Below are 238461 nucleotides of genomic sequence, written 5' to 3'. Positions count from 1 at the left end.
CAATGGCACCGAACGGCCTGCCCCAGCCATGCAGGAAGGTCGTCCCCGTCCCCAGGTTGCTGTGACAGGGAAGCAAAACCTCTCTCGCTCAATCTCTGAGTGCAGCAGCCGCCCTGAGCAAAGCAGTGCTTTCACTCCCCGGGCACGGGGGATGCTCAGGGTGTCCTTAGGGCCCATTGCACAGGCTGCCATCAGCACTGGCTGCTGTCACCCACGTCATCTGCAAGACATCAACCACCTCGGGCCACAGGGAACCTTCTGCAGGCCACTGCCCTGACCAGCCCCCAGTGATGGCACAGGGAGGGCGAGCATGTCCAGCCTGGAGTGCCTCTGGCTGTGGGGCCGCGTGACTCTTGTCCCACAGTGTTTATTCCCTGACTCGCATTTCCAGTTGCAGAGTTATCCCTATGAGCTACCTTAATTTTTCTCTTTGGCAGTTTTAGACCATCGATACTTGTTCTGTCCTTGTTGACTGATGAGAATAATTAGTCTCTGGTCCTTTTATAGCACATCTGCTCTTTTTAAGATGGTATCACTTATAGCACTCTTTTAATCTATGGAGAGGGAAACAGTTGCATTTAATTAATTGCTCCCTAAATAAACTAATTGCTGCCAGTAATTTCATCACACTTTGCATGCAGTTCAAATGCCTGTGCAGAGATCTGAAAGGCAAGTCATGCAGCCTAATGACAAGAAATGAAAGCAAGGGGGCAAAATACAGTTTATCTTTAGAGAGTCTACTTAAGACTATTATTGTTTAATTATTACGGGCTGCATCAGTTAGTACTGAGCTGGCTATGTCATGGCTCCAGTTCAGTTTCCTTCAAGGTTGCTTGGACTATGTGCAAAAGATATTGCAAAACTATGCCAGGAAAAAAACAATTTTAGCTTTTTATTACTTCTATGGGTCAAATGTCATTGTCTGGCAATTTATCACTGTATCTCTGCTCAGAAATATGAATGATGGAGGTTCTTTGCTTGGGACATTCATTCCAGTTCCTGTGCCTGGACTCTTGCACTGCAATAAACAGCCTCCTCGCTTCCCAGTGAGGATGTCAAAGCAATTCTGCACTTGTTTGAGCCCAGGACAGAAGCAAGGAAAAACAGTGTTAGAACAAGGATTTTGCAAATGCTTGGGCTGCCTTGTACAAGTATAGGGCTTGTTTTCTGGACTCTGGCATGAGCTCTACTTACACCAAGAGCAGTTCTGTGAAGATCAGTTACTGTGACCTTGCTCCATGTCCCTCCCACACCCACGGGTCCCTGTGGCTTACCGCTCTGCTTCAGGTAGGTTCAGAGCTGAAGGTGCCCTGGGGCCAGGGCTGCCAAGTGCTGCTCTGAGATTTCTGTCCTTGAAGGCAACAACCTCAGTGTGGCAAGGGATGTATCTGCTTAAAAGAATTAACAAAGCAGCCACAGAGAGAAACTGCTTCTTAAGGAAGTGCTTTAACCCAAACAGACGGGTTGCCCAGTGCCACAAGCCAGCGTGCTCCACACTCACAGCGTTCACACCCCGGCCCACGACTGGCACCGCACACCCAGACTGGCGGGTGGCACCAGCCTGAGCCACGGCAGCATGGGCAGAGGTGCCCCGAGGCTGCACCGGGGAATGGCTCCCCTGGCACATCCCGTCAGCTCAAGCCGCTGCACTGGACATGACAACCAGAATGTGACCCTGTGAAGCCACTGCGCTGGGTAGCAGTGCCCAGGGAGGGCTTAGAGAGGCGGGGGGAGTTTAAGGATGCTCATCACAGACTCCCTCAGGCCCCTTTACTCAGTCCTCACCACAGAGGCTGGAATATCAGGTGGCTGCTGGACTGAAGGGGCTCTGGAGGAGCTGGGGGAATAATCCTTCTATGGGCACCTGTGCCATGGTGGGAGCATGCAGAGCCTTCCGTGACAGTCTGGGAGAGCCAAAGAGACTGCATCTCCTGGAAACACCTTCCCCCTCAGCTTATTGATCCCTTTAAGGCTATCAAGAGACTTGCAGGGCAAGCACACCCTGTAGGGAAGTCACGTTGAGTTTTCCGAAGGAAATCATATTTATCCACTATTTTGACCCTTTATTCGACCTTCTGCTTTACTTGTCTATTACAAACTTCAAGCTTGCAGGGCCTGCAGCCTTTGTCATTCACTGCATCAACCCTTTTGCTAAGCTGATAAAGCTGCATCTTCAAACTCCTCAGGCTCTTTTGGCCCCATGTCTCTTCCTGGATCAGCTCCTCTTGATGCTGATCCTGGCTTGCTGTGTAATCTCCAGGAAGCAGCTTACTGCAGGAAAGCAATGGCTCGAGGAAAAGCAACAAGAAAGGCTGTCATCAAAGAGCAGAGCCCCCTGCAGAAGGACTCGGCACCAGCCCACCCCCTGAACACTCACATGGCAGCCAGCCCTGCCCTGGACCCATGCCTGCAGCGCATTCCAGCTCCTTCTGCTGTTGTTTCTTACCAAATTGAAGAACTCTTCCCCACGGCTCTGGAGACATGAGAGGTCACCTCAACAAAAGCAAGAGGGGTCCTGCAAAATGAGGGATAGCAGGTCATGTGCGAGGGCAAAGCAGGCTGTCCTGCATCTGAAAGAGCAAGAAATGGATTTGGTGTGGTTTTAAGTGATGCAGCAGATCTTTCCTTACTGAGCTTGGCATTCTCCACCACATGTCAGATAGCAAAGCATGGGAAGATGTCTGCTTGGACTCACAAGGAGAGCAATAGGAGAAAAAACAAGCGATACATGGTCATCCATGGAGAAGGGCAGCTGGAAGGCCAGGGAGGAACTGAAACAGACGTGGGCTGGGAACGTCACCCACTGGTGAGCATGGAGGGTGGGAGGAAGAAGCTATTGATGGAGGCTGGGAGCTTGGGGGTAGCACCTGCTGGGAAGAGTCATTGCCATAATAGGACTGGAGCAAGCTTGGCATGCCCCTCTTGCAGAACATGACTCGAGTTTATCCTGCTTGGAGCATCTTCTGCAGGGACATGTGGATCTGTGTTACAGTGCGTGGAGATGGTTATTGCAAAGCCACTTTATTTATGGTGGTTTTATTGGCAGGGGAGTGGGAGTACAATACAATTTTAGCCACTCTGATGTCTCTATCTCCCTTACATCCCACCTCCATTCCTAGAGCAGCTTTTTCTTCAAATTTCATGATTCCTTGAACTGTACAAGGGACTTTCTGTACCTGAAATGGTACAGGATCAGTTGGATGGTCTTGCTGAGCAGGGTCACATATGGCCAGTTTTGGGAGAGCTGATGACTGTAGGTCTCTACTACCATTCCCAGTCCTGGCCCCCAGCAGCTGCGGGCATTAGGATCTCTTTGCATATGGCAGGAATGGGATAAGGCCAAGATCTGCTCAGCTGGGATGAACTTGAGCATGAAGAACGATGCACTTCTCAGTGTGTGCTGCAGGATCCAGTGCCCAAGATGGGTAGGGCAGGACGTGGAGCGTTTCAGACAGACCCTGCTAGAGATTGGAGGAGTCCCCAGGGCTGTTGGGTCCTGGACCACCGCTCCGCTGTGCTCCACTGCTCCAGCTAACGCAGATCTCTCCCACCGGTGCTATCCACCAGATCAGACAGCCCTTCCCAAACACACCCAGAGAGCGCTGCTGTCTCTTCCTGTCCTTTTCAGATATTTCGGGTATTTGTGGCAACCTCTCCTGTTTATATAACAAAGCCACAGCCCTGTGTTTGTGGCACCATATCCATGGTAACCCTAATATAGCATGCACAGGCGACTACATTGCATTAGGTGGCTCAGCTGCGGCAGCACCAGGGAAGGAGTTTCTCTGGGCTGCTGAGCTGTGTGAGCAGCCCGGTGCAAGGGGCCTGGCAATGGTGCTCTCCTGTCAGTAGCTTTGGCCTTTCTCCTGCTCTTCCATCCCCAGCTCACCATGACAAGGTGCTGGGCACAACCACCCCAACCATCTGCACTGTGGCCCAAGGTGCAGGTGACACAGAGACATGTGCTTCTGCTGGGCAAATGGAAAGTCAGATTTTCAGCCCAGAACCCTCTTGGTGCACAATGAAGCCAAGGAGCAGCCTCCAGACCCCTTCTGACTTCTGATGGGAACAGGACTGAGCAAAAGTGATCCTTTTAAAAGGATAATAAACAATTCTCCTGCCTCACAAGCAATTCCTGTGAGCCACAGGGCTGGTCCAGCCTCTACAGCTCTGGAGTGAAGGGTGGATCTGGCCAGGGAAATTGCACAGAGCACTGATCAGGGCCAGGGGCTCTGCACAGCTGCCTATCCATGTGAGCATCTCCTGTACGTGCCAGCCCTCTCTTCCCCCTCCTCATATCATGACAGGTCCAGCCTGAGCCAGACACTGCCAACATCATCAGCGCCGAGGCAGATTCGATCCTGGCCCTGGCTGGCTGCAGACAGGGGCTTCGAACAGCAGAGCCCTGGGGCAGGATAGCTGCATGGCAGACAGCAGCATCCCTTCCCTTCCTTCCCTCCCTGCCCTCGCCCAAATTGAATTTCCATTTGTTAGCAAGGCAATGGATTATAGCTCGGAGGGGTGCTGCCTGCTTCAATCTCTAATTTGTGCGTCAGTTGTGTTTAAACCCACTTACCTGTAAGTCAGTGTCTGTTCCAGGCAGGCAGCCCTCGCCTCCTGCCGAGGGAGGCAGCTGCTTCCCTAGCTCCCTGTGCATACACCAGGCACTGCTGCTCCCGGGCTCTGGAAACCACGACTCATCTCCCTTTAGGGCTGGCTTTGCACCCAGGGTCCTGTGGCAGTGAAAGGCCAAGGCAGTCGCAGCACGTCACCAGGAGGGTCTGGATGTGCAGCTCTGCAGAGGATGGGGCCAGCAGCACGTGAAGGGGATTAACACTGGTGCTGGGGTTCATGTGCCTGAGGACTCAGTGACCACTGTCCATTAGAAACAGCCCTTCCCCAGGGCTTGCAGTGTGTGTCAGGTATTCCCTGTGTGTTACTGCACCTTTAGCTCTTTTCTGTGGAGGTTTTGGCAGGCTCTAGGGTTGTGGAGGACATCTGAGTCTGTCTCCAGCACAGGATGCTCCTGTGCTACCTCCAGCCATGCTGGCATTAGCTAGGGCAAAAGGAGAGGGACCGGACCCACGGCTCCCATCCCACAGCCTCCCCTGTGCTGCCCCAGCAGTGGGATGCAGCTCTGCACCAGCCCTGGGCAGTCAGAGTCAGGAAACCGGCCTGTCTACATCTCATTGAAGTCTTAAAATAAACACCAGGAGCAATGAGGAGAAAGCTGGATCCTTGCTCTGCACCCGGATTTGTGAGCGCTTACTGGGGAGAAACTGAAAGGGGGACAGAGATATACATATTTGTTTCCTCTTTAAATAAAGTCCCACTGCTTATCTGCAAAGTTCAGCTGTTTTCAAGCTGACCTGCCCATGTTTTGCTGTTCCGCTGCAAATCCCTTCTGTAGAGGAACGCTCGGGAGCTCCACTCACACACGCCAGCACCCTGGGGTTCCATCTCTAATAGGCGGAGGCAGAACACATTAGTAAACGACCCCCCCATATCCCCCAGTGAGGATCACTTGCCTTCCTACCGTGCTGGCAGCTCAGCTTCTTTACAATGAGGAAACAAAGCCAAGAGAGGAGTGGGTGAATCTGTGCTTGGAGGTCAGAATGGGACAAGGCAAAAATCTGTTCTCGGGGGTTTGTAACTCAAGCAGACGCCTGCCCGAGCAGGCAGGGCTGCAGGACAAGGCACCTCCATCTGACACCTTCACACCAGGATCCTGGAGCACAGCAGGTCCAGGGGTGAGCTCAGGAGCCTCAGGAAGAGAGGGGGACGCTGCCTCCTCGCTCAGGAGGTGAGCGGGGGTGCAGAGCCAGCTCCTCGCTGTGAGCCCGGGGCACAGTGGGGCTCAGTTCACACCTCCCACGGACGTGGTGCCAGGAGCCTTCCCAGCAGCTCTAATGACCTCCTGCACATCGCGCTACCCGGACACGGGCTTTTAGAGGTGACAGAGCAGCATGAGAGCTGGTGTGGGGCTGTGCTGTGCGCTGGGGTCACTGCACCCGTGGGGCAAGCGATGGGGTGAGGGACGTGCTCGCTGGGGAGAGCGCAGCTCCCAGTTCTCTCTGCTTTGGCCTTTTGCCTGATAAAGCTAATGACAGACCAAAACCTCTTCCCAGCAGGTCACTTGACAAGGAGAGACACTCCGGATCAATTGCTGCATTCCTGAGCAATGGCTGTGTCTTAGGACAGTAAAACCTCATTGAAATTAACATGGAGATGAACTCACTGATGGTTCATTAAAACACCTGGGCACTGAGCTGGATCTATTTCTCCTCCTTACACAGGGCTGGGAAACGTGGATCTGCCCCCATGACATTGCTGCAAGGACCACAAGTGAAACCCAAGACGCAGAGGGGACTGGAGGGGACTCCGCATGGAAGGCATCCGAGAGCATCACTTATCACGTGAGCGGCATTAATAAAACAAGACCACAAACTCAGAGACTAAAGCAAGGCGCGTATGTGCATCAAGGAGCTAGAGGCAGTTCATTACAATTCCAATTAATGTAGAAAAGCTAATAGCCAAAAGAGAATACATCAGCCCTTAAACAAACGAGAAGGGGGAGGGGGAAGAGACAAAAGGCGTCTTTAAACTGCCAAAGTCCCATCTGTTACAGAAGCAAAGACATAACAAATATTTAACCTCTCTGAAGGTGCAGGTAGGTTGGACCTTGAGGGGAGTTTGAGGGAAATGAGTGTTTTCTCTGGCATTTAGCTCTGCAGGGAAAATATTCCAAACACTGTCAATATTACTTGGTGCCAGGGAGCTCAGACAAGGTCCTGCGTGTGATCAGGGCTCCTTTTGCTAATTACATTGTTAGAAAGCAGAAGAGCAAAATCTCAAAGCCTGCAGCATCTCCCATTTGCCTTCCTATTCCTGAGATACTCAACATCAGGGGATAATTATTGAAGTAATCAGTGCAGGGCAGATATTCTCTCCTTGTCCCATTCTAGAGTAATCTGAGAGGGGAAGCACATCCTAAAGAGCTGCCTGGGGCAGCACTGCTGAGCCCTTGTTTCTCCCAGGTGCTCTGAAGGGTGAAATCTGGGCACTGCAAAGCCCTCTGTTGAGGAGACAGGGGAGAGGAGCAGCCGGGAGCTGCCATGCAGGAGGCTGAGAAGAATAGAACTCAGTGCCCGTGGCAGTTGCTAACCAAAATTGTCATTTTTCCACCTGGAAAAGTAAACCGAGTTCCTGAGGAGCCCTCCAGAGGCAATGCATCCCCATGGGGTATTGTGGTGGGGTCTGACTCCCCCCAGTCTGGCCACCTTTCCATAAGTGATCCCAGTTAGGATCTGTGGCTGGGATGCTCCTGGGGCTATCCCAGAGCTCTTGCCCCTCAGAGGGCAGGCAGGGCCAGCTGTGGAGCTGGGCAGGAGGCAGCACAGGCAGGGCAGAGATGTCCACGCAGGGCTCAGCAAGAGCAGCCTGCGAGTAAACAGCCCTTTCCAGCCACTAAGGAAGATTTAAGAGTGAATAACATCAGCCCAGTCAAATTCAATTGCTATTGATAATGTCCATGTGCAATTAGAGCCAATTAAGGGGAAGCAGCAAATGACAAGTGTTTGGCCAGGAGGTGGGGGGTCAATAGAACAGTCCAATTTCCCAACAACCGAATGCAATTAAGGTCTCTCACTTACCCAGCTTGCCCAGGAGGGCCAGCACATAAATGGGCAAAGCCAGGCGTGCGGGTGCCATCCTGCCCAGCATGCAGACCTCCGGGAGCAAGCCCTGCTCCTGTCCCAGCTTCAAGCTGCGGGAAGTGGCATCCATGTACTTCACCATGATCGCGGTGTTCCTGGTCATCTTGGTGGTGGCCCTGCAGGGCTGGGCACCCCGTGGGAGTGATTTTCCCTACAAGGTGCCCCTGGATCCCCAGGGGCTGCTGGAGCTCTCCTGGAACGTCAGCTATCCCAAGCAAGCCGTGCATTTCCAGCTCCTTGTCAGGGACCTGCAGTTCGGGCTCCTCTTCGGAATGTCAGACAGGGGCGAGTTTGAGAACGCGGACCTGGCCGTGCTCTGGAGCGATGGGCACAACTCCTACTTTGGGGTGAGTCGCTGTGTCTTTGCACAACTGCTTTGGGGTTGCCTCCTCGCAGGTGAATCTGGCTTGTGGTTTGGAAACAGGGCTGGTCCAGAGCACGGCACACGCTGGACCACTGCTGCTGCTCAGGTGGAAGGGATCCTGAAGGGGCTGGAGGTTTCTATGCCAGAGGGACCCACAGATCAGGTCTGCACTATGGGCTTGGCATGGGATCTTAAATCAGAGAAAGAATAAATACATCAGCAAGGCAGAGTGGAGCCAGAGCCTGGGTGTCTCTGCTGCGCGTAGGTCAAAGAGCTACCGGTGGCTGTGCAGACCAGCTCACACGTGCACACAGAGTGAGTCCAACAACACCCTGGTTCGCTCGTGGGCTGTGGTCAGTCACAGTAAAAGCTAACCACAGCTCCCATTAATGACACTGAGCCAGTGCAGGAGTCACCAGCCAGAGGCTGCTCCTGCCATGGCCGCAGGGATGGGCAGCACATGGAAAACAGCTCCAGTGCCTGCAGCAGCGTTACCAGGAACCCCACGTGCAAACACCTCTGGGCACCCTGCAAACGCCTGGTGCAGCCCAGGGACGCACAGCTCATTTTGCTGTTTGATGTGACAGTGCTGCTGCAACCCCCGTCCTGCCTGGCACTGGTGGCTTGGCCAGGGTCATGGTTGCTTTGTCTTCCCGCTGGGGTGGCAGTTGCAGGTACAACCCCTGCTCTCCAGCAGCTCCCTGTCCCCAGAGCACCACATAAGGATTCATTGCAACCATGCCTGGCTGCAGAAAGCAGTTCACATTTTTCCGCATGTAAGGCTTTCCAGTAAGTTAAATTTTACCTCTCTACTTACTTCAAATTAACCATAAAACACATTCTTTCACCATCAGCCGCAGTGTGAGCTGCAGCGTAATAAAAGGATGAAAAGAAGGGCTTCTTATCTGTACTGTTTTCCTGCTAATTACCAGCATTCCGGTTGTGTGGTGGCTCAAATGCTACAGTATTTCACCGAATCATGTAAAAAACCCAAAAAGGATCATTTTTAATCTGCTTTCATGTGTTCATTGAATGACAAACACCACTGCATTAAGCACTGGGCAGCATTTGGGCTTTCTCTTTCGGCTGGTGAGCAGCATCAGCATCCTGCAAGGAGGTTTCTGTAAGTCTTTCCAATCCTGGTTTTCTCTCTCGAAACAGCCTTTCTTCTGGACAAGTATGTCAGCTTTTTAAAAGGATCCAAATTTGCTTAACCCCCCATGTATTATGAGATCAATTTGCACACCATATTCCTATGTAGACAAATGTCATGCTAGCTTCATGTAGCTGATTTCACTCTCCCCCTCTAAGGACAATATGTTCTTGAAAAATCACTCTACACTTCTGGCTGAAATGGAGCCAAGATGCTTTATTCTTTTTTCCTTCTGTTTGTTCCCTAAGATAAGAGAACCAGTCCCACTCGTGTACATACAGTGAGGTACTTCCTAGGTGCTTTCTGTCTGTAAACCAAAGATATCAATGGGTGACGCAAAAGAACGAGACAACAGCATTGTTCAGATCCAAATTATTGTATGATTTCATATTCCAAACCTTCAGAGGAGCACAGGAGTAACTTACTGCTCTGCTTCTCCATGTGGCTTTGTCACCATCGTCACCAGCGAGCAGCTCTGGGGAGGCCATGCTGGGCTGCCGGGAGCATTGGCCACAACAAATGAAGGATTTTGACGTGGCAGTTTCTAGGGTGACACTGCAGCCCAGCAAGGGTCTGAGTTTGAACTGGGAGCACTTTGTAGCAGGGGTCTCGCAGAGCACATCAACCCCTGCGGGTCCCTCCCCAGCCAAGGACACTCAAACCACAGCACAGACCGACGTAACACCTCCCCGTGTCCCTCCGGGCTTTCCCCAGGTGCACCTCAACTTGGGAAGGTCTTTCTGCAGCCTGTCGCTGCTGGGTCACCTCTTTCACAGGGCTCCCGTGGCGGGGGCCATGGGCTGCTGGACCGAGGCTGGGGGGAACCGAAACACAGGCTCCCTCCGCCCTGGGACGTGGAGGGTGAGCAGGACTCAAGGTGCAGTGCTGCCGGTGGTCAGCGCCTGGTTCCCACTGAGCGCGTGCTCTTCCTCCCACAGGATGCCTGGAGCGATGCCCAGGGGCAGCTCCACATGGACTCACAGCAGGACTACCAGCTCCTTGGGGCCTGGAGGGCTCCTGAGGGGCTCTACCTCCTCTTCAGAAGAGCCTTCAGCACCTGTGACCCCAAGGACTATCTCATAGAGGTACGGCACCACCCTGGGCAGAGCTCTGAACCCAACCTGCATGGTTGTACCTGACCAGTGCTTTGTTTCGGGCACAGCATCAGGTGTTTGCTCTGTCTAGGGCAGAAGGGAAGCATGCTACAGATGTCAGTCCTGGGACATGAGTAATGTTTGGAAGGATCTATTTACAACCCCTTATAACCTCTATAAAGTGTAGATTTTAGCTCATTTGCATCATCCCCTCCTGTTAAGCATGTGTTAGGTCTATATAAATACCCTCCTGCATCACTCTGGTTTGCAGTCTGGAGCCAACTGTTTGGAGTGTTACAAAAAGGTGTTGGTGGTGTTCAATGAGAGGCAAAGAGGGGTATGGCAGGAGCTGGAGGCAAGCGGAACTGCTGCTGTGCACTTGCATGTGGTTTGGGGTCTGCATTCCCCACTCACCTGTGAGATGGGATATGGAAAAACCTTCTGAGCCGAGATGTCAAAGAGCTTCAGGGTCTCAGCCATGGACCCGGGTGCAGGCAGGAATCGGTGCAAGGCTCACTGCAGATGAAAGCCTTTGGTGGGCAGGATATTTTAAAGCCAGCGTGGGCACAGAGCACCCTCGACTTTCTGTTGCTGGTTTTCAGAAGCTTGTCGGTGGCGAGAAACGTCTACCGCCTGCCAAAACAGAGAGCCCTGGAAGGGAAAAACCTGCTGTGTGAACTGGGAAAAGACTTGCAGGTCTCTGCTCTCTGGTCCTTTAAGGAAAAGTTGTGCTCTTTTTCCTTTCTTTCTGATCTCCTGTCCAGAGCTCACTGGGTTCAGCAGCAACTTCCTTGCTTGCAGTAGGCTTTCAGCAGAGCTTCTTGTGGTACCACCCAACAGGAGCTGGAGAAAGGGAGGATTTGAGGGAGAAGTTTTGTTTCTGCTGTTCCTCCCCATGTTGCTGCCTGGGGGTGAGGTTGGGGCTGCAGGGTGGTGTGAACCCTGGCGTGGCTGTCCCAGCCTCCAGCTCAGGAGGGATGAGGGGCTCTGAAAGAGCAGAGAGGAGATGTTACCTTTACTGATGCTACCCAAGGGAAACTTCAGACTCCCAGCTGGTAGGAAACCCTCTGTGATCATGTCAGCCAAAGGAATGCCCTGTCATCTAGTCTTAGGACAGCAAAGTGAACTACTGGTGAGGTCACGTGTCAAAACGTGTCAAGAGGCACATTCCTGGATTCATGACACCAGTGCTGGTGCTGATAGTCCATGCAGTTCATGATCCTGCATGAAAAACTGCCTGATACATTTTGCTCTCCCTTCAGGATGGCACCGTGCACCTCATCTATGGAATCCTGGAGAAACCAGTCCATTCCCTCCAAGCCATCAACATCTCTGCCATCCACAGGGGACTGCAGAGGGTACAGCTGCTAAAGCCCAACATCACCATCCCCGAGCTGCCCAGTGACATGAAGACCATGGAGATAACAGCCCCTGACATTGTCATTCCCAGCCAGGAGACAACCTACTGGTGTTACATGGCAGAGCTCCCACATGGCTTCCCCAAGCACCACATTATCATGGTAAGAGGCAGGAGAAGGGGGTTACCTTCCCTGGTCCAGATCGGCCACCGGGTTCACATTCAGCTACACTGCCAAGTTCAGCTCTTCCCCACCCTTTCACAGGGAAGCTTTCAGGCCCAAACATGTTCCCAGCATGGTACCAAACCATTTCCCAGAGCCATCCCACTAGCCAGTAGCACCCTTACATCTCCTGGAGAGCCCAGAATGGGTGACAGATTGGTGACTTTCCACCCGGCACAGTGAGCAAGTACCAGAGCAGGCTCAACGCAGCTCCCTTACAAAGCTGATCCCTGCAGGAGGCAGAGCTGTAGCTGTCAGGGTGGACTCGCAGCAGGATCATGGCACACAGGGAGCCGTGCAGGCAGCCTGGGCCCAGGGAAGGGCAGGGTGAGGTTGGTCTGAGGCCCATCTTGAGCTGCTGGCAGAGCATCGATAGCATCGGTCGCCCTGTCCAGGCTCAGGGGGTGCCCTCGCTCACCCAGGGCCAAAGAACACAGTGGGAGAGGGAGAACCTGACCGAAGCGAGAGCGTAGCCATTTACAGGGTAGAGACGATGCTGCAGAGGAAAACTGGGGAGGAGGATTTTCTCTGTAGCAGATGGTGTGAAATGAATCATCTGTGTGTAAGTAAAAAGTGCGTAACTCCTGCTCCCTTCCCGCTGCTGCAGACCATGTCTGCAGCTGGTGCTTTTAGCCAGAGCCCTTCCTTGGGCTTGTTTAAAGTTTCTTTCTAGCCTAAATCCCCCTCTGTGCCCCAAGCAGCTGCTGGCTATAATCAAACCCCAGTAGCTGCGGGCACAGGTACTGCAAGGGGGCGAGGACCCTCTGCAGGAAACTGCAATGTCCCCAGGGTCACCCCAGCCCTGAAACCTGGCAAAGGGCTCAGCCATCACAAAGCAGACGAAGATCTGCTGCTGATCAGGTGCAGCACAACCTTCCCTCCCCATTACGCAACAGAAATTGTCCCCGTTCAGTAACGGGCAGCAACATCCGTGCCTCGGGCTTCTGCTGGAGCCTGCACAGGCAGCAGCCACCGGAGATGGGCTCCAGCAAACGGTCTTAATGCCTCCTCCTTGGGTGCTGCTTTGCAGTATGAGCCAGTGATCACGGCGGGCAACGAGGTCTTGGTCCACCACATGGAAGTCTTCCAGTGTGCTGCCGAGTTCGACAGCTTCCCCCACTACAACGGCCCCTGTGACTCCAAGATGAAGCCAGAGCAGCTCAACTACTGCAGGCACGTGCTTGCGGCGTGGGCCATGGGAGCGCAGGTGGGTGCGAGATGGGACCAGTACCATGGGTGCATTCCTGCTGCCTCCCCACCCTTCCTGCTTGCCCCTTTGGGTGCAGCCCTGCCTGATCTCCCCATCCTCCCCATGAATGGGTCCAAGTTTCCACCTCACCCCAGCCCACCCGCCACAGGTCAGTGTGATGCCCCTGCTCAGTACCTATGCCATTGCATGTGCATGTTGGCATGCAGGAAGCCTTTGGAAGCAAGGCCAGCTCTCCAAGCACAACCAAGAGCACAAGTAATGTCCCTCAGCCCACAGTGGGGGTCAGCATTATGCCCAGACATTTCCCTTTTCAGCCCTGTCCCCAGGAAAGCCATCCCACATCTCCCCTAACACCCTCCCTCTGCTTCCAGCCTTTCTACTACCCCGAAGAAGCAGGTATTGCCTTTGGTGGCCCAGGCTCCTCCAGATACTTGCGCCTCGAGGTTCATTACCACAATCCCCTGATATTTAAAGGTGGGTGTGCGATGGGTGATGCCTGGTGAGGGGCAGGTAAAGCCAGGGAATGCCACCCTGCTGGGGAGGCTCCACATTCCACACAGGAGAAACCTGACCAAAATCATAGCCAACTTTCTGGAGACCTGAGAGCCCAGACCAGTCCTAGAAGGAGGAATGTATTAAATCCCCACCAGGCTGCTGCCTTTGGGGTCTCAGCAAAGCCATCCTCACTGCAGGTTGCCCACATCCTCCTGCTGCCCAGCAGCTGGAGGGATGCTTGGGGAAGGGAGCCTGACTGATTCCCAAGGGCAGAAACCTGCCCTGCACAGTGTTCCTGAAGGGCTGTGATCCAAGGCAACAGCAGTGCCTAGCTGAGCCTCTTAGGGTGCCCCTCCAGGGTCTGTGCAAGGCGGTGGTGGTAGGGCTGAGCTCAGAGCCAGTCACCAGAGAGACAGCAGCAGCCTGCCTGGGATGGGGGAGCTGAGATGTTTCACTGGTGCTCCTGCTTCATAGCATCGTCAGGAGACACATTTGGGAAAAAAAAAGGATTACAAACAACTCAGTTTCTTCATTAACATAAACCCAAGTAGCTCCTTAACTACCCAAGTGTATTTTTAGGAGACCAGAGCATATGTACTGTAGATCAATCACAGCACATTCAGCAACTCAAGAAGAAACACTTCTATAAATACAGAGCTCACATCTTTCATAATTATTCTGCTTTTGCATGTTGACCAATAGTGTTTCCCCCGTTATTCTTATCCCTGGGTGGCTCCAGCCCAGAAACAGGGAGTTCAGAGCCGGCCGGGCCCCTCCTGACTGACTGATCCTGCTCTTTCCCTTTGTTCACAAAGCTGGGTAGCAAATGGGAGCCAGAGCTTGGCTTTGCATCTCAGCAGAGCTCGCTGCTGCCTCCACCTGCCCCACGGTCCACATATGCCAAGGCACATCACGGGCACAGGGGCTTCTCCAGCTCCCGCCAGCTCCTGAGGGGAGGTTAAATAGAGCTAACTCAAATGCAGGAGGGACCAGAAGCTTTCCAAGTGCAAGGAGTACTTGCTCCTCAGGGATGTCTCCTCCTGCCAGGCCCCCAGTAAATAACAGCACGGCCTTAACTTTTTGGAAGCATCAGTTAAGAAGATGCAATGAGCCATATCTCTGGAGGATTCTCCAAAGCACTGCCCTGGGCTCTCCAGAGGTACTCCTTATCTTACACTCTTGGGAGAAATTCAGCCTCAGGTTGGTGACCTCTCCAGGGGACCAGGCACGTGCCTGGGGCCACTCAATAGAGACTTGCTTGAAAATACCTGGGATATAAAACTGCACCCCTGAGGAAGCTGCAGGAGAGGCTGGTGCCCATCTCCACCCGCAGCCTTGTCCTCTCACCTGGCAGGGCGCCGCGACTCCTCAGGGATCCGCCTCTATTACACGGCCACCCTGCGTCGCCACGATGCCGGCATCATGGAGCTGGGCTTGGTCTACACGCCGGTGATGGCCATTCCCCCGGGCGAGGACGCCTTCGTCCTCACAGGCTATTGCACCGACAAGTGCACCCAGCTGGTGAGTCCCCATCCTCTCTGCCCTGCTCTGCCTTGGAGAAGAGAGGTCTTTTCCCAGGTCCCAGACAGCAGTGATACAGCTCAAAGCTCTGGGCTCCTGATTCCCAGTTTTAAAGTCCTTGAGCCCCTTACTATGAGGTAGCACTGGAAAGAAAAATCTGCCATGTAGAACAAACAGTGAGCAGCTGTTTGGGATGCGCTGAGTCCCCCTCAAAGCAGCTCTCCTGGGGAGCCATCTGCTCTGCTCTCCAGGGTATCATTCCCGTAAAACTTACTGCCAAGCTGGCTGTGCCCCAGTGGTGCTTTCCCCCATGGTGATAGGAACACTGGCATCTGCTTCCAAGGAGCTCACCAAGAGCTCTCTCAAAGATGGTTTCAAAATGCCTTCCTTCCTCTCAGGGAAGCTTTAGTAGGTGTTTTTTGTAGGGCCTACCCAAAAGGGATCATTTGTGCCATCCCAAACCCCTGTGGGGGAGCCGGTGTGGGGGTGGCCGGTCCCGAGCACACAACAAGGGGATGCTCCGGAGTGGAGATGGGCGAGGGATGGGGTCAGGGACAGGGGCTTGAGCCATCCTTCCCACAGGCTCTGCCTGCTGCCGGCATCCACATCTTCGCCTCCCAGCTCCACACTCACCTGGCAGGAAGGAAAGTGGTGACGGTGCTGTCGCGGGATGGGCGGGAGCGGCAGGTCGTGAACTCAGATGATCACTATAGCCCCCACTTCCAGGTATGGGGTCTGCAGGGGCAGGGGGGGTCCCACTGCGCATCACCTGTGCGTGCCCTGTGCACAGAGCCACTGCCTTGCCCTGACACGGCCCCTTCCTTCCCTCCAGGATATCCGCATGCTGAAGGAGGTGGTTCCAGTTTTTCCAGTGAGTAGCTCCAAAACCCAGAGGGCGCAAAGAGCTTCCCATGACCCCTCAGCCTGAGCCCCCCTTTACATCACCTCATCCCCTCCCCTGCGGGCTGCAGGAGAACAGGATCCCTGTGCCCCCAATCACATCTCCCACCCCTGTGTGGATGCCTCGGGGACACTGGGGCTCATCTCATATGGCACAAAACCGGTGTGTGGGCAAATGAACAGTGCCGGGAGCCAAATGAAGCACCTCATTTAGCTGGGCTTCCTCTAGCAAAGGGAGGCTCCTCGGGGTGTGAGGGTAACCCACGCATGCACTGGAGGTGCCATCTCCTTCCCTGTGGAAGAAGAGCTTTGGCAGAAAATGTAGTGGGAAAGGGTGGTAAAACAGAGGCTGGGCATGCCCCGGGGCTGTGTGGGTGAGAAAGGACCTGGCTGCAGCGTGAAGAGTACCTACAGGAGCCATTGTGCTCCAAGACCTGCTCAAAAGACACAGCACCCATTGAAACCGTACCCAGGCTGTGCTTCAGGTTGTCCCTGTGGGCTCCAGCGCCGACCGTGCCAGGGAGGCAGTTGTGCCATCAAGTAGGGTCCAGGTCTGGCAGTTCAAAACGCTGCTGGAGTGAACTCTAAGTGAAGACTCTAAGGGAAGTGGGAGACGCCATCCCTGGGGTGCTGCCCAAGGGAATCTCCTGGGCGGTGCAGCCGGCGCTCCGGCGGCACTGCAGCGGTGCTGGAGGGAACAGGCTGCCCCGGGGGCTGCTCCGCTGTGGGGAGCAGAGATCTGCTGCGCTCCGAGCTCCCTGATCCCCTGATCAGAGACAGGAAACGCCGCGCTCTGACACCCACACGTGCCTCTGAACCCCGCAGGGTGACGAGCTCATCACGACCTGCACTTACAACACGGAGGACCGGAGCCGAGCCACTGTGGTGAGTGCAGGGTCTGGCCCGTGCTGCACCCCAGGGCTGGGGACGCCCGCTAAACAGGCACCCGCATGAGCTCAGGCTGAATCACAGCCAGAACCCAGGGGGAGGGTGGTAAAAGAGTGAGCCCACAGGGCTCTGCTGCCTGCAGCAGGATGCCAAGGAGCTAATTGAGAAGCAGCATGTGTCACTAATTCCCATCACACGCTCTTCCACTGGGGATTAATTGTAATTAAAGAGAAGTGGCATTTTTTGACAGTTCATGTTATTTTCTTACATAGGCAGTAAAAAAAGAGCCTGTCAGAGGTACCATCAACAGACACAAAGCTAAATATAGCAGAGGGATTATAGGAAATCTGCATTTTACTGTAAAACACACAATCTAGCCTCAAAGTCTGTCCTTGCATAAAAGGCAGATGAGCAGAGCACTGCCCACCCTGCACATGAAGGGGTGCATCTATAGGTGTGTGTGCACACGGGTGTGAGCTCTGAGCCCTAGCAGGGCAGAGCCAGACCCTGGTGTCTGTGCACAGGGAGGGTTCGGCATCCTGGAGGAGATGTGTGTGAACTACGTGCACTACTACCCCCGGACCCAGCTGGAGCTCTGCAAAAGTGCCGTGGATCCGGGCTACCTGCACCGGTACTTCAACCTCGTCAACAGGTACCGGCTGTGCCCAGGGGAGACGGACACGGCAGCACCCTTGGCTTGTGATGCTGGGAAAGAGCTCAGCACAGGCTCTGAGGCCTTGGCTGTGCAGTGGGCATGGGGGCACTTGGGCCGTGCAGGTTCAGGAGCTGGGGCACAGCCCTGCACTCCCCAGCCCCAGCACGGGCAGCCAAACCCAGGGATTTAAGGGGAGAACAGCTGGGAAGGGAGAGCATTCCCAGGAAGAGACTTCCCAGCAAGTGCCAGTGCGTGCAAAGTACTTGTTGTAACCCAAGGCAGACTCCAAGCATCCCTGCCAGGGGAGCAGGCTGCAGCTCACTCACCCACAGGACAAGGTGCGAGATGCTGCCCTCGCACTGGGTGTCCTGCTCACAGGCAGTCCCGGATCTCCCCATGTTGCTGCCGGCTGTGCTGAGCTCTCCTTGCTCCCAACACCAACTTCGGAGCTGTTCCAGGCTGAGCTTTAAGCAGGGAGAACTTGACACATCCGGTGCTGACAGGGGACAGCGCCGCTGCCTCTCAGCATCGCATTTCTCCTACCTTCAGGTTTAACGACGAGGAGGTGTGCACGTGTCCGCAGGTCTCCGTCCCACAGCAGTTTTACTCTGTCCCCTGGAACACGTTCAACAGGGATGTGCTGAAATCCCTCTACAGCTTTGCTCCGATCTCAATGCACTGCAACAAATCCTCTGCTGTCCGGTTCCCGGTATGTACGGCGTTACAGGGAGCCCCACAGAGCAACTCCCGGCCTGGGTAAAAGGCAGCTTTTAAAAGCTCAGGACAAGGCTGATCCCAGTGGGCTCAGGGCAGGGAGCTGGAGCTGCTCAGGGAACGCTGTCGGCAGCGGGACACCAAGCCCAGCACTGGTGCTTAGAAGAACCTGGTCGGAGGCACCATGGCTGTGCCCGGCCAGGCTCAGTCAGAGCTGCCTTTGCCTGAGGCGGTTCGGAGGCTGCTGAGCATTTCAGCAGGGCTGGCTCAGAACCAAGGAGAAGCCCGAGGTGGGTTTTAGGGTTCTGGCAAAGCACATCAGGGCCCAGCAGAGCGAGCACATTACTCACAGCACCTGTGCAGCCTCCGAACGCAGCGACCAGGCAGAACGTGAGGGATAAAGGGCTGTGAGATCTTTAAATGAAAACCAGGCCCAGCAGTGATGGCCATGACAATGATGGTGGTGAGCATTTCAAACCAGTGATGGTCCCTACCACCATCAGCTCCCAGCACCATTCACCAGTGTAACAAACTTACGTGATATGCTACTTCTGCATCCAGTGCTATCCACCACAGCACTGGAGGATGAGGAGCTGATTGTATCAGATCAACAGCTTTCTGCCCTGGTAAATCCCCTTTGGCAAAGTCTGCTTTGAAGGGGCAGAAACCTTTCCAGTCCCTTGGAACCCTTTCCCAGGGACCCAGGTGCTGGAGACCCGGCACCTCTTGGCCATGTAGAGCTCTGCTGCGGGGAAAGGGAAGGTACAGAAGTTTTGTGCAGCAGCAGAATTATGAGTTAAGCCTCTTAATTATGGCCCAGACACGTCTCCTGACTTCAGAGAGGCTGGGGGGGGGAGTGGCTGGGAAGCGATTTGAGAAAAGCAGAGCTGATGCCAACACAAATTGGGTCAGGAGCATCGCAGCGAGGGCGAAGGAGCCGAGCTGCCCCTCCTGCTCTGCCGGTGTGTTCAGAGCCCGCCCCAGTTTAAGACATCTCATTTATTCCACACTGCTTCTGCCAAGAGGAAAGCACCAGCTCTAATTAAGCTTGTGGTTTTGCAGTTCAGCGATCCCAAATCTGAGGAGATTACTGGAAGGATTGAGTACTGTTAATTACCGAGCAAAACCTCAGGGTAACACTTGTGAGTGGCTGCAGGGACTTTGCTGTCCCCAAGTCTCCTGCATCTACAAGGGCTCGCAGTGAACCCTCTGTACTCTCTACATTCGAATTTCCACTCAAAAGCACTGAAAGCAACTATAAAGACACTATAAATGCCTCTGACCTACCCCAAGGGCTGGTAAGGGGTAAGCACGGGGTTTGAATGCATTGGCAGGGCAGATGGCAGGCTCAGTCTGGGGCCCAGAACTGGAGCAGGCGCACCCTGAACACCATTAACTGCTCTTTTGAGCAATAAGGGTGCAGGAAAACAGTTGTTTCTCCAGCCCATGGTCCCCTGCCGTGATGTCCCCTCTCCAGTCAGCCCCTGTCCTGGGTTCAGCAGTAGCAGTCATGTTTTTTCCTTTGTGTTAACTGGTGCAGTGCTGTGTTTTGACTTCTAGTTTGAGAACAGTGTTGGTGAAGCCGATGTTTTCGGTTGTTGCTAAGTGATGTTTACCCTGACCAAGGACTCTGTGAGGCTCATGCTCTGCCAGGGAGGAGGGGAGGCTGTGAGGAAGCAGAGACGGGGCGCCTGACCCGGGCTAGCCGGGGAGGTATTCCATACCACAGCACGTCATGCCCGGGGTGGGGGGTAACTGGGAGTTACCCGGAAGGACAGGGGCTTCCGGGTGGAACTCGCTTTCTTGGCCGGTGGTATCGTATTCTCTTCCCTTGTTATTTTCCCTTATCATTGTTTTAGCTGATAGTAGCGGTGGTGATTTGTTGCTGGACTGTTCTTGTCTCAACCCGTAGGAGTTGCACTCTCTCGATCCTCCTCCCCGTTCCTCCGGAGCGGGGAAGGGGAGAGCCCCGGTGCAGGGGGGGGGGAAGACGGACACGGACCTTGATTGTTGTCAGCTCGGCACCACTCACTGGGAGTGAGTGAACAAGTTACCTGACTGGGTTTAAACCACGACAGTTCCGTAAGCCCACCACCCTCCACCTTTCCCAGGGTTTGCCCATTTCACTTGCCATGCAATGAGACATTTCATCTGAACACAACTTCAGCTTCCCTCTTGCTGTGACTCATGGCTCTCGCTCCCCATGCAGAACCCCCCCCCCTCCTGCTCACACTGCAGCACAGCCAAACCGTGGCATCACCGAACCAGAGCCCAGCCCGAGCCAGCGGTGCCCTCCCAGCCCCTCAGCCAGCCACCAACCTGGACCAACACACAACATGTGGGCTAGATCCTGCCCGAGTGCTCAGCTCTCGGCACTGTCTGACCCTGGCAGATTGCTCCTTGCAGATTCCTCCTTGCGGGGAGCATCGCCAGGACGAGATGCCCCCATGCACACACAGAGCAGGGCTTTTGTCCCAGCTGTGGTCACCTTGAGCCCCGATGCCTGTGACAGCCCCGCGGCACCTCACCAGGCTGCTGCATCCTCCTGCTCTGCAGCGGCTGCCCATGAACATGCACGGTGCAAGCGTCGCCTCCGAGCAGCCTTCCTGCTGGCACCTGGGAGACAGGGCTTTTCAGGGCTGAGCTGAGGCTCGGTGCCACTCCGTGGTTTGAGTTGCCTCCATCTGGTTTGGTGGGTAACACTTCCTGGGGTGGAAGCTCCCTAAGCGTGGTGGGTTTGCACAACGCGGTGCGCTGCAGGTGTCTGACCTGCTAAGGGGAGGTGTAGGTGCTTCTACAATACAGATAAATTACTAACATCTCATAAGAAAACATCCTGGTTTGGGTGAGAAGAGTCAAAGATCATTTTTACACACAGGGAGAAACACAGACTCTGAGTACCAGAGCCCCGGCTCAGTCTCATGGTGCTGAACTCTCTTGCAGGGTGAGTGGGAGAAGCAGCCGCTTCCCACCATCACCGAGAGGCTGCGGGAGCCGGTCCCACACTGCCCGCCCGCCCCGGGGCCTCGGCCTGCTGCCCCCATCCCCCTCGACCTGGGCGAGCTCAGGAGGGACTGACCCAGCGCCTGCTTCTTCCGTCCCATGGGGAGCACCTCCAGGCAGAAGCATCCGCGGGAGCGTTGTCCTGTTGCTCTCCCGGATCCCTGCCCACACAGGAGTGCTGGCTGGTGCCCTGGCCCCTGCCTCGGGAGGGGGTTAGGGCTCATGAGCTCGAGTTTGGAATGTACTCTGGAGATGGAAGGCGCTATATTTAGTGTGTTATTAGCAATCGTGGCTCTGAGTAATGCTGCTTTCCGCCCCCAGAATAATAACGTGGAGGTTTGCTATTGTGCCGAACCCAGCGCGGCCCTGGGGAGCGCGGAGAAGCTTGTTTTCCTGCAGAGAAACTGAGGCACAGAGCACAGAGCTGTGTGGGAGCAGCACACAAGCCTTCCCAGCACCCCACAGTCCCATCTAGCCCAGGGTGGCTCCATGGGCACTCTCCCACACTGGCACCTGGAGCAGGGCAGGAGGATGGAGGGAGGGATGCTGTGACAACCCCCAGCACTTGCCTCCCTGCTGCAGGGACCAAGCTCCCTGCCACGCTTCTCCTCCTGCTCCCCTGAGCTGGGGATTATTTGTCTTGATGCCACCAGACGCCAATGGCTGGGAACAAATGATACCTCTGGTGGGGTTAGAAAGGAGGAGGGATGGGGAGGAGGGACACAGCGAGGGGGGGGGTGTGTGCGTGTGAAACCTTTCTGCAGAAAAACCCCATTAAACATGTAACTGTAAAAAAAATAAATTAGAAATTGTGCTTTGCTGTTGAGCTCAAAGGGGAAACTGCCTGGGAGAAGCCGAGGAAAGACCATTGGTGCTGCACAGAGCCCACTGGTCCTGGCTGGGCGCCTGCCCCTTGCTGCACTGGGACGTGGTGATCCAGGGCAGACGGCAGCTGAGCCCTCCCCTCCCGGCCATCCTGGGATAAGGGAGATCTTGGGTCAGAACATGGGGGAAAACCTGAAGCAAAACCCGGTCCTGGCAGGCACGCAGTGGATCCCTGACAGAGAGGCAGCGTGCTCGGTACCTCATTTATCCCCAGGACAAATGGTCAGGACAGGGGCCACCTCCTCTGCTCTCCATCAGGGCAGGATCAGGGGGTGCAATCACCTCCTGTTCAGAGAAAAAATCACCTCAAACTCGTTTTGCAATGTTCCCAGTAAAACCAAAGCATTTGAGAGTTCCGGCTCTTGCCCATGGCGCTCGTTGCATGAAGCCGAGGAACTGAAATCAGCTCTAAAGAGGTTATAAACCAAGCAAACCTAGTCAAGGGAAATAAAGCAGGCTGTGTGATTGTTTCTTCAGGCAGGTAAAAGCTTCAGCAGAGATCAAGGACCCAGATTCCAACAGCACTCGCCCTCGGGAGTGTCTTTCACTCTCTGGGGCACAGCACCAGAGCCTCTCCCCAGTCCAAGGGCTGCACAGCATCACTGTGCACTGCTCATCTCAAACCCAGAGGCTCCCAAGCACCAACATGGCCCCATCCCCACAGCTGCAAACCAGACCCCACCTTTGCTCCCACAGAAGGACAAGGTCATCGTTCAGACCTGGAGATGGACCCTCTGGCACAGCCAGCGCACACCGAGACAGCGCTGGGGCCCCACCACCAAAACTGGGGCGGGCACTGCATGTTCCACACCCCAGGCTCCACTCCCTAAGGGTGCTGACTACCACTGGAAGCGGCAGAGCTTGGTGCTTAAACTTGCTCTGAGCTTTGGAGCCACAATGGAGCATTTTGCCAGAGCAGGAGCTGAAGCTGCAGCTGTGACCGGGATGGAGACAAATCTGTGCTTGTGGAGATGGGAAAAAACCACCTGGAACCCCCTGGGTAAAGCCAACAGCTTCACAGTGCGGAACAACCCTGCAGCAGGCCCAGCATCCACCGTGTGAGTGTCCTTGGGCCTCTGGCCCCTTCCCTCCACAACCCCAGAGTGCTCCCACCCCAGCTCCGGGTCCCCTGGGCACAGCCAGGGCAGCTGACACTTCTGGAGCAGGGACTGAGGCAGGATGAGACCAGCGGGATGGCAGTGTTGGAGGTACAGCTGTATTAACAGCAGTTAGCTTAAAAAATCCATTTCCAGACAGCGTGAAACTACATTTTGAGGGAAAGAGTTTCCAGCAAATACAAAATTTGAAACCACTTCAGTTGCAGTCGAGCAAAACATTGTTTTCAGGCCACTTAACCCAAGGAAAAGAATTATTGCTTTAGTGGTACTGCTTCATTTAGAAAACAGAGCAACAACATCTTAGGACTTTTTGGCATCCCTTCCTCATCTTCCCCAATCATTTGACCTAATTTTGGTTGATGAGTTCGCTGCAGGCAATTCCCCGGCTCCCCCAGCAGACCCTGTAGCCACCTGGGGCAACGGGGGCCGGGAATTCAGCCAGCAGCTTCCAATGGCATCTTCCTCTCCCACTGCAGCTGCAGCCCCGCTCGCCGGCCCCGCGCTCAGTAGATGCCCTTCACTCGCTGGTTGTCTGGGTCGAACGGGGACCTGGTGTGTGCCTGTGCAGGGTAGGGCACCCCCATCCGCTCCAGCTCGTAGCTGCCGCTCCGCACAAAATCCAGTGAGACCTGCAAGGCCGAGCCATGGAGAACACCCCAAGAGGTGCCGTGAGACCCCCGTGGGCACCAGTCCCCATGGGCAGCATCCCAGCTCCAACACTGGGCCAGCTCCCACAGAAACCCAGCTCTGCTGCCCCAGGAGGGTGCACAGGGAGGAGGGAAATGGGTTGTTAAAAGCACTCAGCTAAAAGCAGTCAAAACCAATGCACTATTTTGTTTTTCAGGAGGTTGTTTTTGGTTTTTCTGTGTATTTGCTCACTGGCACCTGGTGCAAAGTGCACTTAGAGCCAGGCTGTGGGAGCTCATTGCCAAAGGGGCCACCTTTACAGCCCACACAGTCAGCCCTGGCTGCAGGAGGGGAGTGTGGTGGCAGCCAGGATGTCACCGCTTGATGTGATGGGTGAGAGCTGAGCCCACGGGGTCACCCAGTGCTGGAAACTGTCAGTAATTCATCATCACAGATTGTTTGTTTCCCTCCTCCCTGCTTCACCCCCTGTACCTCTTGTACTCCTGTGACTCTCTAGCCCCGATGCTGCAGACACGTCCCATCATGGAGCCCTGTCCCCAGAGCCAGGGAGATCACACCTGGTTACTGAAGGGCCACATCCTTGGGAAGGATACTAATGCGCTTACAAGCAGCACAGCAAGGTGCTGAGCACTGTGCTGGGGGCTGCAAGGAGGGAGAGGTGGGTATGACCGGAAGAGTGAGAGTAACATGGAGAGGAGAGAGTGGGAAAGGGAAGGAACATTTAGGGCACAACATTCACCATAAGGAGAAAAGATCCCTTCAGGGTGTGAGGGGGCAACTGGAACACAAAACTACTTGACTTGGGAATCTTCCAGTGATGCCAGATTGAAAATCAAGGCAAGAGGATGAAAGCGAAAGCACAAGCACATGCACTGCTCTTGGCTTGCAACAGGGAGGGTCTCTGGGGACATCATCCGCAGCCTTCTGTCCCCACATGAGATCCCTGGCCTCTGTGTATAGCGTGCTGCTTAATGAGGGCATCTGATTTACTACCCAGGAGAGCCAGGGTTAATTAAGAGCCTGCTGCACGCCTATTGGCCACTGCTCTGTATGGCATAAGTTAATTCACCTCTGCAATTACTTGGCTGCAATGAACTGAGCAGCACTTGAGCTGGAGACCGACCCTGCCATCCAGCCACAGCATCGCTTGGCATCCAATGGGCTTGTGCGGGTGGCTTCAAATCCAAACCAGTGCTACGTCCTCCTGGGGTCTGCACTCACCGGGCCCCCCGCCGGGTCACGGATGTAGCCGTAGGCGATGGTTTTGTCAATGGCAAATCCGAAGTCCGCCCGCCGGATGTGGCCGACCACCTCCCCGTTCCGCCAGACCGCCTCCAGGCCGAACATCGGCACCTTCCTGCAAGGAGAGGGCAGAGCTGCCCTCAGCAAACCCCGCGTCAGGACCCCAAGGAGCACAGGGATCTGGGGAGTCCGGACCCCGCGTGCCAGGGCTCCCAACGTCTGCATGTTCCTGAACCTCCCTGCGCTGATCCCAGCCCGACTTGCAAAACCTCCTGTTGATGCGGGTGAAACCAGATAAACCCACTCCCTGTCACACTGCTTCCAGCTCCCATTAAACATCCGGCAGGGAATTTGCGGTGGGATTTAAATTAGAGACAGAATTAGAGCGTGGAAAGCAGCTGAGCCAGCCTGCAGCGGAGCTCCACGTGTGTGCCCAGGCGCAGGGTGATTGGGGATAGCTGAAGGTGCTCATCCTGGGGCACCCAGTGGTACTCACTCCTCGGTGGTGAAGCAGACAAGCCGGCGGAAGATGCCCTTGGCTTTCTGAGCCTCCACAGCCTCCCGGCCCAGGAAGGGGATGCTGGACTTGAGCTTGCAGGTGAAGGCTAAGCCTGCTTCCAGAGGGGTATCGTCGGGGCGCAGGTCTGCGTGCCAGTGCCTGTACCCTGCAGAGAGCAAGCATGGGTCCACAGTCTCTCCCTGCCATGGCAGCAAGCCCAGGGTGAGCAGCATCAGGAGATCAAGACATCACCCCTGCCTCTTGGACACCCCTGTGGCCCTCAATTCACTTGGCCCTTGACAAAGCAACCTCAAGAGGAGCCCATACTGGTGAAGTCTCAGCAAGGAGCACTGGGACCAGTAGCATCTCTGCCAGTAGCTACCAGAGCTCTGGTCTCACACCAACCCATCCCTGAAGCTGGGAAAAGCCCATCTGGTCCCTGGCCAGAGGCAAGGCAGTGAGCACTGCTGCAAGGAAACCAAGAAACCTTTCTCGATGCTGAGGCTGTCGATGGCCCTGTAGCCAGCGTTGGCGATGCGGTGCCGGGCACCTGCCTGCATCACCGCCTGGTAAACCTTCACACAGTCTGCCCGGGGCACGTGCAGCTCCCAGCCCAGCTCCCCGACGAAGGACAGCCTCATGGCACGGACCTGCGAAAGGCAAGAGGTCAACACTGCTGCGATGGAGCCGGGCTCTGCAGCACAGAGAAGCTGCCGAGCCGCATGCTGCCACCGTGGAGGAACACTGGCTTGTCCAGGAGCACCCTGCTCTGGGGGACGGCCTTTCCCTGCTCTCCCTGAGCTTCTCATCTCTGACTGCCTGAACTTGGTACCTCAAACCCAACTCTTCCCAGTAACCAGCAGAGATGGCCTGCGGGTGGAGGTGGCCGTGTTCAGCATCCTCTGGCTACTGACCCCAGGGCTGCCAGAGCCAGAGGGCTGGGCTTAGCTGTGGTGTTCTATTTCCACCTGGGCTGGGGTTACCTGTGATGCTCCATCTCCACAGGGGCTGGGGTTAGAGGTGATGCTCCATCTCCACCCAGGCTGGGATTAGCTGTGATGCTCCAGCTCCAGCCAGGTTTTGCCTCCCTCTACTGATCCATCAACACCAGAAGAAAGCCTGTGTGCACTCCCAGCCCTGCACCTCCCCAGATCAGCCCATCAGAGGGGGAAGCCAATCCCCAGCAGGACTGTCCTGCTGTGGGGTACTTTGTGGCTGCTGTCCTCTGGGGATGACCCCACTTGGGGTGGTGTTCTCAGAGCAGAGCACCCAAAGGCCTTGCGCTCCCACCCTGGGGGGATGCTCAGGGTCCCCCCAGTGGAGGCTGTGTCCCAAAGTGTTGTTTCTCTGCTGTCAGATCAGCTCCAAAAAAGCATGAAGCTCCAAAGAGGAATGAGCAGATCAGCACAGGGGACTCAGTGCTTCTCAGGGGAAGCCTCATCCAGGGAGACATGCCTGCCTGCCTGCCTGCAGACCTCTGGGCCATGCTCAGATCGCCCTGCCTGTGCTCATGCCCCTTCTCACCGTGCTTGACTGCACCCTCCTGTTGTCCCTACTGAAACAGTCTGCATCTCCAAAGCTTTCCAGGCCACTTGGGGCCACCCCAGCTCAGACACCTTCCCTGGAGATGGCCTTTGAGTCTGAGTTGTGTTTCCCTCTGCTGCATTCCTTTGGATTTCTCCACCCCTGTGGATCATCCCTTCGGATGCACATCAACTGCAAATGCATACCTCACTTTGGGAGAGAGAGTAACTGAAGCTTCACACTAGATTGTGATCTCCAGACCTACCAAAGCAGTTTCCATCTGGGAACAGACTTCCAGGCTGCTTCTGTCCTGCCTACACTGGCTCCAGGTTTCTCTGGGACAGAGGCTGCATCTTGCCCTTTGCTGAGCTCTTACTGCAACCAGGAGCTGGTGTCAGCTCTGCTCTCTAACCCCAGCTACAAACAACAACAGGCAGTGACAGGCATGAGAAGTACCAAAGGGCTGCCCAGGCTCCCTGTTGTGAGGATGGACACAGGCACTGGCTGAGGACCCAAACCCATCCTTGTCTTCCCCAGCACCCATGGGCTTTACCAGTGCTACAGAACTAATGTCCTCAAGCAGAATTCAGGGCAGGTTTTAAGACGCCTCAACCTTTACAGTGGAAGTGGAGAGGAGGAAGGAATGCCACAGGGATGGGGAATTTACTCCAAGCTTCCTTACAAGCTGTGAGCCACCCTTCGGTCCCCACAGCGAAGCACAAAGGCTGGCAATCACTTTGCGAGGTGCACAGGCACAAGGGGTGGGGAGGAGCTTTTCACTCCATACAAAGGTGTCATCGAATTAGGGAGCAGCCAGCGCTGAAGGCGCTGCAGCCGGCTGCCATCCTCATCCCGGCGGGAGATGCTCTGGGATTGACAGGCTCCTCCCTGACTCATTGACCCTGCCCGCGGCTCACAGCCGGGGCTCTGCCTGAAGCGCGCTTTACTTTCAGGAGCAAGTTACTCCTGAGAGAAGCTGCCTCAACCCACTCTGCTCCGAGCATCCCATCGAGAGCGGCAAGGCGGAGCAGGGCTCCAGAGAAAATGGGAATCCTTGGGAAAAGTGGGGTGCCAATCATTAACTTTGCCAGGCTGGGTTGGGGTGCCCCATGTGTGCACCCCAGGCAGGAATGCGAACCCCACCACAGAGGCCAAGGGGGATGCTGAGGGCTGGGCTCAGTCCCTCCTGCTGGCCTCCTGCTGAATTCCCCTAGGAACAGCTTTTTCTGTTAGATTTCAAGCGGAGCTATGCAATAGCATCAATTCCTGGGCTTTTGAGCAGCAATTCAAAAGCATTTTAAGTATCTAGAAAATGAAAACCTGAACTTCACCCTGTATCCAGCAGTGAAATTCAAAGGGAGACCTTTCACTGCTGCTCAATACAATGAGAGTCGCTATATATAAACTCACAAACCAGTCGGTAATTTCCAGAGTCGTTAGCTCTGCTGGAGGTCTCCTTTCACTCCAGCTGATTTTGTTCCACTACTGAGTTAATGCATGAAAATCTCAGTGATAACTTTTTAAAGATGCTGGGTTCAGTTTAACGCCTCCGGAAAGCAATAATGTCAGGAAGGCGCCAGCTCACTGTCCTGAGAACCCTCTGATGTCAGCGTGGGATGGATTCTCCTGTGCCCACCGTGCAGCGGGGGCTGCTCCCAAAGGGTGGCCCAGCAGCAAGCAGGGACCCCCAGTCCAGTGCCCTCGCACACCCCTCGGGCTGCTCTCCTGAGAGCCAGGGCATTCACACTCCCAAGCCCCCACACGATGTCTACAGCGAGTTCCAGCTGGATTATTTTGTATAAACTTCAAGTGAAATGCAAATAAACTGATCATGCTCCGGAAAAGGGAGCATTCACACACCTTTCCCAGGGAGTCAGGAGGTTATTATGGGATGTTACCAGCTTGCCACAGGCATGTCGGAGAGGACGTGGGGAGGGTTACAGCTCACTGGCAGAGGCTGAAATGCATGTGTTGGACAACCTGCAACAGTGGATTGGGTGACACTGGTCACACTGTGGGGTTTTGGCACCCGGAGCACAGGGCGCACTGATGGGGCTGGTTTGGAGGATTAACGTGACTTGGGCAAAACCTGTGTCTTAGTTAAACCACTCTAAACCCTCACTAGGCTCCTACTTACAAATCAAGAAGCCTTGGTAGGGGGGCAGGAGCCAGCAGCATCCCCCCCTTCCTTGACTCTTCCCAGGCTCACGAGCTGACAGTGGTGCTGCTTTCCACCGCCACCCCAAAGAGCTTCCATCCCCTTGCTCCAGCTCTGACGAGCTTAGCCCAAGGTGTCAGCATGGAGCATTAGCATTTCTGTGCTTTTCTTGCATAACCACTGACGTGAGCCTGAAGTCTGGGCAAATGCAGGATGATCTGTGCTTGCACAGGAAGCTTAAGGCTGTCAGACTTCTCCTGTGATCAAACACAGCAGCTCCACAGGCTGCCCAGCCCTCGCTGCCAGTACTTGACATGCTTCACTTTACATCGCCCCTGTGGTTTTATGAAGAAAGTTTCTAGAGTGTCAGAGAAATTTCTCTATCACCAGAGCTGACCCCTGGGCTGTGAGAGGCATCTCTTGTCCCTCCAACATCACTGCAAAGCCACAAGTCACCACGTCCCTTTCCTGAGCTGAGCCTGGGCTCTGACACCACTGGGTGGCTGGGGAAGCAGGGGGCACCAGGCAGGCAACTGGGGGAAAGCCCTGCTCCCACCATGGCCTTTTCTAACCAAAAAAAACCCAACAAAACCTCCTGGCTGCCCACTGATCCCTGTGGAGGCAGGCAGCTCCCCAGCAGGATGCTCAGGCTGGCGGTGGGCACCAGCAAACAGCTCCTGGGAAGCTCAAAGGCCATCCCCATCCTACCGTGCACCCTGCGGCCGTGACGAGCTTGTGCGTGGAGAAGGGAAAAGCCTCGTTGCTGAGGTCGGTGTCCAGCACTTCCTGGAGGACAACGCGGCTGTGGGGAAACAGCAAACGGCCGTGGTGACGGATGCAGCTCCCAGCCTGCTCTGAGAGCTGGCACTAAATGTGCTTTGTCTTGTTGGCAAGCCAAAGGCGTCCCCCCAGAGCGGAGCTGACGTGGGTGACATGGTGCTGTGAGAGCCTCAAAAGAAATGCCACTTCCCCAGCAAATGGAGTGTTCCTCCAGTCAGAGCATCGCCTGCTGTCATGGGGCTCACACCCACCCCTGCCTGACACAGGAACCTCCATCTGAGGCGTCCCTCCATCCATCTCTGCATCCTTCCATCCATCCCTCCCACTCTCCATGGTCAGGGTGCAAGGAAGGGCCCACAGCACTCCTCACCTGAGGGGGCCCTGGATGCTCATCATGCCCAGCTCCTCCGAGCAGTCAAGGAGCTTGCACTGGAGCTTCATGTCCTGCAGCACAGCAGTGATGTGTGACCAGTTGTGCTGAGCCACAGCCCCACCGATAGCCAGGTAGTAGCCATCCCCTGGAAGACACCCCCCCCCCGGCAGCCTTTCAGGCTTGAGAACGTGGGGCTGGGGGTGGTGCCCAGCTCAGCTCAGGGCTAGTTTTGCTCTCCAGAGGCTGAGCTGCATCTCTGAGCCCCTCTCACTTGCACAGCCTGGGGAGACTGCCATGAAAGGAGGGTTAAATTGTGATGGGGCAAAGGAGGGCTTTGGGCTCTGCTAACGTCCATGCTGCCTTTTGTGGGACTCAGCACAGTGAAAAACAAACGACCATTAAAACCTGGAAGAAGAAAAGGTAAAAGAGGCTGTCTGAGCCCTGGAGGTGCCTCTGTGTGTCTGAGCAGCACAGGAAGAGAAAAAATTCTTTGTCCATTGAGACCAACGGCAAAAGCATCCGTTCTTTTGTCCCAATACAGAATGGAAGCCAAAGCGTGGAGGGAGCTGGGAAATGCCTGTGGGAGCAGGGAGGGCAGCAGCGACTGGGCCATAACCAGTGCAGGGGCTGCTCTGTGTATGAGGAGGAATTTCATCTCATCAGTAATCCTAGGTGGAAAAATCCCCAGGGATGGAGTTTGAGAGCTGATTACTATGGAATCAATCTTCCCCCTGTCTCTCCTGCCACTACAGAATTTCTCTCTGATAGCCTGTCACAATGACAGCAAGTGCAGCCACCCACTGTAATTGGAAAAACAGACTTTGCTGCAATTAAACTCCTCCATCGCCCGACAGACCTGCAGCTCTGCCATCCGCTTCCACCACCCTCTGCCCCTGCCAGCGCCCAGACAAGAGCGATGCGGGGTTCTCTCACGGGGAGGGAATTGCTCACCAGTACCCGACCACCCCAGGGTGAAGACACTGAGGTCACCCCTGCACCACCCCGGCCCTGTGCCTGCACCCGCGGCTGGGCTGGACCCTTCCAAGCAGCAAATCTGAAGGTGCCGGTGCATGGGGACAGGGCCCTGTGGCCACCCGAGTGAGAACCTCTCTTGATGGCTGCTGGAGCTGAGCTCAGCACCCTCCTCCTCCTCTGCTGCTGCTGCCTAATGCCATTTCTGCCCTCTGGGCTGGCTGCTCTGCTCCGCTTCAATTCCTCGTTATTGCAGCTGATAAGGACGTGGGGAGAGGTCAGAGCTGCCAGCCAGGGCTGGACAAACCCAATAACACCGATGAGCAGAGCAGGGCCCCGGGGGATAATCTGGTTACAGGGACCAAGAGGCAGAGGTGGGAGAAGCAGGCGGCTGCCATTAGGTAAATGTGATCACCCCGAGTGTGGCAGGGATGGAGTTGATGCTGGACCGAGCCTGCCACCACGGCTGCTGGGACTGGAGAGGTCTCTGTGGAAGGCTGGGAGCTGAGCTGCAGGCACGTAACCCCAGGCAGCGATCCCACAGCAGTGCAGAAACACCCGCATCCAGCATGGCCCTGCTCAGGGCTTTTACCTTCGAAGGCGGGGGCCAGGGGGGAGGCCGGGGCCCCGGGGCTGATGCGGCTGACGGTCAGGTCGCTCTCCACGCCGCCGCGCCGGTTCAGCATGCAGGTGTACACGGTGGAGCCTGCGGGAAGAGACCGGCACCGCTGCCACCAGCCAGCCCCGGAACAGAGCCACGGGGAGAGGAAGGTTTGTGCTCATCCTGACATCGGCTGCTGCTCATGGGCATGCCCTGACCGACCCTGAATGTCTCGGCACCCGGAGGGGGAGAGGAGCGATGCCCTTTCCCTTGGGCCTTGCATGAGGAGCTGAAGCTACATCCTTAGAAATGCCATAAGCTGCTGCCCAGCCCCAGAGATGAGGACAGCTTCTCCCTGTGCAAACAGCAGCTGCAGAGGGTTGTACTTGATTTACTCCATGCATCACATCTCCAGCTGTGAGCCACAGCCGGAGCCAGAGGGACAGACACCCCCCACCCTTCACCCCCCAGCTCAGAGCACTTTGCCCCTGTGTAAATGAGAGCAGAATCTCGCCTCTGGTGAATGCAAGGAAAGCAGTCACTTCCACACCCTTCCATGCCCTCCGCAATACAGCACTTGAAAGAAAAGCCAGTTTGGGTTGGTTTGGGGTACGATGTGACCGCCCGGGGCAGAGCCGGTACCTGGTGCTCTGCTCACATCAGCAGTGAAGAGCCAGTTTGCTGCTTTTGTTGCTTCAGGACCAACGAGGTAGAATTTCCCAAAGTAAGACATGTCGAAGAGCACCAGGGCGTTTCTGCACGTTAAGCATTCGGTCTTGATCTGCAGTTAGAGCAAACGCTGCTGCAGCTGAGCCACATCCTCACTCCACGAGAGGAGATGCACATTAGAAGATGCACGTTAAGACCAGGCACTCGCCCAGTCCCTTCAAAGGCTCCAAAACACGCCTGGAAAACCAGGTTTTAAATGGAGCAAGCCTGAGAGGCCATCCTGTATGCAAAGATCCCACTCCTTACCTCACTTACACAGTGACAGTTATCAATAATAACGGTTAAACTTTAGCACATGGGGTTTTCCCCCCAAAGCTAGTTGCAATTCATTAAGAAAGCAGCAGTGAAATTCCCATGGCCTCTCCGCTGAGGTTTCCAAGCAGAGGCCATGCGCTTCTCTCAATCTTTTTGGAACATTTTCCCCAGTTTTGGGCAAAGCTTGCTGCTTCCCTCCCACTGAGCCTCACCAACTCCGTCTAAGGCAGGGCTGTGGCAGGGGTTCTGCTGCCTCTAAACCCCGGCTCCAGATGCGCCCAGCAGTCTTGGCTTCCTCCCTGCACTTACAATGTCATGGTGGGGGGGGAAGTCAAAGGTGTACTCGTCCCCCAGCAGCCGGTTGTAGGTGTAGTCCCTATGGCGCTGCCGGCCGTACGCGCCATAGTAGTCGTAATCCAGGACCTGGGGGACAGGGAGGATGGGGACAGCGAGGAAGATGATGTGAGGCTGAAGCCAAGGGGCTGCTCAAATCACATGCACCCTATGCCAGGAGATGAATGGGCTTGTGCTGCACCTGCCCATGGCAAAGGGTCCCCTCCCCGGCATCCCTGCCCACTACTCTTCTCGATACATAGAAGTGGGATCAGTGCCTGTCCTCTGGGGGTGTTGCAGGCAGATGCTGTCTGTTGTGGAGGAACAGGCGGACACACACACTGTGCACACACGGATCTCCCTCTCACTGCTGTTACACTGAATTAAAGCCCAACAGCTTTTCTGGACCCGTCTGGGGGACATGGCACTGCTTGCAGCATGTCACACACCCTGCACACACAGGACACATCCTACATACGCCACGAACGGCCAGCACCCTCCAGGTTGAACACAGGCCACGAATACCCCCAAAAACATGTGCCATGAACACCCTGAATAGCATACGGTGCTCACCGGGGCTGCACCCCTGGGGCTGAACCAGCCAGGCCTCTCCCAGCCATGCCGCTCCTGGAAAACACAGCCCTGTCGCAGCAGCTCCTGCAAGAGCAAAGCCAGAGAAATGGGAACAAATGGTTAAAAGAAGCCTTATCCCTGCTCTCTGAGCGGCCCAGGCTGCCCTCCCCAAGACCTGGCTTGTGACCCCTTGGCTTTGGCTATGAGCAGCCACAATCAGCTCTGCAGTTTGCCTTTCAAAGCAGTGGCAAACCCAGACTGCCTGCGAATTGCCTGGGTTTTTTGTCCCCAGGAAGGTGTTTGCCTCAACAGCCAGGATGGGGCTCAGCGTGCACCTCACCAGAGCACACGGTGCAGGCATTACTGTCCGAGACGCTAAATCCAGAGCGGAAGACTCTTCCCAGTGTTTACAAGAGTAATTATACAGTAACATTTAAGATTTATACATCAACCTTCTCATCCCTCCTCTGTGCTCTCAGGAAAATCTCTCTGCACGCAATTAATTAGGGATCCATTAAGATATTTTTGTTTGGTGCCTCTGTTCGGAAAAGAATAGATTTTGTTGAACGTTTCAGAAGTGATTCAGTGCCTATTTATAAAACACAGCGCATGTTCTGGAGCTGCATGTATAAATACCAGGCTGTCAGTCAAATGGGCATCGCTTATTAGACAGGCTATTATGAAATAAATTGCATCCTCAGTGTCAGAAAACAACTGAGCTGTCAAGCAAACACCGGGGGCCAGCAGGAGGGATGTCTGCTCTACCGCTGGAGCCTCTGCTCTCCATCGGGAGGGGAGCGGTGGGGTGTGAATTGGCAACAAGCAGGAATGGGCTTGAGGAAAGTGGCTGCTCCTTGCCAGGGGATGTGGGACAAGGCACCAGCCCCGGGTCACCCCGAGCACCTCGGGAGTGCTGGGTGCTTGGGGGGCTCTGGACTGCACAGCTGCAGCACTGCGGGTGCAGGAGAACACTGGAAACGGGAGGTTTTATCTCAAGTGCTGCATCTCGAAAGCATTCACCTACAGAGGCGTGTACCAGGAAGCGGCTGGCCGAGGCAGAGCAGGAGCCAGCCCTGGCTGGCAGCTCCAGGGAGCACGACCAGCCCGGACTCAGGGGGTGCCAGCAAAGGGTCCCTGCAGAGGCACTGCTGCTCCCCGCTTCCCACAGCCCTCCTCATGGCCCAGCCTCGCTCTGCACTGTGAGTGGGGAGCATCCAGTATCCCACAGCCCTCACACCAGACAGGCAGTGAATGGAATAAGCCTCTGAGGGATACAGCTGCAGCCTCTCCTGGCCACCTCTTTTATGCTGCAGGGTCTCCCATCACTGCTTGCACAGCAGCCCTGGTTGGGGCCCGGGTCGTACCTCGTGCAGTGGGTCCTTCCTCACGTTGCGCCCCGCCAGCGGCTCGTCATGGGGGAAGACGACGGAGTAGTTCTTGGCGTAGGACTCATGGCTCCGCTCCCGGATCCAGCGGTTGTTGTTGGTGAGGGAGCGGTGAAACCTCCTGGAGGCAGGGAGAGGTCCGGATGAGCCCTCCAGCTCCCAGGCTGCCTCCTCAGCGTGGCCCTCTTGGCCAGACCCGGATGCGGACGGAGCTGCTGTGGTGCAAACCAGCAGTTCCTGCACCCTGGTCATGGCTGGGAGAGCAGAGGAACCACGGGGGCTTGGGGCTGGCCATGCCGCAGCGCTGCCCCTCGGAGCCGGGCCCCACTGGGCTCCCCAACCCTGCTCCAGGCACATCAACCCCAGAGCAATCGGGAGCAGAAACCAGCGCTGCCGGGGCACGGGAAACAGAAAAAGAGAAAACTTGATGTTAGTTCTGCTCCACTTCAGCAAGGGGCTGGCCCCAGAGAGCAGCTCACACAGAGCCAGGTTTAAACCCAGCCCTGACCAGAGAAAGAGCCTTGGACTTCCCTTACATTTTTCATCCAGTTCTCCTCAGGTTGAAATATAAATAAAACCCAAAGCATTTTAAATCTGTTCTGACATATTTTCATCTTTCAAACAGAAAAGCTCCTTGAAAGAATGTGCCAGCTCAGCACACACTCAGGTTGTTATTACCAGAGACCTATAACTCATGGAGAGCAGCCCCAGGCACCAGTGGCACCTTTCCCAGGGCTGGAGAAAGGGAGCCTGGAGCTGGCCAAGGCAAGGCAGAAGCATCTCTAAGGCCTTTTAAAACGGCACTTTCAGCCTCCCCCCCGGGGGGTGCAGAGCAGAGGCACCAGGGAGAGTGCTGCAGCAGCATGAGTGATGCTTCCAAAGCCATGACCAGAGCATCCCCGGATCCCATCTGCCCTGTCAGCCCCAGCCCCTTCCCCGATGAGCTGAGCTGCTGACAGCGGCAAGAGGAGCAGCAGCTGCCAGATGAAATATTTACAGGCGGGTGTTTTGAGAGGATAAATATTTAAATGTGCAGAAAAGGGAGTTATTTAAAGAGGAGCTTAGTAATCGTCACTGAAAGAAAAACCGGGACTGACACCAGCCTGATGATGGGGCAGATGGGATACGGGGATGCTTGGCTAATCCGGACACATCTCCTGCTGATTTCTGCACTGACTCCCCTCTCCTCCCAGTCCGAGTCAATGGGGTGTTTACCAGCTTTACCACTCAAGCAATATGATTTTAAAGGCTTTGTCCCTGACAAGGTGGTTGCTGTCTCTAGCAGCCCTGTAAGAAAGCCCAAACCCAATCAAGTATAATCAAGCAAGTCAAAAGCAATTACAGAGCCAGCAACATCTGTACAGCCAAAGCTCTGTCGTGCTGAGGGGGGGGAACTAATCTTTCTCCTATAAAAATTGTCACCCCCAATTATTAACTTAGAGGATTAGGCACAGTGCTAATTGAACAACAACAAAACCCAAATGTAATTACCCTGTCCTTTCCCATCACTGCAATCTCTTCGTGTCTGAGGGAAGCTGTTTGCACAGAAGCGGAATGAGGCAAATGAGATAAACCCCACGTGTAAATTCATTAAAGCCATTGAGCATAATTGATTCCAGCTCCTTGGAGGACACAGGCTGCGGCACAGATGCTGCCCAGACACCCACTCCTAATGGCAGCATCCAGCCTCGAAACCCATCCCCAGGGACCACCCAAGGATGAGGGACATGAGCGATGGAGCACGTGGGACCTGGGGCAGCTGGGGTGACCTGCCTGATGTCGTAGCCATACATGTCCTTCTCCGGCCGCCCATGGATGATCCAGTGAGCCAGCTCCCGCCCACAGCCACCTCCCAGCATCATCCCTGGGGGAAGAAGCAAGGACCAAGCTGAGGCCAGGAGGCCAACTCAGCTGTGGGCACCAGGCTCTGCCAGGAATATGATGCCCACAGGGATGCCCGAAGTGTGATCCCTCCAACTCTCTTACCAGCACTGTTGAAGCCACAGCCAAGGAAGAACCCTCGGACTTCTGGGGCTTCCCCCATGAGTGGCTTGTGGTCGGCTGTGAACGACTCTGCAAGACAGAGGGGATGTGCCAGGACAGGCACTCTGGGGACACTCAAACAGCAGCTCCTCTGCAGCACTGCATCACCTGTCCCTGCAGGGTGAGCACCCTAGGCTCAGGGTAGCTGTGCCCCCCACTCACTGCAAACCAGCACTGTGAGGAGAGCACCTTGGTGATAGGGTTAAGACTAAAAACCTGTGCAGCAGAATGAATCCCCAGCTAGAAGTGCGTGAGGTACTGCAGTGGCTGAAGCATCCTCTTTATACCTCCCAGTCCCCCAGTGAAGAGGGCTACACGGACCTGTTTGCTGCCTCTTCAGCAGCTGGGCTGTACTTCATGATGATGACTGTCTGTCACCTTCATTGATTTCTGCTGGGAACTTCCATGAATCTGAGCTACTTTATTCAGCTGAGAGATGGCTGCTGACGTTGCCCAAGGCCCCTGCCCTAACCACGGCCCATGGTGCAGCTGCTGCTCCCTACAGGGTTTTCAGCCATGATCCCTGTGCAAATCCCAGCTAGGAGGGACAGGGCAGAGCCCTGGAAGAGGTGTGCAATCCTCCTCCCTGTTTCACAGGGGGTCATCCATCCATGTCAAAGGAAGGAGGGAAGGCATCTCCCACCCAGCAGTGCCTGGCAGTTTCCCAGGAGTGCTGTGCTCAGGAGAAGGCAAGAGCAGAGCAGAAAGAATATTCCCATCTTGATGCCACCCCTCGGGAGATGACACCATTGCAGCCAGGCCACAGGCACTCTGTGTTCAGTTGTCTTCTCCCCGGGTTATGAAGTTCCCCCTTTGCCTCCAGCAGGATCCTTGGAGCAATGCAGCCACCCTGATGCCACTGCAGCTCCATTACCTGGCCCACAGACAGTGGATTTAATGCCTGTTTTCTCCAGCACTGGAACTCTGTTGATGGCACCTTCAATGTGTTTCATGAAAACATCCCAGTCCAGGTCAAAGAGGCCAAAAGCAAATTTTTCAGATACCTGAAGATGGGAAACAGGAGTCAGGACACAAACTAGAACACAGCTGATGGCCTAAGAACCTCTTGTCTCTAGCAGCCTTGGAGACTGTAGGAAACCAAGGCTGCTTTGCAGGCTCTGGTTTCTTTGGGGTTTTGTGAACAGCCCAGACGAGCCAAAGGTCTGCAGTGAGCCCAAATTCAGACACCTGGATAAGGGATGATGCAGCAGGGCAGGGACCAGACGGTGGCCTCTACATCTCCCCAGCCCAGCCTCTGCATCTCGTATCTCTGCCACCACACACCCAAAGGGGAGATGCTCTCCCACGCATGGTACCGCGGGCGCCGGGGCTGAGGCACACACGCCTGCGCACACCCTCCGAGGTGGGTTCCCTGGAAACCTGCCTCGCTCCCCCGGAAAACCTCCCGGCACCGCTCACCTCCTCCCAGAAGATGGGGTTTGACTCATATCCACCCACAGACAGGGCATCGCCTTGGAGACGGAGATAGACCGAGGCGTCGTGATCGCGAACGTTCGGCATGTTCTGAGAAACAGGGAGGGGGAGTGGAGGGGTGAGAGGGGCCGAGAGCCGCAGGGAGACCCCAACATCACCCACTGCACCCAGCGGGGCTGAGCGGGATGAGCTGGGGCCTGGGGCAGAGGGTCCGGACCTGTGGCCATGACATGCCAAGGATGGGAGCAGCAGTGGCTCTGCGGAGGTTCCCTCAGTCCTGAAATCTGGATGCCCGCATTGTCCCAGGAAGAAGGCACCCAGGTCAAAACCCAGCCAAGTCACGGGCAGTGGCTTAGCCAGGCACCCGAGCTCAAGCCAGGTCTTGCACAAATCCTGCCTCATCAGGAGCTGTTGAACCACAGCACTGCGGGCAGGAGTTGTGCTGTGGCCCCAGCACAGGGCAGCAGCTGCTCCTCCATGGCACACACAGCGCTGGGAATGCTCAGGGGGAGCGGGAGCCCCTTTGGTTGATCCCAGCTGGGAAGCATCACTGCTCTGCCCCCCAGCTCTGCAGAGGCTGCTGCAGCAAACACAAGGGCAGCAGTGCACAAAGAATCAGGGATTTGTTCTTGTGAATAATGGATAGAGAAGCACTCAGATAGTGTGGAAGTACTGGTGTAAGGCCTGCTGCGAGTCATGTTGACAAATGGGATTAAGTGGATTGAGCAGAGGTACTGGGGTCTGCAATATGCAGCCTCTTCTCTGCAAAGTCCTCACCGTGTCTGTCACAGCAAGTGACTGGGTGCAAATATCATGGGCACCAGCACTTTGGAAAATGAGGCCTCTTGGACTGAAAAGTCAGACACAGACTGTGTCAGAAGGATGGAAACTGAATGTGTCACCCTCAAAGCCCTGGTGCCTGAGTGAATGAAGCGTCCTTTGGCTCCTGAACAATTCTCCATAGCCAAAGAACAGGGACAGACTTCTTGGGACAGCTTTGAAACGCACAGAGAACTTCACTTCTGTCTGCCAGGGACTGCGGCTCATTCAGAAAGTGTCTGGCATCTTTATGAATGCTGCCATCAGATAGCAGACACACCAGGGACCTGATAACAATTCTACTGAGATTGAAAAAGAAAAGAGGCAATTATCCTGCTCATCATAACGTTGGTAAGTACTAAATGTGACTCTATTACGGGCAGCGCAATAGTCCTGCTAGAAGCAGAAGCTGCTGTGTGCGCACTTCCCTGGGTGCAGAGCCCAACCTGTGTTGCAGGCAGGATTTTGGGAGGTTCCCACAGGTTTTGGGATCCATGGGGGTCATCCCTGCCTGGTCCCACTGCATGCAGGGGCAGCAGCCAGCACTGTGCCCCGGAGCACAGCGGGGACCTGCAGCGTGCGGGACTCACCTGAATGCCCTCGATGCGCTCGGTCACCACGTAGGCGTGATGCATCCCCACCAGAGGCACTTGCACCCCCGCCAGGCGGCCCAGTGCTGGTGCCCAGACCCCTGCAGAGAGCAGCCGGTGCTGAGAACCCCTGGGACCCCCATGGGAGCTGCGGATCACACCCGAGGGAACAGGGACTGGGGCAGAACCCCTGGACACAGAGCCCCCCCCTCCCTGCAGTCCCCGTCCCCACCTGCTGAGCGCCCCGTACCTGCGCAGTTCACCACGCAGGGGGTCTGGATGGTGCCGTGCGCCGTCTCCACCGCGCGCACCCTCCTCACCCCGAAATCATCAGCTCTGACCTGGATGCCGGTGACCGGGCAGTTCTCGATGATCTGGGGCAGAGAAAGGGCAGCAGAGTCGCAGCAGCATCACAAGGGCTTCAGGACATCAGCTCACCTGATACCCAGCCCCCCCACCAGTCTGGAAAGGTGAATCTGAGCAGTGGTCTGGCAAGGGCCCTTTCCAACAGCTATTGCTGTTAGTGCTGATACCAACATACCCCTCCCCAGCTGCGGACTTAAACCACTGCTCTGTGCCCCAGCACTTGCCCAGGGTGTTATCTACCTCCACATGAGCAAAGCAACACACCAAGGACAGGCTGGCGGTCCCTGCCTTAAGGAATAGATTGTGTTACCTGACTCTAAAACCTCTGCTCTTTAAAGGAACCTGCCCTGGGCACTGCCTCACCTTGCTCCTAAAGGTTCTTTTCATCCTGTATTTCCCCTGGATCTTATGGTTCCTGCCAGCTTTGTCACTGTGACCCAAACAGCCACCAAAGCCACACAGGACAACACCCTTCTTGGGCAAAGACCTGATGCTGCAGGACCAGCTCTGCTCCAGTGGGAAAGAGGGAAGATGGGGAAGGCAGAGGATAATAACATCTCCTCCCAGGGTCAACAGGCATTAATTGCTAATTAGGAACTACCGTAGCGCCTCTGGCAGCTGCTGCTCTGGCAAGAGTCGAGCAGGTACCAGCGGGATCCATGGTGCCATCCTTGGGGACATACAGCGTGCCATACAGGTCTTCGATGTTCATCAGCGGGTACAGGTCCTTGGTCTGCGATGGGGTCAGCACGTAGGACTCAACTCCGTACACCTTCCCCAGCTGCCAACCGGACAGAAAACCAGGAGCTCAAGCAGGCAGACACACAAAGCCACAGTCTTTGCTCATCCCTTGCTGTTGGAGGAAGAGACTCCCTAGGATGTGTTTCTCTCTCAGATGAGACAGTCGCTGCCCGAGGGAAGCCCTAAATCCAACATGAGATGGTCTCCACAGATTTCAGGGAATATGGTCCCACATTCAATGCAAGCTGACTGCGCAGCTGGAGGAATGATGCTGCCACTATCTGAAGGGGTAAAAATCCACGGTGGATTTGATTTTGCCTATTTGCCAGCATTTTGCCTGTTTCAAGCAGCCTCACAGAGCCAGGAGGCTGGCCCAGAATCCCACCCGGCTGGGGGACACACCGAGGGGCTACTCCCTACCGACATGAGCCTCTTGTACTCATCAAGGCGTTGTTTGTTGGAGGCGATGAAGAGGCCCCCGTTCTGCACCCAGCCCGTGTGCAGCCCCGTCTCCGCCGGCAGCTCCCGGCTGACCACGTCCCGCGTGTGCGCCAGCAGCTCCACTTCCACGTCGCTGGGACGCAGCTGCCACAGCAGACCTGGGGACACGGGACACGGGTGGGACCGCGGCTCCGACACCTCCGTCACCCGGTGGGATGCTGACGGGACCACCCACCCCGCGGGGAACGGGTCGCCCTGACGGGGCTCTCGCTCCACCTCGTGGCGATGTGGGAGCGCTGCAAATCATGGTCTGCTCGTGGGAGAAGAGAAGGCTCAGGGAGACCTCGGGCAGCTCCGGTGTCTGAAGGGGCTCCAGGAAACCTGGAGGGGCTTTGGACAAGGGCCTGTAGGGACAGGCCAAGGGGAATGGCTTTAACCTGCCCGAGGGGAGACTGAGATGAGCTCTGAGGCAGAAGCTCTTCCCTGTGAGGGTGCTGAGGCGCTGGCACAGGGTGCCCAGAGAACCTGTGGCTGCCCCATCCCTGGCAGTGTTCAAGGCCAGGTTGGACACAGGGGCTTGGAGCAAGCTGCTCTAGTGGAAGGAGTCCCTGTCTGTGGCAGGGGCTGGAACTGGGTGAGTTTTAAGGTCCCTTCCAACCCAAACCAGTCTGGAATTAAATTAATGGGAAAAAGGGGGTTTTATGGAGCAGATAACCCCCAAAAGGACAAAACCTCCAAAAGCCAATTGGCTTGTTGAATTAAAAAAAAAGCCTGGGAATAACCTTTTTCCTTTTCCCTATGGCCATATAAAACTACAAGGAAAATTGAAAAAAAGAAAACCTGGGGGACGTTTTCTCAAGAAAAAGTTGTGTCAAATGAAAACCCAGAAACCCTGAAATTCACTACAATGAAAGCTCCTCCAGCACCTCCAGAGCTGTGCCACAGACACACTCCACGGACACCAGCACATCCCAAAGCATCCCCGTGCCCGCTGAACCCCGCCGTGCCCCCCACCTCACCGGCCGTGTGCCAGGTGGTGCCCGAGGTCAGGCGGTCCCGCTCCAGCAGCACCACGCTGGTGACACCCTGCTTGGCCAGGTGGTAGGTGGTCTGACAGCCCAGGCTGCCCCCCCCGACCACCACCACCTCTGCGGCGCGCGGCGGGGGCCGGCTGGGCCCCCTGCTCCCGGAGCCCTCCTCCTGCAGCGTCTTCTCGTACGGGACGCTCTTCCTGGCCGTGGGACCGGTCGCGCTGCCGCGGGCCCGGGGGCTCCTCCATGGGGCGGGCAGGCGGGGGGCGGCCGCCCGCCAGGCACAGCTCAGGTACCACATGTCCTGCAAAGACACCTCGGTGGCACCGCGGGTGCTGTGCCAGGCTCCGAGCAGCTCCCAGCCACGGAGCGAACCCGGGGCTCGGCCCTGGGACCCCGCTCCAGCAGGGAGACGGGATCCCGGTGGCACACGTGGGCAGCTCCAAACACCCTTCAGAGGGGCCCCGCTTAAAAAGGGGTTGGAAATGCTCAGGGCGCGGCGACGCCTGCGCTCGCTCACGCCTGCAGGAGCTGCTTCTTTTCTCCTCCCTGCATTCAGGAGCGGTGTGGCCACAATGAAGGCACATTTTTGCCCCTGTCAGACGAGGGCGGTGCAAGAGCTGCTGGCGGGGGACGGGGTCGGATCCTGCCTGCAGGCACCCCCGTTCCCGCGGGTGTGCCTCGGGGTTTGCTCCCGGGGTGCAGAGGGGATCTCAGCCCAGCACCAGCCCCCTCGCACAGACCATGGACGGGGGCTCCCGGATCTCCCCCCACCGAGACCCTGCTCGCTGCCAGGCGGCCTCCGAACCTCCCGCTGTCCCTGTGGAGCTCTGAGCTCCAGCTTGGAATTCCCGCGACACCGCAGCGGCTGCTCGGACACCCCGCGGCCGTTCCCACCACCCCACTCACCAGCGAGGCGCGCTCCGGGCCGGCCCTCCCTGCCGCGGGGCCCCTGCTTCTGCCTTCCTCCGATGCTCTCCTCCTCCTCTTCCGGGCACAGCTGCCCCTTCGGCCCCTGCTGCAAGAAACATTAACCAACACCGGGGGCGAGCAGAGCCAGCCCAGGCGGCCGGGAAGCGGGGGTTTACGTCCCTCTTACCCCTTCTTGTGGCTCTGCTGCTTCCCAACAAAGGATAAAGGCAGGCAGAAGAGAGAAATTCAAAACAGGGCGGAAACCAGCGCTTTTCTGCCCGGCTCCGTGCCCAGCAGGGAACAAACAGCCCAGCCAGGGCCAGTGGGACCCGTCAGCTGGATGCTAGAAAGCAAACACGGCGAGAAAAGCACCATCTGACCCTCTGACAGCTTTCCCAGCAGTTACGTTGTCAGAGCAGAACTAAACTCAATTCATACATTTGCTAAGGCAGCCCCGGGAGCTCAACGTGAGGGTGGGAACACCAAAAACGTGAATTTAGAGTGGGCAGGAAAACAAACGTTTCATTTAGATCTCGCAGCCTGCAGGTCTATTGTTCCTCCAACCCAGGACTCACCCCTGGAATTAGGGCCTGTTTGGGCAGGATACGCTGCAAAGGCGGCTCCGGAGGACTCTGGTATCTCGGGATGCAGAGGTCGGGGTGGAGCCGGCGGCTGGAGGGGCCGGGGCTGAGCACCGTGTCCCAGCAGCATCGAGCGCCCCTGGCCCAGGGAGCCCCCAGCAGCCAAGGGATGGTGCTTTGGGGAATCCCAGCATTCAACAGCACCGTGACCCCGGGAACAGCCCTCAGTGCTCCCCACAACCCCGAGCCCCTGTTCTGGGATACCCAACCTGCATCCAAATCCCCCAGCTTGGGAAGGGTTTGAACAGCAGTGGAGGGGCTCCTTGTTCCAGCATTAGCCTCTATCTCCATCAGTATTTCTCTCCCTCCCAAAGATAAAATCAGTGTCTAAGTTTTAAAGCAAGAGCCCCAGTACCTCCAGACTTCTCCATGGACTAATTGCACAAAATAAACCACAGAGATGCAAACAAATCTAACCTCCTGTTTGCAGTGGGGTGTTTCTGTTTGACAGGCCAGAACCATTTCATCAGCATGCACTAATTATAAATATGACCTTTGGGTCAAAACAGATCTAAACCAGTACAAGCCTGAGCAGGCATTCAGCAGCCCCAAAATCAGGACAGACACCTCAAAAAGCGGCACCGACTGTGGTCCCTGGGGCACTGGTGCAACTCCAGAGCAGTAACAAGGTGGTTATTGTCCTTGATGGTCAGTCCAACGTGGAGGGAACCTACCCCAGTTCAGTCTTTGCACTATAATTCTTAGGTTAGTTCTGAAATGAAGGAGCACAGTGGTTTGTATGGCTGGCTGCAGTTTTCCAGGTCACAGAAAACGTTATAGGTAATGCAGGAATGTGCCAGCCAGGCATGCTCATCACCATGGGAGCAGCCTCAGGCGTGAGCCATCAGTGTCCCATCGCACCAAGCCCTGCACCACAGTCTGAATTTGTGCTTGGGAAAGCTTTACCAGTTTGCTCAGAGCAGGGGCAGCGCCCGGCGAGCCCAGCTGATGGGGAGGTTACGTCAGCAGCTGCCACTGCTGGGGATAAGAGTAAAGAAATAAACCCGTGCCTGGTGCATCCCCTCTTGGGACAGGGGCTACGCGCGGCTGGAGCCAGCTGTGCTGCCCGAGGCTGAGAGCCATCCTCCCATTAACACCCCTGGGAGTGCTGCTCCTGGTCTGGTTACAGCACCTGGCTGTGGCTGTGCTCCATGAATAAATGTCCCATTTATCCATGAGGCATCAGACCTGGCATTGGTGCAGCCCCCACGGGGAGGTTTAGGCATGGAGCCAGGAAAGCCGGCTGTTGAGGCAGCCGCCGGCCCAGGCTGCAACCACCTCCTGCGGGTTACATGTCACCTGCTGCCAGGAGCCAGGCCCTGTGGTGGCAGGGATGCCCCCAGACAGGACCCTACATGGAAGCAGGTCCAGGCTCCAGTGCTGCAACTACGGTGCCGTGGGGGCTTGATGATGATGCTGACCCACGCAGGGCCCAATGATCACCACCCAAGGAGAGCACCCAGGTACCAAACCCTGGTGTTTCACACATGGCGCATGTTGGAGAGCTCCCCTCAGACTGAACAGCGTTTATCCAGGCAGGGGTCATCACCGACCAAGGCTAACTGGCTGAGCAGCATCTTTCCAAATCATCCAAAAGCTAGTGCCCAGCTCATGTCCTGCTTCTCTGAGTAAAACACCTCAGCTCATTGCTACAGCACCTTCCAGCTGACCCTGTGAAAGCTGAACCAAGAAAGACAAAGCTCTGGGGACTCCAAGAGAGGAAAAATGAACATTGTCAATGAAACGCCCTGACAGCTCACAGCAGCACCCCGTGCGCTGCTCTGGGGTGAAACCTCCAGCACAGCCTCAGCCATTTTATAAGTGCAATTTCTTTCCTTGCTCTGGAAATGATGTTTTGTGCAGGGCTGAGGAGATTCTGGAATAGGAGACTTGGGAGTGACTGAAAGCTGTGGAAAATCCTCCTCTCCCCCCCGCAGCGGGTTCAGCTCAGGAGGGAGAGGAGCCCCCGGAACACTGCCAGCAGGAGCCTAGGACAACTGTACCAGGCAGCTGTCCCAGGGACAAAGGGAAGCTGAAAGGCTTCAGGGTAGAAACACTTACGGTTCGCAGCAGGAATCGGGAAGGATCCATCCCCAGGAGCACACATCTCCCATAGACCCGCCATGCCGCCCCTTCAGCTCCAGCGTGGCCATGGGGGCTTTAGTGACAAGAAGCCCCCCATGAGCCTGAGGCTCCAGCACGGTAAAAAACCATGGCTGGGAAAAGCCCTCTCAGCAAAATTACACTTTATTTTTTTGTTGTGGAATTTGATGTACGGTAACTAAAAAAAGTCTGGAAAAACCACATGCAAAAGGGTTTCTAAGTAGCAGCTAAAGTTTCTATTCCAGCATTACAAACTATTCCAAATGATTTCCAAATTCCCTGCTATAAACTATTCCATAAACAAACGGTTTTATCTTTAAATCCCCTCCACCCTCCCCCACTTAGTGCAGTGCAAAGGAAAGACCCAAGGAATTTACATATTATTTTCCAACGTATCCCATTGCAAATTTGAATGACCTGCGATGAACTAAAATATATACAATTTTCTCACCATCATAAAAAAAGATTTCCCTTTCTTATTCACAGATATATATTGTGGCAAATGGCTGAATAATTACTTACAAACAAAACAATCTTTTTAACAAGTTTCTTACAACAGTAAACACGGGAGGGAGCTCTCCACAGGGAAGGGGCTGGGAAGGGAGCACGGGCAGCAGCTGAGGTTGGGGACCCCTCCGGGGCTCCAAGGTCCCCGTGATGGGGCACGTGCTCATCCAGGGGGATGCCCTTACAGAACCGGCCACGTTCAACAGGAGGGTTGTGTAAGGCTTTAGGATCTGAGGCATAACATGAGCCATCATTTGTCTTGTGTGTGTGTGTGCGTGTGCGTGCATCCCATCCAACTTAAATACACCCCTGGCTTCAGCACAGCTACAAGAGTGGAGAAGGGCCCTTTGCTTTGCACAGGAGGAGCAGGGCATTGCCAGCTCCCACCTGGCTGCTCCTCCTGAGTGCACCCCAAGCTGAGCTGGGAGAGGTTAACACCAAACAGTAGCTTGGGGAAGCGCTGAGTCCCATCTTCATCTCCATCACCTCACAGAGCAAGACCCTAGTGTGCATCTGCCTCAGCCAGGCCCTGCAGCACCCAGAACTGGGGCACCCACGGGGCTCCAGGGTGAATGGGCACCAAACTGGGGCTGCTCTGGGCTTGTCACTGAGCAACAACACTTAATTTCCAAGTTACTATCTTTCCCTTTGTCTTGAGAGCCCCAGACTCTTCCATTTATTATCCCTTGCTGCTCCATTTGCAGCAAGGCTTTGGATGCAGCTGTGGTACCCCCCATGCCAGGGACTGAGGCCATCAGGATCACTCACCCACCCAACACTGGCATCTCCCAGTGAACCAGTGTAGTGCCAAGAGCTGCCCTATGGCAGGACCACCACTAGTGACAGGGGAACAGCATCAGGGCATGGAACCACCAGCTCAAAATGCCACCCAGAGAGGCTGAAAAACATCCCTGGGGCTCAGATACTGGATAGAAAAAAGTTGTTCCCTGTCACCCTCCTACACACATATTTGTTCATATTTGCATTCTGGAAGTAAGTTCTGGAGCTGGAGAGCAAAACCAGTTCCCGACAGAAGAGGATGGCTGGGATTTCCACCTGGCAGCTCTGCCTACCAACTTTGGAGCTGCACTTTGGAAAGAACGGACTCAGATGGACAGTGCTCAGGACAGAGCAGCAATGCCAAGATAGAGGGACCTTTACTTGACAGCAGCAGCAGTGACAGCCTGTGGGAGGAAGAGAGGCAATGTTCACTGCCCCCAAAACTGCACACAGCTGGAGAAGAAGAGATGCTTCCACAACTCTGCGAGAGCAATCAGTTCATCCCTTAGCCCTTATCAAGTGGGTTGGTCCCTCTGAGCTCAGCAAGGTGGGACATGTCACAGCTCCAACAAGAGCCAGCCTGGCTCGGAGGGGCCTGCCTACAGCAGAACCAAGCTGGGAGCAAGTGATGGACATACCCACGGATACACACTCCCATCCACTCCTGTTTGTATACCTGCTGGTCCCCGAAACCCTGTGGGGCAGAGCAGATCTTCAGTCCTGCAGTGTGCCGAGACCTCCTGCTCACCAGTGGGACAGTTCACACCCCTGGCTGTCCCCACTGCCCGCAGCAAGGCTGGTGGGACTGAGAGCAGTTGTAACAAAAACAGGCTGGGGGTGTCAAAGCGGCTCTTTCCCCTCCTGTCTGACCTGGACATCCATTTCCAGCCTACATCTGATGGTCAGAACGCGTTCCTGGTTGCATGGGTGGCATCCTTCTGAGACGAGCAACAGCCCTTCCCTGCTCCCGGGCTGGGTGTCCCCACTCTGCCCCTCGCCCGGCAGCAACACGGTGCTGCCAAAACCGTGATCGGGGAGCTCCCTAAGCAGAGTATGTGTGGGTCCACATCGCCTCCTCAGGGCTGAGTTGCTCCCTCCCCAGAGAAACCCCCAAATTCTCACCTTGGCGCACCCAGGCACCAGCCCAGGCGCAAAGCTTCAACCTCACCCTCCCACCACCATCACCATGGTGGCATTTAAACACCTTTACTGGCAAGGGCTTGGACCCCATCCTCTGGTGGGCACTGCACAGAGTCTCTCAGCTCTGTCCATGCAGGGGAGCACGGCTTTCCCGGTACTCTTCAGCAGCTGCTACTCCAATGTTATCCGACAGACCATCAATCTTCTATACATGTAGGAGGAGCGAGGCCGGTGGCCGCGCGCACTGTACAGAGGAACAGCTAAAGTCTGCGGGAGCAGTCCCGGGAGGCGTCCAGCCGTGTCCCATGGGAGCCACGGCACTGGGACAAGTGTGCACGGGCTGCAGCAGCCCACTCCAGGCACTGGCGACATCCGTCCGACATCCCGCAGTCACTGCACGCCCTCCTCTTCCACATACGTGGAGGGAAACCAGCCAACCTGCCAGGGAAGGGGAGAGGTGAGCAGGGGCCTGGGGAGCTCAAGGGACCTCCTGTCCTACTGCTGGGACTATTCCCCTGCCACCACGTGCTGTACCCAGTGAGCCAATAGCGCAGTGCTGGATGCACCCACATCCCGATGCACAGTGGTGGTGACAGTGCAGCCATTACCCTAATCTGGGACAGAGGGAACAACTGTACATTGCCTGGGCACATGGCTTGTCTGCAACATATAAGGGATCAGGGCATGAAGAATCTGTCCCCAGTGCTGCAAGCCCCGAGGGACACCAGCTCAAGCCATCTCCTGCTGTTTCCCTAGGATGCTGAGCCCTTCACCAGCAGAGCCACCCCTGCTTCAGTCCCCTGCATGAAGGTTCAAGGAAGTGCAGACTTGGATGCCGCGTGCCTGCTCCTGTCCACCTCCATGTGTGTCACTGGGCAGGACCGTGGTGGCTCTCCTGAGATGACAGCCCACTGTCACCTGAGCTGGGAAAGAGCAAGAGGGAATGGGACATGTCCCCCTGCCCTCTGGTGTCCTACACTTTAGCTGGGTAGGTTGAGAACGGGGAGGACCGTGCAGGAAGGGGACAGGACATGATCAGGATGCACTCACTCTTCCATTGGTTTCCCCCTTCCACCATCCCTGGTCCCCGCCGATCCTGCTGTAGATCTTCACCACGTCACCCTCCCGCAGCGACAGCTCCCGCATGTCCCGCGCGGCAAAGTTGTACCGTGCCACTGCCGTCCCTATGACCCGTGGGGTGAACACTGCGGGGGACAAACAGAGGGAGCTGGGAGCTGCCCCGCGCGTGGGACCAGCCAAAGCCTAGGGAAAGCTCCATGAGGTTCAACCTGGGTTTTCCACCATGGCAATGGCTCCCATTGCAGAGCCATGACCTGGAGCAGCCCGGATAGTCGGGCCGGCCTCATCCCAATTACCCAGCCCCACACTGACTGGGGCAGCTGGGGTTAGAGTGGATTCTTGCTGGGCTTTAAACAGCTCTGTGGGCTTGAGAAGCCCCTTTCTGCTGATCAGGAGAGTCCAGGAGGGGCTTGGTGGGGATTGCTGTGGTGAGGGGTGCTTTTGTGAGAAAGTGGGAAAAGATTCCATAGCAATATGCAATCATTAACAATGAAATCATGGGAAAATCCTGTTCCACAAGCAGCTGATGGGAACACCTTGTCAAAGATTTCACAAACCAACTTTTATTTAAATTAAGTAAAAAAATTGAGTTATTGGGATTGGATTCTCCAGGAGATGCTGAGCAAAACCTGTATGTTTTGCTCAGCATACAGGAACAAGGAACAAGCTGCTAACCTGGCATCCTCCCTGCTCCTGGTCCTTGCCAAGGCCCTTGGAAACTTGGTCCTATTTCAAACCAAAAGGCACAAAAGCCCCCTGCAAACCCTAATGCTGACCACACTGTGATGAGGAGTGCATCCCCATGAGAGACCCCGGGAACCAGCCTCTGCCAGCACTGGCACGGCCCCAGCACCACGATCTCCATTGCTTTGGGTGGGGAATACTGGGGGAAGGCACAAGAAGAAACAGCAGTGAGAGGGGAAAGGCAGAGACAATGGTCAGCATCCCTGCCCCAGTGTCCGGGCAGGGCAAGGAGGGCTGGAGGGTGACGCTGGGAGAGATGGGATAGGCAGAGGAGGAGAAAAATGCACCTCTGAAGTTTGCAAAAGCCCCCCCCAAGTGGATGCAGTGCCTCGGTGCCCCCCCCCCCCCCCCCCGCCTTCGTGCCAGGGGAGGCCTTGAGAATTAATTTCCACTTTGAACATTTGCAAACCAAGGTTGAACTAAGTCTGAGGAAAAGCTTTGCCCAGGTTTTCAGCTCTTGGGATGGAAGGAGATGAGGATGGCAATGGAGATGGTCCAGACACACGTGCAATCACTGGAGGGCTCGTCCATCCTTGCCAGGCAGGCCGGAGAACGGAGCGAGCACCACGGCAGCCTTGAGCCCTTTCATCAGGAGCTTGCTCAGAGGCCACTGCTGCAGAAGGGACTTTCTGCAACACCTTCTATACAGTGGAAAGATCACAGATTTCCAGAATTACATTCCGGTACCTTGAAAAGTTCAGCGTTCTTCCCAGCACTGCACCAAAGAAAGCACATGTGGCTTTGCCAGTGGTTTTCCCTGTCCAGGCTTAAGAAAAAACTGAAAGGTAAAAGCTTAAATGGGAAAAAATGAACTGGCACAATTTTGCTCTGATCCTGCCAAACAGGGAGGATGTCACCGGTCTGCAACAGATGTGATCAATGGGGTTCAAAGGCCGGAGCACCACTGTGCTCTCTGCAGGGAGCCTTGAGCCCCAGAGCACATTCACAGGGCAGGTTCCCCCCCATGTCCTCAGCAAGGGGCTCCTGAGCAGCCTCAGACACCAGAGCTCAAGAACTGCTGGACATTGGGATGTTTTCCTTGTACAGCAAGGAAAATGGTCTGGAAGATGTTGTGATGCCAATGCTCGTTTGGTGAAACACGTGGGTTAAGCAGGTCGAGCTTGAAGTACATCATGAGATCCCAGTGTGTTAGGTTCATTTTTTTGTTAATTTAATCCCTTTCTCAAACAGCAATAACTCCATCTTCTCCCTGCCTGGATTCTGGAGAGAGGGGGCAGCATTTTGCTTCCAGCCAAGTCATGGTTAATAACTTATTGCCAGGCTGTGCCCCAGGGCAGCACTGGGGACCCCTGAACTGCCTGTGGCTGATGGAGTGACAGCAGGGACCCACGGGTCCCTCTGGCGATGGCTTTCAAGCTGGGGCTGCTGCAGCCTGGGGAGGGCGGCAGGGTCTCTCCGGCGGGGAGAGGCACTGGTACCTGACCAGAAGGGACTGGAGGAGCTCTGAGAAGAAAAGTTGAGGCCCTGAGGACTGAGAAAAGAAAAGTTGTAGGAAGCGCAGGAGGCTGCAACGAGGTTAAAGAGAAACAGAAAGAGGCAGAACACGCATTAAAAAGGAAATTTAAAAAGGTATTATAGTGCACAATGCTTTAAAAGCCAACGGAGGAACATGGTGCAGAGCATGCAGGACCTGTGCAGGGAGCTGGGGCAGCAGCTGGTCTGGCCATGGCCCCATGGCCAGTTTGGGGCTCAAAAGTCGTCCTGGGGTTGTATTTATGTGAATGGATATTTAAACAACTTTAAAAACCATCTGTCCTTGGTTTTCTTTTTAAGTAACCATGGAGAAAGGTTTTTAAAAGGCATTTCCCCACAGAGCAGCTATTCCTGCACTCAGGCTTTCAGACAAACAGAACATTTTGCAATGATGCACATTTTGCTTTCCAGTTCTTCTGTTGTTTTTTTTTCTTTCAGGCACAGACTTACCATTTCTCCCATCATCTCCATTAAAGGAGTCCTGCTGGGATTCAAACCATCACAAGCCACACCGGAACACGTGCACAAAAGCTCACATGGGCAGGTAGGGTGCTCCACATGAAGCTGTCAGAGCATCGCGTCCCTGCTCGGCTTGGAGCAGCAGAGCCAGGCAGCCCCAGCTCGGCCAGACCCTCCCGGCCCCACCACCTGCCCCGAGACCCGGCCTCGAAGTGCCACCAGCTGAGGGGAGACTTGGCTGCAAACTGGGGGGCTCGAGCCCCACAGCAAAGCTGCAAATCCCTTTGTCAGACAGCACTCCCCCCCTTGCTGAGGGCTGTACCTGGAGAGCGGGTGAAGGTCCTGGAGGTAGAGCGCTCCCGGGACTTATAGGGGTATTTCAGCGTCGTGTCCAGCTGCTTGAAGCTCTCCTTCAGTGAATGGCTCTGGTAGTACTCGACCAGCTCCTGGGAAGGGTGAGAGGCACATGCTGTCTCTCACCCTCTGAATGACTTGCAGGGACCGTGTGCATGCTAAGGAGGCTACAGAAGCCTACCAGCAAGCTTTCAAACTTCTTAGCTTCCGTGATGTGAATCCAGTTGTCCTTCTCCACCACCTTGATGTGCTTCACCTCCTCGTTGAACCTGCAAATGGCAGCAAAGGCACTCAAGAAAACACAGCTGCATGCCCCAGCCCCATCTCACCCTCCACGAGCAAGACTGAGTAACTCAATGAAGTATTTCTCACTTAATGCTGATGGCAAAGCGCTCGGCCTCAGCCGGCCGCTCCCGGATCAGGTAGGTGCCGCTGACGTGGGACTTGAGCAGGTTGTCTGTCTGCTGCCGCTCCATGTTCCCTGCAAACCTGAGCCCAGAGCGTAACTAATGCATTTAATGAACTAAAAATTAACACATCTCTTTAAAAGAGGCACGTTTGAGATAAAAAGATGATGTTTTTTTAAGGCCAGGAAGGTTCAGAAGGCAAAGAGGGAAACAGGTCTCATCCGAAACTTCAGGAGAAGAAAGTGCCCCGAGATACACAATGAGCTGCTCAGGCATTGAACAGGGACGGTGAGTGATGTGGAGCACAACCTCTTCCCCTGGAGCTTACACCTAGAAAATCCCACTAATTGACACCTAGAAAATCCCACTAATTGGGAATCAGTCCCCAGGTAAATGAGGCCTTAGCAAGAGCTGGAGAATGGGGATAATTCAGACTCATGAATGTGCAAACCTGGCTGGAGCTGGAGGGAAGGAGCAGCAGGGAAGCCAAGAGCAGCCTCTCCCGCCAAGGCAGAAATTGCTTCTTTCCTCCCCAGATGTTTTTTTGGGCACAGAAAACATCAAAAGAAGGAAGAGAAACCAGCGCCTCTCCTGCCTCTGCCCCTCTCCATCGGGGAACAAACCCCCACTGATGGCGCGAGGCCTCTCCAGATTTAACACCCAAATGCCCCTGCAGCAGCTGCCCCGTGTGGAATGCGAAGCACGGCCAGCCTGCATTCCTAACTCGCTGTCAGAGCGGCTTCCCGACAAAGGGACCATGAAAACGGGAGGCCAAGGTGTGTTTATGGCCAGAGGAGGTCGTGTCCGCGCGCTGCCCAGCGCAGGCTGGGCCACTCACCATGGGTACGCCGTGTAGTCGATCTCACGCGAGGGCGGCCGGCTGTTGGGAGGCTGCAAAGAGAACACTGGTGACTGATGAGCCGGAGCCTCACCAGGCCGGGGCTCATGAACGAGATGCTCCTCGCCACGGGAGGGTTTTCATCTGCCAAGCTTCTGATTACTGGCTTCAGCAGCGGAGGGCAGTGTTGCAGCTGAGCTGAGGTGAGCATGCTGCATTTTTCATTTACATGAGCATTTCTTAACTGGGGAATGGCTGACAGCAATACAGAACACAGTGATGAAAACAGTGCAGTTTTCCTGTACTGTGAGTGATCCCGAGTACTCTGAAACAGTCCCAAAGAGGAGGAATGGAGCCTGGATCTGGTCACTCCAACCCCAACCTTGGGAATGAGGCTGAGACCAACCTGACCAGGCATTTGCAACCATGGGATGATGGATCCATCCCTGGCTAATTTGGCCCTGGTAAAAGGCCAAAAGGCCAGTGGAAGGACCAAGGTCTCAAGCAGAAGGCTGAGAGGAGCAATAGGCACCACCAGAGCAGCACCTCCCACGACAGCCCCTGGTGCTCCCGGCTCCATCTCCCCCTCGGCACTTACCCGGGCATCAACGGGGCACGGCTTTACCGATGAGCTGGGGAAATAACCCGACTTCTTTGTCTGCAGCAGCCGCCCCTGCAAAGCCAAGCAGGCATCAGACAGGGGTGTGAATGCAGGAGCAATGGCTTTGCCATGCAGTGATGGGGACAGGCTCCGAAGTGCCTCACAGCAGCCCCGGCTCTGAACCCCTGGCACAACCCTGCGCTGTGGGACAATGCACAAGTCACTGGTTCCAAACTTCCTGGGAATTCGCACGGGGAACGGCTCTCACCTCCCACCAGGGCGAGTCGGGGTCCCCCCTCAGCAGCTCGATCACGTCCCCAATCTGAAACGTCAGCACGGGTTTCCCGGGGGGGGCAGGGGTGCCGTGGTAGTTCTGAACCGCCACTATTTTAGGACCTGGGAGGGAAGCAAACCAGTCTCATCACGTAGGCCTCGTTAATGAGAAACGACTGAAGACCACCGCTCCTGAAGGGCATTGTCCCTTGCCCTGTGAACCACACATCTACAGCACCAGGGGGTGGGATTCGGGGCAGAAAGTGTGAAAGCAGAGAGGAACAATGCCCAGCTCCAGAGGTCGTTGCTCCTGCAGTTACACCGAGTTCAGACTGAGCTCCCCCAGCAAAAGTAAACCCATGAAGGACAGACCCAGGCCTGGGACTGAACCCGCCGTGGGGGAGCGGCTCTCGTTGGGCACTGCTGGCTGGCACCAAGCCCGCGGGTTCAGTGACTGCAAACGGGACCAGCCAACGCTCGGCTCCCACCGAGCGGCTGGACCCGGGACGCAGCCGCCCCTGCAGCTCGCAGCCAAAGTCCGGTCGTCCCGGGAGCAACCGCACACAGAGTGAGCTTCCCAGCTGCACTCAGTGTTTATCTGCAAAACGCTTCCCCGCCGCGGCCTCTCCCTGCCCTGCTCCCTCTGCTTGCTTTTGTTTCAGCCCCCGATTTGATGCAGGTTTCTCTCTGCCAGGCCTGGCTTTCCTCCCCTCAGAGAAAGCACAGAAACAGACTGTTCCCTCTGCTCCCAGCCAGGACACAGGCAGGGCAGGCCCAGCACTGGCCAGGACAGCTTCAGGCAAAGGAAAATCAAAGAATACTATAGTAACCATCAGGATTAACGGCCCCATTGAGGGCAGCGCCTGGAGCTGCACATCCCTGCAGCACACCAGACACACCGCTGGGAAGATGCTCCCCACCATCAACAAGTCCCCTGCCAGGACGGGCCCCGTCTGCTTTGGAGGAAGATCTGACAAAGGGCATTGCACCAGCTCTCCTTGGTTACTGTGGGATGTGCAGAGGCTTTGCTCGCATGGCAGAGCAGGGCAGGGGCACAAATGCACCCAGGAACACTGGGGCTGAGCCCCGGGAGGAGCCACGTCTTTCCGCAGGTCCCTCCTGCACCAGCTCAAGCTCCTTTCTGGTTTGGGAAGAAGCTTCCCCCTCCCACGTGCCCGATGTTAGGGACACCTGGGCCACGGTCCACACCCTGTCTCTACCTGCCCTCCTGCAGTACTGTAAAGCCCTTACCAGGTCCAGCACTCAGTGAGTCCTGCAAAGAGAGGAAAAAGTCTCCATGAGGACACAGCCATCTCAACTCTTTCCATAAGCACCTACCCAAAGCCCCTGGGATGAGAAACCCTCTCCCAAAACCTCCCTGCCTTTCCCCAAAAGCTGCCTGCACTGGGACTGGGCAGGGATACAGGCTGTGCCCAGCGCAGAGGGAAGTGGGAAAAGGGCAACCAGCAACGTACCTGGTCTGCTGAAGAACCTGCAAGAGAAAGGGGGAAATAAGTGGTGAATATAATAGGCAACAAACCCCATTATCTGTTTCTCTTGATGCTGTGGGTGTCAACAAACCAGTGTCAGTGCTTGAACATGATGGAGGAAGCACAATGCAGAGCCATTGCCCTGCATGGGGTGGGCAAGACCGAGGGAGGGGCTGGAGCTGGACAAGGACATTGCATAAAGTTCTATGATTTTGTTTCTTCCTACCTGCACCCCAAACCTCCGCAATGGGAAATAACTCACCGATTTTGCAGGGAGGAATTATCTCCAAGCACTCCTTATGAGCACCCGCTCCACACCTGGGGCAAAGATAGCCCTGGTAGAAGGTTCCTCTGTGCAACACAAGAAGTCAGAAAGTCCTAATTCAGCCTCGGCTTTGGGATTTTGTCAGTGGTTTAATGCAGATGCAGACAAGCTGCAGGATGCTGCTCACCTCAGGAACATCCTGCAGGCTTTGCAGTTGGTGGTCTTCTCAAATGTGTACATCTGGAAGTTATGGTGGTTTGCATTGGCTTTCTCTGGCTTTATGTTGGACCTAAGCGAAAGGACCGGGGGTTATTGACCTCTCACCCGAGCGATGCTGCACCAGAGGCCTGCCACAGCAGCTCTGTTTGCGTTTCAGTCCAAGTTTGGAAACCACAGGGGCAGAGATGAAATCAAGTGTGAAAGGAGACTCGGGCTCGACTGTGCAGGGAGAGGATTGTGCCCATCAGCCTGCCCCGGGACAGCCTTCATGGATTTGCCATGACCCAGCCCCTGCCCTGCTCAGGACCGGTCCCCCCCAGCAGCAGCCTCCCCCTGCTCCTCCTCCAGCCCCAGCTTCTCACATGGCCTGACACTACAGCAAGGGCTCATTTCAGAGATGCCCCCACATGCGTTGGTGCACACCCTCAGGGTAGATGATTTCATGCTGGACCCGAGCTCTCTTTGTACAGGGAACCATCCAGGGAGCTCACATGAGCTTCCCCGTCACCGGCTGCTGTTGGAGCTGCATCTCCAGTGACCTGCTGGTCCAAGACACTGTTCTCCCACACTTAGCTAGAGCAGCCGCTTATGCTCACATTGCCATTTCAAACTGCTCCATCCACTTCCTCTTCATTTCCTCCGTCTTGCAGAAGAACTGGAAGCCCTGCTTCCCCTGGAGGTGGATTAGGTAGAAGCCGTATGACCACTGCGAGAGAAAACAGACCGCTGTGCTCCCACACCTGAGCAGCAAAATGCACCACGCTTCTATTCATGCATTAAACAACTGTTCCCAGTGCCTGTCCCTGCTTCTGATGGGCTGCTGAACCTTTGCACAGGTAACGGGGGGAAGGGAGAAGAAATGCTCTGTGTTTCCCAAACACATCACAACTAATGATGCTTTGGCACTGTGTGCTAGGGCCAAATTGGATTTTATGGTGGCAGATGAGCAAACCCAGATTTTTCTGCTCCAGTGGGTCCTCCCCAGCCATCATCTCTCTCCCTGACAGCAACTGACAGCCCAGGAGGCAGATCTGACCTGCCCACTGCACATATGCTCTGCCTGTCTACTTACAACACTGCACAGGAAAACACAAGAGAAGGCTGTGTGCTTTGCTTACCATTTTTCCATGAGACTAGAAAGCATAGGAAAGCAAAGTGGAAATACATGTCATTAAAACAAAGCTAGCAGCATTTCTTCAGCATCCAAATGGCAAAATTGGCAGTTCTTATCCAAATGTTACTTATCCCATCTGTACCATACCTCTTTCCCATCGCATGTAAGTGGATTAAGCTAATGAGGCACTGCTAAGCCAACAACTGGGAGGTTTTCCTTCATGGCTGCAGACTAAGCCCCAGACCACTGGCAAAATGATGCTCCTCCAGCGGCAACCACGCTCCCAGTGCTGATTTTGGCAGACTGGTTAGCAATGCTCATGCTGCGTTCACCCCGCGACTCATGGGAGAGAGAGCATCCGGACGGGACGGACCTTCCCTCCCTGCCCTGCCTCCTCTCCATCCCATCTGCAGGTTGCTCCCTGCTGGAAGGCCAGGAAGCAGGGAGCAGCCTCCTGTGGGACTCAACCATCCCAGCCTCTTCAGGGTTGTTTCGCAAGGATGGAGGTTAAGGATCAAGCCCAGCCCCACATTAATAAACATTTCCCAATGCTCTGTAAGGCTGCCCTGAAAGCTGAGCATTTATTTTCCAGCTTTTTTGCAAGCTCAGTTTCCATTTTAAAAGGCAAATGGGAATGTACTACCCAAGGATGGCTGAAACAGCTCCAAAATGCTCTCCAGCAGAGCTAATTCCTGGTCCACCCACCTTCTTAATGTCCTTGTTATTCATAGGGTCATCAGTCATCTTGTGGAAGAGCAGCTCAATAATTTCTTTCAGCTCATAGTTGTATCCTTTCCTTTTGCAGACGATCACCACTTTATCAAATAAAAATAAATACCTGCCCAAAGCAAGCAAATAAAGCAGCAACTCAAACACCTGCCTGCAGTTCTCATTCAAGGAGAGGGGTTTGGAAAGCTCTGCAGAGCTCCCCAGCCAGGGCAGCTCAGTGCTCAGCCCTGCTGCAGTTTCACACTGATGGTGGATTCTGTCAGTGCAGCTCCAGGCAATCCCTGAATACATGAGCACAGAGGGAACGGCCAGACGAAGGCACATCGAGGTTGGGAAAACCAGGCGCTGTTGTCACCCACCTGTCCTGCTTGGTGTGGTTGACTATGGAGCGGACCTTCAGCTCGCCATCAATCTTCGGCCTCCCAAACTCCTCCAGCTTCACTTGCTGCAGAAAGCAAAGCAGGGCTGAGACCCACAGCCAGCTGAGACGATGCCTTGGAATGATGGAAACCCAAACCTGCCTGAGGGCACGGGGTCCTGGGGCATCCCCCCCAGCCCTGCCTTGTGCTGCTGAAGCTCCTGGGAACAGCATGACCCTCACCAAGGGGAGCCTGTGCATGGGAGCAGGACCACGGGAGGTCCCTGGAGCTCTAGCACCAGCATCCCAGGGCAAGGCTCAGCAGTCAAAGTTCTTTTGCGAGCTTTGGGATCTAGAAAGCAACACCCCCCAGAATAAGCTATTTCCCAGGGCTTTCTACACAACCAGGCTCTTGTAGTTTTGATTCCTAGCCTGAACAGAGTCTGGAGATTCTGGCGAGGCTGGAACCCAACCCAAGGGTTTGGGCAGTTTGTCTATTGGCTCAAAAGCCCTTTCTCACTGCTTGGTGCAGCCTGGCCATGGAGCCACAGGACTCAGTCCCCTTGCACAGTTCTTACAGGAAAAAATAAACACTGTGAAGCATCACACTGCGCAGGACAGCAGTGTGTGTACTGCACAGTTATCGCACTGCCCTGCCGTGTGGGCTCTGTCTACGTAACACCAACCGCCCTACTACGTCCTGCCTGCTGCAGCAAAAGGAAGTGGGGAGCAGGATGTGTGGGGGTTTTGCTGACACCCCATCTCCTGATGTCAAACCTGCTCAGGGGCGGCTGCAAGGAGCAGAAGGGGCTGCTTCATATCCCCAGTACAGTCCTGTTGTATGGAGCATGACGTCTGATTGTTCACACATGACTGCTTCAATCACAGCCTGTGAGCTGCAGCAGCCTGCATCCCACTGGAGAATTTTTGCAGGTTCCTCTTGAAAATTAAGGATTTTGCCTCTCTGTTAAACAACCACCAATTAAAAGTTCCCTGTTTCCAAATGAAGTCAAAGCTCAAAGCCCCAAACCCAGCACCCCTCTGTGGAGCCCCAGGGAGGGCTGTGAAGCACCTCAGGTGTCAGCACCCACTTTGCATGATCCCAGCACCAAGTGTGATGGTGGAGCTGCTGCACCCATGGCTGAGCAGGTCCCACCTCCCCGGTGTGGGAACAAGCTCCTAAGTTTGGAGCTCTGCACTGGGTGTTACATTAATGGGCTTGCTCAGGGCTGAAGCGAGTGATGGGTTGCACAGGGTCAGATGATGCACAGTAATGGGACCAAGTGCCTGACACCTCTGGAGTTTGGAGGATGAGATTCTCCTTAAAATACCTGGTACTTGGGTAGCTCATCAGATTCAGCAGTAAGTGCATAGCAAAAGCATGATAATAGTAATCAAATTACAGTTGGGTGCAAGAGGGTTTTCCAACTTACCAGATTTTCTATAGAGCTCTGAAATTCACTTATTTTCTTTAGCGTCTCTTTGTCTCTCTTTACTTCATTTATGTACATGGCCAAGTCCTTAAAAGCAAAGTGGATATTGGTTTTAATATTCCAGATGGAGAGCACCTCACCGAAGCGGAGCACACAGGATCTGGCTCCCAAAGCCAGGCTGCAGGAGTGGGAGCAGGATTCCAGCTGCAGACGGGACATGCTGGGCACAGGCTGGTTGTGCCCACGCTGCTCGGGCAGGAGCTGCAGTTTTGATCCTTTCCCAGAAGAGGGCAATGCCCAAACCCAGCGCAGCAAACCCGACCCACGGCTTGTAGGGAGTGAGGGACAGGCCAAGCATCCCTGCGTTGGAGCCTCTGCCCCGCAGCACCCTTCCCTCCCAGCTCCCATCACTGTAATTCCCGTACCCCCTGGATACAAAAGCTGGGAGCGTCTCTGCTGCCAAAACACCCGTGTCTATGAAATAACCGCTCTGGACACCTGACTGCACGTTAGCTATGAACAGCACTTGAGCTGGCGCTGCCCCGGCTCACACTGGGATACCCTGCGGGGGCATCCCCAGCTTCAGCACCTCCGGGCCTCCAACACCTCCCATCACACAAAGGCGGGTTGTAAAATAGGAGACAGTTCATGGAGCTTGTTCTGCCCTGAAAAAAATCCCTGCTTACCCAAATGTTAACCCCTCAAAGAGCAGGAACCTCATCTCTTCCACAAAAACAACTTCTTACCCCCTTCAGAGCATATTTTCTGTGCCTGTTTGCCTCTTATCTGCTCCCTGCCCCCTTGTCCTCAACAATAGCTCTTGTCAACTTGGATTAAATCTGAGCACAGGATTTTTTAAGACATCCCCTCTGGGTCAGACCTTCCTCAGCTTCCCAGTGTGAGAAGGGTTAATCACAGGTGATAATCTCAAATCTACGTGACAATACCTATAACATCACAGTGTACCCCACTGCGCCAGCGGCAGGGATGGTTATGAAGCATGTCAAAACCAAAGGCTTTTGAAGCAGCATCCTCCATCACGCTGGAGCACTGAGCTCCACTCCCTCCTGCTGAACAGGCCATCTCCTATACCAAGGGGGATCAACCACGACTTCAAACAGCAACGTGCAAGCCTGGACTATGGGATCAAGCCAGGAACCCACAGTGCCTTGACCACCACATGGGCTCAGTTCTGTGTACTCATGTGGAGGGCTGGTACCTGCACCAGGCATTCCCACATGCAGGTTGTTAGTGCAAATCCTTGTGCAAACAACCACTGAGGCAGAGCAAAAGCCAGGTGAATCCCTTTGGGAAACGGAATTCCACTCACCCCTGCTCGGCTCTCGCCCAGACGCAGCAGCGCCTGCGCCTGCCAGCACGGCAGACGGAAGCTCTGGGTTCCTGATGAAGAGCGTTACTTGTAAGCTAAGCCTCGCTTTGCAGCTCAATTCGAACCAAACTGCACAGCTGCCTACGCCCCGCCGAGCCCAGAGCAGCCCAAACGGCTGCCAGGGGGTGAGGAAAGAGAAACCCCACCGCTGGCTCCGGGCAGCCTCCTGCAGAACCCGCAGTCTGCAGCGCAGCCGGTGTGGATCTGAGGTTATTGATCAGCAGTGCACCGGCGGGTGCTGTGCCACGAGCCGGCAGCGGGGCTTAACAACTGCCACCAGGCTGCGTGTCCGAGGCCGTGGCGAGGTGCGGGGCGGCAGCGAGCGCAGCGTCCTTCCAACAACCTGAACTGCAAAGTGACCTACATATGGGCTGTGGGCTCCCGGGCGCGGGGGGCAATGGCTGGAAAGGTCACCCAGCTTATGTAAGTGTGAGGAGATGCGGTGTCCTTACACAACCTGAGAAAACAGTGACCCGGGAGCACGGAGTGACTGGGGACGGACCCTGAGATGCGCTCCAGAGAGAGAACCCGGAGCGAAGGATCAGCCTCAGGCTGTGCTGACGATGGCCCGGCGGTGCGGGGGGATTTGTGCCCGAGTCACAAAACATTTGGATGGTTTTCCTTGTTGCTGCTGGTGATTTCCCTGCGGCCTTGGGGGTTTTGGCTCAAAAGCTCAAGAAACCAAACCCTCAAACACAGCAGAATTTGGTGCAGTTTCCATCCGTGGAAAGAGCAACTTCCCGTAACAAAAAAATAAGAATAAACCTGGATGAAAGGATTCTCCAGCAGCGCTGGCTGTCAGCGCACGGCCCGTGCTCCACACAGGCACAGGCTCCATCGCTGCAATCCCTCTGACTTGCTGATACATCTGGACTTCCTCCAGATCCCTCCCAGCAAAAACAAGAATCTGGCACAGCCCCTTTACACACAATAGCAATTAGTGAAAAGTCTTAACTTGTCAACAAATACCAGCGTCCCCAGCTGCTGAAGGAGGAAGATAACAGAGCCGACTACAGATCTGCTGCAAACAATCGCATCAAATGGCAATCATGTCCAGGAGGAGGAGATGCTGCCTTCCCCCAGGCTGCTGGCTGGGCTTTCCATCTCAGGCTTTGTTGTACAGAGGCAGGGGGGTCTCATGCTCTGTTGTACCTTGAGACCCCCACTCTCTGCTCTCACCCTCCCATACCTGCATTGCCTCCAGAGCCTCCTTCAGCTGCTGCTTCTCCGGCCGGTCTGATGAATGACTGAGCAGCTCCTGCAGAAATAAAGTGAAATAAAAGTAGACATAAAGAGCTTTGGATGCTGGAAGCGGCCACACGCTGCCCGTGCCCGTGAGCAGCCAGGCGGTGGCAGGGGTGCTGGGGTGGCAGTGGGATGTTGGGCAGGCAGCTGTGGCCAGAGCACAGGGAACATGCCAAGTGGCTGGTGCTGGGGAGAGCTGTTACACAGAGCTGACGGGAGGAATTTCACACATAATCAGATTATATGCAAGCGTATTTTATATTCATTAACTGCCTCTCGTAGCTAACGAGTGCAGAATTAGCCTAGGTCACCGTACTTTAGGAGGCGGCACAAATATTATGTCATGTTAAGTAGCTCTAGTAATTATTTCATTTGAAGGGGGAAAAAACCCAACAACCCACTCTGCATTTGGCAGCGATTCACTCTCCACTGTAAAAGCTGAACGATGCTACGGCAGAGGATGGCAGCTGGAGAGCAACACCGAAACACTTACTTTTAACAGGAGATGGTATTTCAAAACTCTTTGCATTGGAACCACCAGCAGGTCTTGCAATTTAAATTTCCCATCCTGGACCTTTAGTGTGCATTCCTATGAAAGAAATCAATGCATCAGCAGTGAGGCAGCTGGGGGAAACAGGTCCCCATGAAAAAAAAAAAAACCATGTCCTGTGGCTGGTAGGTCTTGCTTCTGTAACCCAGCCCATGGCTCGTGGTCCCTGTGTGCACCCAGAGGGGTTATCAGGGAATAGAACACAGGGGCTGGACTCTAAAATGCAGCTGTTCCCACTGAGCAGAGCTACTCCAGCTTAATGAGAGACTGCTCATTAGGGGAGCTCACGGGTGCTCTCAGACCTTGGGAAATGTCAGAGCAGGTGCATTAGCTAAGCTCACCTCTTGGATGGGCTGAACTAATGTGTTTCCTTTGCGAGGCACTGGCAGCAAGCACAGATGGTCGCTGTGGCTTCGCTGATAAGCATCAAGTCATTGAGATGAGCAAATGTGATCGCAGGAAGTTTTGTGACTGGTCCCTTCACCCAGACCCATTTAGATACGTGACTTGGCCACAATGGCTGAGAACCCCTGTGTGCCCCCCGGAAGATGAGGGAGGGGAAGGAGAAGCACAGGAGCAAGTGGGTGCTACAACCATTGGCTTGATGTGAGATCCAGAGAACAGGCTTTAAAAAAGGATTAAACCCAGTTTTAGCCCTGAGCTGGGCTGCTGCTTCTGCACGGTAAAATCAAAGAGCGTTTGCAGAAAGCGACGTAACATGTACAGACAGCCCAGCAAACTCAGATTAGCATCAAGACCAAAGCAGGAATTAAAGCTGGGTAAAAACAGCAGCTCAAACAAAGCATCCCTTTCTGGGGCTCCTTTGATTTACTGAATATCTGGATCAGACCCTATTTACGCTAAGCCTTTACATTGGGTAGGAGGACAGGGAGCACCCTGAGCATTCGCCTGGGGACATGGGGACTGTCCCTGACACAGTGTGTGACCTTGGGAAGCCACACAGCTCCTGGCTGGGGACACTCAGTACCTTTGGGTCTCCCTGCATGACTCAAAAGAGGAACTTGTCCACAGCCAGTCCCTCTCTAACAGTCACCTGGATTGGTTTAACCTGGATAAATTCGGGGATAAGGACAGGGCATGTGTCTGGTGGGGAGATGAGGGGCAAGCAGGGGATCAGGACAAGACAACCCCCAGCTTTGCTCCCTCTCTGGGCAGCACAGGCTCACCCCACATCCCTCCCCTCTCTAGCTAAATCATTCCCAATACACTGCTCTCCAGCAAGTCCCCGGGGTGGGCAGCCCTCACCCACTGTCCACTCACCTCCACCTTCTGCCTGACGTCCTCCCTGTTGGCCAGGAGGTGGTTGAGCGTGTTCTGGGCGTACTCCATGTGGCTGCAGTACCTGCCGTAAATCAGCAGCCTGGAGAGGGGAAATCACCGAGTTAATCGGAAACACTTGCTGGCAGTTATAACCTGTTATAAAAGATATATATGCTTATATACAGCAAAAGGACAAGGCAAACAGCTATTCCCATATAACTGCTTAGCAAAGTATTAACACTTTTTTACTGCATGGCTTTTTAACATTTAAATCGTTTGAAGTTTCCAGAGCTGCAGCCCGTGGGGGTGATTCAGCTCACAGGAGTGGCCAGAGGAGCCCATTTTTGGAGGCTCCATACCTCATCCCTCATCCCTCCGCTCCCCAGTGGGATGTATTTAACCACTTCTTCTCAGAGCACCATGAGAACCCCAGCTCCACAATGAAAGACCTTCCCTAGAGCAGTTACAAGGCGGTACCCGCACCCCAGGTATGACAGCTCTAATGTGCAAAGAAGCAGCAAGGAGCTGGCGCCGACCCGTGCACAAGCTGCACCACCACCAGTGCTCGCCTCTCCCACCCCAGCAAGGGTCTAGAGCAGGAGGGGTTGGGTGCTGAACCCTGCAGCCCAACCTCGTCTGCCAGTCAGCTTGTTCTCAGGACCCCACCATCGCCACAACCCCCCGCTCCGGTGCTCCGGCTGTGCCACATCAGCACCAGGGCTCGCTGAGGCAGAGCCGGGATGTGCTGCAACCCCGAACAATGACAAAAATCCATTTTCGAGAGCATTTCCGAGTGATCTCGCTCAAGCCCACACATTCATCTCCCCAAGAGCCTTCATTTCCTGAGCCACAGCTGCTCACGGCCCAGAAGGCGATCGCCAGCACCGTGGCTGATGAGTGTCCCTCTCCCCACGGGTTTGTGGGTATTTCACCAAGTAGGGAAGAAGGCAGCAAGAAACTCCTGGTCCATCCTGATCCATGTCACAGCCTTTGGAAACACGGTGAGGCTCTGTATGGACACCCAGAGCTATAAATCTAAAGACTGACAAAACCAGAGCAGTTTTACTGTGGATTCCCCCATTTTCCTCCACTTCACTCATTAATCCTGCATGACAGGTTTGGGTTTTCCCCCCTTCCTTGCCGTTAACTGCATTGCTGCTGATAAGACACATAATCCATTACACACTGCAACTCATCCATTATTTTGGAGCCTCATCTCTCAATGGAGACAATCTGGGAGCACCTGACCCGGTGTCACTCCATGAACACGGGACTCTCAGACCCTGGCAAGGAACTGAATGGGGAGATTTATGGGAGCCGCAGTCCCCGGCGAAGCAGCAGCCAATACAGATTACTCTTCTGCCTTTTCCCCCTGACAACTTCTGAACATGCACAATCGTATCTACCTTGCCAGCACTCAGAGAATTTCAAAGAGGCTTCAGGAGCATAAATTCAAACCTCTGGCTTTCAGAGAAAAAGATTTACAAACTATTTCCTGCAAAAAACCCCACCAAAGCCCAGCCTGCAAAGCAGAGGAGCAATACATCACTGCGCCGGGAGGTCTCTGAGGGTGCGCAGGGAAGTGAGAGCTATTTGTCAAGATACATCTGATGGGGGAAGGTCCTGCATACAGGAACCAAGTGGGCACTCTGGAGGTCCAGGTTCCCTTCTTGGTGGGGCAATGCTGTCTCCCCAGGTGAGCTCACCTCCTCTTCCTCCACCCCCATTTCCCTGCTGTAATGTGGGATCATGGACTTTCCTGACATAGGAGAAGACCCTGCCTATTTAGATCAGGTTGCTCAAAACTCTTCATCCCCAAGAGCCCCGTTTTGGTGGCTTTGACCCCAAATTTTTAAATTATTTGCATTCTTCTTTGGATTTTTTTTTCTTTTAACTCAGAGGATATTTCCTTTTTAACAAGGGGCTGTCTCTGGGAATGATGGAATATCTGACCTTACGGTGTGTTATTAATGCAGATGGTATTTCTGCAATTATTGACTTCTGAATGGCATTTCTGTGTCTAGACACTGGTTTAATCACAGTGAAATAACACCCTGGCAAGAATCCATGATGATTCAGGCCTTTGATTACTATTAAGGATATTAAAGGCTTTTATTAACCTTATCTTCGCGTTCTGGGGTACTCCTGCCTTCAGCTGCCAAAACACAGAATCTATTATGTTTGCGAAAGCAACTTCTACATTTACACATCATGCTATAGGTGCACGACAAGAGCGGTGCCAAACCCGCGGTGTTTGGGCATGAGCCATCACTCTGATCTCACCAGAGCAAGGACTCATCCCACCACACCACAGCCCCTCAAAGCCCCAGTGCTGCTCCTGGGAGGAGACTACGCTAAACCCATGGAGACAAGTGAGGTTTTACTCCATTCCAGCTCACCATATCCATGATGTTCCTATCATTACATCCCTATAAACACATTCTATGCTCAGCCTGCAACCAGCCAGTCTCATGCAGGATGCTTTGAGCCCAGCAATGTTCAGGCATGGACACAGGCGTGCAGGAACAAGCGCCCACAGGAACCCCATGCATCAGCCATGGTGGTCAGAGAGATGTCCCAGCCTGACGTGTTTGTGGCTGGATGTGTCAGCACCGAGCAATGTTCCAGCCACTTGAGAGCATTCAGCTGTGGAGGACACAAACCTGGTCTGCTGTGACCTGCACTTCTGCCCAAAGCTCGGAGATGAGCCCTGCAATCGTTATCCCAGCTCTGTACAAACTGGAGCTGCCTGGAGACCAGGGCTCCTTTACCTCTCTTTGAATTCCAGAAACACTTTTGCCAGGCTGCTTCCTCCAGACATCATAGAGACGTCGATGGCTCTCAGGAAACTGAAGTGCACTTTAATTAGGTCCTAAACAAAAAAAACCCAATCAATACTTTAAACACATCCAAAGCGAGTGGGCACAAACAGCCTGAAGAAGCACACGTTCACTGCCAGATCAGACAGGCATTTTCTCTTCCTTTTTTTCTTTTCCCCTTTTCTTAGCTGTTTTTAGAGTAAGTTGTTCTAGTGAGATGCAGCCCTAGATGGCCGGGAGTACACGGGTGTAATTCCACCAGGAGGTTATTCAGCGATAAATGCCCCCGCATTTCCATGTGTATTAAAGTCCCTTTTGGAGGCCTGGAGCAGCAGAGGAGATGGGCAGGCTCTGACCAAGACCTCAGCATGGAAATAAATCCCTTCATCCCAGTGTGCCCCAACCACCACTAAGTACAGCTGAAATACACAGCCCCAGCCCTGCAACATTCTCCGTATAAAATTGTTTTCTTACCTGGAGTTCATATAATCCCCAACTCTAAAATTGAGTGTTAAAGAATATCTCCTAAACCCGTGCAAGCTCCGCAGCACATGGAGGATTGAACCTCTACAGGTGAATGCACAAATCTCATATGAAATCTGTCCCCCTCCTCTTAAGCAGGAGAGGTCTGAGCTGCCGTGAAAGGAGCACAGATTTAAGCCACAATGCCTGTGCCGTTACCTCCAAATTGATAAAGATAGCTTCCATGTCTTGGGGAGTCAGTACCAGCCGCAGTGGGTTCATATAGTTCTGCAAGAGGTAAATGGAAAAGGGATTGAAATACTGGAGAGGCGAGGACAAGGGGGGGGGGTGCAGAGGTGGGGGGTCCTGCTTTACCGGCTGCAGTTACCTGGCAGGGAGAAGCTGGGTTTTAACCAATTTAAGCACTTGCAAAGGCAGATGAACGACTGTGTGTTTGTCCAATCCAGGCTGTGCCAGGGACCCCAGCAGGGCCAGGACCCCCCTGAGCTCCCCGTGGCACTTCCAGGCATGGGGAGGTGCAGGACCCCCCCCAAGGGTGGGCACAGCCCCTGTCCCACTGCCCCGGGAGGGGATCGCACACACACAGATCCTTCCCCCACTGCAGTCAGGAATAATTCAGCTCTTTGATTATCTCACCAGAATTCTGCCCTTGGGAAGGCACCGATAATGTGATTGCTTCGGAAATGCCTTTCTGAACAAATACATATTAATAGAAACGTCCCCATGACTTGTAGCTACAAAACCATCCCTCATGTGATGAGCCATACCCATAACCCACCATCAGAACCCACTAGGCCTTTACGAACTTCTCTAATGGATATGAAAGCTGTAATTTAACTCTTCCTTTGGAGTGAACCAGGAGGGCTGTGGCTGTTTCCAAGGAACAAGGGTTACTTATGTGAATGACATGTACACTGGGACGTTTTCATGGAAAATGGGAAACGTTATTCCATCGTGCCAGCTTCCCTCACATTCTATGATTTTTCACAGGAACTTGCAGCAAACAGAGGCAAATAATTGCAAAAGGGGAGGAACCAAAAGCGTTTTGGGCTGATTGGAAATGGCAGCTGGATTTTCACTATTGCTCTTCATTCCTGCTGCTTTCCTCGGGGCAAAAACCACGCCAGGCTCCAGCCATGCCCACCACTCCGCTGCCGTGCTGAGGTGCTCGTTCTCACTTTGATTTGAAAGACACAATGATAATTTATGAAAGCCCATAAAACCCTGTGAATTTAAGCAGCAAAATGCTACTTTTAATGCAATTAGTTCAAATGAAAAACCAGCACCTCTGAAAAACACCCCGAATGAAGAAATGATCCCATGGCAATCACGCAATGAGATCTGCGGACTCGGCTCCTATGGGCACGCACAGTGGCTGAGCCTCCAGCCCAGGCAGGGGACACAGTGGGATGGGTTCAGCCTCTTTCCAACAGGCACTGAGCAGACAAAAACGTGCTGGTTGGCTCCTGCAGTTATGGCTGCGCACTTGTGCCGGTCAGGATGGGTTTTCTGGATCTCCCTCTCCAGTTTTACATGTGAACACATCGATCCTGCCCCAACATCTGCCAGCTCTCACTGCGACAACCAGTACAGCAAGACTAATGGGAGACCAGGATGACGGCAAGGTGACAGCATAGAGGAGATGCCTCAGTTCTTACCTTTTCTATATCCTCAAGTGTTTTGTAGTACTTGGCCTCAGTTTCTTGGATTTCTAGCAAACAGCAATTTCTTTTGTCATCTTCTGTCATTCCCATTTTCTAGAAAAAAGGAAAACCAACACATAATAATCTCCAGAATGGTCCAGCCACCTTCTCATGCAGCACAGAGCTCCAGTCAGCCTTCAATGAGAGCCAACCCAGAACCAGCTCAAGCCTGGGAAGTCAGGAGAGCTCTGTTACTGCTTTATGTTAAAGAAAACTATTTTTATCCAGAAAAATTAGGAAGGATCCTGTCTGTACTATCCAATACGTTTCAACACACTCAACATGATTCAGCAGTGGGGTTTCACTGCTCTTGTGCAGGAACGGGGACCCTCTGTACACCCCCTTACAACCCCTAGCTCAGACGTATGTGCTGGATGGAAACCAGTATTTCAATCAATGCATCTTACCTGCATGTATCTGATCTGAAGCATGCAGAAATACAAGAACTGGATTAGCATGACACACACATAACTGCAACAAATCTTTACAATCCCAACACTTGGCCAGACATAGGGGTGCTTCTATTTAAAATAGACTTTTTTTGCTCAGGGAAGGGGAGGAAGGGAGTCGGAGCCATGGGCTCCATCGCTGTGCAGCAGTGTGCAGGAAAACGGACAGCACTGAGGAGGGGACAGTGGTAAATTGCCAGTTACTGACCCGAACCCTGCACTGCCCGGCTGTGCGACACCGGCCGGCCCCTGGTGCCCCTCAGGGAAGCCCTTCTGGGCTGGTCCCGTCCCACCTGAGCTCACTTTTACTGCTTGCGAGGGAGCTCAGTTTCAGGATTCAAAGCATTCACTCCCCTGCAGCATCACTTGTCATGGGTGGATGGTTATTTATTTAATTGAACCCTCCCACTTCCCCTCCCATCAAGGTGCAGCTTTAAAAATGCAGATAAATTGTTACCATGGGCTGCTGAACTTCCACTCTGATGATATCTTCATAGATATCATCGCCTTCATCCTCGCAGGGGACGCAGTCGTAAATATCCTCCCCCAGGTCATGCTCACTGGAATGAGAAGGGGAACCATTTGCCAAGGTCACTGCCTCTGCCCCAGGCCAGCCAGTGACCGCCTTGGCACAAGGAGGACAACCATGACAATACAAAAAGCCCACAGCGCTGATGGGCTCAGCCCACAGTCTCTGCATCAGGAGACTCCGTCTTCCCAGATCAGTACCCACTGCACATCTCTTCCCGCTCACCGGAGGATGAGAAAGGAGAAAGGCACGGGCAGGGATGGCAGCCAGGACACTGCTCTGAGCCCTGTGCTGAGCGCGTGGCGATGCTGCTCCAGCATCAGCTGCCAGCTCTGCTCCTGCAGAGTTTGTGCTCGTCCCATAGAGCACTCAGCAGGACCATCGAGGTGCTGCAGCCACCAGGGCCAGCCCCACCAGCCTCCGGAGCTGCCCACAGCCTCCTGCTCATCTCCTGCCTCCTCTTCAGGACAGAGAGCAGCTCCTGTGCCAGTGGCTTTACCTACGTTACACTTAGAGAATACACTTTAGTGGGTTGGATGTTGGCATGTTAAAGCACTGCCTCATTCTTGGTCTGATCATGCTTTTTTTTCCAACAAAAAAGACCTTCTTCATGCAAAAAACATCACTCCTTTCCCCCAGTGGGGGCTGCAAACTGGTGAAGGAGCCCATGTCCATTCAAAGCAGTAAAGCTTTGAATAATCACCCAGTAATCACTGAATAATCACCCAAAGACTCCGTGCACAGGTAGAAGCATCCCAGCCCTGCCTCACTGAGGGGGAGTGTGACAGGGCTGTGCAGGACCCACAGCGACACCTGGACCAGCCACAGCCCCACTTCCCTCCAGTCCAGGTTTAAAAGCTCCAGATCCAGCTTCTCTGGGGATACACCGAGTCCCATGAAGCACAATCCCTGCACTGATGGGCAAACTGGGCGATTTTACCTCTAATGTTACCCAGAGGAGGGGAGCGCTCTCCTGGCCACCATAAGGTGAGCTCGGCTGATGCTCAGCCTGGTGATGCTCAGCCCCAGTTCTGAGCAGAGGCCAGTGATAATGTTTACAACAAAGATAAATGAAGCAGCAAAAGTCATGCTCTCAAAATCAGCCACATCACTTTGGAGACGCCCCTGCAAGCACGTGCTTGAAAGGCATCACTAGAGCTCAATTTGTGTTTAAAGCTTATGCTGTGAGGTACTGAGCTGCCATCTGAGTTTATGCAGCCCTGCCAGGGACTCCCAAGTCTTAGAGCACTTCTGAAAATTCAACCCATAGTAAATACCAATTAAGAGCAGCAATTTTAGCTCTCAGATCCACAGGTGTTGATTGCTAACGGCTCCCACTGAAGTCAGCCCCATGGGATCAGCACAGCATGAAACGCTGGAATATCAAACAGAGCTCGGTGTTTTATGAGCTGCCTCATTCAACATGGGTATTAATTACAGACAAATATATTTAGGTGTAGAACTGCACTCAAACTGTAACACTCGACATCTCTAAACTACATAGCACAGAGCAGCAGAGTACATCTGCTTACAAAACTCGGCTTTATTTCTTTTCTAAATACAGTTCTTTCTATTTTTATAAACAGATTTATTTAATAAAAATTTGGGGATTTTAAATAAATACACTGGCGTGATGTATCCATCCCATTCTCCCTGAATGATGCATTGCAGCTGCTGTAATAATGCCTACTAATAGCTGGTGATCCATCTTCCCCTTCCCAAGTGTCGCCGTCACCAGCATTATCTGTACCAATATTTATATTCTCTCACTCCTTATCCAGACCAAGTAACTCCCAGATCCTGATGAATGTTCCCGCCCGCACCTCTCAGATTCCTGCCTGTCTCTCCATACATCACTCCCCTGGCTCGAGGGCCATTAGGGAACGTATGGTTGGGTTAATGTCCCGAGCAGGAGCCCGGCTGGTGTGACACGACTGGAGGAGAGCTGCGGGATGCTGCTGCTGGAGCTGAGCCCTGATGCCGCTCAATGGCTGGTATGGGCCATGTGCAAAGGAGAACAGAGCATCTTGAGATGACCCCAGAGCCCCGCATCCTGAGCATCCTCTCCCCACACAAGCACAACCAGGTGCCACGTCCAATCCTCAGACCCCAGCCTGGTGCTGCAGAGGGGCCTCCTCTCCTCCATCACCAAGGAGCCACCAGCTCTGGTCTGCGGCTGGGCACACACCAGGACATCACTGTGAGGAACCCAGCAGGCAGCGTGAGATGCTGACGGGGTTTTGCTAAATCTCAGGCTGCCTGGAGAAGGACGGGGGTTCACTGACCTCCCCCAGCCTGGCCCTACCCAGAGCTCCTCTGGGCCACCAGGAAAGGGGCAGCAATGCCCACCAAGAGACAACACAGCAGATTGCCTGCAGAGCTGCCAAGAGCCGTGTGACAGATACTGCACCCACCACATGGAGCCACATCCTGACAGCACTTCACCACTTTCATTGCTCTATCGAAGGGGCTCAGCCCCGCTGTTTCACTCGCTCCCGCCCATCCACACCAATACAAGCACTCCCCATCTCCAGTTTCTGGCATCAGGAAAAAATTAGGAACAACCCTGGTCCTGGGGCCATCTAGAAAGACACCTCCACTTCAGAGCCTAGGGGAGAGGCACCAGAGATGCTCAAACCCGATAGCCATGGTGGTGTTAGAACAACAGCACCTTTGTCCAGCAGACCCTTATTTATTAAACCCATGCCCAGTACACCTCTGAGGAACACCAGAGGTGCTGCTTTTACAGGGAGCAGTAAAACATGCAGATGAGCCTCTCCTGGCACGTGCACAGCGGCTGATGCTGATGCTTTGCTCATGTTGATCCACATCAGCCTCTGCACTTTGTCTGCCAGGGTTGAAAATACACACACCCCCTCCCCATCATTAAAAGAGAACAGGCATTGGGATGATTTTAGCCAGTGGCAACCTAAGAACACACTGGTGTTAAATGCCATAAGGGAAAGGAGAGCAAGGCAGGTATTTTCTGTGTTCAGCACAGACCCCTGCTGTGGGAGGCAATAAATTCAGCATCCCAAGCATGTCATGCCTAGACTGAACAACTTGAGCAAGGAAAGCCATACCTTCACCTTGTTCTTCACAAAGAAAAGCAATTTACTCCTCCAATAAAAGCAGCAGAGCCTGCAAGTTACCCACAGGTATCAGAGCCTATGATCTACTGCCTGGATTAGGAGATACATTGACAGCTCTGGGTTTAGGAAGGGATTTTATGAACCCTTCAGAATTCATGCCAGCATTTGCAATTACTGCTATTGGGATGGATGGAACCAGCTTTGGGCTGGCAGCACCTTGCCTTGCCAGGAAAGCTTTTCATACCTAAGGCAATTTGAGGCAAAACCAATGCTTTTGGCTGAGCTCCTCCTCCTTGGCCATGCCTGCTCAGTACATGCCCAAGCAGGCAGCAGCCATGCCAAGGAGCAGCTCCCTTAGCAGTGGGACCGGTGCCAAGCTGCTGCCTCGGAGTGAGGGATAAACAGGGATACAGAAGGAGGGAGCTGGAGAAGAGCAGGGTTCCTCCATGATCCCAGTACCTGCCGGTGCCATTCCCCCAGATAGGAAGCCAAAATGGAGTTAGTTTGAGGAAGAACCTCACTGCCCTGGGTGAAGGCACCGGTCCCACTGTTCCCACTGCTGGGAACCCGTGTGGATGAGGAGGGTAATCAGGGAAGCTCTGAAGGTCTTGAGGGCCACTGAAGAACCTCCTAATCCATTAAAGCTGTTCCAGGAATGTGATTTGTACCAGGCTCAAGAATTTGAAGATGAGCCCAAGCAAGGCCTCAGGGCAAACCCAGCACACGCTGCTCTCGCTCTGAACCACCAGAACCACCAAGAGCAGAAGTCAGAGGAGGAGGAGGGAGAGGAGCTAAAATACGACAACCCAAACAGAGCTCCAGATTTCCAGCCCTGTGGCTGAGGTTCAGAGCCAGAAGACCTCAGAGCCCTGCCAGGTCCAGGCTGGAAAGGAATGTGCAGGTTCCCCAGGACAGCTGCCAGGCTCCAGTTCACCCCAGTAATCCTCCACTTTCTCATTCTTACTCTGCACTTACAGCTATAAATAGGGAGTTCATCCGAGCAGCCCCCTCACTCAGGGTCCCTGTCAGACAGGGACAAGCAGAGTCCTGTATCTGCAGCACATCTGGCAGGCTTGTGTTTCAGGGCGAAGGAGTGCAAGGTGTGCAGCCCCTGAACGTGAGATCTTGCAGGGTTTTAATTAGCCAGATTGTACTTGGATGGAGACACGTGTCTGGAAATAGCAGGAGAAGCCTTTTGCCATCTATTCCATTCAGGTCTTATGTTCCCCATTCAAAGAGGAACATTATAATCCCAAGAATGAGCCTCACCCAGTTACAGCAGCTAGCATGATCCCAGCAATGGCAGTAGCAGCACATATAGAATCCTTTACTGGTGACAAAGAAGAAAAGACACATTTACAAGTGCAAAGGCTCGAGTGCTGTATCCCACAGAGCCGTTCATTTAACTGGCTGGCAAGTGTGGCTTTTCCAACACTACAAAGCCCAGGAAAAAAGTGGCAGCTAACTTATCTCACCTTGGCTCCTCTACTCGGTACTGCTTTAACGCGCTAGAGAAATTCTGCTGAGCACATCACTGCCTTGGAAGATGCAAGGAGGCAACGCTGGTGACAGCAGTGAAAGAAGGAGAACCTTCAGCAGGAAGCTCGTGGCAGAAGACAGGTTGGTGGCAAAGTCTGTGCCCCACTGAGCTGCATTGCTTGAGGAACTGAGGCCAGACAGATCTCCTGCAACTCCCCTTCTCTGTGTGGCAGGTTTGGGAACACCTCACTATCCCCAGTGCTTCCACTGGGGACAAATCTCCAGTGAGATGCAGCTCACAACAAGACCAGGAAACACCGACCTGTGGGATGAAGCTCCTGGCTCCAGTGCAGGGCTTGGTGGGGAGCTTCTGTTCAAAACACTGGCTTTGCCCTTTTTACAACAACACAGCTTCTCCCTTCAAACCAATTCCCTTTGGAAGGGATGAAAAAAAAAAAGGCAGAAATCATGCAAATTAAATGTTTCATCATGTCAAACTATTCATAGCAATTCTACCTGCCTGAATTCCTCAAACAGCTACAAAACAACCCAAACCCCACCCCACATGGTGGGTGCAACCCACCGAATCTGCTGGCCTTTGTGCCACCACAGAGGGACAGTGCCATGAAGTGCAGAAGGTTTGTGATAGAAAACATTCTGGTGCTGTGAAGAGGACCAGAATCAAAGGCTCTCATCAGCTTAATGAGAGAAAATAACTGGAGAGAGATTAAGGGGCAGCACAGCAAATCTAACTGAAATGTGAGGTGTAACTTCAGAAGCACCAGAGGGGTTTGGGGCAGCTGAAACAGCCACCAGAGACGGAAAGCGGTCGGTGGGGAGGATGCTCAGCAGCCACGTGGGAAGCAGCAGCTCCCATCACTGCAGACCTGCGGGAGCATCCTCAGCACGAGCAGCACGGTCACTGATTGCAGGGCCAGCTCCCACGGGCTCCCCCCGCCCGGCTGCTGCGCTGGGCTCCGGGCTCGCTGGGACAGCGCAGGCAGCAGAGGGGGCACGGCCCTTTCCTGCTCCCCAGCATGGAGGAGGCTCCGCTCGCAGAGGCCGCCCCTGCCCTGCCATCTGCCCGCGCAGCAAACCCAGGGGCCAGCGGGCTGGGGACAGGGAAAGAGAAGTCCCAGGCTCCCCGGACACCCTCTGTGCCGTGCTCCCGTCCCTCCCCAGCACCAGCTGCTCTCTTGGCTCCTGCGCTGGGCTTCGTTGGGGGTTTTAAACAACAGCCGCTTCCAGGCACTTCTCTGCCTTGACCTGCTGGGGCTGACCCAGCGCCGGGGAGATGCACGCAGCCCAGGGTAACCCGTGATACTGAAGGTGAGCACCAGACCGCTCCGTTTGGGGTTGAAATGAGGAGTTTTGATGCTCTCCAAAACAGCCGCTTTTACCAGCCCCCCAAATGTCTCGTTAGAAACTGCTCAATATTTAACCTGAGCTTATCCAAGCAGCACAATGCCCAGAGAGAGCTCCCTTTGGGACACTCATCTCTCCCGGTGGTGCTGAGTCCACCGGGATCATCCCTCCTCGGCCCGTCAGGGACAGAAGGCTGGGCACTTGCAGCAGCACAGTGGTTTTTACAGTGGTCTTATGGGCAGAACCATTCATCCTGCCAAAATGATCCAAAGGAAAAAAACAGCTGCACTGATGCACCACATTAGTGTGGAAAAAACACCCAAAGGTGGGGTCTCTCCTCCAAAAAGGAGGACTGCTGCCTCCAGCTCGGTCATGGTTCCTTTCATGCACTGGGTAGCTTCACTGCTTGTTGTGGAAATCACTTCCTTGCCTCCAATGAAGCATTTCGGGTGCACTTGGATCTTCCCAAGGCTGCTGGATCATCAGCAATATTAAATGCAAAGATGCTGGATGGACTGAATCATGCCCAGCTCGTGAATGATGCCTTTGTTCAGCTGTTTGGAGATCGGCAGCAGCGAAGAAAGAGCTTTTCTGATGTGGTCCCACGTTTGCCAGCACCCAGCAGCGGTGCCCAGCACGCACCATTGTGATCAGCAAGCTTCCAGTGAAACTTTCCTTGTCAAGCCAGAGAGATGCTCTTGTCAAAGGAGAAAGGGGGACTCTTGCTGGTGGGTCTGCAGGCAGTGGGATGGCAGCACTGGTGCTGAGCGGCTCTCGGGATTTCTACATTAGGGGTGAACCACGCCCCCGTTCCATGGCTTGCGTTTCCATGCACAACCTGGCTGCACCAGGAGCACAGACCTGGATGAAGGAATTATTGCAACACCCCCATGGTTTACAGGAGCCTTCCCCCAGGGGTCCTTACTGAAGGTGTAAAGAAGAGGATTTTGCAAAGAATGGGGGGAAAGAGAAAGTTAGAAATTGGAGACAACATGGGAAAAAGCAGAGGGATCGATAAGGAATAAACCTTGAAGCCATCCAAGTGCAGGACCTGGGCATCCCAGACCCTCTCACAGGGGAGCCAACTCACAGCCACGAGCAAAGGTCCAAGAAGCAGCTTGGGAAGCTTCACCTGGACCCCCTGCAGGAGCCACCAGCGCTGGGTGTGAGTTCACACACAAACCCTTCTGCAATTAACAGCACATTTCTGTGTGAGAATCAGGAATTTAAACCCCAATATTAAAGGGATTTTGAGAACTTTCTGAGAGGGAGAGAAAAATGTTCCTGAAAGGATCCCTCTATAAGTTAAAATGTTATTAAAGTGTAGCTGCTGGAGCAGACTGGGAGTGGGGGCTTCCAGGGTACTCCCTTCCCTCGGCTAGTAATTTATGATTTACTTTTGTAATAACTGAAGCCATAAGGAACTCATTGGATTAAAAAGCCTTATTATTTATGTTGTGGAACAATAATATTTAACTGTATAAAGCCACATATCCACCCATGCAGACTTTCCCTCCAGATGAAACAGACTGCACTTGGTTAAGTAAAACCCTGGCTGGCGAGAACGCTGCCATTGAATGCCGATAGCACCCGCGTTTCACCGTGTATTGCAGTTCAAGGTTGCTTTTAAAAGCCTGTTATATCATCACCATGGGCAGCAAAACAGAGACACAGAGACACAGACAAACACAGACACAGAAACCGCAGCAGCATCGCCCCACAGCCCACCAAGCACCAGGGACAAGCGGGACGATCGCTGATCTGCATCCCCTGTGATTTTGGCTGGTGCGGTCTGAAATCATGCACAGGGGATGCAGACCCATGTGCCAGCACCAGCACAGCCCCAAAATGCCATGGCGGGGGGTCCAGCACTGAGTTAGCAATGAGTACCCTCCTGGACCCAGCGAGCAGCTTGGCTTCAGCCATCCTGGAGGATGGATCCCAGCCCTGGATCTTGCAGCTAACAATGGGTTTAGCAGGCAGAGGAGCTCCCCATGGGCTCAGCAACCCAAGTCCCCTAATAAGCCCCCCATACACTCAACCCTATTACAAGTGATGCCTCCCAGGGCTCTACATGGGAATAGACAGACTACTGCAAGAGCACAAGGATCACCTGGTATGATGATCAAAGCAGCCGACACGGCTCTGCCAGCCCCGCTGTCACCTTTCGTCCCACTCTGCTGGATCCACAACGAAATTTTTCCCTTTCCACGTCCCCCCATGACAAGGTGAGGCCACTTACTCTGCCAGCTCCTCCAAGCTCCGATACACATCGTCATCATTTTCCGTGGTCTCCTCCGACGGGAAGGGTCTGGGGAAGGAGAGGAACGACAGTGTTACTGGTGTGTCCCCAGGCAGGCGGACCCTGCAGCCCCAGCCCAAGGACCCCGCTGGGCAGAGGGTGTTTGGGAACAAAGCATTCATTGCAAATACATTTTCTCTTACGGAGGCATCAGCCAGGACAAGCCCATCCCCACTGCTCTCCGTGGGCAGTGCTGGCACGGCAGGACAAAAAGCCAGGAGAGGCTGATTCACTGCAGGGCACCGGCTGAGCACTGCACCATTTAATAGCACCTCAGAGAGCCGGGTCTGAGCTGCCGCTCGCACTGTGCTGGTGCTGCACAAAGGACTCGGTGCCAATCTCATCCGAGCCTGTGCTGGACTCGTTGAGCCAGAGAAGCACCCTCCCGTCCCCTGTGATGGAACCTCTCTACCCGCGAGCTCCTGCCTGCCCAGCCAGGGCACTCTGAGCTGCTTCCCCCCAGCATCTCCCACCCCTGCCAGCAGCCAACCCCACCAGGATGAATGAGTCCTTAACAAACCCTGGGCTTCCTTGTCCTAACAGCTTAACGACAGCTGAAAAAAGTTAAAACCTGGGGGATTAGGGAAAAGAGACCAAAAGGGCAGAAGGAAGGGGGTAGAAAGCACATTAAAAGAGAAAGGGAGGGAGTGAGGGGAATACAAGAATTCCTTGGCTCGTTCTGAAGTAATAACCAAATAATGTATGAAGAAGATGAAAAATACTGCTTTAATTAAACCCAAACTATTATTGCTGGCGCGGGGCCACGCGGGCTGCGGCTCTGCAGGGCTGGATGCACCTTGCAGCTGTGCCGGGCTCCTGCGGTCGGGCGAGCCCCACTCCAGCTGGAGCCAGGGAATGTGGCTGCAGCCCGGCCCCGAGGCACCGCGGCGCAGGCAGAGGTGTCCCTGGGATGCTGATGCCATGGGGAGCAAACCTGGACACGTGAACTTTTAACTGCCCCAAGGGCAACTTCCCCCGCTTCCCTCCACCCTCCCTGTTTCACAACACATTGCCTCTCCTGAAGGATTCAACACACGGCCTGGCTACCCCCAAATGCGCTATTTTTGGATCCTGTCTCCAGTATGAATCCACTTGTCCCCCCCCACCAGCTTTACTTCACCCTTCCTTTAAGGAGCAGCTTCAGACCAAGTGTTTGAAATAGTGCCCAAACCTGCAGTGAGTTCAGTTAAAACCACAACCAGGTGGTGAGCCCAGGAGGGAAAAGTGACCCCAGCCCCAGGGCAAGGCGATTTCATGCTCCAGCAGCTATCCTGGCTGCCGTGCCCTGCGCGAGATGCAGACCCATGGGACCCATGGAGCCTTGAAGCATGCCCACGTGCAAAGCACCAGCACAGGGGGAGGACAGCGATGGGTGGGAAGAGCAGATGGGGCTGTGCTGGCTCTCACAGTCTCATGGCAAGGCCAGTGCCATTGGACAATGGCCCCAGCACCCCAAATCTGGCACAAAGCTGCCCATGCATTTGTGGCTGGGGGGATGTCCATTCTGGAGAGAAGCTGCAAAGCTCAAAGGTGCAGTGAGAGGCTGGAGGCACCCAGGATCGTTACCAAACCTGTGTTTCCCCTCCCCTTCTGTCCCCTGGGGATCAGTGACAAATACAAGAGCCATGTGAGGCACAGACAAAAATGCCACCAGCTCTTCCTGCAGTGCCAGACCCCATCATGGGAACCTGCCTCAGAGCTCAGCCCCAGCTGGTGAGGGGGAGCAGCATTTCTCCAGTGAGACAGGAGGCATCAGGGGTGACCTCTGCTTGAACAGCACTTGTTAAAAGAGTAAAAGATACAACCCAACGCCAGGCATGACCGCCTTTCTTTTACACGCATCTTCTGCTCTTAATCTCTATTGCCTTCTCTTTGCTCACAGAGCCAGAAAGAAAGTAAAAGAGCCACAAAGAAAATTAAAATCACAAGCACATATTTCCAGCCATAAATCTTGGCTTGCGGTGTAATCAGTTGCTGTGATAAACCTTCCCAAGTCAGACGGAGACAGCAAAGAGAGAAAAATACTTTCTACTGCGAGTTTCGTGGGGACAGCAGCTCCATCAGCCCCCGGCTTCACCTTGACCATCAGTAAAGCACCGGAGTGAAAGTCAGGGCAGGGGAGGAATTAATATCCTGTATCTCTGCCATAGCAGCTAATGGCTAAATAAGGATGCAGAATGCAATTAGAAGGGCAGTCACGCAAGGAGAGGGTTACCAAACGGACCATCTAAAACCTGGAGCTGAAGGATGGGTGTTTGGAGGAAGCCTGGGGTTTGCTGTGCTTGCGCCTCCCCCTCCTGCCTGCAACACCAGCAGCTCCGCAGGAGCCTGATCCCACTCAGGAGGGAGAGCAAAAGCCCCAGAAACATCAAACGCCCCCAGAAGAGGCTCTCAGAGGTAATAAACCTCCCAGAGCAGACTTCTGCACAGACAAACCCCACAGCATCCAGCAGCATCGCTCCCAGAGATCAAAGAGGAGAACGAAAGTGGGGTCGATCTGATCTGTTTGTGTTAGCGCCTAGAAGAGAAGAAAAGACCAAGTAATTTGTTCTGGAGTTTAGAGCGAGCTTCTCCTCTTGAGGACACGACTTAGAGCAGATGATCGCTCTCGACACACGATGCAAAGCACCCCCTTGATCTTACAAAACACTTAGGCTACTCTGTGTGTTGGAGACTTGCGCACACGCGGCACATAGAGCCCTGCAATGCAACACTCCGACAAGGAAAGGCAGGAGCAGTCCACAGCCACGGTACAGCACATGGGGATGATCCATCACTATTGCACTGGCACCTAATGCAGAACCCCTGCCTTGCTCTTGGTGGTCACTTGAGTTGCCCATGATCCATCCCACTCCGTATCCTCATCAGCCACCCCCATGATCCTCCGTGCGGGTGAAGGCACTGTGTGATGCACAGCCTGGATGCACTCTCCTCTGCATTATTTAATGGCAAGAGCCAGGTAGGCTGCGCTTCCAACAGCAACAGCAAGACGACTTACTTATTTATGAACATATTTCAGCATCTGGGTGCCTTGTCCTAGCAACTGAAGCCAGCTCTTCACCTCTGCGGTACCGTCACAGAGAATACAGAGGGTCAGGGGTGGGTCAGCTTTAGTCTGATACCTGTGTACAGCAGCATCTTAGCCTCAAATCCAACATGTGACCGAGCAGGGAGGATCTGGCATCATTTATTTTCTCTTTTCCCTATCTTCATTCGATTTCCTGGGGTCAAACACCAGCCCTGGGAACAGAAAGTCTGGCGAGAAGCAGGTGGGGTGGGAATGTCCCACTCGCTGCCCCCCATCCCATGGGGCTGCTCCTACCAGGGGCTGCTGGCGGTGGAGATGCTCTGTCAGCAGATTTGTGAGCAGGTTTACATGACTTGTGCAAACATCACAGAAGGGTGAAGGATTCGGTTCAACCCCTAGTGGGAGCAGGACTCCAGCCTCTAACACCAGCAGAATCATCTCCTGCTATTGTCCTCAGCCCAGCGATCACATCTGAGTGCTTTAAAAAGCAGGCAGAGACCATGAGACCCAGGAAACATGAGCTGCTCCCATCTGCTGCCCCTTCTGCCAGGGATTCCTTCAGCAATGGAAAGGACCAGAGCCTCAGGCTGGTGCAAAGGAGCTTCTGCAGCTCTGCTGGGATGGACGGGGCTGAGCCGAGTCTTCCTGGCTCAGGATCTGGCAGATAAAGGTTTCCATAGCATGGCAGCTACAGGCCGTAATTCCTGGGGAACACTGCTGCACCCTCAGGAGCTGTCCAAAGAAAACCAGGGGGGTTCTGCCAGACGCTCACGCTTGGCTGAAAGCGCGTTCGTTCAGCAGCAGCTTTGGTGGGATCAGGCAGATTAAAGCAGCCTTTAATTTACTGATGTAGCAGGAGGGGGCTGCTACTGATACAGCTGACCAGGGACAAGCAAAGAGGTGACCAGGAGCTGCTTCTCCAGTCCCGCTCTCGACCTCTGAGTTTCGATTCCCATCTGTGAAATGGGAACAGAGTCAGGGAACAATTTTGGTTCAAGTGCTGCAAGATGGATGAAAACCAGGAGATTAATGCCCAAGAGCCATTTTTATAAAGCAGATTGGAATCAATTCTTTCCCTGCAGAACAAGACACACTGGAGCACACCAAAAGCTGCTGAATTTAATTAAAATCACACTATTGTGTTACATTACTCATCTCTGGAAAGAAGCGCCTCATGCTGTGCCAGATTTTAGACATGTCCTCTGAAAAATTATGATTTGCTTTTATTTGTGGTCTGGAACTTGCAAAAATTCTCACAAGATTAATTCTGATGGAAATTCAGTGGGGAAGCAGCAAGCTGCATCATCAGATAGCAGAGATGATGATTCTGCAGGGGAGTACTCGCAGCATTAGCACAGTGCACTGCAGTGCCCAAGGGTTAGCAGCATGCCCTGCTTTATCTTTAGCTCAAATCTGAGCAGAGCTTTTCTGGAGACTACGAGACAAGAAAATAACAGCTCGTATAAATTTATGTTTCACCACATTATCGCATCTTTAAAAAATTCTCATGTCCCTCTGCTTTGCTCAAGAAAGCGGAATGATTTTCTCCACACTTCAGCTCCATGTTGATGATAACAGATGGATAAAACCAAAAGGGGAATCCAGAAACAACTTTCCCAAGAAGAAAGCAGGAAAAATCCCAACCCTGAACCCTTTGGGGTAACAGCACAGCCAGTCACTAGGAAACGACCTGACCCAGGTTAAAGAAGACTCTGGGCAGGCGGCACCGCTCACTGGGAGCACAGGGATAACTCACAGCTGGGATGGACAGACCTGGGATGTACCCCATGAACTTTAGCAACATCCCCACAGGGCTCTGCAACTGCCTCACTTTGGAAAATGCTGCTAAAACGAAAGCCTTGAAACCCCCAGTTTTAACTTGTGGCAGAGCAGCACAAGCAAATCTTTTAGCAGGTCGGGGAGCAGTTTCTCTGCTGTACCCGAGCCCCTGCAGTCCAAAGAAACACGCCAATGAAAACAAGTAACTACCTAAACATCCATCCCTGCAGCTTCCAGAGCAGCACCCACACTGCTCTCGGCATGAAACCAGCACCAGTGTGTCCTGGCCAAGCAGGGACCTACTGTGCACCGTAAACCAGATCTGAACACCTCTGCTGAGCAGCACCTTCTGTGGTCCATAAGGAATAACAGATGTGCACTTCCTGCTCTCCGGAGTGGTGCAAAGGGACGTGGTTTGTCCCAGAGCATCCGAGTGTGCCTCTCGCCAGGCACAGCCCATGTGTTCCCTGTCCCCCTGGGCTGGAGACCCCAGTTTGGGACCACCCATGCCTCAAGTCCTTTACCCACACCTGGGACAAGGGCTGCATTTCAGAGAGACCTTTCCAGCACCCCTGATGTCAGCTGCGTGCTGCCCCTGCTCGGCAGAGGAAGTGGATGAGCAGCCACGAGGCAGGCACATCCCAAAACCCAGCGAGCCCCACGTGTGACTGTTAAGCAAAGCTGAGCGCATTGGAACTGTATCTTCATTATGCAAAGCGGCTGGTGAGGAGGGGGAGAGAGAAACTGCCTTTGCTTTTATTAGCAGATGCTTATGGGGTGACCTCAGCATCCCCCAAGCCTACAAAGCAGCCGCGCAGGAAAACATATCAATGATATTTTTCAGGCTCTCTGAGGAGCAAGCCTGTGAGGATACATACTTGCCAAAATAAATGTGTTAAAAACGTTTTTAGCTGAAAAGGAACTGCTTTTAGCCAAGGACCCTGCTCAGTGACAAGGGAGAAGCCCTGCGGTCACTCCTGAAGAAGGTTTGTCCATGTCACTGGAAACCATCTCCACTCAGCCCCTGGCTCAAGAGATCCGTGGCTGGACCTCCATGGATCTGCGCTGGTCAGTCCCAGGACTGGTCCCAGCTCCCGACTCCCTGGAGCACAGGAGAGCTCTGCACAGCAACCATAGGTGCTTCCAGGCACAGATTCCTTCCACAGCCCTCTCCACCCATTTTAGAGCAATGCTTAAAGCACGCACGATGAACACACCGTGGCAGTAAAAAACTAATGGGCAGGGTACGATTACAGAGAGCACACTGGCAACGAGTAAAACAGTCCTCATAAAACCAATCTCACAGGACAAGAGGTCCTGTAACTCCCACAGCACCCAAGAACCAGCATCTTGGCTTGTATTTCTGTATCTGTTTAAAGGGCAGGTAAACCTCTGCCCAGGGCAGTGTGCTATGCTCACTACGTCTGCCCTGAGAGGAGACCAATGTCACCTGTTCTGCCAACAGGCTCAGCCAGCCACAGACCCAAGGGGGTCCTGCCTTGGTTCCCAGGATGCAGAAAACACAACCAGCACCTTCTCCTTCCCTCCACCACCTGACCAAAGCATGGCCACTGCTTCCGCAGATGAAAACCTCCCTGTGACAAACAGGGCTCACCCCAACTCCCCATTTGCAAACGTTTTTACATCTCTTTTATTAACTGCGGGGCCTTCTGAAGTCACTGAGAGGTTCACTTCATATATAAAGGATTTTCTTAGATTAAGGGCCTCAATGAAAGGCCTTTGAACACTCCAACTCCTTCCCATTTTCAGATGGTTTCACTGTGCACACATTAAAAATGCATGCAGGCAGCATGAGCCAATATTCCTTAACCTCCTGCCTCTCTTGCAAAACTTGGCTTCCAGGAAAAACATATATCTTGGGGAGACGAAAACACACGTGTCCCCCCATCACAGCTCACGTTGAGCACACGGAGCTCACAAGCACGAGGTGGACAAGGGCCGGAGCCCAGCGGACACCGGGACGTGCCATGGGCAGCAAGAACAGGCAGGGCTGCAGCAGGGAAGTGGAAAGGGAAAAAAAAGCTTTAAGGGAAAATAAATCCCGGTTTACTGGGCCCGGCAACAAGAAGCCCCATTGTCCTCCAGGGAGCCGAGTTCGCTGGAGAGAACCTGGAAAGAGTGAGAACTCGTGCTCCAGAGCACGGGAAAGCCTTTGCACAATACCCCAGTGAGACCCCGCTGCTCCTCCCTGCTACAGAATCCTCCCACCAACGTGGAGCATTTAGTGCCCCGTGAGGAGCAGGGTAAGGGCTTAGCGGGACAGGAGCGGGCTCTGTGGTGGGAGCTCCCCATGTCCTGGCTGTAAAATAAAGGCTCTCATTCAGCGACAGCCACGACAGGCAAGGAACACGGCGGTAACCTCTCCCTGGGAGCACTAACGGTCCTCCAGACAGAGCAGGAAAGGGTGAGAAACAACAGCAATTAAACATATTCCCCTCTCCTGAAGCAATGGACAATGCTACACAATGAGGATCTTTTCTGTGTCCCCACACACAAGAGCCCTGTGAGACAACAACGAAAACTCCAGGGAAAGAGAATTATAGCATTCCTGCAGGACCTGTGCTCCCAAACCAGGTCAGGGGCAGTGCTGCCAAGGCTGCCTGTGCCCAAGGAGCAGCAGGTCTCCAGTCCCACAAGCCAGGTGAACAAAGGCTTTTCTCCCCTCCCCATTTCTGAGACACACGCACAAAACTAAGGGATTTGCCCAGGGCCACGTACGGCACCTGAGGCAGAACACAGATCCTGCTCTCCCTTCCACACATCTTCCCTTCATGCATCACCTTCCTTCTGCGCATTTGCGTGCACAGAACCATCTTTCTTCCAAATGCCTTGAAGAGACAAAACCGTGGCTGTTTCTAGGAGGCACCAATAAGCCTCATAACATCAAGGGTTTGTTACATTGGGCACTACCCAAAAATAACCCAGCGTGGTGGTGGTGGCCCTGGCAACTACACACTGCTTCAGTTAGCGGGAAACGCCGTCTGTGCTCTTCACACAGCCTTGTGCAAGACAGAAACGAGGTTTGCTACCATAAGGGACCATTCCCTGCTCGGGGGACGCCAGCGATGAGCCGTGCTGCAGCAGGACGCTGCTGCCTGCAACTGCTGAAACCTGCATCATGGCTAGAACAGAGCAGGGGAGGACAGACACAGGGGCTGCAGCAGCTGCACCGGATCAAGCACAGCCCCAGCAGCGTGCTGCGAACACAGCATCGCATCAGAGATCGTTTTCTGCCATGTTTTGCTGCTTGTACCTTGTTTCTTGGAAGAAACACTCTGTCATCTCAACACAGCTATCCTGATAGCTATCTGATTTGCTCTGTGAAACAGGGCTTCTCTGACAAGGTTCACGTATCCAGGAATCAGTAAGACAGGAAGGATATTTTTTTCCGTCACTGAATACCATAAAAGATTGATTCCTTGATTTCTGTTTTTCTACCCTACCTGCCATGATTTTTTTTTTAAGGGAAGTAATAGGCTCAGGGATTTATTTCATTCTCAATTTGTGTGATCCCGATTCTTAGACCTCAAAAGAGGGGATGGAGCAGAGCCACGTTCATGCACCATCCCAACTGCACTCTATTTACCATGGTCCTGAGCACCATGCCTAAGCCAACGAGACTTTTCCATTTATTTCAATGGCAGCATCCTCATAGTGGGAGGGAAGGTCAGGGATCCCCAGCATCAGTGGGGACCCCAGCGAGCTGAGAGGCAGCAGTGGCTGCCGTGAGCAGCCCCTTTGGGGAGCCAGAGCTGCTGCTGGTTCCCACAGCTAAATTAACTCATCTGAGATCAGTTTCTGTCTTTGAGGCTTTTCTGGAGGTGTGGCAGGAAATCACCTAATCAAGAGGGAAGAACGGGCAGGGATGGACAAGGCGAGGGCTCTGCGCGCTCAGGGGCAGCGGTGATGGGAGCGGGCACCCCCCGAGGGGATTTTCCAGCTAAAGGAGCAACAGCGTTTCCTGTTCTTGCAGTGCTGGCAGTGGGGAGGAGCTGGGTTAATGAGCAGGAAAACAGGGTTAGAAGCAAAGACCCACTAAGCTCTGTGCTATTCTTGTGTCATTACGGTGCCAAAGGCTTCCAAGAGAAGGGATTTTAGTGGGAACTGTAAATGCTGTTTGTAAAATGAAGAAGCAAAAGCCACATAACCACAAGAACAGCAAAGCCTCCCTGCCCTGCATCCCAGCTATCGCCAGCCCTGACAGCAGGACAGCTCAGCAGAAGCAACAGGAATTCAGCCAAAGCCTTCCTAGGGCACAGCCTGCTCCTTCACCCTCTGCAGGACACCAGGACACCCCTGTCTGGAAGGGCTTTGCCAAGGCTGACACAGCAGAGCCTCTCCCAGTGATGCCCCGAGACTTAAACCCAGCCCTGGCAAAGGCACTGCAGCCTGTGTGTGGGTTCCCCCTCACCCCCCGCCTCCCAGTGCCTTGGATGTTCCTTTCTCTTAAAATAATAATCACTGCATTGCTCAGGGCTACCCTTAACAATAAATAGTCCTTAACTTAGAGCACGTCTTTATTCCTCAAACCTGAACCCCCGGATCTCCCCCCAGGTCCTGGTGGGATCTGTCAGGTTTGTGTTTAACAGATGGGAAGGCTCCGAGTTTGTTTTACACGTGAAAAGCTGTTTCCCTCCAGCAATATCAGTGCAGTTAAGGCAGTGAAAATAAGTTCAGACAGCGGAAACGGAGGCGTGGGGTGGTGGGCACGGGCAGCAGGGTGAGATGTGAGGGGGGCCCATCCACAGCACCCCCACAGCGTGGCTGCGGCTGTGCTGACCCCGGGACACAGCCAGAGCCCAGTGCCACAACACACCCTGCCACAACAGCCAGACACGCTCCGCAGGGCAAAGCAAATGTGTTCTACAGCTGAGGAAAAGAAACAACCCCCCAAAAAAGGAGGAAAGGTACTTGAGGCTGAGAACTCGTCCCAGTTGTGTCTGTGGTCTTAACAAGATGGTGCCAGATTAATAATGGAAACACACAGTAACAAGAAAAGCAATCGCAAACCAGTCTTGCAGGGAATTGAACAAAGGCCACGATAACAGCTCTGCTTAACAGGGCTGTCTGCTGGGTTCAATTCCTTCCCCATTGCTCCTTCCTCTACCAGAGCAGGAGCAGCCCCACAGCCGGGCAGCCCACATGGGGCACCGGGGCTGGGTCACTCCTTACCCCCCTCTGCCCGCGCAGCACTGATGCGCCTTTGTCAAGGCCAGGAAGACATTTCCCAGTGTCCAGTGACAGAAAGACCACCTGAATGAGGTGGGGACAGTGGGGTGACACCACAGGGTCAGGGCAAAGGGTGCTACTGGCTTTCCTGGGATCCCACTAAACCCACCCGCTGCCCCCCCAGCAGGCACATCACACACAGCTGATGACTTACTTTCTTTGTAAGCTATTCCTGAGCAGCCTGCAAGGTGCTTTTGCATGTACCCTGTTACAATTCAAAGGCATCCTTGATGTCTGTTTAACCTTAATATATGTAGCTTTTAAAGAGTCTGATGTGATTAAATACTAGAAATATGGATAGGGAGACTGAAAAACATCATTTAAAGCATCAGGTTGAAAAGGATCTTACCTAATTCCTTTGGTTTGAGCAATACTGTGGAAGGAGAGTCTGGATACTGCAGAGATCACCTGGAGAGAGAAAAAGATGCTGATGTGCTTACTGGTGATAGAGGAAGGTTTGGTGGGAACTTGAGGTACCACAGCCTGAACACCCATTGAAATGGGTGAGCTCCAGTGCCCAATCTGTGTCACAGGACAATGCCACCAGGGCTTGGGGGACACTGAGTGCAAACACTGCTTCTGGTTCTATTAATGAGCTTAAAAAACATTTAACCCTTGGTTTATAAACCTACCCCTTCAACAGCATTATCCGAGCAAACTTCAACCCACCACCCACAGAACACATCCAGACCTGCTCCAGTCGCTCTTTTATGCGACACTGAGAACCACTGAAAACCTTCTTACTTCTGTGTTTTATTACAAAAGGTTTATAGCTCCTTTCGTCTCTCCCACACAAAATGATCTTATTGAGGCCACGTGCCAAGACCGAAGGGTTCTGGCTTCGTGCGTTTCAGTACAGATACATCATCAGTTTGTCAGAGGTGAGCACGGACCATCGCCCTTCCCCGGCACAGAGCAGCCAGAAATGATTCAACAACGACGTGTTTCCATCAGCATCTCAAGCAGGATCAGCAAGACACCACCTCTCCCTGAAAGCTCCAATTCCTGGTGGAAGCTTTAATTGCTACACAGAATTCTCGATCATTTTTCAGTTCTCAACCACAAGGAGTGGGTTCAGCGCCTCACAGACCTCTTCTACTCTTGCCCAGATTCATCATTGCAAAGCTACATTGAAAAAACAAACCTATTATTTTTGGACTGGTTTCCCACCCACTGCACAAATAGAGATGTCTGGATGCAGGACACGAATAAAGGGCTTCCTGAGCGGTCTGGGCTGCCCAGGGCCCAGCCATGGGCACCTGAGCACCATGGAAGTTGCTGCTGAATGGGGCTGCCCTGCACCCAGCCCAGCCCAGAGGCACCCATCAGCGCTGCCTTCTTTAGGGACCTGTGCTGGGGGATGCTAAAGCACCTCCGCATGCAGCACCCAGGGGAGCAGGAGCCCCCAGTGCCCGACTTCATCCCTGGAGCTGCCGCTGGTACTTGAAGCTTTTCTCCATCCCACATTATTACCCCAGAGCATCAGAGCTGCACCAGGGATCCTCGTGCAAATCCTTCCCACTGCCAGAGGCACACAGGCACAGGCTTGTTTGGGGGATGGACACACACAGCTCCTCGGGACTGAGCAGCTCCTGCTGCAGCAGTTCCTGTGCCAAACCCCATCTTCTCCACCTCTTGCGACCTTCCTCACTCTGATTTCCCTGCTCCTTTACTGTGAGCTCCAGCTACGGCTGCCCCACGCGTGGTCCCAAAGCTGCGGCAGCAACAAAGAAACTGCCACAGTTTGGTATTTGGGGCTGACTTTCACATGGAGAACAGAGACGCTGAATTATTCAACAAGGCACACGGGACTGAACGTCAAAACTTGGCCAAGTTTCCCCCGGTATAAGATGTCACTAAGGGGAGCTCAGCACAGAAAGGAGCTTCAGAGCAAGAGGGAATTTTCCTTGCACCTGGGATGCTCTATTGCCCCTGTGCAATGCTTCTTGCAAGAGGCCTTCACCAAAGCATTCTTCCACATCTTTGAGATGTTGCCTCTGACATTTCCTGCTTAGCAGAGGATGGGGATGAAGGATTTCTTTAATTAGACAAAGCTCTACTTTTGCTACTGCTGTCATGAGCATATTTTGGCCAATTTCTCATTCTCAAAAGCCTATCTGGAGAGCTACCAGACCATCACCCCGGCACGCCTGATTTTATAGGGATGCCCTGGAGCCACTGATCACAGACCATAATTACTGTGCAGCTAGAGGAGGAACAGGAAACCTTCCCAAGCAGAAATTCAGAGCCACGAATGGAAACGCAATGAAGTTCCTCGTTTTACTGCAATCTAACAAAAGTGCAGCTCTCCTGGCACAAAGCTCCCAGCGACACTGCCACCTCCACGGGAGGTGTTAAGCAAACCTGGCTCTCTGAGTCCTTTTCACACCCCATCTCTCATGTGAGACTGTCTCTCGTGTGCCCTGGCTTTGAAGAGCATCAAGCAAAGATGTGGCTTCTGGCAACGTCACGTTTCAATGAGCAAACCCAAAGGGGCTGAGGAAGCCCTACCTGCAAACCACATCCCTGCTGTTGCTGAGGGCCACACTGTTGTTTTAGTCTGCATTTTTAAACAAGGTTGGCTTTGCCTTTAGAAATGACATGAACAGCAACAGGAAAAAGCAAGTTAAAACAGAGCCAGGAGTCAAAGAAATCAGGTCTCACTCCCCACATTGTCAGCAAACTTTAAACACCGTTCCATGCACGTTATTAAATCTCTGTGCTGCCGTCTCCCACCACTAAAATTCTCCCCAGTTAGGGAGAGGAGCTGGGACTCAGTTCATAAGCACCCAATAAAGGCTCCAGGGCTTGTCAAGGCAGAGCCATGGCATGGAGCATTGCGGAGCATTGCTGCCCGCCAGCGGTACCTGCACAGGCTGAGCCCAAACAGGGCGCAGAGGCTGGGGAGCCGCTGGCACCCCTGCTCCTGCTCCCACAGGGCTTAAAGCAGTCCCAGGGAAGTCCCAGGCTGACTGAACGAGGCTCTCCTGCGGTCTATTATTAGACTTCTGAAGCAAAAAATCGGTTTATGAATCAGATGGTTATACCGCAGGTTCTGACTTCCAGGGAAATCTCAGAGAAAAGCACGCTGCTCCCCAGGCCAACTGCTGCTGCTTTGTTCTTGCATGAAAAGCCCCAAGCACTGAACATCCCAGCACATCAAAGCCTGGGACTTGGTTCCAGCGACGAGGCAGCACACACCGCTGCGCTTCCCTCCTTGCCTCCCTATGCTCCAGCTCCCAGAGCAGTGCTCAGGTACAAGAGCAAAGCGACCCATTTTGAGGCTTGGACACAAAGAGCCTCCCTGAGCTTGGCACCTCCGAAAGCGCGGCTGGACAGCAACTGTCCCGGCATCAGGGAGTGCTTTTCCAACAGCTCCTCCCGCTAAGGCAGTAACCAAGTGCAACCCCAGCTCCTCTTACAGCTCCTGCGCTCCAGCCCCAGCCAGGGAAGTTCTTAAGCATGCATTCAAGGATAAGTAATCCTCTCAATTTCATCAGGATTAAACAACATTCTTAAAAGTAAGTCAATCCTTGCGTGTTTGCTAAACTGTGCCTCATTTTCCCAGCAAAGCAGCCCCTTATTTGCACAGAAACCCAATAACATTTCCTGCCACTCCTGGCTCCCTGTGTCGTTTCACACCCGCTGGCACCCGGGGTCCCTGATCTCATCTGAGGCTTTTCGTTCCTGCTGCAGTACAGGGACACATTAATACCACGAACACAGGCAGGACACTAAGTGGAGTTACAGCTCACTGGTTATTTATTCCTCTCCTTTCTCCTGGGGCCACCTGGAAAAGCGGAGTCTTTGATTCCCAAGGCAGATGGTATAAGCAAAGAGAAAAGATTTCTTGCTGTGGGGCATCAATTCTCTTCAGGTCTGTGCTGATTATTTCATCAGCTCAGGTCTTTGGCCTTCCCCTCTCAAAACTGCCTGGGAAGAAAGCAGAACCGAGGTTGCTGCATCCTGGAAGTGCTCCTGGAGCACACCGGCAGTAAGAGCTTCCAGATGTGCCAGTCCCTTGAACCAGCACTCGCGAAGGCTTCAAGGACTGAAACCACCTCATGGGTGAGCATCAGGTCAGTCAGTGGGGAGCGCTGGCGGCTCTCCCAGCCCCATCCACATGCAGCAATGTCCTGGGGGAGCACCCACTCTGCACTGGCAGGCAAGAGTGTTGGCAAAGCCACTGGAACGTGCTGCTTGGAAAAACTGCCTTTATCTGGGCATTTGTCTACCGAGAGGAGGAGGGCTGGGGGCTTAAACAACGGGGGCTTAATGCAGATTATTGCTGTTATTACTTCTTTGCCCATTTCTGAATGCAATTTCCTCCAAGAAAACTGCATTTAGCTTGAAAACATTACCCTGAAAGCTATAAATAACACCCTGCTGACAGCAAGATGCCACAAACAGAGCTATAAAGGCAGCAGTGCAGGCAATGCGCAGCCGACCTGCAAAGGACTAGTGGGAAATTTGAGTGGTTTCACTGTGAAAGGTGAGGGATGCCCTTCGCATTCCCGACCTTCCAGCTTGCCTTGTATGTTCGGACACGAGCTAAATCCAGCCACCAGCTGGGCACTGCCTGACCACCACAGGCATGAGGTGTGATCCGTGCGGGGAACCAACAGAACCAGACACGGAGCACCAGGACCTTGCCTGTGATTTTACGGGCTGAGCTGCAGAAGTCTTGTGGAGACCTTGATTTAAAAAGGCACCAAGCTCTGATCTGCATGGGAAAAAGAAAGAAAAGGGGGGGGAGAGAATCAAGTCTGGGCCTGGCCCTCCTCACATTCACCGGTCACTGCAAGAATCCTGGCTGAGGGGAGAGATGGGATAAACCAAACAAAGATATCCCCCCCACACCAGCACCTCCAGAAATCCAGCACTTTTCTTCTCCCTTACCAGGAACGCTTTGCTTTAGGAATTACACAATGGAAAATAAACTAAAGCAAAACAAAAAGCAAATGATTAAGGTTGCTGCTCTATTTCCCCCAGCGCTGTTTATTGCTGATGGCATCTGCTTGCATCTACAAAACTCTCAAACTCACTGCTTGCTTGAAAAAACAAACTACCCAAACCCAAACTAATACCTGCTTCTAATGAGGAGCTCAGCACAGCAGGAATAACACTGGGCAGAGGGCTCGAGCTGCCATCTCTGCACACACACTTCAGGGGGATGGAGGGCAAAGGTGGTTTCAGAACCTGAAATTATGTGGAGCAGTGTCCTGGTTTGCCCCTAAAGCCATGAAGAGCAAAAGAAACCCCCAGGCCTCCAGAATGGGCAGCACATGCGATTTGTGACTGCAGATGGGGCAGGCATGGGGCTCTGCCCTCAGCACACCAACAGCACGTAGTGTCCCCACGAGGAGTCCCCACACCTGAGCTTTGCTTTGGATTGGGCTTGCAATCAGAAAGCTGCAAGCCAGGGGAGCACAGAGTCACCTCTGCCTCCAGGAACCGCGGGGATTCCAGCCAAGGGCATTGCAAAAGTGCAGGATGCTGCAGGAGAGGATGCCCCTTCCCCTGGTACTGATTGGATTTGTTGAAACAGATGGAACAAACAGCTCGTCGGCTGCACAACACGGCTCTCCAGACCTGCTTCCCAGAAACTGGCTTAAGTCCGTATTAAGCTTAATCCTTCTTGATCAAGGCCTTGGATGCAAGCAAAAAATATTCCAGATTTTGCCGTACCTTTAAGTCCCCATTTCCACTCTGCCCTGAAACGGAGCTGGGCGGTCCGAGAAAAACATATGGAGACCACAAAGAGGCTTAGGGACATTTTGCAAGTGCAGGTTGCTCTGGTTGGAGCTTTAGATGCTCCACAGCCAGGGATAAGGAGAAATCACTCACACACCGGTGCCTGCCTGTTTCTACCCTCGACCTCCCTGTCTTGCACACCTAAACTGGAGGGATGTGTCCAAGCCCTCTGCTGCCTGACCCTGTGACTGGCATGAGCCGCTCGCACGCCTCAGTCACCTCTGGGTCTCCCTGCAGACACGGAAAGCAGCTATGTTACATTTCAGAAGCAAGACAGGGCTTTCCACCGCTAGTATTTTGACTGCAGAAACACCCTCAGTTCCTGCCGCTTTGTTACTCAAAGGATGGCTCTCAAAATAGCAAGCACCGACTTCCCCAAACCCATGATTGACTTGAAGCCTCAGCAGAGGCTTTCAAACAAGACTTGGCATCCAGAGCCCCCTCCCAGACCGGTTCCCGTACTCCCGAGGGGATGGCACCGGCTGTGCCATCAGATCACGACCTCTGACGCTCACAGCCACGTTTCTTCCAAGGCTTAATTCCATTATGCCAATTAATCTATTTACACCTGCAGAAAGGAGCCTGGCACTGACGGAGAAGCAATCCACAAAGCAGCTTCCAGAGACTCCGACAGCCAGGAACTACCTCCCTTCCTCGCACACAGTAACGGTGGATAAATATACCCACAAAGTGCTTTCATTTGACTACGTTAAATTTAGTCTCTGCTCTGCCTCTGCAGACAGCACATTTACTGCTGTGTGGGTGACTGAAACACACATCACTCACAGCACACTGCAAACTGGTGCATGAAGGAACTGCAGTGAAAGACACCCAGACACCGGCCCCCTTTGCGGGGTGCGCAAGGTCACAGCTCACAGATGACAGGGCAGAAGGGAAGCTGGGTGGATTTCCATGGTCACTACGGCACAGAGGGTGAGACAAGATGACCTAAGGGTCCCTCCAGACCTAACAAATCCATACAGCTGTAAAAAAATACAGTACAACAAAACATCGTAGGCCAGGTCTTGGCTGCCTCCAAGAAAAAAAAAGATAAGAGTCAGGCATGAGGTTTTCAGTCAAAGATTTAAGGAATGTGAATAGCTTTGCTGAAGATGCTCAGGCAGATTTCCCAGCTGGATGCTCCACCATGAGCTCACCTTCACTCTCAGGACCTGCAGCACATATCAGGATGGTTTAAACAGCAGGAAAAGCAAAGGTGAGCCCTGGCTCCACTGGAGCAGGGTGGGAAGCACCATGCAGAGCATTCACAACCCAGGGGAACACGGTCCCGATGCCCCAGCACAACCCCATTCAGTGTGTGGTGATGGGAGTTACATCAGCTCCTCAACGGTGCCGTGTGACGCTGAAAGTGTCACCAGCTGTTTATCTGCTGCTAAAATGTGTTTAAAAATTAATAGGAACAGATTGAGCAAGTGTGGAACACAGAAACCAGGAGCTTCGAGGAATTTCAACGCGCAACGCTAAAATCGCGCTGGCTGGAAAGAGCCAGCTCCATCCCCGGCACAGGAAGGAGATGCCAAAAATACACACCCATGAGCACACATTCATCCACAGAAAGGGAAGCACAGCTCCAGCCACCCCGCGCTCTTTCTTCCAGCCCTCTAGTCCGCCATCAGGGACAAAGAGCAGCCGGGTGGCACTGCGGTCGCTGGGGGCTGCAGGGGGAGGGAAAAATAAAGGGCTCCATCTCTGTGTTCATAGAGGCTCCCTTCAACACAGCCCACAGCCCGTGCTAAGGGCTCAGGCTGTGGACATACGTCACTGACAGAGGTCACCCGTTCTGTGGCAAGATGGATGTGAGCCCTTGACAACGAGAGAATGGCGAGGCCCCAGCACCATGTCGGGCATTTACCAATGGGCTAAAATGGGGGAAAAACCAGCAGAAAAGGAACAGGAATGACTGGTCCCCGAAAGGCAGGGCCGCGGAGCTCTGGACAGCATCATAAATAAAAGTTAACACCTAGAACTGCATCCCAAAGGCCACTCATGCAAATCTGAAGATGAGCTCAGAGCAACCATTACAGAAATAACTGCTGTTGTTAGGTAGAAGCTGGCGAGGAGCAGAGCTCCACAGGAAACTCCTCCCTGGAGCTCCTGTCCAGAACAGACAGACTGCAATAAAATGGGCTGTTTTCTGCCCAGTGAAGCTCCTGCAAAGGCCTGACAAGTATTTACTTATAGTAAGGAATGGAACAGGAAACTAATATTTGTTCTTAGCCAGCTCTCTTGATATTTCCTTATGGCAGTAGGGGCACTGAGAGCACATTTAACCTGGAGGTTGAAGTCCTACTGACTTCACCACAGCTAACAAGGAAAGCAGCTGAGGTTGCACTGTACACGGCATCATACACAGCACGAAACCCAGAAACCACCCAGGTCAGAGTGAGACCCTGCTCAGGTACCTCACGTGGGGCTCAGAAATGGCCACAAGCCCCGCACCATGAAAATCCAGGCTGCAGAAAACTTGGGAGTGGGACAACAAAAAGAGACAGCTTTGTGCTGGGACGGATCCCAACAGGAACGTTGGGTTTAGCCAATGAAAAAATTAAAAAGGCAGTTTTTCATTTGAATCCACAAACATTCAAACAAAACATTTTCCATTTTTGGACAAAAACACCCCAAAATGCCCCTGAAAATTGAGTTTTAATGACTTTTCCCCATCTGCTTTAAAGGATGTTCTTTGTTCAACGCATTTCTTTTCCACAACATGTTTTGCCCAGATGTAGATGATGTGCCTGGACTGCAGAAAAGAGCAATTGATAGCACCACCAAAAGATAACCAGCTCAGACTAACCCTCGCAAAAGGAAACCTTTCATTTCATGTCAGGTCCTCTGCACTGAGCTGCACCGGTATCACTTCATCAGCCCGCAGAGCAAACCAGTCCACAGGGATGGATCTGAAAGGTTTGAGTAATTCCACATCAAAATGAACACTACTTGGACGAGGCTTCCACCAAAGCATCAAGACAGAACAAGACAGGCTGCGAGAGGAAAGAGGGAAAATACATTCTTGTCAAAAAGGCATTCCCCTTAGGAGTACAACCTCCACAAAAGCGCTTATCCATGCGCACTCTGTTGGATTCCACGTTCCGCTCTTCTGAAACACATTGTGCCGGGTACCTGGATAATTATGCTCGACTTACCTAACAATTTCACATCCGCACGTGTGGCTTTAGAGGAGCAGAATCCCAGGTCTGAGCAAGGGAAGGGAAGAGACCGCTAGGCAATGGGTGTCTACTTATACATGTTCCCTGCTCTGAAAGTCCGCAAAAGAAACGTTGAAGCGAACTGTCCCTCGCGGGCTGTCAATGGGATTCCAGTGGCACGAGTGGTCAGCAATGAGGGAAGGGCCAGTGGGTGCCGGGGGACTCATCAGTTCAAGGACCACAGTGTGAGCTCCTGCACAGCACCAGCAGCGCGAGCGGGCTGGGATGGACACCTCACCCCAGCACAAGGGGAAATAAGCAATAATACAAATAAATAAATGAGAAGTGCAAGGTGTGAGCACGCAGCCATGGGGCTCTGCCTGCTCATCACCTGAGTTTGTATTTGGGACATAAACACTGAGCTCTCTGCTGCCCCACATGCCATTCTCCTCAAGCCCAAACCCAGTGTAAAGAAGCATGTTGGTAAGATATCAAGAGTGGAAACGGCACGCCCTGATGGGGAAAAGCTATGCAGAAGAAGGGACCAGAACTATATTAAACTGTACTAAAAAGCTGGCACAGAAATAAGTCCAAACATCTCTCCATAAAGCAGCTCAGCTCTCTGGGGCTCAGTTTAGCAGACATCCTTTCATTAGAGAGTCCCTGAAGATGACTCGAGCAGTTCCAATAAGGAACAGGTGGATAGAAAGGGAAGATTTTTTTCCCCCACTAAGATTACAGAAGGGCCTGAGACAGAAATAAGAGAAAACCTCCCAATCCAGGCCTTGGTTTCTGCCCAGCTCATTAACCCACACAGTGAGCACCAAGGTCTGGACTGGTCACAGGCTGAGAGCTCTTTCACTTGGAGGGTCACTGGACTCCAGGGTGGGTCATTCAGAGGGACAAGGGGTAGGCACATGAATCATGCAAATGAAAAAGCCTAAAGGGAAGGGGATGAAAAGCGGGGTTCCATGGCCAGCACAGCGGCACCTCCGCCCCATGTGCACCTCTAACGGAGCTGGCTGGCACATGGGGTGAAGGGCCTGATGCCTTTTACCACAGAAACCCCCAAACAGGAATGCGGCGGCTTGGAAGAAGCTTCCACCTGCACCGCCCTGGAGAAGGACCTTTCACATCTTCTGACTGGCTCCCCCCCAGCTGAGGGCAGGAATTGCCCTGTCCCACCACCCAGCAAGGAAGCAGCATCCTCCCTGTGGGCACCGGGGTGAGGCTCCCATGCCGTGGCTGATGCTTTTCCGCACCGAAGCGCTGCCAGTAACGACTCTTCCCAGGCCTCAGTCCTTCCCGCTAAACCTTGGGTCCGCTCCAGATCCATCACTGCTGTACATTATTCACCCTCATTATCATCAAGGTCTTGGTGTGCAAGCACAGACTGAGGTGCTGTAAAATGATCTGGTGTTTGTGTACCCACCAGCTTGCGCTGCGCTGCCACGGCCCCTTTCCACGACAGGTAACTCTGATTTCTCAAACACGGCACAAGCAGAGGGGCTGCTCCAACCATCACACAAATCCCCACACAGCAAAGAAGAGAGAGGACAAATGCCTGGAAAGCAGTGAGAATGAAATGGAAAGGATTATAGAAATAATCTAATGGGCTTCAGAAGACCACAACCAGCACCAGCACCATGGGCTGTCCAGCTACCGAGTAAGACAACATCAACCTCCACCCTAAGTTTCAACTCAAACATTAAACAATGATGTGACAGGGTCTTTGCTACAGCCAGAGACATTCCGGGTTTAACCCCCTTATGGTTTCTACCCACATCCCTGTCCCCAGGGCAGACGCTTAGACATGCTGCATTATCTAATCCCAAAGGTGACAGAAACAGGATGGAGATTTTAATAGTGACAATCACATCACACTTCAGCTTTTTCCACTTTGAATACGAAGAGAACAGGAGTTATGACTTGTAAAAAACTGCACTGTTAAAAATAACATTAAAAATGCAGCTATTTGGCCCTAAGGGCCACAGAGGAAGATGTTTCATTATCCAAGTCTAAGAACATAATTATTCTTTAATAATTTTTGCAATACAAAAGGGAAGTCTTTTGGCTCACTCTGCACTCCTAAAGCTGCACTTGAACAGGAACCCTGAGGTGAGCACCACTTGCCTGTCCATGCCACCTGGGATCCCAGCGATCCCCCGGAGCAGCCTCCCCCAGCTCACCCCCCTCCACATCCCACACATCTTTGAGCAGAGCACCAGCACTGTGCACCCCTGTGCAGGTGCCCAAAGCATCTCCTCTCCCACTCTGGGGAGATGCTCGTTACAGCCAAAAAAACAACACTATCATCAGCCTTTAGATCTGACAAGTTCAGCATCACACCGACAAGCTGTACCACCTTAACTGGGCTTCTCCAGGCACCGGGGCTGGCCTGCCAGAGCCCCCCAACAATGGGGTGGGTTTTGCTGCTGCTCTCATTCACGCCCATGTGCAGCCGGTGCCGGATCCAAGCAGCTCAAATCCAAGCCGTTCGCTTGGCACTAAAATCTGGTTTCCATAGAAACAGGTACATAGCACGTAGGAGCTAAATCTTATTTACTCAGTAAAAGAACAGGGCTTTCCAGGCTGTGATTTAGACCTAGGGGTAAGGGCAACATTACTGGGAATACAAAGATTTCATGGTGGCAAAAAAACGTGGCTTTTAAACAAACAATTTCACATCAATTATTATAATAGCAAGCTGACACTCGTCCTCTTGAAAAGGTCCCCAACACACTGGCTTTCCTCAGAAATACTTGAATTTGATTTTTTATTAAATGCCAGTGGGGTTTGGCAGATTGATTTCTTTCCTCTTCAACTGCTCCCCCCGTCAGAAATAATCCTGCTAACTAACAAGGAAATCTGCAGTTAGTTAATGACTGTAACTTGGGCATAGCCAGCACTTAAAGCAAGTGGCTTGACCTCAAGTCTAACGAGATACCCTCTAACTGTAAGCTCTCACTTGTTTGGCTCTCAGTTCTTCAGCAGATATATTTAGAGCAGAACTGGTGCAACGTGCACAAATCACTTCTCTCTCCTGTTATAAGTAGAGACAGGCACTGATCACCAGAGCAGCTTCACTGGGGTGAAATGCTGTGTTGTTTGCAGAACATTTCATTTTGGGTGCATCCCGTGTTCTCTGCTAAGAGGAACAGTTACTTGTGTACCCCCAAGCACAAGCACACACGATCTGTTAATGCTTTGAGCCGTAAGATTTATAAGTTGGAGATACCCTTAAAATGACTGTGCCTTGCCCTGAACAATTGCAGAGTTGGAATATGTATTATTTCGGATGAATAATACATGATGGTGATGTAAATCCAGCCCCAGCTGAGAAAGTGCTCTCCAGCAAGGAGCAGGGAGGTTTCGGGGACGCGCTGTGCTGTCTGGAGGTAACGTTCATCTCTTTGCTAACGAAGGGAGTTGCTGCCCTGGCACAGAAAAGGGGCTGCAAAACTCTAATTAATGGTATTCAAGCCCTGTGCACATCACTCCCCATGACAGCCCAAATCTCTTCCCCCCAGAGGCCAGCGGCAGCCCTTGCTACTGGGAACTGGGGTCGATTTAAAATAAATGAAGCACTTGCAAACATTTCCTTACCTGGGGATGGGGGGGAAGCAATTGCTTCGGGAAAGGTCACTGGATAAAGACGACCTGCACAACCTGGGCAAGGATTCTGTTTAATCCCCTTTAACAGGGCTCAGCCACGCTCCTGCCAAAGGCACAGATTTTGCTGAGTGTGGAGAACAGTGCGGGCTGCCCCGGAACAGCCTCGTCCCCACAGTCCCTGTGCCACATCGCACCCATGAACCCAGACCAGCTCCTCCTCAGGCCATGTCCCGCTGCGCTGGACCAGAATCCCCAGACCCCATCACAGCTCTGGACAGACATCACAAAGCCATTTTTCAGATGACTGTGGAAGGGAATTTTGAAGCCAGACTGACAGCATCTGATGGCTGCTCATTAGCAGAGCCTGCGATGACATTGCTCGTGGCTCTGCCAGGGTAATAAAGGAACGAGCCAGCAAACAAAGCAAAAATCAATATGGATGAGTGTAATATTTTTCATAATGTCTTTACTGTGCACAGCTTTCCTCACGCAGCTATTATTAGACACTTTCTCTTCATTTCGCAGGGAGTGAAGAGATGGGAATTGTTCTTATTCACAACTGCCACAGCAGACAGTCATACACTGATTTCATCATCCCTGAAGAGTTTATGAATTAAACCCAAATAAGACCAGACTAAGTCAAACATTCATCCTAACTGGTGGAGCCGGTTTCGCTGCTCATGGGCAGCTGGGGACATCCCTGCGGCACCAGGTCCTCCGAGCTGTGGAGCAGGAAACAGGCTGAGCCCCTGGACGCTCATGGTAGGAGGAAAGGAAGAAAAACTCCACTCAACAGGAAACTTTGCCAGCAAACACAGCAGAATCACATCCTTCCCACCAACATCCTTCCTATGAAAGCAGTGACCCCAAATGACTGGTGCCAAAGACAGGGTTTTGCACTGGATGTGAAGGCTCAAAGCCATAAGCAAAAGTGTGCTGTGCCACAGGGAACTGTGCTGGACACCGGGCAGACAGAGGAGAGATGGCTCATCCTGCCGCGAAAGAGGTGACACACAGCGAGGAGCAGGGCTGGCTTGAGGAAACACCAGGCTTCCACCATCAGCAACCTGGACGAGAGGCTGATACACTGGGCACCACCTCCCTGAAGCCAGGCTTCCCACACCCAGCAGTGCAGCACAGGGGGCTGGAGCCCTGGTTTTGGGGTGCTTTGCTCTGCCCTGGCATTATCAGTGGAACCACTCCAGTCTGCATTTACCCATTGCACAGCGGACGCTGCAGGATAAGCTCGGAAGCACCACAATTCCAGGCAGGAGCACTGCCCAGCAGACACCTCCCCATCCCTGCCGGGACTGCAAGGGATTGATGCCTCCCCACATCAACTGGGTACAGTGAAAATTACCTTAATTCCCTGCAGTGAACCGGCACCCGCCAAGGTCAGAGCAAGCTGCGCTTTGAGGCTCAGTGTGCGAAAAGCTCTTGGACACAAAGGTGAAGCACCAACAGCAGCACCTTTGCTGCACAGCAACAGGAGTTACCTGCCGCTGCCACCCTCCTCTGTCCCCGGTGTCACCTCCTGACAGCCCCACTCCACTGCTCGGGCTGCTCTCTGGCCCGGTGCAGTAAGAGCAATGCTTTCACAAGGTCCTCAGTCTGTTAGCATCACCCCCTGTCAAAGGACACTGGACCCTAAATGGCACCTGCTGGATGCAGAAAGGGCTCTTACACATTAATGTCCTCTTGTCCTGCTGCTGCCAGCACAGTGCTGGGCTGAGCTCACCTCCAAAGCAAGCCTGAGGCTGCTGAGCCCCAGCCCTGCTGCAGCCGGGTGCCAGCCAGCACCAGAGCCTCGCCAGAGCCACAAACACCAACACACCTTGCTGCTGCCTGGTCACTGTGCTCTGCCCCACTAACGGTGCAGCTGATGGCTTCAAAGGGCAGGGGAATCACTGCTTTTATGTGCAACCAGGTGGGTTTTGATACCTCTACCTGGGCTGTTGAACATAATAAGGGACAAAAGGAAAATAAATGATTCCTCTGTGGCTTTGCTCTTGGTGAGTAAGCAGAAGCCATTGATTAAAAATGAGAAACGAGAAGAGGAAGTAGCTCTCTGCTTCATAAACAGCTTGAGATACAATGGTTTATACTTTACATAAACTTAAACAGAGGAATAAATAGCCTCCTCCTGGATACTGGCCTAAGCAAAACGATGGCAGGATGGAGGCAGCGCTGCAGGGCTGGACCATCTGCACTTAGCAGGGACGATAAGACCTAAATGAGGGCAGATGAGGAGATTTTACCTGTCTCAGAAGTAGTTGGGCTCAGCGCGAGGCTCCCGGCCCAGCTCAGGCCTTGGCAGGGGAAGATGCAGCACAGGAAGCAAACAGCACAGACGGAGCAGAGCATGGCAGTGGGAAACGTGTACAAACACCACCAGGGCTGCCGCAACAGTGAGGTGTGTACAGCTGCAGAACAGCCCCAGCACAGAGCTGGGGGAGTGCCCGTGCTCCTCCATAGGTGCAAACCTGGGCTAGAAGGAAATGACATCTTCAGGAGCATTCTGCATAGCAGCAGGTCCCACATGAACCCTGCCCAGTCCTGCACTGTTGCTGCCGGTACGTCTCACCTCCAAACACGTCACAGCCATTAACGAATCCCCACAAAACCCCTGGGACCTCTCAGTGCCATTCTTCAGATGGAAAAACTCACAGTCAAAGACGTTGATCAATTTGGCCAAGGGGAGGAACGAGCGGATGGTGCCGGGAGCCCCAAGGCAGGGAGGGAGCTGAGCATGCCCCGGGCAGCCAAGAAAAACCGAGCTGTATTTACAGCAAACAGCAGGTATAAAAGCACGGAGCCACGGCACAGCGCAGCTCTGTACAAAGGGGAGTGGGGCTTATACAGAGCCCTGTGTTGAAGTAATATTTATCCTACCGAGCACTCATGGGATGGTGCGAGGCACCGCGGGCTCTGCCACCAGCGTAACCATGGCCGTGCCGCACTGAAGTGGGCAGCTCGGGCCAGGCAAAGAGGGAAGAAAAGCTCAAGGACAAGATCCCTGGTAAAGGGATTTTCTCCTGCACCCTCGTCCAGATCCCCACCGGGAAAACATGAGCGAGTTAATTCACTGCACCATCGGGTCCGTGGGGTAGCGAGTAGCAGAGGCTGAAGAGCACTTGCTTTTGGCAATGCAACCTCCACCACTGTGCCAACCACTTGAGCCTTGCACCGCGGCCGGGATCTTGGAGGTGTTATTGTTGGAGACAGCAGAATAAATCTCCAAGGGTATCACGGAAGAAAGGGAGGAATCAAACCCCATTTAACTCTTTGGGAGTGAAAAAACAGTATGGAAAATACACTTGAGGATGCAGAGCATAGCGGGGCTCCCTCCTCCCCTTGCTTCCCCAGCAAAATGTGCACAAACACATCCTGTGGCCGGGGCTTTTCATCCGCTGCCAAGGAGATAAAGCGAATTCCTGCTGCTCGGGCGGTGCGAGGCCGCTCCAGCCCCGGCCGGAGCCGAGGAGGGCTGGAAACGTGCCCTTCCTTCGAGGGGACACGGGGTCCTGCCACCACCCCCCGCAGCACGGGGCAAGGGGCAACAGCCACTTCGCAGAGCTTCAGGCACAACCTCAAACCATCGCTCCTCCAGGTGGGCCATGGGGAAATGACTCGGTTTATCCCAGCAGCAGCCTGGCGCAGCTGCTGCGTGTCCACACAACACACACCCATCTGTCCACGCTTCCTTAAGCTCCAACCCAACATCTGGACAGGGGAACCGAGCAGCTAAAGGACTTCCAGAATGGTACAACCTGGCTCCCAGCACAGCGCAGGAGATGAAGGGGAAGTTTCCCTTCTAGCTCCTAGTGTTTCTGCACACACTGGCAGCAGCTTTCTCCATTTGCTATCAACAGCATCCAGCAAGCGCGGCGAGGAGCTACGACAAGGTTTGCCCATAGAGGTTTCCGCATCCATCTCCACAGCATCAAATCAAACCATCTGAAACCCCAGCTGAACGGTGCACTTCCTCATTTCCAAACCTCCCTCTAGCACTTCTGCACATCAGTGGCCCCAGAGAGTGCCCAGCGGCACTCACAGCATTAGCTGCTCACACCACGCAAACACTCCCAGTGCTGAGGCTGCAAGTCCAAACAACCTGAAATTTCCAAAAGCATCGGTGGTTTCACAGCCTGAGGCGAATCCTCAGAGTTCTGCTCTACCTTTGAAGCGCTGAAGCAGCACTCATCTCCAAAAAACCCAGCGTGGGGCTTGTTTCCTTAAATCTCAAGCCATTGCAGACCCTTATCTTCCAAAAAGCTTAGACCTGTTCATTTTTTAATCCCTGTACTAAGGATACAACTGTATTTTAGCAGCTGGATCTTTTCCCCAGCCGAAAACCCCTTCCCAAAGTGCATCCCACAAAATCCCTGGCATCAGTGCTCGCCCAGCCCTGCATCCATAGGCAGAAGAACAGCACCACAAAAAAGCTGCATCAGCAACACCGTGGTACAGGGCTGCTGCTCGACTACTTTAATTTCCCACACTCACACAGCTCCTTGGGAACTGATTTATAAGTACAGTACAAAACCTCATTGGAATCAAAACTAATTTATAGACTCGAGAGAAACAAATTGACATTTTCTAGATCACACACCATAGCTGTAAATCAATTTCCATTGTGTGCCCCTGGTGCAAGCTGCTTCCAGCCTCTGTAAATAAATGCCAAGGGTAATGAGTTCTGAAACAACCAGCCTGAAAGTAACATGGAAAATGACAGTCACTGAAAAATCCTCACAATGCCAAGAAGCCCAACTGCAGATTAAAATGATTACCCAAATCCAAGTGACGAGGTGGAGGAGGCCAAGGAGCTGAGCAAGGAGCTGATTTTGCGCCTTTTGTCTGCTTTAGCTCCCTCCTCCAAAGCCAGGGAGGATGCTGAGTCCTCTTCTCATTAGCGACTGCTCCCCCATAATAACAATAATAATAAATAATGATGATGATAAGAAGAATAATAATAGATAATCACTGCTGGAGGAGGGTGAGTTGTGCCCCTGCACGGGTAATGAACCTCAAAGAGATCTCAGTAAGGCAGGAGGGAACAATTGCAGCCCTGTGCAAGGAAGGGCTTTTACATGGACAGAGGAGCTGCAAAGAGCCACACAACCCCCTAATACACTCATTAGCACACCATGGGGTCAATGAGCAAATTGCAAACTGTCACTTCCTGGGGGATAACTGTCTCCTCCAGCTGCAGTTGTGCAAGTCAGAGTCTGAAGATGCCCTTCACCATCACCTTTGCTTTGGGAAGAGGCAGGAGATGGGTGCAACCCAGGTCCAGGTTTTGTACTGAGCAAGAGAGGAGGTCTTGGACAAACCTGCAGATCACCTAGGATGAGCGTGCACCCATCACGCGTGAGTTCCTGTGTTCTGTCAGCTCTGCTGCAGACCTGGCTGTCATGGAGCAAGATGCTTTCCATGCCATCTGCTCTGTGATTCTGAAGGCTCAACTCCACAGGGAGAGGCAAGACTCTTTGTTCATCAGACCTGAGGGAGTTCACAGGCTTCTCAGGGCATCTCTCCTGGTCCTCAAGCATCAGTTGAGCTGAGCCGGAGCAGCCCCTGCCCTCTGGTTGCTTCCTTGGCAGGGATCCACTGTTCACATGAAGCTTTAGGATGCTCGAGGACGAAAGGTGAGGGATCTCAGCAGGGTCAGCAGCTAGTGCATCTCCCTAGGCCCTGCCGAGCACCCAAACAACCCCTGATAAAGAGTGGTGCTCCGACCATTGAAATCACTTGATGTATAAAAGAAATCTGAATTTATGTAATAGAAATGCTAATTCAGCCCTGAGGCCATTCTCCTGTACGTGCCCAGGAGCCTCCCAGCACACATGTGCTTCAGAGGTGAGTTACTCAGAAAATAAGAGCGAAGCTAATTACTGGTCCCAGTGCTCTAAAGCTTTTGTTACGGTTCAGAAGGAAAAGAAACAAAAAAGACCAATGCAGAAAGAACTGGAGTGCCTCATATTTGTCTTCCGTTAAGAAAAGCCTGGCTAAGATGGATCTGCACTCAGCGAAACGAAAGGCAAGGCCGGGTCCCATCTGTCCCTGTCTGCAGCAGACGTGCCGTGTCCACGTGTCCATGGCAGGGAGGGGGATGCTGATTGAGGCGATGGGGGAGCCAGGGCACCCTGAGCCACCCTGGGTCCTCACACCTTGGCCCTCCCAGCCCCAGCTCACCCCTGGGGATGGGTGCCCGGAATTTATAAAATAGTGATGTGTGGAGAATTAGGAGACTCTCTGGGAATGAGACAGGCTTCTCGAAACAGGCGCACAGTGATGGTGGTGGGTTATCACCAGCACTGGTCCCTGTCCAGAGACACTGCACAGCCTGGAGGCAGCCCTTGCAACACACAAGTTCATCATCTCTTGCCACAGGCAATGGGGATGGAGCTCCCTGTGCTCACCCTCCTGCTGGGGAAACGCAGCACCCAGGGTCGGGGCAGCAGAAACCAAACTGGGCTGCAGAACAAAGTTTGCAGCTAACAGCTCGACAGGGTTGATTCGTGCTTCCCAGCTACAAAGAGATGTCCCTGTTTGCCAAGTATTTCACCTTGGCTTGGCAAAGAACCATCAACCAAAGGCACCTAAGTCACGAAACCTCACCATAAAAGCCTTGGCACTGAGTAAAAGCAATATTTAGGTGTCCTGCTCAAAGAGGGACTGAGAGAGAGATGGAAACTCCATATGACTGCTTCATATATCCAACAGCTTTATATACTTAGCCGTCTGCAAAGGGAAACGTGCGGCTGCCGAGAACAACGGCAGCAGTTCCTGACACCGCGCCGTGCCCTGGGAGAGCTGCTGGCAGGAAAAGGCCTTTGCCCAGCGAGCCCACGAGGGAGCCACGGCCACGGTCCCGGCACGCACCGAGCCACGCGGCGCCTGGAGCGCCAGCCCCGTGCAGCCCTGTAGAGCAGCAATCCCACTGCTCTGGAGCCTCACTGCCACCCAGGCACCCCGCATCGCTCTGGAGGAGCACAGAGGGATTGATGGCTCCAGCAGCACTGATCCAAACTGCTGGAGCTCGAGCAGAACGATCCCCCTGAACACACAGTGATGCTCTACAGTACGCATGTAACATCCCAGCACAGGTGTGAGGGATTTGTGTAACACACCCGTGTGCGTACGGAGGGGAGGACACTTCCCTCTGTGGCACTATGGGACAGCCTGACACATCACCGAGGTTCAGCTGTGGGGCAGGAGGACACACATTAACTTGCATTACGATTTTCTGTCTGGTTTAAATACTGATAAAATAGTAACATTGATTTCTATAATGTTTTTATTCAAAAACTACTGTGCCGACACTCGCATGTCTGAATGAAGGAGAAACCCAGGTCTATGCAAAGTCAAGTGAAAAGGAGACAGTCTCCTTGTGACTGACAAGATAAAGCCTCCAGATGATTGACAGGACAAAAGACTTTTGTTTTCAGTTGATAGGCAATGCAGTCATTCTCTTTAGATGGCATCTTTTCTCCCCGGGTCTTCCTCGAAAAGCACAAACCACAGAGAAACCCCGTACTGAGCTGTATCGATCCCTGCCCAGCCAGGGGCGTGAAAGCCCTTCACCACCATGTCCACTATGGGCCGCAACCCAAAGAACCCAAGTAAATCCAATATAATCCTGAGAGCCATTCCTGCTCCCGCAACAGGCACAGTTGCTGAGCAAATGGGCAGCAGCAACATTGCTGGTGGAACATCAAATCCTTACATTCTGGGTAAAGGGAGCCTTCCCTGACAGCAAATCCTGCCTTCCCTCACAGCAAACCCTATCACATCCCTGACCATTTTCCTCTTTTCCTGAGCTCCTGCCCACACCAGATTCCCTTCCCCAGCAAAAATAAATTCAATGCACAGTGGTGACAAATTCATGTCAGATGTGCTGTGCTGACCGGCATCTTGGAGGGAATGGGGTTTAGCCCTGATGGAGCAGCCAGGATGCTCCATGGGACAGCAGATCAGGGAAGGAGAGGGTGACCCCGGCCAGGTTTGCTCTCACTGCTCCCCTCTGTGCAGTTCCAGCTCTCAGAAGAGCCCCAGCCACAGGTTAGATGTGATTTTCACTGAAGGAAAGGCAGATTGTGAAAACAAGGAAATCCATCTTCTCCAAAATGCACTTTTCAGACAAAACAATTGGCTGCACTTCAGCCAAATTTAGGAGTGTTTTCAGTTAACAGCTTGTTTGGGGAAACAGATAAATAAATAGATCAATAAATTAATAAGATGAGCAGCCCCAAGCTGCTGGTGCCGTTCTGCCCTGATGTGACCCGCTGGCTGCCGGCACTGTTATGACAGTGAGCAAGATGCTTTGCTCTCTTGAGAGTGCATGAGGCAGTCCAGGCAGGGGGCAGGTCCCCGGCACAGATAACCCACACATCTGCTGTTTATGGCAGAATTTGGGAATAACCCAGAGTCATTTACCAGCAAATCAAAGTGCAAATAGAAGCAATCAGGAGCATCTGCCCTGTTTCTTGGCAAAGCCCCACCAGGCAAAGGTGATGAAGGGATGGGACAGACCCATTCGACTCCCGGAAGCCAAACCTGACCATCACAGCACATACACATGCAGAAAATACATCTGTGCAGGTCTGTCACAAACATCCCTGTGTCCCACAGAGCCCGTTCTATTGAGTCACCATCCAGTTGACCCCAACAAGAAGCAGAAAACATCTTTCTTTGCCAGCAGCAAACCCCAGCAAGCCAGAGGTAGAACTGCACGATCAGCTTTCTGTGGTAGAATCACAGCTGCAGCCCAGATACAGCCGCCTCCTTAAAAGTAATAGCAATCTATATGTGAGAACAGAAACATCATGCCTTGCCTGTGAATAATGACTTAAGACACCAGGAAAAATACCCCACACATGTTAAATGCCACGGCTGTGAGACCAGCTCGCATCTGTTTTCTGCCGTCGTTGCTCCTCGTTTCCCTGGCTTTCCTGAGTTCATACATATTTAAAAATGCCAATAGCTCCATTACCCCTCACTTCTTATAACACTGGAAGATTAGAGTCCATAAGGGAGAGAAAAGAAAAGAAAGCATCATGGGGAAGAATGTCACCCTGGCGCTAGAACAGCATTTACCCCAATCCCCTGTCTGAAGCGGTTTTCCCTGGAGGGGCTGCCTGGGCGGGAGCAGGGACAGGGCTCGGCTTCCTCTGCAGCCGCTGCTCTCAATGTCCCCCTTGTTCTCCCAGCAGCATCGGGCTGGAAAACTATGAATTATGAACCGGAGCTGACACGCTCCTTCACAGCACAGCAATGGGGGGAAAGATACCCCAGCTCGCTCTGGCAGTGGAGATGCAACTGCAGAGGTGGGCACTGGGCACACAGGGGTGTTTTGGGTGGGTTTTTTTGGGCACTTCCCTCCCTGCACACACCCATCTCTGACTGAACTTTCAGCCCCACAAGTCCATATCCTCAATTACCAACTCTTCAGCCCCAGATCTCTATGCAGGAGCCACAAAGCTTCACGGCACAGCAGCTAAAACATTAAAGCAATAAATATTTGCATGTTTATATAAATCTTCACATAAATATTTTGCTCACAACCTGCACTGATTTGTTTTCCTTTCCCCTCCCTTCTTGCTTCACTTCCACACTATTGATGTGGGGATATTTTCTTGCATTACAGGAACAGTTTTCCCTCTCAGAAGGAAGCGGATGAAGAGTCAGCGCCAGCCGTGAGCGTGCCGACAGCCGCACCACGAGAGCTGAATCCTTCCAAAGGCTGAAGAAGGACAATTTCAAGTGACCTCATCATAACTTCAGCCTTATTTCATTCCCCTGATGCAGGGACAGGTTGAGAGCAGCCGGTGAAGCTCGCTGGGGGTGAAGCTGCTCTCCATGAGGTTCCTCATGGGTTCGTGGGTGCGCAGCAGCAGCTGATTGGGATTTATCTGAACATTTCTACAGTGCCACTACTACAAAGCTCTGTTCTTCACCCTGCCTAGGTGGGGACCTCCATACACCAGAGCTCCTCTCCCAGCCCCACAAAGCACCTTTGCTAGCTCTCAGGAGTTGTGATGGACTTGCAATGACAAGTACCCAAGTCACTAACGAGCTTACACTGGAAATCTTGCACATATACCTTGCCTGTGGGGCTCCTGCTGGATGGGTGCAGGCTGTACGGACAGCAAGGCTTGAGGACACCCACAAGGCTGGCGATGCTGAAAATCATGACAGTAAATGGCAGCACCCACCTGTGCATCACCCCTGGCCCAGGGCACAGAGCGAGCTCCTCACACAGGGTGACAAAGGCGGACATCAGGGTAGCAAAGCAGCATTGCAGAGGAGCAATCACCAGGTCCACCTCCAGACCAAGAAGTAGGGATGGAAGCAAAGCACAAGCACTGCTATAGCAAGGCCAGCCCGGCTGCAGCATTTCCGGTGCACAGGGAGGCACAGGAATCTAATTTATTGGGGTCAACTCTGTTTTGACCAGGGAACAAGCAGCTGGAGCAGGAGGGACAAAAATGCAGATTCCATGTCAATTTTAAAGCTGTTCATAAAGTTCCAGCTCCACACTCTTGTGCATCCACACACATCACGTGCTGCACCCTGCTCACTGCTGTGCTTCAGCAGCCCGTGTGTCTTTAGCGGCCGGGACCCCAACCCTGCTAACGGGATTTAATTTGCTCCTACTAATATTTTATCCACGGTACTAGGTCATGTTTCCCTTTCCACTTGAAAGGCATCTCCAGCTTATTGGCAGCAGTGAAATTAATAGAGAAATCATTAGAAAGCATAAGGCACAGGCCATGCAAATCACACACCACAGAGGATTATTTCCAAACAATAAAATTAATTGGTGTCATCAGCCACCAGCAGGAACGCAGAGAGAGTTCGCATTAAAAAACATAGAGCATTATTGACAGCCCGTGCCTCCTCATACATAAAACATCTGATGGCATCGTTTCATTGTGTTATTCCCTATGCATGAAGGCTTTCCCCATGTGGAGCTGCGGAGCAGAGGTGAACCCGACAGCAGGACACAAACAGGACAGGGACACCACAGCAGCACCTGGTGCTCGCCTGCGTGGGTCTGCAGTGGAAAAGCACTCCACACCTTCTGCAAGTCAAGCCCTACAAAAATGGGCTGTCTGGACCCAAACCGATGTCTTCTTTTGGGCACCCGGGACACAAGGACTTGCTGACTGCAGGCACTTACAGGGAGCAAATCCCACAGCAAAATACCCAGTCCTGGCGCAACCCGTGTTCAGCTCCAGTCACTGAAGCAAACACCCTCCTGATCCTCCAAGGTACAGGTCTGGGCTCCCACCACAGTGGGGACTGGTCCCTTGGTGACGCACAGATGCCAGGCAAGCACGAGCAGAGCACTTGGGCCTGAGCTACAGTATTTTCCCCCAGTATTCAAACATACCCATACTCCTGAGAGGCAGAGAAAGCCATCATCTGAGCAAAGCAGTGCCAATACAGTGCTGCCATTGCCACAGAGGTTGAAAAAGAGAACAATCAATTGCAGGTCTGGAGAAGGCATGTACGAGTTTGTTTTGTTTCAGAAGAAAAAGAGTAAATAGTAGCCTCAAGTCAGGGTAATATTTATTCACATGCTTCACTTTGAAGTTCAGCCCCTGTTGGCTTCACGTGGTTAAATCTCCTAGAGAAGAGAGCTCTCTGAAACCGCACCCTGAGCAAGGGAAGGAAGAAAGGAAACTGTTCAAACACCGGCATTAGGGAAGCAAAATAAGCCTCGGCACCAGGGGAATTATCACTGTCCCTCAAAAACACAAAGGAGAACTTGAACAGGTTTGTTTCTTCACCCCCCAGACGGTGCAGAACTGAGAGCAACAGCTCAGGTTCAGGGAACTGCATTTCATGGCAGGACAAGCAAAACGAGAAGAGCCCCGCTAACCTCCAAGGTAAATCCCCATCCACTTGTTTCCTGCCCTACAGAGGGGTTTCTCTGTACTGCATTTCTCCCTGACAGAGTTTGGATGTGTTTCCGTACTTGCATGAATACCTGGAGAGCTTTAGGCCGGGAAACGGGCGGGAGCAGAGGCAAAGACAGGCAGAAACACGCCGGGGCTGGTGGCAACGCATCCGCAGCACAGCCTGGAAAAACACCATCACATCCAACAGCCCCGCGGGAAAGCCCGACCCAGCCCCAGCAGCAGGACCTGCCCACGAGCTGCTTAAGGAACGGGGTGTTTTCCTTCTCCACACACGCGCCCCAGCCGGGACCCACAGGGTCCTGCCCACAGCCCCTGAGCTCCGGTTTCCAGTCAGGCTCCAAACTGCACGGAGCAGTTCCATGCACGCTGCGGTGCCGGTTTGCTCAGCACATGCCAAGGAGCAGCAAAGCAAACAGCTCTGCCCTGTCCAAACAGGAGCAGCAGGAGGGCTGCCCCACAGAGAGCCGCCCGGCAGCTCCTGCCTTAGTCCCAGCACAGGGAGCGTTTTCTTTCGGAATTCCAAGCACACCCCAGGTAACCACTGGTACCAAATCCCTCTTCCACTTCACGTCCTGTACTGCCCAGAATGAGAACACTTGGGACAGGAAAGTTCCCCTCTCCAGATCTTGCACCTCTTACCTCTCTCCATGGGTCCTCTTTGCTGAGCACGTGGGTAAACCAGTACGCCAAGTTACACCCCGATACCCTTAACAAACTGTACTGGGTAATGTCTCTTATCTGACCTTTCTTTCAGTTGGGTCACTCATATTTATAGTCATGCTTCATTTTTCCTTAAGCGTGCCCTAGTTACAGCATTTACTCATTTATGTTTCAGAAGAGAATAGAGTAAAAATGGAGTTAATGGAGCTGGAAATAGGATGAAGCCAAACCACAAAACTCTACAGATCTGCTTGTCCTTCAGACCGCTTACACAGGCAGGAACTGGCTGCGACCGATTCTCATTGATTGCTGCCTCTTTACAAGCCCTTCTGTGGCAAGACAGAGCTGGAGAAGAGCAGAGTGCCTGAAGTTCAATGTTTTCTGCTGTTACTCAATCCTTTAGCACACCGTGCAAACAGAAGCGCCCGTTGCAGCTCGTGGTGCGACCTCACAGAGCCCAACAGCTCCCAGGACTGGCTCAGCCAAACCCCGCTGTCAGAACACTTTGCCCAGCAACAGCACCCACCAGCCCTGCGATGCAGCTGCTTTCACCCGCTGCCAGGGCTCCCAGCACTTTGAAGGTCCCCGTCACTGTGAAAACAAGGCCAAAGCTGAGCACCCCTGGCCACAGACCGGCTGTGGCCCTGGGCAGTCTCCTTAGCCTGGCCCAGGACAGGTTTCTGAACCTTCCCTTGCGTTTCGAATCCCCCCTGCTCTGAGGTCCTACTGCAAGTGGGATCAGGAGGTGGTCAAAACCCGCCCAGTCCCTAATGCTACAAAGAAAACTTCCTCCCTGGCATTTTCCTTAAAGCCTCAGCCCCAGGAGCCCTGCAATTGCTTGTTAACTGAGATGTCAGGTTTACTTTTCAAGGCTTTAGCCCCTCACAAACGCAGAAAACCCCAGAGCATCACTGAAGTGCCCCCTGCTCACTTGAAGAAAAGCCTCTGGAAACATTCCTGCAGTACTGCTGTTTTTAAAGGAAACAAACCCACTTTGAGAGCACCTAAGCCATACCCCCTGGATTCTCTGCAACATCAACAGATGACTGCACAGGCACAAGAGCAAGTCCCTGCACCCAGCCAGGGAGCAGAAGGTCCCGTAAGAGCTGGCAACTTCTTCCTGACGTGACAGACACTGGGGGACACGAAGGAGTGACCACACGCAGGCAAAGAGCACCACAAACATCCCCGCTCCAAGGGGGTTCAGAGCTCAGCCTCCCCAAAAGCCTCATCCCCCCAAGCCCTTCCCTGAGGACCAGCAGGGCTCCTGCTCCCCAAGCCCTGCACCGCAGCCAGCCCGGCTGTCCCAGGGTACCCCCAAAAATCCACTCTGGAACCTCATCAGGAGAAGCAGCTCTGTGAAAACAGACCAGCGGGACCCGGAGGACCAGGGTCAGCCCTCACAGCCCTCGTTGTGTTCCCCCTTCCATCCCCAGCCAACAGAACCAGCGTGTCCCAGGGGGCCTGGGAAGTGTGGTGGGGAAGCTCTGATCCAAGGACAGGTTGGACGCGAATGGCCAGCCGGCAGCGAGGGGAGATTTCATCAATGCACAAATGGAATTTGCCAGGAGGCGTTTTAGGAGTCAATTCTTCACACTCCAGTAATTAGAACAATGTTATGAGACCAGGCGAGGTGAGGGCGGGCGGCAGCACGCGGGGACTTGGCTGATGCAGGGAACGGGCTGAGCAAACACCAGAGTCAAGTGAGGCCTCAAGGCAAGAGTCCTTCACGTGGCTCCCTGCAGGCTGGCGTCAACCAAAAGTTTATCCACTTCCCAGCTGTGGATTTCTCTGTGCACACGTGAAATTCAATTTCGTATTTAGATTAAACACAGACCAGTGACCCTGACCCAACTTCCTTCCCTACCTCAAAAATACCAGCAAGGTCAACAGGGGTTTTTTGCTTCTGGGGCAATACATTCAGTTCAAGGTCTGCTCCAGACTCTGCCAGTGACTGATAAATCGCTGTGCATGACCTAAGATGCCATAAAAGTCTAATCCCATTGAGCACTCAGACCCCAAAACCAGATTCCCACAGAGGAGCTGTCATCTAAGTCCACAGAAATCAGAACACCCCAAACTGCTGCATTAGATGAAGATGCTCAAAGTTAGCTTCCTGTCCAGTACCTATTACAAGGGGATGAAACATCCCAGCTGAAAAACAAAACCAAACCAATCCACATGCTGGTGGATCCATCTCCAACTCCTCCCTGGAGCAGCCCCTCGGGGACCTGGTGGGCTCTATGAGCTGTCCCCCACACTGGTGGGCCCACATGCAGAGCCCTCGCAGGCAGCTTCGCTGTGTTACTTCCAGGAGCCAGAACTTTCATTGCTAAAGTAAAATTGATGTGTAAAAGCTGCTCCTTCAAGGGCAGGCTGGGAGCAGGACGGGTGTGTGGGTTCAAGACAGACCGATGCTGTACAATGGGTATTCATATCTGCTGGAAGTGGGACTCAGCCACTGCAATTCACATCTGCAATGAGCTGTGATCTCAGCTCCGATCCCGGAGCACAGAGGTCCTTTTGATGAACGGCTGCACACAGGGACTGAGGCACTGTTGCAGCATCGAAGAAAGACATCCCATTTTTTAATAATCTTCCCAGTCCCCTGGCTCTGAAATCCAAGTTTGTGTTTCCCATCAGGAAGCTGCTGCACCCCAAGGGTCTCAGGCACAGCACTGGGAAGCAGAGAGTGATGCTCCAGACTTGCTGCTCATCCAGCTCTCCAGGCGCTTCTTGTAAATCACAGCACAACCTCCAGTTGCTTTGTCATTTGCACGTGCCCAGAGGAGAGCAGGGCCCCACGGAAACACCCTCGCTATCACCCCCAAAATCCTCCTGGGCTCCCCAGCTCCGATTTATCTCGGCGCACACTCGTAGCACCAACAGGGAAGGTCTGTGCACGGGGAAGAACCTTTCCATTTGCCCTCAAGTACTGACCACCTTTTTCAAAGCTAAAGCCACAGGCTGTGAAATCCCCACCATCTGTTAGCCAGGGAGAAGCCTCCACCGCAGCCCACCCTCCTCTCCCACACAAGCCTTACTCATCGCTAGAACGACAGCAAGCACGTTGGCTCAAAAGTTCCTAAAATCACAAACAAGAGGCTGGGAATAGGAAACCCTGACAAATGCCACAGAGTTCAGCGTGTCCACATCATTAGCTTCACCCAGGATGCATTAAGGCTGCTTTCTTGCTACCATGATTATGCTTTAATATGCAATTAGTGGGAAGAGAGCGATGTCGAGGAGGAGAATGTCTCACTTACACACACCCCGTTAATGCTGAGAGTGCAAATGAACCAAACGCACCAGCCGCAGCATCACCCCTGAGACTCGTGACCCGCAGCAGCCAAGCACGGAGCGCAAGCGCTGCTGTCCCATGGCTGCACAGCCCCAGCCACCCCATCTCCCACCCCGCCAGGCCTGGGCCGGGAAAGGAGCAAGGGCTGGAAGAAAGGAACAGAAATGCTGGGTCTGGAAGCCTTTCAAGCGTGACCCCGAGCACTGGGGCGGGCAGAGCTCAGCTGTGCCAGCACCTTCAGACCAACAGGTTCACTTTTGCTGAACCCTGGTTACACGCCTGCGCTAATCTGTTTCAAGAAATGTCAATCATCACTTGTAACCAAAGCGTTCGGCCTTGGGACGTTCTCATCAGCAGATGCTGCAGCTCCAAGAAGTTGAGAAATCTGAAGGTTTTAACGAGGAAATAGAAGAGTTCATCATGAAAAAAAGATTCCTTTTATTCCAAGGCTCCCTTAAGCAATACTACCTGGGAGGATCTTCCTTCCTTCCTGCCGTCCCCTCCAGCGATGGCAGACGCACTAACTGGGCACCACGACATGCAAAGACTGACTCTGCCTGCGGCATCTTCCAGTCATGAGGATGCTCGGTGCATCACCAAGCCTCAAATGCCCAACAACACAGCAAAGGAAACCATGCTTTTTCCAAACATAGCCAAAACCTGTTGGGTCACCCCGAGCAGCCTGGCTGGCTTCTGCCCCCTCCCCTTTCTGGAGACACAGACCAGCAAGTGGTTTAGCTTTCCAAGGGAAAAAAGAATCCTTTTCTCCCAGATCTTGTCTAAAATTACTGGAAGAATTGCTCAGACAAATCAGGAAGGCACAGAAAGATCAATTTCATGCACATTAAGGGTACCATTTATCCCGTCCTGATCAATACCTTGGACTCCTCACCCATTACAACACTTCCATCGCTGTTTAAGGCTCAACTGCAGAATTCTCCCATCCAGACGATGGAAGTTATGACAGATCCTGCCCATACTTGTTTGATCTGAAACATAAAACCCCCTAATGTGACCCCTTGGAAAAATACTGGGGAGAGCAGCCAAGGAGGAAACAAAATGCCAAGCTTCCCAGAAGGAACACTCCTGGCTCTTGCAGCTCCACCGAGAAGCTGCTCAGCTGTAAACAGACGAGAGGGAAGTAGGGAGAGAGGAAGAGGAAAAGCAGGGAGAATTTGCCAGAGCACAGCTAAAACTGGAGCTGCGGTGAATGCCAGAGAGCCACCACCGGCGGTGCCTGGCTCCTGCTCCAGCCCAGGAGCCCCTTGCTGGGACACGGCCTTCCCATCGGCTCTGCTGGACACCAGGTCCCAGCCTCACAGTCCCACGTGCATGTGCCGAGGACCCCGCAGCACCTCCCTCCCTGCTCTGCATCAGCGCAGCTCCCGGCGCAGCATCGCTCATGCAGGTCCTCACGGGCCCAGGGCACAGAGCCCTCGGAGAGGCACCGAGCCTGGGGCAGGACGCCCTGGAGCAGCCCCTGGCAAAGCCCCGAGGGGAACCACAGGAGCGGGTCTGGTGCCAGCGGGCACTTCCTGGCAGAAAACCCAGCCCCGGTAAGCACAGACCTCGGTCACCCGCAGGTGTCTGCTTTCAGCCGTGCAGGTCCTCACCAGCCCCAGCACAAGCAGAAGCCTCTACTCCCACATTGTGGTGGGAGCCCAACGGGACCCCCTCACTGCGGCAGGAGTGACACCAGGGCCACAGCTCCCAGCCACCCACCGGTGCTCATGAACCCGGATGCTCCTCAGAGGGCTTTGCTTTAGGATGCACTGAAACCCAGCTGCAACCATCAGCACCTTGTTGCCTATGCATGGTTTAAGGCTGTGGGGTTGTTGCCAGCTCCCTGAAGACCACAAAACACATTAGTGCGCCCCTGTCGACATTAACAGTGACAGGCAGCTGGGGAGACTCACAGCCCACCAGATCCTTTCAGGGCAATATTCAGATCACAGCAGGGAGAAATTTCCAGGACATGGAGCCTAAAAACACACATTACTAGAGGTGTCGTAGCACCTACCACATCCTCATGGCAAACACCACCCCAGTAACAGTCCCACACAGCAGAAACGTCTGTCTGGTCCTCGCTTCACTTGCCACAGAACTCTAATACATGCGCCTTGTGTTTTGGGGAAGTTCAGAGTCAGGGTTTCCTGTAGATGATTTTAGCATCCCAACTGAAAGCATCTGCTGGGCACGCTGCAGTGGCCAACACTGCACAAATCCCAGTTGATGGGCTCATGGTGCCGAGAGCAGGAGGATGGGAGCAGGGTCCCTGCATCACCCCATGTCTGAGAGCATCACCGAAGGTGAACCTGCACCACTGGTGTGTCACAGGCAATACAGAGCTCACAACACATGGAGTGTGAGACAAGCAGCCCCCAAGCCCAAATGATCCCTCAAGATGGCAAGGCACGGGGATAAACCCAGCCCATGTTGTTCCCATCTGCTTGTGCCATTTGAAGCATCCATCCCAACATCCAAGTCTCCAGTAAAATTCCAGCAAACCCATTTGAAACACTGGTGGACAAACACCGGCTGACCTAACGCCAGCCAAGCAAACAGCAGCCAGCACAGAAGGACCAAACACCACCCCCAGCTCCTGCAGGCAACTGGGGAGTTAATCATCAGCTTGGCAGGGTGACGGCCCTGCAGAGGCACCCACGGGCTGCTTCCCACGCTCCCATACAATTCCTGGAGCTGGGGCTGCTCCCTCAGGCAGGGACTGCAGCACCCAGGGCTCGAGGCAAAACCCTGTGGGCAGCAGCAAAGTTGCACATGAACCTTCAGCTTCTTGGAAAAACAAGCACAGAACCAGACTGGTTCAGGGTTGAAGGGACCTCAAAGCTCCTCCAGCTCCAACCCCTGCCACGGGCAGGGACCCCTTCCACTGGAGCAGCTTGCTCCAAGCCCTGTGTCCAACCTGGCCTTGAACACTGCCAGGGATGGGGCAGCCACAGCTTGCCAGGGCAGCGGTGAGCATGTCCCTGGTCTCTCCACAGTCACACCCAGGATCCTCTCTGCAGTTACTGCACTGCTCTCTAGGGAGTTAAAAGAAAGAATAAAGCAACACACACCCTTTTGGAGAATTCCCCTCCCCACCTGCAGCACACGCACGGTGCAGCTACACAGCAGTTAGAAACACTTCCCTCTGCGACAGCATCTCCTTGACAAGCACCCAACCACCACGTAGCAGCATCTGAGTCACTGGCACGGAGGGACACAACCAGAGGGTCCGTCCGACTGCCTGGTCCCCTGGGATCTGAGAGCAATCAGGAGGCACAGGCAGAGCCACAGCCCCCTCCCAGCACTGCAGAGCCGTGCGGCACTGCCCAGCGCTGCTCTCCCCTCCAGACCCATCGCTTCATGCACTCGGGAAAACCTCTGCTTTTAGCTTGTTCCTGGCTACAAGACATCAGGAAAAAAAACAAAAATCAGGAATGGGAGGAGGAGGGCTGGTCCCAGCACCAGCAGGGCACTGCAGGAGGGCAGGCACTGGGCTTGCTTTGGTACAGCACCAAAAGGCAGCTGATCTGAAAGCCTTGCAATTTTCAGCTACCTGCACTATGCCATGTAAAGCTCCCCGTTTCTCCCTTCATATGCCCAAACTCTGTTAATAAAGCACCCTTTAAAACGCTGCTGCAGGACGTTGACTTGTACATGAGGTCAGAGTTGAGGGAGGGAGGGAGGGGAATTCTCAGCAGAGAAACGAAACACAAACCACCACGTCTCAGTTATTAATCCCTTCAATAATTCTGACAACGCTCCCCACCCTCCTGCCTCAAACCGAGCAGAAACCAATTTTCTGGCTCTCGGGCAAGTGGGTGCTGTGTGTGTGTTGGGAGGGGGTCAGGGGATGATGCAGCCGAGTCCCTTCATGCTCCCCCAACACCCTCCCACCCCCAGGTGGACGGGGATGCCGTTACAGGAAAGACCATTCTGAAGACACAGATGCTTTACAGAGGGGACTCAGCGCCTCAACTCCAATGGTACCAGCACATCCCCATCCTTTCCCACCACCACAGCAGCTCTTGCTGCAATCACAGCATCACTTGGTGTCATGGGTCAGGGTAGGAAAGGCCCCAGCCTCACAAAAAAGCTTTTCCAAATAGCACAGGAACTTCAAAAGAAGTTAGGACAATGAAACCCACGGCAGGAGCACAGGAGGAGCAGGAGCTGACACATGCGCAGGGAGCAGTGGAGCTGACACAGGGCTCCATCGCTTTATGAATATTTGAACTATATTTCTCAAGAAAGTACATTACTGCAAGTTATTGAAAATGAGTAACTGCCTCTAATGAACCCCGCTGCCCCCACGCTGACTAACAGAGTGATGAAGAGTTTAATCCATATTTATGTACATTTTATCTCATTATGGCTGGTGCCAATAAATTAGCAAGTCCAACAGGAGTTACATTTTACACCACGACGGCTATTAAATGTGCATGAAGTAAAACAGCACACGGGGCACGAGCACCAACTTCTTTTGAGCCAGGCTGAACCAGGGAACCTGAGCCCAGCACCCCAGGGCTCCCTCTGCCAGCCCAGAGCCTAATGAGGGACAAGGTGGGGGCAACGGGGGTTCTCTTGTGTGCAGCACGGACACTGCACCGCTTCTGCATCCTGCAGCGAGACGCGGCCACAGAGGACCACTCGGGCAGATGCCAGCAGTGATCACAGACAGTGCCTTCTGAGCCGCTTTAAAGGGATAAGATACACAAAACAACAATAAAGAGCCAACTTGTACCCATCAATATAACAACACAGTCTTTCGAGGTGTCAAAGGGGCACAACTAGAGACAGAGGTGGTCAGCATCTCAGGTCACTTTTGGAAGCCTCTGTCATGACACACAGCATGCCTCTGGTCACAGCGGGATTGCTGAACAACGGGACGCTGGGGAGAACAGTGGCTGTGAGCAATCTGAAGAGGCCTCTCGGCTCCCTCGCGGGACTGGGAAACACGGCACCAGGATTACAAGAAACATGACGCATCTATCTGGGAGAAGCCTGCACTTGCCAATTACCCGGCATCCCACAAAGGCAGAGATGGAGCTTTTCAGCTCCGCAGGGATTTCGGCCAGAGAAGCCCAGATGGCTCACGATCCCCTTTCACCAGCTGTGATCCTGGTGACAGGAAGGAAGCAGTCACTTCCCAAGCTTAAAACTCATGGAACTGGCAAAACCAGGGGCAAAATCCTCCTGTTCCAGGACTCGAGCAGCCCCCAGTCACACTTGCTCCCCCAGAGGAGGCTCCACAGCTCCTTCTCGATGAAGTGCTGGCTCAGAAGCCAAAGGGAGCTGTGGAAACCCCTCTCGGAATAGCAGCCAGCCATGGATAGACTCAGATCCGATTTTGATTCCTCTTTTAAAGCACCAACATTTTTCTTTCACTAAGAAACCCTGAAGGACTCTGCAGACTCCAGAGCACAAGCCCTGCGCATACAGGTTGGTACCACAGGAATGTAAGCCCCTGCCTTTCTACTGGGCAATTACACCGCAGCAAGCCCAGATGCTACTATAGCAGTCACTGCCTCACTGGCCTTCTGGTTTGGAGAAGTAACCACTTCAGTGGCATCCAGAAAGGAAACACCCAACACAACCCCACCAAGGTTTCTATGTAATTAAATGGTCAACTGTTACTATGCTGTCCTTAAAAAAGTATCCTACACAGCCTAACGCCTTGTAACCAAAAGCCCTGTTGATCCAAGGGATGAATGGCTCCAGGAAGAAGTTTGTGTGTGTGAAGCCCGGGACTGTTCAGTGGGAACACGGATTAGAGACTCCTTTTGCTCTCACTGCGACTCAAAAAGGAAAGACGCTTTGGTCGACAGCAGATTTTTCCCTGTTTGTTTGCTTTGCCGCTGTTGAACACAGATCTGAGGACAATGTGGGAATGAAAGGTGGCAAAGACAATGGGGATGTTTTGACAGGCTTCCAGAGGGATTTAGGGTGGTGCAGCCTTGAAGAGCTGATACCTCCAGTGAACTGATAAAAAGCTGCACTGGGAAAAGATCAGCGAGGATTTTGTGTACAGAATCTGCGCCTCCCACAGTTTAGAAGGTTGTTTGAGGATGGCAATGCATGTGAAAATAAGCAAGATCCAGGCAATAAAGTACATTTGGATTTCTTGGAAGTTTATGACAAGTTTCTTTCCAAAGTCTCCTAAAAACCTAAACTGCCACAAGGAAAGAGGGAATGGCAAATCCTCTCCCTTCCCCAAGCCACAAACCTGAACGCTCCCCCAAAAAGTAACCATAAGGAGGAGAGAATAGCTGTTCCCTAACCAGACCAAAAGGAAACCAAACTGTGTTCAGCTGACACGTTCCAGCAGTGTTTAACTCTGTTAACAGGCATCTTAGGCAATTTGAAACAGCACAAAGCAAGAAGCAATGTGACAATAAAGCAGCATTTTAATTAGCAGCAGTTCTTTCCCCAGCCCAAAAGGTTCCTTCTGTGCATTCATATTCCCAGAACAACAAAAGCCGCCTTGTATTTCATAAATCACAAAAACTCATAAAACAAGCCCCTACAATTGCACATTCCAGATAATGGTCCAGAAATAAATTAGGCAATAAATATCAAACAATATATCCCCATCAGCAGTGCAATTCTACTCTCTGGATAATCAGAAGAGAAGATGCCTTCCAGCAGTTTATGCCTGGTAGCTGGAAATAGGTAAAACAATAGAGCTTTAATAAATCTTTTAACACTTTTTCCATTGAAGAATATAGCGACTGCCCTGTGTAATGGCTTCTCTGAGCGCAGTACCCATCAGAGTAACAGCACAGCTCCGATGCTGTTGGTGTCAAAAGCTGGGCTATGGACAAGCAGCCACTTGTCAAAATCAGGAAGGATTTTCCCCCCTTTCAGCTGGGTCTGGTTCAGCTCTTGGTGCCAACCAGCCCTTACAGCAAACACAAACCCTGCTCTCTCCTCTCCCACGCAGGTGACAACGGCACAGACGTGGTTCAACCCCAGGCTGGGATGATGCTTAACACTGGTTTGACAGCAGCATCCCCACGGGGAGCTCGCAGGCAAGGAGGTGGTGTGGCTCTGCCCCAGTCACCCAGCGGGGCAGCAGGAGCTGGGAAAAGGACCTGGTGTTCCAACCCCACAGCAGCAGCAGCCCCCAGGGCTACCACCTTCTCCAACAGCTCTTATGAACGCACAGATATTCTGATTCCCTCAAAAAAAGACATTTCTTCACATACTCTAGAGGTTTTTAGATTGCTTTGCAATCTACAGCAGAAAGCTTGAGGGCTTCATCTCCCTTCGCTAACCAAGAACGCAGCAGCACCATCCCCTACATAAGCAAATACTCGAAGCACAGGGAAACAGGTGCCCAGTGAATGGGTTAAGGGCACAGAAGCTGCTCAGAAACCCACAAAACATTCATATATTCATCCAAAGCCTGCAGCATAAGCCCAAAGAACCCCCGGTGCCAGAACCATTACCCCCAGGAGTCACCCTTACCTTTCCAAAATCCCGTACGTCGAAGAGGTCGAAGGGATCAAACAGATCACTGTTTCTTAACCCAAATTTGTCATGACACACTTTGAGGAAGGTTCGGATGTTCTTCAAGCAGAGAAACTGCAGGAAACAAAAGAAGAGAGGGGGAAAGGTGAGCAAGGCAGGCACACATCTTAACTGAGATTTACCGTGCCAAATTCACACGAGACAAGTTGTCAGGGACTCAGAAAGCCGCACTGAAGAGGCCGGCACTAGCTCATTTGTTGTCACTGGAGATGCCAGGCTCACGGTGCCTGCGAGCACTCCTGTGTCGTCAGCTGGGCACCAAACAAACCTCCTCTTGGAAAACAAGCGTCACAGAAGATAACACTGCAGAAGGGCTGGAAAACTCAAGCCAGGAGTTCCCCTTTCAAGGTCATAGACAAATATAAGTTACAGCTGATGTTGCACAGAAACCCAGTGTTGAACTTCTAACCATCTCCAGCATGATCCCATTTGCTTCCCTATAGAAGAGGCACATTACATCTCCTGCCCCAACTCAGGTCTCATTCCCAAGACCAGGGCAATCCCCAGGACTGTTTCCACAACACTTTGCTCATCTCTAATCTTCACCCATTTGAAGAGGCAGAAACCTCCCCCCTCAGGGGCCACACTCGGTTGTTCTGCTGGGTCAATGGGCAGAGCAACACCATGTTTCTCTGTCGAGAAAATCCTGTCTTTGACTAATGCAATAATTGGTCATTTGTTTGGGAGGATTTTGAAGTCTGGGCACTGCAGACAGTCTCGCTCCAGCAGTGACGCCTGCAAGGGGCTGGAGGAGAATAAAAACCCGCTTCATTTCTGCAGCTGCATCACCTTCATCAGGATGGACTGACTCTGCTGAGCAAGCCAATTTAAAGCACTTCTTTCTGCATCCTCGCACTATTCCACAAACCCCCTTCAATTTATTGCTGTGCTTTTAAATGACTCCTTTTTTTCAGCAAATTCCTCACAAATACATAATAAATATGTTAGAGTTCTAAGTAACTCAATCCATGCAAAGGGTGAATTCATCCCCTCATGATGAACAGGCACAAGACTCAAGCTGCCATTGGGTGGGTTTGATCCATGTGGTTTCATGGATCACACAGTGCTGTCTCTGCTCCTCAAGTTGTCATCAAACCAGCACCACACAAAAACACAGCTTGCAAACGTCAAATAACTTAACCAGGCTTAATTATTATTAACTTAATAATGTAAAATAGCTTAATTTTCTTTTAATTAAGAGAATCAAAGCAGAGTCTTTGGGACCACCAGATCTCCACAGACGTGACAGCAATGCAGCTCATCCTTATCGTTGTGTTTGGGATTATATGTGAGGTTTGTGGCGATGGATTAGCAAAACCACCTCATTAACAGCAGGCTCATCCACCTACGCAAAGAAAGAATCTTTCACTCTTCTCACCCATGCCAGCCCCCTCTACACAGAGCCGTGGAGCGACAGCACAGGACGGCTTGCACAGGGTGTTCCCATCACAACAAGAGCCTTCCCATAGACAAGCAAGTGCCAGAAACAGAAATTGAAACCAGTTCTGGTTTTCTAGGGCATTCCTCCACCTCGCATAAACACTGCAGTAAACATCATCTGTCGAGACTGAGCGGCTAGTTTGGAATCGCTTTACAGCCTCGCACCAATACGGGTTATTTCATAGCTTCATCTTTTGGTCTCTGCAAGAATTCACACCCTGGGCTTGCAGCAGGGGCGTTTTCTGTGGCGCTGCAGCCTCATTGATTCCCATTTCTAGCACATGTTTATTTTAAACACTTTTAAGCCTCTAGTTTCGAAAGTTAATGACACGGGTTATAGCCACAGTTACACACAGCAAGACACTGCACCCTTCGCAGTGATGCCCAGTCTCTGCAGCATTCCCTGCCCACCTCCCACTCACTCCATGAGGGCTGAAGGGCTCGGGAGGAAAGAGGTTCACAGTGGTCGCATTGAGCCAAGAGGAAGGCCCCCACTGGTGTGGGAGCCTGAACCCTCTGCACTGTGTGTTTGTGGATCAAACGCTGCACAGAGCTCACCCCGCCTCTGTCCTGAATGATGGCAGAGATCCTACAGCCAAGCAAGCAAACACCTTATTTGCAGCGGGAGCCCCAGCTCCAGCATGGCCAAGCGCAGGCAGGGGACAAGCACCAATGCAGAAGCCACTGATCTATTCACAGAGTTGCTGAAAAGGCCTAATGTAAACCACAATAAACCAAGGCAGCAGCACCATGGTCCTGCTCCACCAGCAGGGAGCTGGCAGCAGAGCCAGGCCACCACATTGCCCACAGGAAAAGCCACCACGTGATGATGGCCACAGGTCGGGTTTTAGCTCCACTTCTCATGCACAACAAGTCAGGGTGGGTACGACCCACATGTGCGTGTCTGTGGCACAGTTTGCTCCTGGGCTATTTCTTTCTTGCCCATCTGCAAATACCTCCATGTGGTTTTGCTCACAGGTGTCTCAAGGTTGGTTTGCTGGTGATGGAAGGTCATGAATTGTTAACTGTGGTACTCAATGGCCCCATGTTAAAATTAGCTACAATTGAAAATAAGCTGTGCAGAGGCCATTTCATTTACCAGTCAATCACACCTCTGGACAAGCAAACACTCCACAGGAGAAAGGGAGAGAGGGAAATCAATGTTCTCCATGGGCCTCATTCACCACCTGCCAGGCTCAAAATCAATAGTGTCATTTATATGCTCCAAACAAGACCTGAGCACTACAATCTCCTTCGGTGCAAGGGCCAGTGGGAGCCCAAGCACCGCACACCCCAAGTTCCACCATCGCCCTCCTCTGCACCCAAAACAACCCCAGTATCAACCAGTCATCACTTCTGGGACAGACACCATCACCAACCGGGATGCTCAGCTCTGGATACAGACCCCAGAGAGCACAGCATCTTCCGCAGCCATCAGCATCCCTCACTGCACACCGGACAGGCTCTGAAAGCAGCCATGGCACAAGTCCTTGGCATAGGCTGAGCTCCCCAGGCACTGCAATGTGCATCCAAGGTGCGGTGGAGAGGGAATTCCTAAAGCCAGAGCAAAGAGGTGAAGGGGGCAGGGATGGGACTGTACCACAGGCAGCAAGAAACTCATCCACTAAAACAAAGCACCTTGAAGCATGCTGATAGATGAGAGGAACCTGTGGTCAGTTCTGCCCTGAGCCTCTGAGGGTTATGAGAAGCCAACACTACAGAGGCAGCAGCCACAGCCCCACTCCTGCAGCCGGCAGAAGGGCCCCGGCACCTGCGCTCGATGAGTTTCAGAACAGCTTTGCTTGTTTTTAAACACCATGTAACACCATCAGGTGAATGAACCTGCCCTGCCCTGCCAAGGGCACACACCTTCCTGCTCCCGGCAGGGCTGTTCGCTCGAGGGAGATGGCAAAGAGGTGGAGAAGAAGGTGGTAAATGCAGTAGCATTTGCTCAGCAACCAAACTGCCGGAGGTGGGATCTGGAGGATGCTAATGTGAGCATCTGAGCAGCCCCTGGTCCCTGCAATTGGGATGGCACAAGGGAGAGAGGTGCGAGGTTTGGGAGTCTCCAAGAGACATACAATAATGTGAGAAAATGTAGGAAAAAGAAAGACATCATCAAAACACAGAACCCCAGACTGGTTTGGGCTGAAGGGACCTTAAAGCTGCTCCAACCCCTGCCACAGGAGCAGCTTGCTCCAAGCCCCTGTGTCCAACCTGGCCTTGAACACTGCCAGGGATGGGGCAGCCACAGCTTCTCTGGGAGCCTGAGGATGGGGCAGGCAGAGCATCCTGGATCACCCAGCGGCTTGCAGCTTTTCAGAAAGGCCTTTTTGGGGAGGCAGCGTTGGCCTGAGCTGCGAGGGACCGCACACAATAGCCCTGGGTGGCACTGAGCCCCGTGCTGAACCGCAGCCAAAGCCATGGGCTTGGAATGGGTCCTGCTGCATGTGAGGAATGCCGCAGCGCTGCCCGCCCCAACAGCCCACTGCCAATGACGAAAGGGACTTTCTTTAGTGCTTCCTGACCGTGATGTCAGATTTCCTCTTATCTCGCTGCTGGCATGGCCCGAAAGCACCAGGCGCAAAGTAAGTCCCAGCCGGGAGCTGCGAACATCTGCTTATCACAGCTTCTGCAGCGGGGAAGGGAGGGTCTCATTGAGAAAACCCATCATCTGCACCAGTCAATGGGAAACGGTGCAAACCTCTCAGAAAGCCAAAGGGTGCTTCCCCACGCCACGTCAAGCTTCCCTGAGCTACCCTGACGCTGCAAAGGGGCATCAAAACTCCCTTTGTTTGCCCCTAAGTCAAGAGCAGATGAAAAGTCCAAGAGCACCCAAATACGCAGCAGGAACCACAGGGCTGCACCGACATAACTGCATTTAAAACCATGCAGATCATGACCTTTATCCAATCTCTCCAATGGCTCTGCCCAGCCTCGCTCGCCTCCACATCAGGGTGTTACCAGGAGAGGTCTGGGAGCAGTAATACGAGTCAAAAGCACAAGCGGAGCTTTTACCCCCTCCACCAGCAGCACCACATCTTGCGTGGCTTTGTTCCTCCTCATGTTTCGCCCCATTGTCCCCGTGCAGAGGAGCAGACGCAGAAATGATATAGAACATGTCCACAGAAACTCTGCCTTCCCCTTCACATTTAGATTCAAGTCGCAGCTCATCCATTAGTTTAGATGGACAGATTAAATTTCAGGGGTTTGGACAGCAGATTTATCTATTGAGAAGCAGAGACTGAAATTATTTCTCAAACAATTTAGTGCTATTACTTCCCCCCATTTCAAAGACATTCCCACTGCAGAGAGCTCATGGGCTGGGTGAATTCCACTTGGTGAGATGGATTAATGAGCCTGAAATGCTGATGAGCACTGACCTCCCCACAGCTTTTCCATCGCCTCATACGCGCCTACAAGCAAGGATTAGCCTTTGGAGAGTACCTGAGGGAGAGCAACCATTTATTTCAGCACATGCCCATAGCTCCTCACTGGAAGGACTGAGGCAAAGCAAACCTGCAGCGAGCAAAGGTACTTCCCTGCAAGAAGCATCAGCAGAGCTCAAAGGAGCTGCAAAGCCCCCACATAAGCTCACCAGGAGATTCTACCCTGCTCAACAGAGGCACAACACTGAGTCAGGCAGCATCCTTGATCCCCATCATCACTCTCACAGGGCTCGAGCAGACACAGAACTCCCAGGTACCTTACAGGAACTTCACTCTCTCAAAGCAAAGGGGTCTCTCAGATAACAATATTAAGCTCACGAACTGGAAGCCAGAACATACACGGAATTATAAACACAATTCAAACCCGAGGGACTTTGAATTTCACAGGTTACTCTGAAGTGAGAAGGCTCAGCCCCAGAACAGCTCTCGGCAGTGCTCAAGTCAGAGTGGGCACAAACATTAACCAGAGCTCCTGGACTTCACACAAGACAGGATGCGTTGGAACAAGGCGAGGACCAGAGGCGAGCACCCCCGAGGTGTCAGACATGAGGACGACGTGGGAAGGGCAAGAGAGAGGGCACAGGCTCAGATGATTAAATCCAGTCAGTCACAGGCGCAGAGGCAGTTCAGTGGCACACAGGAGCACATCCTGAAGCTGCACAGGACTCAGATGTTCCCTGAGCCTTCTCTGCTTGCAGGAGGACCCTGTGCTGGGGGAGCAGCAGCAGCATCCCCAGGGCTGCTGCAGTAATGCACAGCGCAAGCCCAGCACTGCAGGAACATGTCCTGTTTTATCTTAGGAAAGCCTTGCTGACCCCCCAGCTTCCCCCGAGGATGGCCAGGCTCATTTCCTCCATTCCATACACTCCTCTGGCAAAAGAAGGAGGAGAGAAAAGAAATGACAGCAGAGCCCAGGCGCTCACGTCCTCTGGGGCAAACTCCCAACAGCAGTGATGACATTCCCAAAGCTTAAAACCCCTGCTGAGCCCTCCCGGGCAGCACAGCACAGGAGGTCCATTAGGGCTTGTTAACGTCCATCTGTCCGTCCATCCAAGGGTCACCCCATGGTGCATGGGGGCTTTAAATGAGCGGAAGGAAGCTGCAGTTTCCTAAAGCAAATGAGGAGCTGCAGCCCAGAGCAGCACTTCCCTCCTTTGTGGAGCCCTCCCATGTCTGCAGGGCTCTGTGAGGCATCAAGGGAAGTGCTCTCACTGCCTTGGAGCGCTTTATCAGAGATTCTCAGATGGGGTCTGAAAGTCTCTGCTCCCACACCAAAGGTCTGGGCAGCCCAGAATGCAGCAGGTCCAACGGGTTCAGCACCGCAGGTCTGAGGTTTGTGTCACCGAAATCCTCACCCCTGAGGATTCCACTCTAGGAAACCCTCATCAAGTTCCCTGCATCGCACCAGGCTGCTGACCCAGCTTCAGAGAGTTATCGCTTAGGATGTCCCAGACAAAGATACCTGCAGAGCCATTCCCAGGAGTAATGAAAGTGCCTGCTCCTCCAGACACCATAAGCATCAAGACCGAGGGAAGCAAACGCAGAGCAGCAGTTGTTTCTGCAGGTCCTGGCCTGCACCAGCACCACGTGGCTGCCAGGACAGGGATAGCAGGGCAGGAGCAGAGGCTGTTTGCAGCCTAAGCTATGGGGAAAACCACCAGGTACCGCCACAGCTTTGGAGGAGTAACCAAGCTGGACCTTCTGAGGGTCATCAGCACCACAGGCAGGCACAGCAAAGGGGTTTCTTTGGGACTTTCCCACAGAGTCAGGGTTAGAGCCTCTGATCTGGGCTGCCTCTGCGATACACAGACCAAATCCAGGCTCGGCTTTGGTAAGCAACAAGGTCTGAGACTGCACAAAGCATGGGAACTGCTCAATCTGCCCACGTTCGGCACCCTGAATGGAGAGTCCCTTCCACATTCATCAAATCCAGACTTTTCCTCCTCTCTCTGGAAGAGCAGCAGCTCCGGCAGGAGAGCTCGGCTGAGAAAAGGGAGGGAGGAGAAAGAAAAAAGCCAGGTCTTGGCTTTTACTACGGGTGTGAAGTCCTAAACTCCTGTTTGCTCACCAGGGCTCACACTTAGCTCATGAAACACAGCTACAGGTGAAAGATGGGATATGTAAAAAAGGGATTATGATTACAGCTGATCAAGAAACGAGACACCTTCCCACACACTGAGTTCCCAGCAAAGAACACGCGAAACATTTGGGGCAAGCCAAAGCATTAAGACGGGACTCGATGTGAACCATGACAATCAAATTGTAACACAGAATTCAGCTGCTGTTAAAGAAAATGAGTAACTCTGTAACCGTGTCCGGTGTTACACTGCAATGACACGCTCACAGGAGCTTTCAAGCACTCCTTGTTCTCCTGCTCCTCAGGCTGGCGCAGGCAATGGGACCGCGATGAGCATCTCACAGGACAGTGATGAGAACAGCCACGGTGTCTGCGGGATGGGGGGAAAGCAGCAGGTCAGGAATCAAGCCTTGTCACGTCAAGTATTGGCCCAGAGCCGGGGGAGCTCCAGGCCTGCAAGGCCGGGCTAGTTCCAGAAACTCACAGAGCCTATTTCTGCCTCTTCAAAACCAGGCTGCCCTGTATAAAGCCTGGAGAGCAGCTCTGAGACTTCGGAGGGAATCACAGGGTGGGATCTGCGGGAGGTGCCTGCAGTAGCTGAATCCAATGTCACTTGTGTAAAACTGCCCAAACAGAGGCAAACAACGGCCAAACATGTAAGTTCAATTCCTTTGTATCAGTTTTATAGGAGTCCCATAGGAGCCCAGCTTTAAATACCCACTGATGTCTCCAGACCATCCCAGAGATGACTGTGCCGCAGGCGGCCGCCGTTCAAGGCGCATCCTCATTCCAGGGCATGCACCAGCCTCACTGCAGGCACCATGAGCTTTTCTGTTTTAAAACATCCCAAGAAATCTTATTGCAACAGCTCTGCCATCACATCAATTGCATGTCATCTCCCAGCATCCCAAAGACTTCTCTGGCAAAAGCTTCTATGGATGCTACTGCATTATTCATCCAGCAATTTTTCTACATAGTCATGATTTTGGGTGACCTGCTTCCAATTAGACGCACTTCACTTTCAGAAAGCCTCAGAAATTACAGCTATTGTTGGAAAATGTGCTATTTTCCTCACTTCAGGAAGCGCCAGGTCACCTGCCAGGAAGCAGAATTGCTGAACCAAGGAACCTCCTGACATATTCATCCCACTGCACGGAAGCAGCACCAAGGGAAAGCACCACTGCAAAGCAAAAACCCAGCCATGGAAAACCTTGTAACCCTGCGTTTGCTGTGGCTGTCACCTTTTAAACTGGCCATGGGGGAGATAATGGCCTAGAATAATTGCACAAGCCTCTTGTTCTGAGATTCGCAGTCTTGTGCCCAGACACATCTGGAGGTGATAGTTCAGCTTCCAGATCAGTGCTGAAGGACCCAAAGCTGTAGCTGCTGCTGGCACCAGAAGATGGAGGTGGTCTGCTCATGGTTGCTGACACACACTGACACCATCACCCCGTCCTGGGCTGCTGCCCAAGGTGCCATCTACTCGCAAAGCTTTGCTGCAAATCAGGCCAGTGCCTGACAAGGGGTTCAGTGAAAAATGGTTCCAAAATGTCACTGCAGGGGCTGGGGTGGCACTATGAGGAGCAGCGAGCAAACACTCCGAAAACCCTGCTAACGGCACCAGGTAATGATGCTGAAAGATTCCCCCCAGCTTCTTCCTGAAGAGCTAATTAAAACCAGAACACTACTTTTCACATCACAGATAACCAGTGCAGACCTGCATATAAGATCAAGCTGCATTTTGCAACATTAAGCCCACAAAGTGCTTTTAACAGGTCTCTGGATGCTCCTCAGCCTCACGCCAGCACGCTGGGGCTCTGTGCAGATACCAGCTCCTCGCTGCACGGATGGGGTGGTCTTGGAGCAGCTCAGAGCCTTCTTCACCTCCAATTGCAACAGGGTCACGGGATGCTTCTGGGCCACCCCTGCATTGCTCCTCCATGCACAAGCTCCCACCATGGAAAGAGCAGGCCGGTGGAAAGAGGTAGGAAAGGCAGACCCACACCACAAACCCCTTTACGCAAAGGAACGCTCTCACAGATCACAGGACCTACCAGCCAGCGTATGGAGGCTCCTCGTGCAGGGATAGAGAACAGACCCTGGGTCGCTCAGAGCTTCTTCCCCTCCTCGGTTTTAAATAATGACTGTTTTGTTGCATTTCAGTGTTGGGAAGAACCAAGGCTGTGAACAGACACTGTGAGCTGCAGAACAGCGAGGGCTTTTGTTTTCTCTCATCCTTCAATTGAGGCCCATCAAGATTTCTAGCTCCACATTTCTTCTGCAGAAAACGAAGCTGGAACACAGGGGCAAAAGCAGGAGCAGGAGTAGCACTGTCTGCGAGGTGACAGCCTACCATGAGGGATTGTAACACGTGTGCAATGCACAGGAAACTGCTCAAGCAAGAGTTACAAGTGATGGACTCACAGCTGTGTGCTCAGAACTTCCCAGGCATCAGAAGCCCCCCCAAGTCCTCAGCTGGCTTCAGAGTCAGTCCCAAAAATCCCACTTGGTGTCCTCATACCAGCTCCAAGTCCATTTCTGTGTATCAGGAGCATGGACACGAACACAGACATGAACACACATTTTTCTTACTACCTAAAGCGCTCGCGCTGCCTCCTGTGATTTGCATTCAGGGTATCGGTTCCTCTGCCTTTCCACACTGCAAGGAAATTAATTAACTGAACAGTAACTGTAAGTATCACAAAGCTTGGGAGGCCAAGACAGGAAACCTGAAGGTTACCCATCTCATTTAATGTATGAGAGAGATAAAAGTCAGAATGAACTTCGATCAGGGGAAGGATGGGCAGGCCATTGGCATTCCTGTAATGTTGTTCTGTTAGTTGGGGGTTTTAATATTACAGCCTATATTTTATATTTACGATATCAATTAAGCATTTTTCTCCACCCTGTGATTCCACAGTTTATCCCTGTTTACACTCACTCAAGAGAGAAAACCCATCAGGAATGTCTCGCTGTAGACAACAAGAAAAGCCCATTATCTCCAGGAGGTGACTTTGCCTCTCTCCGTCCCTGCAATAACACGGCCCTGGTCAAACACAGGTATTTTCCTTGGACTTGCATCTTCCTTGCAAAAGAACATGGCGATGTATTTACAAGCCAGACAGGAACAGTTCCACCAGCCAGTGTGCAGGAGCAAAGCTTACTCTCCTAATTGGAGTATCTAAAATAAACTCTGTGTAATTGCCTTTGCAGAGCAGGGAGCTTTCGGGAAGGTTGTGTTGCTTTTGCTGTGCTGGTCTAATTAATTTGGTACAAGTTGAGCATGGAGATAAGGCCCCAGGGACCTTAGGGCTGGGCTGGACCACTAATGCTGTGCTTCAGCAGGAGGGGTTTGGAGGGGCCGGGAAGCAGCATTCAACTCCTTCCTGGGCTCAGCTACATCTCCCCTCCCAAAGCCGCCCGCTCCACTTTAGTGGGCTGAAAATGATGTGGACATGAAAGGACAACACTCAGAGCTTCTAACGCAGAGGATCAATACATGCAAATAGGCAGCAGCCCTAAAAACGCTCACTGACCCGCACACTAAAGTTACTTTATTGACATCGTTAAGGCAGTGTCAACGCGCAGCTAAACACAGGCTCTTCATTTCCCCGTTTTTGGCAACAACCCTGTCCTAAGTGCCACCCAACTGAAGGTAATTTTTACTTAATGATCTTTCTTCTGCTTTGAATTGATCCTCCTCTCAGCAACTGCCTTCAACAACGCATACTCAGGGTAAGACGGATGGAGAATATTTAAGCACAGAATTAAGGTGCAAGAACGAGCCCAGAGGTTTTTCTCAGGCCAGCACACTCAGTTCTGTGCAGCCCAAAGTAGAAGTTATTAAAAACATTTGTTTAGAAGCCAGCGTGACACTTTTTAAATGTCATACAGCAAATATAAAGACAGGTCTGGCTCCTGTAAAAGCGGCTGTGGCACATATCAGGCTGAGCTGTTAGGAATAAATTGCTCCTCTGCATAATGCAATCAAGACTGTACAAAGAAGGAAAAGAAAAGGCTACACAGTATTTTACAGGGCCATAAACACCAAGGGAAATAAAACATCTCTCTCTAAGGTGTAGCTTTCAATGCAAAAAGCTCTTACTCACAACAGTGCTTCCTCAGGCTCCACAGAGGAAAGGCTTCCAGCTGCGGCGTGCCTCTTGGGGAAGGAGCATAAATAATATTGCATGTAAAGTCATCACGACCCATCACTTCTGGTTGCATTCAAGAAACAGACTGAGACGTTTTCTGGACCATGCTCCACCACAGCGAGCGCTCCCTGGCCTGGCCTCGAGGAGGGACAGACATCCGTCTGACGGACATCTGGCACGGGGCTCGCATCCCAGCGGGATGAGAAAGCCAAGGCAGCGCGCAGCCTCCCTTCCTGTCCGACGAGTAACAAAGCCCGTCCACCTTGCTTTTGTAACTTGACTCAAACCCACGTGCAGACCACCCCACATCAGCCCGTGGCAGCTCCCCCCAGACATTCACACGCTCAGACCCCAAATCACTGCGTAAAACAGCCCATGTGCTACCAGCTCAGGACAGACCCAGACCCCACACAGAGCTGACCCCTTGGGGTGCCTGGCCCTGGGCACCCAGGGATGCACGCACACACACACACACACACACACACACTCCTGTCCACTGCTAAAGGAGATTCCTACAGAACCAGGTCTGGAAGCAGCCCACAGCACACACAGACCCACAGCAGCAGCAGAGCTGTCTCTTTGTTTAACGGTTGCCTTAACCCCAGGGCTGTGTTGGCAGCGCCTCAGTCCCACATGTGAGATTCTCATTATCCTTTTTTAAGCCACCATAGAAAAGTTCTGCAAAAGTTCTCTCCCAAAGAACAGCAGAAACGATGATGCCAAAACACCGGCAGGGAGCTCGGAGCCGCAACAGGGACACGGACCCAGTGGCACGTCAGCTCCATCAGCCCTCATCACCCTGGCTTGTCCCAGAGTGAGGATGTCCAAGAGCCCAGGAGGGCCAATGGGAAATGGAGATGGATCTTCAGCCTCATGGACACTGAAAACGTTAAACCCCAAAGAAAGGAGCCAGAAGGCATTTGGCTCCCTGCAGGGGCTGCGGGTGGGATGGCCGAACGTGCCAAATGGCGTTCGTTCCATTTGAGTAAGGCACCCAGTGGGTGGAAGGAGGAGAAGCTCCACAGTTATTCTTCAGCACTCAACCACATGACAAAGCCTGACTGCTAACGTGACAAAGACAAAACCAAGCAGTTATTAAGTTACCCTGAGCGCAGAGACAAGTTAAATACCCCTTTTTGTCTCTGGTTTCCTCCTGAGCTCTGTCAGGAGGAGCCGCTCCTGCTCCACACAGCTCCTGACAGTCCTGCTGGGGGGAATAACGGGTTCCTATGGAGTGATAACGCTACCTGATGCCTTGTCTTTATCACACAGGATCTTCACACCATGGCACTGTTATTAGAAAGTAGTCTCCCAAAAAACTCCAAATCATAGGAAAAAACCACTCGGAAAAGGGATTTGAGCAGTTCCTCCTTCCACGTGTGCACAAGAGCACTGCTCACTGAAAAAGGACTTGGATTCGCCTCCCCAGGATCAGAACAGGCAAAACCTGGTGGCTACACGGGAGAGATTAAGTCCTTCGCCCTGCTCCGGCTCAGGAGGTTTAACCCATGAACACGGCCTCCTCCTCGGCCAGCTCTTCCCTGCCCCATGGAATTACAAGGCTGCTTTACACCTCCTGAAGTTTTCCTCTCACTCCGTTTATTTACATCCAGTTGAAACAGACATTTAACACTGCTGAGCATCATTCTCCTCCATGCATTAAAAGATAATACTATTGACTGAGTCAGCCTTCGCTGGTGGAGCCCAACGCTGAATGTGGGTTGTGTTTAGTTTTACTTTTGCATCACTGTACAAGGAGGCAGGCTCAGGATACCACCACCCGCTCCTCAGGAATCCTCCTGCTTTATAAATTTTAAAACTTGGGTATTTTAAATTCGCTTTCAAGTCTATGAGGCATCAGAGAACGCTTCAATCATGGGTTTGTGCATCTCCCACACTCCTGAAAGCAACGGCTTCCACGCCTGCTCCTCTGACTGCCCGCAAGGAAAAATCAGATTCTCACATCACAGGATGCCAGGAGCTGGCTCTTCCAGAAAAACACCAGAGAAGCGTCACAGAAACACTTCCCTGCACTGCTGCTCCCTGCTGCAGGCTCCAAGCTGCAGGCGAGGCACCTGCCTGGGGCACAGCGGAGTCCCGATCCCGGGAATGACAAGCAATGGAAGGGAACCAGTGCGGGCGGATGCACCCCAGCACAGAGCTGCAGCCCCTGACGAACACAGCAAGAGCTGGGTTACAACACAAACACCTTCATCAACAACCCAGACGTGCTGCAGGCACCTGGCTGAGATGGCACTGACTGAAGCGTCACAGCCAGTGTGGGTACCACATCGCCATTGGGCTCACAGGGACCCCTCACTGGAGGCTCTTGCCCTCCCTACTTCAGCCTGAGACGAAAGCCAAATCATGGCCTGCACAGAAGTGGCAGCCTGAAAAACCATGGCCAAGCCACCCCATAAGAGCCCACCATGGGGAGCTGGCTTGGCTCTGGGTCCTGCACCTGGAGCATCCCCCATCCAGGAAAGCAGAGCTATTTCCAGCACATAGTAAATAATCAGCCCCACAGCAAGCCCAGCTCCACCCAGGCAGTAGGACTCATCTGGCAGGGCGAACCATGCCAGAGAAACATTCAAAGAGAACCCAAAGCGGGCAGGGGGACTCTTGGCTTTGGGTGAAGGCTGAAACAATAAAACAAAGGACGCTCGAGTCTTAAATGTCCATCAGAGTCCCATATCCCGGCACCATCCTTCCCCGCTGCAAAGGAACAGATTTTGCCCACGCTGCCAGAATCACCAGGAACTATGAAAATGCAATGAGGCTCCATCCTGCATCAGTTAACTCATTTATTCTTCCATAGAGCCGGTCTCCACCCCAGCAGCTGTATGCTAATTCCTCAGCGCTGCTTTATTATCGCTCGGAACAGATGTTTGAGCCACTCCAAAACCCAGAGGTTACAAACCCCATTAACCTGGTGCGGGAGGCGCTCAGCACCGTGGGAGCACCGGCTCTGCCCTCCTGCAGCCGGAGAAGCTGCTCCTCCAGCGCGGCACCACCAGCAACTGGGGATGGGACCTGGGGAACCGACACACTGGTAATAGACAAAAGTACCCCCAGCCACCACAGGACAAAGCTGGAGAGTCCAAGGGTGGGATGCGATTTACAGGCTTGCTCCAAAAGCTCAGGGAAATCAGCTCCTTTCAAAACCTCAGGCACAAATGCGGATGCTATAACCTCTTCTCCCTGGTTTTGAGGGGGTTCTGTCTCTGCTGGGGTGCGTGTGCAAACACACACAAGACAAACCCGACTGCGAGAGGTTTAGCATTCCCTGTGGAGTGGGTTTCTCCAGTGCAGCCCAGTGTGGCTCCTGGAGTAATTAACGCCAGAATCTATTTATGAGCTTTGCATAAATTGTTCTTTTCTGAAGGAAAGCTGTTCAACACGTTGGCAAATATAATTAAGAGGGAAGGGGGGGCTGACAAAAATCTGGAATTAAATCTCTAATTAGAAAGAGCTTTTTGTGACAACCTGGCTAAAACCCCCCTCTCGAGCAGATACTGTACCTTCATTAAAGCTTTTTCATTATCTCCCCTGAGATAACAGAGCCATCAATACAGTGGAAGTTTACCTCTAACCTTCATCGCTCCTAAGAAAAACAAGTGTGGAGGCATCCCTCCACATGGGTAAAGCCTGGGGACATGCAACTGTGACGCACCAAGGCTGTAACACCTTTGGGAAAGGGATGAGCAAAACCTCTGCGTGGCCGTGGCTGCCTCATCGGGTCTGCATCGCTGCTCCTCACCTCCCAGGCATGGGTCATGGTGCAAGGAACAGGTTTTGCTGTCAATAGCTCAGGATATTTGATCAAGTTTGCCATATCTCAGACCCAGTCCTTGCTCCACCAGCACAAACATCCCACCCCTGCCACTGGAGAAAGCAAAAGTGAACTGATGCATGAGAACAGGTTAAAGCTAGAGAATAAACCGCCATGTTGGAGAACTTCCAGCACTTGGAGACCAAACCCAGCACCCAGCCCGCACCACTGTGACATGAATGTGCAGAGGGCAGGATCCCATCCAGCCAGACCCCAGATCTATTTATTCCTAAGGTATTTTAGAAGGCCCATAAGAAAATCTGGTTTCACATATAACTCCCTGCACTCAAGTAACGCGTTCTCCTGCATCTCAGCTGGTTCCGCAAGCAGAACATGACCGCCGCTGCGAGGTGCTGGGTGACATGGGACAGGGATGCAGGGGGCAGGAGGCGCAGGGACACCTCCCTGGGAACATCAGCAAACCCCAGTGCAACACCCGCACTGCTCCTCCTGCAGCTTCGCACAGGAAAGCCCACCCATGCAAAGGAGCCCAGTGCCAACAGGCTGCGTCCTCTCCTCCGGGGCTCACCCTGGAAGATCCCGCACGTGAGAAAGTGCTTCCCAGGAACACAAAGGCTCTCGATGCACTCACACGTCTGCCCCAGCGCTGCACACATTTCCTGTCCTGGGGACAGGCCATTCAGCCTGGGATTTCCAGTCTTTAACTCCCTCCAGCTCTTCAAAACACACCATTTTACTTACACATACCTCCCATTGCACACATGCATCTGTACCTCCCACTCTTGCTGTTCTGCCACAGACATGAGCCCAACCTCTCGGTGGCAGGGCTCTGCTTTAAGGAAAACCTGTATCCCCGCAGGAACCTCGATGCTCCCAGCTCAGCTGTGAGCATTCCAAATGCCTGAAAAACCCAAAGGAGCCAAACAGCCTCTCCTAGAAAGCAGAATCAGTTTACACAGACATCTCCCTCAGAGCAGCCCAAGGACGCATCCTCAGCAAGGACACGCTGATGGGTCTCGAGCCAGACGCTGCCACAGGGCTTTCCCCTGGGAATGGTGGAGCTCATCCCATTCACAGCTCTCGTGCTGCACCGGCTCCATTGCAGAGCACAGGACGCAGCGCTCCCGGGATGCTCCCGGCTCAGGCGGACGCGGGTTTTCCACGCAGCCCAGCACTTCTGTCATGCCCCCGAGTTCAGCGGCTCTCACAGACAGCTCTGTGTTCGCAGCAGTAAACACAAATCACTCCTCCCACTCCTCCCCTTCTTGATCCACAACCCTCCTCTGTTCCCTCCTCAGCCCCTTTCCAATACCAGATGTTCCATTTAGCTCTAAAGCACTATAAAACACAACAAAAGATATGAACGCTACAAAAGAGCCAATTTACTCCTCCCCTCCATCAGTTTTAAAGTGTATGCTTGAAGAGAAAGAGCAAGTTTCCTTTATGGGCACCTTCCAACCTCCCCATCTGTCAAACCCAACCCCTGTGGGCAGAGCTGTGGCTCCAGTGCAGGCAGCAGCCAGCAGCTGCCCCAGATGGAGCTGGGCAGGGCCCAGAGCTCATTGCAAGCAGGGGATGCACGCCCCAGAGGGCAAATCCCTCCCACGTTCAACCCTGCTCTCATCACATCCAAGGGCAGCATCTCCCTGCACCAAACCAGGCTCACCCCATCAGCACAGCCTGGGACAGAGCACGGAGCCGAGGCTGCTCCTGACCAGGGTGCACAGGGCACCCACAAGATGGGAATGCTCCCCAGGTCCAGCAAGCCTGGCAAATCCAAGCCTGAGAAGCCAAGCAGCATCATGGCAAATGAAAGCGGATTTAGATCTGGGTCTCTACCACGGGCAACGCTGCGGAGTCTGCGACAGGGAGTTCACTGGATCGCACCAGCGAGGAGCCAAATGAGCAGAGCAAGTCAGGATATGACTCAGGCTGGTGTCTTTCCAAGGAGGCAAAGGAGGACCTTCCGGCTCCATCCCTGCTGTCCAGACGGGGCAGGCCCTCGGGTTACGAAACAAGAACAGACTTCACATCGCCTCCAGCTCCCCCAGCACCGGCGAGGGCAGGGCGGAAGCGAGACAATGGGCAGCAGCATCCTCCGCTGCAGCCCCCCACACCCCGGGTTACAACAGCCGGGTGACAACAACCGCTTCGGGACTTCAGAAGGAAAGGGCTCCTAAAAGGGGAGTTGCTCCAAAGCACGTTCTGCAGGAGCTGTCAGGCAGGCTGAGTTTGATGGCCAACAAACTGCTGCTCTCCAGTGACTTCTGCTGAGGAAAAGGGGGTTTTACAGAACAGGAGGGCTTTGAGCCTCCACACAGCTCAGCAGCCTGACCCATCTGCACCCGCATGTTTTCCAATCTCCTTCTACAGTGGAGTCCTTCTGGCTGTTACTAGAGCGAGAACGCCCTCTGACACCAGGAGAGGACTCAGATGATCCAATTACCTGTGATAGATGTGTCCCTGTGGAAACCTTTCAGGGCAGGGCATCTTAGCTGAGCCTTAGCATTAACATGGACTGGACTCAACAAGGCTGAGCTGCTCCAGAGCAGGATCCAGGTCAAATCCCCCCCAGGAGCAGCAGCACGACAGAACACCCGTGTCCTGGGAGCAGGCTCAGCAGGCACAAGGGCACTGATAAACTCGACGTGTAGGAGACCCAGGGAGAGGAGCTCGAGCAGCACAGCTCTGCCATGCACAGCCCCCTGCACCAGACAGGAGACCCCAGCCCTGCCTCACCACCAGCACGAGCATGGGGGGCGAGGGGTGGCTCACTGAGTTGTACCATGGATGGAGCCCAGCCCTGAGCTGCCATCAAAACAAACAGAAGCGGTGGGGAAAGACTCCGGTTTATCAGAAACAGAGCTTTTTCCAGGGTCCTTCGTGAAGGAGAGATACAACACTGGGAGAAGTGGCATCACTGACACTGAGCCTGAGGCTGCCAAATGCAGACTGTAATTAACAGCTGCCCTGAAGAAGGTTCTTCCCCTCCAAAAGGGGCATCGGAGGGCACAGCTTCGAACAAGCAGGACACATGATGGGGGTGGCCCTGGAACCCAGGAGGCTGCTGAGCGGTGACACGAGTCACCCCAGGATGGGCCACCCCGGGACGTGGCGAGAGCAGAGCCCTGGGGCTGATACCCCTGGATCAGAGCCCCGGGTCTAACACCGACAGCAGAGCTGGGGGTGACTCAGGGCAGGGACAGGACCAGTGCTCATGGAAGCAGCACTGTGAGCCCCCAGATCGGGGACTGCATGAACACCAGAGCAGGTCACCCTGAGGGGGCACCAGCAAGTCATGGGGTGGGATGGGAGACTCAAAAGCTATGCTGGCTGCTGGGAGAGCAGCCACAGGGACCCTTTTAGGATCTCAGAGAGTCCAAGGGATCCAGCTGATGTCAAGGGCAGTGTGAGGGAGGGGAGAAAGGGAAAGAAGAACAAAAAGCTGCTGTGGAAGGGGATCCACGCTTTGAAAATCAGAGAATCTTCACATCCAGAGGTGCTGCCAAGCTCACTGAACCCCACCTGAACCAATGGGACCCTGGGGCTCCCAGCCCAGCCTCTGCTGCTGGGATACGTGCGAGTAGGGGCCACTAAACACGGACTTAGGGGGAGTCAAGGGGAGAAGGCACAAAGCTGCAGGAGGAGGTTTGTCTCTTTAAGGGGGGGCAAGGAAGCCAATCAAAACATTTGCCCTCAGGTCAGTTCGGAGCAACTTTCTTGGGCCAAACCCAGGTCCCTTCTGGCTCCACGTGAGCTGGAGAGCAAAAAGCCCATGGGTGATGGGCAGCGGTGAGGTGGGGATACTCAACACCCCCCCCCCATGTAACCACAGCCCCAGCTCACATCCTGCCTCATCCAGCCTCAATTCCTGCAGCCCCAATTCCTCACCCAACACAGGGATGGCCAGCAGGAAGGAGGGACAAGCTGAGCATTGCTTACAGCTCATCAGCATGCTGCTGAGATAGAAGGCAGCTTCCAAGACTGGTCCCAACTTGAAAAGCTACCAAATTGCCTGGTTTTTTGGCTTTGTGCTTTAAAGGCACCTATTCATCCGAGTGTTCCTGCTAGGTTTTTAATGCAGGTATTTAGTGCCCATCAATCATTCCAGGGGGAAAGAAAAAAGTTTTCACTGCTTTTCATGTTTCTTGGCAGAGCCAGCAGGATCCATCCGACACCTTCCGCCTTCTCCTGCCCAACAGAACTCATAGGAGCTGCAGGTTCAGTTAGAACTTGCAGCTTGGCCAAACAGCTAAAAAGAGGGTACTGCCTCCAGCTCACACCAGGTTTTAGGGTGCTCTTTGACACGCAGGAGGCAGGAAGGGGGCTGGGAAGAAAGCCTGCAACCAGCTCCTATTTGCAAGGGCCTCACAAGACAGAGCACCTTTTTTCCCTTTGTAAAGCTCAGCACATCCAAACGGGAAGTCACTGAGACACAGTAAACAGGGATATGTAATGAGGCCATTTTTTATAGCCTGTTTTGGAACAGAACCCAATTTCAAGAGGCAGAGAGTAAATAAAAAGCCAGAGAACCTGAGCAGGGTAAATGAGAGAGTAGCTACACAGACCCTGCTCAAACAACCCACTACCCCGAGAAGACAATCATATTTAGCTGCTATCATGACATATGGAAGTAATTACAAGCATTGTGGCTATAAAGCCTTTAAGTGGCATGTCAGAAATCCCAAAGCCTTGTGAACAATTACGGATACCATATAGGCCAACGTGCCTTCATCTCCCCCACAGCTGAGGGAAGCAGTTGCCACAAGCCACCCTGTTGTGACAGCAAATGAATCCTGGAATTTCAGACTGGTTTGGGTTGGACGAGACCTTAAACCTCACCCAGTTATAGCCCCCTGCCACACGCAAGGACACCTTCCACTAGAGCAGGCTGCTCCAAGCCCCATCCAACCTGGCCTTGAACGCTGCCAGGGATGGGGCATGGTGATAAGCACCTTCATCACTGATAAACAGGACTTTGGTATCAAATTATTGCCATTCTCCAGACCTTTCTCCAGGCTCCCCGCACAGCTCAGCCTGGCGCAGGTGGGACACCCATCAATCCCAGGCAGCCAGTTGTCTGTGTGGCTCCTTAATAAGAGCAGAACAGAGCAGTGGGCAGCCAAGTCATCACACCAATTACATCTGCTGCGTCTCAGCAGTCTCGAGAGCCCCAGTAGAACCTCCAGGCGCTGCAGACCGAGATGGATTATCTCTAGGGAGATGTCAATACGCTTCAAAATAAGAATCCTTAATGAGCTGCCCATTACTGCTAACTCAGAGTCTGCACACACAGATACACACATTACATACACGACTGCTTCATTTCAAGTATCCAGAAGATTCTGAAGCAGGAAAAAAATGAAGACATTTAGCAGTGCCCAGCCTGACTTTAAAAGAAGGGTGAATGCGACATGTTATCAACAGCAGTCTTCATATTAAATCCTGTGATCAAGCCCTAGAAAGGTGCAGCTGCTTCGCTATAGAGAACAATTGCCACTTGTCCCATTATAGAATCACAGAATCCCAGCCTGGTTTGGGTTAAGGGACCTTAAAGCTCATCCTGCTCCAATCCCTGCCACGGGCAGGGACCCCTTCCACTGGAGCAGCTTGCTCCAAGCCCCTGTGTCCAACCTGGCCTTGAGCACTGCCAGGGATGGGGCAGCCACAGCTTCTCTGGGCACCCTGTGCCAGCGCCTCAGCACCCTCACAGGGAAGAGCTTCTATGTAAGGAGGAATGTCAGTGTCGTGGCAGGTAACACCACAACAGTGTGCCCAGGCAGCCAGGACAGGGGCAATGGGAGGATGGGGCATAGAGGCTCCCATCTTCAGAGGTGATTCCTCTTCAGAGGTGAGCCCCACCTGCAAAGGTGTCCAGCACCCACAAGGTGTCTGCTCAAGCAGGAAGCCCCCATCTCAGGGTTGCACTTCCCTGCACGCATCAGATTCACAAATGATCAATTTTATCCAAGGCAAATGCAAAAGAAGCTGAAAAATAACAACAATCCCCAGAGCAAAACTCACACACCAAGCATCAACCTCACCCACACCCGCAGGGCTCTACTGCACTTACTTTTTATGCCTCATCATGCTGAAACACCAGTGAGGAGTCACTTGATTTGTATCTGACCATAGAGTTAACAACATTACAACTGCAACCTCATTATCGATGAAAACCCAAAGCTGGGAGATCTCCATCTTATAACTGGAGCTTGGGATGCCAGAGCGGCTGCCCCACAGCGCTGGGGGTTAGGGCTAGATACTGGGGAGCAGGGAGGGAAGCGGGATTCTGGAGGCGGCTCCGCACAGAGCTGAGGAGAAATCCTGCACAGGGGACACAGCTTGAACTGCACCCCCAAGCTCTGACCACAGAACAGACACAAGGATCAATCAGTACTGAGGGCAAATGCACTCATCCACCCCTCCAGAGACAGCCCCTCCAGCCAAAGCAATCAGCAGAAATGGAGTTCTTCTCCAGGCCCGTTGCAGGGCACGTGAGGCCAGAAGAGAAGCGAGCTTTAGGACCTTCTTCCCGGTTATTTTGTTAGTGTCTGTGGAGGTTCGGTACCTTTGGGTCACCCCATCCTCACCCTGCCAGGCTCCACCGAGCACCAGACTCGGTGCTTTGGAACTGAGCAGGAAAGCAATGCAAACTGGAAACTGCAACCCACGGAGGTGATTTTACTCCTTTACTTGTTTGTTTAAGCACAAATAAACCACTGCTGTGTGGCCAGCCCGGCCCTTCCACCAGCCTGGGCTCCCTGCGGAACGGGCACGGGAAGACTTTAGGAGGACGGGACAAGGGTTCAGCTCTCCACAGCACAGAGCACACATCCTGCAGCCTCACCCATGGCAGGAGCAGGACCCAGTGCTCCAGCTCCCTTCCGCTCACCTTCCTCACACCTTCCCCGGCTGCAAGAACAAAGCAGCACGGAAGGGGATTAAAACCACACAAACACGCACACCTCAGTGTCTGGATCTTACAGCATTTCTTTGCAGAGATGTGATTTCACCGCTGGCCTTTGAAACGATGCTCACCTCAGGCAAAAGTCTGTTTCTCATTACACACCTGCACAACCCCATTTAATTCACTGAGAAAGGTGGATGACAGAATATTGCTGGGTGTTGCAAGGCGAGCACAAGTGTCTTGCCCCCTGGCATTTTGACTGATTACTAAAACCCCGGTAATCTCTGCAGCAAGGCAGAGCTGTGAGCAGCCCAACCAGATAGAATGTGCCTTTATCACCAAACACAACCTCAGAAGTTTCCAGGCGCATTCTGTCTCCTGCATCCCTTCTGAACACATCACAGCTGCGTGACAAAGATGGGTTCCTACACTCTTCTGCTGGAATTTGGCCTGGAGAGACCAAACCATTCACAGGCCCTTCCCCACAGCTCCCAGGCTGCCAGTGCAGCAGAGGCACCAAGGTGAAGAGCAGCAAGATGCCTCCTGTCTTTAGCTACCCCAGGGGAGAAGCCAGATTCCCAAATCCAGGAATAGCCAGAGAAACACCAAACACATCAGAGCAAGCAAAACGACTCAAATCTAGACTGACTTGGGTCCCATCCCAGCTGAGGACAAGCACCCATAACATACCAGACAACGGCTCTGCACATCCCCAGGGCTCAGCTTCCTTCAGATTGTGCTGGTCTGTTCTGACCTCTGACCACCAGGTCCTGACCATCGACCCCTGAACACTCCTAAAGCTGGGAGCACCCAGGTGGGGTGAGCAGAAAGTGATTTCATTAAGGGCAGCTGGGCTGCAAACAGCTCCAACAAGCATCACCTGCCTAGGCAAGGGTAGCAGGAGCCTCTGCTCCAAGCCACCCCTGGGATCTTCCCTAGATCACAGGCACCATGTTTCAACCCCTTCTGCATTCCCCACAGGGAAATACCGAACCAAAATTAGGTTTGTAGGATCACAGTATTTCCTTACAACTAAAAAAAGCAGCGCAGTGCCATTCCCAGCACGTTCTAGGAACGCCCCAGTCCCCTACACCTCCAGCTCCAGCACAACAGTTTATATTTGGAAGCATCACTCTGTACGGAAGACAGCTTGATCAGTTTATAGCCTGGAAAGCCAAGAGGAAATCTCAGGGCATTGTTCCACCCGGGGAAGAGCCTCTGGGGCTGTGTTGTTATTTACTCTGCACCAGCAGCTTTCACGGGCTGGGTTCTCCATGGGGCTGAGGCTTCGCACCCTGGCGCCATGCAGGATCGGGGTCTTTGGCTCACGAGCAGCCCCATCCCCACGTTCAGAATCCCAAAGCACAGCCCCACGTCCCAGTCCCCAGGACTGCGTGTCCTGGCCTGCAGCAGCTCCCAGCACCCAGGGTCACGTCTGGCTGCACGAGGAGGCCCAACCTGCACAACACCATCACCCTGGAACACAACTCCAGGAGGAGGGAGAGGCGCTTGCCGGGGAGGCAGGGGCTGCCACAGCGCAGCTCCAGAGCTCGTGTTCACCTTATGCATTATTCATCTCCCAGTGCTTTAATAAAGTTAAAGGGAGTCTCGCATGCCCTTGCTACCAGGAAATTTCCCTTCGCTTTTACCAATAACGCCTGTGGCTGCTCAAAACCAAAAGCCAGCAGCTGACATCCACTCATCACATCAGGGGCCGCGGGCAGGGGGACACAGCACCCCACTGCAGTTGTTTCTGATTTTCACTTCCCGATTCCCATGCAAATGCCGCGCCGCTCGTCTTGCAAAACCAAGAGCCGAGCACCTAAACCCCGACCGCCCCGACATGGGCTTCATTTCTGTTTTCTCCCGTTTGCTCAGGCCTGCTCCCACCGAAACACCAGGACCTGGGAACACCTCCAGGGAGGGAGCCCCGAAGCTTCCAAGGGCTGGAAGCCGTGTGCGGTGCAGGGAGCGGGGCCCGAGCCGCTGACCCGGGGCCGGGCTCACCGGTTACCCCACGGCACATGTGGCACGGGAGCTCCGGCCCGCGGGGACAGGACGGGACCAAGACCGGCACCGCGTGGCCGGGCTGGGGACAGGGCTGCAGAGCACCCCCGTTAGCGGGGTTTTGGGGGGGGGCTTGGCTTTATTTTCTTTCTCTGTCGTGGTGTAGATTTTTTGCTTATTTTGCTTTTAATCTTCCCGGCCAAAGTCCTGTCCTCGAGGCAACGCCGCGCGCTCCTCCAGCACCCCAAAGCACAACTGCTGCTTCGTTAACCCGCCCCGGAGCCATCCCCATCATCTCCTCCTCTTCGCCCTATTATCTGCTTTTGTTCCGCGATGACTGCGCACAGAACGGGGATGTTTCCCTCTGTCCCGGGGGGTGGGGGGGGGGGGTCCCCCGCCCCGGTTCCCACCGCGCTGCCCTCCCCGCTCCCGGCACGACCAGGGGCAACCCTGGGGTGCAACGGGGGCCCGGAGCAGCCGGCGTCCCGCGCACCCCCAGAACCCGCTCCCATTCCCCGTCTCACCAAGTTCTGCAAAGAGCAACACCTCGCCCGGGGCAGGGCGCGCTCTGGCCCCGCACCCTCCTACCTGGGACATCTGGGGCCTGAAGTTGATGTCCTTGAGGTCGATGGAGCCGGGGGAGAGGTTGTGCAGCAGCTGGCAGAGCAGGACCCCGTCCCGCAGCGCCTGCGCCAGGTCGAACACCACGGCCGATGGCCAGACCACCCGGTGGTTGGGGGGCAAAACTTTGCAGTCGATCAGCCAGCGGCCGCACTGCCGCCACTCCTCCATGGCCGCCGCCGTGCTCGCGCTCCGGCCTTCCTCCTCCTCCTCCTCCTCCTCCTGCGGCCGCCGCTCAGGGGCAGCGGGCGGCTGCTCTGCTCCGCGGCACCGCGCTACCGCCCCGCTCCATCGCCGCCCGCCGCCCGAGGAAGCATCGCTCCGCGCCGGGGCTCTGCGGAGGAGGAGGAGGAGGAGGAGGAGGAAGAGGAGGAGGAGGAGGAAGAGGGGCGGCGCGGAGTTTTCCGGCCGAGGGCAGCCCCTGCCCCCGCCGCGGCCCCTCCGCCCCCCGGCTCTACGCGCGCCGCATCCCCCCGGAACAAAGCGGGGGCTCCGGACACGGCGGCGCTGCCCCACGCTACGCGCCCCCCGGCCCCGCGGAAACCTGCCCCCGCCCCGGGCAGGCGGGAGGAGCCGCCCGGCTCCACCGCCCCTTTGTCTGCGGGAGCCCGGCCCCGGGGGGGGGGGGGGGCCCTCCCGCCGCCTTCGCTCTTCTCCCAGTGGGAATTTCCCCCTCGTTCCCCCTTTCCGTGTCCCCTCGCTCCCTCCCGCCGCCGCCCCCCGCTCACGGAAGCCGAGGTGCCGCTGCCGGGGCCCCCCCGTCCCCTGCGGGACCCCGCTGCCCGCACACACAGGACGGGCTTTGTCCGAGCGCGCGGTCCCGGTGTTCCCCCCGTGTTTGGGCTGCAAACACTGCAGGGAGAGGTTTAACCCAGACACGCGGTCGGATTCCTCGAGTTTTAAGCATAAAGACAACTCCCTTGATTAATTACCGGGGTATTTACTAACAGCCTCAACTCCCGGCCATTAGCTCCTTGGCAGCAAACTCCAGAGAAATCTCAGGTTTTCACTGGTGATTTCCACCCAAATCAGTGCCGTTCAGAACAGCCCCTTTGCAAATCTGCTCCGAGTTTGCTTCCGAGATCCTCTCCCCAGAGTTTGCCGATTAATTTCCAGCCCGGCTTCCCAGATCAGCAAAACCGGAAGCCGAGGCTGGGACGAAGGGAAGCTCTTAACCTGGATGTCAAGCAAACGCTGCTCTAATCTCTTCCAAATGGAGCCAAGTGGAGATGAAGAAGAAAGAGTGACTGCCGGCACGAGCCTTCAGTTTCAGCAGAGGAAGGAGGATCCCTCCAAAGAACAAGAAACAATTGTTCAACATTCCCAGCACAGCTCGGCAGGCTGGTTAGTTTGAATAAGACCCTTTTAGCCTGATGTGCTCAACCTGCCTCGGTCGGGTGCATGTGATGCCGAGGGGTGGGATGATCCAAGGAGGAGCAGATCCATACACCCCAGTCTCACAACCAGAACCCCACTGGCCCGGGTGCACTCTGGGGTGACTTCAGGCCCCAGTTCCTGGTATCCCATGGATGTGATTTGATTTCTCAGAATAAGTTTCTCAGTCTTTGAGCTCTTCACAAATCTCAGGTCCCCCCTGGCTCTGCAGCAGCACCCACGGGCAGGAATCACGGGGCTGCCGGGGGGAACTGGCTGACCCTCCACTGATCTGCCCTGAGGGGTCAGGTCCATAGGCAGGGACAAGACGAGATGGGTGAATGCGTGTCAGAGCTGCAGCCTGGCCCTCCCGCTGCCCCATGAGCAGCCCTTGGCCCCTGGACGGAGCAGTGCGCGCAGCTGCGAAGGCGGCCGCTGGGGGAGGCGTTGGAGAAGTCGGGATCTCACCTCCCCTGCAGCAACCACAGCGCTGGTGCAGAAGGGGGGTGGCGGCAGGAAAGGGGTGAACAACCGAAAAGCAGCAGCACGACAAGAGAGGAGCCTGTGCCCGGCACACGCGGCCGTCCCCTGCGAGCCACAGATCACACAAACGTCCTCCTCTGCTGCCCCTTGGCGCTGCTGGGAATGACACGCAGGGAATGACGGACAGGCAGGGAACGGCAGGGAATGACGAACAGCCCGGGCTGAGGCTGCTGCCCCACAGGCAGAGGCGGCAGTACCCTCTGCTGGAGACCCAGTGTAGAGCTTCTCCTTCGCAGTCCAATGTGGAATAGGGAAAACTAGGAAGGAAAGAAGGGGAGGAAGGGAAAGAAGGAAAACTTCCATGCGCGAACATGTGCAAGGTGATTGTACCTCACAAACCAACCACAGCACACGGGCAGCTCTCACAGAAAAGGTATTTTCTGTTGTGTTGCCATCACTCCAGGGAGCAGCCGTGTGAAAACACCCCTCATATACAAGGGCCAGAGCTCAGAACCCCCGTGTCCCGGTGCCAGGGTCTGTGTGTTGCCATTGCCACCTCCTGGGTTAGACCAAGCCCCAGCCCCTGCTCAGGGCCCAGAGCAGATCCTGCCCCAGCCCCTATCGCCAGCAGCAGCTTCGTGCATCCCCATCACCTCGGGCCCTGATCTCCTTTCACAGGCTATTTTAGAGACCCGTACAGGTCGCAGCTCGCCGCAGGAGCGGCTCAGCAGTGAAGGACACACTGCGGGGTGCTTTCACCGTCAGCCGCGCACAGGCACCCTGTACGCGCAATGGTTCCCCCTCTGGTCCATCCACTGCTGTGAGCCCGCACCCTGCCTGCCCAGGCAGCTCGAACCCTGGAGCAGTCACTGTGAGGATCCTCCCCTAAGAGCCCCGTGCTCCTGCCAGGAGAGCTCACGAGTTCTCCCCTGCCTCAGGCTCGGGGAGAGCAGGGAAATCACCCTGGCACAGCGCAGTGCATGAGGCATGAACTGGACTCTGTGCTGGTACCGGTGCAGCATCTGCTGCCACTCTTTGTTTAACCTGGATAAAAGCAGTGCCTGAGAGTGCAGCTCCACTGGAAACAGGCTCCCACGGGGTTGGTATGGCCCCGTGTGCTCAATACAAACACCAACACCATCATTCTGCTGCTGGGACACCTCCCTCAGCACCTTCCTCCAACAGCCTCCACCTCAGCATCTTCCTTATCAAAACCAAACCCACCCAAAGCATTTCACAGCCCTAAGGAGCAGATGAGGGGACCTTCACTCAGCCCAGCCCCATACACTGCCACATCTTATAGCAGAGCAAGGCCCAAGCAAAGCAGACAGACACAGGGTTTCCTTGGAGCAGGGAGGAGAGGAACTAACCATTGGCTGGGCAGCACTGGGGTTTCACCTCGTCGATCCACTGCTGCTGCTTCCAGGTCTATGTGGGAAGGGTCCTGCTGCAGATGTCACAGGGACTCCCAACAAAGGGCTCGATGGATGCTCAGAGCTGGCCATTGGCTGTCAGAGGTTTGCCATTCTCAGCCATTCTCCTTGCCTTATCTTGGCAACATCCCCACGTGCTGGCTGCTCCTGTTGTGCCTGGAGCCTGATGGTGACAGAACCGGTCACATCCCCGCCAGAGCCTCACCAGAGCCAGGAAACAAAGTCGGGATCCACCAAACGATTTTGGTTTTTGTTCTGCAGCTCCCACAAGGTGGGGCCGGTACCTGGCGCTGCTGGGATGCGATGGGGCAGCAGCGTCGCGGCTCTTCTGAGAGTCACTGCTCCACTAGCATGTTCAGGTTTACTTTCTTCTTTCTTCCCTCTTCTTTGTGTTTGGTCTGGGTCTCCTGGGACAGGGAATCGCAGTTTGCCTTCTATCTGATGGAAGAGGATCCCTGCATTGTGGCTGTGCCCATGAAGGCCAAGTGGGACAGCACCAGCACCTCAAGCAGCTCTGACACAATGGGTGCATCAGCCCCTTCACAAGAGATTAGGTGGTGCTGCGCTAACAGGAGATAAGAAGATTGAGGGCTTAAATTTAGCACCATCTGAAAAAGAATAAGCCCCACAGCTCTCTCCAAACCTGTTTCTCACTGTGCCTGGAAAGGACAGGTTGTCCAAGGAAGTTGTGAATACTCTATACCATGGCCTTGAACAGCCTGCTCTAGTGGAAGGTGTCCCAGCCCGTGACAGGGGGTTGGAACTCGATGATCTTAAGGTCCTCTCCAGCCCAAACCATTGTATGATTCTATGGCAGTCGGGCCCAGGACATGAACCAGAGCGATGGTTCATGGGGTACCAGAGATGCTGCTCCATCCCACTCCTCTCCATGCAGGATGGTTGTCCAGGTACCAGCTCACATCAGGGTGTTCCTACCCCCATTGCCTTGTGCAGGGGTGGTCACAGGGTCACATAAGTGAAGGGGTCCAAAGGAGCCACGCACCCTGCAGCACAAGCGGCTGCTGCTCCAGTGACCCGCCAGGAGACTGGGCAGCGATAGGCAGCAATGGGGCAGGGATGGGCAGTGATGGGGCAGTGATGGGCAGTGATGGAGCAGTGATGGGGCAGTGATGGGCAGGGATGGGCAGTGATGGGGCAAGGATGGGGCAGGGATGGGGCAGTGATGGGCGGTGATGGGCAGGGATGGGGCAGCGATGGGGCAGGAATGGGCGGTGATGGGCAGGGATGGGGCAGGGATGGGCAGTGATGGGCAGGGATGGGGCAGGAATGGGCGGTGTTGGGGCAGCGATGGGGCAGCGATGGGCGGTGATGGGCGGTGATGGGCGGTGATGGGCGGTGATGGGCAGCGCAGGCACCCGTGGTAACCGCCCCCCTCGGGGTGCTCCATCCCCGCGGCCCCGTCGCCGCCCGCCCCGCCCCTGCCAGGCTCCTCCCGCCGTGATGCGCTCGGGTCGCGCCTCCGCGGCTGCTGCGCCGGGCGGCGGCGGGGCCGGGCCGGGCCGGGCCGCGGGTTCGCGGTGAGCAGGGGCCGGGGGCCGGGGGCCGGGGGGGGGCGGGAGCCCCCGGGGGGGGTGCGCGGGGCCGGAGGGAGCGCGCGGGGGGGCGGGGGGGGGTGGTGGTGCCGTGGCGGGGCAGGGACCCGCGGCCAGGCCCTGGCGCGCACCCCCCGGTTGCCGCCCCGGAGCGGAGCCGTCCGGAGGCGCCCGGGTCGGTTCCGGAGCGGGGCGGGGGCAGCGCCGCCTCCCGCATCCCTGCAGGGCCCCCGCCCCTCGGGGCCGGGCGCTGGTGACCTCTCGGCTCTGACCCTCAGGTCTGTCCTGCGGCTTCGGGATCCGGTCTGCAGGGCAGCAAACCCGGTCCAGAGCTGCGGGGAGAGCCCAGCACCGCGTCCAGCACCGCGCCCAGCACCGCGTCCAGCACCGCAGAGCCGCTGCTGAGCCCATCAAGGTGCTTCATAGACTAACAAGAAGCAGCTCGTGTGCGTGTGGTCCCTTCACCGGGTGAACCACGCAGCAGCATCACCAGTGGAGCAGCTTTCTGAAGTTCTGTCCCGTTCTGTAAGCCAGGCCAGGCTGTCCCTTGTGCATCCCTGCTCTATCTCCTGAGCGGTGCCAGCACCGAGCGGCAGCTCCTGGGTCCTGGGGATGTTACCCCTTGAGCCCGAAGCAGCAGCAGTCGACCTGGACCGACGCAGCGGGCTGTATTCCGGAGCTGCCGGGTGGGAGCTGTCCCCGCCGGAGCCGTCCCCGAGCAGATGACTGACACGGTGATGAACGGGAGGGTGCCGCTGCCGGAGAAAGCCTTGTCCGAGGGCTATGCCCGGCTGCGGTACCGGGACACCTCCATGCTCATCTGGCAGCAGCAGCAGCAGAAGCTGGAGTCGGCGCCCCCCAACACGTACCTGAGCCGGAGCCGGAGCATGTGGTACTCGCAGTACGGCAACGAAGCCATCCTGGTGCGGGACAAGAACAAGCTGGATGTGCCCAGGGACACGGGGCAGTCCAAGTTCTGTGCTATTATGTGATCGCTCTGGAGAGCGGCCAGGCTGGCCTCGGGCTGCAGGGATGGGGCTGCAGCACCCGCAGGGCAGACCCGCGCAGGGCAGGCACAGGGCCCAGGCCAGGAACTGTCTGAGGTTTGTGTGTGTTGTCGCTGTTATAGCATCAGTCTGCACGTCGTGAGGTGTGTGTAAAACCCCGGCCTCAGCTGGAGCTCACAAGCCCATGTCTGCTGCCTGGTATCTTGGCATGGTTCGTGTTGGACCATGTGCTGTGTGTAAGTGGCTTGGGTACGGTGAGGAGCACCTGCGGTCATCTGGGAGCCATCCCCAGCCAGCACTTCCATCGCTAGTCCATATGGATCGCCAGAGCTCTGCAGGGGCTGGCGGGAGAGACGGGCACGGATCCGCTTCCGTCGAGGCCAGGATTACGGGAAGGTTGATCCGCACAGCTACATGGCCATCACTTGTTCAGTGTGCGCTGCCTCCCTGTAGTTACAGCCTGGAAGTGGTCTCATACATCCAGGAACGAGGTGATTTATTGAGGGGAGGAGGGAAAAGATGTGCTGAGAGTTTCATCTGAGCCTCCAGAACCCCGTCAGGAAAAGCTGCACTGGAGTTTCATGCAAAGGGCCCTCCCTGGAACCACAACTGGGGATCAGACGGGACTTTGGGACTGCTCCCTTCCCGCAGCTCCCCCAGCCCCTGCTTCGGCACCAGCCACCGAGTGGGCACCTGGAAGGGAGGGACAGGCCCAGGAGGCAGCAGGGAGAAAGTGACTGTAAATCCACCCATCTGCTGCAAGGGACACACAGGAACCCCTGCACTGCTCCTGCCCCAGGCACAGCCGTGGGAGCTGCACTGAGCCTTGGTGCACGCGGCAGCTCGGGAGGGTTCAATTCTGACTGGGGCTGGAGTAGGTTTGGTCGGTTTAAATTATGTGAGCTGGAGCTGCAGGAGGGAAGAGTACAACTGCACCGGGGGAGAGGCTGCTTCCAGGCTGCCTCCGTTGGAGCCCGATCCCCAGCTTGCTCAAGGCAAGATCGCACCGAGAAACCCAGCCCAGCACCTACATCTCATTGAGACCAGTGCGGTGCCACTTCCCGGGTGCTGATTACACCAGGGCTCAGCACTGGGGGATAACGCTGGGCTAATCACAGCCTCCCTTTACGCCCTCCCATAGCCCTGTGTGTCAGCCCAGCAGCAGTGGAGCCCAGGCTTCACCTTTAGGCAAATCAGTATTGAATGTTGGCTTCAGTCTGGGCATTTCCTGCCTACAATTAGGCACAGGCATTGTTCTATTTACCTAAAACCTCTTCTGCATTTTGTTTGAGCACTTTATTTATTTATTTATTTTTAACAAGGGGAAGAAGAATCTCTACAATGCACACACAGGGCTGCTGAGCAGAACTTACCTGTTCTAACATGAGATGGTGGAGGTTTGGTGTACTCGGCCCTGAGCCACAGCACGTGGATGCACTGCAAACCAGAGGCAGCTCTTTTGGGGTTCTTAGTGCTGTTTATGCATGTGTTGGTACCTGACGTGTGTGCTCATAAAGCCAGACCTCCACGTGCTCTCACCGCCCTCATGATCCCACCAGCACCAGCCCTGGCTGGGAAGGGCTTTGGTGAATTTTCCAGCCGGGGAAACCCCATTCAATGCAGCTCACGGAAGCAGCGGGATGGGGAGAGCTGCAGGGCCCTGTGCTGGGTGTTCTGTGGAGCACTGCCTGGGGTGTGCAGCCACCCGGCTCCAACCAGTGCCTGGTGCCATTGACACCCATGGACTGAGCCGCAGGGAGCTGCGGGTGAAGGGACCCGGAGCACAGGAGAGGGGGGTTCAGGAGTGCGGGAGCACCCTGGAACCTCAGGAACAGTGCAGCACAAAGTTATTTCCTTCACTTTTCTCATAGGAAAAAGCCCACAACTCATTTTTCTGTTTAGTTTCAGTAAGAGAGTTGATTACTTTGGGTCTAATCAGGCTCCTTTTGTAAACCTGGCTGGTAAAGCAAGATTCAGTTACTTGAAGAGTGTTAATTGGAATACTCAAGAAAATCCTAGGTATGTGCATAAATTCCTCCAGGACTGGGGCTGGATGGGACAGTGCAGGAAGTAGGACTTGCTTCTCCCTCATGCTGTGAACGTGACTGTTTCGTTTCCACATCCGTGTCCTCTTTAGTCACAGCAGGCTTGTGGAGTGGCTGCTGTGAGCAGTGCTGTTGTGTTGATGCACTTGTTTAAATGCTGTTGTAGCCTCTTCGGTAAAGAGCATTAAAGTGATTTGAACGCAGCATCATGAGTGGCCGGTTCTCTCCTGGGTGCTCAGCACTTGGGCACACTGAGGGTCACAACCCACAGAGGAAAAGGCAGCAGAGCAGCAGCTCCCAGCTGGGAGCTGCCTCAGTTACAGGTGGGGCTGGGGGTCATCACCTCCCACTCCAGTCACATGTGAAGTGCAGCCCATGCAGAGAAGCCTGCTCCAGGTTCCCAAGCCCAAGAGCCTGGTCAAGCCTCAACAGTGCTCTGGGCTTGACCCAGACAAAGACACACCTGAGCATCACACATATAATGAATGATCTCCATTGCTATCAGTGATCCTCAGATAGGTTGTGCTTGTCCTCAGCCTCCTCCAGGGCTGTAGGAAGAGACACTGATGCACCCAGCACTAAGTCACTAGTAAATACCAAACAAAACATCCTCCTGTGGGGCAACTATGATTGTGAGGATGGGTTGAACAAACGTGACCTGTGGGATATCACTAATACACCACCACACAACACAGCTGCACCAACAGCAAAGCAAAACAGGTTTGCCAAAACCTTAAATTGTGACTTTTAAGTGCAGTGAGCAGGAACAGGATTAGAGAAAGATTAACCCTGGGTAAACTTGGCTGTTGTAACCCTTACCTTATAAATAAACCATCAGGCATGCAAAGAAACCCAACAGCAAACCCAACCTGAATCCTCCCAAGTGACCAAAACAGAACTTGGCCACCACGCAGCAATGTCAAGACTGGGCCATGCCTGTGAGCAGCACCTCTGGGTGCCCCTGTCCCAGCAGCGCCCTCCACATCCCCATCACCCTGGGCTCACTGACCAGCCCTGGCTGGAGGAGCTGGTGCTGTTGCCAGTGCCGGGACATAAACCTGGGTTTGGATTTCCATCTCCTCCTTCTCAGCTGAACTTCCATCACTCAGATGCAATTCCACATAATCTGTAGGAAGAGTAAAAGTCCTTCCTTGGCTCTCCTGGTGCATTAAAGCAGCAGAGTGCATCCCTCACCAGCACAAGGGTGGATTTAGAGCATTTGTGTGCCACTGAACCGACAGCTGGACCTGAGAATTACTCCACGTGAGTTCAAGGCTCACAGCACTGGGACTCTTCCTATACTCCTGTCTGTCTGCTAGCAACGCCACTGATTGCTCCAGCAAAGCCCTACAGGTTTGCAGCTGAAGCAAGCACAAGGAGACAAGGAACGGGAAAGGGAGAGGAGAGGGGAAAACGCAGGATCAAACTGCACACACAAAACAATTTCTCTTTTTATTATGAAAAGAAACCGAATGCCCAGGACCAGGGTCCGTGATCACCAGTAACATCACAGATTACTTTCTAACTCTTCCTTTTAAATTCTGTCGTGTTTGAGGCCAGCAATTTGCAATGAACAAGCTAAAACTACTTACATTGACTCATTTCTCCTCAGTAACTGACATTTACAGGAATATACTAGAAATGGCACTAAAAAGGCTTAAGAAAAAGTTACGGTAAACTCGCATGCACATCATACAGAAAAGTAACATTCTTTTAAATATTAAAAAAACAAAACCCAAAAAATACACCAACAGATCTGTCTGCGTTGGTTCCGTCAGGACCAGGGGAGTTCCCAGCGGCCTGTGCCAAATCCCGTGCTGGTGGTTTGGTTAGTTCTAAAAATGACAGTTACAAAGAGCTGCAAATACCAGTTGTTAAAAAAGCATCTGGTTGTTCACAAGCAAGAGGATGCTGCAATGGGATGAACCCATCCCCAGCAGCACAGAGCCTGCCCAGTCAGCCCCAGGGAACCGCTCCGTGCGAGAGCAGGTCTCTTTAAAACCCAGGATTACAACAAAGGTGGTGGGGTTTGCGTCATGCCCGATCCCTTCCCCCAGCTCCAACCCCAACTGTAAAAAACATCATTCCTTTCAAAACAAGGAAAAACCTAAAAACTGGTCCGAAAGTCCCCGAAACAGAGAAAGAGCTAGGTTAGGTGGCTGCAGTCTGCTTCTACCACATGGAGAACATGGAAAGAGACCTCACAGGGGAACTAATGTGCACACGTACACGCAGACTCGCTCAGGTATGCGCGCGGCTATCACACACACAGGTTACACAGTCCTGAAGCGTCGGCTCCACAGTTACAAACCCTGTCGGTAGGAAAGTTTAAAATCACATCGATACAAAAGGAAATGCTTTTGTACAGACATTTGGTTCGCAGGAAGCTGCTGTACCCAACAGATCCCTCGAGTAGCTCCCACTGCCCTCCTGAGCCCACGGCTGATGAACAGCGAGAAACAGGCTGAACTTATAATCAGATGGAGTCTACAGAGCTTCCAAGGCGCAGGGATGCTGGTTCATAAGAGGTCTGGTCAGAACAGGAGTTTCTCAGAAAAAAAGTTTCAATAAAACTACTTGTGTGTATGCATATACCTGAAATCAGACTGATTTCAGTGGAGCTTCCCCTGGAAAACAAAGTTAAACTTTGCTCCTTCAAGCAAAATTCTGCCATAAAAATCTCATTTTCTTTATTAAGTTTTAAAAAAACCCTGTTATTTTCAAACATTTTATGTTTGATCGTTTTAAAGTTCTCATGACACCTGCACTGCCAGGTCATGCAACACGAACTCAGTTAAATAAATGCTCTATGGTTTCAATTTCCAACTCATTAAGGGCAGCTGCTACTTACTATGGACTGAAAACAGCTCTTCTTTCCTGGAGACACTCTGCTCTGCAGGTACAAGAGGCACCACTACTGACATGGCAGGAGAGAACCAGCACTACAAACAACACGAAAATAAAGAGTGTAAGAACGACATTTGGAAATGGGGAGTCACCAACTTCTTTCCTGAAATGAAGGTCATGGTAACATGGATTTCTCCTGTGAATTGCCGTCCCGTAGGGAACACCTTACTTGCCATGAAAACACGCAGTTTCCCACTAACTGGAAGCTCAAGTTGCAGCAGGTTTATGAGATGCACAGGTTGTTCTTCATGCTCCTCAGTGGCTCTCATTGCTTGTTCTCCTTGCAAAGCCCCAAGCCAGGGCAGGTTTGCCAAGTACAATGGGATCCTCCTCCAGCGCTGCAGGGCCCTTTCCATCACTTTGTGCTTGGTCCCCAACCCTTTGGCTCCAGCCTTCCCACGGATTGCGGTGGGACAGAGGAAGGTGTGTCCCTGGTGCAGTCAGTTTGGAGCAGCGATGGTGGCACCCTGCAGAGCCAGTCCCTGGGCTCTGCGTGGTGGTGATGCTGGTGGCTGCAGCTGGTGCTGCCTACAGCACTGCCTGGGCTTTGTTCTCCCACCACAGCCCAGCAGCAGCACGGCTCCAGGCACTGCGCTCAAGGAAAGGTTTCAAGCAGGGAAAGCTGGGAGCTTGTTTATCCAAGTTGCCATGGTACTGAAGTGGCTGCAATTATCTTAATTAAAACACTAGTTGGTTTTGCTAATGCAAGTCTCAGACAATAGGAGAAACACAGATGAAACCCAACCTATTAAACCCCCCAAGCTCTTCATTAGGTGGATAGTACATTTCCTCAGAGGAAATCCTGAAAATTTATTGCTAAGGATCTGGTGAGGGGAAGATTTTTTGAGGGCAGAATTTAAAATACAGGAACTAAATAACTCCATTGTTAACGGCAAAGCAAAAACATTCGTTTCAGTAAGAACTGGAATTCCCCACTTCATCCAATTCCAAATGCTATGGGAAATCATCTGCAAAGACTCGAGAGCCTCCTACTACCAGGCCAAGCACCCTGGAGACTGCAAAACAAGCCAAAGGTGCCCAGAGACTCACAGGAGGGGCTCAGTACCTAACAGCGACACAGCTTCTCTCTCAGCCCAAGCCAAAACACAGAGCCTCTTTTCTACAGCAAACATGTTATTGCCAGGACATGGGTCAGACAGAGACAGAGGCACATCAGCTGTGCCCAACACACACTGAGCACCCTGGAACACTGATCTGACAGACACTGGTAAAGACAGGGAAGTGTCCAGCTAATGAAACCTCAGCCGATGGGCAGTGACTGGCAGCTGATACAGATGCTGTTAGAAGTGCAGACCATGCAGTGCTAGTAACAGTCTGGTCCTGTGCTTCCCAGCAAAGGGCCATCACCCGGACACCACACATCCCAGCACAGCATCTCTGGGCTGTGGGTGCATTGGGAAGCCTGGGCTGGGGCTGCGGGGTCTCCAGGGCCACTTGCCTGAAAAATACAAGCTGGTGCAATCTGCACCCCAGGGCCTCTGGCAAAACCCAGTCTATGACCCCAACAGCAGAGAGGCAGCACTGGGGCTGGTGCTGGGAGAAGGAAAGGCGTAACGTTGTTAAACTCTGTACGCTCTGTCTTTACAATAAAAAGTTCAGAATTGGTAAGAAGTTCCTGCCCCTCAGATTTCAAAGTTTTACAGTTATAGGACTGGTGCTTTCCTAAGGCTGGATTACAAGAGAAAAAACCCACTGGTCTACAAATAGAAATCAAAAATAAAACAAGAGCAAGGAAAAGATTCCTGGAACATTACAGAGAAAACAACAGCACTCTGCATCAAGAAACTGTGTCTACCTGTATGGCTCCAAAATCTGTACAAAACAGCAAAAAGGGGGGTAAAAAGAGAAAGAAGAGAATGAACAAATCAAAACCCCAACACACAAACGTGACAGCACCAGACACAGGCCGGCCCATAGCACCTGTGAGTATCAAGTCCCATGTATTTACATGAAGCCTTGGATGTTTATGTGCTTTATTGCTGGTTGCTTGTTTTTGAATCTGGTTCCAATCACATCCGATGTTTGCCCTTCTGCTGCTTGCAGGACGCAGCTTTGCTTTTGTTATTTATTTCATTTTAAACAACCAATGGTTTAATAAATAAAAGACTTGTATATACATGAAATTAGGGACAGTGAAAACTGGCTGTATTGCAGCAGCGCGGGCCAGAACATCAGGCCAGACTCAAAAAGTTGCCGATGTCTCTTCTTTTTTCCTTCCTTCCCTCTTTTTTCTTTTTCTTGAGGTAAGCATTTCAGTGCCTGAAACCTGCACCCTGCACAACACACGCAGCGTTCCCTCCTCGGAGCTCCCTACTGAAACCAGGAGAGGAACAAAGCCCCCAGGCCCCAGCACACACAACGCCCCTCTCCAGTTCCCTGCCAGCTCAGCCTCAGCTGGAGCTCAAGGGCTCCTTTATTTTAAGCGCAGACTGAGGTGCTTGTCATGGAGAAAATTCTTGAGCCTGTGTCTGGTAACAAGCACATGACTCTGTGGTCACTGCAGGAATCACCCCGAGGTCCAGCTGAAGACTGTCAGCCAAAAGCTGTTTTCAATTAAATTAAACCTTTCCTAAAGCGTGCCCATTTCCTGGAAATCATCTATTGCATGTGAAAAATAACATTTCCAAGAACCCCGAGCGTCCCTTGCTCCCGCCTTCCCAACACATCACCAAGAAAAAGGAAAACCTCAAGTGGAAAAAACAAAAAATGCAACTACTTGTATTGCTCATGTGCTTAAAGTTCATGCTTAAATACCTTCCTGAAGAGGTGCCTATGTCTCTACCAAGATTAAGAAAACCCCAAAAGCATGTTAGCAACCCAGAGTACATGACTTTTTTGTTTCTTTTTGTTTTTATGTAAAAAGATGATAGAATCTGACATTCCCATCACACTGGAGACTGCGAGATTAACACTAGTGCTAGTAACAAATACACCGCCTAGTTGAAAAGCTAACGTCTCCCAGATACAGTACCATTGTACAGAGATCTCTTTAGGAAAAGGTTCTGCTTTTCCCTTGTGTGAGCCCAGCAGCTCCTGAAGAGAGAACGTTGCAGGGAGAGGGCAGGGGCAGGAGGGGGGTTGCAAGCCTCACAGAACTTCCTAGTCATCTCCTGCTGAGAGTTCAGGGTTCTTCCATTTCAACCAACCTTCGTCAGCTAAAATGTATTTCAGAGACTTTATGCAAAGGGAACTATTTGTCATGGTCTGGTCACACACACACGCACACTGAAAGATCTTTGACCTATTAAGAGTGCCCCCAAAAAATGGAAGATTCCTTTTATAACACTGAATTAAAAAATAAAGTCAGAGAAAGAGAGAGGGGACAAAAAAAACCTGACCACCGTGGAGCAAGAGCAGTATATTAAGGAAAGGAACACTGCAGAGCATCGGCGAAGGTGATGTCCATTTTGGGTGCTGGGTGTAAGTGTCCGTAACTCATTCCGAATCGCTGCTGTCTGAGCTGGAGCCGCTGGAGCTGCTACTCCCAGACTCGGAGGAGCTGCTGCTGCTGAGCCGGGAAGGGCCTCCCAGGGGAGCCGAGCCAGATTTCTCTGCGGGGGGAAGGCAGAGATGAGGTTACCTGCACGGAGCTGAAACAGAGCCCTCGCCCTCCATGGCTTTGTTCACAACTTCATTTTGCCTGGGGATCTGTGCCCACAGCCTTCTCCCTCTGAAGGATGAATTTGCCTCCGAGAGGCCTTACATTTACCACCAGGGAGCTACCCCCTGGACAGGGACCAAAGCAGCCCCCCCCACAACAGCTCAGTGCCCAGCAGTTACTCACTGACCAGCTGAGTAACTGTCACAGAGAGAAGCCCCAGGCTGCAAGGCAGCAGCAGTTCTGCCTCAGTGAGGAAGTCTATTACATACACAAGTGTTCAGGCATTGGTAGCACAGTAAAGCCAAAGCCTTTACCTTTCTTTGCAGGCTTCTTGTTGTTGTTTAGCTGCCCACTGACATCCTGTAACCGTTTTTCTAGTTCTTTCTTCTTTTCCTGAGCTAACTCTTCTTTTGACTTTGCCGCTTGCTTTTTCCCACCTGCAGCTGGGGATGAAGAATGCACAAGCTCTGAAATTGCACGGTTGCAGGTGAAAAAGATTGGACATCACTATTTTACAGGGCATGTAAATCTGTGCAGCCACTTTGCAGTGACACTGTCAAAGATCAAGTGACCACACAGCAGCTACACATCCCAGACAGAGCACAACTTCTGAGGTTGTCTAGATCATCCAATCACCATCATCCTGTAATGTGCATTTTCTAAGAGGGATCTTCCAAAAAGTATTTCAGAAGATAGAAATATCCATGTAATAACCTTATAGTTCCAGGTTACTTACCAGCCAGTTAAATGGTCAATAGTTACACATTTGTAATTACAGAATTGTTACATGGGGTTTTTGCCCTGTAAAATAAAGTGTCCCATTAAAGGTTGTCAGAAGTTAAGCACTTCCCATTACAACTTAAGATACGTCATGCAAGAATCTACTGTGATTTGTGTTACTTTAGATATAAAACAAAAAGGACAAATTAAAAACCAACGAGGCAAAGACTGGCAGAGAACAGGAATGCAGCTGCACCAGTGATGGCAATGGTGACAAGTACCAGCAATACCCAAACTTCTGAGCAGAACAAACATTCCTCCAAAGAAGGAGTAATTGAACACAGGCTTTGGGCAGTGTCAAAAGCACAAGTCAGGGGCCAGGTAACTTACCTGATGCAGCAAGGAAATGCCTATATTTCTGTGTGCTGTTCTAAAGCAGTGATAAAAAAAGAAACCTGGAAAGCAGAGTCCTAAGAGGGTGCATCCCCAGACTCCAACCATGGTGACAGACAGCAGAGGAGCCCTCTGGGGCCAGGAACACCAGCCCAGCGTGTGCAGAGGAGCAGACGTCTCAGTTATCTGCATCACTCTATGCTTTGGTTTCAAAACAAAAGGATGCTTCTTTTTCCTATGCCCTCTGGAAGCTCTCTTCTTGAGCTAGTCCAACTCAGGAGAAAACCAAAACTCAAAGCAGTGTATTGAAAAGCAAAAAGAAGGGTCAAAGCCTGAGCTCTGCTGAGGCCTACCTGAAAATCCTGCGATGAACAAATGGAGGTGCTCTGCAAGAGCTGTGAGTAGCTATAATGTTATACTCTTAACAGGACAACTCCTCCTTAAACAACAAGCAGATGGACAGGGCCAGAACCACTTCAGGTAAGTGATCCTATTGCTATTCAGCTGGAGCTAAACTCCCAGGGGGCCACCACAATTCACTCTGTGGATGAGGCACAGAGAAAGGTCTGTCCCACACCAAACTGGACACACAGCAGCACACTGACATTAATCCTGATCTGATAGAGACTGAGGGTAATACTGTGATCAGGCCATGTAGGAAGAGCAGTTTTGGGGTGAACACACAACTCACTTAAACCCAGAATCCAGAGGCTTTCCAGGTAACTGTGCAAGTAATTTTTCCCCTTGTGTTTTGGATCCCAACCATGCTTTTTGTTTCCTTCCTAATTAGATGCTAAACTATTCAGGATGAGAAACTGATCCTCACAGATGTGCGCATATTACACCTAACAGAATGAGACTGAAACCTGTATAGTACCTTCTAGATTCTAGGTAAGTAATAAACCCATCACAGGTCTTGTAGAGGAACACAACAGTCCTCCAGGTCTCCAGAGCATGACTCCATGGGAAGAAAGAATGGAAGGAATAGAAAGTTTCTGTACTTCTCTTGGGAGAAAAGATCTCAAAATCCCTGTCAGCTCATACCCAACAGCTGGATAACAGCATCCTAACACACATGCCCTGTCTCCAGAGCTGAGCCCAAGAGCTGGTGGAGGAAAAGTGCCCCAGGAGGTAACTTACAAAATGGTTTCCTCTGTTTTTTCTGTAAACAAGACTTCACGTATCGCTCCAGCTCCCGTAAAGTCGTGGGCTTCAATGTCTCAAAATCTATTTCTATCTCGTCAGGATTGGAGTCTCTGAGGGAAGGCTCCCGGGACTGGATGATGTGCACCACTCTGCCCAGCTTCTCCCCAGGCAGACGGTTGATGTCCAAGCTGAGCTGTCGTTTCTCATCATAGGTCATGGGCAGACCTTCCTCCTCCTCGTCTGAATCGTAGGTTGCAGATGCCTGTTTGCCTCCTTTCTTGGGCTGCCTGAGGGGGTGGCAAGCATGAAAACATTCATGGGTATACAGAAGCAATAAACTGATTTTTTCTGCCCTCCTAGTGACAAACACCCCAGTGCTCTTGGCTTGGAGCCGCCAGCCAGATGGCTTGAGCAGCAGCACAACTTCTGAAGAAGTTCACAAATCAGGGATCAGCTGTTCTACCCCATTATACTTGAGCCCTGTGATGCACAAGCCCATGTAGCAGCAGGGCAGCCATGAAGTGGCACGTTCTTGTTGGCAGTGCAAAAGGCAAAAAGCAAAACCTTATCCCAGAGTGATCAGAGGGGACTGAGAGCAGGACAGTGTAAGTATGATGGTTCCACTGCCAGCTCTAACTTTGAGACTCCCTGGGGTTGTCTGGGAATGGGGACACTATTCAACAGCAAATTAACTGCAATGACAAGTGAGCTTACCCAGGAGCTCAGCAGGGAAAGGGGAACTGGGCTGGAGGCTCCTGGCATTCCCCTCAGGACAGCTTGTGGAAGGCAGGCACTCACCTGCCAGCTGTGGTTGTGCTGTTTGCTTTCTTAGCTGGGGCCTTCTTCTGTTGGGCTTGCTTTGGTGGCTGAGCCACCTTGGGTTTCTTCTCCTCCTCAGCTTTCACTTTGTGCTTTTCTTTTTCCTTCTCTTTATCTTTCTTTTTCTTCTCTTTCTCCTTCTTCTCTTTCTTTTTCTTTGGTTTGTTCACTGGTGCCTGTGACAATGCAGCCAGCTGCTCATGGACAGCCTTCAGCTGGAGGAGAGCAGTGACAAAGGCAATCAGACTTCACAGCAAGGTAACCAACGCCTCCACATCTCTACACGTAAGTATAGCCCAAAGTCAGTAATGGAGCAGTCTAGTGACTGAACTCAGGAGGCTTTGCTATATTTGAAAGTCTCTTAGAAATGCAGTGCAAGTGCACAAAGCTGACTCAACTGCACACGTCATTCTTGGTTTATAGGGGCAAATGAAAATTAAGCTTAATAGCTCCATCTAGAGTGCTGACAACTTGGCCTCTGGAATCCTGCTTCACTTCCTGGCTCTCCTACTAGCTTGCTTTGAGACACTGAATAAGCTATTTTACTAATGCTCTGTTGTATTATGGGAGCACACATAAGCACTGCAGCATCTGGGACTGTGTATCTGCATAAGAAAGGCCGTGGCTTAAGTATTTGCAACGACAACAGCCAGAACAGCTCATTTCTACAGCCCGGGTATAGGTGACAATACCCACAGGAAGCTTGTGATTGGATTTCCTTATTACGCCTGAGCTCTCATACAAAATGGGTTTCTCTGTTTTTCCTAAATCCCAAGTACCGTGCACTCCTTCACTCACACTCCAGGATCCCAGAAGGAAGCTCACAGCATCAGTGCTGAGAATGGCTCTCACAGAACAGGAGCACCACATCAACCATGCACTTACTTCACTGCTGAGCCTTTCCCCTCTGGCTGCCAGAAGGGGAGATTGCTCTGCTGCAGCACAGTTAACCCCTTCCCCCTGCCATGGCCTTGGTGCTGCACAGACACCAGCCCAGCCACCGCAGTACCTGCTCCTGCAGCTCTGCCAGCCGCGTCGCTCGCTCCTCCTCCGAGTCCGAGCTGTCCGAGTCGGAAGAGCTCTCCTCGCTGCTGTGGCTGCTCTCTGTGCTTTTGCTCACCACTGGGGCTGCCGGGGGAGGTGGAGGGGGGGCCTCTGCAGGCTCATCGGGCATCTTTGCGAACCTCATCTCAAAGACGTCCTACAAAAAGGGGGAAAACTGGTCACAAAAGGAGCCTCAGCCACAAAGACCTCCCTCTCTGGCCTGTTAAACACACCAGGCACCCACCATGGGTCAGGGTCCTACTGCCCGATACAAGCTGCTGTACAACAATAATGTACAGATGGCTCCTGTAAGCCCAGGAAAATTCCCTCATTACTTTATACAGCAGCAATTATGACAATTTAGGAGCAGAACACGGTGTTGGGCAATGTCATGTGAAGAGCACAACAGTTCTGCAGCAGAGAACGTGGCTCTTTCCAAGGGCTGGAGAAATCACCAACCCTTTATGGTGCTAAGGGCAGATCCACACTTGGATCTCTGAATCCATAACTTGCAGCTGAACTAAATGTACTCTGGAGGACGCATTTACCAACAACTTTACCTGGAGCTTCCTGGCCATCGCTACCACCTCATGGTCTGGAGGGTTGTACTTGTAACAATTAGAGAACATTAACCGAATGTCTGCTGCAAACCCTTGTGCATCCTGGTATTCCCGACTGTCCATCTTTTTCTGCAAACAAACAAGCCAAAGGGAGAGGGGAGAAAAAGCCATAAGCAAAAGGCATTTGTAACAACTGCATGGAGGACATGTGCACCTTGGAGACAGCTCAGAACACCCTCAGAAATCACTTTTGTCTAAGAAAACAGTAGTTGGCATTTACAGTTGAGCTGCAAGAGCTACTCTTGATTTTAAAGTCCAGCTGATAAAGAATGGATACAGACTTCACCCTTTAGGAGCCCATTCATAATGTTACTTCCCAGTGTAGCGAGGATAAACATCAGCAGATAGATATTTGCACCTTCTTCCTTTCTCGTATTTTTCAGCTCTCACTTTCACCCATTCCTCTTGCAGTTTGGGACTGGATGACTGGGGTTTAGAGAGCATTCCTTCAGTGATTTTATGCCTCTATTACTACCAGGTGTAGAACCTTAGCACCAATTACTGCTACGGAAAGGAAACAGCTGAGAAGGTGGCGAGCCCTGGAAGGGAGCAGATCAAAGTGCCCCTGCTCTGAGCAGGAAGGCGGCCTCCTGACCAGCCAAAATTATCCATCAGCCTGTGATCCAGGCCATGTGGATGGACGTCTGAGCTGGTGAAGAGCAATAACACCAACACAAAGTAAAGCGAGACCTCGACAGCATCAATTAAAGCAATGTACAAGGATTAACAGGCCTTCAGTACTGCGCAGCCAAAATGAGCAGGATGGTGAGCACACTACAGCACCAAAACTGAGGGGAGCTTCCCCCTTCCTCATCCACGCTCAAGAGCAAGAGAAAATAGAAAAACTTACCCAAGAAAAGACTGGAACCTTCCTCTATCAGCAGGACATTAGAGCCAGGGACCAGTGCTCCAGCTTCGCAGACTACCATGTTCAGCCTAGCCCTTTCTCCTGCTTTTAGCACTGTGTCTGAGGCTCCCTCTTCTTGCCTGCAGCAAAACTCACCCTTTGTCTTGCCCTCTTCTCCTGCCAGGAAACTGCTGCAGGCTTTTAACAAAGCTACATTGCAAGTCAAGGATTCTGCACATTCTGCACCAGGAGCTCAGGAGGAAAACAGCCTCAGCTCCTCCAGAGCTTGCTTACAATGCTTTTGCCAGCTCAGAAATTGTCTTTTCTGTACAAACCCCATCAAGTAGTACTTAGTGCCCTCCAGATATCTGTCCTCACAACAGCCCTGTGAGGTAGGTTAAGCATCATCTCCAGTTTATGACTGGGAAAACTACAGCACAGAACTGTGGGGAAACTTGCCCAGGACCACAGCATGAGAACAGGAATTAGAGCTCAGACACTGGCAACTCCTGGCCTAATCCTCAATGCAAAGACTATGACAGCTATTCTCTCACCACTAAGTAATGCAACTAAAATACTCTTAAAATTATCACAGTTGTAGTAAGAACACTCACAGCATCATGGCTGAATCGCAATGGTACATCAGCACATGACACACTCCAGGTTCTGTGTAGGATTTGCCAAGGAACATGGAAGGAATCACAAGCACAGCTGCCCTTTTGTCACCTGGGCATTGGCTCTGCTGGCAGCAGAACACTCCTGGCACGCTAGCCAAAGCCAGCAGCAATACCTTTGCCTCCTGCATGTGGAAGAGTCTCACCTCCACCAACACCAATTCCAATGGCCCACAAGCAGAAGATGGGAACTACAAAAACAAGGCTTTGCTCCATGGGTATTTAGGAGGGATTTGGGAAACCTCCCAGTCTACTGTGAAAAACACCTTGAATATTGGGCCATGCTAAGCTAGGCTCTTGAAGAGCCAAGCGTGAACCACACAAGCATCACATTATCTCCTCCCCTCCCCAGGTACCAGGTGATCATCCCATTGTGGTTGGAATCGCTCAGTGTAAGCCTATCTGGACCACACATGCCAACAAGTAGGCAGCAGCAGCTTCTGGAAACGGGATACTATCAATCGAATCCTATGAAACACAGCACCTCTTCTTCTCAGGGTGCAACACAATCCCAAGGACACATGTTTAAGCAGCTGGGCTATCCACAAAGAGGAGATGCCATCGCACGGTCTGCTTTGCAGGGCAGAAAAATAGATGTCCCTTCCCCCTCCCCCAGAAGCAGACAGTCCTCTGCAATCAGAGGGCTGTGACACCCTGCAAAAGATGTGGTAAATGTGGACGTACTTTAACAGTACTGAGATCCATGGGGTGTTTGATAATGTCATGATAGTCATGTAACTCCAAGGCCTCCGCATCGACAGGCTTGTAAAAGGGCCATGCGTAGGCTGCGTGCTTCTTTGAGAGCATCTCCTTGAGGATGCTGTCACAGTACTTGAGGTGCTCAGAGAGTTTGCCCTTCTTCCCAGCGTGCTGGGGCACTTCCCCATCCTCAAGGTCCTTCTTTGGTGGCTTGATGGGCCGGCCGCCGCTCTCCCGGCGCGCGATGATCTTGGCCTGCTTGGGGTCTGCAAGTGCTGTGGGCGACTCGCTCCGGCTGGCAGTGATGGCCGAGGTGGTGGGGGTGGTCGTGTCTGCTTTCCGCTTCACGCCCTTCTTCTGAAACAGACACGGACACATGGCATGAGCAGGGCCCAGCTCTGCGGCTGCACCAGCTCATCCTCATCTGAGACCTGCCTGCCCTCCGACAGGGTACCGTGACGGCACTGGGATAGATGGGACTGGGGGCTTCAACACGCGTCACTGACTGTGACACACACCACCTGAGCCACAGTAACCAGCCATTTGCACGTCTCTAAGCCAACCCCAAACATGATGCAAAACGTGTTAGCTCTATGTACTGCTGAGATTCAAACCCAGGACTCTTACCTCCTGTTTGCCAAGGGAAAGGCATGCACTCAATTGATTACTGCAGCTCAGCTGATGCATCAGGACTTAGTAAGCATCAGAAACTTAAGCACATGTCTAAGTCCCCAGTGGCAGGATCAGGCTCTAAGTTCTGAATCAAAGCATATTATAAAAGACCTGTGAACCCTCACTCCCTCGCATGTAGCGGCTGTGCTAAGGTATGCTGTTTGTTATGGGCAAGAGAGGAATTTAATGATTTTGCCCTCAGCAAATTCACAGGAATTCAAGCTGCGACTGTGCAGTCAGCTCCCCCTTGTGCTCCTAGGAAGGATTTATTTCTCTGGAGAAAGAAAGGGAGAAAAAGTTCCAGAGAGAAATCTGAAGTAAATCCCATCAGGATTAGTTCTGTGTACCTGGTGAACTCCTGGGTTCATTCTTGAGTTTTAAAATTAAACCGATTCTCAGAAGCGAGTTATTTGGACAGAAACTGAAGCATGAGACAGGCTTCAGGAAGTACAGCTTAGCTACAAGATCTGCCTTAAATTTCTCCAGTAATTCCTAAACAAAAAGGTTAAATGAGCAAAACAATTCTGTGTCTCTCCTGGTCCATGCAACCCCACATTAGAGAACACCAGTAGTGGTGCAGTTAATCCCCCACTTTAGAAAACTCCAGCTTTCTCTGAGCTATGCTTTCATCTTTTTAAAGGAATACACAGCTTGCAAGGAAAATTCCAATTATTTAGAGCAACATTCTCCTTTACCCATAAATTAACACAGTAAATAGCAAACCACCAATGACAACTCCCAGAAAATTACTCAGTAAGGAAGACAGAACTAATGCACCCAAAACCTGCAGGCAACATCAGTCTCCTCCAACTGGAGTGACAGGCTCATCTTGAGCTGGTTTATGGCAGAGAGGAACAGTCATAATACTGGAGCTACAAACCTTAAAGGAATAGTCCTGGTAAAATCAGGGTCTCAGTTACACTGGGAAGAGATGCTTTGGGCTATATGGTGCCAAAGAGTGGAGCTCCCAAGAGCCTCTGGTTCATGGAGCATCAGCACTGGCCGAGGCTACGGTCAGATGAGAGACTGTAACCTAGCTGGAGCAACTACAGCTTCACATAACCCCAGCTGGGTGAGGCAGAACTGGCCAAACCTCCCTCAGCCCTCTCAAACTCGAGAGCCAGCAGTCGTCTGAGCACACCCCAAAGGGACAACGATGGCCGGGGAGGCAAGGAGTCAAGTGTGGAGGATCACACGCAGCACCAGCAGCGAGGGGATGGAGATAAAGCCCTGCTTCAGCAGCCATTGCCTTTGGAAGGGAAAGGGGTCGAGTTCTGCATTTACCTTGACCACTGGTGGCGTCGGGGGCACCACGGGCATTATCGGCGCAGCAGGCGGAGGGGGGGCAGCGGCAGGAGGGGCAGTGACAGGTGGGACGTTAGCGGTGATGGTTGGCACAGGGGTGGCAGCAATGACGGGCATCTGAGATGCAGCTGGAGGAACGTTCTGGAACGGGGCCGGCGGGGACACGGAGGACATGGCCACGGCTTGCGGAGCTCCTTTCAACGACAAAGGGAAAACACACTGCAACGCACTGATGGGCACGAGTGCCGGCAAGACATCGGGACAAAGTGAACCTGGTCCCACTGGACTGCTCAGTCACAGGCTTGGCAAAAAGCTCCCAGGCCAGGGTCACCAGGAGAGCACAAAGGACACTGTGCAATTTGTTTGATGCTGTTACCCAGGGGTCAACAAGAACATAAGAAATCACTGACCCGGGTCCTCATACCATGAGCTTTAGGCCAGCCACATGCAAGCAAAATACTTTTTGCACATGGGGTGTGGGTTGCCCTGGGACAATCTTCATCCCTCTCACGGCTCTCAGCAGAGCAGCAGGAGCTCAAGGAGATCTCCATTCCATAGGGAGATGGCTGTTTTGGACAGCTGCTTCCCACACAGGCCTCAGTGTGGGGCTGTGTTTCCTGTGCATGACAAATGGCAACAGCCACTCCCCTATTACCACCTAAATACCCAGGAGGCCAAACCACTTCAGATTTGCCACAAGTTATACAACAAAAGAAACAGAGCTGAGAGCAGAGCTTAAGCCTCCCGATAGCGAGGCAAGTCTCTTACCTTAGACTTTGTCGCGGTTTAAGTCCAGCCGGTAACTCAGAACCACGCAGCCGTTCGCTTGCTCCCCCCCCACCTTTTTCCTTCCCCCCACTCCCAGAGGGATAGGGAGGAGAATCAAAAGAACACAACTCCCAGGGGCTGAGATAAGAACAGTAACTAAGGTATAACACAAACCACTCCTGGTACCACCAATAATAATGATAAGGGAAACAACAAGAGAAGAGAATACAACTGCTCACCACGCACTGACCGATACCCAGACCGACCCGAGCAGCTATCTGGGCCTTCCGGGTAACTGCCCCCAGTTTATATACTGGGCATGACGTGCTGTGGGATGGAATACCCCTTTGGCTAGTTCGGGTCAGGTGTCCTATCTCTGCTTCCTCCTGACTTCCCCTCCTCCCTGGCAGCGCATGAGACTCAGAATGTCCTTGGTCAGAGTAAACATCACTTAGCAAGAACTGAAAACATCGGTTTTATCAGCGCTGTTCTCAGGCTGAAAGTCAAAAACACAGCACTGCACCAGCTACTAAGACAAACGACTGCTACTGCTGAACCCAGGACAGACTTGCACAGTTGAAGAACTGCCTGCTAGTGTAAAGTTAAGGGGGACAAATGTAATAACTAATAACCAGAGTAGCAATACTCCTCTATGGTTTTATAGCAGCTTTTAACAAAGGATGCTGAAAAGACAGATTTCTCTGAGCTTGGATGAAGTTGTAGCTCCATTTGGCACCTGAGATGTGGGAAAGTAAAGACGAACATTTGACTTTCCCAGAGCAACAATCAGACTTTGTTTACAGAAAAGAAGTTACAACAGTTTAATTCAGCCCACTCGAACTCCTGTATGAATGGTTTTATTGTGCTTACAGACAGTTTAGTTCCAAATCCATTTAAAATCAATTCCAGGTAAGCTGAACTAAACTTAGTTCCTACTGATATTCAATGGTCTACAGTCTTTTGCAGTGGATTAATAAATCCCTCCCTTCTGCTGACCAAACTTGATTCTATGATGTTGCAACCATGTGCACAAAAGAAACACATTACACGAGGTTCAGGGATGAGCAAGATTGGAGTACGAGTTTCTGCGGTGTCAGGCTTCTCCCAGGACTTGGGGTGAGCTCTACAAACCCAGGTCTATACAGGCATTCTACATCACAGTCTGGCACTTATGGCAGACCAGCATGTTTAACTACCTTGCCTCTTCTTGCCTCGGTTTATTCTTTGCATACAAGCTCTGTGTAGGTGGGTAGGTGACGGACGGGAAGGTGTTTGCATGACAAATGCAGAGTGGCTTTTAAGACTTCAAGCCCTGGAAGACTGGGTAAACCACTGCTTTAACCATCAGATCACGTGCTCCTTCCATGCCCCTTCCCCACCTGCAAACCAGGCAGCTGAAAGGTGGCTCAGATCTCAGCAACAGGCTCGTAACGGTCAATGTCACTGCACTGGGTCAGTACCTGCACCCTGTGTGCCCGCTGATGGCTTGCGACCTTTGCCTTTAGGGACTGGGGGTAACAACTCAACCTCCTCCTGAGGCATCTGAGCAACTTTCTGCAGGAAGATCTTCTCCAGGGCTTGGGCCATGAGGACGATGTCATCTGTGGGCTGCAGAAAGAAGAACAAAAGCCCATGTTGTATCACCCACTTACAAGAAGCACTGAGGTTCAAGATCAGGCTTTGAAATCCCCAAGGAACTGCCCTCCAAATAAATGATGTTATCCCAGCTATGACAATAAAGAGACCAGCTCCTCTCTCTCCTTGCATGCTGCCCTCCTGCTCTTCTATTCTGCCCTAGCATGCAGTAACTACAGCCTCTAAGAGCGCTGCATCCAGAGGGTTATCAGGACTTGCAGGAGCCAGGTAACCGGCATCCTGTGCCACAGCGTGGAGCTGCAAACTGGAACAGATGAGCTGTCCCCCCTGCTGCCAGCAAGGCCAGGGCAGGAGTGTGAACACTCACGCTGTGGCTCAAGCTAATGAATTTGTTTATTTCAGCTTGTTCTCAGCCTAGGTCAGCGATGACAAACCACTGCAGAAAATACAAACACAAAGAGCAGCGGCTTTTAACAACCTAACAAAACAGCAAGCAAGCCAAACCCCAAATAGCAACCCATCTGAAGGTGCACAAGTACAGACAAGATACAGGCAGAGAAGAGAGTTACACTTCGTGAACTGCTCTGCTGCTAAGATACTAGTTACTGGTAGACAGACAGTGTAACACATAGCACTGACATTGCAGAGCATCTGCAAAGCACTGCATAAACCATAGCTCATCTTAAAGAGCTCCTAACTGAAAATAAAATCAGTAAACACTTGCTACATAACCCCAGAACAGAAACCTACCTAGAATTAAAAGGCACGTTTGCCCTTTTAACTGGTCTGGGGGAAGAAAGCCACAGCACAAAGACAGCTTTGTGCATTCAAGTAATGTGCTTGCAATTAGTGACATTTCAAACCCTTGCAAATGCACAGCGGAGCCGGCCCTGCTCAAAACCCACACTCCAGTAGGTGGGTCTTTTCTAGGCAGTGCCCCAGTTAAAGGCTTATCTGGGCTCTTTACCTTGTTGTAAATGTAACAGTTTGTAAACATGGTGTTGAAATCCTGCATACATTCACTGGCACTCCAGTAGTAGTTGTGTTCCAGGCGCTTCTTGATCGTCCCCATGTCCATGGGGTTTTTTATGATCTTGTGATAATCCTGTTGGAGAAGCAGGAAGGATGGTATTTATAGCTCCTGATACATGGAGTGTTGCTCACACCTCCCTCTACAGCCCCAGGTTTCTCCTCATCCCTCCTCCCCAGAAACGCATCCCCAAGGTTCTGTGCAAGCTGTAAATATTACCTCTGCTTTCCTTTGTTTCCTAATATGTAGCTTTTTAAGCTATCATTATTATGAACTTGACTACGAAGCATCAGTCTCCCCTAGTACATGCTCAAGCCCACACACAAATGGCTACCTGGTTGTTATCTGCCTTTAGTAAGAACAGCTGGACTGAGGAGGCACTAGGAGCAAAACACATGTCCTGAGCAGCTCTGCCTGGAAGCTGTTTGTGCTGTGACCCCCCTTAGGAGGTGGATGGTGTCACTTCAGACTGTGCTAAGTTTCAGTCTCTCTTTCAAGGGCATTTTAGCACTTAAAAGGCTTCCACGTGTTAACCCAGTTTCTCTCTGGGCTGGTCTCAAGCACACACAGATGCTGTGATTGGCCTGAGGTGATCCAGGCTGTGCTCTGTCATCTTCTCATGCTAGAGAGAGGCAGCACATGTACAGCCACCGGCCGCTGAGCCCAGCCCTCAAGCATGATCTGAGGCACTGGTATTTCCAGGCAAGGCATGCCAGGGCAGGAGAGGTGATTTTGCTGGCTGCTGGGCTGGTGCACACTCAGGTCACACATGGAAAACTGTTCTTCCAACTGACTCCCCTCTGTTTCCTGGTAACCTTCCCTAAAACCACCTCAAAATGCCTCACTGAGAAACTAACTCCAAAAAGAGAAGCACAAACGAGCACAGACTTAGAGAAGTGCTCTACAAGTGTGAAGTGTTTTACTCTTTTGGTTAGCACTTTAAATAGCACCCAGCAACAGCATCACACAGGTCAAAAGACTCCTGGTCCAGTCCATACATTTGGATTATAACTTGTAACTGGAGCTCAACTGACCTCACATCCCAGAACATGCTCCTCGAATCCCACAAAACCCTTTCACTCAAAGCAGGCAGAGTGAGTGTGCAGTGGGCTGCTGGGCTGAGCTGACAGGAGGGTGCACAGGGGCACTGGTACCTGTGTTTAAGTGAAGCAGTTTTCTCCTTCAGAGACCTGCACTTCTCCAGCTCTGAAAGAGCTTCTAATTCAGTGAATCTCAGAGCATTTGAGGGATGCCCAAATCCAACCTAACCAGAAGACTGCTCTCCCCAGCAGACAGCTGTCCAAGAGCAGGATGCCAAGCAGGAGATGATAGATACGTACCGGCAAATTCAGTTTAATTGCATCAACAGGCTGGTAGAAAGGCCAAGCAAACTGATGCTTCCACAAGGTCTTCACCACCACGTTTTGCATATATTGCAGTTGGTTGGTCTTCCTGCCGGGCTTGTTGGGATTAGTGACCTCCGGAGGCGGCGGGTTGACAGGGCCCTGTGGAGCCGGGACCGCTGCCGTGACCGCAGACATCTTCCTGCGCTGGCTCTCACGCGATGTCACAGCCGCAGCAACTGGGAAACCTTCCTTCTTCCTTTATGCTCCCTGAATGGGACTGACATCCCATTTCCAGGGTCCAACCATACGGCCTAGATCAAACGAGAGAAGAGGACAATGTGTAAGTACAGATACTCACTTGAAACAGGCACGTTAAGACACTTCTGCTGTTGACAGTGTTTGAACTCAGGCTCTTTACTCCATCTGCTTTGCTCCCTGTAACACACCATACTGACGATGGGCACAGTTCAAGACCCAAGACACAGTGGAACAGCAATTTCATAGAATCATAGAATCATTAGGGTTGGAAAGGACCTTAAGATCATCTAGTTCCAACCCCTTGCCGTGGGCAGGGACACCCTACGCTAAAATTGCCAAATTCAAAGCCTGCTGAGAACTAGTTAAGTTCCACAGGATCAGTTATTTGTCTCAGAGAGCATCTTTGTGCAAAGAAAACACATGAGGTAGCAGAAGAATACGGTTAAGGAATCCAGTTAGGATGTAATGCAGACACCCATGAACATGCTGATCCAAGCTAGCAAACCCACAGCTTGCAACTCCATGTAAACCTCACTGCATTGTCTCTGCCTGAGTTGTGAGCCCTGACATACAACATGAGGAAAGCAAGAGGCATGACCATCTGACATCCCAGCTGCCCGTCACATCCAACATGGCACTTGAGTGGACTCACACACAAACCCAGGCAGCTTACACAGACTGCCTGTAACTACAGGTAGAATCCAAACACACAGTTCTAGGCTAAGCACTTCATCTACAGGAATAGCACTGGTATCAGTAATCATTTGAACTATAACGGAGCCCAGCTGCGAACCAGGACATCACTGAACAGGTACTGAACAAGCCTGGAACAAAGGCTGCCAAAGCCAGCCCTGGCACACACATCACTTGCACATGTGCAGTTTTGACAACACAGTTTCAAGTACAGCTTTTTGCTGTCCCACATGCCGAGCGTACACTGCTTCCACACTGTGCATTTCTGCCTCTTCTTACTCATCCCAGTCTGGGAGGATAATTAAAAGCAAAACCCAAACTCCCAAATAAATCCTGCTTCTCTGGAGCGTCAGTCTGCCCGTTTGTGCTAAGCTGCACCCTCAGTGTGGAATCCAGCAGGGCTGCGGGGTCTGGCACATCCCTCAGCCAAAGGAGGCCTCGAGAACCCAGCGAGGCTGGAAGGATCTGGGGTTTTCCTTCCCTGAGCTGCTCACAGGGGTCAGTGAGGGCAGACACTTGGCGCGGGGCGAGGACACGGATAACTCCCTGTGCCAGCGGGAGGACCTGGCTGCAGCAGTGGAGACAATCCTCCAGGCAGCTCCGGAGCACCGGGAGCCGTGCGCTGTGCCAGGGAGCTGCTGCTCACCAACGGGCTCCACTTCCTCTGAAGAGCAGCTCCCTGCCCGGGGCTGCTCCTGCAAAGCAGGCTGGGGTCGTGATGGCTGCAGAATCAGAAGGTAGCAAGCATCAAGTTAGCACATGAGCCAAACTACTCCGTTCCCATTGGTGTGGTATTGCTGTACAGTTACTTGGACACCGACCAAAGCCTGGCACAACTCCAGCCCAGAAACAGCAACATAAATCTTCCCATCTGGGAAAATTATCGAGTTTAAGAGATGTTCCTTGACCTCAGCTTTATCTCCACATTATTATTTACATTACAGTAGCGCATGGGGGCTGTGCAGAGACCACAGCCCCTTGGTACTTGGCACTGCAGACACGAAGCAAGACCCTGTTCCTACGTCGCAGAGCTGGTGCTCACAACTCACACTTCACACCACGCTGGTGAGCCCTGAGCCCCACAGAGCAGCACTTGGTGGCAGCAGGATGGAGCCAGCAGCCAGGCAGGACACAGGGAGCCAGCACCTTCCCACTGCTGCATCACGTGCTGCTCCCTGGACAGACTCCTCGCAGGAGTTCCTCCTGCTCTGCCTTCCTTCCCCTCCACAGCCCCAGACAGGGACTGAACCTCAGGCAGCTCTCACTACCTACCAGCTCCATGCCAGCTTTTCAGACTCAAGGGATCTCTGATTTGAGACCACTTGAGGACAGACAAGTTGCTCTGTCAGCCAGTACTGCCCCATATGCACACAATGTATGCACTGTGTCACCACCTCAAGCCTTGGGGATGAAGCGCTTGCACTTGGCTTCACTGCAGCAAGTGGGGATGCGGCTTGTGAGTGCCCATGTGGCACACTGCAGCTCTGCCCTTGTTGCCTACCAAATTGTTGATTTCACACAGATTTGCTCTTCATACATGTTATTTTGAGCACAGCCCCAGTAACATCCTGAGCCTGGGAGATGTGTCCTTAACTTACCTCTGCATGAGGGAGGGGAAAAGATCACAGAAGATTAAGTCAGTTCCTTGGCTTTTGCCTTGGTTAATTTAATGCTCATCAGATTATGCAGATGGGCTTCCCACCCTCCATCTCTCCTTGGCTCTTATAGGAAGGAGCCTGTGGGTTCCTAAACAGCAGAATCAGCCAGCAGTAACTGGTAATTTCAAGGGCCTTCAGTTCTAACACACACTCAGCACTCCCTATGAATTGTGCTGCTTTAAGATGTCTCACATCATGCCTTCAAACCCAGGGGTACCCAAAAGTCACTTCATCTTGACTATAACAGCCGTTACATTGCAGTTCTGTTAATAAGGCTGCAGGAAGAGGGAAGTGTGAGCGGTGAAAGAGCTTTACGCTTTGCTGGGGTCCTGACTGGAGGAGTCTCAGCTTTGAGACCTCACTCTGCAGCAAGGACTGGACTGGGGTTTCAGAAGTGAAGTGAACAGCGCTGCAGAAAGGCTCCAGAAGTACCACAGAAGTGTGACCTGTAGTGAGCACATGCTCAGCTGTAGCAGTGGAAGTAAGCATCTGCGAGCAGGTTTCAGAGCGCATTGAGCAGCTGGTGACTCGGACATCAACACCCAGGGGACGCAAACCACTCGGAGGGAATGGGCATGGGCTTCCCAGGGAAACACCAGGATGTGCCTCTCACAAAAGTCACAACTTTATGGCAATGGGGGAGGCAAAGAACTGTTGGGTTGTTTGAGCCTTCATTTCTTGGCAGAGATTTGGCACAGAAAGGAAGGTGTTTGGGACAAGCACATGCCTGGGCAGAGGCTGCTCGTGCCATTTCTTCCTAGAGGGGAAAGGTGGAGATGCACTGAAGTTACCTCACGTGACCCACATGGCTGAGCCCACAGCACCTCACAATTAGGGGAAGCCAGAGAGCAGCCAGAGATGGCAGAGAAGGTGAACCTGCCTCAGAGCATGCGCTCTCTTATCTAGTGCACTGCAACACGCTCGGTGCTTGTTTATTTGGCAATATCTAGCACTTGCAGGGGTTATTGCAATTCCTAAACACCCATGTGCAGAAGGCCTGCAGCCTTGGGCATCAGGCAAAAAGGAAGCACTGGGAAGGTTCTGGCACATGGCCACACACCATACACAGAAAGTCCCAAATTGTCAAGAGCAGGATAGGGAGCAGGGGACCAAGGGGAGGCAGGAACATGGCTGAAGGCACATGGGAAGTATGGTACAAACCACGACACAGACACAGCTCAGTCCTCTATGATTCAGTAACCACTTCAAACCCCATCCTGCAGAGTGCTGAGCAACCTTCCACTCTTGACGAGCTGCACAGTCTGTGGCTCAGCATCTCAGCACAGATGAATCCGCAGACTATCACCTGCAAGATACCACCAACTGATGAATGCAGATAAACCTCTTTCTAAGGAAGGTTTAGGAAAAGCCAGAAAAACCTCAAGCTCTTCACACTTTCTGGTCCCTCTGCCTGGGTCAACCCTTTCTCTGGCTGTCTGTATGGAAGAGAGAAAATGAGATCAAGTCCCGGACATCTGTGGCTGGAGAGTGTGTTCAGAACGATCCCACTGCTGCAGTGACAATGGCTATGATGCTGATCTAGTTGATGCTGCCCAGCTCTGAAGGGACATCCCTCACTGCAGGATTGCTGCAGAACGTGGTCCTAGCTTCAGAAGTTCCATTGTACAAGCACAGGATGTGCAAGAGCATGGAGATCCTGAGCTCTTCCATCACATTCCTAAACCACCACAGAAAGAAATCACAGCCTGGTCAAGGAGATGGATCTATCTCCACGTTTACATGGGAGTTGGCCAAGCAGGGCGGGGGGGAAATTTGGTGATCCCAAATTCAAACCTTGCTGATGGGCAGAGGAAGAGACCACAGACTCAGTCACAACTTCTTCAGACTGCAGACTCAGCCCTGGCAGAAGTGCTGTCTGCTGGACACTGCCTTTGTTATTCCACCTCCAATGTTTCTGGCATTATCATCACTTTAAACTTCCCAGACGGACGGGATCTGCTGTTCCACTTCTGCTCACCCTTGCTTGTGCATTCAAATCTGCACTTCAAGACCAAGCAGAACTACAGATCCATTTGCTCATTTGGGCTTGAACCACAGTCACGCTTTATTAGCATCCTCCATGCCAGGCCAGGAAAGAGGGCCAAGTTGGCAAGATGGAAGGGTCATAAAAAGAAAAGCTAAAAACCACAACTGGGGTCAGTACCGGAACCCAGCTCCCTCCAGGCTCTGTTCCCCAATTCCTCTGTTTGTCTGCTACTTCCCAGCCCACCTTCTCCAAAGCATGACTTGCACAGCAAATGACGCTGCTGCTGCTGCATCCTGGGGCTCCAGGAACGGCGGCTGCCGGTTTCAGGTCAGCAAACCTTGTGTCAGTTCAATTATTTACAGCAAACCAGAACCAATCCCAAACCAACCCCCATTCCCTGGCTCGGACCCAGGTTTCAGAGGATACGTGCACACGAGCAGCAGCCAGGTACACCCATTGAGCAGAGCATGGCAACACCCGCACAGGCTCCAGTGCTCCCAATGGGATCATTGTATGTCTACACCCTCACAGGGCTCTTTTTCTGCTTTCTAAAGGATGTGATCTGCACAGTCAAACATTTGTGTTCTGGAAAAGAGTCTGCCCTTCCCCTTTTTAATCAGCATATAGTGCTCTGTGCACTTTTACAGTGCAAGAAAACCCTCAAACTCACTCAGTTTGGTCCTGCATGTATATAGTGAACAAATGACACAGTCTTTCCACAATGGGCTTTGCCATTATTCTTTTTCTGCACTCTGATTTCCAAAAGAGATTACTGGACAGAAAGCACTGTGAAGAAAAACCAAAAGCAGAAGCACATGAGCTCGAGCACTTCCCTGCTGGCAGAGCATGGTCAAGCTTCTGCTCTACCTGCAAAGAATTACCCAAGAGGGCAGCAACAGAACAGCAGAACTGACAAGGTGGCCGAACACCATAACCTGGGTTTCTGAACAACCTCGCTTGCTCTTTACCAGGTACAATGCTATTTGCCATCTGAAGAAACAGCAAAACTAAACCTGCTTTATCCCTCTGCCCAGACCGCAGCACTTCCTGAAAGACAAACCATAGCACCCCAAGGTCTTTCATGACACCTGGTAGGGAGTGAGCTTAGGTACAGCCCAATTCCACTTTCAAATGTATCTAAAAGGCTGTAACAGGAAGATTACCCCCTCTTAATGAAAACAGGTACAAAAGCATAAAACACAGCCCTGCAAACAGCATCCAATCGCTATGTATTACCTACTTAAAGGATTGTCTTCTGCTCTGTGACCTAATAACCTGCACTGCAAGCCCCCTCACATCACCTGCCTTGCACCGGCTTGTATCAGCATTATTAATACCATTTACAAGTGCTACAGATGTTACCTCAGGGGCAGCAACCCAAATACACAGACAGAGAAGACAGACTTCAAAAACAGACACAGATCCATACGTTAACTTAAATGCAGCATTCCACGCTACAGAGCAGAGCCATCAGTGATTCATTACAGAAACTGCTGTCCTCCATCAGTACCCCCCTTGAACACTTGTGCTGCAACACTTTCTCCTATTTAATTTTTATGTATTTAAATGATTAAAGTTACTATTCTGAAAAAGAACAGCTTGGGTTTAGGACAGAAAGCATTACAAGCATAGGAGGAACAGATGAGCTGACACTGGTTTACATCATGCCTCAGGTTCACAGCTACAGCACCACAACTTGCCCATGCAAAGGCTCCCAGAATTTAAACCCTCCCAATGTTGGCTTCAGCAACAAGTGGGTTAAAGAGTGGGCTCCAAAGAGCTGTTCACCTCCAGCAAGCACCAATGCTTGACAAAACCACACCAATGTCACAGTAAGACACTGTGCAATGAAAGGCTCGGGATGCACACACACATCCCGAGTGTCCCAACAGCTCACTGAGCAGCACAGCGCACAGGGGCTCCTTCCCAATTCCCACAGCTCTACTGGAGGATAATGTGGCAACTTCAGACAAAACAACAAAACCAACACCCAGAACAAAACCCTCAAACACGCCATGGGAAACCCACTGCAGATTAATGAATTCTGCAAATTAGCAAACAAGGAGCAACCAGGATTAAAGCAAAACAGTCACCAACACCAAGATGCAAAAGGCTCCTTGCTCATTTATATAGCAAGGTGCAGCTCTGCGCTGAAAGCACTCGACAGCTCAAAGCTGACAGAGTAATATATTTTGTAAAAGTAATTAAGCCTTTGAAAGGCGAGAGCTCACCACAGCACTGCCTGCTGCCCAGGGATGGAGCTGTTTGTGCTGTCAACAAGAGCGATCAGGCTCCTAAACTACTCCAGGGAGAAGGAGTGAGGCTCTCAGAGTGCAGCAGGGGTCTGGTGGATGCCCACAGCCCACTGCACAATGCCCCAGGTGAAGCAGTAAATACTGAACAGAACTAGTCCCAGTTAGAGATGTGCCCCCTCCCCTGCAGCAGGACAGGCTGCTCTACCTGTGCGACTGCCTCAGCCCAGGCAGGGACACCCTCCGGGCTGCCAGGCTGGGTCCCAGCCTGCAGACATGGTTTGTGGGCACCAAGAACCGCTGTCAGAGAACCCACCAGGTTAGGAGATGACTGAAGGATAAAGTTCTCAACACACGGTTTCTTAACTCAGGAAAGAGCCATTTAGCAAGATTATTAAGAACTGTAATTTAAGTCATTGCACCCAGAGCAGTTACAGCAGTGCAGAGAAACAACCAGCTACACAGCAGAGTGACAGAAGGAGCCTCTTTGGAAGCAGCAAGGAGCCAGTTACTGACCTGCAACATCAGACTCTGCACTATGCTTTTCTCCAGAGCATTTTTAAAGTGACAAGAACTAAGAGTTTTTGACAGCCCCTCAGTGCTTAAAATGACAGAAGGTTTAATTCCAGAAGCAACAGAGCCTAGTTTGTATTTGAAGACAATGGAACTAAAGCTCCAAAGTCAGTTTTGAGAATACAGCTCAGACACTTCACACCGCACATGCATTCCTTCTTCATTTAAACCCTGCATGCACAGGTCACTGAAACACCTTCACTGCAGCAGGTACTGTCCAAGTGCGGAGCACGACATGTGCAGAGAAAGACAATACTGCAAACAAGCTAATGCTGAATGTTGAATAAGACTCTTATCCTCTGCCCAACCTTTCATTAAGTATTGACTTGAAACATCCAATCCAGGCATGAGTATTTTTAACCAGTGGGGGACTAAGGAATGCACAATTTTAGCATTTATTCTTTCCAAAAAGGAAGAATTCGAGGTCGGAAGTTCCTGTTTCAGGAGGAGTCTCCCAGGGTATCCTTAAAAGCTCCCCAAACTCCTGTGCTAACAGCAGCAGCCCAGACCCGCAGTGACAGCGCCCGGGTACAGCACACATCAGGGTGCGCTTAAAGGCAGCGTTGGGGGCTTCTGTTTGTGTTGACTGATGTGTATCTGTTCTGCACTCCTCACCCCTCCACTGTCACCACCTCCTCGCCACTATCAGAGTTATCACTGTGTCAGTTCAAGAGCATCAGCTTTAAACCTAAACTTCCAGTTTAATTTAGAGACAACTCCTGAGCACACTCACATACACTGAGCACGTTGGAAACACTGACCAGCATATTTAGATAAACACTTTCCTGTTCCCCCAGCAAGGGACAGCAGGTGTGCTCTGCTCAGATTTACCAGCATCGGGAACTTAGAGATGTAAACATACATATTTAAGTTCGAAGTGACTTAGTGAAGCCATTGTATTTGTTTATCGAAAGAAGTTTATTTTAGTAACTTTTGACTCCCGAAGGCATCAGCACAGAGGTACATCCACACCGCAGCGCTGTCACCGAGCCCGAACCGCACAGAACGCCCACTCCACGTTGTCAAAAGCCGGTTCTGTAGGAAGCACATCCCGCAGCAGCGCCCCGCGCACTGACCCCGCGCAGCTCCGCGACCCGAACACTACAGCTTTGTTTGAAAGCGAAACCAAGCGGGCTGCAGGTAACACCGTGCCCAGCGCCGGGGAGCGCGGAGCCCGAGCGCGCACTGAGGAAAGTACGGCGAGTTTGGAAGTTTTACATTTTATTATCGGTACCATTATTTATAGCGCGACACTTCTATATATAAATCCGTGACCTGCGCTTCCTTTGACACCTCTAACGCGCACCCAGCTGAGGCAGCGAGCCCCTGGTTCCGAGCATTTCCCGAAGTTGGGTGCGCTCCAGGAGCTCAGCCCCGCACCGCTCCGCACGCACAACACCGCGCACGCCCGGCCGCGCTCACCGGCCACCGACGGGAAATGGCCGGAGCCGCCACCGAGCCCCGCTCCGCGCCCCGCAGGGAGCCGCCGCCGGAGCCCCCGGCGCCGGGACCGCGCACCGCGGAGCTGCTGCCGCCGGGTCCCGCCCGCTTTTCTTCCCCCCCTTCTTTCCGCTTCCCCCCTCTTTTCCCTTTCTTGTTTCCTTGTTTTTAAGGGCGCCCGCAGCTCTCCCTTCCTTCGCCCCTATTTTCCCCTTCAAAAGATGGCGGGCAGAGAGAGCGGGCGAGGGAAGGCGAGCGACAGAGGGGGAAGACGAAAAACACAGAGAATAGGAAAGAAGGAAGGAGCCGCCGCTCGCGGGGCGCGGGGCTGCGGGGGGAACCCGGCCCGGCGGCTGCGGGCGCTCGGCGAGCAGGGGAGGGGGGGCAGGAGATGGGGAAGAAGCGGCAGAAGAAGAAGAAGAAAAGGGTGGGCAGGAGCGGCGGGGCCGGGAGGAAATCAATGGCCAGGCTGCAGCCAGCCCCGCCGCGCTTTGTTGCATTGTCGCGGCGCACAAAGGCTGCGGGGCGGCGGGGAGCGGCGCGGGGCTCCCGCAACAGGAACGAGCAGAAGAAGAGAGAAGGGGGGGAGGGAGAAATTAAAGAAAATCAGCATTGGCCTTTCCCAAGTGGGTTTTGCTTTCGTCCCGCTGCTTCCCCGGCCCCCTCCCTCCAGAAACCATGGCCCAGTGCTAGCGGCGCACACCCAAGCATCTAACAAATAAAGGGAAAGATTAAATAGATTACTTTGCCCCGGCAGCTCCAGCAACGTTTGCCTTATAGTCCCTCCAGTTGCTCTTCTTTTTATCCTCGCCAGGCAGTATAATAGATGCGCTACAGCGCCCCAGAGCCCATGCGCCGGCCGCAAGGCCGTGTGGGCGCGGTAGTCCCGGCCCGGCCGGGGCAGCGGCGCCCGCGGGCCCCGGCACTACAACCCCCAGCAGCCGCAGGGCCCCGCTCCCCCCGCGCCGCCGGCGGGGACACAACCGGGAGGGGGGATGCCCCGGGCAGAGGGGGAGCCGCCGGGCCCGGGGGACCGCGCCGTGAGACCCCGCGCACGGCACCGGGGAGCCCCGGCTCCCCCCCCGGCTCGGGGCACGACGAGAGCCCGTCAAAGCGCAGCCGGGAACGTGCGGGACCCCGAGCCCCGGCGGGGTGCGGGGCACCGAGGGGCAGAGCGCAGCCCGCTCTGCTCGCTTCTATCGTGAAGTTCAGTCCCGGTTTGCGCCGGGCGGTGCGCGCTCACGGTTATTACACAACAACTACTACGAGCCGCAATAAAAACAGAGCGTCACCAGTGCGAGTAGTAAGTGCAAAAATAAAGTCCATGAAGAGCCGGGTGTAGCCTGCTCTGGTCAGTGCGCTTCACAATCCTGTCAACGGCTTACAACAACAATTGATCCTATGTATACAATAACAGACCAGGAATTGTACACACACGGAAGCATCAACAAACACGAGCACTCCCACAGCACTTCAGGCACACTCCAACCCAGCCGGTGTCCTGCAGCGAATCCACAATGCAAACAGAAGTTTATAAAGCAGCTCAAAGCTGATGCAATCCAAAACACAGTTTAATTACTGCAGCACGAGAAGGTAGAAACAAAAATTAGAAACATAAATGAGTCCAGGGGAAGCTTTTGGGTACCAACGTCAAGTAAGGAGCAGTTTTGGGATGTGGCTGTGGACACAGAAGCTGCAGAGGCTGCCACACTGTGATGCCAGTAGGTCAGTTCAGTGTAGCCATAAGGTGAAGGCAGTTTTATTGGAAGATCTTATTTCCAGCTGTTTAAAACGTGACCAACAGGACTGAAGTTCTCAGGAGGTGTGATACAGACACCAGGATCTGCATAGGCAGGACATGCTCAGGAAGACCTCACTGCACCAGGTGTTCGGCTGCCTCAGGATGAAGCCGAGGTTGTGCACATACCAGAAACAAACCCAAGAAAAGTGATTTTTTAACATGAACTTCAAGGCACGTTGAAATCCAGGAACCTGCTCACGCTGGGATATCCTTTGTCAGACAGCACTGAAGGTGGGTGCATCACACCCCCAGTCAGTGCGTGACCTGGGCTCCTCCTCAAACTGACCTTTTTGACTTGACCATCCAACAGTCCCACTGCAAATCCAAACACAACCTGGCAATGGCAAGTGCATCAAAACTGCAACCCAAAAGCAGTCTCCAACTACACCTCACACTTCCTTATCTCACCTGGGTGAATGTAAGATAGTTTCAACCCAAACTGTAACGTTCATGATACATTATGCTGAGCAGGCAAAACAATTCACATGGGAAACTGCACCCAGAGATTTTACCACTATCAACTTTCAACTTGGAGCACACCAGTAACACACCTACCTGCAGGTCTGCAAGCCTACACCTGAAGAACCCAGCTGCATCCTCCCAGGGAATAGGAAAGCAAAAATCTTCTAAGGATCCTCAAAGCCTTCTTTATGCAAGGCAGTGAGTTTGGATAGTGGTTCAGCCCAACAGGCACAGCCTGGCTCAGTTTGAGTAAGCTCCGGAGGAGGTACAGTGAAGTCAAACTAGAAAGATTCAAGCTTAATTTAAAGCACTCAGGCTGAGGAACAGATAGGTGCAATCTTTAAACTAGAAATTCTTTTGTCATGGTAGTTTTACACACAAGATACAACAGTTTACCTGCTCTGGAAATACATCAATGCCAGCTTTTCCAGAAAGCACAAGACCACAGCAACAGCTTTTTACCTCTTCCTCCTCCCCAAGCTCAGAGGAGCATCCTCCATTCACCCAAAGCTCTTTGATTAGCCTCTGTGGCCTCTTATGTTGCACCTCCAGTTACCCAATTAGTACCTTGTTAACTAACACCTGAGTGTGTTTATTCCCTGCCAATGCACTAGTTTTAACCCTTCATGCACGCTGGTACATACATCCTCCTAGGAAGCTTTGTCCATAGGCTTTGACAAGAAAATGCCTTATCTGTGCCACACCAGAGTGGTTTTTAGGGCTGTTAAACACTGACACGTTTTGCTTCTCTTCTCTTGGTGTCAGGGTGGGACCTGAGTCTTTTGAAAATGAGGGTTATGGGAACAGAAGAGGGAGATACCTGTGTCTCTGGGGCCAGTGAGTTTTGTGAGAACTGGGCACACTCAGTGTCTCACATGACTGCACCCAACAGTGTTTAACACACAACAGCAGGGGACTGTTGGGAACTGACCTGGAGCCTGCTGTTTCTGAGCTGTGTTAGAGGTTCTAACTGTAAGCTTCTGATTCTCTACCTCACCTTTCAGTGTCTGTTTCACCATCCAAACCACAGCTCCCTGCTGGAAGGGAGCTCTTTGTGAGGATTTGGACTTGGGGATTACAAGTGGAGCAGGCTGCTGAAGGGGGATGAATGCCAGGTCAGCAGTGCACCCTGTCCTCCACGGGGCACACAGCAGACACCTCGTACATCTCTATGCATGCAGAGGGCTGATGTGAGCCCCACACACCTTCAGGCAGGTGAATTTGGCCATTCTGACTGTTTGCGTGGGCTCCAAGAGACCTCACATATGAGCAGACTCACAGAAGAGCCTGTAACAGAATGAATGTCATTGCACATTACAAGAAGAGAATTTATTCAGTAACAGCCATGTTTGGGATAAAGAAATAATAGTGCCCAAATAGAAGACTACTTAAGAGCGTGTAGTCAGTGTCTGGGATTATACAACTCCGATCATCCAGTGGCAGACAGAAGGGAGTTGAACACAAGCAGATAAATGCTCTTATTGCAACAGAGAGTCATCTTTACCAATAATTTTCTTCACTGTGGTGGCAGGATTTCCTCAATTGAGTCAGTGTTATTCAGTGAGTTAAGGATGACAGGCCCAGGGCAGGGGTTTGAAACAATAATTGCCGTTTGTTCTTCTGTAGTACCTTTCATCTGTGGAATTCACAACAATGCAGTAATCCTCCAACAGCTTCTGTGGGTAAGGAAATATTATGATTCCTGTTTTTCAGCTGAGGAAGCCGAGAGGGAATACGATGATGCAGAGAACCACAGGCAGAGCCAGAACTGGGACCTGGCTCCTCTGACTCGTACTCTGTAGGTTGGAGAGCCTGGACACAACAGCTGGTGAGGCCACTCCTCTGTCAGTGACTCTGTCAGTGCCTGCAGGACCTTTGTCTCTTCAGTGTTCACTCTTCATCTGGAAAGCGGTTAGCAGTGCCCCCAAACAGGGAATCCAGGAGCCAGGATGTCTACAAGCCCCCAGAGGTACAGCACTATGGTAATTGATGGGAAGGCAGGAAAGAATCAAGCTATCCAAGACCTGAAGGATCTCATAAGAGTTTATCTGCAAATATACAAGTGCCTTTTATGGGGATGTAGCAAGAAGCATTACTTGGAGGAGCTGGAGGCTGGTATACAGCGGACTAAGATTTATATGTACGGGAAGAAGCGGAGCAAAGGACTAAGCTATTGTGAGAGAGAAGGACAAGATGACAGAATTTGAACAGTGAAGAGAAACTGCCCAGCTAATATGGCCACATATCTTTGGCCACAGTAAATACGTTTCTTTGGACATCAGCTGCATCTAAATGGTTTTGTTACACAGTGAGTATCATGTAGAGACCCAGCACCTGCTGTTAACAGTGGTTTGCACAGGTAAGCAACCTTGTGACTAGTGTGTGCTACTGAGCTGGCAGTTTAAACTAACAGAACACACTAGATTTCAGCTGGGTACAGCCCTAATGGATTCCTGTGTGTTTTCTTACTTTTCCTCCTGCCCTCTTACAAAGACTGCAGAGAATGCCAAAGAGATGCTGGGACCAAATAGTAACACTTTCAAACACTGTGATGTCTAAATTACAAGGAGTAATAAATATATTCAGATTTCACTCAAGCTATCTCAGGAGTATGAGCTAATCATGTTGATCTGGCTGCTCACTGGAGTTGCAACCATTTGCACCAGCCAAGAATGAAGCTCCCGACCCACAGAAGTGCTGAGAACCTGCTGCTCCAGCTGAAGTGGCAGGGAGAGGCTGTCATCACGTCTGGCAGTCAGGCTGTGTGTGATTCAGGCTGGGGCTCTCGAATCTGCAGTCTTTATATGCTTACTGGCTGTAAATTCCATTGGGAGGGAATCTGCTTTGGACAGCACGTAGCTGGACTTTAGTCCTGTGTCAAGTCCTACCTTCTCTTCAAAACCATGGACTGTTTCTTAGCAGGTCTTTACTAACATGGAGCTCGATACATGCAGTGTTCAATGATCTTGCTTTGAACGAAGCTCTTCAGCCTCCAGAGGCCGCTTGTGCCCAGGCTGCGTTTTGTACACATCCCTCCCAGGGCAGAATGAATCAAATCCTACCTGCGCTCCACTGGGGTAGGATTTCCTAGTTTTAAATGAACAAATGTTGGCAGTGATGCAAGCAAGGTTCCTGCTGTACTGGGGGAGGTAGAAATATCAGCCTGGAAAAGGTTTAGTGTTTGTTTTTAAATCCCAGAAGAAATGTATGTGATGTATCGGGGATTTAGAACAAATCAGAGCAGTGTATTAGCAACCACACAGAAAGAACTCCATGTCAGAGAGTAGCTGCTCTTTAAAAGCCTAAAAGATGCAGCTGGTCTCTCATGTGTTCTTCCTCCCTCTGTTCCTTGAGCAGTGTGTAACACACGGTGAGTCTGTTCCCCCTTCCCTGGCTGCTGAGAGGCCCAAGCACAAAAACGTCCTGAGCCTGCCAATTGTGCCGGAACGTAAACGTGGGTTTACAGAGCTTGTAAGCTTAGTACCTTATTACTCACCACTGCAAATGTAAGCACCAGCTTGTCTGCAGCAGTCAGGTCTAGAGAGCGGGTCCAGCATGTGCTGAAGTTAGTGGGAGCTTTTCCACAAACATGGATGTCCTCTGGATCCTATCCACAGGGCTGGGTCCTGGTGGAACCTGTGACAAAATCATACATTAGTCACAGCAGGACCCTTGGCCTCAGCTCTGTTCCTGACACCCTGAAAGCCACCCAAAGGGACCCCAGCAGCACTGAGAGCACTCATTCCATGTCATCTGAGCCACTCACAGCCTTTTCTTTCCCTTTCATCATTATGGGAAGCTGCTTTCCTCAAACCCCCTCAGACAGGTGTCGTTCACAGTGTATTTTGGCAGGTCACCAGTTCAGGCTATTTTGAACCAAACGGAATGAAAGATTTTGTGAGAGAGAAGCCTGCCAAGCCCCATGCTTTTCCAGGGAAGGAATCTGGACAGACACCACATCCTGCTGATCCCAGCTGTGGCAGCAGCGCTGGGGGAGCAAGAAAGACCCTCACAGATGACTCATAACCAACAAGTTAAATGTCATGCTGTCAGAACCCCAGTCTAGTGTGTGCCTGAGCACTGCACCAAGTGCAGTGTACCACACTTTCAGCTTGCTACAAAAATTAAAATGCAGGAACTCAGAGCTAAGGGGTTGTTCAGGATTTAAGAGTGAAAACTGAGCCAAAACCAAGCAGAGCGATCAGCAGCAGGAACTGGGTTTCTTTCCTAATGCTACCCAGTGCAGCTTTTGTCCCCATGTTTCAGCTCCCTGGGTTCAGACCGCAGGGTTAACCCTCCCCACCTGCACTGCACATTTCAGGCTGCGGAAGGGTTTCACTGTACCACGGGGGGGGTTCTTCCTTTTTCCCTCTCTTAACTGCCACTGGAGCCCCAAGATCCTCCTGTGCCAAAGGGCCAGTACATGACACGTGTCTCCTTTTCCTCCCTCCCTCCTGCAAGCAGACTGCACCGTGTCCTGTGTGGCGCTGGGCTGCTGTTCGGAAAACAGCAATGCTCTCCAGCACAGGGCTCCAACACATCCTTACCATTAACGCCTGCTTGGCCTTACTGAATCAAACACTTCTCTGAGTCAGGGCCCGTGTACACCAGTGCAGTGCCTTACATACACGCTCACCCAGGCAAATACGGTGCTAATGGCTCACACATCAGCCTCGTGCAGTACTTGTGTTGCTGCTTTAGGCTTGGGCTTGCCACAACGGTTTGTACCGGTGGTTCTGGGGCACCCTCCCACCGGGGCTGGCCTGTGCCTGACACCCGGCCCTGCTGCGGCCAGGCCCGGCGGAATGTGAAGCACAGCAGCGCTGTGCCCACCTGGCACGGTGTACAGAGAGAGACCGTGTACCTGACACACCGAGGGCCCTGTACCGGGCTGCCGCGCTCCGCGGTACCGGCTCTGCCCCGCGGGCTGGATGAGGCCCGCCCCTCACCGCAGCCCGCCCGGGCGCTGGCTGCCGCCGCCTCCACGCCCGCTCCCCACAGCAACACCCGGAGCCGGCGGGTGGCGGGGAGAGAGCGGGGGGAGCAGAAGCACGGCCCCGAGCCCGGAGGCGCCCCCGCCGCCGCTCAGCCCCGCCAGTGGAGGGAGAAGGAAGGGAAGGGCAGGGCGGGGCGGGGCGGGGCGGGGCGGGGCGGGGCCGGGGCTCGCGTCCCTTACACTCCTCCCACGCGCGCGAGCGCTGCTTTTTGTCCCTCGGGCCGCGCCGTAGCTCTCCCGGGAGAGCGGCATTGTGCAGCCTGCGGCCCGCACGGCGCAGGCGCCGTTCCGCATTCCCCCGCCCGCCGGCCCCGGAGCTGCTGCCGCGCCCCCTTCCCCTCCCGCGGCCGCGCTCCTCCTCGCCGCGGAGGAGGCGCCGGCCCCGCCACCCCCCCTCGCTCAGTGCCCGCTCTCCGGTAAGGCCTGGCCCGCGCCCGCTCCCCGCGCGGCGCCGCCTCCCTCGGGCAGCGCGCGGAACCCGCTCCTCGCGGCGGGGCGCGCGCCCACCCCGGCCCTGCCTCGCGCCGCCGCGCTCCCGCCTTTCCCGGCTCCCGGCGCGCGCGTGCGGGCTGCGGCGGAGGGGGGGGACGGGAGCGGACCCCGAAGTTCGGGCAGGGACCTCCCAGCCTCCCGGCTCGGCCCCGCGCGGCCGTGGGGGTGCCGGGAGCCCCGCGCTCGGGGGTGTGCGGGGGCAGCGCCGGGGCCTCGCTGCGTCCGGTAACTCGGGCTCCCGGTTCGCGCTGCGGGGGGGCAGCGCTCTGTGGTCCCCGTCACTGCTGGAGCCAGGCCAGAGCAGGCCACGGAGATGCTGCGAGGGCTGGAGCAGCTCTGCTCTGGAGCCAGGCTGAGAGCTGGGCTGGGGCAGCCTGGAGAAGAGAAGGCTCCTGAAGGGGAGACCTGAGAGCAGCTCCAGTGTCTAAAGCGGCTGCAGGAAACCTGGAGAGGGGCTTTGGATAAGGGCCTGCAGGGACAGGCCAAGGGGAATGGCTTTAACCTGCCCGAGGGGAGACTGAGATGAGCTCTGAGGCAGAAGCTCTTCCCTGGGAGGGTGCTGAGGCGCTGGCACAGGGTGCCCAGAGAAGCTGTGGCTGCCCCATCCCTGGCAGTGTTCAAGGCCAGGTTGGACACAGGGGCTTGGAGCAAGCTGCTCCAGTGGAAGGGGTCCCTGCCCATGCAGGGGTTGGAACTGGGTGAGCTTTAAGGTCCCTTCCAGCCCAACCCAGCCTGGGATTCCCTTCCAGGAGGGAGATGCTCACAATGCCAAATATGTGCTGAAGCGGCAAGTGCTGCTGCTCCAAAACCTGCTGTCACCAGCACAAAGAAGGGCACCAGTGGTAGGGTATCATGAGCACGCTTTGAAGACAAATCCTGGCAGCGTGAGCTGGAGGCTCTCCTGTTTCTGAGCTGCAGTGGAGGTTTCTTCCCTCTGCAGCACCAGCCCCCATTGCTGAACACGGGCATAGCACCGTGAGGGTTTGTTGCACATCGTGGATCTGGTGGGGTGAGCACGAGGCTGCTTCAGTGTGAGAAGTCTTGGGTGGAGAAGGGCAGGGTTTGATAGCCAAGCTGTGGCTTGATATCCTGACCATTTAAGAGGGAAATATGAGACTGAAATACATGCATTCCGAGGTGAAAGGAAGCTCCTAGAGGCCTAAGCTTTGGGAATGCCACTGCAGGTTTTGTATTTATGTCAATCTTGTATTCTGAACCTTAACAAACGTGAAAAAAAGGCCTTGGGCTGTTCCTTCCATCTTTTGCACAAGCCTTTGTATTTACTGTCTGCTAAATGCTTGTTAGAAGTGTTTTGGGGAACATGCTGTGAAAACTCTGCCACACCTAACAGCTTTGCAATAAAAGGCTGTGGTTTGAGCTTGGGTCTTGCACATTTGGTAGGTCTGAAGGCCTGCCATCCTGCTGTGTTCCTAACGGGATCTAGATTATGTTTTTTCATCCTGGTTTCCTGCAGTTAGGTACTCTCATTTTTCTGGCTGCTGAGAATCTCTTTGACAGCTAATGAGAATATTCTGTTTTTCTTCCAGGTTTGTATTTCAGAGCTGTTCTGTCTGTGGCAAGAGCTGCCTTTTGAAGCAGCACATTCATTCTCCTCTTCAAGCACCACAAGTCTCATTTGCCAGCTTCAGAACCATGGCAACAGAAGAAAAGAAGCCAGATGCAGAATCCACCAAAACACAATCTACTCCTTCCTCCTCAACCAATCAGAGCAAGGTGTGTGCAGGGCTCCAGCAGTATCTGTGTAAATACACATGGCAGCACCTGCATATTCAGCAGCCGAACCAGCATCGGTCAAGTTCTCCTGTAGATGAAGATCTCTGCCAGGCTCTGCTGTTGTCTGAGCTGGAAACGTGCTGAGGGTCTCATGGGAAGGGCGATGGAGCGCAGCCTGTTCCGCAGGGCTGGGCGGGGATTGCAAACAAAGTCCTCCTGGTCACTTGGAGCCTTAAAAAGAGAGGTTGATTGTATCCTGGGAATGCCTGGAGGTGACTGGAGAATCAGGGAATCTGTGAGCGTAGCTGCAAAGTGGGGAATTAAGCAGATTCTTTGAAGCCTGCAGATGCTCAAAGGAGATGTTGTGAAGCCTTTGCAAAGGGTGAAAAGGGAAAAAAAAGAGGATTTTAGGAGTCTGAAGGAATTGGCCTGTGATTTAATTCATGGTAAGGATGAAAACTGCAAACACTTAAAAGCAGTCCACAGATCAATAGCAAGAGGAGTATTTTGATCTACCGAGCGCTTTTTGGCTGGGCTGTTGGATTATTCTCCCCTGTTTGTTACTGGCTTGGTTGAAATTCCTATCAAGGGTGAGTTGTGCATGCAACAGGGAGGCACTGCTGGCCCAGACAGCAAGGGTATTTGTTCTGGTGTTATTTGAATTTGGAGGCAGGGGGGAGACATGATACAGTTGTAAATGCTGGCATCTGTACTGGAGTGGACATCCATGCAGTCTGTCACTGCGTGCTGACCCAGTGGGATGCTAGATCTGGAATTTATTCAACTTGCTCATATATATTTTTCTTACAGCCTGCACCAGTAAAACCAAACTATGCTCTGAAGTTCACATTAGCAGGACACACCAAGGCAGTCTCATCAGTAAAGTTTAGCCCTAATGGAGAGTGGCTCGCCAGCTCCTGTAAGTACTGCTTCCTTCTTGTCTCATCTAAAACATGCCAGCATGGGCTTTGGAGAGCTGCCTGTCTGCAGTGTTACCTCCATCAGGTGGAGGAGGGATGCAGTGTCATGGTTTTTCTTCAAAGGAGCAATATCAAAGCTGTCAGTCTCTTTAAGCTTTTTATGTTCTGTGGCTTTGAACACTGGACCTTCTGTGTGTTGCAAATTGGAGGGCCTGACCCACTCAGCTTTTCAGCTACACAGTGTGGTACAGAGGCTGGCCACGTGCCTCTGTCCTGGCTGCCTGCACTGGTCAGTAAGTCACAACCTTTGATTAACCCTGTGAAACATGCAGGATATTATAAATAGTGTTTCAGTTCTTGTTCTCTTCAGTGGTGGATCAAGTCCTCTTCCTATCAGCTTCGGTGTTTCCTAAAGGGTTTTTTGTGGTCAACATTGCTTGACAGCTTTCCTTTGAAAACCTGTTTGTGTGACCCTCTGATCCAGAGAGGATCCGTGTGTAAGGGCAGTTGAAAATAACATTGCTGAATGTGTTGGTGAGGACCACTTGAGCATCTGCTGGGACCACTTGAGCATCTGCTGGGACCACTTGAGCATCTGCTGGGACCACTCAAGCATCTGCTGGCCATGGGAATGACTTGGGTCTTTGGCTTCACTGCAAATGGCCTTAATAAGTCCAGTTACCATGTAGAAATCACTTTAATGTTCAAGTGCCTCCATGACCGCCCCCCTTCTCAGATTTTCCAGTCTCTACCTCTGGCAAATATCAACCTTTTTCTCTGGTGTGTTTTGCAAGTTAACATTTGGGGTTTTGCAGGCATTAACTCAGCCCAGCTTGTGGGGTAATGTTTGTTTGGTTTGGGCAGAAGTGTTTCAGGATTCCTATGGCCCGGCACTGCTGTTACCACTGGCAGTCTAAAACAAGAGTAGAAACCCAAACTGTCATCAGAGGAACTGAAGCTGCTGGAGACTGTGCATTCCAGGCAGTTTATGTAATCTCAGCTGCTGCAGCGTGGTGTGTATGGAGCTGTTCTTTGCAAGCTGCCTATCACCCTCTACACTTAGGCCTGCTGGGGAGGGAGGACTGCCCAGTGCTTGCAGATGTGTAGTTAAGATGTCCCTTCCCAGTTGGAAGGGCCACCATAGGAATATCTCTTATCTGATGTGTTCTTTTCCAGCTGCTGACAAACTCATTAAAATCTGGGGAGCGTATGATGGCAAGTTTGAAAAGACAATATCTGGCCATAAACTGGTGAGTACGAGGAGGTTACTGGGCGCTTGAATATGAATTTACTTTTCCTCACCCGGAAGTTTCCATTCTGGCTTGACACACTTGACAGGTGTGGAAGGCTTATTCTTTGGTCTTGTTTTGTGCTGCTTTGTTTATGCAGGCCTGTGCAGCAGCCTGGAATTGCTGAAGTAAGCCAGGGCAGGCTGGAAGTGTGGGTGAAGTGCAGGCTGCTGATGGGGTCCCTGCCTGCACGCTCCCTTGCTGGTCTTGTGTCCCTGCCTTTTGAGGACACCAGCCTCGGGCATGGGGCAGTACATGCTTGGGTGAAACCCCTGTGGACTGTAACAGTGTGTCCTGTTCCATCTTCCCTTTGTGTATGGAGAGAATGGTTTGCCTTTTAAGGAGATTGAATTTTTCTTGTGGGTTTGCCTACGTAAACACAACACTTACTCATTCTGCAAAGTTCTGAAGAAACACAACTCCCAGCCCCATAGCTTTGTTTTCTGAAGCTTCTTACATGCTGAAGCTTCGTAAGCAAAAACGAAGATTCGCTTCAAGGAAAACCAGTGTAATTTGTTCTCCAACGTTTAGGGACTCAGATGATAAAGAGCAAGCGGTCTGGCATGAAGAGAAGCCGCTTCTTCAGTTTAGTTAGATAACAAACTGTTATGAGTGCCAGGAAAGGGCTTTGTTGGCCATAGAAAAGCTGTGTGAACAAGCCATTGGTATTTTTGGAGTATATGGCTCATCTTAAAATGAGCAAGTGTCCAGCAAGGAGCTCTTAACCTGGTCTGATCAATGAATTCTGAGCTCAGTGCTGCATTTTCTTTCAAGATTCAGCTGTGCAGAGCACATGCCGTCTCTGTGTTCCATTTTCCTGTGTCAGTGAACAAGCAGAGCTCAGAATTGTTTTTCTGTGTTTTAGGGTATCTCTGATGTTGCTTGGTCATCAGATTCCAACCTTCTTGTGTCTGCCTCTGATGATAAAACACTCAAAATATGGGATGTAAGCTCGGTAAGGACAAATTACTGCTTATCTTCCTTCTCCCCAGCACTGGCATCTTCATTCATGTTCTGGGAGACAGCCTTGATGTGTTACAATGAGAGAAGGTTTAGTGTTAAGCACTACCTCCTGTTTGGGTAACACTTAATCTTTCCAGCTTGTAACGAGCTGCTGGTTGACTGGGCTGTGAGGAAGAGTGAGATATGCTGTTGCTTTTGGAAAAGAGGGGCTGCTTATGGGTATCAGGAAGAATCCGGTCACCTTCTGAGAGCGCTTAAGCCTCATGGTCACAATGCAGCTGCAGGCTTTGTTTCTGAAAGCAGCATCTCAGCTGAAACCTCTGTAATTTCTTATCATAGCCTCACTTGGTTTTGCTTCTTTCCCCCTTCCTTATCTGCAATGACAATGACAAACTTGCATGTATTTTGACTAGGTGTGTTAACTGCTTGGTTCTCCTGAGTTGCCCAAAGGGTTTGCAACTTGGCTGCAGTCACTAAAAATAAGGGTGCTTTTTCTTTCCTGTTTTGCTGTAGCTGATCCTCTGCCCATCTAGGTCTTGGGTTAGAGCAGGTTTCTTTGTGTGCTGCACAATAATGTTAATGCAGCTTATCTGAATGCATTTTTGGCACTGAAAGATATTTAACTCTGCTAAATTTTATTTCAGGGTAAGTGCTTGAAGACGTTGAAAGGGCACAGTAACTATGTTTTCTGCTGCAATTTCAACCCTCAGTCAAACCTCATCGTATCTGGATCAGTAAGTGGTCCTTTTGTCCCTTTCTGCCAAGCAAGTGTTGCACTCCCCAGTTACCCCTCACTTGGGGGACACAGGTTTTTTTAGGGATCCATGGCAGAATGCCGATGGCACTAAATCAGAGGGTGTGATTAGTATAGCACAGAAAATTTCTGATGAGAATGGCACAGGGTTCTACAAGCGGGATCAATGCAGTTCATGCAGCTGGCATAATACAGAATTTATAGTGCAACTTAAAATTTCTAATCACCTGGATTCTGACTTAACCTGAATTATAACTTCAGTCACCTGGGCCCTCTGCAGATCGGGTCAGGTCTTAATAAATGGTTGGCTGCATTGATAAAACCGGATGATCTTAAGGTCCTTTCCAACCCTAACTATTCTGTGATAACAGTCACAATCTAGACATGAAAACAGTGCAAAAGAATGTGAGTCACTCAGTCCTTGGAGGCAGCAGGTGGTGGTGGGGGGTGTCCCTGTCTGCTGTAGGGTCATGGTCTCAGTGTCCAGAACAGTTGTAGGCCAGGGTCCCTGCTCGATTCTGCAGGCAGCACTCAGTGTGCTGTTGCAGCTCGTTCTGGGATGGGGTGATGGCCATCACCGTGCTGGCTGCATGCCTGGGACCTTCAGGGCTGGTGAGGAGGGGAATAATCTTGACACTGATAGGGATGGGACGAAGCAAGCCGTTTGGTTTGTCTGCTTGGTTCCAAGGACCTACGGGGCCTGATAACGAGGGAAAGGGGACAAACGTGACACTCAGTCTCAGAATGGCTGCTGGCCTTACAAAATGGTGTTAGTTATGGTTAGTTAGGGCTTGGACCTGGGGTACCAGTCACAAGCCTTTGCCATTTCCATTCTTTCTCCACAAACACAGCTTGTAGTCAGCTGAGCTCTGCAGTGCCACTGCTGTCTTTGCTTGGGGACATAGTCACGTCTTTAACCCATCCCCAACATCCAGGTTCCCTGTTCGGAGAGGGGGAGCTCAGGGAACTATGTGCCAGTCTGTTATTTTTCCCTGCTTGGTTCTGAGGCTTTCTGATGCAGCTCAGTGTAGCTGGAGGAGGGCACATGCATGTAGTCAAGCTATAACACCTCGCATGCCTCAAGTAGGTGTGTCATTAAACCACCTTGTGCATTTCTTCAATTTTCAGTTTGACGAAAGCGTGAGGATATGGGACGTGAAAACAGGGAAGTGCCTCAAGACGTTACCTGCTCATTCTGACCCAGTTTCAGCTGTAAGTATCTTCTGATAAATGAAGGCACTAACATGCTTATGTTCTTTAGCAGAGCCGGTGCTCAGTGAGAATGGAGTGAGCAGTGTTTTCTGTAAGACTGGTATGGATCTTGGTCCTGGGTGTTAATGTGGGGAGCAGGGAATAATGGTGTGCCAGTCATTCCTGAGCCTAGCTGGGGCATACATTTGTGATCACTTGAGGCTCAGAGAATGACCTGTACATCTGTTGCTTTTGTGTTGTTCACACCTAATCATGTCTGATCAGAGCATGTCTGTGTTCATGTGTTCTTAGCTTCTGAGGAAACATATTCCAGTCCCTAATGCTTGGATGAACAGCTGTAGTTAACATCCACCCCTCTTTGTAATTATGCCAGACAAACTGAGGGGAAGGAATCTGATTTGATCATATTGCCCATCTAAACTCAGGCCTGTGTCTGTATGTTGTGTTGACTTTCTCCCTCTGTCCACGTGAACTGCAGAGTCAGTAACGCAAGGCAACTTAAAGTGGAGCTTAAACATTTGACTTTTTATGTACATCGGTAAAGCTGGTTTTCCCCTTCTATAATATTACAGGTGCATTTTAATCGTGATGGATCCCTGATAGTGTCAAGTAGCTATGATGGGCTCTGGTAAGTGCTTAGTTCCTGCCTGTGGCACTGTTCAAACCTTTTGCATTTAAAACAGGACTCTTTTAAAAAGAGCTTGTATTTATAATGTTAAAATCAGAACAGAAACTTCAATAGTAATGGTTCTGCTGTGTTTTTAATAGTCGAATCTGGGATACAGCATCAGGCCAGTGCTTGAAAACACTGATTGGTGAGTAGGAGTATTTCTTGTTTGTGCTCTATTTTTGCTGTTGTGACATAAATATTCTGCATCATTGCTGTGAACAGTGGCTTCCTTAAGCTCTATTTAAATGTCTTCTTCCTGCTGTGGTAGTACACTGTTTTCTTCCAGTCTGTTGCAATAAGAGGAACTAGTCTCTTGCATGAATGGAAACTTGCTTGAGTTGGAGTGTTCTGTAGTATAGGTGAATAAATCATAGAATAGAATCATAGAAGTTTCCCAAAGCTTTCTACCATTCAGCTGTGCAGAGCTTGCCATGCAGCAGTTCCAGACTGCCGCACAAAGTTGTCTGCGCTGTTGGATGCAATGGAAACAGGTAGTCTGTGACTGTTGTGGGGTGCATGAAGGTGTCTTGTGAGTATGGCTGATGAAGGGAAACCACCGGTTGGGCATGTGTTCCCTAGTCCTTCGTGGTCTTGCAGAGCATTTTATAAATGAGTTAAATGGCACTGCAGATCAGTGGCATGTGTTCTAATACAATGATTTTTAAAGGTCTTGCTCTGGTACCTGCTAATGCAGGGAAGGAAAGTTCAGTTACAAAGGGATATTTAAAATGTGAGAAAAGTGCTTTTCTTAAATGAATCAAAACAATCACCTTTCCTACACCTCTTTTTCTTGAAATAGCAGGGGACAACAAAGCTGAAAGCTTGCTTCAGTGAGACAGTTAACACATTATTGTCAGAGGACAAGACAGTAGAGCTGTGCACTAGCTAATGTTGCTTTTGTTTTCACTGTAGATGATGATAACCCTCCAGTGTCTTTTGTGAAGTTCTCACCTAATGGCAAATACATATTAGCTGCAACCTTGGACAAGTAAGTACTTAAAAACCAAACAGAAAATCCCCACAGGCTTTGGGGTGTTTGAGTGGCAGGTAAACCTCTAGTTTGCTTCCCTTTAGCTATCGTAGTAATGGTATACAAGTCCATATATACTATCAAACTTGAACAGCCGGTGAAGTGTTGAGCTGTGCTAATGGCGCAGGCAGGACTTGGGTTGTCTTGGCACTATTTAGTGACTGCAACACCCATTCGTTCCTCCTTGTACCTCTCAGAACCTCAGCTTTTCCTTGCATTGATCATATGATTCTTTTGTACCATTGAGAGTCAGAAAATACAACCTGTAAAAGACTGCTCAACTCTGCTATGGAGGAACTGCTGCTGCTGGGAAATTTTCAGGTGGGAAGAAAATCTAAACCCCAAGAACTAAAATCTTTGGTTTTCTCTTGTTTTCCAGCACTCTTAAACTTTGGGACTACAGCAAAGGAAAGGTAAAACCAATCCTACCTCACTATATAGAATTCACTAAGCTTATAGGAGAATCTGGGTTTCATAAGTGCTTTTTGCTTAACTGAGACATTAAGTAACACTTCATTTCTGCATTTTTTTCGTGAACAATAAGTTGCTGCTGCTCTCTCTCTGTGGTAATGTGACAAACTTAGGGCTTCCACCCCCCCCCCTTCAGAACCATTCAGTGTTGTAGGGCAGAGGTGCCCCCTGCATCCTCTAGATAAGTCGGCAGGCTGGGAAGCACAAGCAGATGTGTTAGTCTTTTCTGCCAGAAGAGTTTGTCCTTGACTAGAAAACTACCTCCCAGCTGTGTTAATGTCTTGTGGCTCTTCGCTTCCAGTGCCTGAAGACCTACACAGGACACAAGAACGAGAAGTACTGCATATTTGCTAATTTCTCCGTCACTGGTGGAAAGGTCAGTGGTTATGGGAGAGGCTCTTTGCCAACGTGCAGTTCTTACTGCTTTTCTCTGGAGCTGAAACAGGAGTTTGGGAATGGAAACGTCCTTTGGTGGGTGCTGGTTCACAGGGGCTGTAGTGCAGCGGGGAAGAGGGTGTCCTAGCAGTGAGCCACTGGATGATAGGTTCGTACATTGAGGTGATGGGACAGGTTTACTCCTCACACTGAACCACCTTAGCACCTGTTGCTCTGGCATACACAGGGTAGAACAAAGCTTTCTGCTGCTTTTGAGCACTGAACAGAGGTGCTGAGAGGATGAACCACATGGAGCAGTCTTGTAGTGTTGGGAGTTCCTTTTCACATGGTGGCAGTGAAATGCTGACTGAATTTGAATGCAGATCAAGATGAGAAGAGAGATGAAAATGACTGTGTTTTCTCTACCTCTCTAGTGGATCGTGTCCGGCTCAGAAGACAACCTGGTTTATATCTGGAACCTTCAGACAAAAGAGATTGTACAGAAATTACAAGGACACACAGGTGTGGAAGAGGATTTTGGTTTTATTGATGGACTATCCCTCATGTCACTTGTAATGAGAGCTCGTCTTGAGCATTTTCTCTCTGATATTTAGCTTTTGACTGTCAAACCCAAAAATTCTTGGCTGGCTGAAGCTTAATTGGGCCCAAGGAGTTTGCTCCTTTTTATGAAGGGTTTTTTATGGGCATCACAAGTGTTTATTCTTTCACTGTGAGAACTTTGACACCAGCTTACAAAAGAGATTTCCTTGAGTTCAGAGCTGGTGGAGTATTTAAGTGACTTGTAATATTAGTGACTTTGATTTGCCTGTTAACGCCTTCCAAAGCTGCAGCTCTTGAAAGGATAAGGACTGATGTGCCCCTGCTGTTTGTAAATGGCTACATCTGCCTGTTCTTGGGGGCAGAGTTGAGCATGTTTTGAGGTGTTACCTGGTGGAAATTTCAGCCTGAAGGATCATTGATTTGGTCTCTGAGTGGGGCAGTGGCAGCAGGTTTTCATTCTTGGGCTGGGGCAGGGCTCTTCAGTGCTCCCTAAGCATTGGATGGGATGGTGGGAATATCTTCCATGGACAGGAAAAAACTGACCTGGGTTTTTGTTAGCTATCTGACATAACATGCCAAGAGTGCTGGCTGTGAAGTAAGTGAGAACCAGAATCCAGAGAGTTCTCACGCTGTGAAATCCGTCAAACACTTTCCAACTATGACTAGCAATTCTTCTGGCAAGTATTTCCTCTGACAGGAGCAGCAGTTGTCAGATATTTGCAAGTATTGCGTTTGTAATTGTGCTCTAAAGAACCAGGAACTCAGCAATGCTGTTTGCAGGTGTGGTTTCAGAAATGTCTGCTATGCACCAGCTCTCCCTGCTGCAGATAGTGATATCTGTGTCTCTTCTCCTTGTTTAGATGTTGTAATCTCAACAGCCTGTCACCCGACAGAAAACATCATTGCCTCGGCTGCGCTAGAAAATGACAAAACAATTAAACTGTGGAAGAGTGACTGTTAAATGCTGCGGGATCACTGAGACTGTCAGGAGAAATGCTTTTAAAGAAAGAATACTAAAAACCCACATGAGAATATTAAATGCAGTTTGGCAGGAAACCCGAAGAGTGTTTGATAAAGTGGTTTCTGTTAGTCTTGGCCCAAAGAACACGTCTTAGCTCTTTGCTAGAACCGGGCAACGCGGTGGAAAACACACACAAGATGTAGTTCTCCTTCCCCTGCCTGGTCCTTGGCAGCCCTGGATCACCCTGACATCGCCCTGTATTGGACACCCCAAAGATACTGTATGGCCGTGGTGGTGCCTCTGGGCGCTGCTGCTACGCGGGAGCGCTGCCATCGCCTCTCTCACAGTAAGTGAAGTCAAAGCCTAGAGATGTGTGGAGGGTTTTTTAATGTCTGATTTCTTATTTTCCTTTCCAGAATGTAGGTTCTAGTCTCTTGGGAAGTTTCTGTCCTGTTTTACATAGAAATACTGCATCTTTAAGGGTGCTTCATTTTCAACACTCAGCTCAGACTTTGTGACCAAATAAAACCATGCAGTTCCAGACCCCCCTCTTCCTGCCCCTGACTTGACTCCTGTGGTGAAATCTCCTCTTCCCTTCTGTATAGTTGCTTACCTCTTGTTACGTGTGTTTAATAGATGCTGTTCTAGAGCAGAGTTACAGTTCTGTTAACCATTAAAATGATTCCTGCTTGTAGTTGTTCTCAGCATATTTTAAGTTTCCTCTTCTGGTTCTAAAGCTCACAGAACACTGTAAAGTTACTTCAATGTAAAGAGTTAAAAAAAACCCAACCCAGACTTTTGTATCTTGAAAATCCATCGTATGAAGCTGTATTGATAATGGCATGACTCTGTATCTGTTTCAGCGTTGGTATTTCTTTCCCTTTTTGTCATACCCATGTGGTATTTACACATCCAGAAAAATGCCATATGCCATAATAAAAAGGTGGGATTTTCTGTGTATGCTTGTGGTAAGAGTGTGCTAATGTGATGTGCCTGTGACCAAAGAAGCCTCCCTTAGAAACACCTGTAAGGGGAAGAGCCTTCTGTAGCAGGTCCATTGAGTGAGGAAGGGAACAGGAAGAAAGGAGCAGCAGCATCGTGGTGCTTGATGTCTGCTGTGGAGGCAGAAAAGAGGAGCATAACTCAGGTCAGAATTTCTTGTAAGAAAGGAAGAGGGTTCAATAGGAGCTGTCCTTGGCAGGCGCAGCGTTGGTACGAATTCGCACAGAGGCTGTTGGCTATGGGGAAGTGAATCAGTCCTGCTGCCCTCACAGTGTGGGCAATGGGGGATGATCCAGGACCTGGCTGTGTTGGGCACAGCTTGTATCGCAGCCAGAGGGTTCTGCTGGGAGGGGATGCCGTGTTCCTGGGGCACCAAAAATCCATGGGTTTGGCATCAACCTCGTGTGCTTGATGGCTGAAGATCAATTGCAGTACAAATCTCTCCGGTGCCTGCTCCGGAGCTGTGTCGCTTTACCCTTGGAGACGGTGCTAACTGCAAGCCATGATGTATGGGTTTGCTTTTACATATGTAAAAATAGAATTCACATTGAGCTGGTGTGAAAAGGGCCAGTAATGATATCGCTGTCTTTTGAGGTTTTCCATTACCCCTAGGGGTGGACCCGTCTCCAGCCTTGGCGAGCATCACTGCTGGAATCATCTGTTTCCTCGTGACTCTTCCCCACTCCAGTTTTTCTCTCGGGCTGATGCAACTGCGTGATTGCAGATGTGGCTGTGCTGCTTTACCAGTGTGGAGAAGCTGGTATCCGACTCCAGGAACGCATTTTTACATAGATTCAAATCTGTTTTGTACTCCCCTGTAGCTGTGTCTGAGGGGCTTTGCTGAGCCCCTGCCACAGGCACCTTCTGCTGGACCACGTTTCTCCAAGCAGTCTCTTGAACAAGGATATATTTTGTCCCCCAGACTGGAGAGCCCGAATATAAAGGATCTACTGGAAAGCTGCCTGTAAAGGTTGTGTTTAACTCCCTAGCATCCCACCTGGGAGTATTGCTGGCACCTGTGAACGGTGCTAGCTGTGATTACACCGGGCTTGGTGTGTCAGTGGTGGTTTGGGGCCAGGATTAGCTGATCTTATAAAGTACAGGGGTGAAACCAAGGCTCCTGCCATGGTGGGGCTGGGTCTGCACCCTTGGGAGGGTTGTGGCCTTGCTTGTGTTGGGTGCAGGGGGGCAGGGGCAAGGGCTGGAGCTGCTGCTGAGGAAAGGAAGTCTTTTCCCTCGTCGAGCTGGGGGAAAAGGAGCAGCCGGGTGGGATCATCAGTGGAAGGAGCTGGTTCCTTTAGAGGTTCCCCCAGTAAAAAAAACATGGTTAGATGCCACGAAGTAGGTGGCAGTGCCTTAACCGTATGCGTGTTGTACAGGCCACAAGGGCCTCTTCCATCCTTATCAAGGGGAGTGCTAACCTTCTCTCCTTTCATACAACACGGCTCGTTGTGGTGCGCCCAGAGGTATTTAAACCCGGAGCAGCTTTCCGCCACACCGGATCGTGTGAGGCATGTAATTTTGTTTTCGTCTTCATCAATTTACATCTCTTTATAATCCCGTTGTACAATTTTTACTCTAGGTCTCCGAAGGAGCAAAAAACCCCAAAAAATCCCCTCAAAATCTCACAGAACAGCGCTTTCATGGTGCTCTCTTAATGTATGCATCCTGTCAGCCAATAAGAGCGCAGAGGGCGGATCCTCTTCCATCGCCGCCTGTTGTTGGCGCCGAGCCCCGCCGGCCGCGCGCCCAGCCCAATCAGCGGCCGCGTTGACAGGGACGGGGCACTTCTGGTTCCGCCTCGCTAATGGCGGCCGGAGCCGGAGGACCCCGGTTCGAGTCCTGCGTCCGGCGCGGAGCGGAGCCTGCGGCTGCGAGCGCCGGCGGGGAGCGGGGAAGCGGCGCTGGCGCTGCCGCCCGCAGGGACGGGCTCCAAGCAGGGTTTGCAGCGAGCCCGCCCGATGTGCGCGGGCTTCAGCCGCCGTCCCGAGGGTTTGCGCGCGAGCACGGCTGCTCGGGGTTGGCTGATCCGGTTTTCCCAGGGCGGGAAGGCCGTTTCCTGAGGGGTTCCGGTGCCCCCGCGCTCGGCAGAAGCTCCGGGGTGCGTCACCGCCTTCCCCGGTTCCGGGTGCGCACGTGGGTGAAGGGGCTGCTCTGGTTTCCCCCCCTCTCTACAGGTCCTTGCCTGCTGCTTCCCAGGGGAATAACGCCCAAACGAGCGCGTGCTTCAGTCGGGAGCCGGTGACCTCATTGAGCGATTGAAGGTTGCCTTCCCTCCTCACTGAACGCTGTGATTTCTGCTGGTTTAAAACCAATCCCGTTCCCCCGGTTTATCCCTTCTCCCCGAGGCTCTCGCGCGTTGCTGGGTCACAGCCGGTTCTAATCGCGTTGTTTTGGGGCCAGCGAGGCGCCGCGGGTGGGTTGGGGCACGGGAATCAATGAGCTGCGTTCCCTGGGCTCTGCTCTGGCACGGACAAGGTTGTGCTGCTGCAGGTGAAGTCCCAACGAGCACGTTGGGCTGCATGGGGCCAGGTCCAGGGCCGGGACCGCGGGATCCAGCTGCGCTGGTGCCCGGGACCGGAATGCGGTGCTGCCGGGAGGCGGTCGCTGGATGCGCCGCATAAGCAGCTTATTTTGTCACTTTAATTTTTAATCCCGTGCGTTCGGGTGCGCTCTCCTATTAGTCAGCATTATCCCTCCAAGTCCCATTAGCTCCAGGAGAGCTGGGGCTTTGCCTGTGGGGATGGCAGCACAGGAGCCAACAGGGCTCTGGGTGCCCGGCGTGGCTGTGGGTCAGTGCTGACCCCACGGGTTGGGGCCATCGGGACTAGGTGCTTTATTAAGGCGCTATTTTCATGTATGCAAATGCCTGTGTGACTTTCACACCCACTTGTGTGCCCTCCAGGTTCTCCCTTTAACGCCAGGGCCGGCTCCAGCGCTGTGCTTTGTCAGAGGATCTCAAGCCTTGGATGCAGAATTAGTTGACTGCTTCTCTTTAATAAAATTACTGCTGCCCTCTTCAAGCAGCTCAGTGTGACACGAGCCGGTGGGTCCGTGCCTGGAGATGAGGCAGCTCCGGGAGGGAACAGAGGGGAAAAAGCCAGTAAAGCCACGCATCTCCCGAAACCCCTGCTGCCTAATCCAACTGAATTAGAGGATTTCCAAGTGGATTTAAAGCTAAATCTTGATTAGGGAGAATTTCTCTCCAAGAGCTGCTGCACAGTAGTATTAATGGGTAAGTGATCATGGGCAGAGGAACTAGGACAGAAATAACGGAGGGGAGCACATACGTGCTCACGGCTCAGCACGGACCGAAAGAATCGGGGAATTTATCCAGGGGAAAAGGGAGAAATTGAGCTTTGACGCAGCAAGACCGGGCGCGGGGTGGGAGCAGCCGCATCCCGGCTGCATCTCCCTGCCTCCTCGTGGGGTTTGTGGGTGAAGGAAGCAGCGTGTGATCAGGCAGAGGGGACATCACCGCTCCCCGGGCACCGTGCTCATCCCAAGCCCTGCTGGAACTCCAGGAACCGAGCCCATGCTTACAGGACACATGCCCGGAGGTGCCCGTGGGATCCTCTCTCTGCTGACCATGGTGTTTGTGCTCCCCAAGGGTAAGTGCTGCTGTGGCGGGTACCCCGTGCTTTGGAGTTATGGCTGTTTGCATCCTCCCTAACCCCTGGTTGGTTGTTGAGGTGTCATTTATCCTCGAGATGCATTTGGGGACATTCCTTGCCAAGCAAGGTAGCTGTGTGTGGTGTGTGTTGGTGGGTTTAGGATGGAGTGAATTCCATGATATTTTGTACAAAACAAAGGCATGGGACAAGTACCCCCTGGGCTCCCCTTCCCTGTCCTGCTCACCCATATCCCGAAAACCCCATGGGACCAGACGAGGCTGGGCCAAGAAGTGCTCAGGGTCACATCCAGAGCAGGGAGAGGTAAGGGCAGTAGTGCGTGCAGCCTGATTTTTGTTGCTGCGAGGCCGGGTTCTGTGTTTGCCCTAAACCCTGTTCACGATGTAAATGAATCACCTTCAAAGGCCTTTTTATTTAAAGCAAGCTGAGGAATGGCTTCATCCCTATTCTGGTACAGGCCAAGCAGTTCCTGGACACGGGGCTGACCCACAGGAAAGGGCTGAGCTGCCGCCAGTACAAGTGTGCAAATCTCTGGGCCCACCAACATCCCTGTCCCGGGGTCACCAACCATTGGGCTGTGGCTGCTCCAAACAAGGATCTCCCTTTGGTTTCGGAGTTGTTTTCCCTCCCTGGCAGACCCTGTGATAAAAGCAGGACCATGCTGGGGAGGAAACCCAAACCACAGCCATGAACCATCCCTCTGGCACAGCTGGAACTGGAGGGGTTGGGTGAAAGGGGCAGGAGCTGTTTCTGAGCGCGGCCGAACCCTGGCTCGGTGGTGGTGTTGGCTGGGAGGTTCCACATCCTCTTTGCAAACCCTGTTTCAAAGCGCCCTTGTTCGCACCATTTGATCCCAGCCCCGATCCCCTCTAATCCCTGATTTCGCACTGACCTCTAGTGGGAGATGCTTTTATCATTTTGAGGCCCTGTGGGTGAGCGAGCGCCGGCGGCTCCGGGCTGCGCTCGGTGCTTAATGCGACTTGGCAAGGCAGAGAGCGCTGTGAAGCCGCCGTTGGAGAGCAGCTGGGAAGGAGCTCAAGTATTTTTCCCCCTGGAAAAACACAGTTGCGTTTCCTGTGCTTCTTGTTCAGTGTCCGGGCTCCAGTGCTATGGCTGCAACATCATCGTTGGCACCAAGAACGTGGACAAGGGGTGCTCCCACCCGGAGGTCATCACCTGCTCCCGCTCCCACCAGGGCTTCAAGCACCGCTTCTGCATTAAGACGGAGAGCGGTGAGTGCGGTGCAGGGGCTGCCCGGCCCGGCCGGGACCGCATCCTGGAGCCATGGGCCCGGGGCAGGGCTGGGTGTGCCCCTGACGCCCCGCTCTGTGCTTGCCTTGCAGTGGTCCTGGGCACCCCGCTGACCAGCGGCTGCGCCACGTCCCGCCACTGCCAGCAGCAGGAGCTGCCGGGGGTGCGCATCCACTGCTGCGACACCGACCTCTGCAACGGCTCCCCCGCCGCCCCGCGCCCGCTCCCCGGCCTCCTGCTGCCCTGTGTCCTCGCTGCCCTGCTCCTGTCCTGAGCCCTGGGGTGCGGGGAACCCTCGGGGAAGTTGGGCAGGACCCCTCCGTCTCCCCTCACCTCAGTACACAGTGCCGAATGCTTTGCCCTGCCAAGGTTTCGGTGATGCCATGGTGGTGTCCTGGCAAGGATGGGGGGCGTTTATCCAAGCTCAGGGGACTGGGGATGGCCGCGCTAGGGGGTTCTGCCCATGTCCCATGGGGTGATGGGAGAGAGGTCAAGCACAGCTCTTCCCATGAGCTCTTCCCATCCTGAGCTGCCCTGGGGAGCCTCGGTGTGCAGAGCTGGAGCATCCTCATGGCTCAGCCTCTGCAGGGGTGGGTGGGCAATGGGCTGGGGACCAGCCCCTGTGCAGTGAACATTTGTACCAGACGTTCTCCCAAGCAAAGGGGCCAAGGGGAGACTTAACAGAGAAATCTCCCCCCGCACGCATCGGAGCTGAGTGGCTCGTTCAAGGTCATCGCGGGGGTTTGTGGTAGAGCTGGGAATTAAATGCATATGTCTGAAGAGCCAGGCTTGTGCTTTTATCACCAGGGAAACGGCATAAACCTCAGTGGTGAGAAACGGAGGAAATATTTTTATTCTAAGTTGTTTTTTTTCCTTTAGTTAAAAAAGAAATAACGCCAAAGACCTTTTCTGTGCAAAACATCAGCTTTTGATGACATTTATCAGGTGCGTGTCAGAAAACAAGGCAAAACTCTACCAAAAATATTATCTGAGGCACCTTCCCAGCAGAAGCTCCTTGGGGCTGGTACAAAACAAGTTCAGGTTCTGAAGATTCAAAATAAAAGGAGCTCAGCAAACAACTCCTGTGGAAATGACAAGAACAGCAGCACGAGCCGATCCCCCCCGCTCCCCTTAAACCCGCCCGAGGATTTTCAGGGGAGCAAGAACCATTCCCTTGGCAGCAGCAGTTATTCTCACTACAGGTTATTCCTCTGCCCCAGTGAGTGCTGAGCTCCGGCAGCAAAACCTCCACAGCATCAGCACGCTCCATAAACATCCCCGTTTTGTGGCTGGGGATGGGGACGGGCTCCCAGCCTGGGGACAGAGCTGGTGGCCGGGGGTGCTGGTGTGGCGTGGGCCAGCTTGCCATGCAGCAGCAGCCTGGGTACAAGCGAGGGGTGAGGAGCTGCTGCAGTGCCCTCCATCAGTCACCTCCATCACGGTCCCCTCCATCTCAGTCTCCCCCACGGGTCCCCTTGCCACGGTCCCCTCGCCGCGGTCCCAGCCATGCAGGTGATGCTGCTGGCCCCGCTCTGCCCCCCTCTCCCGGCCGGGATCATCCATCTCTCGCTGTGTAAGGGCCTGTTGCAATTAAGGAGGCTGAAGTGCTCCTGAACTCTTTAACCTTTGCCCTGGGATTGCTCCTTTTGCCCCGCGGCTGTGGATCAGCTCCATTGCACTTTCCAAACAGCGCCTGCTACTTAGCTGACGTTTCTTTCTCCTGCTGGATCCTATTAGCACCCTGAGGTTGAAAATGCTACTTTGGAGTGTTGTAAGGAATGTGATTTATACTGGAAAGTAGCAGCAATCTATCTTTCCCTATACACACACTACACATGAGGCTGGAGAGCTAAATCCACATCGCCTGAACAAACAGCAACTGGGATAATTGCTGAGGAGGCTTCAGACACAGAGTGTCTGAAGAAGACCCAGAGGGCTGTGCTGGGAACCCATCCCCACACCAGCACAAACTGGTGCTGGGTGCTGCTGCTTTCCAAGTGGTGCTGGCTGGGGACTGTTTGCATGGGCTCTGGTGGGGGGGCCCATTGTGTTGTTCTGCACCCTTTTCTTTGCCTGTTGGTCTTGTGTTAAGAGAAGACCAGAGAGAACAGTGTTTGCACTAGTTTGCCTGTGTGTAAGTACATGTAGAGGCAGCAATACGTATGGGAGGCCAATGAAGATGAGGATTGAACGGTGCCTGAAGGGGGACTGATTACCCTTTATCAGATAGGACGGACACACCACCCAGGCTCCTTGCTGGGACACGGGGTTGAAATCTCTGCAGTGTCAAATCTCCTCCTCCTTAAGCAAAGAGACTTTGCAGAGCGTTTGTGTGAATGCTCAGGGTAAGCCCCGGAGACCGAAACGGTCCCAGCTTCATGTGGGCGCTGCGAGTCCCACCCACGGGGTTAAAACGAGCCCCAAGCCCAGAACCGCAGGAGCTGACATTTACCGGAGCTGCCTCCCCTCCGGAGCTGCTCCCGGGCATCCTCTGGGCGCTCGGAGCCGGAGCCACGGTGCTGTTGGCTCCCAGGTGCTGTTTTCTGGGAGGAAAACCAGCCACAAATAACACACACACACACACACACACACACACACACCGCCCCTCACAGCCCCGTGTTAAAAGCCTTTTTCTAACAGCCTCGGTAGCCGAAGCGTTGCCGTTGTTTCGGTCTCCAGTGAGTGCTCCCCTGAAAACGTTTCCAGCTCGGAGCAGGCTCTGACATTCTGCCCAGACCCAGGAGAGGGAACAACACGGGCTCAGAAACGCTGCCGCGAGGCACAGATCCTTCTTCTTTCCGGAAAGGCACCCGCAGGATCTCACATCCTGTGGCTGCATCCCCGCAGAGAGGGGCAACACCCCAAGGTGGGGATGCCTCGGGGTCCGCGGGAGGCAGAGCCGGCCCCACTCCGCACCCAGGCTCTGGGGTCGCTTTCGTGCCTTTACTGAGCCTTTCCCTCGCGAGCAGCAAAACCATTTTCTTCCTCAGAAAGACGCGCTCCGTGCTCTGCGTGCCCGAGTGCCGCCGGCTGCACAGCCCCGCTCCCAGCGCGCCGGCTGCCGGCACATGGGCCAGGCCCTGGGCATCAACGACAGGAAGAGCGGTGGTGCTAATCCCCCTTCAGCCTTTCCATGGAACAGACTGGTTTGGGTTAAGGGACCTTAAAGCTCCTCCAGCTCCAACCCCTGCCACGGGCAGGGACCCCTTCCACTGGAGCAGCTTGCTTCAAGCCCTGTGTCCAACCTGGCCTTGAACACTGCCAGGGATGGGGCAGCCGCAGCTTCTCTGGGCACCCTGTGCTGGTTTCTCTCCCTGGGCTCAGACACTCCTCAGGCTGGGAAAGGGCCGTGTTTACTCAAGAACAGCGTGGGGTTAGAGCTGGGTAAGTCCTTGTGCAGCTGCTGCAGAGGGGCAGGGAGGACCAGCAAGCAGCTCCCCCACAGTCAGCGCTGGGCACGCTGTGCTATCCCGGCTCCAGAAGCCCGCGTTGTCCAGAGGTTCCGAGGGTGGGATTTAGGATGTCTCTTGTCTGCACCCCTCCCGTGGAGAGACAAGCAGAGGAGCAGCATGTGTGGGACACCCGTGAGGCTGCAGTGGGGGCTGGTGGGGACACCCCCTGCCCGAGGGGCTGCTTCAGCCCCATCCGTTTCACAAAGCAGAGCAGGAGTGGTGCCAGCCTCATTGACACAGACCGTGAACTGGGTCATGCTGCCCATTCCCCTCCCAGCACAGAGCTCTCCTCATGCCCGGACGCACAGGGAGCGCGTTGCCTGGGGGATGCGCAGGGCACAGCATCCTCAGCGCCCCGGGAGCTGCACACAAATGAGCCCAGAGACCCAAAGAAATGCAGCTCCTCCCTAGGACGAGTGCCAGGGCTGCCCTCTGCCAAGGGCTGGGCATCGGGGATTGAATGGAGCGAGAAGCAGGGATGCTCGTTGGGTTTAATAGCCTCATGGCAGTGCTGGAGCCGGGGATGTGCCTGACCTACATAGAGCCCAGAGCTCGCCAGCACCACTGAGCCACTGGCAGGAGAGCAAAGGGTGGAGGGGGAGGCCCTGCTCCACAGCACCTGACCAGCATCACCCCACTCAGCACCAGCCAGGATGGAGCCGTTCGAGCAGGTTCTCCTCTGTGCTGGGCACCACGTGCATCCCGCAGCTCATCCCTGTGTGTCCCCTCCATGCTCCACACCCCCAGCACAGATCAGCCGGCCCCATGGATGTGTTCTGTGGGGTTCTCCAGTGGATTCCGTGACCTTCCTCCTGGCAGTCTGGTTTATCCAGCCCAGCAACACACCCTGAAGCCTTTCCTCAGACTCCGTTGTTTCAGCATCTCACAGCCTTGGGCCACTCACTGACCCCACAGGTTCTGCTGCAAAGGATGGAGATTTCTGCCATAATTTGCTCTTTTCTGTCCTTCAGAGGAGGTGGCTGGGGGGCAGCAGGAACATGAAGGCAAACAAAGGAGGGGAAGGCACCTGGAGCCCAGACTTTATCTCTGGTGGTGATTACAGGGCTCGTTAAACAGAAAACCAGGCCCTGGTGTGGAATAAGGAGAAACAGGACAAGTGTGGAGGTGGGCAGAGCCCGGCATCGGCTCTTCCCCCCGGCGGCCCCAGCTTCACACGGCAGAAATGAATCACAGGAGAGCACTGCCAGAACCTCAAACCCCAACTGCTCCGGTACGAGGGAAGCACCAGGGGCTCCGCTCCCACCCTGGGCAGTGGGAGGCTCATCAGCAAATACGGGAGAATCCCATCGGTGACGGGATCAGCGTGGAGGGGGGGCGGCCGTGTGGGCTCAGAGGGGCTCGGGGGACTCTGGGCGTGTGGGGGGGCTGCTGGGGGTCTCCCCACAGGATCCTCCTGGAACCCAGGCGGGAGATGCCTTTCCCATCAAACAGCTCTCCCTCTCCGGTGAGTGTGGGGTTGGTTGGATGCAGTGGATGTAGGATGGATGCTCAGGGTGTCCATTGCCCCCTGAGGTCACTGGGCTGGGGATGGTTACTGTGAGCAGAGAGAGGTTGTGCCCTGAGTGCATGGGCAGGCTCCATCCCTGGAGGGATGGGGGGGCTGGAGCCCATTCAAACCATGCCCTGTTCCCACCTCAGGCCTCCCCCAGTCATCCCAGTATCACCTCAGTGGGTAAATGAAGGCCGTGGGGTCTGGCACTGCATTGGTGTCAGCAGGAACTGCTGTTTCCAGACTGGTAAATTCAGCCTCAGGAGAGCCCCGGGAGGAAATGAAAAGCTCATTTGGTGATGGCAAGTGGGGCTCTCCGAGGGTTGCAGCAGCCCAGGCCAGGGGTCCTGATCCTGCTGCTGACCCCAGGGCATACCCTGTGCCCCACAGCGCATCCCCAGCCCCATAGATCCCTCACACAAGGGTTTTCTGAGCCCCAGTCCCTTGCTGCTCCTGGCTTTGGCACCACGCAGAGGTTTTTCCACCAGCACCGATTCCAATTGCGCGTTTCTCAAAAGTCATTAAAGAGAATTCCCGTGAAATGATCTTCATTTCCCGCCCCTCCTCTCCTCCAGACGGAGGAGATCAATTGGAAACTGCAAACATCTTCCAAGGGCCCGGGGCAAACCCAGTGTCAAACAAATGCGCCTCTTCCCCAGCTGCCGTGGCAGGGACCCTCTTCCCGCTCCGAGCATCCCCCCGGCGCGGGGCCGTTTGCAGCCTCCGGAGGAGCTCAGGTTTGGGAACCTTTGATGTTCTCTCCCTCCTTTGAGGAAGGGAAAGGAAAGCGCCTGAGGAGCGGGAGCTGTCAGAGGCAATAACGTGAAGTCTTACTTTGGGCTGGCAGGAGGAGGGTTCTCTGGCGCGCGGCGTTAACTGCGGGGCTGAAACAGGGAAGCAGGGAGGAACATTAGCAAAGTGATGCAGCCCCCAGGCAGGGAGAGGAAAACCAAACCCCCCAAACCCAGCAACCTGCAACCCAAACCTGGCAATGGCCTCATTCACCTCAAGGCTCTCATCCACTCCTGGGTTAATCGATAGAACAAACCCCGGGGGTCTCACCTCTCCTGGCCCCTTCAGGCTCATCCCAGCCTGATGAGAGCAGGGAGCCCTTTGCAGGGCTGCAGAACCCAGAGCTCCACCAGACCCCAGTGCCAATACCTGCTCGGGGGCAATGATGGAGAGGGAACAACACAGGGGAATTGCTACTTGGCGGAGCAGTGGCTCTGCATCACCTTCCCCCGCTGCTGCTTTTAAGCAGGGCGCAAGAAAACCTCACATAGAGCCCCAAACCCTCTGTGTTACACGGGATCACACATTTACGTGTTCATACACACAGGGTGGTGACAAAGATGTGACAAAGCTTTGGGATTGGAGAAACCAGATTTATTTGCATGGAGCAAAGCCCAAGCCTGGTTTGTGCAGACGCAGGGTGCTGGTGGTGGCAGAGGTGAGCAAGGCAGAGCAGGACGAGCCGTGCGGCTGCCGATGGGCAGCCTGGTTAGACCAGAGCACGGTGGCTCCATTCCCTGGCACCCTCTGACAAGTGAGAAACCTCCAGTGCACGAAGGACACATTCCTGTGCTAATAAAAGCCGCGTTGTCTGGTGGCGGGAGCCTGCAGGATGTTATGGTTGGAATGTTCCTCGGCCCTTGTGTAATTAAAAGCCCCACAGCTGTGGATGGGTGAGAAGCTGTTTTCTGCCCCCAGACACACAGACTTGATGTTTTCTGTGATCTCCACCATGTCACCAGCTCCCCTTTGATGTGTGCACCCGGGCCCACGGCTCTGGGGGGATATTTGCTTGAGCATCGCTCATTAGGTGACCCGGTAGGATGGAGGCAAGATTAACTGCGGAAGGGGAGAGACCGATCCCTGCATCCACATTCATCAGCTTGCTCGGGCTCAGTGGCTGCTGTGGTTGAGCCAAATGCAAAAGTAATAATAGGACAAAGTCAATTCCCTGCAGATTTCAATAATGGATTGGAAAAGGGCAGATTATTTTCCCATTTCATGTGGGGAGGATGGAGACATGGAAAAAATAAGGGCTTGCTGTAACGTTAATAGCTGGCTGTACCATGGCATGCAGTGGATCCCTCCCGATCCCCCCTCCTGCCTTCACAGTTGTACAACATGATGAAACCACTAATTGGTGCTGGTTTCCTTAGGCCAGTCCTGCTCTTGGAGTGGCCGGTGGCAAGTGATGGAGCAGGGTGGCCAGGGCTGCTCAGAGCAGCGATGCTGAACACTGCAATGATGGACCAGCCCTCGGGACTGTGGGGCCTGAGCACAAGCCCTCATGAACTCAGCCCTCCTTGTGCTCAGTCTTCTGACTCAAACCAACCTCCTAAAATCACTGGAAAACGATTTGTTCCTGTTCTCTTCCCGACACCCTCATCCCCATCCCCGCGTTATGTGCTGGAGACAAAAGGCTTTCCCATGGCACAGCTCAGATGCTCCCTGGGAACTCCTTGCCAGTGACCAGGATTTTCCAGGGACTGAAAAAGCTGGAGGCAAAATCCTGCTGCCCGCTACAAGAACATGAGGACACGCTTCATGCCAGCCCTCAGCTGTGCGGGCTCTGGGTCCATGGAGGGCAGCTGGAGCCCACCCCTCTGCCCAGGCTCGGTAACCACTGCGCTGCTGGTGGCTTCAGAGCTGTTGTGTTGGGTTAGATGCAAACCAGCCCCGTGCAGAGGCTGCAGGAGCGGCGCGTCCCCTGCGCGCACCCGGCTGCTGGCTGGGGGAGACACCGGTCCGCAGGTATTGCCCCGAGGGCAGCCCGGAGCAGGGTTGGGTGAGGTGGGTGCTGGGATGGGAGGTGCCGTGGGGCCCGCAGAGCTGCCGGGCAAATGAAGCAATCGTGTTCCCAGGACATGCATAAAAAGAAGTGAAAACCACGATTAATCCATAGCAACAAAAGGAGGCAGCATGGCAACAGCAGCGCCTGCTGCAAAACAAAACAGGGACAGGAGCAGGCGGGGAGGGAGGAAACAAAAACCCACTGGGTCCTTCAGGGCTTTCCAAGGCAAAGGGGGATGCTGCAGTCCAGGTCGGTGGGATGGGTACATGGATGGGTGCTGGTGTGAGGGGCACTGGCCTGTGCACAGCTCCGTGCTCCTGAGCATCCCATAGTGCCTGGTTTGGCCTCCGGAGCTGGGAAGGGGCTGCAGGAAGGCAGTGGCCATGGCACAAGGGGATAGGGATGGGGATGGTGGTTCCCAGGCTGTCCTTAGGGCAGGTCTGGCCATTGTGCTTCTCTGGGGGCACCTGAGCCTGTGCTAGGGCTGGGGAAGGTCCCAGCTCCTGGTGATGGATCAGCAGCAGAGCTGGGCTGGAGCTGGGGACACCAAGCCCATCCTGGTTTGGGGGTTTTCTCTAAATGCTGTAGTGAAAATGAAACCCCAAGTGGGCAGCGCAGGAGGAGCCTTCCCCATAGCACCTCACAGTCCCTTCACGAGGATGAGCTGCTCATGGCTGCTGGCACAGCCTTGTATTCCTTAGGACTGATGGACTGGATTAAATCCAGGAGCAGAGCTCCCTGGGGCACCCTGCTGCACTCCCACCCTCCAAAATGATGCTTTCAGCTCGGATGAGGGTGAACCCCTCAGGAAACAAAACTGGGATAAAGTCAGCATGAAACCAAGGCTCAGCCCCTGTTCTGAACCCAGGTAAAGCTCTGCCGTGGGCGCGTGGGAAGAGCGTGATGGAAATAAGCCATAATGGGTGCTAATTTGAAGTGGCATGTTTGTGAGTCAGGGGAGAGGGAGGAGTGGGCAGGAGGCACTATGTGAGGGTGAGGATGAGGAGTTCTGCTGCATCTCCCATGTGCTGAGCGGGGCCATGGCGCTGCTGGGGCTTGGATCGGGAAGAGGAAAGGGACCTGCATGGGGAGCAGAGAGGGGATTGCCCAGAGCTCAGTTACAGGCACTTTGGCTTTATCAGAACCCCCGTTCGAGGTGAGGAGGAGGTTTTCCACTCTGTGAGAGCCAAAGCAAATACAATGAAACTTAATTAAATGCTCGCCTGCTAAAGTAATAATTTTCTTATGAACTGAGGAAGGTGAAGCACAACGAGATGGACCTGATAAAGGAACAATGGTTCCCAGTGTGCCTGGCAGCAGGCACATGTAAGAGGCAGGATTCTGGGGGGAAGGTTCTCCCCTTTTTACCTCACACAGCTCTGGGTGTTGGATGCTCCCCACGGAGCCAAAGCTCTCATGCAGGGCCTGTCTCCATCACTAAACATGAACGTCCAGTCCTGTGCTGCTCTGTACGGTCAGCTCAGGGCATGGGGCTGTCTGGATTACCGGTGGTGAGTGGTGATGTCTGGAGGGAAAAGAAGAAAAGGGGGAGGAAATCCATGAATAACTGCCATTTTAATGGGGTTCTTGCTTGCTGGTGCTGGGAGATGGGTGACACCTCATCTGCTGGGCCTGGGGCCACTGCTGCATGCTGAGAGCTGCTCCGGGGGGTTCTACACAGAGAAAAACCTCATCTGGGAGGGAGCCAAGTGAGGAGTGAATGGTAATACCATCATCATCATTATCATCATCTGAGGGGCCCGGGAGAGTCGTTTCAAGAAGCAGAGATGGAAAATGAAAAGAAACCCAAGAGGTGTTGACCCGTGCACCTGCGGGACTGGCTGCCTGGTGGGTGGAGCATGCCTTGCACACGTATGTGCACTGCTTGCACATGCCTTGCACATGTGTATGCACCCCGAGCACAGCCCCAGCACTCGCTCCTGCAGCCTCAGAGGCCAGGCAGGGATTTCTTCTGGCAGCTTCTCCATACGTGTTATTTCCATTCATAAGGAGAAGGATCAAGGGAGGTAGTCGATGGCTTTCACTTTGCAAGGGCTGCCCCCAGCAGCACCATTGGGCTCACCCAGCTCTGCCCCACTCCCTGGCCGTGGGCCTTCAGCATCTTTTAGCACCAAGGAAGGAGCTGCTGCTTTCCAGCTCTCTCGGGCTGTGACAGGGGCCGGGCACCAGCAAAATGGGAGTACAAGGAGCAATTTGGAGCTTGTCTCGCTTTTCATTCAGCACTGCCAGCTCCAGTCAGGGCATTTCACTTCTAGGGTTTGACTTTGGGGTGCATAGACTCAAACCTTACACTGAGGCCTCAAACCATGGGGGAAAGGTTAAGCCAAACTCCTGGTTTTCCATTCTTTTAATGAATGTATCATTTTAAAAAGTTCATTTTCCCAGCCTCCTCCAATGCAGATATTGCCTTTCTCTCAAAAAAAACTCCAAACCCAGAAACCAAAAGACTGAGTTTGGACCCTTCCTTATTTGGCATCGGCTCTTTTAGACACGTTGGGCATTACTTCATGGCTGAAATTACAGAAATAACCCCCCTAATAAAACAGAAACTAATAACTTTCACCCTCTTTGTCTTTGGATGGGCATCGGGAACGGCTGAGCCTGTACAATAATTACACTGTGTGCACAGCAAAAAAGGTTCTTGCCTCCTGCCATTCCCAGCCCTTCCCTGCCAAAGGAAAAAGAAAAGTTGGCAATAAATTTTAAACAGTTTTATTTACCTTGAACTACTCAGCCAAGAATGCACATTATTTAGGGACTGGAATAAAAAGCCATTCACTCTGGTTCAATTGGCCATTTAGTTCAATTTGTGTGTGTTACTGCAGGTAATTACTATGGTAATAATGTACTGTAATCTGCACTGATTTGGGACTTGTCCTGTTTCTGTATTAATAATAAGTGCCATATATGTACTAATTACCAGTTTGTTACCATGGTTATTTGCGTAGATGCCGTGTTAATGATACCCTGGAAACATAAAGCAATCACATTTTTGAATTAAATCTTTGTGGTCTCTTTAGTGCTAAAAGCCCAATTCACATAAAATAATGATGAAGAAAATGAGCTCATCGCGGCCGCCTCGGCAGCGCCGCTGATTGTGCTCGGCACAAACGCACCGGCCCGGCCGGGGAGCCAGAGCCTCCCAAACATTTTCCATGGTTGCTAGGAAACTTCCCGGTGACATCAGTGGCAGGAACACGCGGTGCCAGGCTGTCATGCACACGTATTTATAGAGCACGCGGCGCGGGGATGCTGCAGCCAGAGGTGTAAAACTGCTGGGGCCCTGCCAGCGAGAGGCGTGAAGCAGGAGCCACCCCTCCGCTCCCGGCGAACCCTGGAAGGAGCCAGGAGCCAGCCCGCAGACGTCCATCTTTTAGGCTCATCTAAAGCCAGGAGGGACCTCTGCTTCCCCGCCCCGGCAGTAACCGCTCCGCAGGTCCTGCGCTGGCTCGTGCCTCTCCCCCCTTCAAACCGAGCTGCGCAGCCCACCCTGGGGGATGATCTGTGCACTGAAGGGCCGGGGCTGCTGCTGCTGCCGCCGGTGTCACCGCGCGGGTGCGGGACCATGAGCAGGGTTTGTCCCTGTGAGGGTTCTGGCTGCAGTTTGCCGTCCGGCCTGTCCTGCAGGCGCGGCTGCTCCCGCTCGGCAGCTCCCTCGCTGGCCATGCTGGATCTGCGTTACCATTAAAAACAGTTTATTGGCAACAGAACCGTTCCCTTTTCCCTGATCGCGCAGTAAACAATGGGTCCTTCCTACCCCAGCGTTAATGGCAATCCCTTAACCAGATGAGCCTGGTGCAGGGGCTGGGGAAAGCTGGAACCCTGAAGCTGTGTGTCCCTGCAGACAGCAGGGAGTGAAGCAGGGAAACCTCCAGGTCCCAGCCCTAAATCAGGTGTGACCTGTGCTGCTGTGGGTGATGCCCTGTGCATCTCCAGCCTGTGCAGCTCCATAGGGAGCAGCAGGAGTGGAGGCTGCAGGAAGCAGCAGGGTTTGGGCACTCTGGGTTAGCTGAAGGATGGAGCTGGAGGTCTCTTTTACCGGCAGGGTTTGTCCAGGAGATGAGCAAGGAGGTGGGAATCCTGGTGATGCTGCTTGAGAGAAGCCGGTGTCCCGGACTGCGGGCACCTGGAAGGACCTGCAGCCACTGTGATACCGGCCAGAATCCCTGGGAAAATCCCAACACCCGTCTGCCAAGTGAGTCTGTGACCCTCAGCCTGTCCGGAGGGGCTGAGGCACCCCCTGGAAAATGCCCCCAGCTTCCCCCAACGAGGGGCTGCTGGACCACACTGCGATGGGAGCAGGGTCTCTCCGTTATCCCCCTTGCTCTGGCGTTTCCCTGCTGGAGACCCAGCCCTGTGCAGCGCACGCTGTGTCATTTGAAAAGGTACTTAATGCTCTTTATTATCTGGTCATTATTTTTCCACTGAAGCCTGAGATAAGCAAAGCATAAATCAAACCAGAACAGGAGCCACTTGGAGCAGGTAAAGGATGGAAAAGATCTTAATCAGTGAATCTGGGCAAGAGAAGCCAAAAGAGGGAGAGGGAGGGAGGAAAGGGGGCTGAGGAACAAAGAAAGGGGGAGAAACACCACTTGTTGTTTGTGGGATGAAGACGAATGTTTCCAAAGCCACATTTTCCACATGACACCCAGTAAAAGGCCTTGGTTTGATTATTAATCACAGGGCGGCCTCCATTCATCACTCCATCCCTCCGTGCCTCCTGAGCTGTTTGATGTGCTGTCCTCCGCTCCCTCATCCCACATCCCCCACCCCACGAGGCTCAGACAGGGGAAAGCCCAGGAAGTTATTCCGATAAAGAGAATGCAATCAAATAAATAGAGGAGGAAATAAGACTTGGGAAAGCTGCTGCTGCGCTGGTTGGATCCCTGCCTCCGGAGGCTTCTGGAGAGCTGCTGACACTGAGAGCCTCTTCTGAAATGGATGGACTTTGCCTCTTGCCTTATACATCTGTTTAATGACCTCTCCTTGAAGGCACTTGACATGTGATTTATGGGATATAAATTCCACCTCTTTGCTTCGGTGTTGCAGTCTCTGCGTTCCCCAAAGTGGGAGCATCTCACCCCATGGGGAAGCTGTCCCTGCAGCCCCTGCCCTCCTGCACATCCAGCCTCTATCCTCCAGCCCTTCCTCTGAAACACAACAAAACAACCACCAAAAAAGCCCCCGGAAGACCTCTAAAAATGTGTTTTTTCCTCTTTAAACGAAAACTGCTGCTGACACAGCGATTGCCACGGTCAAGGCTGAGGGTGCTTTTCTGCAAAAGCAAACAGCAGCATCCCAGCTGATTTCCTGCAAATAACAATTAGAAAAGCATATAAATAAATAAGTCCTTAATTCCTTTCCTGGCATCCGTAGCTTCTAATTCATAAATTCATCAGGACTTTCCCAGGATGTCAGTTTTGGCAAATGAGCCCAGAGTTGCTTCATGCTAATGGAGCGGTGGGCTGCCTGACCTCAGGAAATAGAGAGGCCAAACATGAAAAACCAGAGCTGGGTTCAAGGCTGGGGCTGTGAACCCCAGGTTGGAGGCTGAGGTCGGGAGCGGGTCAGGGAAGCATTGTGTGTGCGAGTGTGTGTGTGTGAGTGTGCGAGGCTGCGGCGCTGGTTTCTATTTAAACCCTTTCATGCCGCTGCCAGGGACCTCTGGCCATTGTGTGCCGGAGCAGCCGCCTATTGAGGAACGCGCCTCGAAGCTCCTGGCTGCGGGAATGGGGAGAGATTGGAAACAGTCACTCTTACGTGGTACAAGCCAAACCCTCCCCTACCTTGGGAGCGGAGGGAGGGGAGCTCTGCCTGGCTCTTTTCAGCACTAACACAGATGGATTTGCTTTGGCATTTAAGGGTGATGGATGTGCCAGGTGCTATTCATTAGAAATGATTTGTTGAGGCCAGCGCAGCTCGCCGGCCCATTAGGACGCATTTACTCCGCAGGTTGGTAATGATGGGTGTGCTTAATAGTTCCTAAGTATCAGAAGGCATTAAAAAGCCCTGGAAGAGGCGGCCATCAATATTTACAGCTTCGCTTTGTTGGGGGAGGAAGCCGGTGCATGTGCCTGGATGGGGTGTCCGCTCCGGTCCCTGCTTGCGGTGGGTGATGGCACAGGGAAGGCTGGAATCCTTGAAGTATCCGAGTGATGCAGCAGAAGCTTGTTCAGCTCTGGAGGGGGAGGAATTCAGGCACACACTGAGGGCAGAGCCCAGCAGCCCCTGGTCCAGCCCCAGGGTCTTATTGGTGGTGGTCTTATTGGGATTGCCTCTCCCAAGCCTCATGAACCACAATCAGAGGAGGCAGAAGGTCATTCACTGAGGGATGATAGTGGCTATTACGTCCCAATTCCCTTTCCCTGCTCCCCCCTCCCCTGGCCTGGTCTGTGCTGGGATCAAGATCCCGTTAACAGCCTCTGCTGATGGGCAACCATTTACTTAAGTCCCAATTTTTCATTAAAATAGCCCGCTTGGCTATCAAGCATCGCAAGGTCACGGAGCTGCATTGTCTCAGCTTAATACGATGCTATTAAGGCTGGACTATAATGTCCCAGATACAGCAAGTTCAGCAGCGTAAGATCAAGCATTGGGCAAGACTGCAATTTCCTCCTGTCCTGCTGTTATGATCTTATCAAAGCCTGACTGATCTCTATGAAAGAAATCGCACCAGAGAGCATTAAATCCGTGTCCCGGGTTCACAGCCTGGCTCCCTTTGTGTCGCTGCAGCCCCTCTTTGGCAGGGACCAGTGGTAGTTGGGCTGGGCTGGTGCAAGCATCCAGGTTGAGAAGTGGCTGTGAAGTCACGTTTTATCTTCGCAGTTTGTGTTCACAGGTTTTGAAGCCTCATCACTGCTCAACCCCTCACGGTTTGAGTCTCATCTTTTGCATGGCTCAGCATCATGCTGCCAGCCCTTGCTGTGCCTGTGCCACTGTGCTGGCCTGGGACCCTCTGAGCAGTGGCCATCATGGCTCTGAGCCCTGCTGAGCAACCGTGTTGTTTCTCCCTCACCTAAGACAGATAAGAATAACCCTTTTCTTCCAGCCTTTATCTTCCTACCTGAGCTACAAGTGCCTGCATGCAGTCCCTTTATCTTGCCACGCACTTGCACAGTTCCTAGCACAGCAGGGCCCTGCTCTCGGTCCTTGACGAGACACAGGAAGGCTGGCTAGCAATTATGGAACAGAGGAGGAGGTGGGAAAAGGCAGACTGGAAACTGTCTGGTGGCTTTATTAAGTCATGCAAAGATACGGTGCTTATTGACTCACTGGCATGGATACAACGCGGTGTACGTGTGCCCAGATGGGAGGTTTTCACAGCGAGAAGAAAGCACGTAAACAAAGGCAGGTTTGTGTGCGCCGGCCCTGCCAAGGAGGAAACGTCCCTCCCGGTGTCTCCATGAGAAGGGCTCGCAGAGCAAACAAACGTGTTACTTCATCCAGGCAGGGAGGCCAAGGCCTGGCGAGGTGTGCGGGGAGCCCTGGTGTGGACGGAGCACAGCAGGTACGTGGGTGACACAGTGCATGGGTGCACACATGGCTGCATGGGTCGGTGTTGGCGCCCTGTGCACACGAGGGGACAAAAGGACAGCAGTGGGAAGGGGTTTGCTTGCAGAACAGACCCCCCAGCTCCCCCAAACAAAAAAGAGATGCAAAAGCTAAGCTCTGCTGCCATCATTCCCATTTGAGTCAGAGCAGCTTAAAGGATAATTAGTTAATTGAGCAATGGAAGCCATTTCCCTATAGCTATGTGTCAGCTCCTGTTAGCTGCTCTGGAATGCTCACTGAGAATACACAGATACTCTCTGGAGATATCAATCACTTCTTTGCCAGGCTGGGTGCTTCCATCCCTTTGGTGGGCAGGGATCCATCACGGCAGGCAGGGATCCAGGCAGTGATCCGTTACGGCAGGCAGGGATCCATCATGGCACATCAGGCTCCACAAGCACCCATCAGCTGCAATTGTTTTCTAGTGAAAATAGATGTTCAGTATCGATCTCCTCCCTGCAGCGCAGTCTGGGGACCTTCTCCTTAGTTACTCTAATAAAACACAGCTAATTAAATTTGTGCCTTGCTTTCCCAATATTGCATTATCCTAATTACTAATTAAGGAGACCGCATGTAAGGGATAGGCATTATTCCCTGCAAAAGATCCCCTAATGGCCTAAATGACATCTCGTGGAAGGAGGAAATCTTCCAGCAGAGGCCAGGACTGAAGCTCGGGGAGGGATCCCCGGGGGCAACTTAACTAGAGGCTCTTTAACCCTTCAGCTGCTGCCGCGGATTTGCCGAATCACGGACGGCTGGGAAGCAGCAGCAGAGCTTCCCGTGCACAGGGAGCGGTGCAGAAGCTAGGGGGGAATGACCAGGAATGGGCCGTGTGTGCCTGCATCACCTGCCTGGGGAGGCGGAGGAGCCGGGGGGTCTCCGGCTCACATGTCCCGCACTGAGCCCAACCGCGCACCGCGTCCAGCCCGCCCGGGGGCGTACCAGAGCCGGGGCTCGGCAGGGAGGGCGAGCCCGTTCAGGCCTGTGCAGCATCCCTGCTCCTGCCAGGTCCTGCCAAAACGGGTCCGCTGTGCTCCAAGTGGCAATTAAATACATGGAATCACGGTGAGGGCGCTCTGGGGGAGCACTGGTGTGCGGGGGGAGCGTCATAGAATAGTCAGGGCTGGAAAGGATCTTGAGGTCAGCTGCTTCCAATCCCCCTGCACGGGCAGGGACTGAAGGTTTACCGCAGGGCAAGGCTCAGCACGGGGGAGAACCGAGGAACCGGGGCACCGAGGGGGTCTGGGGCAGCCCTGCAGCGGGAGGGGCGGCGGGGCGGTGCTGCTGTCCGGGCATGCAGCGGGGACCGTGTCCCCCTTCCCATCCCTGCCGCTGTCACTCGTGTTCCCCGCGGCCGCCCCGTGTCCCGGTCTCCAAGGGCAAGGGGAGCCCATGCTCTGCTCCTGTGTGCCGGCACCCAGCAGAGCCGGGCGCTCCTCTTAGCGAGCCCCGGACCCATCGCAGCAGCATCCCTGGGAGAGGATTTTGTATTTGATGGAATTCAGGTTTGGATGATGGGGGGCTCTTTAGTTTTGGAACCGCTGAACAAGGGAATTCTGTTCTGGCAAATCTGAGTTTCAAAGAATATTCTCCTGCCATCTGGGAAAACCTGGTTTAGCCCAGCCAAGTACAGCACCGTTTAGCACAGTTCAGACCGGTTTAGCCCAGTTCAGCCCAGTCAGCCCCGTTTGGCCCAGTTCAGCCCAGTTTAGCCTGGTTTAGCCCAATTAAGTCTGGTTTAGCCCAACCCAGCACAGCTTGGACCACGTTAGCTTAGTCCAGCCCAGTTTATCTCACTTCAGACACTTCACCCCAGTTCAGCCCAGCCCACTTTAGCCCTGTCCAGCTCATTCCAGTTCATCCCAGCCTGTTTAGTCCACTTTAGCCCAGCGCAGCCAACTTTAGCACAGTCCACCCCAGTTTAGCCCAATTCAGACAGTTTAGCCCTGTCCAGACCAATTTAGCCCAGTCCAGCCCAGTTCTGCCCAGTTTGGTCCAGTTCAGACCAGCCCAGCCCTGTTTAACCCAATTCAGACCTGTCCAGACCAATTTAGCACAGTTCAGCAGGGTTTAGCCCAATTCAGACCAGTCCAGCACAGCTTAGCCCTGTTGAGTACAGTCTAGCCCAGTTCAGCACAGTTTAGACCAGTTAAGCCTAGTTTAACCCAATTCACATCTGTCCAGACCAGTTTAGCACTGTTAAGCCCAATTTAGCTCAGTCCAGCCCAGTACAGTTCAGCCCACTTTAGCCAAGTCCAGCTTATCCCAGCCCAATTTAACCCAGTTCAGCCCAGTTTACAGCCCATCCCACTCCAGCTCAGCCCAGACAAGTTGAGCCCAGTTAGGCCCAGTTTAGCACAATTCAGCCCAGTTTAGCTCAGCCCAGCCCAGCCAAGACCTGTTTAGCCAATTCAAGCCCAGTTTAGCCCACTTCAGCCTAGCTCAGCCCCATTTAGAGAAGCTCAGATCTGTTCAGCCCAGTTTGGCCTCTTAACCCAGTTCAGCCAGTTCAGCCCAATTTAGCCCAGTTTAGCCCAGTTCAGCCCAGTTTAGCTAAATTCTGCCCAGCCCATACTGATTTAGCCCAGTTCAGCCCAGTTTAGAATTGTCCAGCCCACTTTAGCCCAGCCCAGCCTTGTTTAGCCCAGTTAAGCCTAGTTTGGCCCAATTCAGAGCAGTCCAGCCCAGTTTAGCCCATTCCAGTGCAATTAAGCCCAGCCAAGAACAGTTTAGCCCAGTCTTGTTACAGGAGCACCCGGTCCTCACCGCTGACTGCGAGTCGTGGAGCTGACCTGCATGGTGATGCGCTGAGCCAGGCTTAAACCAGGCTGCTGGGCTCCCATCAGCCCTGCTTTGGTTCTCTGACCGAGCCAAACTGGCTTCTACAGTGAATGTACCCTGAACCCCTTTGCTACCGCCCCAGACGAGCGGTGCAGGAGCCTGTGCTGGGCTTTGCTGACCCCCTCCCTGCCGAGCACCTTCGCTGCAGTTCACTTACGTTTTCATTTCGTTCCCCATGTGAGCCGCTGCCCACGCTCTGCCTGTTCTGCCTTCATCAGTCACCGGCTCATTTCTCATACGGCTCTTTTGGAAACATATTTTTCCCCTTAAATATGTGGCCTGGAAGTGTGAACTGAGATTTATGCTGAAAAGAATTGGGAAAGAACAGCAAATACATACTTGTTGGAGGGAACAAAGAATACTTCGGGCGTTAGAGAGAACCCCCCATGCTGGGACTCACAAAGAACATGTTCTGCCAAAGATGTAGGTGTTGACCAGGAGCAGCTTTACTGCCCCATGCAGCAGCAGCACTTAACCTTTGGGATGAGCTTTTCAGCTCTCTGCCTGGGAGGAGCTGCCAGCGCTTGACCTCTGGGGAAACTGAGGCACGACTGCACCTCCTACCAAGGCAGGGACTGTTAGAGGTCAAACACCTTCACATCCTCCCCATTTCCCTTCTCGTGGTGATTTGCATGTTGCTTTACGTAGCTCTGTTACAGCCAAAATTTGCCCGAGGCCCCATGTCATTAACTGCAATTTAGAAAGACTGCACAATATTGAATTCTACGATTCATCATCCTCTTGGTTTCTATTCTGCTCACAGGTTAAATTGAGCATGGGTCCATTTTGGCTCATTTTACCTCTCCCTTCCTTGAAGTGATTGAAATCTTAATAATCGAGGATAATATCGACGCCAAAGTTTTAAGCAATAAACATATAAACAGAATGAAGAGAAGCAGAATGCTCACGTCTCTCAGCAGCAAAAATTGTGCCTTTTAGTTTGCTGTAGCAGATGTTAAGTTTCCAATAATAAAATAGAATAAAAAATCTAAGGGAGACATTTAGCAAAGTATAGCTTTACACTCCAGAGTTATCACTCCAATTTCAACTGGGACCATAAAGTTTTATGAGCTATTAAATTGCCCTAAACCTCCTTTAACACACTAGCTCTAATGTTGAGATTAACTACTTAGAAAAAGGAGGTTACCTTGGCAGACACGGGGCCATTTCCCTGCACTCTTACTCGGTCAATAGCACTTCCCTATGGCAGAGCCATTTGCTAGAGCGTGGCTGGCAATCAGCTGCGTGCCCTGCAGGTGATGCAGTCACAGTGGGTGCAGCCCCTGCCACAGCACTGGAGCAGCACCAGCACTGGGAGGGATGCTGAGGACAGCAGAGGTAAAATCTCAGCTCCCTGCCTGGATGCCGTTTTGGTTCCCCCATCCCCTCACCCGTTCCATAGGGATGCTCGTGGTTTCTTCTTTCCCCCTTTCCTTTCTGTCTGGGTGAAACAAATCCATCTGAACATGGCCTTCGACTGTGTTTTATTGCCTTACAGAAGAGACCCTTGATCTTACCTTGAACGCCCTGGGCGCTGAACACAACCCAGGAAAAGGTTAATAGCAATTTCCATTTGCACTTACAGAGCTCCTGCCAGAGGAGGAACTTAAAAACACTCCAGCCACATCCTCAGCGTGTCACAATGCCCTCCAGCAGCCCAGCATTCACCCTATTGATTTTCAGACAGCACAAACCCAGACATGGGCTGGATCCACAGGCGATCCTCAGCCTCTTAAAGGGGACTCGTGGGACTTTGCCACTTGTAACCTGCCAAATACCACCCTTCATCACCCTTCATCTGCCACACTGGGCAGAGGGCGGCTCCTTCTGGGAGCAGCTGTGGAAGAAAGGGCCACCCCTGTTCCATTTCTGACCGCAGCGTCCATCCTGCATCCTGCGCTCGGTGCAGCACGGGCTGGCTTGGCAGCCCTTGGGGCTGGGAAAGATCCCTCCCCAAAAGCCTGATTCCTGTTTCCCCTCTGATAAGATCAGCAAAAACCTGCAGTTTCCCCCTTAAATTTTGTTGAAGGCATTTCCTATTTTGAGACTTTATTAATGGCCAGGGGTTTTGAGCAGACACGTCCCCAAGCCAGGGCAGGATGTCCTCCCTGTGTGTGCACTCTCATAAAGATGCATTAGGAGACGCTTCAGAGCCTCTGGTACCTGTGAGAGGAGCAAGCTGGACCGCACCATCAGTCTCCTTTGCTACAGCACAACCCCTCTTTCAGGTCTGGCTGCACTGGAGGGTCTTTGCTTTCTTCTCAGCTATCTGTGTGGTTAAAATCCTAACTGGGCCTTCAAATTCATGTACAGTCAGTGCAAGAAGCCCAGCCTGCTGTGGGGAGCAAGGAGGAGATTATCCAGCTTCAATCCTTCACCAGACCTTGAGGACATGGTTCACCAGGTTTGTGCACACTGCAGCCTTTAAAAAGATGCATTCTGCTGTCTGAGATGCCTCGGACATCAGCAGAAACTGCATTAAGGACAGCAGTGTTTTTCCTTTAAGTTCTTTTTAACTGCATTACGCTGCTATGAAGTGAAATGTTACACAGCTACAGAAATACGTTTGGACTCGATGATCTTAAAGGTCTTTTCCAACCTAAATGATTCTATGGTGCTATGATTTGATACAGCAAGCCCCAGGCTTCAGAAATGCTCCGGCTAAGCCTACCTTCAGCAGTACATGTGTCTCCTGTGTCCCATACCACAGAGAAACAAGGTTTAACTGATGCAAGCTTGCAGACTAATAGGACACTCCATCTACAATTAGCTGGGGTTAAGCTTTTGGAGCCGTGTGCTCTTTGTGCAGCAGGGGCAGGGCTCAGAGGAGGATGCAGCACTACATTGCAGTGGACATTTGGATTGAGCAAGTTTTAAGACTGAGTCAGAGAGATTTCCTAACACCTCTTCCCTCCCCGCACTGCCCAGATATCAAACATCAGCTCTGGAAGGCAGAAAAGCCTGGTTTCTCCCCCATCCCAGCTGGAGAGGGCTGGCCTGGGGTTGTATGGGGTTCAATGGACCCCTGCCTAAAGGCTGTGAGTTCCCTCTGCAATCTTTAACTGAGATGAGGGCATCCTAAAAGTGCTGCACACCCTCACAGAGCCTGAGCTCACACTTGTCTTCTTCCAAACTTCCCTCTCTTGAGTTAAAGCAGCCCTGATAGAGTAGTCCCTTCTCTACTGGTCCCTACAAAAGCCTCAGCATCTTCATTGAATCCCAGGATCCCAGCCTGCTTTGTGTTGGAAGGGACCTTAAAGCTCCTCCAGTTCCAGCCCCTGCCACAGACAGGGACCCCTTCCATTGGAGCAGCTTGCTCCAAGCCCTGTGTCCAACCTGGCCTTGAGCACTGCCAGGGATGGGGCAGCCACAGCTTCTCTGGGCACCCTGTGCCAGCGCCTCAGCACCCTCACGGGGAAGAGCTTCTGCCTCAGAGCTCATCTCAGCCTCCCCTCGGGCAGGTTAAAGCCATTCCCCTTGGCCTGTCCCTACAGGCCCTTGCCCAAAGCCCCTCTCCAGGTTTGCTGTAGCCCCTTTAGGCACTGGAGCTGCTCTAAGGTGAGCAAGCCCAGCTCTCAGCCTGGCTCCACGGGAGAGTGGGACATGGTCTTACATAGCAGCCTCAATGTCCCAGCTGCTGTACTGGGGATCCGGGCCCCAGAGGAGCATTGTCCTCACCCTGAGGGGCTCTTGGTCTGAGGGATTAAAAGGCCCAACACCCCAGGAGGTTCTTTGTTGCTCAGCTTTAGTAGTTAAAGGGATGAAAGTAAATGCAAGGCCCTATTCAGCCCAGAGATCTGTCAGCATTTCCAGGCCATTCATCTGCCTCTTTCAGTTCCTTTGCTTTCCTTCTAATGTATGTAGATGGTGAATGCAAATACCATCGTGAGAAAACTGACCTTTTGGCTGAATGTCACCAAGTTCTGCAGCAGTGGGAGTGTTTGCATTCAGTCGTTAGCTTTAGCCTGTACAATTATTTATATATAGCCCTGTTAAGACTCGATGGGATGACTCAAAAATGGTTTTGACCTCGGTTGTTCTGGTGGTTTGATGGGCTGCTGTCCTTAAATGTTGTGTTGCTAGAATCAGTGCTGGCCTTTCAAACCTGGCATGTACCTGGTCTACCACTGCCCTAGAAATGCCAGCGTTCAAGAGCTGGGAAGAGCAGCCAGCACCTGAGATTGCACCTCCAGGAGCGGAGGCTTCTGAACTCCATTATTAACATGGTGTTTAAGGTTGGAAACCTGATACATAAGGTATCGAGCTTGAAATCCCAGCCCTCACCCCAGGAGGACTGAGCTGGCATCACCTCAGGTGTTTTTCCCTTGCGGGTCTCACACTGTTGGAGGGGAGAACATTCTCCATGGTTGGCATTCCTGCTGCTGCCTTGCTGGGAATGCCAACGCTCCCTTTGTCCTCAGGCCTCTCACTGCAGCTCTGCTGAATTTCATCCCTGCAGAGCCTCACATCATGTGCATCCTTTAGACGACGTTAACATCCATCTCTGTTCTCGAGATGGTCCGAGCGCTGGGCTGGGACGTGTGTGGAGAGCAGCATATGGACCAAAAACCTGGAGAGAGCTGCCTAGGACCACGGCCAGGAGTCATCACCCCAGCTCTGTCCCTTCATCCTGACACCATCATTTTGACATCCAGCACCTCCAGACCCTTTTCTCATCCCCTTCAGCCTTGATTTTGCATGCCACAGCCATCCTGTCGCCTGCGTCTCAGCGATGACGGAGAAATGAGGGCAACTGCTGCACAGGGCTTTTATTAGGATTGCCAAACTCTTTCAGCATTTTTAGAAAGGGCTTGAAGAGAGGCCAAGTCGTGTCTCCTTCTTCTGTTCCTTCTCCTCCACCCCCTCCCTCACCACCCCCCCTCTTTGCTGTCTGCGGATGCTTTGGGATGAATTAATTTAGACGTGTGGTTTTGAATGTTTTTGGCTCCTGGTTATGGAGCCATTCAGCAGCCCCGGGAGCCTCCCCCACCGCCTGTTATTGAAGCAGACAGAGAGGGGCGGAGGAGATGGCAGCGCCCTGATTTGTTGGCTTGTTAGTTCTGCTCCTGTGAGCCCTCCATCGTCTCATGTTCCCGCAGGATGGGAGAGGCAGCAGCCGAAGCGCTCCTCATGGGCCGGCTGCAGGGCCATGCCCTGCACCCAATGCATCCATGCATGGATGGCATCACAGTGCAAGTGAAGGGTTTTTTTCTCTGTTGCCCCTTTGCCCCCAGCCCTCCATCCCGAGGTCACCCCAGCTCTGCCCTGGGATCCCCTCCGTGTCTCAGTTATGTATTCTTAGCCCCAAGGGGAAGCAGAGCTGAATGAGCAGCAGTGATGTGCACATGGAGACCTCTTCTGTCCTTGTTTGCACCCTGGGCTGGCTCGGGCTGTGTCCCAAAGCCCTGCAGGAGGCCTGGTCCATGGGCAGCCCTGCCATGGAGCCATCCACTGTGTCCCATCCATGCTGTGCATGAGGCTGGAGGGTTTGTAAGCTCTTCCTCAGGGATCGGTGAGCTCCAGGCTGGCTCTCCTGGAGCCTCCCCTACTGTAAGCAGAAGCAGAGATAACCACTAGATCCTTCTGAACAGCATTTCCTGCTGGTGCCGCTCCGGGGGGGTAGCACTGAGACCCTTTAATCATAGCGAGGGTTGTTGGAATTCATTTTCTCAGGTTCTAGTTAAATTATAGAAGCCCACCTGAAGCTCTCATTATTCCCTGTCGGAACTTTCTCTGAGGATCCTCCTGCTCTGATTCCGTACTAATACCTAAGGAAAACATTAGCTCTGTGCCTGGCTCGCTGCCACCCGGCCGTGCTGAGCTGCAGTGCGGGGTGAAGCTGCCCCAGTGTACGCACGTAGCTGGTGAAGCCACCCCTCCAGGACCCCCCTTGCTCTGAGCCCAGGGCCCATGTATGGTGGAAATCCTGTACGGCTTTAAAGCATCACCATGTGCACTCCATGACTGCACCAGGCAGAGCTCCTCCTGGAGCGCTCCTCAGACATCTGTGCTTCAAACAGCCACGGAAAAGTGCAGAGCCCTGATCCGCCTTTGGGTGCTCAAGTTTCTGGGTTTCGTTTGTTTCATCCATTGTACTCAATGGTTAAACACCAGAGGTGCAGACACTTTGAGGGGCTGCAGTGGCTTTGGAGCCTTTGTTACTATTTAAGCTCAGATCCAGAGAAGTGTTGACGATGTAACTCCTGCCGGTATAATTAAAATCCCCCTGGGATTTACCCCCAGAGCCCTGATGGGACGAGGGCTGATGCTGGCGCTGGGCTGGGAGCTCACCACACCAACAGCCCCTGAAAGGGCTTTTTTCCAATGGATCTCTTTGGGAGAGGGTCAACACCCCCCAAAACAGGGATTTTTGGCCCCAACCTGTCCCAAGGCATGACTGATGTGTGTGTGAGCGCGCTGCTCCTATCTCTGCATCCCGGCAACCTCTCCCTGGCCATGGCCTCAGTGCATGTTACCCCATGGTGACTGCAAAGAGCTTCGTGATCTGCTGCCCTGCGGGGATGGGTATGAGCTGCCTGTGGGGATGGAGCAGGGACACAGACACCGCTGAGCCAAGCCAGCAGACCCACGCGGTGGGGGATGCTTCCACACAGGAATTGCCCTGGAACACCGGCAGCAGGAAAAGGCTGCTCAAAGAGCTCTGCTGGTAAATTCCCTCTGCTCACGAGGCCGCCGGCACTGGAGCTGGAGGGTGCTTTAATGCACTCATCTCGCACAGAGCACTTGGTGCATCTCCTCCGTGTGAGAGGGGAAGAATAGAGAGGAATGGGTGAGGGCAGAGGAGAGCGGTGCCAGCTCTCCAAGTGTCTGAGGCGGACGGCAGCGAGGCACTCTGCGCGCAGCCTGCTCCAGCTGGGCTCCTCTTTTGCAATTCCAGCGTCTTGTTTGTCAGTAATTTATATTGACAGAGTCTTTCAAAACACTTTAGGGTTGTTTACAGCATTGAGCAAGAACATCTTGTCTCATGTCCGCTTCATTCTTAAAGACGATCCTGGCCCCCGCCAGCTCGCAGGAGAAGCAGCTCCTTGCTCTCTGCAGACCTGATGGGCTAGAAAAGAGCCTGCAAATCTATTTGATGTGATGCTCCTTCCTCTCTAATTGTTAATCAGCATCTACAATCTGGAATAAAGCACCTTTACAGTGGCAGAAACCTCCCGCCCCAGCAGCGCTCCCTGTGTGTGTCACTGCACATGGGGGGGAGTGCTGGGAGCCAGCGTGACACAAACACTGCACCCAGCAGTGCTCCAGCATCCCCACAGCATCACCTGAGCCCCTGCCCTGCTGAGCCCCGGCAGCGCTGGTGTAACCAGTACAGGGCAAGAGCAGAGCAGCGGGACCCGGGCAAGCGAGAGGCTGCGGGGCTTTGTGGTGGGTCTCGTACGTGTGCACTGGAGCCTGCATCGCCCGAGCAGTCAGATGAAAGCTTGCACTCGTTCGACTACCCGTGCCGCAATAACGCTCCCATTCGCACTCACCTCAGAAGGCTGGAGCACCCAATTACTTCAGAGGCTGCTGGTTTACGTGCTCTTGGCTTTGATTAAAACTTTTCATCTCTCAGGCAGACATCAAAGCGAAACCTGGACTTTTCCAGAGCTGCAGCGTGGGCTCGGGGTGTTCTTGCTGCTTCCTTGTGATTATTAGCTGAGGAGCTGCCTGCGCGGCAGAGCAGTGGGGAGAGGAGCAGCAACGAGGACATTGCACCAGCATCCTCCTGCCCTGCTCTTTTCTGTCCTTCCCACCTCCTTCCTTTCCTTCCTACCCTGCTCTGAGAGGTTGTTCAGGTTCCCAAGCCCGTCCACTAAACTTGGTATCATTGAGGAAGAGGGGGCACATTTAGTGAGCTCAGGAAAAAGGCACCAAAGGGTGCTTTGGCTTTCTGATCCCAGGCTCTGGCGTGGCTTTCAGCCACTTGGTGCAGCCTTATACCAAAATCAGTAAAGTGATGGAGGTCTTGGCAAGCAAAGGTCTGTCCTGATGGGTTTTCCCCATCCAGAAAGGCATGGTCCAGTGCTCCTCTTTCCTCTCTCTGCTCATTAGAGCAGCAGTCACAACAGCACTCACCCAAACATATCCCCCTCCTACCTCCATACCTATTCCCCAGCAGAGATGCACTCGTCTGGGGGAGCAGGTAAGACGCGTTTCCAGGCCTGTTTTCCTCCGTGTCCCCTCATAAATCGCTCTGCAGGACAAATCAACTTTGCCACTGCTGGGAAACTCATTTAAATACATTAAGAGAAAAAATGGGGGGGTGTGTCTCAAGGAGGCTCTGACACATGGCATCTGCCTGATGAGAGCGGCTGTCAGGAGCAGGCTGCGAGGTGGATGCTCCCCGCGATGATAACTGCGCAGAGTGGATGAGCTTTCTGTCAACAGCTTAATAATCCGCGTCTGCCACGATCCCGTGTCAGCCAACACTCCTGCAACAAATGGCTGATAAGGAGGAGGTTAGGCTGGGGAAAACGGGCTGTTTTGTCAGCACAACGCTCCTGTCAACAGAAAGCCTCCGGAAAAGCTGGCTGGCTCCTTTGGAGCTCTCCAGGAGGATCCACCGGCGCCACAGCCCTATCCCCACCAACAGTGGCTGCAGCAGAAGCAGCAGCAGACCCCTGCAGTAAGGAGGTTGAGCCTCCTCCATCCTGAGTTTGTCCCAGTGCCTCCACGGCTGGACCATGATGGTCCCATCACCCCGCTCACGCTGCAGAGCTGGATGCACTGTGGGGACCAAGGCCAGAGCCCGGACCTGGAGGCTGGCAGGAGACCAACCCGTCCTCATTGCACAACAGGATCCATCCCA

General features: G+C 53.0%; 6 protein-coding genes, 1 long non-coding RNA gene and 1 other non-coding gene across 17 annotated transcripts; 3 read left to right on the top strand and 5 right to left on the bottom strand.

The window, feature by feature from the left end:
- The first annotated feature begins 7623 nt into the window (after positions 1 to 7623).
- DBH (dopamine beta-hydroxylase) lies at positions 7624 to 21380 on the top strand. The gene is made up of 12 exons (XM_057409182.1): positions 7624 to 8062; positions 10171 to 10317; positions 11589 to 11846; positions 12937 to 13113; positions 13488 to 13590; positions 14966 to 15132; positions 15715 to 15858; positions 15965 to 16003; positions 16858 to 16917; positions 17445 to 17572; positions 18125 to 18284; positions 21233 to 21380. Exons 1-12 carry the CDS (start codon positions 7682 to 7684, stop codon positions 21365 to 21367), a joined length of 1899 nt encoding a protein of 632 aa, XP_057265165.1. The 5' UTR covers positions 7624 to 7681; the 3' UTR covers positions 21368 to 21380.
- Positions 21381 to 23490: 2110 nt separating this feature from the next.
- SARDH (sarcosine dehydrogenase) lies at positions 23491 to 44145 on the bottom strand. 2 transcript variants are annotated; one of them, XM_057409180.1, is made up of 22 exons: positions 43932 to 44145; positions 43742 to 43850; positions 42821 to 43136; positions 41781 to 41959; positions 41221 to 41400; positions 40504 to 40627; positions 40254 to 40354; positions 38830 to 38934; positions 38285 to 38414; positions 37354 to 37440; positions 37141 to 37231; positions 35347 to 35488; positions 33983 to 34066; positions 33386 to 33499; positions 32735 to 32873; positions 32084 to 32197; positions 30517 to 30664; positions 30075 to 30168; positions 26172 to 26334; positions 25682 to 25850; positions 25165 to 25300; positions 23491 to 23924 (listed from the first exon to the last, which is right to left on the bottom strand). In XM_057409180.1, the coding sequence occupies exons 3-22, from the start codon at positions 43131 to 43133 to the stop codon at positions 23799 to 23801; spliced, it is 2739 nt and encodes a 912-aa protein (XP_057265163.1). In that variant the 5' UTR covers positions 43134 to 43136; positions 43742 to 43850; positions 43932 to 44145; the 3' UTR covers positions 23491 to 23798. The 2 variants fall into 2 exon arrangements, with proteins under 2 accessions (XP_057265163.1, XP_057265164.1); XM_057409181.1 differs by having other exon boundaries at positions 43742 to 43847.
- A 2471-nt stretch (positions 44146 to 46616) lies between these two features.
- On the bottom strand, positions 46617 to 150370 carry VAV2 (vav guanine nucleotide exchange factor 2). Of its 7 annotated transcripts, XM_057409167.1 has the most exons (30): positions 149896 to 150369; positions 125418 to 125534; positions 89867 to 89925; positions 79401 to 79469; positions 71151 to 71253; positions 70652 to 70666; positions 70200 to 70298; positions 68740 to 68808; positions 68011 to 68111; positions 65240 to 65339; positions 63902 to 63997; positions 63353 to 63421; positions 60774 to 60860; positions 59342 to 59427; positions 58959 to 59091; positions 58258 to 58272; positions 57736 to 57845; positions 57108 to 57209; positions 56918 to 57006; positions 56641 to 56657; positions 56417 to 56438; positions 55161 to 55288; positions 54890 to 54964; positions 54292 to 54344; positions 53419 to 53535; positions 53228 to 53315; positions 53015 to 53138; positions 52179 to 52265; positions 49966 to 50120; positions 46617 to 49353 (listed from the first exon to the last, which is right to left on the bottom strand). In XM_057409167.1, the coding sequence occupies exons 1-30, from the start codon at positions 150097 to 150099 to the stop codon at positions 49306 to 49308; spliced, it is 2637 nt and encodes an 878-aa protein (XP_057265150.1). In that variant the 5' UTR covers positions 150100 to 150369; the 3' UTR covers positions 46617 to 49305. The 7 variants fall into 7 exon arrangements, with proteins under 7 accessions (XP_057265150.1, XP_057265151.1, XP_057265152.1 ...); XM_057409168.1 differs by lacking the exon at positions 58258 to 58272 and having other exon boundaries at positions 149896 to 150368; XM_057409169.1 differs by lacking the exon at positions 70652 to 70666 and having other exon boundaries at positions 149896 to 150368.
- Positions 150371 to 155379: 5009 nt separating this feature from the next.
- Positions 155380 to 156537, top strand: BRD3OS (BRD3 opposite strand). Its single transcript, XM_057409179.1, has one exon. It carries the CDS (start codon positions 155494 to 155496, stop codon positions 155761 to 155763), a length of 270 nt encoding a protein of 89 aa, XP_057265162.1. The 5' UTR covers positions 155380 to 155493; the 3' UTR covers positions 155764 to 156537.
- A 2725-nt stretch (positions 156538 to 159262) lies between these two features.
- Positions 159263 to 161281, bottom strand: LOC130599051 (uncharacterized). The gene is made up of 2 exons (XR_008972139.1): positions 160675 to 161281; positions 159263 to 159658 (listed from the first exon to the last, which is right to left on the bottom strand). It is a non-coding gene; the product is annotated as an uncharacterized LOC130599051 (long non-coding RNA).
- Positions 161282 to 164093: 2812 nt separating this feature from the next.
- Positions 164094 to 193729, bottom strand: BRD3 (bromodomain containing 3). Of its 3 annotated transcripts, XM_057409176.1 has the most exons (13): positions 193627 to 193729; positions 192652 to 192791; positions 178026 to 178342; positions 176623 to 176760; positions 175520 to 175667; positions 173271 to 173485; positions 171300 to 171671; positions 169035 to 169163; positions 168440 to 168631; positions 167410 to 167645; positions 166606 to 166898; positions 164667 to 164795; positions 164094 to 164302 (listed from the first exon to the last, which is right to left on the bottom strand). In XM_057409176.1, the coding sequence occupies exons 3-13, from the start codon at positions 178224 to 178226 to the stop codon at positions 164187 to 164189; spliced, it is 2169 nt and encodes a 722-aa protein (XP_057265159.1). In that variant the 5' UTR covers positions 178227 to 178342; positions 192652 to 192791; positions 193627 to 193729; the 3' UTR covers positions 164094 to 164186. The 3 variants fall into 3 exon arrangements, with proteins under 3 accessions (XP_057265159.1, XP_057265158.1, XP_057265160.1); XM_057409175.1 differs by lacking the exons at positions 192652 to 192791; positions 193627 to 193729 and adding an exon at positions 187637 to 187795; XM_057409177.1 differs by lacking the exons at positions 164094 to 164302; positions 192652 to 192791; positions 193627 to 193729 and adding exons at positions 165089 to 165153; positions 187637 to 187799.
- Positions 193730 to 194410: 681 nt separating this feature from the next.
- On the top strand, positions 194411 to 206543 carry WDR5 (WD repeat domain 5). Its single transcript, XM_057409178.1, has 14 exons — positions 194411 to 194567; positions 196191 to 196377; positions 197188 to 197296; positions 198474 to 198547; positions 199452 to 199541; positions 200194 to 200283; positions 201432 to 201515; positions 202088 to 202143; positions 202284 to 202330; positions 203098 to 203173; positions 203595 to 203628; positions 203988 to 204062; positions 204496 to 204583; positions 205483 to 206543. Exons 2-14 carry the CDS (start codon positions 196297 to 196299, stop codon positions 205581 to 205583), a joined length of 1005 nt encoding a protein of 334 aa, XP_057265161.1. The 5' UTR covers positions 194411 to 194567; positions 196191 to 196296; the 3' UTR covers positions 205584 to 206543.
- A 1357-nt stretch (positions 206544 to 207900) lies between these two features.
- On the bottom strand, positions 207901 to 208028 carry LOC130599074 (U6atac minor spliceosomal RNA). Its single transcript, XR_008972145.1, has one exon. It is a non-coding gene; the product is annotated as a U6atac minor spliceosomal RNA (small nuclear RNA).
- Between the last annotated feature and the right edge of the window lie 30433 nt (positions 208029 to 238461).

Source organism: Pezoporus wallicus, unplaced genomic scaffold (genome assembly GCF_028554395.1).
Source record: "Pezoporus wallicus isolate ANWC-B61680 ecotype Strahan unplaced genomic scaffold, APGP_CSIRO_Pwel_v1 contig_8341, whole genome shotgun sequence".
NCBI lineage: Eukaryota > Metazoa > Chordata > Aves > Psittaciformes > Psittacidae > Pezoporus > Pezoporus wallicus.
This window is presented reverse-complemented; position numbering and strand designations above follow the sequence as displayed.

Bases quoted from the DNA above. Each gene is read 5' to 3' on its own strand.
- DBH (XM_057409182.1), top strand. From the start codon at position 7,682: ATGGGCAAAGCCAGGCGTGCGGGTGCCATCCTGCCCAGCATGCAGACC. The intron at 15,859-15,964 runs GTATGGGGTCTG...CCTTCCCTCCAG, and splicing joins ACTATAGCCCCCACTTCCAG to GATATCCGCATGCTGAAGGA. The intron at 16,918-17,444 runs GTGAGTGCAGGG...GTCTGTGCACAG, and splicing joins ACCGGAGCCGAGCCACTGTG to GGAGGGTTCGGCATCCTGGA.
- SARDH (XM_057409180.1), bottom strand. From the start codon at position 43,133: ATGTGGTACCTGAGCTGTGCCTGGCGGGCGGCCGCCCCCCGCCTGCCC. The intron at 37,441-38,284 runs GTAATGGAGCTG...TCTGTCTTGCAG, and splicing joins ATCCACTGTCTGTGGGCCAG to AGTCGTTCACAGCCGACCAC. The intron at 25,851-26,171 runs GTTTCTTGGTTT...TGCTCTCTGCAG, and splicing joins CAGCCTCAGCATCGAGAAAG to GGTACAGGCACTGGCACGCA.
- VAV2 (XM_057409167.1), bottom strand. From the start codon at position 150,099: ATGGAGGAGTGGCGGCAGTGCGGCCGCTGGCTGATCGACTGCAAAGTT. The intron at 65,340-68,010 runs GTAAAGGAGCCC...TCCCCTCTCCAG, and splicing joins TTTCTGGAATTCAAAGAGAG to GCTGCTGATTTACGGCAGGT. The intron at 59,092-59,341 runs GTGGGTGACAAC...TGCTTTGGGCAG, and splicing joins AACCACACCAAGCAGGACAG to GTATTTATTTTTATTTGATA.
- BRD3OS (XM_057409179.1), top strand. From the start codon at position 155,494: ATGACTGACACGGTGATGAACGGGAGGGTGCCGCTGCCGGAGAAAGCC.
- BRD3 (XM_057409176.1), bottom strand. From the start codon at position 178,226: ATGTCTGCGGTCACGGCAGCGGTCCCGGCTCCACAGGGCCCTGTCAAC. The intron at 173,486-175,519 runs GTACTGACCCAG...TGTCGTTGAAAG, and splicing joins AGCGGGCACACAGGGTGCAG to GAGCTCCGCAAGCCGTGGCC. The intron at 168,632-169,034 runs GTAAAGTTGTTG...CCCTTTTTGTAG, and splicing joins CGATGGCCAGGAAGCTCCAG to GACGTCTTTGAGATGAGGTT.
- WDR5 (XM_057409178.1), top strand. From the start codon at position 196,297: ATGGCAACAGAAGAAAAGAAGCCAGATGCAGAATCCACCAAAACACAA. The intron at 200,284-201,431 runs GTAAGTGGTCCT...TTCAATTTTCAG, and splicing joins ACCTCATCGTATCTGGATCA to TTTGACGAAAGCGTGAGGAT. The intron at 204,063-204,495 runs GTCAGTGGTTAT...CTACCTCTCTAG, and splicing joins TCTCCGTCACTGGTGGAAAG to TGGATCGTGTCCGGCTCAGA.